The sequence below is a fragment of the Rhinoraja longicauda genome, chromosome 1 (genome assembly GCF_053455715.1).
Source record: "Rhinoraja longicauda isolate Sanriku21f chromosome 1, sRhiLon1.1, whole genome shotgun sequence".
In the NCBI taxonomy this organism is placed as follows: domain Eukaryota; kingdom Metazoa; phylum Chordata; class Chondrichthyes; order Rajiformes; family Arhynchobatidae; genus Rhinoraja; species Rhinoraja longicauda.
This window is the reverse complement of record NC_135953.1, coordinates 90,022,886-90,311,243: the sequence shown is the minus strand read 5'-3', so window position 1 is coordinate 90,311,243 and position 288,358 is coordinate 90,022,886. Positions and strand designations below refer to the sequence as shown.

Below are 288,358 nucleotides of genomic sequence, written 5' to 3'. Positions count from 1 at the left end.
GTTCTGGGTGCCAGTTTTAATGTTGCTGTTTAGAGATTTTAATTAACATCTCATTAACAAAGCATTTTATCAGGGTGCATCACAGCATAGTTTGAGAAGTACCCCATCCAAGACCGCAAAAAATTGCAAAGAATTGTGGGCGCAGCCCAGACCATCACGCAAACCAACCTCCCTTTCATTGACTCCATTTACACCTCACGCTGCCTTGGCAAAGCCAGCAGCATAATCAAGGACAGGTCGTATCCCGGCCACTCCCTCTTCTCCCCTCTCCCATTGGGCAAAAGGTACAGAAGTGTGAAAATGCACACGTCCAGATTCAGAGCCAGTTTCTTCCCACCTGGTATCAGGCACTGAACCATAATACCAAAAACTAGAGAGCAGTCCTGAGCTACTATCTACCTCATTGGTGACCCTCAGATTCTCTTTGATCAGACTTTACTGGACTTTATCTTGCACTAAATGTTATGCACGTTATTCCCTTTATCATGTGTCTGTACACAGCGAATAGCTCAATTGTAATCATGTATTGCCTTTCCACTTTCCGTTAGCATGCAACACTGTACCTCGGTAAATGTGACAATAAACTAAAATAACTAATTAACAATGTACTATTGATACGTTTTTTGATTATTCAATGAAGGCCATCGGTTACATCTAACAGTTCCAGTTTATTTTGGTAAGGGAGGATATGTGCAGTGCTTGTCTTGTAATGTCAATAGGTGAGTGTCTGACTTCAGGAAAGCATCAGCCATTCTAAGATGAGTCGTAAATAGAGCCATCAGAAATTTGGCTGCTTCCAATTTGATCTTGGAAGACACACAACAATCCCAAATAGCATTAGTTTCATTCACTGAAAGGGAATGAACACCATTGTAGGCAACGAGCTGGAGCTCAGTGCTGTTGAGGCAAAACCATCTAAAACCAATGATCATCCTGAATCATTACAACAATTTATTCCAAGTTTTTTTTTCATGGTTAAGCACACTCTTTTGTATTTGATGGCCTAAATGTTGCAGTGCTAATGTGGTGTGCTTAACATTTGCCCGCCAAAGCGGTGCACAAAAACCCACGTGCTAAGATGAGACCTTGACATTGTCCTTCAGTTCTTGCATGCTGGCATTGCAGCTGCCATGTTGTTGACACGTTTATCACTGGGAAGCAAGAACTCTTTCCATGCCAGCCACGGTACAGCAATAAGAGCACTGCCATGCGGGGAGAGAAACATAGGAGATGGCCACATTGTTCTCCAATATGTCTGCTCATCTCCCATGTGATGAACTGGCCACATCAATTTCCATGCTGTGAGCTGATGAATGGTCATTGCATGTGGGTTACAAGTGATTGGAAAAAGGGCTACAGTTAGTGGGGGAGTTCCAGTGGAACTCTGAAGATAGACACAAAATGCTAACGCACTGGGCCCCTACTCGATGAGGTTCAGAAGGATGAAGGGGGACCTCATTGAAACTTACTGAATAGTGAAAGGCCCAGATAGGGTGGATGTGGAGAGGACGTTTTCACTAGTGGGAGAGTCTAGGACCATAGGTCATAGCCTCAGAATTAAAGGACATTCCTTTAAAAAGGAGATGAGGAGGAATTTCTTTAGTCAGAGGGTGGTGAATCTGTGGAATTCATTGCTGCAGAAGGCTGTGGAGGCCAAGTCAGGGGTATCAGGGGTTGTGGGGAGAAGGTAAAAGAATGGGGTTAGGAGGGAGAGATAGATCAGCCATGATTGAATGGCAGAGTAGACTTGATGGGCAGAATGGCCTAATTCTGCTCCTATTACTTATAAATGCTGAAGTAACTCAGCAGGTCAGGCAGCATCTCAGGAGAAAAGGAATAGGTGACATTTTTGAATCCCTGTACAATGAGCTTTAGATTCATGGAGTCAGAGAGTTATACAGCACAGAAACTGGCACTTCAGCCCAAATGATCCCTGCTGACCAAGATGCCTCTCTAAGCTGGTCCCCCCATATGTCTCATTTTGTCCATATCCCCTGGAATTGTATTATCTATGTACCCGTCCAAATGTATTTTTTTAAATGTTAAATGTATTGCCTCCACCACTTCATCTGGCAGCTCATTCCCTATACCCACCACTCTCTGCATGTAAAAGCTGCCCCTCAGATCCTCCAAGTCTTTCCCTCTCACCTTAAACCTATGCCATCGGCCCTAGTAGTTTTAGAGTCTGCAAATGGATGGTGACTACCATATCTATGCCTTTCATAATTGTTCAACCTCTATATGGACACCTACCAACCTATTTCATTCCTGTGATCAAAGTTCGTGCTTCTGCGATGTTCATGTGCAAAACTGTGAAACTCATAGGTTTCCCTGAAATGCTTCAACACCTGCTGCCAGTAGAGGACGCATCCACATTGTGTCCTATGCCATGCTCAGCCCTGCAAAGTTTGTCCAGCATATGTCAGCTGCATCAAGGTGAATCACAGCCAGAACTGCCTGGGCCACTCTCTTAAAGATTGTTAATTCACCTAGAAATTACTACCAGAACCAGTGGTTATTGCATCAAAAAGTAAGCATAAATGCGTCTAATTTTCAGACTCCGGATGTTAAAACTTCAGCAAAGTATTTTAATTCACATGTGGCCTTTGCTGACCAGTTTGGGATTTCACTGAACTTCTTAATCTTAGTCAATTGTTAGTTGTGCTGTAAAATCTTTGCTATTGTTACAATTGTATGCATAGAACTTTTGAATCAACATGGTGTGGCGGATCAGGCCACTCCTTGGGTCAGCCCCTCGTTACGTGACGGACAGGCGTAAGGGGTTAAAAGTGAGACCAAGGGGAGGCGTGGCTCATCCCTAGGAGAACTACGCTGTGGGCAGGAGCTCACAGCTTAATAAAAGAATCTTACTAAAAACTGCCTGGCGTCTTGCCTTTTCTCTGGCCTCCGCCAGGCCACTACATTGGTGACCTCGACGGACATCACACGTAGTGATGTCGAACGATGATGCGCAACCCGGTCCTGCCGACCTCGGTCCTGCCGACCTCGATGCCGTCTCCCTCAAACTCCCGACCCTGTGGACCGAAGAGCCTGAGGTCTGGTTCCAGCAGGCAGAGGCACAGTTTGCTGTGCGAGGGGTAACCGTCGACTTGACGAAGTACTTTTATGTCGTCGGCGCCCTGGACCAGGCGACAGCAAGGCGAATAAAGCCTTACCTTAATGACCCCCCCGCGGATGACAAATATAAGGGCCTTAAAGAACTCCTTATCAGGAGGTTCGGCCTCAGCGACGCCGAGAGGGCAACTCGCGTTATGAGCCAGGGGGGGCTCGGGGACCGACGGCCGTCGGCCCTTCTGGAGGACATGCTCGCCCTTATGGGCAACCACCCGCCCTGTTTCTTATTCAAGCAGGCCTACCTGCGGCAGCTCCCGGTCGACCTCCGTTCTCAGCTCGCTGAGGACCCCTTCACCGACACGCAGCGGCTGGGCGAGCGCGCTGATCAAATTTGGATGTCCCGTCGGGAGGACCTGGAAGCCCTAGCCGTCTTTTCCGCGGCGTCGGAAGGCCAACAGCAAGCTGGGGCCGCCGTCGACCCCGTTTCAGGGCGACCCCCGCGGCGAAATCCGGCCGCCATCGGGCACCCCGGTGCCGGCGCGCCCTTCTCACACGGCCCACCGACAGTTCAGCCAGACGCCACCAGAGGTCGCTGGTGGTCGGCCCAAGCAGCACCACCTCCAATTCCGCTGGCAGACACCTCGACGGCCACCTGCGCGCGGGCCTTGGCGGCGCACTGGATCGCCCGGTTCGGGGTGCCACTGGACATTACATCCGACCGGGGGCCACAGTTCACTTCGGAACTGTGGTCGGCCATGGCAAGACTCTTGGGTGTCAGCCTACACCACACTACGGCGTACCATCCACAGTCGAACGGGTTGGTGGAACGCTTTCACCGCCAGCTGAAAGCTGCCCTGAAGGCTCGGCTCACGGGCCCAGACTGGGTGGACGCCCTGCCGTGGGTTTTGCTGGGGATCCGCACCGCACCCAAGGAGGACTTGGCCTCCTCCTCCGCCGAGTTGGTGTACGGGGCCCCCTTGACGGTTCCCGGGGAGTTCATCCCACCAGCGCAGGGTCGAGTGGAGCAGCCTTCTGACGCCCTGCAACGTCTTCGGCAGACGGTGGGCAGGCTGGCACCTGTGCCCATGTCACGTCCTGGGACCTTCCAGCCACACGTCCCTGCCGCTCTAGAGGACTGCCAGTTTGTGTTCCTGCGCAGGGACGCACACCGATCACTTCTCCAGCGGCCGTACGAGGGCCCCTTCCGGGTCCTGCAACACGGCTCAGCCACATTCGTTCTGGACATGGGGGGTCGCAGAGAGACTGTTTCGGTCGCACGGCTGAAGCCGGCACACGTGGACATTGATCGGCCGGTGCCGGTTGCGCAGCCCCGCCCGCGCGGTCGCCCCCCGTCCAAGCTACCCCCTCCAGTGTCTGCTACGACCCCTCCACCTGTCGGTCAGTCGCCGGTCCCTGCGCCGGTCATGGTGCGCACCCGGGCTGGTCGCCTCGTGCGCCCTCCTGTCCGTTTTGTACCTCCGGTTCTTGGGGGGGGTCCTGTGGCGGATCAGGCCACTCCTTGGGTCAGCCCCTCGTTACGTGATGGACAGGCGTAAGGGGTTAAAAGTGAGACCAAGGGGAGGCGTGGCTCATCCCTAGGAGAACTACGCTGTGGGCAGGAGCTCACAGCTTAATAAAAGAATCTTACTAAAAACTGCCTGGCGTCTTGCCTTTTCTCTGGCCTCCGCCAGGCCACTACAATGGTGTATTTTTGCCAGAACTATCTGTGGGAAAGTGAAGCAACAGATTATGCAGGATTTAATATCCAAAATTCTTCTCAGCTTGCTAAGACCTCTGCCAAAACTTCAAATAGGCTTTAGGCATCCCCCACAAACAAAGCTTATTGCTGGCAGTGAGTATTTAGAACATTTGCCTCTTTCATCAGCTTGCAATGATCTGCAATACTTTGCCGCACAGGAGTCAGTCATGCCAGTCGTTGTGTGGGGTCGACCAAACGCTGGGAAAAACTGTTCCCCATTTCCACAAATTTTCCCTCTTCTCATGGCATTTTTTGCTGCTGTACTGTAGCTACCATGAAGAACGTTCTTCCTTGAGAAATGATCTATATTGACATTTCTCTGAACATACAAAGGCAAACATGAAAAATAAATGCAATTGTGAAATATGTCATTAAAATAGTTCTTATTTGTGTCTGAGGATCATTATTGGTTTTAGACAATCATTGGCCTTCTATACCACCCCTTTTCCCCACCCCCAACCCCTGCCCCTACCCCTATAATCCTCCCTCTGGATTTACATTTCACTCCACCTCTTTCCTCACCTGATACCCTTTTGTCTCCATTCCATCTCTATCCGTTGTCACTTACTTCACCATCTGCTAATCACCCCTTCACCATATTCACCCATCATTTGCCTAGCTTTGTCCTGTCCCTACTTCTCTTTTCCATCTTTCTCCCCCCAACTACAATCGGTCTGAAAAAGGCTCCCAATCTGAAATGTTGCCTATCCAGTCACTCCACAGATGTTGCCTGACCTGTTTAGTTACTCCAGCACCCTAGCATTTTAGGTTTATGTTTAGGTTGATTACAGTGATAAACATTGTTTTGCATGCTATGCAATCAAGCCAAACTCAATAAAATAGGTAGAATTAATGGGTAGATGCAGAGTGCAGAATATAGTTCTAAGCATTGTAATGTTACAGTTTTGCATAAGCCAACAGCACTGGGTAATATTGCCAGTTCTTTACTCCCCTTGCACTTTAAAAATCAGAGCCAGCTTCAAATATGCACAGATTCATATCAGCACTGCACACTGCATTGATTCAGTAGGAAAAATGAGGTGCATCACTTTAAACTTTAGAATTTCCACTCCTTGGGTGACCTTTTTAATTAAAGCTTTATAGGGCGAGAGAATTGAGAAGCTAGTGCAAGTTTTAAATATGAATTTGCATCGTCGTGGTAACGAAACGTATCAAAATTTGTTTGATGGTGTAAAGGAAATCAGGTCATGCCTCTCTGTGTAATCTTACTAAAGGAAGCTCCACTTCTTTGCCTTTCATAATGCCTTGATTCATATTAAAAGCATAAACTCACTTTACTAATGGACACTAAAGCTACTCACATTCTTGCAAGTAGCTCCTAAGCTGCAAACTCCATTGCCTCTCAAACATAATTCTGTCAGAAACACTCTCTCTTTTCATTCATTTTAGTAGTTGGATCTGACATCAGGGCATCAAAATGCACATTGTCTAGAGCAATAAAAATGAAAACTGTTTGGATTTGAGCATGAGAACATGTTGCAAAAAAAATAGATACAAATGCATAAATAGCATAGAAAAAATATTCTCATAATTTCTGTCTAAAATGTCTCAAACGTAATGAATGTTATTGTTTATTAGAAGCAAGCTATGGCACTTTCCTTATCTGGCGCTGTCCTTCCTATTGGTTGCAGGAGACGTCCAAGTTCCTTCTAAACAGGAAAGCAAACATTTGCTTCATGTTTAGAAACCGTTTTAAACAACATCAATAAAAGAGGCAAAGATAATCCTTCCAATGTGAATTCAGTGAAATACTGAATAGCAAGAAAACAGTACAAACTCAATTCTGAGTGACTGAATAGGAGCATGGGAATCCATCAAAACCATTCCCCTGATGATTGGCTTCGTTCGGTCTTGTTAACGGTCTTGTTAATGTAGAAATATATTTAAAGGAACCTCCATGCTGAACACATTGCGCAGCCACTTTTTTTTAGCTTACACATTCAAACTTAGCATGTTAATTAGAGTTTATCTGAAAAAATTCCGTGTTTGATTTTTTTGCCAGATACCATCTTTTCATGAAAACATATAAATTGCATCAGACATTTGTTTGACAATAATGTGTCCATTATTGAATTCCATTTACCTCTGCTGTAGGAACAGGATCAAGCATTCGAATAAGCATTCATTTTGAAGGATTATTGTTCCTATTAAGTTGGGGCATTGAGTCCTGCAGCATGTCAGGCAGCATCTACGGAGAGAAATGGTGATAGTGGAGGCGGATGCAATAGTGGCATTCTAGAGGCCATTAGATAGGCATTTGTATATGCTGGGAATGCTGAGATATTGATCATGTGTAGGGCAGACAAGATTAGTTTATCATGGTATTATATTCGGCACAGACATTGTGGGATGAAGGGCCTGTTTCTGCACTGTACCTTTCTGTGAGTTCTATGTCCTCTGATATGCTTTTTTTAATATCGTGAAAAGAAATTGTTGAGGAAACTTGGCACGGTGAGGGTAATGAATTGTTTTACAGTGTTGAAATGGAAAGAGTCTCGCTGGAGATTGAATCATCTGCTTTTACGGTGCCAAGTTCTGGAGCTCCTTCCAGAGAAATAAAAGAACATTCAGATTAATGGGAATTCATGACCCTGATCCGTTTTGTTTCGCTTTTTTTCTATTGACAAAGTATGCATCTAGCACTCTCACAAAGGGAGCATAATAAGAGATTAATGAGCATTTCACTGCTGATGTGCAGTGCTCCATTTTGTCATTACTCCTCCTTCTCATAATAGTATTCACTGCACGGAGCAAAAGTATATCAGATGGAAATCTTCAAGACGAAAGCTGCTTCCCATCAGGTTCAAGTTTATGGCTTTGTCTGTGTAGCACTTCACACGCTAACTGTGTAATCTGGGAATTTCCTCAATTGTCAGTCTCAAATGATTTTTTTTCTGAGAAAAACAAAAGAGACGCCAAAGAATTATGGTGACTTTGAGCATGGAATTCCCAACTCGCTCTCCTAGAGCGCACACTTCCTAACATCCAGTGTAAAAGGAATGCCATTTTTCACAAAGTTAATAATCCTTTATTTTAGGAAAAGTACCACCCAGCTATATTTTTCTTGGAAAGATGGAAAAAAAAAGAAATCAATAAACCAACAGAACAATTGCCTCTCTGTCTGTGTAAATATCTGACTCCCTGTCTATTTGTCTGCCTGTCTGTCGGTTTGTCTGACCGACTGACAATCTGTCTTGCTGACGATTTATCCATCGTTTGATTTATATTTTGCCTGACAAAGAAGTGCTGCCCAAGTCATTGAGATAAATTTTTGATCTGTTGCCGTGGGAAATTTGACAAGTGTCTTAACATGCACAAGGAGACTTCAATTTGTAGTCTGAAGTTGAGACCTCACAGTGTACCATAATCTTCAATAGCACATCGAGGAATGAGTGAAAGAAAAGTAGTTATAAAATGCGCAGTAAAAATAAAGTTTGCCACAGGGGTTATGCCCTTGATATGTTCAGCCCTCTGATCTTTCTAGCTTCTGCCTGGCTAAGTGTTAAATGTGGTACCTAAACCAGAGTCAGTAGCTTGAATACCTTATATCAATACCACTCTCTAAAATGCTGGAAGCATATCGCTAGATTAAAATAATTCTAAAAAGGAGAGCCGCTGGAGGAACTCAGTGGGTCAGGCAGTGACTGTGGATGGGAATGGACAGTTAACAGGTGGGGACCCTTCATCTGGCCTGCCTGAGAGGTTTATTGACTGTTTTATCGGAGAGTATGATGCCTGAACTGCTGAGTTCCTCCTTTTCTTTTGCACCAGATTCCAGCATCTGCATCTCCAATATCAATAGTCAATAGTCGTTTATTTGTCACATACACATAAATGTGTAGTGAAATGAAACATTACCCGCAGTTGAAACACTAAGACCAATAAGAATAATCAATAAAAATGCAATAACACATACAATCATACACTAACACCAAACAAAAGAAACATCCATCACAGTGAGTCTCCTCCAGTCCCTTCTCACTATGAGGTATGTAGGTTAATTGGCTGGGTAAATGTAAAAATTGTCCCTAGTGGGTGTAGGATAGTGTTAATGTGCGGGGATCGCTGGGCGGCACGGACTTGGAGGGCCGAATAGGCCTGTTTCCGGCTGTATATATATGATATGATGGAAGGCCAGAATGTCTTTTCTCTTCCCTGCCGTCTTCTCCCGAGGTCAGGCTGTTGAACTTGCCATGTCGGGGCGGTCGGGGCTCCCGACATTGGAGCGCCGCGCCGGACGGTGAAAGGTCCGCGGCGGGCCGACCCAAGCCCCGCGATTCGGGGCGGGCGAACACGCTGCCTCTGCCGCTGCCAGTGCTCCCGATGTCGGCCCCCACCCAGGGGCCTGCGGGCTTCCGACGTCCACGCGGCCCGCGCCGGAGCCTCCGGAGACGAGTCGCAGCCGCTCCCACAGCATCCGAAGGCGGCCAGCGCCGCAGGTGGTGAGTCCGGGCCGTGGGCTCTGCGAACCAGAGCCCCAGGTGGTCCCAGGTGCATGGCCGGTGGTAGGCCGCAACGGGAACGGAGACACGACACAGAAACAAAGGTCGCGTCTCCGTTCGGGAGAGAGAATTTTTTACAGTTCCCGTTCCCTCCCACCCACTCCCCCAAACATAACATACAAACCCTACACCATATTAAAAGTACAATTCATACAAAAACAACAAACAACACAAAAGACAGACGGACTGCAGGCAAGCTCCATGGCTCAAACAAAAATAACAAAGTGCTATATTAAAATTAAAAGCTTACAAAGAAGCTTGCACCATTTTTCTCCCAGAAGGCTAGTGCACGGAGCCAGGCAGAAACAGAGAGAGACTTTTGGGAAAATATTCTCCAAACACTTTTGTAAAACCTACAGAGAGCATTTGGTCATATGCTTTAACCATTAATGTGGCTCACACCCAATACTACATATCATATCAACCTCACACACAACCTGAATATTCCATTATAATTATATTGCATCTAATAATAATAATAATAATAATAATAATATTCATTTATTGTCATTGCAACGAGTACAACGAAATTAAAAAATAGCCAATCCTGACGGTGCGTAAAAACGTATATGCAATAAATGCAAAAACAAATAAATACAATTATATTAAGTACAAAAGATTTTTTAACAGTGTTGCCTATTGCAGAAGGTAGTGTTCAGTTCTCGTATGGCCCTGGGGTAAAAACTGTTCTTAAGTCTGTTTATTCGGGATTTGATCGACCTGAAACGTCGACCAGAGGGCAGATGAACAAACAGACGGTGGCCGGGGTGGGATGGATCTTTTATTATTTTGCCTGCTCTACTGAGGCAGCGTAGGCTGAACAGGTGCTCCAGGGAGGGCAGTGAGCAGCCGATGATCTTCTGGGCCGTCGTGATGACCCTCTGAAGGGCCTTCCTGTCCTTTTCTGAGCAGCTGGCATACCATGTGGTTATACAATATGCCAGCACACTCTCGATGGAGCAGCGATAGAAGGACATCATGAGCTTCTCCTGCAGGTTGGTTTTCCTGAGGATCCTCAGGAAGTGGAGTCTCTGCTGTGCCTTCTTTACTGTGGTGATGGTGTTGGTAGACCAGGTAAGATCCTCTGCGATGTGCGTACCCAAGAACCTGAAAGCGGGTACCCTTTCCACACAGACCCCATTGATGTAGAGTGGGTCGTATTCTACACTGGTTTTTCTGAAGTCAATTATAAGTTCCTTTGTTTTGGAGGAGTTCAGGACAAGATTGTTCACTGAACACCATGCTGCCAGCCTTTGGATTTCATCCCTATAGGCTGTCTCATCTCCTCCTGAGATGAGTCCAACCACAGTCGTGTCATCCGCGAACTTGATGATGGTGTTGGTGGGATGGGTGGGGGCGCAGTCGTGAGTGTAGAGGGAGTAAAGGATGGGGCTCAACACACAGCCCTGTGGTGAGCCGGTGCTCAGTGTAATGGTGGAGGAGAGGTGAGGGCCTATTTTGACGGTCTGGGGGCGGTTGGTCAGGAAGTCCAGGCAGATGGTTTGGGAAAATCCAAGGTCAGAAAGTTTGGTGACCAGTCTGCTCGGGATGACCGTGTTAAAGGCAGAGCTGAAGTCGAGGAAGAGCATCCTCACATAGCTCCCCTGGTGTTCAAGGTGGGTCAGTGCAGTGTGAAGAGCAGTGTCGATGGCATCCCCTGTAGACCTATTTGCTCTGTAGGCAAACTGGTGTGGGTCGAAGGTGGGTGGGAGGCTGGCTTTGATGTGCTGCAGGACCAGTCTCTCGAAGCACTTTGTGATGACCGGTGTGAGAGCTACCGGACGGTAGTCGTTAAGGCCGCTGATGACAGACTTTTTCGGCAGTGGGATGATTGTGGCGGACTTCAGGCAGGGAGGGATGGTGGATTTTAAAAGGGACAGGTTGAAGATTTTTGTGAAGACCTCAGATAATTGGTCTGCACATTCCCTCAGCACTCTGCCCGTCACACCATCGGGGCCTGCAGCTTTCCTGGGATTCACTGCTCTGAGCACGCGCTTAACATCATACTCCTGCACAGTGAAGGTGTTGCTGTCAGGTGCTGGAGAGGGTGTTATGTCTGCCACTGCAGCTTTCACCTCGAAACGAGCAAAGAAACAGTTAAGTTCCTCTGCCAGCGAGGCGTCGCCGTTGGCAGTCGTGCAGTTGCTGGTCTTGTAGTTGGTGATGTGCTGGATGCCTTGCCATACCCGCCGTGGGTCATTGTTGGTAAAGTGGTCCTCAATCTTCCTCTTGTAGGATGCTTTGGCATCCTTGATGCCTCTCTTCAGGTTGGTTCTAGCAGCACTGTTTAGAGCTCTATCACTAGACCTGAAGGCGGTGTTACGGTCCTTGAGGAGAGGAGACCTGACATCCTTTGTCATCCAGGGCTTCTGATTGGGATACAACCGGATACGTTTGTCGACGGTGACATTGTCAACACAGTTTTGGATGTAGCAGAGTACAGTTGATGTATACTCCTCCAAGTCCTGATCCTCAAAAATATCCCAGTTGGTCCTTTCGAAGCAATCCTGCAGCTGCGAGGAAGCTCCTTCAGGCCATGTCTTAACAGTCTTTATGGTGACTGGAGCTTTCCTCCTGAGTGGGGTGTATGCTGGAGTTAAGAATATGGACAGGTGATCTGATTGCCCCAGGTGTGGTAGTGGTGCTGACCTGAAACCCTTCTTAATATTTGAATAAACCTTGTCTAGTGTGTTTTTCCCCCTGGTAGCACATCTTATGTGTTGTTCAAGTTTCGGGAGAACTGACTTTAGGTCTGCATGATTGAAGTCCCTGGCTATGATGTGGGCTGCTTCTGGATATGTGCTCTGTTGTGAGTTTATTGCACCGAGCAGGTAGCCTAAAGCTGTGCTAGCGTTAGCATTCGGTGCGATGTAGACTGCTGTTACTATAACCCCTGTAAATTCACGAGGAAGGTAAAAAGGCCTGCATTTAACTGTTAGGAACTCCAGATCAGGAGAACAGTGGCTATCCATGATTTGGATGTTAGTGCACCAGTTGTTGTGCACGTAAATGCATAACCCCCCCCCCCCCCCACCCTTGCCCTTACCGGAGTCGATGTTTCTGTCCCAACGAAACGCTGTACGCCCGGCTAGCTCAATGGCTCCGTCTGGGATAAGTGGATGAAGCCATGTCTCTGTTACCAAGAGAATACAACAGTCCTCCACGAGTTTGTTTGCTGATATCTGTAGTTTTAGTTCGTCCATTTTGTTGATGGTGGATCTGGCGTTGGTGAGAAACATGCTGGGTAGCGGTGGTTTGTGTGGCTGTCTCTTTAGCTTGGTAAGTATATCGGACCGGCGTCCTCGCTTTTGCTTCCTGTTTCTCCTCCGCCTGCGACGCCTGTTCGCGCCGACAACTATCCACGGAGAGCCCGGTGTCCTGGCTATCTCTTCCGGTATATTTCGCGGGTGTGGAAATTCGCGCATAAGGTCCCGATTGCACTGGAATCCTATGATCAGAAGATCCTTGCGGTTGTAAGTAGGATTTGCCTGATTTGCCTGATTTGCATGACTAAAATTGACTAACAGACATAACACAGATAACACACATAAAACGCACCAAAAGGGAGAGCTGCGTCCGCTGCGTCCGTGCGCGCCGCCATCTTCCGACATATTCCTCCCAGGCTCAAGTTTTGTAATGTTTGTGAAAGCAATGGACACGCTCTGTAATGGAACTGTTATGAGACACACTTCAGAAGATATAGGGACACTCCACATATGAAAAGAATGCTCCAATAATGAAAACAAAGACATACTCCAAGAAGGAGCTACAGACAAACTTCATAATGGATCAGTAGACATACACCGTGGAGCCAGAAACATACTCCATCATGGAATTGTATTCCCATTGTACAATGCACACAGTCCACAACAAGGGATACAAAGTTCCTGACAACTTCACAATGGAGCTGTGGAAACATTAAATGATGGAGCTGCAAACATACACCATGATAAAGTAGTCGATAATTCTCTCAGGGGAACAGTAGGTATGCTCCATGATGGAGTTATAGTCTTGCTCCACGATGGAGCTGTGGACTCAGTCCATGATGGAGCTGTGGATTAGCTCCATGTTGGAGCAATGGACTCCCTTCATTGTGGCACTGTGGCCTCTGCATGATGGAGCTGTGGACTATCTCCATGATGGAGCTGTGGATTAGTTCCATATTGGAGCGGTGGATACGCTCCATGATAGAACACAGTACATGCTCCACTGTGAAGCTCTAGATGAGCTCCATGACGGGGACTTTGCACTTGCTCCACAATGGGATTCAGACACAGTCTGCCACGGAGCTTTAAACATTTCCACCCAAGGGCAAAGACACATTCCACAATGCAGCACCAGACACGGAACTACATGCACACACCAAAAAGGGTCCTTCCACAGGCAGACTGGGAGCAATGAGAATCAACAAAACAGTAAATTGAAAATATTGTGGTGTGTTTCTTAATGTTAATTAGTCTATGCATTTTTCCCATTTGGAGGATGCTAATTTTGTCGGAAAACCCCTATATTTTAAGATCGAACTATCAGCCTTCTTGTTCAGGGTTTGGGTAGCTGGAGGTATGACCAAAGTTGGGCCTTGGGCTTTATGAGTTTTCTTTGAGCTTTGCAGCTCCACTGGATGCTTGTACGTTTCAAGAAAAGAAACACTGGGCCATTGACCACATTGGCTGTGTCTGTACAATGTCAGAATGGTGAGGAAGTGGAGCAGATGGAAAGAATGGGAGGGTGGGATCAGAATAACTTACAGATTGGGGAACATATTTCTCCTCCTGGCTCCACAGCAAAAATTCAAGATAAAGACAAAATGCAGGAGTAACTCAGCGGGACAGGCAGCATCTCTGGAGACAAGGAATGTCCAGAGATCCAGAGATGATGCCTGGCCAGCTGTTACTCCTGCATTTTGTGTCTATCTTCAATTTAAACCAGCATCTGCAGTTCCTTCCTACACAATTCAAGATAGAGTCAGAGCTTGAAGTGACCCAGTGTTGGTAAGGATCTTGAGCAACATTGCAAGGGAAACTAAAATTATTGTCAGTCTCCACATTGTTTAAGAAGACACAGAGTGCTGAAGTAGCTCCTCCGGTCATGCAGCATTTCAGGACAACATGGATTGGCGACGTTTTAGATCGGGACCCTTCTTCAGATATCTACATTGTTTAATCTTTTTTAGTCAAATGTTACAGACACCTGAAAAACTTTCTCTATCAGATTCTTGAGTCATATGTCTTTCATATAACCTTTGGGCAAGGAACAATAATGCTCAAATCTTTCTTCAGTTTTGTGCTTATAAATCGCACACAATGTGGTCCACATTTTAAATCTGTACTGTCAAAAGTTCATATGTTCATAAGTCATAGGAGCAGAATTAAGCCATTCGGCCCATTGAGTCTACTCTGCCATTTAATCATGGCTGATCTATCTTTCCCTCTCAACCCCATTCTCCTGCCATCTCCCCATAACCCTTGACATCTTTACTAATCAAGAATCTGTCAATCCTCGCCTTAGAAATACCCAATGACGGCCTCCACAGCCTTTGTGGCAACAAATTCCACAGATTCACCACCCTCTGATTAAAAAAATTCTCCTCATCTTTCTAAAGGTAAGTCCTTTTATTCTGAGGCAATGCCCTCTGGTCCTGGACTCTCTCACTGGCAAAGCGTAAAATATTTTTATCATGAGGACACAAAATTGTTTGGTACCGAAGAAGTTAAATGTAGAGGGAACTGAGACCTCACCAGTGCAATTTTTAATTAAGCTCTCATGTCATGATGTAGCAGGTACATTAAAAGGTTTTGACTAGTGCTGCACTACACATATATATGTTAGGAGAATCATTTGGGCCACAAGAGACTTGACTGTCGATTCAGCTTTTTAAAATATAATATGATTTGCTCTAATACATTTGCATTCAGGAAAATTGGCCCAGCTATGACAGAAGAAAGCTCATATGATGTAAACTTGGACATGTGATTGAATCTTGTTTAACATTGCCAAATTGGAGAGATACTGGCATCGAGTGAAACTTTAAGATCAGAAAGACAAGATCAGTAATAATAATTGGTCCACCCTTTGACACGTGAACTTCCAACTTGTAGGTCAAATGTGCCTGTCAGGTCAAATACATGTTAATTTGTTGTTGCTCTATCATCCCTGTACAGTAATGCAGGCAGTCAATTAGTGCACATGATGAATGAAGGACTTTGGTCCTCACTGATCAAGCAAATTTTTACCTTCCGCCACAACATATACTTGTGAAATTACTCGTGTATGCTCATTTGTTAAATTGTCATGAAATGTTCATCGCAATTTGAAAAAAAAACATAGAAGGAGAAAGAGTGACTGCTCTGTTAGGTTGAATATTCATCATATAACTTGATCTTGTGAGCATGATTCCACTTGGTCCAAGCTATGTGTCAGCCTCACAGTGTATCTTCCTCCAGTTCATATACTGACCACTACATCAGATGCCTTGTGGTGAGAAAAGGAATTAAATACTGGGACACGGAAAACTGGCATGCAGATAACATAACATAACATAACATAACAACACTTTATTGTCACTCGGCACAACACCGAGCGAAATTTCAGCAGTCACACAAAATACAGCAAAAAGAAAAGAACACAGGACACCCGACCCCAACACAAACATCCATCACAGTGACTCCAAACACCCCCTCACTGTGATGGAGGCAACAAAACTTCCCCTCTCTTCCCCCCGCACCCACGGACAGGCAGCTCGACCCCTACCGAGGCAAACGACACGCACAGCCCCCGCAAGGGGATGGAAGGCCCCCCGGCCGAGCCGCCCCGGGCACCGAAACGTCCCGCGGCCACACCGGGCGATGTTAAGTCCAACGGCCGAGCCGCACCGGGCACTGAAACGTCCCGCGGCCGAACAGCGCTGACGATGTTAAGTCCAGCGGCCAAGCCGCGCCGGGCACTGAAACGTCCCGCGGCCACACCGGGCGATGTTAAGTCCAGCGGCCAAGCCGCACCGGGCATTGAAACGTCCCGCGGCCGAGCCGCACCGGGCACTGAAACGTCCCGCGGCCACACCGGGCACTGAAACGTCCCGCGGCCACACCGGGCGATGTTAAGTCCAGCGGCCGAGCCGCACCGGGCACTGAAACATCCCGCGGCCGAGCCGCACCGGGCACTGAAACGTCCCGCGGCCGCACCGGGCGATGTTAAGTCCAGCGGCCGAGCCGCACCGGGCACTGAAACGTCCCGCGGCCGAGCTGCGCCGGCAATGTTAAGGCCCGCAGCCGAGCCACACCGGGCACTGAAACGTCCCGCAGCCGAGCTGCGCCGGCAATGTTAAGGCCCGCAGCCGAGCCGCACCGGGCACCGAAACGTCCCGCAGCCGAGCTGCGCCGGCAATGTTAAGGCCCGCAGCCGAGCCGCACCGGGCACTGAAACGTCCCGCAGCCGAGCTGCACCGGCAATGTTAAGGCCCGCAGCCGAGCCGCGCCCCGGGGAAGAGACCTAATAAAATAAAGGTTTCCCCCCGCCCCACCCCCCCACCCCACCCCACACCCCCACCCCACACCCCCACCACACACCCCCACCACACATACACAGCCAAAAACAGAAACAAAAACCATCCCAACACCGACACAAACAAAAAAAAAGAAAAAAAGACAACAGACTGCCAGAGAGCCGCAGCCGTTAGGCGCAGCCAACTCCTTGTATCTTGCAAGGGCACCATATCGACAGTGACATTGGTGATTATTTGAGAAATATTTTATCCTATGAAAAGAGGGTGGAAAATTAATATTGGTTGGAAACAAGGAAACTACAGTGTATAAATACGAAAGCCAATTCTTATCTTATAAATGGATAATTTGTGCCAATATAATGGAAACACATTGAAACTCTGCTAGCAAAACAGAAAATGCTGGATTAATTTAGTGGGTCATGCAGCATCAGTAAAGGCAATGGATAGACGATGTTTCAGATTTCAACATCCGCTTTTCTTTTTATCTCCACATCAAAGATCTGTTATCTTGGTTGCTACATCTTTTGCTCGAAGCATGCATGTTCGATAGGGTAGAGAGTCGGTACCATTTTTCCAGAATACAAATGTCAAAGACAGAGGACATAGCTTTAGGGTGAGAGTAACAAACTTTAAAATAGATGTGTGGGGCAATTCTTTAGCACAGAGGGTTGTGAGTGCCTGGAATGCGCTGCCAGGGGTGGTGGTGGAGGCAGATACAAGAGTAGCATTTAAGGGGCTTTTGGATAGGCACATGGATATGATTATGGATATGTAGGGAATGGAGGGATATGAATTATGTTCAGGCAGATAAAAATTGGTTGTGGCATCATGTTCAGCAGAGACATTGGGGCTGTTCCTGTGCTATACTGTTCTATGTTCTGTGTTCTACATTCTACATTTATTGCTCTTCCACACAGCAGTCCCAACTTCCACTACTTTACTCCCAAGAAATGGAATTTTCATATATAATCTTCTTACTTGATTTTCCACCGGACTCCAATCATTGACTCTAGAGGCTCGCAAGTTGGTCCTTGGAGAAACCACTTCCCCCATCTCGCAACCCACCAACCCAATCCTCCTCCAACCCAACCCAATCATCGATCTACATCCAAGACCGCAAGAAATTGCAGAGAATTGTGGACGCAGACTAGACCATCAACAAACCAATCTCCCTTCCATTGACCTATTTACAACTCAGGACGAGTCTCACCTCAGCCACTGCCTATTCTCACTCTCCCATCAGGAAAGAGGTAGAGAAGCGTGAGAACGCTTCAGGGACAGTTCCTTCCCAGCGGTTATTAGGCAACTGAACTATCCTACCAACAACTATCTACCTCATTGGAGACCCTTGGATTATCTTTGATAGGACTTTACTGGACTTTACCTTGCACTAAGCGTTGTTCATGTCATTCCCTTTGTCATGTATTCCCTTTGCACTGGGAATGGCTCGATTGTAATCATGTATTGCCTTTCTGCTGACTGATTAGCATGCAACAAAAGCTTTGCACTGTACACATGACAATAAACTAAACTCAAACTCAAACAAAATGGAGAACTAATCTGCAAGAGTACCTGCTGATGCATGAGTGACGTGGTGATGAGGTCTGAGGCCCAGACATTGGGCAAGTTCCCCAAACACTAACTCCTTTGAATTCCTAGGCAGTCAAAATGTCCAACCCATAGCTGTGTCAGAGGTGTTCTTACGTGGAATACAATAACAGCTAGAAATATTGATTAAAGCCCTGGATGAAGTCACCAGTTGAGCTGCTATGTACATTCCATCCTTCAAAACTTCAGCAAGGTGGGATGTCATTACGTTACTGATTACTTCAAACGAATGTGCAATCCCATTAGTCATATACATTTATTATAGAAACGTAATGCAATGGCCATACAAATACTGCAAATTTAATTCCAAAAGGAGATTAGACTATATGATTCATTGATTTTGTGATAAAAATGGGCCATGGGATCAACTACATGGAAAAAAGATTTATTGTATTTGGATCCAAACAATGAACTATTCAGGTAAACACAAGAAATAAAACATAATTATGGATGCCAAAGTACTTTACATTTAGGAAACACCTTAAAATATATATATCCTTCTTCCTGGCATCTCCTCTTCATGTAACATCATCGAGGATATTTCAAAAACTGTTTCAAAGCCCAACTTATTTTCCCAGTAACTCCAGGGAAAAAATAAGTTCCTCACTGAAATGTTGATTCTAGAACCACAACTGAGATTGTTACATCCTGGAGTCTGAAGAAGGGTCTCGACCCGAAACGTCACCCATTCCTTCTCTCCCGAGATGCTGCCTGACCTGCTGAGTTACTCCAGCATTTTGTGAATAAATCGAATTGTTACATCCTGGTGCAGTTCATTCCATTCAGTACAGGTTTTTGTGCAATTTGTAGTTGCTCTTCTGTAACATTAGTGTTGAATATCGCAATGATATAGAAAATACATCATATTCTTTTGGCTGTAATTATTAGATAGTCTACAAACATTTTCTTTAGTTGAGTTTAGTTGAGTTTAGTTCAGTTTAGTTTAGTTTAGTTTGGTTTAGTTTAGTTTGGTTTAGTTTAGTTTAGTTTAGTTCAGTTTAGAGATACAGCGCAGAAACAGGCCTTTCGAGGGAAACATGACCATCCGGAGTTAAATGGTAAATGAGTCAGATATGATATGATATGATACGGTAGAACTTTATTTATTCCAGGAGGGAAATTGATCTGCCATCAGTCATAAAACGCAAAATGCACGAAACATGGAATTAAAGTAACGAGTGGAAAGGATTGGGGATGTGTGAAGATTGGGGAAGGGGGGAGAGGGGGTTAGGGAAGTCAACCTACCCCATGACAGAAGAGGGATAGGTGTGCAGTTTGATAGCCACAGGGAAGAAGGATCTCCTGTGGTGTTCTGTGCTGCATCTTGGTGGAACCAGTCTGTTGCTGAAGGAACTCCTCAGGTTGACCAGTGTGTCATGGAGGGGGTGAGCTCCAATTTATCTTAGTGGATTATAGGGTCATAGAGTCATACTGCGTGGAAACAGGCCCTTCAGCCCAACTTGCCCGCACCAGCCAACATGTGACAGCTACACTAGTCCCACCTGCCTGCGCTTGGCCCATGTCCCTCCAAACGTGTCCTATCCATGTACCTGTCTAACTGTTTCTTAAATGTTACTTTGTCATTGTGAAGTCTTCTTCAAGGTGACAGAACAAACAAGAAGTTTGAAGAAGGATCTCGACCCGAAACGTCACCCATCCCTTCTCTCCCAAGATGCTGCCTGACCTGCTGAGTTACTCCAGCATTTTGTGTCTACCTTCGATTTAAACCAGCATCTGCAGTTTTTTTCCCTAAACAAGAAGTTGATTCTATTTGTTCAAATTCAGCCATGCTCCATATCAGAGGGGCAAAAAATGAAAACTTGCCTGTCATGTTAGCCATATAGTTTTGATTTAATTCTCTTGCCCTTGCTACTCAGTTGTCCCTCCCACCTGCTCTGCCCTCAACCCAACACAGACCTTAACATATTACCACAAGATGATAGGTTCAAACAACAGCCACCCCTTGTCTGACGAAATAATACTTTTCACACTTCGGTCCAACCCTCAGCAAATGAAATAACCTGACCAGAAATGATTTATATTTTGCTGATCAAATGTTGTTCGCTCTCAGAAATTAAGCAGGAGAAACTGGTAGCAGTGCAAAGCTTGAGTTAAGGAATTAGCCGCCCATTTTACACTGACTGGTTTCCTTATCTAATGAAGTCAAATGGAAAATAAAATCAGGCAGGTTTAAAATAAGCTGTCGATTCTGAGAAAGCTATTTTAATTTAATTCCCCAAGACCCTTCCAAATGTTGATTTATACCAGTGGAAGCTGGCAATAAATGGGGTGAAGTATTCGCTTTATGTTGTGTCAGGTATTTTGTGCCAGTGGAAGGCAATTGGCTTAAAGACATTGTATTAATGGGTTTTATATTAAACTTCATGGAACAAATTGAATTTGTTTTCATAATAAGCTGATGCTGGATAAGCTGATTTATTAGGTAACACAGGAGCTACGCTGTATAAAGCATGAGAAAGTGTGCATTTGTTAGTGATTAAGACACCTCAAAATTACTTTGGCATTAGATTAATTACCTACAACAATCTTGAAGAGTGTTGTCAGCAATGAATGCACCTCTTAAAACAATTTAGACTGGGTATCATCCCTCAATTTATCATAATGTCATGATGTATTTTCCCAGTCGCACTGGATCTCTACGGCTTTCAACCCTCTGTAGATTTTGCAGGGCTTTGAGGTAGCAGGTGTGCGTTAGACCACTTTGAACTCTTTGTGCTACCACCAAAATATTTTGGGAAATGTTTGTGATCATGAGTCCATGTAACCCCATTAGTAGTAAATATAAATGATATATGATATGAGATGCTTGATGTGCAGACTCTCTGTATGGGTTTCAACTAGCCTGAACTGCTACCTTTGGCTCATTGTATGTTTACTAGACATTTGACTGCAGGTGGATACAAGGGTCATGGCCAGATGCCATGAAAATTTGAATGAATGATTGCAATGCTCTCTCAGTCACTTTGTTTCAGCTGTCTAAAGCATTTCAGTTCATCACTTGCTTTAAAGCTGCCTCAGCTGAAAGACAATGGCAAAATTGCTCAAAACGACTATGGGAATAAAGGAATACATATGTTGTAAAACTCTCCTGTTGAGGTAGATGGAGAAAATATCAGTGAAGATCTGATCCACTGTGGGGAAAAGGTGGGATATTCACCCTAAATCCAAATGCTTCATACCAGACTTTGTATGAAGATATCTGCATCTGTAGTTCTTTTCTATTTATCTGCACTGCTCTGTGTCTCCAAATAGATGCAGTTAATTGTTAAATATTGTTGTAGAAATAAGCCTACTGTGATGTTCTTATAGCAGATGACCTGAAAGCTGGTAGTGTTGTGGATAATGTGGTAGGCTGCCGAAAGGCTGCAGAGGATATGGATCAAATGAAAAGATGGGCTGAGTGTAAGCAGATGGAATTTAATCCTGACAAGTGAGAGACTTTAAACAATAGACAATAGACAATAGACAATAGGTGCAGTAGGAGGCCATTCGGCCCTTCGAGCCAGCACCGCCATTCAATGTGATCATGGCTGATCATTCTCAATCAGTACCCCTAAACTTGAGAGAAACTGTGCGGTAACAGGCCCTTTGGCCCACTGAGTCCGTGCCAACCAGCAATCACCCCGTACACTTGCACTAACCTACACCCTAGGGACAACTTACAATTTACAGAAGCCAATTAACCTACAAACCTGTATGCATTTCGAGTGTGGGAGGAAACCGGAACACCTGGAGAAAGCCCACACGGTCACAGGGAGAATGTACAAACTCAGTACAGATACCACTTGTAGCCAGGATCAAACCTAAGCCTCTGGAGCTGCAAGGCAGCAACTTTACCGCTGTGGCACTGTGCTGCCCCTAGAGGTGAAGCATTTAAAAAACTCTAATAGGGTTAGGACATATCCACTGAATGGTAGGGGACGAAGGAACGTTGACAAAAAGAGAGGCCTTGGGGTTCAAGTCCATTGTTCCTTGTAAGTGGTAGCACCAGTATAGGACAGAAGGCACATGGCATACCTTCTTTCATAAGGTAAGGGCACAGAATATACAAGTTGGGATATTACATGGCAGCCTTACAAAACACTTGATAGACTGCGCTTGAAGTAATGTGTACTGTTCTGTCTATTATATTATTTCAATTTACTATCCTTTAGAATGCCATGCCTAACATAAACCTCCAGAACAATTTGTCAGATACCATTCATTCAGATCAATAAAACTTGAAAATACCATATTATTTCAAATATTAAATGTATATTTTTATGTAACTGAGTGCATCTCTCAGTGGCCGTTATCACATCTTAACAATGTGTAATTCATAGCTCTGATTTTATGGAGGACTAAGTGCTGTGAAACAAAGGGAAAATTAAGTAATTTATTATTTAACCTCCAACAATTTCTATCCTGGAAAAGATGTGTTTTGCCTTACTACTTATATAAATGCAATAATACAATTTCTATTCCCACATTGAAACACTTGCCTCAGAATATTTTGAAGTTTATTGATTGCCGTAGGGATTTAAATTTCCATTGTAAGGGTCAGGTTTTCAAGAGCCTATTCCTGGTGTAATTCCACCAAGGACAAGGTTTGGACAGCTGGAGGCAGCCCGGGACTGGCAGATGCTGGTGGATGTGGACCAACGGCTTACAGTTCCACCAGAGATAGCCATCACCAACTTGAGGCCTGATCTTGTCCTCTGGTCCAACTCTCAGTGCATGGTGTATTTTGTGGAGCTCACAGTCCCTTGGGAGGATGCTGTGCAGGAAGCCTTTGAAAGAAAGAAACTGCACTACACAGACCTTGCAGCGGAGGCAGAACAGCGGGGCTGGAGAGCAAAGATCTGCCCGGTAGAAGTTGGATGTCGAGGATTTGTGGCAACATCTATCGTAAGACTGATGAAGGACCTGGGGATCAGCAGACAAGCCCGACGCCAGGCTATCAAGGAAACATCATAGGTGGCAGAGCGGAGTAGCCAGTGGCTCTGGCTGAAGAGGAAAGACCCCATCTGGTCTCCCAAATAAGCCGGCTAGGCAGATGCAGAGGGGGGTGGTTCTGGGACGCCAGAATGCACTGCTGAGCCTACTGGAGACGTTGTGGGTCCAATCAGCGAAACGTCGATGAAAGTAGGTGCCCACTTTGGATTTCTAACATCTTGTCCTGTGTATTTGGAAACTATCTCGGCGACAAAAGCCTATATTGGGAAACACCAAAAATCAGAGGGAGTAAATCTTGTGTGTGCTTCTGTCAGCCTAGGCTAGCAAAAGGCATTGTGTTTTTGTACAACCAGTCCAGCATGTGAATGATAAAATTTAAGCATTGAAGTTGATTAACATTAGTTCATGTTGCACAAACGGATCGAATGTGCATCACATTGCATCAGTCTAATTTTTCATAAGTTGTTGACTGCAATAAAGATTTCAACAATAGTTTAAATTGTTGGAAAAATCAGACAGAAACTAGTTTGCTTGTTTTGTTCTTAAAATGAGCATTATTGGAAAGGCTGCAATATTGTCATGTGAAGCTTCTGCTAACTGCATTTAATCTAATCCATCATCCTGCTGATGTTACTGTCACAATATTCTTCCACAGGGAATTTGGGGTTTTGACCAAAAGGCAATGTATATATTGTATACAATATATACAATGTAAAAGGCATTGGCATATTTTCAATTCAGGAATTTGAATTGGCACCACGACACCAGAGACTGTCAGGGCAAGGGACGAGTAGACTGTAATGATTCACAAAACTGCGCTGAGTTGTAGTAATATGAGATGAGGAATTGGGCTGTAGTGCTTAACACCTGTTGTTCAGGCACTTACGCAGTGAGGTACTAAGTTTTTAAGAGAATAACATCACTCAATATCAAGCAGCAATCAAATTAAGCTAGAGCAACTCACGTCATGCACGTTATTAGCATATTTTCTCAGGTGAGGAATGGTGGAATATGCAGCACTGTCAGCAGGCACTACACCAATGGGACTTATCTGTGTACAAGGAATTCCATAATAAAGACAGCTTTCTCATTAAAATGAATGCTGTATTTTCTTCCTAATGCTGGTAAAATAATGAGAGTACTTTAAAATAATATCAAATGAAAATACACTAATAGGAAATCATGCCAACTTTCCGAAAAATTGCACATTCCAGAGCCTTTACCATTTTTTTATTTTCGTACAGCTGAACATGGCATACTACTGCATGGAGAATACACCTGAAGGAATTCAACATCGCCAAATGGCAAAAGCAATTCCTTTAGCTTTACTTACATAGAAATAGAAAAACTTTGTACATTCCCATCATTGCTTGCACCACAACTGTGCACAGTGTAACAGGACTCAATTTACACTTGTATCACCCAAGCGAAAAATAAGATGCTGTTCCTCCAATTTGCATTTGGCCTCACTCTGACAATGGAGGAGGTCCAGGCCAGAAAGGTCAGTGTGGGAGTGGGAAGGGGAATTAAAGTGTTTGGCAACCAGTTGATCAGGTAGGTCCAGGCGGACTAAGCGAAGATGTCCAGCGAAACGATCGCCCATTCTACGTCTGGTCTTGCCGATATATGGGAGCCCACACCGAGAACAACGGATACAGTAGATGAGGTTGGAGGAGGTGCAAATGAACCTCTGCCTAATCTGAAAGGACTATCGAGGTCCCTAGACAGAGTCGTGGGAGGAGGTTTAGGAACAGGCGTTGCATCTTCTACAGTTGCTGGGGAAGGTACCTGGGGAGTGGGTGGTTTGGGTGGGAAGGGATGAGTTAACCTGGAAGTTGCGGAGGGAATGGTATCTGCAAAAGGTGGAAAGGGGTGGAGATGAGAAGATGTGACTAGTATTGGGATCCCGTTAGAGGTGGCGAAAATGTCGGAGGATTATGTGTTGTATGCAAAGGCTGATGGGGTGCAACACCCCCTAGTTCTTACCTTTTACCCCATCAGCCATTGCAAAATCACTAATCATTGCTTGTAAATTCTCATCCAAATCCTTGATATAAACACAAACAGCAATGGGTTCAGCACCAATACCCAAGCCACACCAGTCATTACAGACCTCAAGTCTGAAAATACCTTTCCACCACCACACTCCGCTTCCTTCCCTGATACCAACTCTGTATCTAGTTTGCTAACTCTCCCTGGATGCCCTACGATCTGTGGCTTTTCTACCTGTGGAGGGTAGAAGTTCTCCTCCAGCCAGGAGGAGATGTGCTTTAACAAAAAGACACAAAGTCCTGGATTAGCCAGCATCCCCGAAGAACATGAATAGGTGATGTTTTGGGTCAGGACCCTTCTTCAGACTGTTGTTTAGGTGGGAGGGGGAGGGGGGGGGGAAGAAACCTAGAAGAGATGAGGGGCAGGATAAAGTGTGGCAGGTAATAGGTGAACATTGGCGAGGGAGGTGGGGGGGGTGAGAGACAGATGATTGGGCAAAGGTTAGAGATGAAAAAAAGGGGTGAGACAAAGCATTGTTGCCAATTGTGAAGTTAAAGGAAGGAATAGAAGTGGAGGGGGATGGGGAGGGGGGAAATTGGTGCAAATCTAGGAGAGGCACAAGGGGTGAAGGAAGAAAAGGGAGATGTATGGATGAGAAAGGGAAGGGGGGAGGCTTTAGTTCCTCCGGCAATTTTGTTTTTGTTTTTCAGATTCCAGCATTGACAGTTTTATTTGTTTTCCACCATTTATTGAATTCCACCATGTTTTCCACCATTTCCACCACTTGTTTCTGAATGCCTTTGAGAAAGTGGTGTTGAGCTGTTTTTCTTGAACTACAGCAGAACATCTGGTAAAGGTATACGCAGAATGTTGTTAGCAAGGGAGTCTCAGGATTTAGACCCAATGATGATAAAGGAGCAGCAATATAATTTCTGAGGATGGTATGCACCTCAGTGAGAAACCTGCAGATGGTGATACTCAGAACTGCAGATACTGGAATCTTCAGCAAATCACAAAATGCTGGAGGAACTCAGCGGGTCAGACAGCATCTATAGAGGAAATGTATATGTGTCGTTTCAGCTCGGGATTCTCCTTCAGTCTGAAGAAGGGTCCCAACCCAAAGATTCCATACCCTCCAGAGATGCCACCTGACCCGATGAGTTCCTCCAGCCCTTAGTGTTACCTGGAGATGGTGGTGTTCTCTTATGCCTGCTCCTTTTATCCCTTCTCAGTGGCAGAGCTCTTGGGTTAGGCGAGTGCTTTCAGAATAGCTCACGTGAGGGACTGCAGTGCATTTTCTGAAGGCACACACAGCGGAGAATACATGCTGAAGATAATGGAATAGTTAAGCCTTATCGATAAGGCAACAGCTTTAACATGTCAGGCAGTGAGTTATTTAGAAACATAGAAACATAGAAAATAGGTGCAGGAGTAGGCCATTCTTAACAGAAAAAAATGAGATTAGTGGTCACTGAGTGATCAACTAAATTGGCAAAATTGGATGTGATCAAAATCAAACAAATCCATTTATCATTGTCAACAACTGCCACCTTAAACTGCATTGGGCAAGTGAAGTAAAAATGAACATGTGTTTGATTGGTGCCTTTCATAACCTAAGGATGTCACACACTCTCCATAGATACATAGAAAATAGGTGCAGGAGTAGGCCATTTTTCCCTTCGAGCCAACACCGTCATTCAATATGATTATGGCTGATCATCCAAAATCGGTACCCCGTTCCTGCTTTTTCACCATATCACCATATCCATTAGCCTAAGAGCTAAATCTAACTCTCTCTTGAAAACATCTAGTGAATTGGCCTCCACTGCCTTCTGTGGCAGAGATTTCCACAGATTCACAACTCTTTTTTGTGCACTACTTTGATAGAGTATCCATCCTTGGAGCCGCTCTTGCACTTGGTGTATTCATGTGGCTGGTCCGGGCTATTGATAGTGGAAAACGCATGAATGATAATACCATTGGATATTAAGGGTGAGTGGATTGATTGTCCCTTGTATGAGATGGCCATTTACTGGCACCTTTATGATACTTTATTTTCCACATGTGACTCTAGTTCTGTAATATGTGAAAATCTCTTCCAAACTTAAATGGCTCAAGGTAGATAATAGATACTGTCTTGCTTATGTTACTTGTGTAAAATTGTTAAAGATCAACACTATTTATTTCTGGTTCTGATCCTTTACTATGGCCTCTTAGTAAAATGGACCTTCAAGCTTCTTCCTGTCTGTAATCCAATTTGCTTGGATTATCACTGTCAGCACGATTTCACACTTTTCCCAGTGTGAAGTTGTGTACAATTAGATCTCCATGGCATTGGTCGAAGAACCAGGGCATAACCAAGAGAAGAGGCATTGACAGGAATCCATTACTCTCCTGAACATCTACTGCCAATCTTCTATAAAAATTGTGGTTGAATATTGGCAGAATCACCTGAGAAATCACCAGTAAATATCAATGTTTGTTTTGTGCTGATATCTGTAGACTATGTCACCTTGCACTAAAGACTCCATTGTGGATGGTATTTATGCACACTTTTGACTGAGGCTAATGTGCAGTGCTAATGTCGCTAAATCCCCCCATCTAGGTAGCTACTGGTATAATATTTTATCTTGCTATGCAGTTGACTGTATTATGCCCACCGGTGCATCAATCCAAATGACATGATAACTACACGAATCATGCATTATAATTGAAAAACTAAATAAGATTATCTTTCTCCTTTGATTTATGCTTTTCATTTGTCTTTATTTTAGATTAATTATGTTTTGCAGCACCTTCTTGATTTAAATGTAATATTAAATGTAATATTCAGTTCTATTGCCTAATTGGATTTTCAGTACATGTAGATCTAAATGAAAGATTCTAAAAAATAATACAAGCAAACTTGACAATAAATTTCTGAAAAGAAAACCTGTTTTGTCATCAAAATTGATAAATTGCTTTGATCTATACAATGTACAAAAAAATGGATCATTGCCTTTTATTCTCTCAGCAAATAATAGTGTGCAATGTTATTAGTTAACCTTCAACAGACTTCAACTGCATTGACGACTAAGGAGAGATGATTAGTTAATTGGGAAATTCGCTGGTAATGAATTTCTAATATGTTGAACTGAAATCCTGGAGATGATGAATCACAGATACAATCAGCAATTTTTATACTATACATTACTATTCAATAATACTGAAGGCAAAAAGCTTCTGACTGCTTTAATAGCTTGGGTAAACCTACAGGACAAACAATTCTGATACAAGCGTGTCTAGAGATTCCGTGCCTGCCTCTCTTAATCATTTTCCTCTTGCGAATATGAATTGGAATAATGAGTCAATTAACTTGCTAAAATGGCAATGATATGCAAAACAGCCCGCAAGTCAGGAGTTCCAATGTCTGGATTTTAACAAGTGCCCCATACTGTGCATGACTGATTATTTTTCACTGCTGTAAACATGCCTCACTATATCCCTTTTCCTCTCAGTGCAAAGCTAAAGGTTTAATTGCACAGGCCAATTTATTAATGAATTCTATGTAACCCACGAAGTCTTGAAAAATTATTGTGTGTGAGAGTTTCTAACCTTTGACTCTGCTTGACTTTTCCGGCAGGTGACTCTGCCTGCAGGTCAGATACAGATTAAGTAAACCTTGGTTCATATAGGCTCTTGATTTTTTGCATTTACAAAGAATTGGGATGGATTATCTTAATCTATAATGGGAGAATTGATTTCTAACATTTTAGTAATTGTGACAGACACACAAATGATCAAAAGTAAGAATCTGATTGTTTTTGGCATCAAAACAATTTCTATTTAAGCCATCAATACTAAGAAATACTCAGAAGGGGTGGCATGGTGGCGCAGCGGTAGAGTTGCTGCCTTACACAGCAAGAGACCTGGGTTTGATCCTGACTGTGTGTGCTGTTTGAACGTTTGTATGTTCTCCCCATGGCCTGCGGGGGTTTTCTTCCTGTGCTCCGGTTTCCTCCTACACTCCAAAGGCATACAGGTTTGTGGCCAATTGATTTGGTATGATTATAAATGGCCCTAGGGTGTGTAGTGTTAGTGTGCGGGGATCGCTGGTCGGCGCGGACTCAGTGAGCCGAATGGCCTATTTCTGCACTGTTAATGCTTTTATTTTAGTAAGTGCCAGGAAAATATAATTAACTAAAAGATGAATTCTACTCAGAAATAACTGTTTCTACAAAACAGATGTTAAAATATGTACATCGGAAAACTTTGTAAGATGCTATAGTCGGAAGCTTTAAGGCTAATTTCTTGCTACCACCTCAGAAGGACCAACCAAATAGGTAATTCCTTCCTTCCCAAGAATATAATCCAAGTGAGCCATTTTCAAAGTGAGTTTAGTAAAGTGTGTACAATATTCGAGGCATTCGCTACTAAAATCATGTTGGAAAGTCCATTATCATTGTGCGGTTTCAGCAGCTCGTATGGATTTTCTTTTATGGCTCAATCAAATAATAGTGGCCAGGACATCAGTTACTGGGCTAATGGTAGACAAGTTTCGTTTGACACCTTTGTGTGAAGGATTTCGCAAAATAAGAGAAAAGAAGACATATTTCTATGGAATGTTTCACAAACTCAGGGAGCCCCAAAGTGCTTTGCAGCCAGATAAATAGTTTAGTCAATGTCGGAAACTGTCACAGCAAATAAACGAAAATCCGGTAAGAAAATTACAAGCATGTACAAACAAAGGGAGGGGAGGGGGAGGGGAGGGGAAGGGGAAGCGGGAGGGATGGGGGTGCAGGGGGGTGGAGGGAGGGGGGTGGATGGAGGGGGAGAGGAGGGGGGATAAGGGGGGTTGAGGGGGATGGTGGGGGGAGGGGGAGGGGGGGAGTGGGGAGGGGGGTGGAGGGAGGGGGTGGGGGGAGGGGAGAGGGAAGGGAGGGGGAGTGGAGGGAGGGGGAAGGAGGGATGGAGGGAAGGGGAGAGGGGAGGGGGAGTGGGCAGGAGAGGGGAGTGGAGGGGAAGTGGGGGGGGGGGGCAGAGGGGAGGGGGGAGTGGGGGAGGAGAGGGTCCTGCACCAATACAGGAGAGATTTGGGCCCAAAGGGTCCACTTGGTCTAGTCCACTCTAATAATAACCATATAACCATATAACAACTACAGCACGGAAACAGGCCCGTTCGGCCCTACCAGTCCACGCCGACCACTCTCTCTGACCTAGTCTCATCTACCTGCTCTCAGACCATAACCCTCTAATCCCCTCTTATCCATATACCTATCCAATTTACTCTTAAATAATAAAATCGAGCCAGCCTCCACCACTTCCACCGGAAGCCCATTCCATACAGTGGAATAATGAAACTACTCATGCAGGTACTTTCCATTCTGTCATTCTTTATCCTAACTATAGCTTCCCCTCTACCATAGTTGACAAAGCCCATAACTGTGTCTCATCTATTTCCCAACCATTTACTCTCATACTGCCTCTTCCTAGCTAGAGGAAGGAAGGAAATTCCCCTGGTCTTCACTTTTCAACTCATTAGCCACCACCTTTGGCAAATAATGTTTAGTTTAGTTTAGTTTAGAGGTACAGCGTGGAAACAGGCCCTTTGGCCCACCGAGTCTGCACTGACCAGTGATCCCCGCACATTAACACTATCCTTCACCCACTAGGGACGTTTTTTACATTTACACCAGGCCAATTAACCTATAAACCTGTACGTCTTTGGAGTGTGGGAAGAAACCAAATATCTCGGAGAAAACCCACGCGGTTTTGGGGAGAACGTACAAACTCTGTACAGACAGCACCCGTAGTTGGAATCGAACCCGGGTCTCCGGCGCTGCTGGTTTGTTTCAAAATTTCCACAACCTTCAATTTGATGCCATCACCAGACACAGATAAAGTGGCGCAGTGGTAGAGTTGATGCCATAGAGTGCCAGAGATCTAGCTTAGATTCTGACTATGGGTACTGTCTGTATGGAGTTGGTACGTTCTCCCTGTGACCGCGTGGATTTTCTCCAGGGGATCTGGTTTCTTCCCACACTCTAAAGACATACAGGTTTGTAGGTTAATTGACTTATGTAACATTGTAAATTGTCTCTAGTGTGTAGGACAGTGCTAGTGTACATGCAATTGCTGGTCAGTGCAGACTCAGTGGGCCAAAGGGCCTGTTTCCACGCTGTATCTCTCTAAAGTAAAGTTTAAATCTTCCCCTCCCTTCTATTTGGAACATTTCAAAGGGCCCATTCCCATCACAACTCGCTGATTTGCTCTTCCATTTCCACCAATTTTGCCCCTTCACTCAGCAATTTCCCATTTAACACTTGTTTGCCTCCTTCCAATCTCCTTCCAAATGAACCAGCAATTCATTAGTACTTCTTCCAACCTGCTGCATTGTGTTTTGTGTTCATGTTGGGATACTCTCTGAGAATCAAAATGCAGATTGCATGACTGCTCTGTGGTGCATCTTCATTCAGTCCATAGAAGCGACCACAAGGTCCAGATACCTATCACTTTAATTCTCTATCCCACTCTTTGTCTGATCTATCTGTTCATGGCCTCCTGTACTCTTACAACTATGCCCAATATATGCTTAAGGGTCAGCACTGCATGCTCCCTCTGGAAATATTGCAGCCTTCAGGTCTCAAGGTTGATTTCAATAGACAACTTACTTTCTCTCTGAGTTTTGTCTCCTAGTCCCCTTTTGGTCACATTTAGTCCCGCTTTGTCACCCTTTTATCTCCTTTTCATTTCTAGTTTTTGTCCACCCATTTGGCAATCATAACCACCACACCTGTATCAACCTATTACTGGCCTGACTTTGTTCTGCTACCACCCTCCCTCATTTCTAGTTTTCTCCCCGTATTACAATCAGCCTGAAGAAGTGTCCCAACACAAATCGTCAGATATCAATGTCCTCCAGAAATACTGCCTGACCCATTGAATTTACTCTAGCAATCTGTGTTCCAAATTTGCTTTCTATGTATTTCTAAAGAGGTATTAATAATAGTTTGCTTTCAGCTTGTACATACTTAAGAGAAACTGGCAACATTTTCAGCGTGTTTTGGAAGCAGAATCTGCTAAATGACTATTTCCCACTGTGCACCCCGGCTGTGCTTGGAGAATGTCTATTGCCAGAAGCATAGAGTCATAGAGTCATAGAGTCATAGAGTCATAGAGCCAAAGTGTCAAAGTCATACAGTCTGGATACAGGCCCTTTGGCCCAACTTGCCCACACCGACCAACATGTCTCAGCTACACTGGTCCCACCTGCCCACATTTGGTTCATATCCCTCCAAACCTGTCCTATCTATTAGCAGCCTAGGGATTTGTGCTTACAACCAAGGGGTTTGCGCTTCAGATGTTTGTTCAGATGGAATAATTTCCTCGGTTATTGGTAGAGATGGTAATGCTGTGGTTACGTGGTTAGACGTGATTATTGGAGATTATTATTGCCTTGGTTTATTGTGGCATGAATGTTACTTGCCACTCATTAGCCCATCGCTAAATGTTGTCTAGGTATAGGCTGAATATGTGCTGAAGAGTTGTGAGTGGAACTAAACATTGTATAATCATCAGTCAACATCTCCACTTATGGAAACGATAGATACAAAATGCTCAGTAACTCAGCGGGTCAGGCAGCATCTATGAAGTACAGGTGATGTTTTCGGTCGGGACCCTTGTCACTTCTGTACTTATATCAAAAGAATGGTCACTGATGGAGTAGTTGAAGATGGTTGGACTGAGGATACTGCCCTGACTCCCAATTATGGGAGCATTTATCATTTGATGCCCATTCACTTCCACATTTACACATCACTCTCACTCTTCTTTTCTTGCCTTCTAAAGTTCAAAGGTTCTTCCATTTTACCAAAGCTCTTTGATACTGCATTCAGTCAGATTCCATCTTAATGTCAAGGGCAGTCACTCTTACCTCACTTCCAGAATTCAGCTTGCAGCTGGTAAGTCAGCAAGGATTCTCTTGAACTTCTTCAGGTGTACAGTATAGAGCATATTGACTGGTGGTTGCATCACAGCCTGGTTCGGCAACTTGAACACCCAGGAGTGAAGAAAACTGCAAAATGTGGTAAACACTGCCCAATCCATCACAGGTTCTGACCTCCCCAAGATCGAAGGGATTTACAGGAGTTGCTGCCTCAAAAGTGCAGCCAGCATCATCAGAGATCCTCACCATCCTGTCCACACACTCATTTCACCATTGGGAAGAAGATATAGGAGCCTAAAAACTGTAAAATGCAGGTTCAGGAACAGCTTCTTCCCTGCAGCCATCAGACTTTTAAACACTACAACCTCCAAATAAGCGTCTTGGGTCAAGACCCTTCTTCAGACTGAGAGTCAAGGGAATATAGAGAGATATAGAACAAATGAATGAAAGTTATGCAGAAAAGTAACCATGATAAAGGAAACAGGCCATTGTTAGCTGTGAGCTAGATGAAAATGAGTTACAGACAATGAGGCTCAACAAGACAAATTTTAATCTAGTGCAACAACTTGGGTGGGGGAGGGATGGAGAGGGGAAGCCAGGGTTTTTTGAAGTTAGAGAAATCAATATTCATACCGCTGGGTTGTAACTTGCTCAAGCAAAATATGAGTTGCTGTTCCTCCAATTTGCGTTTGGCCTCACTCTGACAATGGACGAGGCCCAGGACAGAAAGGTCAGTGTGGGAATAGGAAGGGGAATTAAAGTGTTTGGCAACTGGAAGATTAGGTAGGACCAGGTGGACTGAGTGAAGGTGTTCAGCGAAACGAACACCGAGTCTACATTTGGTCTTGCCAATGTATAAGAGTCCACACCTTGACTATGTATGTATATATTTATATATATACACACACACACAATGAAATTTTTATTATATTGTTTACAGAGTACTATGTTTACATATTCTGTTGTGCTGCTGCAAGTAAGGATTTCATTGTTCTATCTGGGACATGTGACAATAAAACACTCTTGACTCTTGACTCTCAGTCCAAAATCAGACCAAGATTTTGACGAAGTCTGGAGCTGAGTGATCTTGATGAAACTCATACTGGGCATAAGTAAATAAGTTATTACCACTTATTAGCCTTTCAAAGACATGTAATTGACATAAACAAAATAAATTGTGGATTTCCACTACAATGCCAAGTACATTTGCAGGGTTGTGATTTGAAAGGCAGCCTTTAGTTGAGCTTGGTCACCAGGCATGAAGCATGCCAGCTGTAATCCACTGGCTGTTCCATGCTAGCTTTCTGCCAAAGTTGTGGCTGGAACACTATGAATGGCCTCTAAAGTTTTGATAAGAGTGGGGAGAATCAATTGAGGCTTTGAGGTTTTCATGATCTAGGGAGTGATTGGCGCTCAAATTCTAAATATAAAATCCCATAAAATGGCGAAACCAATAGAGCAATTTGTGGTTCTTATGCATTAGATAAGAACTTATCAAATAAATTAATATCTTTTATTTACAATATTCTCCTTGACATTGACATTCCGTCATCAGAATCTTATAGACGAGCATGGGAGGACGAATTGAATCAAGTTATAATGCAAGATATATGGGATGAAAGTTTACAACATATACATCAATGTTCATTGAATACTAGACATTCCCTAATACAATTTAAAATAATACATAGATTACATTATTCGAAGACGAAATTAAATAGGATTTTTCCTAGTATCTCTCCTATGTGTGATAAATGTCAATTTCAAGAAGCTAATTTAACTCATATTTTCGTAACTTGTATAAAAATGCAAAACTTCTGGTTGGAGATTTTTAAAATAGTTTCTAAAGTTATTAATAAAAAATTAGATATGGACCCAAAATTAATTATATTAGGATTATCAGAACATACTACAAATTTTACAGTAAGTCAGGTACATTTTCTTGATTACAGTCTAATAACTGCGAAAAAACTAATACTTAAATTTTGGAAAAAACCAATAACCCCCACAATTAAAATGTGGACTATGGAAATGACAGAGACCCTGCATTTGGAAAAAATAAGGTTTGCCTTAATCGACAAACCTGAGTTATTTTTAAAAATATGGTCTCCATTTATTGAATTTTTAGAAAAGTAAATGGGCTTGGCACAGGACTAAAATTAAAAAAAAAATTTAAATAAAAAGTTGAAACTTGAGTTGGGGGTTGGATGTACAGCTGTGGTTTTTGTCTCCCGGATCTAGTCCCGTTAATTTTTATTGTTAGATCCTTTTTTCTTTTTTTTTAACCCTCTTACTCTCTCTCTCCCCAAGTTTATAGTTTTATATTTTTATTTTTACTTTCTCTCTTCAAAAATTTAAAAATTGAAGCTATGTAAGAACTTTGCAACAAATGTGTTTTTTCTTATTTCGATTTGTACATATGCTTTTCAAAAATAAAAAATAAAAAAATAAAAAGAAATAAGAAACCTGAGAATGACAGTTATGTAAAGATATGTGCTGCATATTTTGATATACTGTATTTACATAAGTGGCAATTGTGCTCCTTTGAAGTAAATATTAACATACAGTACTGTGAATGTAGCTGTATATACAAGTTTTTGCATTCATTTCATCCTTTTTTAGAAGGTGTTTAACACTAACAGATTGTTCTATTCAATATGCCTTCTTTATTGACTTGTTGGGAAATGCATCTGTGACACAAGGAACAGACCTGTTTTTCCTTTCTTTTCTTCGAAGATCTACTTAAGCCTCAAAAAATATAAAATTCTCATCATTAAGGTCCAAAAATTCTTTCAGAATGAAGCAGAAATGGTGCCATAGATTCTAATTCAGCGTTATCAAAAATGGTTATAGTTTATGTCGGTACTGTGTGAGTTTGCTTTTTTTTAAAAGTGAAAGGCAATGATTATTTGTCAAATTAATGTCAAGTGCCTTGCCAGTTAACAGTTAGTAATTTTCATTTAACAGAAATAGCCTGGTGTTGGCTTCTATTAATGTGAGACCCTATCTGGTTACCAATGCATACAATTTGAAAAATGCCAAAACCAATGTCGTTTGAAAAAAGCAATTCATGACATTACTTGAATATTCAATCCGTTTGTAACCATCACAGAAAATGTGTTAATAGCTTATTTCTATAGCCTTTGAACTTTAGAGGGCAAGAAAGGAAGAGCGAGTTGTGCAATGATGTGGGAATGTCTGATTGCAGATGATAGACACAAATTGCTTTGTCTTTGGTAATTCTTGCTGTCTGCGTCAATCTTGAAAAATAGTGAAGTGCCTCAGCATGTTATTTTGAATAGTCGTTGTTTAGTTTGAATTGTTCAATGTTCTAAACATTTTTCTATAATTGAAACTACTAATCCAACAATGGGTCTCGGTATTGCCGGCAAAAAAAGGATCCAACATTGGCATCACAAATATAGTGTGCACTTAATACCTTGGTAGATGGATTGTGAATTGAGTTGTATGAGATTGTAACATCAAGGTATGAGATATCACCAGATAACGCAACTTATTCAGGTGATATGGTATTGTGAACCATTTTATGTGGAAAGCTGTTCCACCACCATCAAAAACTATTCATAATCATAGGGATCCTGGAGTTAAATTTTAAAACTACCGTCCAACCTTGAATGTTTTGTGGACTGGCTGCCTCATGTAGGAATCCTGGATTTGTGCCTCTTCAAATTAATTTTCTTGGAAATAAAAGAACAGAAATTATGCAAAATTGGCAACTTACTATAATCCAATTTACACTATCCCACTGAGCCAAAATCCATGACTAGAATTTTTCTCTTGCATTCACTGTCAGAAGCCTGGCCAATCTTGCTTGTTCTGTATTCACATATGTCTTCATTGCTACTTAACAGCAAATTAACAGCCAAGGATATTAATATGATGCTGGAAAGTCGAAAAGTAAAGGTAATTAAATAGAGCACACACTTGTACAGCTTGATTCACTACCAACAACACTTTTGGATTCAAAGACTGATGCAATGATGGTACTTGCCAATGAAACTAAGATTTCTACTCCTGAGCTTCAATAATGCTTCAAGTTTTCAACTTAGACTCTAATTCAAGAGTTAAAATGTGTGCATGGGCCAGTTGTACTCTTTATATTGAAAGTTTTATTTTAGTCAGTTTCAGTGTTATTTTAATTCCTTGCATTTACACTGATTTGTTTAAATATCTAGTAGAGAAATTCGTTTTAGCACACTGATCCTATCTGACATTGGCTGAGGCCCTCAGCAAAGTCATTCCAATGGCACCATCCTATACACCAGAGACAATTTACAATTACACCAAGCCAATTAATCTACAAACCTGTACATCTTTGGAGTGTAGGAGGAGTCTGGAGACCCTGGAGAAAACCCACGCAAGTCACGGGAAGAACGTACAGACAAGCACCTGCAATCAGGATCGAATCCGGGTTCGAAGCAGCACTTTAGGTAGAGGCTGGTGACTGAAACCATGTCAGTACGCCTTTCACCAAGTGCACTAGGTTAACTGGCCTTTAGATCCCGGAACCCGATATCCTGCGCTATCCATTTTATTCCCTGTAATGAGTGACCTTCTCCCTCTTGGCATGCACGTATTACTCTAGAACAGTGTCACCCTCGCCACCCTAAGCCTAATTCTACCACTTTAGGCAGCAAAGGCATTCTCATAACAAAGAGAAGACGTTGATGTGGCAAGAATGATGTATGACAAGGTATTGACCTGTCAACTGGCCTGTTTAGTGTAATGCAGCAGGGAAACAGACCCTTTGGCCCGCCTCATCCATGCCAAACAAGATGCCCCATCTAAACAAGTCCCATTGGCCTACATTTGATCCATATGCTTCTAAACATTTTCTAACAATGTATCTACCAACGCCTACTGAATTCTTACAATTTTCACTCCTCTTCCCATTCCCATTCTGACCTTTCTGCCCTGAGCCTCCTCCATTGCCACAGTGAGGTCACACACAAACTGGAGGAATCGTACCTCATGTTCCATTTGGGCGGCTTACAACCCAATGGTATGAACATTAAATTATTTGATTTTAGGTAACTACAAACACCCTTCCCCAACCCCCTTTCTTTCCCTTGCTCTCTCCCCTGGGCTCCAGCTATTTCTCCCCAACCCCCACCCCTGCCCCCTTCCACCTACATTCTTTCCACCTAATTCCAAATTGCTTCACAATTTGCAACTCTTCAATCCTTCTGCCTTACACCTTCTGTCTTTTCATCTTTGGAATTAGTCCAACAATCTACCTATCAAATACTCCCTCACCTGAATCCACCTATTATCTGCCAGGCTTTGTACTGCCCCTTCTCCATTCCAGCTTTTTTCCCTATTCCCCTCTCCCCCCCCCCCCCCCCCCCTCCTACTACAATCAGTCTGCAGAAGGGTCACCACCCAAAATGTCACTTATCAATGTTCTCCATTGTTGTTGCCTGATCCACTGAGATACTCCAGCGCTTTGTGTCTTTTTTGTCAACAAGCATCCACAGTTCCTTGTTTCTATCTGTCTTTTAAATGTTGTTATTATACTTGCCTCAACCATCTCCTCTGGCAGCTTATTCCATACACCCACCACCCAATTCCATTTACCCGAATTTAAAATTGATGTTTAATGGATAGAAGATTTTGCTGGGCCTGCATTCTTTTTTTAACTTACAATTTAGATACCACTAAATTGAGGTGGACCCGTTAGGTCCAAATCTCTCCTGTGGGCCTCTCCTGAGGCAACTCCCCCCCCGACTGACAATCTTGCGGCCCTGGCAACCCTCTCCAACTGACAAAGCCCATTGCCGAGCAGGGAGTGTCCTCTGGGGCCGTGGCTGGGCGAGGGGGGACAGGGAAGAGGAGAGGGAGCCACTCACCTCGGCCCCGTGCCGTCAGCGCAGCAGCCAGAGCAAGCTGTGGACCCAAAGCCTCCCCTGCATTGGTCTAGCACCCTCCCATCGCCCGCTCCCCCCACCCACTCACCCACTGCATTCCCCCCTCAACCCCCTTTATCCCCCTCCCATTCACCCTCTCACCGACTCCATCCCTCCCTCCTTATTCCCCTCTCCTCCCCTCCCCCCACCCATTCCATCCCCCTTAAAACCCCCAAATCTTTCCTGCATTGGTATAGCACCCTCCCCTCCCCCACTCCCCCTCACCCACTCCCCCTCCCCAACTAACCCTCCCCTCCCCCCCCTCCCCCTCTCCCCATCCCCCTATCCCCCCATCCCTCCCCCCTCCCCTCCTGACGGTGAGTAAGGTGGGCCTAAAATTGTCGCACTATCGTGTACCGTTTTGGTTGTAGTTCAGGAACAAACAAACAAACAAATGAGAGTTTTATTATATAGATAGATAGATTTAGATTTGGAGATCAGAATAAATTAAATTAAAAGACTGAGAGTGTGTACCACATTATCATAGCTGGTGATTGAAGCAGTACCCATGGGACATTTAAGAATAGTTTAGACAATAGGTAGAAGGAAAATAGATAAAGAAGAACCAATTGACATGAGGTTGACAAGTGCCAGATGAACTTTATCACAGGTAGGCCTTATGGTTTATTTCGGCATTGTGTTTTCTATCTCAATTATAAAAAGTAATTAAACCATTGAGTCCTGAGTTGGTCCAGAATTAACTCAGCTGCCAAACTTAATCTGTATTGCATACCCTTGGGCTCCAGAAAATGAAAGGAATGAAACTAACCAGTTTCCTCCCTCTTGACTACTCTTTCACAGCTTGCTGTAATGGATATGTGTTTCTTCCTTATGCAATGCTGATGAACATGCTAAGACATTCTGACATTCAATGAGGCTTCATGTATTTGATCGATTTATTTATCATCGCAATCAGAACACAATATTGTTTCAGTAGTCTGGAGGTTGTATGATGTGGCACATTTATGTGCTCTATTGTGTCAATTACAATGAAAGAAAACCAACTGTGAACAAAAATCATGACTTTACTGTGAAGTTGACAAAGACCACAAATTGGGATCCACAAAGACCACAGTCTGAAGAAGGGCCTCGACCCAAAACGTCACCTGTTCCTTTTCTTCAGAGATGCTGCCTGACCCACTGAGTTATTCTCGCGTTTTTTGTCCAGCTTCGGTGTTAACCAGCATCTGCAGTTCCTTCACATAAACAATTTTCCTTCTGGGTCTTGTGTTCGTCTGGCATGGAAACACACAAGCTACTGTTTGTTTAAAAGGAAGTCTGAATCCTTTCCTGGGAGGTTGTCCAGCTCAGATGATTGTGTAGCTCTTATGACTGTGCCCCAGCAGCCTGCTTCATCTGTTTGACAACCTTGGATTCACCAGGCTTTTCTCTGTTGATGGTAAACTAGATCGCAATGACAACCAGGAACAAAGGAGCTCACAGCTTTAGATGAACTGTGTAGGAAGGAAACGCAGACGCAGGTTTAAACCAAAGATAATAATAATAATAATAATGCATTTTATTTATATAGCGCTTTTCATATACTCAAAGACGCTTTACAGAGATTTTGAGAACATAGGGAAATGAATAAATAGATAAATAAGTAAATAAATAAATGAACAGAGAAAGGAGACAGAAGGTGAGGTGACCTTCAGTGGTTGAAGGCAGTACTGAACAGGTGAGACTTCAGTGATGTTTTGAATGTGGTGAGTGTGGAGGAGTCTCTAACGGTTTGGGGTAGTGAGTTCCATAGGGTGGGAGCAGCGATGGAGAAAGCCCTGTCCCCCCAGGATCTGAGTTTGGTCCGGATGTGGGGGGATAGGAGATTGGCAGCGGCAGAGCGGAGGGTGCAGATTGGAGTGTGCCTGTGGAGGAGGTCGGTCAGGTAGGATGGGGCCAGGTTATGGAGGGCTTTGTATGTTATGAGGAGGATTTTGTACTGGATTCTCTGGGGGATGGGGAGCCAGTGGAGTTTATAAAGGACGGGGTGATATGGTCACGGATCGAGGTGTGTGTGAGTAGACGGGCAGCGGAGTTTTGAATGTATTGAAGTTTATTGATGATTTTTGAGGGTGCGCCATAGAGGAGGCTGTTGCAGTAGTCCAGACGGGATAGACACGAAAAGCTGGAGTAACTCAGTGGGTCAGACAACATCTCTGGAGAAAAGGAATAGGTGACATTTTGGGTCGAGACAAGATGAACTAGCTATTTTTCTATTCCCCTCGCATCCCTGATGTAAAGTTGTGAACTGAAATAGACAAACGGCAACCTAAATTCTGCTTAGAGCCACACAGAGCCACCAGTTTAATTTTAGTTCTTTTGACATTAAACTATTAATATGAAATGCCAACTGTGTGAAGCATTCACCTTGGTCAGTTGAATGATTGGCATGAATTAAACAAGCCCTTGACTTACTGGCACCATTTGGTCTATACATTAGTTATTCTGGCACAAGAACTAGCAGCAGCTTTCCAATGTATTTCAGAGATTTGCATTAGAAAGGAGTGAAATATGTTATCCTCACTTTGCATAATGCTGTTGATACAGAGATACCACTGGCAGTCGAAACCATTTTTTTAAAGCTCGTTCTCTTTAACTAGAAGTACTTGATCTAAGCTTACGGGAGCATCAATGCGATTAAGGCCGCCCTTCAAGCGACAAACCTTTGTGCATTAATAGACCATTACCACTTGCACAATAGCGCTGGATCCATGGCAGCTGTTGAGTCAATGTTTCATGCTTTGAGACACATCTGCTCCAAATGAGTGTTAATATTGCAACTGTATACACTCAGGATTGGCTCTGTCAGATATGCTGAGTGTCATTCCATTCCCAGTGACACCAGAAGAGCAGTTGATTGCAAAATTGCACTCAGTCTTTCCTCTGTGTCCACACTACCAGCTCCCCTCCCTCCCTGCCAAACCTTTTGCCCATCGCCCCATCCCAAATAGTCATTTTCAAGGAGAAATAAGGCATTTATTTCCTGCGCCCTGTCCAGGAATGTCAGATAACAGTTTATTCATACATGGCCCTGGATGACTTTGAAGCGTATCAACAGTGACAAAAGTATATTGAATAATTATCTTGAAATTAATACATTATACCAAACTTAAATAAATGTCATCTGATCAATATATCTTCAAATGGATAGGAAAGAGATGTGAAGGGCATTACTTCATTATTCATTAATTTTAGAGTAATGTAGGCAGATGAAATGGTTATTTCAGCCTGGTGCTATTATACTCACTAGCATTTTAAATAATGTCTAGTTTTTACAGTATATTCCTCCTCTCATAAGGACAGGAGATGGCTACGTTGATTAATTCTATGAGCTGTCCGTTAGAATCTGAAGAACTAAGTTTGCCTGGTAAAATTTCAAATGATTAGAATTATACAGTTACAGCGTATTTCATTCCTTAATTGGAACTTGCGTGACTTGCTGATGGCTTCTATTTTCTTAGAATCCTTCGTGTTTTATGGTGATGTATGCAATAATGTAAAATTTTATCGCTCGTTCTTAATCATTGTTACTTAAACATTCACAGCAATTTATCAATGTTAGTGAAGTCATGTCTTTTCAATGCAATGGCACAAGTCCTCTTCACCAGCAAATAAATAAATATATTATCAAAATAAGTACCTTTTGGAATAAACAGAGGTTACTTTTTTGATGTTTGTGCATTGGGAATTAGGATGTTCGGTGGGAATTGGGAGTTTGGCACAGTGAATAATCTGTAAAAATTCATCATGAGAAACATCAACTACAGCAAGGTTAATTCCCTGAGCAAGAACTCCCTGATCACCAAGTATAATGTTCCATTTAGAAATCTGACTGAATTGGAAACCACACACACTTATAACATGTTTAGAATTTGGCAAAAACAGTAAACAGGTAAGTACTTTAGTAACATATATAACAGATATGGTAGCAATCAATAGCAATTTTACTTTTGCAAAGGAGAAGAATTGTTAAGAATCAAATCTATGTTCAGTTTCAGGCCAGGGGTAGCGACAGTTCATCCCTAATTGCCACATCTGAGCCGCATAATAAATTACATCACGGAACAGTGAATACTGGAATGGGATAAAATCACATGTCAACAAGACTAAGAGAGGAAAACAGGTTTGCTCAACAGGCATAAGTCAATTTGTTGGATTTTAAAATGAATCCAGCAGCTAGTGTTCAATTTCAATTTTGGATTTTTTAAAGTGAATTTAAATGTTAAAACATTTATTGTGACTGTGTGTGATTGTTTAAAACAGGCGATAGCAAGTTTCCATTGATGTCACAATGCATGCTTCATTTTACCTTAAATTTTAACTTCTTGCACATCATAGAAACAGAAACTTAGAAAATAGGTGCAGGAGTAGGCCATTCGGCCCTTCGAACCAGCACCACCATTCAATGTGATCATGGCTGATCATCCACAATCAGTACCCCGTTCCTGCCTTCCTGTATCCCTTGATTCCACTCACCCAAAGAGCTCTATCTAACTCTCTTTTGAATGCATCCAGTGAATCAGCCTCCACTGCCTTCTGAGGCAGAGAATTCCACAAATTCACAACTCTCTGGGTGAAAACGCTTTTCGTCACCTCAGTTCTAAATGGCCTACACCTTATTCTTAAACTGTGGCCCCTGGTTCTTGCATTAACCTTGTGAACCTACGCTGCACTCCCTCATTAGCAAGAATGTCCTTCCTCAAATTAGCAGACCAAAACTGCACACAATACTCCAGGTGTGGACTCACCAGGGCCCTGTACAACTGCAGAAGGACCTCTTTGTTCCTGTACTCAAATCCTCTTGTTATGAAGGCCAACATGCCATTAGCTTTCTTCACTGCCTGCTGTACCTGCATGCTTACTTTCAGTGACTGATGTACAAGGTCTTGTGCACTTCCCCTTTTCCTAATCTGACACCATTCAGATAATAATCTGCCTTCTTGTTTTTGCCACCGAAATGGAGAACCTCACATTTATCCACATTATACTGCATCTGCCATGCATCTGCCCACTCACCCAACCTGCCCAAGTCACCCTGCATCCTCATAGCACCCTCTTCACAGTTCACATTGCCACCCAGCTTTGTGTCATCTGCAAATTTGCTAATGTTACTTTTAATTCCTTCAATTAAATTATTAACATATATTGTAAATAGCTGCAGTCCCAGCACCAAGCCATGCGGTACCCCACTAGTCACTGCCTGCCATTGTGAAAAGGACCCGTTAATTCCTAAAGAATTCTGAAGAAGGGTCTCGACCCGAAACGTCACCCATTCCTTCTCTCCCGAGATGCTGCCTGACCTGCTGAGTTACTCCAGCATTTTGTGAATAAATCGATTTGTACCAGCATCTGCAGTTATTTTCTTATACCGTTAATTCCTACTCTTTGTTTCCTGTCTGCCAATCAATTTTCCATCCATGTCAATCCCCTATCCCCAATACCATGTGCTCTAATTTTGCCCACTAATTGAAGACTTTCTGAAAATCCATATACACCACATCCACTGGCTCTTCTTTATCCATTTTACTTGTTACATTCTCAAAAATTCCAGAAGATTAGTAAAGCATGATTTCCCCTTCGTAAATCCATGCTGACTTGGACCGATTCTGTTACTGCTATCCAAATGCTTACTACATCTTTAATAATTGACTCCAGCATCTTCACCACCACTGATGTCAGGCGAATTGGTCCATAATTCCCTGTTTTCTCTCTCCCTCCTTTCTTAAATAGTGGGAGAACTTCCACTCTTTAGCTGCCCTCCAATCCACAGGAAATGACCCAGAATCTATAGAACATTGGAAAATGCGTCCACGATTTCTAGAGCCACCTCTTTGAGTACCCTGGGATGCAGACCATCAAGCCCTGGGGATTTATCAGCCTTCAGTCCCATCAGTCTACCCAACACCATTTCTTGACTAATGTGAATTTCCTTCAGTTTCTCCGTCACCCAAGATACTTGGTCTACAAGTACTTCTGGGAGATTGTTTGTGTCTTCCTTAGTGAAGACAGAATCAAAGTACCTGTTCAACTCGTCTGCCATTTCCTTGTTCCCCATAATAAATTCACCTGTTTTTGTCTTCAAGGGACCCACATTTGTCTTAACTATCCTTGTCTCCATCACTCCTCCATCAATGGAAGCCCCCAAACCCTGGAATACTCACACCAAAAGTCTTTGACTCCCCATTTCTTTCCCTGCCTCCTCTTTCAAGCCCTTTATAGCTTGTCTCCCTGCCCAGAATTCTGATCATCTGTCGCAAAGTTCCTTCTGTGGTCCTGCACTGAAAATTGTGAATTTCTAAACATCTTGAGGTTAAAGGTGCTATGTCAATACAAGTTTTCGGGTGATGTCAAATGAATGGTTCCCTACTGCTTGCTTTGAATACATAACACCAATGATGTAATTCTGCTGGAGTCAGCAATTGAACAGAGATCATAGCATAGAGCAGTACAGCACAAGAAAATGCCCTTTGGCCCATTATATCTGTGTCAACCATGATGCCAAATTAAATTAATCCTTTCTTTCTGCACATGATTCATATTCCTCCATTCCCCTCCTAATCATATGCTTGTTTAAATGCCTCTTAAATATCACTATTGTATATGTTTCCATGTCCCCCACCTAACTATGCATTCCAGGCACCTACCTCTCTCTCTGTGTAAAAAAAAAACTTGCATGGCACATCTCCTTTAAACTTTCCCCATCTCACCTCCAAACTATGCCTTCTAGTATTTGATATTTCAAACCCTAGGAGAAAGGTTCTTATTATTTTATCTATTCTGCTCATTATTTTAAAAGCCTAAAATGGCCTCTCTTCAGTCTCCAACACTCATATGAGGAAAGAATGGGTCGACTGGGCTTGTATGCACTGGAATTTAGAAGGATGAGAGGGGATCTTACAGAAACATGTAAAATTCTTAAAGGATTGGACAGGCTAGATGCAGGAAAAAAATTCCCGATGTTGGGGGAGTCCTGAGGGTCACAGTTTAAGAATAAGGGGTAGGCCATTTAGGACTGAGATGAGTTAAAATTTCTTCACCCAGAGAGGTGTGAATCTGGAATTCTCTGCCACAGAAGGCAGTGGAGGCCGATTCACTGGATGTTTTCAAGAGAGTTAGATTTAGCTCTTAAGGCTAAAGGAATCAAGGGATATGGGGTAAAAGAAGGAAGGGGGTACTGATTTTAGATGATCAGCCATGATCATATTGAATGGCGGTGCTGGATCAAAGAGCCGAATCGCCTACTCCTGCACCTATTTTTCTATGTTTCTGTGTCTATGAGAAAACAATCCAGAAGACAATTAGCTATCAGCTTATAGCTAATATCCTTGCTCCAGGCAACAACATGGTGAACCTCTTCTGACCCTCTCCAAAGCCTCCACATCCTTTCTGTAGTGTGGCAACCAGAACAGCACACAATACTCTAAATGGGGCCTAACCAAAGTTTTGTACAGTGCAACATGACTTGCCACTTTTATACTCAGTATCCCTACCAATGAAAGCAAACATGCCCAAAGTCTTCTTTATCACCGATTTCCTTGTGTTACCAATTCCAGGAAGCTATGACTTGGACACCAAGATCACTCTGTACTTCAATTCTGCCTCTAACTGTATACCTTCCCTTTACATTCGATCTCCCAAAGTGAAAAACATCACACATGCCCAGATTAAATTCTAACTGCCAATTTTATTACCATATGCTGTATCTCATGCTGTATCTTTCAATCAATCAAAAATAGGCTGACCTCTTGTGCAGTCAGTGTGGAGTTTGCACTTTCTCCCGAAGATAGACACAGAATGCTGGAGTAACTCAGCGGGACAGGCAGCATCTCTGATTTGATACTCATTCTTCCCGTGCCTGTGAGGGTTTCCCCAGAAGCTCAGCAGCACTTCCACATTCCAAAGATGTGCGGATTAGTAGGTTAATTGACCATTGCAAATTGCTTGTGGAGTGTCGGTGATTGGTAGAATCTGAATGTAGAGGGAAGAGTTAAAGGCAATATGAGAAGAAAACAATGGGTTAGGATAGGCTTGGTGTAAAAAGGGTGCTTGATAGTTGGCATGGACTCAATGGGGTCTGAAAGGCTTGTTTACATGCTGTCTCTCTCATGGACTCCAGGACCATATGTTATGAAAAGTTATGAAAAGTTAGGATTTTAACATGGCTTTCCAATAATTGGGACTGTCCTGCATCTTATCAACTAAACTTGTGCTTGAGGACAACATTCCTTGCCACGTTTCCCTTTCTGGAACCATTGGGGAGTTCTAGAAATTGATCTGGAACACATTTTTGTTAAAAAATTTCAGGGATTTGGAAAAGAGTTGAATGGTTCACAGAGTTAGTGGATTGACCCTCTCTGATGTGTGCTTTCTACACCAATAGCTACCTCTTAGAACATCTGTAAAGATTTTTGACATTGAAACATATCAACAAGCAATGGGATCGTAATGTTTGGTGTTCATTGGAGTGCATTTTCACACAAGGAAGTTAAAATGGAGGAAAAGAGAATCACAATAATCAATCCATATCCCTGTCATCTCTGTGGATGGAACTTTCAAGCCCAGATTGGCTCTTATCAGCCACCTCCATAGCGCAATCGACGACACATCATGGCTTGACTCGAGAACGATTGATGAAGAGCGACAAATGGCAACCATTAGACTGACTTCCTCAGAGTCACAGAGTCATTACATCTGTCTTGTTCAATGCTGTGCAGACTTGCAACTATAAACCATGAAGCCTGAAGATTTCAATTCTAGTGTCCCTGACAGCACAATGATGGCTTCCCTACTTGTTTTCAACATATGTGCTAGATCTCGCTGTTGTCTTTGCTTGTTTGTGCCTGATTGTTTTGTGGGCTTGTGCAAACAGCACAGATTGTCTCATTATGTTATGTCAAGTATTTCGCAGATGTCACTAAGTTTATTTTCAGATAGATTGTCAATTGCCTTTTAAAATATTTATTCATTCCCTGATAATTCTTTTGTAGTGTGAGCAAAAAGCAGATGGAAACACTGCCACTGGTGCTGAAAACTAGTCGTGGAGCATGAAGATCACCTTGTTTAATGTCATCAGAGCATGTCCAACTCACGGTTTCATTTAGCAAATGGAGTAATTACAGAATTCTTCAGAGCAGACGATAATATGCGATTATTGCTATAGGTCAACGTTTTAAGGGGAAGGAATCCAATGCAATGCACCAAGGGAAACTACGGAATAATCACAGTGTCCGGGTGAAAACAGTGTTTCTTTAGGTCAGAACAGATGCTGGAAATTCTTATCTCTGACTTTAAGAATTGAAGGTGCAAACCATCATTTTAACCTTAAAATTTCCCAGTGGAACCTACATTGGTAGATCAACTGTTCATTTTACAAGCTGCTGAATTTTATTTTCTATTGAATTTGAAGGAGTGTGTGACTTTTGTGGCCAATCCAATCATGTCGGCTTCCCACTGGGCCAGTTAGTTTAAAATTATCTCCTGTCTAGAGCACTTTGACTAGGATTTCCTCAATGTAATTTATAACGCGATTACTTGATAATCATCGTGCCTGCTGAGGAACAGCCTGGTGGCGGGCTGGCGGCAGGGTGGCCCAGCAGTAGAGTTGCTGCCTTACAGCGGCAGACGCCCGTGTCCGATCCACTGCCCGTGTAGTCAGTACGGAGTTTGTACGTTCTCTCTGTGACCGACCGCGTTGGTTTTCCCCAGTTGCTCTGGTTGTCTCCCACACTCCAAAGACGTACACTGACCATCAATCACCCATTTGCACTAGCTCTATGTTATCCCACTTTTGTATCCACTCCCTTCACACTAGGGGCAATTTTTACAGTGACAAGCAAGGACCTGCAGATGTTGGTTTACCAAGGACAGACACAAAATGCTGGAAAACTCAGTGGTACAGTTGCTGTACAGTTACGACATGCAAACCTACACATCTTTGGGATGTGGGAGGAAACTGAAGTATCCAGAGGAAAACCACATGGTCACAGGGAGAACATGCAAACTCCGCACAGACAGCACAGAAGATGAAAATCGAGCCCAGGAGTTTGGCATTATGAGGCAACAGTTTTATCATTGTGTCACTGTGCTGTCCTAATGATGTTTATTGAGAAATCCATGCTGTGGTGGTGAGGCTTGGAGTGTTGTTAAACAATAGCATGTGGTTTTGGTTACTTCCGTACAATGGAACCTGATTATATTTCAAAGTGTGGCACAAAAAATGCCAGAAAGGTTTGGTAGATCAGATGGTTCTCCTCCCTTTGGTACTCCAAAGGTTCGTAGGTTAATTGGCATGGTATAAATAGAAATTGTCCTGAGTGTGTGTAGGATAGTGTAAGTGTGCGGGGATTGCTGGTCGGCGCAGACTCGATGGGCTGAAGGGCTTGTTTCCGTGCAGTATCCCTAAACTAAAAACTAAACTTAAAAATTGGATAGTATTAAGTGAAGGGCTGATGGTCCTGACGTTAACAGCCTACCTCCTCCCCCCCCCCCCCCCCTCCCCCCCCTTACCATCACATAACAATTTCACCTTTAAGCAGGGTGTGAAGAGCTGGAAAAAATGTTGCAAAGAAGGTACTGTGTATGGTGTGTTGGTCGCGGCATTGTGTATAAGAGACAAGAAGTCATGATACAGCTCTTTGGGACTTTGACTAGTCTGCATGCAGTTCTGGTAGCCCTGTTACAGGAAGAATGTGGAGGCTATGGACAGTGTGCAGAGGAGGTTTACCAGAATAATGCATGGTCTAGAGGGTGTTAGATGCAGAGTGACATTTGACAAACTTGGATTGTTTTCTCTGGGTTGCCAGAGGTTGAGGGGAGACCTGATAGTACATAAAATTATGAGAGGTATAGATAGTATAAACAGTCAGAACCATTTTCTCAGAATGGAAATATCAAAGACTAGAGGGTATAGCCTTGAGGTGAGAGTGGTAACATTTAAAGGTGATATGTGGTGATGTGTATGTTTTTTTCTACAGAAGGTGGTGGGTGCCTGGAATGCACTGCTGGAACGTGGTGGGGGAGGTAGATATAATAGTGACATTTAAGAGGCTTTTGGATAGGGATCTGAAAATGCAGGGAATGGAGGGATATTGTTTATGTGCAGGCAGATAAGAACTGGTCTTGGCGTCATGTTCAGCAACCAGAATGATGCAGGACATTATTCAGTACGTTTAAATCAAGTTCTCCTATCCTGGAAACAAAAAACAGAAAATGCTGAAAACTCTTAGCAAGTCAGGCAACATCTGGGGAAAAAGAAATAGAGCTAACATTTCAGAATTCCAGTATCTACAGGTTTTTGTGATTCTCACAATGGGATTTGGAATTGATCGGAACCCTTCATTCAGAATGAAAGTAGAGCAGAGGAAATTAGAGGAGTTCAAAGCAAAGGATATTCCACTTCCAGCAGGAACTGTGAGCAGTTTTCAACCATGCCTCAAGGAGGCACACTGAATTGAGGACAGGTTTGACAGATTCGGCAGGATCTGGTAGAATTCCATGAAAAATCGATAATCCATTGTGCAATTCACAGGCGCTTTACTGTTCACTTTTAACCAAGTGTTTCAAAGTTTCTGATGCTACAGAGATAAGATCAGAACAAAGGATTCTCCACATCCAGCACAATCTGTAAACACTGCTCACTTTTTCCGTTAATAGCTGCTGGTATCTTTTACAAAACAAAAGTTCATTTCTCAGTAGTTAGACATTGTTTTTCTGGCCCTTGCTATTAATTGAATCCAAGATTGTATCCTCTTGTGGAGACTGCTGAAGAAGGTTCCCAACCTGAAACATCACCGATCCATGTTTTCCAGGGATGCTGCCTGACCCGCTGAGTTATTCCGGCACCTTGTGTCTTTTTTTCAGATAATCTTTCATTCTCTGGTGTGTTGAGAACACAATCGCACTGGGACTTGAGCACACAACTGTTTCTGAGTTGTTCAGAGTTGTTTGCTCAATGTAACTGGTCTTGTATTTTTGGCTAGATCAGTGGATCGATCCACACATGTGTTCACTTAGGCAGCACTGTCCAAAGTTCAGTCCTGCCCAGCAGCAAGGGAGGAAATAAAAGACTGTGAACCATTGAGTCGCTGAACAATATTCACTTCCCTAGTAATTCAAACCAATGGCCTGTTAGAGATCTTGGCTTGGGACTCCTGCAGCTTGGGATATGCCTGGCCCTTTACCAGGGATCTCCAAGCTCAAACCGTCCCTCAATGTGAAGTTGTGAAATGAATAGCTGCTGCAGTAACTTTTTCCACTTCTCTCACATTTACTACAGAATATCCTTACATCTGTCCATTGCCTGATCGAGATTTCCAGAATCCCAATGGTCCTTTCCAGCATTAGACTAGCCAGCACCTGGTTGCAATGCTCCTGCAAACACAAGGAACTGCAGCTGACATGTTCTCCCTAGATGCTATCTGGCGCATTAAGTTACTCCAGCGCTTTGTGCAGAGCTCCTGTGCTCATTGTGATGGTGTTTGGCATCACACCACCAAGACCCACCAATCTGTTTTGATTGAAATAGCAACTGGTGCAGAGGTGCGTGGAAGAATCAGTGTGATCTGAGTGAGATAGCAGCCCATATATTCATTCTATCAAAATAGGCAATTAATAGCATATCTGGTAGAGCTGCTGCCTCACAGCACCAGAGACCCAGGTTTGATAGTGACCTCGGGTGCTGCATGCATGAGATTTGACTGAGTGGATTTCTTCTGAGTTCCGGTTTCCTCCCAGGTTAATTGATCCCTATAAATTGTCCCACAGTATGTAGGCAGTGGATGTGAAATTAGGATAACAAAACAAATACAAACAGATGATCTACAGTCGGCATGGACTCGGTGGGCCTGCTTCCATGCTGTATCTTGCAATCAAGCAATTCAATGTGTGAAGGTGCAGCAAAAGCTGGAAACTCGCTATAATAATAATGGGTCCACAAGCCCATTTCTGGACCAGTATTCTGGACCAGTATCTCTACGGTAGGAACATAAGTGTACCTGGTCTCCCAAGTAACTTAACAAGAAAATCATATTTGCGAAGTGAAGTGCTCCATTTTTAAAAATGTATTCAGAACTGACAGACCAAAACCGCACATGAAGACACCATTTTACCAATCGTGATTGATAAAGACACAGGATTAATTGACTGGGTCCAGACACAAAATGCTGGAGTAACTCAGCAGGCCAGACAGCATCTCTGGAGAAAAGGAATAGGAGACGTTTGGGGTCCTAACCCTTCCTCAGGCTTTGTTGGAGAGAACACATAAAACAGAGTAGTAGAGAACAAGAGCAGGATCTTCGGCCCACAATGTTTGTGTTGTTCATAATGCCGAATTAAACTAATCCCACCTGCCTGCTCATGGTCTACATCTCTCCATTCCCTGCAGGTTCTTGCATGCATCAAAATGCCTTTTAAACATCTCTATTATTTTGGCTTCCACCATCTCCTCCAGCAGCTCCAGTCATTTACCACTCTCTGCATAATAAAACTTGCCTCATATATCTTCTTTAAATGCTTCCCCCCTCTCACTTTAACCCTAAACCTATTTTATATACTTCTATCAGGTCGCCCCTTAAATCTCCTGAGCCAAATGTTCAATTTCAGTTATTGTCACCTTCACATAGGCTTTTGGTCTTTATTTAGATGTCACAGGTAAAGAAGATAATATTTAGCAGAAATCTCAGAATTCGGCCAACATATCCCATCTACATTAGTCCCACTTGCCTGCGTTTGGCCCATATCGCTCTTCACCTGTCCCATCCATGTACCTGTCTACAAATTTCTTAACTGTTGCAATACTACCTCCGGCAGCTTGTTCCATACACCCACCACCGTCTGTGTGAAAAAGTTACCTCTCAGGTTCTTATTAAATCTTACCATCCTTACCTTAAACCCATGTCTTCTGGTTCTCGATTCCCCTACAGAGGGCAAGAGTCATCTGCCGGTTCTTCTAAAAGTGGTCAACATTTTGTTCTGGAATTTGGAGTTAGTGCAGATTATAATTTGGAGTACAGTCCTTATGAATTGTGAGTTTGGAATGGTCTGAACCACTCATAATAAAGAGTCTATGAATATTCCCAAGCATATTTGACAATGAAACAGCAAGAATTAAAATGAAACGTTCAGTTTGGGAGCATAGAGGGGCGGTCTGAGAGAAGGATATAAAATTATATAAATTGAGAAACAGACTGGCAAGAGAGTATGCGGACACATGAAATTGCAGATACTGGAATCTTGAGTGAAAAACATAGTGTGAAAAACTCATTAGGTCAGGCAGCATCTGTGGAGGGAATGGACAGAAAATGTTTCGGGTCAGGACCCCTCTTCAGACCCAGTGGAGTGGGAAAAGAAAGCTAGAAAAGAGAGGTGGGACGTAGGGCAAAGTCTAGCAAGTGATAGATATATACAGTCGGAGGGAGGTAATTGGCAGATGGGTGGAGTAACTATCAAAGAGGTGAAAAAGAGATAAAAGGGTGTAGGATAAGTAAAGTAGAGGAGAGAAACATGAAGTCAGAGGGAGCGATAAGGATAGAAGGGGAAAGGTGGCGGGGAAAAAGAGGGTTAAATGGGAAATATAGGAGCCAAGGATGGGAGATGAGCATGTGGAAAAGAACAGTGATTGGTGTGGTGAGAGATGGCGGAAGAAATGTGTGTGCAGGGAGGGACAATAATTGAAATTAAAGGATTAGATTTTCATACCGTTGGGGGTTGTAAACTGGGACATTTTGTGCTGATTTTTTGTTAATTAAGAAAACTGAGGTACATGCACCTGAAGGAAATGCATGCAGTCACAAGGAGAATGTGCAAACTTTCTTAAGGGATTAGACAGGCTAGATGCAGGAAATATGTTGCCGATGTTGGGGGAGTCCAGAACCATGGGTCACAGTTTAGGAATAAGGGGTAGGCCATATAGAACTGAGATGAGGAAAAACATTTTCACCCAGAGAGTTGTGAATCTGTGGAATTCTCTGCCACAGAAGGCAATGGAGGCCAATTCACTGGATGTATTCAAGATTTAGCTCTTAGGGCTAAAGAAATCAAGGGATATGGGGAAAAAGCAGGAACGGGGTATTGATTTTGGGTGATCAGCTGTGATCATATTGAATTGCGATGCTGGGCTGAAGGGCTGAATGGCCTACTCCTGCACCAATCTTCTATGTTTCTATGTTTCTAACTCTACACAGACAGCACCTATTGTCATTACACCAGAGATCTGGGTTAATTCCTGACCTCTGGTGTGGTCGTTGTGGAGTTTCCACATTCTCCCTGTGGGTTTCCTCTGGGTACTCTGGTTTCCTCCACTATCCCAAAGATGTACATTAATTGGCCTCTCTAAATTGTTCCTAGTGTATAGGAAGTGGATGCATAAGTGGGATAACATAGAACTAGCGTGAAACAGTGATCAGTGGTCGATGTGGACTCAGTGGTCTGTAGGACCTGTTTCCATGCTGTATCTTTCAATCAATTAATAAGTACATCCTTAGGTTTGGTAGCTCGGCTGCTCTAGCCGAGGTGTGGAGCAAGCAGCCAACTAGGATGCATCACCCATGGTCAGCCATGACCGAGGGGGCCTAAGATAAGAAGAGGTTTGGTAGATGGAGGGAAGATGTTTCTACTGGTTAGAGAGTCTAAAACCAGAAGCTCGAATCTCAAAAAAAGATTGTCTTTTCAGGATAGAGAAAAATAAATTCTTCAAAGGTTTAAGGTTTATTGGAATTTGCTGCCCATAATGACTCAGGATGCTCAATTGCTGAGTGTATTCATGACAGAGATCAATGGATTTTTGGATCTTAAGGGTACGAAGGAAGTAGGGGCTAGTATTGTTAGTGTAAGAGATTAGCCACTATTTTATTGAACAGTGGAGCAGGTCTAAGCGGCAAAATGACCTGCTTCAATCTAAGGTACATAAATGGATAAATCAGTGAGAGGCATGTTGTTATTAAATTGTGGGTGACAATCTAGGTTTTCCTTACTGAATTAAATAAAGGTTGATTAGGGCATGGCAATTAACATGGTATTTTTATGTTCACAAGATGTCTGATGATGGGTCCTGTGCTGATGCATTAACTGTTTCTCTTTTCATAGATGCTTCCTGACCTGCTGAGTGTTTCCAGCATTTCCTGTTTTCTTTTTATTTCAGATTTCCAGCATCTGCAATGTTTTTATACATTTTCTTTCGTGATGACTGATTATTTTTCAGATTGGAGGGTGTGTGCGTGGTTTCTGCCAGTGTTTGATGTGGGACTGCTATTGTTTGTTGATTGTTAACACCCTTGTTTGGTTATTCAAAGTCTGAAGGTGATATCAGCTTGGAACATCAGCAGAGGTTGAGCAGAGGAGTGGCAGACTGCAGTGGGAGACGGACAGACTGGGGCACTGATTGGTTCAAGGCAGGTGAAACGATGAGAAATGATACCATTTGGAAGGAGATGTTAGCAGGAGGGCCTAGATCATTTCATCAAACGCACAGGCCTGATTGTTGTTTTGTAGGAATCGCTGAAGGGGTACAAAAATATAGAACACAGAATATTACAGCACAGGAGCAGGCTCTTTGGCCCACAATGCCTGTGCATGAAACTACTGTAGAGGTTGGAAATGTGAAATAAAAATAGAAAAAAAACCAGAAATATTCAGGAGGCATTTGTGAGCAGAGAAAAAGAATGAATGTTTCAGGTCAAAACACAAAGTGCTGGAGTAATTCAGCAAGTCAGGCAGCATCTGTGGAGGGAATGGATAGGCAATATTTACAGGTCGAGATCCTCCTTCAGACCAGACCAGAAGTAAGGTCCTGACGTGAAATGTCACCTATCCATTCCTTGCACAGATGCTGCCTGACCCGCTGAGTTACTCCAGCACTTTGGGTATGGCTCAAGATTCCTCAGTTCCTTGCCATCTCTCGAATATTTCAGGTTGATTACATTTCATTAGTTAAAACCACATTGCGCAGTAAACATCTTTATTTTGAGCAGTACATTTGGGATTTACTGTAAGAGGAACAATGCAGCGGAAACATTACAGCAGTGACTACTGTTTCAAAATGGCAGCAAAAGATTACCTTGTAGCATCCTGCTGAGTGAAGCTGCTATGTACATGCAACTATCTGAAGAAGGGTCTTTACCCGAAACATCACCCATTCCTTCTCTCTAGAGATGCTGCCTGTCCCGCTGAGTTATTCCAGCATATTGTGTCGATCTTTGGTTTAAACCAGCAAATCTGCAATTCCTTCCCACACATGTAAATGCAGCTCTTTATTTCCCCAAATCATCAATGTTTAACTATTATTGGCAATGTTCAGTCCAAGCTGTCACACCACTCAGCTTTTGATACAGTCAAGTGGTTTGAGAATAACAGGATATGCGCAATTCTGATTATGCCTGATCTTATTTCTGCAAAACAGTTTTGCTGCACTACAACATTATCTATGCTTTACAAATCTTAACACAGTAACATGCTTAAAACTGAACAGAAAGAGATATCCAGTGTGAGATAGTGTAAGAAAATAACTGCAGATGCTGGTACAAATCGAAGGTGTTTGTTTCACAAAATGCTGGAGTAACTCAGCAGGTCAGGCAGCATCTTAGGAGAGAGGGGGTCTCGACCCGAAACGTCACCCATTCCTTCTCTCCTGAGATGCTGCCTGACCTGCTGACTTACTTCAGCATTTTGTGAAATAAATACCTCCAGTGTGAGATAGACATCTCACATTGTGAGACATTGAGTGTGAGATAGACATCTCACATTGTGTCACTTCCTATTTCCTCAGAAAGAAGTGTCAGATATAGAAACATAGAAAATAGTTGCAGGAGTAGGCCATTCGGCCCTTCGAGCCAGCAATGTCATTCAATATGATCATGGTTGATCATCCAAAATCAGTACCCCATTCCTGCTTTCTCCCCATATCCCTTGATTCCATCAGCCCTAAGAGCTCTATCTAACTCTCTCTTGAGTAAATTGGCCTCCACTGCCGCCTGTGGCAGATAATTTCACAGATTCACAACTCTCTGTGTGAAAAGGTTTTTCCTCATCTCAGTCCTAAATGGCCCACCCCTTATTCTTAAACTGGGAACCCTGGTTCTGGACTCACCCAACATCGGGAACATTGTTCCTGCATCTAGCCTGTCCAATCCCTTAAGAATTTTACATATTTCTATAAGACCCCCTCTCATCCTTCTAAATTCCAGTGAATATATGCCCAGTCGATCCATTCTTTCATCATATGTCAGTCCCGCCATCCCGGAATTAACCTGGTGAACCTACGCTGCACTCCCTCAATAGCAAGAATGTCCTTCCTCAAATTAGGAGACCAAAACTGCACACAATCGTCCAGGTGTGGTCTCACCAGGGCCCTGTACAACTGCAGTAGGAACTCCTTACTCCATTACTCAATTCCGCTCGCTATGAAGGCCAACATGCCATTTGCTTTCTTCTTTCATATATATTCACCAAGCACTCTCATTTCACCAACTTTGCCTCGACATGCTAGTGGAACAATTCAAATATTCAGACCATTACTTAACCAGTCAAATTGTCAGTTCATAATAAAAAGTGACTGCAGATGCTAATTTAGTTTAGTTTATTGTCACATGTACAGAGAGAGAGAGGTACAGTGAAAAGTTTTTGTTGCATGCTAACCAGTCAGCAGAAAGACTATACATGATTACAACCAAGTCAGCTACAGTCTACAGATACATGATAAAGGGAATAATGTTTAGTGCAAAATAAAGTCCAGAAAAGTCCAACTATAGATAGCCTGAGGATCTCTAATGAGGTAGATCATTAGAGGATGCTGGAGTAATTCAGCGGGTCAGGCAGCATCTCTGGAGAAAATAGATAGGTGGTGTTTCGGGAGCTTTTGATAGGCTGGTGTTGATTTCCCTATACTGGGTAAAAGACTACATACATTCACCCTATCTATCCCCCTCAGCATTTTATGTACCTCTATAAGATCACCCATCAGCCTCCTTCATCCAGAAAGAAAACTATCCTTCTTCAGACAAATTGACAGTTCAATGATCTTCATGGACCGCAATGATTTCTTGCTGATTATATTTTTGATGAATTAATACTGGCATTGAGTAATTACCTTCTCAAGTTGATTCTTCATCTCAAAAGATGTCGAACTGTTCTCCAACTGCAACATTGGCCAGGACCTGGAGACGCAGTAGTTTCATTTAAGTAAGGGGATTTCCTGCAAAATAATTATGAACCACATGCATCTGATGGACACTGCAATGGAACCTGGGAATCCTGCAACTTGGATAGAAAGGTGTCAACCAGACCAGGTGCCTCTGCATCCCAGCACGCCATTTAGTGGAATTGTTTGCACGTGAAAGCAGGTTTGCAACTCAGCTCTCTGATGCAAAGCAAACTGTCCATGGTTGTAAAACCAATTGAACAGACACGCAAAGATACTGGAAAACTTATCCAAGGAATAAAGCACAGGAAAGCTATGAGCCACAATGAGGACAATGCCAAACTTGTTTTGATTGCTGCAAGTTTACCTCGGGCTTAATTTCAGGCCAGGCACAGTATTATTGTAAAAAACTTGGGGATCTTGCCAGGACTTGAGGACCATAAATTATACGGAGAGGTTGGACAGGTTAGGACTTTATTCCTCGGAGCATAAGAGGCTGTGGGGTGATTTTATAGAGGTATATAAAATGCTGAGGGGAATAGATAAGATGAATGCGCAGAGTAGTTTACTCAGAGTAAGGGAATCAACCACCTGCCTATCAAAAGCTCCCCTTACCTCTATCCAACTATTACTTGCTAGGATTTATCCTGCACCTCCTCCCCTCCAGCTTTCTTTCCCCACCACCACAGTCAGTTTGAAGAAGGGTCCCGACCCGAAATATCATGTATCCATGTTCTCCAGATATGCTGCCTGTCCTATTGATTTACTCCAGCACTTGTGTCTTTCTTTGCAAACCAGCATCTGCAGTTCCAAATTTCTGAAGAAAATCCATTGCTCCTCCTGATCTGGTCCCCAGGATAAACCAGACACAAAATGGTTGAATGAAATGGCCTAGCAGGTGCTCAGTTTGAGCACTTAGGCATATAAACATATTTTATCTCACCAAATTGCTCATTCAATGCAGACACTGAAATCTGAAGAAGAGTCCTGACTCAAACCATCTTTGTCTATTACCTCCACAGGTGCTGCCTGACCTGCTGAGTTACTCCAGCATTTTGTTTTCTTTGGGGGAATTCATCGAGACAATTACACCGGCTGACACGTCATCAAGGCCAACATATCCACACAGCCCCTAACTACTCCCTTAGGAGTTGAACAAAGATTTCCAGCCCAGCATATAATGTGTGTGCCCTTTCTGGGACTACCCGTGTATAGATTTACCTGGGGGTATTGGGGAATTTGGGGGGGTTACAGACATGGATGGGTCACAGCCATAGTGGCAGATGGGTCATTGGCTAATGAAAGGCAGGCAACTGGAGCAGTGATGGTGATGGATAACAAAGAAGAAGAAAGAAGTTTCCATCAAGAAGGCCATTCTCGGGATCATCCTAGTGGAACATTCACTGACTTTGTCCCCAGCAGTAGTAGGGGTTGTAACTGTTCATAACACAAAAGCAGGTATTCATCTCCTGGATTCCCAAACTGCATCTTCGTGATGGAAATTTGTGACAGTGGTCAATTGTCCAGTGAACTAATTGTCTTCATATTTGCACTCAGTGTTGTGGGTCTGCACTTAAGTGCAGAGATGACTGTGAGGAGGTTATAGAATCTCTGAAAGTTGCCTCAAATGCATTGACAAGAGTGACTGAACTTCCATAATGCATGCAGAATACTGTGATCACATTTCAACAGTGCATTATATGCCAGGACAACTGCAATAGAACTACCCAAAGTACATCCAATGCAGAGATAATGGCAATAACATTCCCAAAAGTGCATTGTGTGAGGTTGTGTTAGAGACTGTGCTAGGTTTGGAAGTGCACTCTGTACACAAATGGCAGCAATAGAATTTCTGAAAACAGCTCCACAGGCACCAAATGCCCAATCATGTTGGGTGATTGGGTTTAGACAAAATCCCATCATGTTATATATGGAAAACGTGCTGCACAAATGTTGAGTTGCAGTTTAGAGTTTAGTTTAGAGTTTAGAAATACAGCGTGGAAACAGGACATTCAGCCCAGCGAGTTCTCGCCGACCAGCAATCCCCATACACTAACACTATCCTACACACATTAGGGACAATTTACAATTTTTACCAAAGCTGAGTTAACCTACAAACCTGCATGTCTTTAGAATGTGGGAGGAAACCAGAGCATCCGGGGAAAACCCATGTGGTCACAGTGAACATACAAACTCCGTACAGATAGCACCTGTAGTCGAGATCAAACCTGGGTCTCTGGCAGTGAAAGGCAGCAACTCTACCACTACGCCACTGTGCAGCCCCCTATATCTGCCCCACCAGTTATTAAAATGCAAGTTAATAAAGCACAACCATCACTTTAAATAGGCAATTTTGTCAGGTGTTTGGAATTCTTCTGTTCATGGACAATCCCTATCATTTCCGTGCACAGAATTCTTAGCAAAGCTGTTTAAAATGATGTTGCTAACTTTGGAGCATTGCCATCAATTTCACTCAAAGCACTGTTTTATTCCAGTGTTAAGAACCACTGCAGAAGAAATATTACAAATATATTTCTGTGTCATGCAACAAGGAGCAAGGTCACCTCCTACTTCATGTACAGAGCAGCGGAATAATGAAAAACACTAATCCTCAAACCGTGTTTCACTACAGAAATTTAAATTTATCTCGCAGTAAAATATTACTTGATAAGCACTATTTTTAATTAATCTACAAATTAATCAGATTGAAACTGTAATGTAGCACATTTTTGTTCCTTTCTTAAATTAAAAGAAATTAATTACCTCAAGGCTTACAGGAGCCAATACATTTCTCTGGTTCTGGTTCCCCTAATGATGAGTGAAGATCAACTATCCACGCGAGAAAGGAGGAAGAGATAATGAAGTGACTTCAGACACTACCTGGTATAATAATTTAACCTCAGGAAGCACTCCTTTGAATGAGAGCTAACGTCGCATTATATGTTGAAAATGATTTTAGAAAAGTATTTTTTTCTTTTACATACATGGCTTTGACTGTGGGAACATTCCCTGTTCAATGAGTTTCACCTGATAAGGATGTTGGAGATGGGGGGATAATTTAAATACAAATTTTTGCCACCTACCATATTTTACATGCGCTGATTATATCTCTGACTTTCCATAAGTGGGAGCAGACTTGGTAAAGAAGACTTTTTCTTCACAGTGAATTTGTAACTAAAGTATGGAATTGTCCCCAGAGTCCTAAATGGCCTTCAACAGACATATCCTAATGAAGTAGAGTTAAAATCCGTGATAAATTAATGAGAATGTTCCTTTTAGTGGCAATCATCCATTCACTTACTGTTATAGCACCTTTAATTATTGTTACTAATGATAGAGTTTTTGGGTCACTGCTTTCAGGAGGAAGCAGGAAACTTCTTTCTGCTGAAGAGGCACTGTGCAGCCACCTCTACATACTGTAACTAGCAACTGATATTTATGCTACCCTCCATCCCTACTTTGTTCATTTTACATTCTTCGTGCAGTGCACTTAACCCTTTCACCCCTGAGATACTAGGTATCATAATTTCACCAATTTGGTATCATTATAAATACCAAATTAAACCAAATTAAACACATTATTAATTAATCATTAATTGTTTGCATTTATATTTGTTTGGGTAAATTTACTGACATAGCTCTATAAAGAAATACAGTCCATTGTAACTAAATTTAGATTGGCACTATGATCATAACAATATTTTTCAAAAATTGTATAGTTATATGAATCATGCTTAAAAGAAATGCAAAAGAGAGATTAACAATAGTTTAAAGAATTATTATTTTATAGTTCAAGCTAATTTGGTTTGCAATATTGTCTTTCTAGCATAGGTAAATCATTTAACTAAGCCTGAGGATGAAAATTATAACTTAAGTAGATTTGTAGTCGAGTAACAACCTAATTTTTTTAAGATTTGCATTGAGTGTATTTATTTTTCAAATCTCGGTGTAATAGAGGACAAAACAATATCCTTTAACTCAGGTAATAGTGTTATTTCCAACAATGAATGTAAAAAAATAGTTGTTCAAGGTGAAAATTAAAACAAGCTGCTATTGGCTGTTTGTTGATATCTTTTTTCTACTGACTTTTTCCAGGAAGTAATTCAATCAACCGCCATATTAATTGAACTTTGTGCCAGTTCATTAAAATGTCCTGACTTTATACCAAAATAACTTTCAATGGTCTTCATCTTTTGTGACCACAGCCCATTATGCACAATCCCAAAAAAAGTTAGGAATTATAATTTTAAACGTATTATGGAATATAAATTTGGGATTAAAACATCATGTTGAATGCATGCTTTGGTTTAAAACAGACTTAAATGTTATCTTTTATCAAAGAAACGAGAATTAAATTCTACAGGTAAAATCAAAGTTATTTTATTACACAAGAACAGTTTATTTTTAAATATTAATTTTTATCAAGTTTTTGACCATATAAAAGTGTATTAATAAATGAACAGCCCTGGTTTGAAAATATTAACATTCTCATGTAAGATGTACTGTGAAAGTGATGCCTTAAATGTCACCCGACAGTCATTGATTACTATCGATGTTGATCAGCCCGAAGATTTCAAAATTTAAGAATAAGTCAAGCTTCTGCATTGAATTGTTTTAATGTCATCCAACATCTATTCAGATTGTTTAATGCTGCTGAAGGTTTGTCTGATACTTATACAAAAAAAAAGATGAACATAAACCAGGGCAAACTGACAACAAAGCACCTTATGTATTTTAATGACCTATGCGATGATTGTAACAAATTCATAATAAATCAGCACAGTTCTTTCCCCAGTTCAATGCTGAAAGGCTACTGAGTTATGGGCTGTGGCTTCTATTCAGTTACTGGCCTGGAGGGGGCACTGGTGAGTAACTGATTTGATACTACAACCAAGTGCACCCTTTTCAATTAGCAATGGGACTTCCTACCTGGAGATTAACAGAGGTAGATGGAGCAGACAGTTAATTATAGCTTTAGCTCCAAACTGCAAGTTAATGAATTTTAAAGTGAATCAATTAATAGCTAATTGGGTTACATGCATGGAGTTTGAATTGGAATCTTGAAGGGTCGAGACTTTGTAAAAGGCAAGGGTTGCTTCCATTTATTTGATGAAAGAGTGAGCAGCCTCTCAGTATGCTCACCATTGTTTCTGCTTTTAACTTTACTACCATTTCACAATTAACAAAGTTACTAAAGCAATTCATTCAATAAAACGTGAATACTACAATAAAAACTTTAATTTCAGGTATAACATTATATATACTTCATTAATTTGTTAACAGCAATCACTAATGAACTATTCAGAGTCTTTACAGATTTATTGAAATAATCTATGATTAATCATTGAAAACAGGGTGAATTTTGTCTTGGCCTTTTGCACAGAATAGGCAGAAGGATTTTGGAGCAATTATACGTTCTGGCCAAAGGTTTTCTTAGCGTCAAATGCTGAGGTACAGTAATAGGCTCTTTAGAACATTATAAGAGTAAATGGGGGTGGAACAATCTTTTCTTGTGCAGCACATTTGCGTTATTTATAGCCTTAAATGATGTTCAAGGCAGATTAAGGCACTGGGAAACATTAGAAACATAGAAAATAGGTGCAGGAGTAGGCCATTCAGCCCTTCAAGCCAGCACCACCATTCAATATGATCATGGCTGATCATCCAAAATCAGTACTCCATTCCTGCTTTCTCCCCATATCCCTTAATTCTGTTTGTCCTAAGAGCTATATCTAACTCTCTCTTGAGTACATCACTTTGCATTAAATTGCTTTCCTGTTATTGGATTCAGGGATGTAAACAATCTCCAGATGTGTGTGTAATTGGAAGATATTCGGAAATAGTTGCTCCTCAACCACACAACTGACATCAATTATAATCATAATCTGGTTGCCAGTGGCTGGAAGATCAATCTTTCATTTAATCACATCCCTGTATATTTGTTCACTTCATACACTACTTTGCACCTGATATTGAGCAGAATAAGACATGTGATTAGAATTAATCAATCCTTATACATGAAAACTGTGAGGATGAGGGAAATCATTCCATGCCAATACAATTTTCAAGATTCCAACTGTTTATATTTAAGTGGAATTGGAATTCAGTTAAAAATGATTACTTATTTTATTTAAATTTCATGTCTGGAGAAACTATTTTATACTAATCTGTGATAAGATTGCTTCTGAGGATTTATTAATAACTTGGCTTTATTTGCAATTAATGCAACCGTGATTGGTTTTAAATGACATAAGGTTATTGTCCAATTTGCTCGCTACCATAATAACAGTGTCCATTTCATTTTCACTTCTCTGGATTTGTTAATGCAGGAAATCGTGGAGATCAATGTGCCATTTGAATAGATCCTCTCGAGCACTGATTAACAAGCCAATGCCAATGCCTTTTGTTACTCCAGAAATAAGCCTCGATTACAGTCACAACCAGGCAATGTGAGAATATGACACTGGATAGCAAACTGACCTGTGGTGAGAACTAAAACCAATTACATTAAGGGGCTGTAGCTTACATTTTAAATATGACTGCAGGGGGATTGTTATAGGGCTGATCCCCACGTAAATTGTTTGCTAGTGGTTATAAAGAATGGTTCCCAATTTTGGGGTAGCATTTGAACTAATTGCTCCTCAGAATAGTGACAAACTGAATTATAATGGAAGAAAATACTGCTTCTGGGACTTGAGCAAAATGAGTAAATAGTGCAAACTTCCATTTTGTTGGAGTCAGTGGGAGGATGGGAGTACTCCGTTGTGAACATCGTCTAGGGGTGGTTGCTCCAATGACCTTAATGAAAAATGTGAATGGGTTCATGACACCAAGTAGAACAGCACCACTCTTCAATCGATGGCTCGATTGTAATCACGTATTGTCTTTCTGCTGACTGGCTAGCACGCAATAAAAGCTTTTTACTATGCCTCAGTACACATGACAATAAACCAAACTCAAACTCAAGCTAAACTCAAACTCAAGCTAAACTCAAACTGAACTCACTACAGTCCTGCAGGAGAGGGAAGGGGAGGACACTTTCTCATTGCACCAGTGACCTCAGTGCCCCTCTGGAAACTTCCATCAGAACCTTTTGCAACATAACGGAAAACTTTCCGCAACTGCTGAAACTATATTTGAAACAACATTGTGGCATATCTGGTAGAGGCTGCCACACAGCGTCAGAAACCCAGGTTCGATCCTGGCCTCAGGTGCTGTCTATGTGAAGTTTGCACGCACTCCCTGTGACCACTGTGGGTTTCCTTGGGATGTTCCAGTTCCCACATCCCAAATACGTGGTTTGTAGGTTAATTGTTTTCTGTAAAATTGCCCTTAACATGTTGGGAGTGGTTGAGTATGTGACGTAACAGTGTAACAGTGATAACAGTAGGACAGTGTAGATGGAGCATGTTGGTCGGTGTGGGCAAGTTGGGCTGAAGGACCTGTTTCCACGCTGTGTTACCCTTAACGTAGAACTAGTGGTCTGATCACATTTGGGTGATTGGTTGTTGATCTGGACTTGGTGGGCCAAAGAGTCTGTTTCAGTGCAATATCTCTAAACTAAACTAAACAACCTTCCACCTTGTTTTCTCCCCCAGCATCAGTGGAAGCAGGCTGCAGAAATTGCTCCACGAAAGTTGCAACTAACAAGCACCAAAAGAGTCACATAGCCCAACTCGTTCATGCCAACCAAAATGCCCATCCAAGCGAGTCCCATTTAACTGCATTTGGCCCATTTCCCTCAAAAGCCTTTCCTATCGATGCACCTATCCAAGTGCCTTTAAATATTGTTATAGTACCTGTCACAGCTACTAGCAGCTCGTTCCACTTACCCACCACTCTCTGAGTGAAAATGTTGCCCTTCCGATTCCTATTAAATCTTGCCTCTCTCATCTGAAACATATCTCCTCTGGTTCTTGTTTTCCCTACCCAGGTTAAAAAGACTGTGCATTCACTGTATCTATTTCACTCATGGTTCTGTATACCTCTAAAAGATCACCCCTCGGCTCCTGTGCCCCAAAGTGTAAAGTCCAACTTTTCCATATAGCTCAGGACTTCGAGACTTGGCTACATCCTTATAAATCTTCTTTGCACTCTTTCCAGCTTAATGACATCTTCCTATAGCAGGGTAAACAAATGTGACCCCATTACTCCAAATGTGGCCTCATCAACGTGTTGAACAACTATAAGATAATGGTCCCAACTGATACTTAATACCCTGACAGATGAAGGCCCATGTACCAAAAGCCTTTATCATCTTATCTACCTGTGACACTACTTTCTGGAAACTGTGTACTTGTACTTGTAGGTAAGTCTGCTCTATAACATTCACCAGGGCCTTACCATCCACTGAAAAGGTCCTGCCCTGGTTTGGCTTCCCAAAATGCAGCACCTCACACTTATCTGTATTAAACTCGATTAGTCATTCCTCAGCTCACTTGCCAGCTGATCAAGATCCTACTGTAATTTTTGATAACCACTTGAGTGCTAAACCTACACTCATCGGATTTACTACTTGCTCTGTTGATCTTCAAGAAGAAAATTTCAGGCTAAATTGAGATTGTCAAGCCAGTGTTCCATAATAGAATAACACTTTCATTCTTGTTTGTTGTTATGGTCTGGGTATTACTAGCAATATGCAGACCTAAATCCCCTCGAACCGAGTGGCTTCTTATGCCATTTCAGAAGGTAGCTACCTACATTTGAATTACACTGTTGTGGATTTATGTATAGACCTGGCCAAGTAGGCATGGCAGATTTTCCAAAATGACGGTGATAGACTAGTAATCTTTAGCTTTACGGCCTCAGAATTGTTTATTTTTATTTTAAAATAATTTTCAGTATTTCTTTAATTAATTAATTTAATTTCCCAGCTACCATGGTGATATGTGAACTCGTATCTCTGGATCATTTGCCTGGTCCTCGCCATTACTAATCCCGAAATGTAACCACATTACTGGCATTTCCACATTTATTGTCTGTTTTCAATCAATGGCTTACATAACTTATTCTGTATGTTTCTCTGACGTGATGATGTGGGCAGTAATATAATTCAAGATTTAGTTTGTCGTTGTCTCGATCACAATTTGATCTGTTCTTCTTTCAGTTAGTTTGTGGCACATATCTTGCATATTTACAATATACGTGGTCAATGTAGCAGATGTGGAGAGATTCCTCAACGTAAGGGATTTATAACACAACGTAGATACTTGGGTATTGCACAATAAAATCATGCTGATTTTGAATTAAAGTCAGTTTTATTTTCAATGGTTAGTTTACTAAATGGAATGAAAATGAAAGTTTGTAAATGCTAGAAATTTAAAGCAAAACGAAATGGTTAGAGTGTGTAGCCTGGCATAAGGCTGATGAAGTTTAGCAGTCATTTAATTTCATGGTGCTAACATATCCATTGACTCCTTCCACAATTTTGTGAATTTATTAACAAATGCATTAAAGAGTACCCACAACTGTTCAGTAAACATGCACCAACTGAAATAATGTTTGTGAATTCTATGTTCAACTTTGTAGCCAGCAGTGCATTTTCCATTACAATTTGAAAAATAAAGAAAACCAAGATTCCATAAAATTGTATTTTGAATTTAATTAAGAACCAGAATAATAAATTCTATTGAAATAGTAATTTACTTGGTAAATAAAAATCAATGCTTTGTTGTTCTGAATGAAGTGTAACAGAGCAAATAAGATGCTAATCTAGAAATAGAGCATAAAATGTATAAATGCAGTAGATGCATAACAATGTACTCGTTACGGTATAATGATTTAAGGACTGTAAAAATCTTCACCTGTACCACCAGAAATAAGTCATTCCAGTATGGTGCTGATGCATACATGAACATTATGGTGGGTTATATGAGTCACCATTGCGGTATGGTTTTTTTTGCATATGCCAATAACACTTGCGAAAGAGATGGCAATCAACGAGTAATATCTGTTTGGTGCCACACCTTCAAACTGGAGTGCAATACTCAGCCAATATTCAGTGGCAAAATGAATCCACAGAACCAACACTACCCACAATACTATTCTGCGTTGGTTTGGTGTCTTCTGACATCTGAAAAATGGTTCAAGTCTATAAGGAGTTGTGTGCTGGTAACCATGGAGACAAGATATTTCTCCTCTACTTTCTACACCAAGCATTTGGTCTTGATTTCAGGGTTTCTGCACGAACACATGCATGTACTGTCTGCAAATGCTCTATTGAGCACTTTGGCACTGGGTATCAAGGTCACCTCTGAAGCAAAGTTTTGAAAATCAGGATCATTCCAAGCTGGAGGTGGACATATTAGAAATTTCTTTTTTTTTTCTCCATGAGGGATGCCACTGGCTCTCTCTATTCTGCTCCTGGTTGAGCAAGCACACAACTTCAGCAGGTCAGGAGGTTCCCCTGTGCTCCAGAGTGCCCAATGATGACACCAAACATATCAACCTGGAGGTGCACCAAATTCCAAAGGGTGCAGCAGTGCACAGTCCATAATGCAGCACAGTGCCATGCAACTTGGAAACATCCTGGTTCATGAAAGTTCATGTTGGCAGTGACCTTGACATGCAGTGCCAAAGCACTCGGTAGATTACCTCCAGACTCTATGTGCTTATGTGTTGACATGTACTGTCTTGTGATGGTGCTGTAGTGGGCACATTCCCCTCACTTATCAGTGACCCACCATCCCAATAGTTTTAGTGTCACTACAATAAACCAGGGGTAAGGACTTATCACGCACAGTACAGCACAGCACAGTCTTCTTTAGTTTAGTTTAATTTAGTTTAGTTTAGTGACACAGTGTGCAAACAGGCCCTTCGGCTCACCAGGTCTGCACCGACCAGCGATCCCTGCACATTAACACTATCCTATACACACAATAGATAATAGACAATAGGTGCAGGAGTAGGCCATTCAGCCCTTCGAGCCAGCACCGCCATTCAATGCGATCATGGCTGATCACTCTCAATCAGTACCCCGTTCCTGCCTTCTCCCCATACCCCCTCACTCCGCTATCCTTAAGAGCTCTATCCAGCTCTCTCTTGAAAGCATCCAACGAACTGGCCTCCACTGCCTTCTGAGGCAGAGAATTCCACACCTTCACCACACTCTGACTGAAAAAGTTCTACCTCATCTCCGTCCTAAATGGCCTACCCCTTATTCTTAAACTGTGGCCCCTTGTTCTGGACTCCCCCAACATTGGGAACATGTTTCCTGCCTCTAATGTGTCCAATCCCCTAATTATCTTATATGTTTCAATAAGATCCCCCCTCACCCTTCTAAATTCCAGTGTATACAAGCCCAATCGCTCCAGCCTTTCAACATACGACAGTCCCGCCATTCCGGGAATTAACCTAGTGAACCTACGCTGCACGCCCTCCATACCTGGGACAATTTACACTTATACCAAGCCAATTTTACCTACATACTTGTACGACTTTGGAGTCTATTGGAGTTAGCCGCTTCAAACTCAACATGAGATCCACTGCAAGATTGACCTTATGATTACCTCATTGTCAGAATCCTTCCAAGAAGAACATTGTGCAAGCTCACTGCAATAGCACCAATACTCCCTGCCCTGGCTAGTGGTCACTCGTGTCCTGCAACTTACCACTTGTTGATCCCATCTTTAAGCTCGCCTTTAAATTCTGTATCTGAATTGTTGGCCAGATATTCTATCTCCAATGGCAGTATTTCTTAGCCTACATATTTCTGGTTCTTCCACCCTACCTGGCCAGGATTTATATCTCAGCAGTTAAGGGTAAAGTTGATGTAGGTCATGGTGCAGGAGGTCGATATTTGCACTAGCTGTACAAACAGAGGTACGAGACAAATGAGAGGCGATGGGATGTGAGAACAAGCTCTGGATATAATATTTTACTGTTTCAGACCCATGGCTGGCAATGGGCTCAGTTAAAGCCCTGACTCCCCCTCGGGGATAAGGTAATGCAGTCATAAGGCGGCACGGTAGCGCAGCGGTAGAGTTGCTGCTTTACAGCGAATGCAGCGCCGGAGACTCAGGTTCGATCCTGACTACGGGTGCTGCACTGTAAGGAGTTTGTACGTTCTCCCCGTGACCTGCGTGGGTTTTCTCCGAGATCTTCGGTTTCCTCCCACACTCCAAAGACGTACAGGTATGTAGGTTAATTGGCTGGGTAAATGTAAAAATTGTCCCTAGTGGGTGTAGGATAGTGTTAATGTACGGGGATCGCTGGGCGGCACGGACTTGGAGGGCCGAAAAAGACCTGTTTCCGGCTGTATATATATGATATGATATGATATGATATGATATGATATGTTCAAGCCTACCTGTTAGTTGCAAGTGCCTGAACTCAGTAACCCTTTCTCCTGTAAGACAGCAATCCTGTGATAGTGTGCTGGCAATATCTGATGCAGGCAAGTGTATGTATCAGGCCTGACATGATTGAACAAAGTATTCACCCCATGGCCTGTACTGTAAAGCCTGCACCAATTATCGTGTACATGTGTCGTGTTTTAGTCGTTGGACTAACAGCCAACGTGCTGTGCTGCTGAGCAAGAGACATGAGTTCAAATCTCACTAGAGAACTGGGGGACTTAATTTCAAGTTATTAAAAACATCTGGAATTGAAGAGAAGCATATCTTGGAAACTGTTAAAGAAGCATGTCTTGGTAACTGTTAAAGAAGCATGTCTTGGAAACTGTTAAATTAGCAGGAGAGTACAAAGCCTATCTGGTTCAAAATTGCCCTTCCAGGAAGGAAATTACAACCAAGCGACTCAAGACCTGCAATGTGATTGACCCTTAGCTGAGCTCAGCTCAAGAGCAATTAGGAATGGGAAATTAATGTTTATGTGCCAGCAAAGACAACAACCCACGAACAAATAAATAAGTAGTTAAGTGTGTTCATGCAATAGACCATGTCCAGATTGATGTTGTTATCTGGCAATGATCAATGTGGGTGTGATACATTGAGCAGCATCTGAGACCAGTTGTGTCGATGGTAAAATTTGGTATTTGAAATTCATTCATTGACCTTTATCAGCCATATTACATTATTGAACTTCTCAATTAAACTTCTGCATCCAGATTCTCTAGGTGTAACTCTTGACCCTGATTTCCATTACTACTTCTTATTTTCTGTAGGGCCAGTATATTCTGGTGGAGACAAAACAATACTTGCACCAAGGCCACCACTGTGCCATCAGGGAACATTGGAGGTCTCTCCATTTCATGTTGCACTATATTGAAGTGTGCTCCCAGACTACCTTCTGTCCTAGAACCTCTGTCGACGCCTGCTGCTATCATATTGTAGTTCACCTTTAAGTGTAGTGGTGCTTATCAAGCTTGCAGTCAGAATCCAATAGCATTCAGCTAGAGGCATGAGTTCAAATTTCGCCATAGCAACTGGGGAAAATGTAATCAAATAATTAAATACATCTGGACTTGATAAAAGCCTTTTCAAGTCGTCTTGAATAGAGGTCCAAGCAAGAGTTCCAGCCCAAAACATCGCCTGTCCATTACTTCACAGATGCTGCCTGACCTGCTGAGTTCCCACAGCACTTTGCGTTTCGATCAAGATTCCAACATCTTGATTCCAACAACAGTCTCCTGTGTCTCTTCTGAAAAGATGCTAATCTTAAATAATGTAGGCTAGATTTATCTGTTTATAAAATTAAGGACAATCACTGAGACAATAAACCAGCATAGTTATCTCTGACACAATGCCTTCATGGTTCCATGATTATTCATGAGGGCAGCATGAATTTGATGTTCCACCAACATCAGAAGCAACAGGTGTATTTTGAAGGGCATTTGGGTGAACAGCAGCTAGAAATAAAAAGGAGACAAAAGCGTACCTTTGTGTTTGTTTTTTTATTTTGTAAACCAGCATCTGCAGTTCCGTGTGTCCCTACTGAACTCATTACTCAAGTTCCTTGCATTCCAACATTTGGCTGGTCCTTTCGTTGACTAATCCTCCTGCAGTTAAGGTCTCATGAATATATGAAAGCAGAAATGAAAGCATATTAAATGACTCACAACCACTAAATGTTCAATTAGACACCAAGAAGAAGAGAGGCCATTTTCAAATCCATCGCAAAGTTTAGTGGGTCATGTAACTAATTTAGGTTGTATTTTTTGCCTCCAGGACTGAGCTAAGTGTACTTTAAAAGTTAATGAAATGCTTGCTGCACAATTCTGAATTCTTATTCTGATAACAAGTGCCATTTTGGGGTGGGAAGGGTTGTTTTCTTTTTCACAATTGCATTCTGGCAAAAATGTTGCTTGGCTCAGGATGATGGCACGATGAATGATTCTGCCCCAGCTCCATGTGTTTGGCTTCAGGGGTTGTCAGTAATGCGAGTCAATGTGCAATTCATGCTTACATTCAGCAAATGACGAGTGCCATCTGAATGTGAGCAATCATTTCCGTTAGGTTCCCCTTGGATAATCAGAAGAGTTGAAATCAGGTCACGGCATCAACAGATTGTAAAATTTCAAGATTCCCTTACAAACAGGGTCTCACTGAGTACAGACTCGGTCCTGAAGATTCCTTCATCTGACTCCTCTGAACTCGTAAATGGCAGGGGCCAGATTTTGAAGAAACTCACGATTTGTGACTTCTAAGAGTCTGGGCTGAACCGTTCCAGCTGACTGTCTGCCAGTGTGGACAGGATACAGATGTGTTGAACTGCTGAGAAGACTGCATGTTGCAGCCTGCTTGTTTAGGAGTCCCAGTATGAGGGACAACAGGCTGCATGGTGATGTCCCAATCTGTCCAAGGAGGAGGACCTAATGACACCCAAGGCTTGAATGGTCTCAGGATGAACATGACTGACAAATATTCCTCCCTATACTGAGTCATCTTCAAAGAGAATACACCAACATTATCCACTAATGTGATTGCAACTCCATATTTACATAGCATTGAAGTGTTGTGGCTGAACCTGCACTAGCTGCTATTGGATTAATCTATATTCTCCACTCTGTCAGGACTGTTTCCAAAAAGGATGGCCCCATGCCTGTATCTCTGTCCTAGATAATAGACAATAGACAATAGGAGCAGGAGGAGGCCATTCGGCCCTTCGAGCCAGCACCGCCATTCAATGTGATCATGGCTGATCATTCTCAATCAGTACCCCGTTCCTGCCTTCTCCCCATATCCCCTGACTCCGCTATCCTTAATAGCTCTATCCAGCTCTCTCTTGAATGCATTCAGAGAATTGGCCTCCGCTGCCTTCTGAGGCAGAGAATTCCACAGATTCACAACTCTCTGACTGAAAAAGTTTTTCCTCATCTCAGTTCTAAATGGCCTACCCCTTATTCTTAAACTGTGGCCCCTTGTTCTGGACTCCCTCGACATTGGGATCATGTTTCCTGCCTCTAACGTCTCCAACCCCTTAATAATCTTATACGTTTCGATAAGATCTCCTCTCATCCTTCTAAATCAGTACAACTTGGAGACAAGCTCAAGTGAACCATTTCCTGTGCCGACCCTTTACCTATACATATTCCTGCATAATTGTGCTTAGTGAATGTGATCTGGCTTACTCCCTAATTATAACCAATGGATTCAATGACACATTGCCATTAAAAGAGGAAGAATATGTGTTGGAATGCCGAAGGACTGCTGTCTCCCCACTCTACAGGAGTGTCACCTCCCTAGTCTACAGGGCTGCCTTTCCCCCAATGTGCAGAAGAGCATTTCCTCAGTTTTATGGGAGTGCCTTCTGCCCTTCTGTGGAAGAGCTATCTCCCTATCTAAAGCAGTGCTAACTCCCCGTCTACTGGTGTACCATCTCCCCGAATACAGAAGTACCTTCTCCTTCATCTGTACAATTTCAGTGACAATATAGCTTGATGGACTATCTGATATATGTTCAAACATACAACAAAAAAAGGCCAGCAGTAGCAGCAGAGGAACAACACACAGCAATGCAAGTCATAAAGAGCATGGCAGCCTGTCCTTCTCCTCTACCCCTGGATTCATCGCAATCGGACTTCTACTGATCTCCTTGTGTTGAGTTGTTATATGTGCAAGTGAAGTGTAGTGAGATCAGGAATATCTGACCATCCCGTATTGTTCCAGCATCTTCTCTCTCACTCTTTCTAGCGAGTTAGCTCCCCACGAAGTGAAGAGTAGCAGAGCCTCAGCGTGAGTTATTGAATGCTGTCAAAGTGAGAGACTAGCTGGAAAATTTAAAGAAGTAGTTAAGTTTTATTTTCAGTCATTTATTTTGGATCTAGGCATCGCTACCAAAAGCAGCATTTATGGCTCATCCCAAATAGGCCATGAATTGGCCTATTGCTTGGCCATTGCAGAGAGCAGTTAACTACTATAAGGCATCTACAGTAATGTCCAGGCCATCCCTGTGTTATGAACACCTCTACATACGAATAAACTCAAAGAATATTATTAAATTCAAAGGTTCCAACGTACGTCCATTCCTCTAAACAATTGAACAATATTAATCTCCCTCTCCATTTTCAGCAATTGTTCTCTCTTATCAATTTTGTGTGCTTTTCATGCTTTTCATTACAATACTGTGGAGGTATGGATACCATAATAAGTGAAGTTTGTGCATTTTCATACTTACGGACAAAATTGACATTGATATACGTAAAAATTGAATCCTTTGGTTATGCAGGGATACCGTGTGTATGCAGACCTGTCGTTTTGATGAGTTTAAACTGAATTTAAATTCCACAGTTCCTGTGAAGAGAAATTAATTCAGATTTCTGAATTGTTAGCCCAGCCCAAGACACTGGATTACTAGTTCAGTGATTTAACCACCCCTCCTCTTCCAAATTGCTCCACCACCATCATATCTGCTGCAGCTGACATTGAGAGCAGAAGCGAAAGCAAAACGAAGAACAATAAAGACTCCTATTGTCTGAAGAAGGATCTCGACCTGAATCGTCACTCATTCCTTCTCTCCAGAGATGCTGCCTGTCCTGCTGAGTTACTCCAGCATTTTGTGACCACCTTCGATTTAAACCAGCATCTGCAGTTCTTTCATACACAAGACTCCTATTGTGTTTGGGCAGAAGCATGGGAAGTGGGGGAGGGAGGCATTAATATTGTAGGAAGGAACTGTAGATACTGGTTTACACTGAGGAAAGACACAAAATACTGGAGTAACTCAGCGGGACAAGCAGCAATTAATATTTTTGAAGTGATACTGTGCACAGTTATAAAGAGGGTAGAGGATCTTTGGCTTGGCAGTCATGGTGTGGCAATGTACCTGGAACTCCACTAAATTCTAGCCCAGAGTGCACTGATTTGCAATAATGTCCTTGTTTATTTATTAGAGCTCAGAAGGAGGCCATTCGGTCCATCGGGTTTATATTCTCTCTCATGTGTCCATCAATCCTCTTTTGACTCTTTTGAAACTTACTTTTACTGAGGAATAATTTCACAATAGTTCATCTCGGCCTCCCAGATGTGAAAGGAGTTGGGACACCTGGCGGAGCCCCACATGGTCAGTGGAAGAAAGTGCAAATGCCATCCACAGTTATTGGAGCTGGGTCCCTGGAGCTGTGAGCACCAAACTACTGCACCACCATGTTACTCCTTGTTCTCCTCTTGAACTCCCACAGGTATGTAAACCCCTTTGGTTTAAAAATATAATCTGCTCGCAAATATGCTGTGCACTGGGTATTTACCTCTGTACTGTGCCAGTCTGTGCTCCTGCAGCAGTGAATGGCCCATGGCTCTTGTCACGGCTGGTGTTGAGCAAACTGGGCCAAGCAGTGCTGCTACTCAGTGCTGAAATGTAGGGCCGGCACAGTAATGCAATGTTGCATGTGATAGAGGCTATTGTTTCCCCTTCTCTTCATTAGGTGCTGAAAGAGGAAATCGGATCTCGTGGTCCATTAACGCATGAGACACCTGCTGCACATCTCTGGCAAAACCCACAGTCATTGACTGTAGGTTAATAAATTGATAAGATGTAGGTCAGGGAAGGGGAGAATTCTGCAATCACTCATTAATAGGTTTTGCAGGACTGGTAATCGATGATTGCACCTTCTATGATTCTAGGCACACAACAAACTCACAATGTATCAGTGTGAACGAGACACACTGAGAGCTCAAGCTCAGTGTTGAATAGTACTCAAAGAGTTCATCTTAAATGGGCATCATTGAGATCCATGGGGCAGCAGCGGCCATGTTGGATGTAGTACTCTGTTCTTGAATAATGACAAGGTAACAGTTAAAAGTACACGTGCTCTGCTGCCCCATGTCACATCAGGGAGGTGCACCTCTCTGCACTGAAGTCACTTCTCTCCAGCTTTGCTGGTTAATCACCTGGTGCATCAATTGCCCTTCAGAGAAGAAATCCTTCCTGCCACTGCTTACTCTGCGTGGCTGTATTACATCATAGTGAGGCAGGGAAGAGGCATGTGGTGCCTGCCCCAATGACTCCCTGACTCTCACCGTTAAGAGGGAGTAGGATGCCTTTAAGTCATAGGCATCCCATTTGACCACCCGCCCTCCCAACTGGCGAGCTGCCAACATGGAATGTGATTCGTGCTGGCTCTTTGCCAATTCAATTTAAATGACGCCTGGCCCAGAAAATTGTTTGGGCCTCCCGCCAATTGCATTGGGTGGGTAGACAGATGCCATGGCCTTTGCCTGTTCAGTATATGCTCACATTGCAAAAATTCCCCACTGGAGTATCTGTTATACTGTGGGAATACTGGGTTGAAACCAGTGCGAATTCTGTGCCGAAGAAAGTCTGTCTGACCCCAGGAGATAGATCCTCATGGAAGCTTCCAGTACTATTTATCATCAGCAAAATAGTTTAGGTAATGCCTATCCCTTTAATCTTGTGCTTGGTAACTGCAGCATTCATATTCAATGTTCAGGATTAGTACAACAATGTTGATGAGGTATTACAAAATCATCAGCATCAGTATCTCTGTCTGAATATTGATGTTGTATTGAGTGGCAGACCACACTAGAAAACAGAGGAAAAAAAACTGCAGATGCTGGTTTAAGGGTCTCGACCCGAAACATCACCCATTCCTTCTCTCCTGAGATGCTGCCTGACCCGCTGAGTTACTCCAGCATTTTGTGTCTAAGGGCCTCAACCCAAAATGTCATCCATTCCTTCTCTCCCAATATGCTGCCTGACCTGCAGAGTTACTCCAGCATCGGCGAGACCAAACGCAGGCTCACTGATCGATTCGCTCAACACTTCCGCTCAGTCCGACTTAACCAACCTGATCTCCCGGTGGCTCAGCACTTCAACTCCCCCTCCCATTCCCAGTCTGAGCTTTCTGTCATGGGCCTCCTCCATTGTCTTAGTAAGGCCCAGCGCAAATTGGAGTTACAGCATCTCATATTTCGCTTGGGCAGTTTACACCCCAGTGGAATGAGCATTGACTTCTCTAACTTCAGATAGTTCCTCTGTCCCGCTTTTTCCCCTCCCTTTCCCAGTTCTCCCACTAGTCTTCCTGTCTCTTACTACATCCTATCTTTGTCCCACCCCCTCCCCTGACATCAGTCTGAAGAAGGGTCTCGACCCGAAACGTCACCCATTCCTTCTCTCCCAAGATGCTGCCTGACCCGCTGAGTTACTCCAGCATTTTGTGTCTACACACTATAAAACATGCTGCATGGGAGATCTGAGGGAGTTTATCCCAGTGTTGTTAGTGCTTAACCTCTAAAGGATCACATCAAGCAGGAGGGTGAATAGTTAAGAGTTTTCTCTACCAGTACTTGTGAAATAATTTACAGGGGTCTTGTGCAGCATCTGAAACTAACTTGAATGAGTTCACATCAAGCCTGAAACACTTAGAGGAGAGGTGAGTCATGAATCCAAACAGTGCCAGAAGTCGGATCCAATGTTCCGTTTTGGGAGACTCTGAGAAGAATGGCAGCCTCAGCACATAAAAACCTCTTCGCTGGCCAAAGGGGTGGATGCCAACAAGACCTCAAATAAGGCATCAAGGAGACATGATAGCAAGAGGTCTCAATGCTTTTGAGTCCTTGAAGACCTGACCCCAGTGCTTCAACTCAGTGGAAGGTCACTAACCAAGTTTTGTCTGCCAATAATTTTACTTCAAATTGTACCACATCAACAGTCAGCAACACATCTGATTCCTTACTTGGTTGCAGCTATTCAATCAGAGCAGGCACTACACACACACACACACACACACACACACATGCACACATGTGCTCTCGTTGCTAGTCAATGGTGCATGGGTAGAAAATGAAATACTAATTAAATACCAAGAGTCCTGGACAGCCCCACTAGTCTATTGCTGTCGATGGGTTTATACCAAACTCTTAGGCTAGGTTCCCTGGGGAAGATAGTTCTAGGTGATTGTACTGCAGAGCCCAAGGTCAGCAGAGGATCCAAGTTCATCAATGATAATAGCAAATTCATGTTTAATCCTCACGTCCCACTTGGTCCAATGGCATTCTCTCTGCCTTATTGGTTTAAACATTCCCTCTCACTTCCCTCACTGTCCTCACCAAGACTGTACTGTAAAGTCCTGTGCTTTCCTCATTTCAAATACCTGGTCATGCCTCAGCACATGAGCAAAGGATCTCGTGTCCCTGGATATAACGCTCAGATTTATCAGCTATGACTCAGTTATTCATGACTATAGTGAATGGTTTCTATGGAGACTACACGTAGTAAGCCTCAAATGAACATCAGCCAGGCTAGGGGGAAAGCACAGGACTCTACAGTTGTCAGGGGTTTGGTGGGTATCTCCAACAATCAGTTCTGTAACAATGCACCCGGTCTCACAATGACGGCATTCATATTCCTACTATTGTCATCCTACCTGCCTCCCGCTGTTGATCCGCCAGCTGCCGCTGATCATGGCAAGGCGATGCCATCCAAATCTGAGCCACCAGGCCCAATGCTGATTACAGTTGTCCTTCACCATCACCTGCATCTTCCAGTGCAACAGGACAATCATCAGCCCGAGTATAGCCATAGGAGAGCACTGTAGAGAAGGTGCTGGAAGCCAACGCTGCATGGAAGACTAGGAGTAGGGGGATGCCCATGGATTGTATCCCAAATTGCTGGAGTAACTCAGCAGGTCAGGCAGCATCTTGGAGAGAAGGAATGGGTGACGTTTCGGGTCAAGACCCTTCTTCAGACTGAAGAATGGTCTCGACCCGAAACGTCACCCATTCCTTCTCTCCAAGATGCTGCCTGACCTGCTGAGTTACACCAGCATTTTGTGATACCTTCGATTTGTACCAGCATCTGCAGTTATTTTGCTACCCATCTGCATAGTCATTTGCTTGGATCTGGATTTCAGGAAGCATGGAGTGACAGTAGTGAAGAAATGACAACAAGGGAATTGTGCTTCTTTTCTTAACATTGCTGAGTGGTGAATGTTATTAGGAGATCCGCATTTATTAAACATCACTATTTAAGGCACCTCCTGCTCTGTACCATTTGAACTGAGGAAAGTTCGACATTGGAGTCATGGCTCCAATATTGTGATTAATCAAAAACACAGGAAAGTAAAAATATATATCTCATTGAGTTCATATCTAGTGGACACAGAGTCCACTAGATATATGTGTTAGAGTACCCACGTGGTGAAGTGTTCATCATTCAAGGTCATACTGATGGACTCTCTTTCTTGTGACAAAGAGTCTCCACTCTTGGCCTTATCTACAATGAAGTTTTCACCTTTGGTTATTCTTCTTCTGCTCATGGAAAAAAAAAGTGAAGGGTCAGGGCTTCCCGAGGCAAAGCCACTCCAAAGCTGATTCTGTCTGATTCCAACATGCTATCCTTCACTTGACTCTCCAGTAAGTAATGAACTCCTTTGAATAGTTCAATGCCACACAGACCCGATTTCCTGGTAAATCGATGTATGCAGTCAATTTCACCGGATGGGTATCAACTAGGGGTGGCACGGTGGCACAGCGGTAGAGTTGCTGCCTTACAATGCCAGAGACCCGGGTTTGATCCTGACTATGGGTGCTGCCTATATGGAGTTTGTATGTTCTCCCCATGATCTGCATAGGTTCTTTCCGGGAGCTCCATTTTCCTCCCACACTCCAAGTACGTACAGATTTGTAGGTTAATTGGCTTGGTAATACTGTAAATTGTCCCAAGTGTGTAGTATAGAACTAGTGTATGGGTGATGGTTGGTCAGCGCAGACTCGGTGGGCCGAAGGGCCTGTTTCCATGTTTTATCTCTAAACTAAACTAAACTAAATTGCTTTGTTCAATGACTAATTGCAATGAAACACAGGATGAGTCTTTTCTTCAGGTGAGAGTTGCATAATAAAATCCTCATTACACTTCATGATCAATTCTACATTATAATTCATGCCCATGGTCATTAAGAAATATTTGCCAGGTGACTAAATTTCAAATAAACATGAATGGAGCTCTAAATGCCTAAACATTGTTCATGTCTTAGAACATAGAAAAGTACAGCACCGGAACAGACCATTCGACCTGTAATGTCTGCACCGAACATAAGGCCAAGATAAACTAATTTCATCCACCTCTGTATGATCTGTATCCCACCATTCTCAGCATGACAACAGCTAATCACTGTCAAATAGTTCCGCAGTGTTCAGAAATCTACCTGATCATGAATTTTAAAATTGGTAAATATAGACATGTCCTGTTATTCCCTTCCCCAATCCCAAATGTGAAGTATAATTTAAACAGCTATGCCTTGCCTGAGCAATTATGGAGCAGCAATGGTATCAACTGGTAGCTTGGCTTCACTTCAATACTATCAACAACATGGTACATTGGGTAGATGTCAATGCACTGCTTCCTGTCATCGGTTAGGATGGAGATCTACATTTAATACTTGTAAAGCCTATTTTTCAGACACTTCAAGCATCCTAGCTGTAATGACAAGCCGAGCAAATCATTTCTAAAACATAACCAACATCTTATTGCGAGGAAATTGGAACAATCTGACCCTATTATTTGCCAGGTTAGTGTAGAATATCTGAAGAGAGTCACTTAATCCTGAATCTCGCCTGAGACCTGATGAACATTTCTAACTGCACATTAGTACACCAAAATGATTTCAGAATTTCCATACTACCAGTGGCACTTTTGATCCTTGCAAGATCGTGCAAAGATAAAACAAACAGAAGGAACTATCTCATTTCTTTTTGTAATTGTGTTACAAAAAATGCTTCTCTGGCAGTGTGTTAAAGGCTGGTTTTGACCCTCATGACAGTGTTTTGGGTGCATTCTCGGCTTATATTGTATAATCTCCAGCTGTTATTTTATGTAAAATCAGCACTGTACTTTGGTACATTGAGAAGTCGGAAGCAAAGCTATGAAGAACTATCTTGACTCATAAGTCACACTAGAACCTATACAAGTGCTGCAGTGTGAGTTTACTTCTGAAATCTATATCTGGAGAAATATCATTATTGTCATTAGTACATTTACCAAAAAAAACCCAGTTGAAAAATAAGGTTTTTTCTTTATGTTGACAAAAACAAAACACCAAATCGAATAATTGGCACAGCTGATAAAGCTGATGCCTCACAGTGCCGGAAATCTGGGTTCGATCCTAACCTCGGCTGCTGCCCATGTGGAATTTGAATGTTCTCCCTGTGACTACATGGGTTTCCTCCAGATGCTCTGGTTTCCTCCTCCTCCTCCTCCTCAAAGACGTACAAGTTTGTAGGTTAATTGGCCTCTGTAAATTGTCTCGAATTTGCAGGGAGTAAATGAAGAGATGGGATAACATAGGACTAGTGCGATGGTCGATCGAAGGGCTTGCTTCCATGCCGTATCTTTAAAACTAAAACAAAAACTTACTCTGTGACTCCATGTTGCTTGAATCCTTGCAATATTAATAGTAGATTGGAAATGCAATGAGTGTTGAAAAATTATTACCGTTATCTCTGCAAAAAGGTTCTCAAATTATTTCATTACGTAACAAAAGAGAAAGTTAAAACTTGAAAACATGATTCACAAATGCAATTAACTTCTTTCTTTTGAAATCCAAAAGAATACTTTCTTTCCTTCTTACTTTGGGGCCATCCCTTCATTATCTATGAAACATATGAAATGAGCATGGAGAGGGATTAAGTTGTCACACCTATTGAGAATTATCTGCACCATCCCCCAAAATTATCTTTTCTTAGTAACTTTCCTTAAAAATGTATGTTGTGATATACAGTATGTTTTTGCTTATTTCCTTAAAAATATACAGTATGTTGTAGCTATAAAAGAATGACTCAGCTCAAGAATTGAGTCAGTTAAAATTACCTGTTTACCTCACATATTAAACAGTCAATTTTATGAATCAGTTCTGGCAGCAATGACCAAGTGCAATGTCAGGATTTATTTTACATGAGGCAATGCTTATTAATATTAAATATCAAATTTAGCTGAGATTCTTGGCAGAAATTAAAAAATTTAGGTGCAGCCTCAGAAACTGTAGGCATCTAGGTGTCATGAACTGTATACAATCGGCATGCACGAGCTACGTTCAGTGTGTTAGTTGTTAAAGGTCTATTAGTCTTACTGACCCATAGAACCTCAATGCTAGGGATTGTGACAGCACTGTACCAACTGGAAATTGCTGCCACTGACTTCAAAGAATGTAAGGTGCTGGGGTGAAACAAAACCTTCAAACTTGGACATGCCATGGCTCATGGACCGCAGGAGAAACATGCATGAGGAAGGATCATACTTCACTTAGCTTTCGTTCCAATATAAGCATGCACACAGGCAGATGGGCATAACAGTGAATGCAGACTGTATTGACAAAGGGCATGCCACTTGATTTTATTAGAAGCTGTATTTTTGTCCACTTTAAGACTCCTGCAGATGCAGCTCCTGCAGTGGCAACTCCTTAATTAGCAGGTCCCCTCGTACTAATTCATTTGCGCCATTTTGAATAAATACTCTGCCGTTCTGTCAGCACCACTTCTCCTTGAGCAGGAAGCTGCATCCTCCAGAGATGAATGCCTTGCCTGATTTTGTAAGCCCTCTACTAAATGGGCAACTAGTCATATTCCTAGTCATGTTTTTCAAAATTGGAAGTGTTGCAAACAGCAACAAGGACTGCAAGAAAGGCAGGCAGGAATAAGATCAAACAAAAAATATAGAAATCTTAAGATTATAGACAAAGGATGAGAACTTTTTGCCCAGCAGAAAGATGCTGAAGGTTTGATTATAAATAGATAACGATATATAATTCCCTCGAAATGAAATATTGTCGTGAGACGAGTATAAAGATCAATAGAGCTACAAATCAAAATATTGAACAATACATTTACTAACAGTGTTTAACTCACAGTTACATAGATAGATACATAGACAATAGGTGCAGGAGCAGGCAAATCGGCCCCTTGAGCTAGCACCGCCATTCAATGTGATCATGGCTGATCATCCATAATCAGTACCCCATTCATGCCTTCTCCCCATATCCCTTGAATCCGCTAGCCCTAAGTGCTCTATCTAACTCTCTTTTGAATGCATCCAGTGAATTGGCCTCTGCTGCCTTCTGAGGCAGAGAATTTCACAAATTCTTAACTCTCTGTGTGAAAAAGTTTTTGCTTATCTCAGTTCTAAACCCTTATTCTTAAACTGCGGCTCCTGGTTCTGGACTCCCCCAACATCAGGAACATGTTTCCTGCATCTAGTGTGTCCAATCCGTTAATAATTTTATATGTTTCTATAAGATCCCCTCTCGTCCTTCTAAATTCCAGTGTGTAAAAGCCCAGTCGCTTCATTCTTTCATATGACAGTCCCGCCATCCCAGGAATTAACCTCGTGAACCTACACTGTACTTCCACAATAGCAAGAATGTCCTTCCTCAAATTAGACCAAAACTGCACACAATACCCCAGGTGTGGTCTCACCAGGGCCCTGTATAACTACAGAAGGACCTCATTTATCCACATTATACTGCATCTGCCATGCATCTGCCCATTCACCCAATCTGTCCAAGTCACCCTGCATCCTCATAGCATCCTCTTTGTGTCATCTGCATTTTGCTAAAGTTACTTTTAATTCCTTCATCTAAATCATAATGTATATTGTAAATAGCTGCGGTCCCAGCACCGAGCCTTGCGGCACCCCACTAGTCACTGCCTGCCATTCTGAAAGGGACCTGTTAATCCCTACTCTTTGTTTCCAGTCTGTCAACCAATTTTCTATCCATGTCAATACCCTACCCCCAATACCATGTGCTCCAATTTTGCCTCTAATCTTCTTTGTGGGACCTTATCAAAGGCTTTCTAAAGTCCAGGTAATCAATTGGCTCTCCCTTGTCCATTTTACTTGTTACATCCTCAAAAAATTCCAGAAGATTTGTCAAGCATGATTTCCCCTTCATAAATCCATGCTGACTTGGGCCGATCATGTTACTGCTATCCAAATGCGTGACTATTACATCTTTAATAATCGTCTCCAGCATCTTCCCCACCACTGATGTCAGGCAACTAGTCTATAATTCCCTGCTTTCTCTCTCCCTCCTTTCTTAAAAAGTGGGATAACATTAGCTACCCTCCAATTCACAGGAACTGATCCAGAATCTCTAGAACATTGGAAAATGATCACCAATGCGTCCACAATTTCTCGAGCCTCCTCCTTGTGTACCCTGGGGATTTATCAGCCTTCAGTTCCATCTGTCTACCCAACATCATTTCCTGACTAACGTGAATTTCCTTCAGTTCTACCATCACCCTAGATCCTCTGCCCCTGGTATATCTGGGAGATTGTTTGTGTCTTCCTTACTGAAGACAAAAAGAACAAAGTACCTGTTCAACTCGCCTGCCATTTCCTTGTTCCCCATAATAAATTCACTTGTTTCTGTCTTCAAGGGACCCACATTTGTCTTAACTAATTTTTTCCTCTTCGCATTCCTAAAGAAGCTTTTACTATCCTCCTTTATATTCTTGGCTAGCTTACCTTCGTACTTCATCTTTTCTCCCCATATTGCCTTTTTGTTGCCTTCTGTCGATCTTTAAAAGTTTCCCAATCCTCTGGCTTCCCGCTCATCTTTGCTATGTTATACGTCTTCTCTTTTATTTCTATACTGTCCTTGACTTCCCTTGTCAGCCACGGTCGCCTCTTACACCCCTTAGAATCTTTGTTCCTCTTTGGAATGAAATAATCTTGCATCTTCTGGATCATTCGCAGAAATACCTGCCATTGCTGTTCCACCATCATCCCTGCTAGGGTTCCTTTTCAGTCAACTTTGTCTAGCTCCTCCCTCATGCCTCCGTAGTCCCCTTTGTTCAACTGCAATGCTGATACTTCCGATTTTATCTTCTCCCTCTCAAATTGCAGATTAAAACTTGTCATATTATGGTCACTACCTCCTAATGGTTCCTTTACCTTGAGTTCCCTTATCAAAGCCGGTTCATTACACAACACTAAATCCAGAATTGCCTTCCTCCTGGTAGGCTCCAGTACAAGCTGCTCTAAGAATCCATCTCGGAGGCACTCTACAAACTCCCTTTCTTGGGGTCAACTACCAACCTGATTTTCCCCGTCTACCTGCATGTTGAAATCTCCCATAACCACCGTAGCATTAAGGGCCTGTCCCACTTAGGCGATTTTTTAGGCGACTGCCGGCGACTGTCAAAGTCGTAGCAGATCGCCAAAATTTTCTTTTACCCGCCGACAATGACCACGACAATGCCGAGTCAGGTCGAGATTACAGCGTCTTCGGAAACATCGCGAAATTCCCACACTGTCAATGCTTCTCCGGCGTCCTAATTTTCGCTGAATTCACTGACAAGTCAGTAAGTACTTGAGAGTTTTGAACTATAACATCTTGTATGGGTTACTTAATAACCAAGCTTCACTGTAACAAGGCATAAATTGGATTGACTTCCAGTTTACTAATGGCAGTATTAAGAAATTTAATTTTTTTAAGTGGTTAAATGGATTTTGGTGAAAAGTGTGTAGGCATTCTCTGAAACTGTACAGGAGATGAATATCTGGTTTCTGGGTTGCATATTTGGTTTGGGAGCCTACTTTAAATGTGATCGCTGATGGCCATAAACATCGCAAAAATTCCCACGCTTACCTGACCATCAAACTGTCGCCTCCAATCTACCTGTCAAATGTCCTGACGGTAAATAAATTGGTTAAACACAAGTATTTTATGGTATCTTGAAAAGTCTTTACTTATTTTAATATTATGTGCTTCGAAATGCATCCAAGAGAAACTAGCAAATCTGGGGACAGCATGCGACAGCGCCCGCAATAAGCAACGATACCTGGCGACAAGCCAGCTGTCGCCGAGAAATTTCACTCCGGATTATTTATCAGCAACGCGCTGAGATCCACTACAATTCTTGGAAGACTCCTCATGATCATATCCGCGACACCCCGGCAAACTGTCAGCGATAGCCTAGTCGCCGACAGTCACCTTAAAATCCCCTAAGTGGGACAGGCTCTTTACCTTTGCTACATGCCAATTTTAACAACTGATGCAACTTGCACCCTATATCCAGGCTACTGTTTGGTGGCCTGTAGATAACTCCCATTAGGGTCTTTTTACTCTTACAATTTCTCAGGTCTATTCACAATGACTCTACATCTTCTGATTCTGTGTTACCCCTCGCAAGGGACTGCATTTCATTCCTTACCAACAGAGCCACCCCTCTGCCCACCTGTCTGTCTTTTTGACAGAAAGTATACCCCTGAATATTCAGTTCCCAGCTCTGATCCTCTTGCAGCCATGTCTCTGTAATTCCCACAACATCATACTTATCAATTTCTAACTGAGCCTCAAGCTCATCCACTTTATTTCTTATACTTTGCACGTTCATATATAACACTTTTAATTCGGTATTCATTTCCCCTCTCACACCGGTTCCTATTTCACCTGACCTTACTCTCTTATCCCTTCTTGAACTTTCCATCCCATTAATTCAGGTGCCTTTCATAACTTTTCCTGTACTCTCTTCCCCTTTAACTCATCCTTATACTCCCAATTTGTCAACCCCCCCCCCCCCCTCCCCCGCACTATTTAGTTTAAACCCACCCGTGTAGCACTAGCAAACCTGCCTGTCAGAATGTTGGTCCCCCTCCAGTTAAGGTGTAACCCGTCGCTTTTGTACAGGTCACCCCTAACTCAGAAAAGATCCCAGTGGTCTAGAAATCTAAATCCCTGCTCCCTGCACCAGCCCCTCAGCCACACATTCAAATCCCCTATCTCCATGTTCCTACCCTCACCAGCAGGAGGTACTGGAAGCAATCCAGAGATAACCACCTTAGAAGTCCTGCTTTTCAGCCTTCTTCCTATCTCTCTAAAGTCATGTTGCAGAACCTCCTTCCTCTTCTTCCTGTCGTCGTCTGTGCCTACATGCACAACCACTTCCGGCTGCACACCTGCCCTCTCGTGGATGTTCTGAAGTCGGTCCGAGACATCTTGGACCCTGGCACCAGGGAAGCAACACACCATCTTGCCTGCCGCCACAGAATCTCCTGTCTGCACCTTGGACATTGGAGTCATCCAACACTAAGGCTCTGCCCGATGTCGGTCTCACCAGTGGAGTCTCATCGCTAGGATTGGAGCAACCAACTTATCCACGGCTCGGACTGGAAGAGTCATCTGCCCCAACAGCTCCCAAGAGAGCGTACCAGTTCGCAAGAGTTAGAATTCTTATTTTTAATTCTGAAATTTATATCCCATAATTTTCTTCAATCTTAATCCTTGATCCAATTTCACTAAAATTGAATATGTATCTCACTGATAATTATAATCTGCAGATCATCTGAATTACAACCTCCTCATCAGCCACGTTGTAGATGATGGTTTATACCAAAGATAGACACAAAGTGCTGGTGTAACTCAATGGGTCAGGCAGCAACTCTGAAGATGAAGGATGTGTGACATTTCGGGCTGGGACACTTCTTCAGACTCAATCTGCTTATCTCGTCAGCCAGGTCATCTGCTTCTTCCAGTGCTGACAAAAACCTTTTTAAGAAGCAGCCGATTTAAAATTCTTATCTCCTCTTTCCCACTAAGATTGGCAGCCTACTAGTGACAGACATGGAATTACATACCTTTAGATAGGAGATGAGGTGGAATTCCTTTAGCTAGAGGGTGGTGAATCTGTGGAATTCATTGCCACAGATGACTATGGAGGTCGTCTTTAGGTATTTTTAAAAGAGCTTGACAGGTTCTTGATTAGTAAGGGTGTCCAAGATTAAGAGGAGAAGGCAGGAAAATGGGGCTGAGAGGGAAAGATAGATCAGTCATATTTGAGTAGCGGAGTAGACTTGATGGGCAGAATGGCCTAATTTACAGTGCATTCAGAAAGTATTCAGACCCCTTCATTTTTTCCACATTTTGTTATCTTACAACCTAATTTTAAAATGGATTAAATTCTTTTTTTAATCATCAATCTGCACACAATACCCCAGAATGCAGAAGCGAAAACAGGTGTTTAGACATATTTGCAGAGTAATTTAAAAAAACAAACTGAAATATCACATTTACATAAGCCCTTTGCTATGACACTCAAAATTGAGCTTAGGTTCATCCTGTTTCCATTGATTATCTTTGAGATGTTTCTACAACTTGATTGGAGTCCACCAGTGGTAAATTAAATTGATTGGATATGATTTGGAAAGGCACACACCTGTCGATATAAGGTCCCACGGCTGACAGTGCATGTCAGAGCAAAAACCAAGCCATGAAGACAATGGAATTGTCCGTAGACATCAGAGACAGGATTGTGTCGAGACACAGATCTGGGGAAGGGTATAAAACAATTTCTGCATCATTGCAGGTCCCGAAGAGCACAGTGGCCTCCGTCATTCTTAAATGGAAGAACTTTGGAACCACCAGGACTCTTCGTAGAGCTGGCCGCCCGGCCAAACTGAGCAATCGGGGAGAAAGGCCTTGGTCAGGGAGGTGACCAAGAACCCGATGGTCACTCTGACAGAGCTCCAGACTTCCTCTGTGGAGATGGGAAAACTTTCAAATGGACAACTATATCTGCAGCACTCCACCAATCAGGCCTTTATGGTAGAATGGCCAGACGTAAGCCATTCATCAGTAAAAGGCACATGACAGCCCACTTGGAGTTTGCCAAAAGGCACCTAAAGGACTCTCAGACCATGAGAAACAAGATTCTCTGGTCTGATGAAACTAAGATTGAACTCTTTGGCCTGAATGCCAAGCACCTGTTTTTGCTTTTTTTATAATGGGGTATTGTGTGTGGATTGATGATTAAAAAAAAGAATGTAATCCATTTTTAAATAAGGCTGTAATGTAACAAAATGTGGAAAAAGTGAAGGGGTCTGAATACTTTCTGAATGCACTCCTAGCTCCTATGACTTATGTCCTTCAATCCATTACCCTTAATGTTGGGATTGGGGTTGGGAGTATATCAGACTCAGAGTCCAAGAGGTTCCTGACTTCAACTTGTAGAATCAGTGCTGGGCCTCAAAATAATATTATTGTATTATGAAGCGCAATAAAGATACAGTCTATGGCCTTGAGAGCTACTCTTGTGCAAAGAGATAATTTTGGTGCATTTGCACTCTCATCCCTGTCAGTGATTCACTCAGTTCATGCTTTAGTCAGACTAACTTTGAAGTTATCATTCTGTGGCTGAGCATCAAGTACACCATCACATTACTGAACTCAGGTCTGGGCTCGTGGCTGGAAAGCCAATGTTCTGGTTATTAACCATCAGCCTATATCCAAAAGGCTAGTTCCCACACATCTTTCGTTGGAGTGAGCAACAGATTTCATTCATCTTTGTAACCCAAGATTTTTTTTCCCAAGGCAATCACTCTCATTGATATGAACTGAGCTACACCAAGAGACATTATTCTTGTCAGCAGTTGTCTCACGTTTTAACAGGATTATCCAACTGATTACGCTAATGGCTGACTACAGGCAGTGATGCCTGGTTTAGTATGAGCAATTCATCAATGAGAACACTTAGATTCTACACACTTTCTGTTCAGCCATCTCCATAGATCTACATAAATAGAAACCCGCCAACCATGTCACTCCCTCCTGTGTGACACTCCCGCCTTGTGACTCTCCCTTCGAATGTCTACCCCCTTGAGTGACCACCCCTCTACACCTATGTGACCCTGACCGCTGTTGATAAAACTGATATCCACAGAACTATATGAATCCTGATGCAGGGCTTCAACCAAAACATTGCCATACCTTTTCTCCCACAGATGCTGCTCGATCTGATGAGGTCTTCCAGCAGATTGAAAATTGATCAGTTTGAATGATATCTATCAATTGTAATGGCAATTAAAGGATGATCAGTATCAAAACCCATGTCTAGTTCACATCAAAACCAGATATCTGAATTGTCAAGCCGTAATTGTTGTTTAGTGCTATTCACTGCATCAGTTCAACCAAATTACCTCAGGAAAATTACCTCAGTTGACTATTTGCCCAGCATTTGTAATAACCAAGCACGAAGCACCAATTTCCTCTATTCCATATCCTGACAATACATAGAGTTTGATCAATGTTAAAGCCAGAGTGGGGATAGTCAAATTAGAGTCCAGCTCTTCAACGGTCTGCTGCCTCTATGTGGTAACAGCTTTTGGACAAAAAACAAAGCAGAGTCCTATTTATAGAAGATGGCAAAGAAAGCAGAACAAGAAATCAGAGCGAATAACTGGGATAAAAACTGTCCTATTTGTCTGACCCAAAGCAATTCCCATAATCAAATCTGACACTAGCTTCCCTGTGAAAATACCATAAAAGTAGAAAAAACACATTCAGCACTTTGTTGGTTTATACTCCAAACAACTCCAGTAGAGTGGAAGGGAGCAAATTTTATCTTAAGCTACAAAGGAAAAAGCCCGCACACTAAGTGTAAAACGTTACATCCTGTTCCCAGAGAGTCTTTAAATACATCCTACTTACTAATTAATCATCACATTTGCTTTCAATTAGTCTACAACTGGCCAGGAACTACGAGGAACACGGTGGCTTGGTATAACTGCAAATTGTCCCTATTTTGTGTAGGACGGTGTTAATGTGCGGAGATCGCTGGTCGATGGTGGGCCAAAGGGCCTGTTTCCACGCTGTATCTCTAAACTAAACTAAACTAAGCTAAACTAAATAGGATGGTCGGTGAAAGTGTACACTATTCTTGTGGCACTGAGCAATCCTCCCTGATTGACTGGGCTGCAGACTATGTGGCAGACTCTTGCACACCAGAATAATTTTGGGCGTGCCATCAATGCCAACTATACAGTCAGCTGACTGCATACACCTGCTTGGGTCAACACTACCTAAAGTAACCTTTCATTGCAAAAAGTTCACAACACCTGTTACACTGGATATTGGGGTATTGCGGCTGGAAAAGGTGCTGACCTTGAATAGGGACAAGGTGGGGTGAGTAGGCTCCACTGGAGGCTATGGAGCAGAAGCTGGAGAGTTGGAGGTGTCCTAAACCCACGAGAGCCAGAGACCTTCAGATCTGCTCAGCTGGCAGAGCAGGGCTGTAGCTGTGGGCATTGTGGGTGATGCCCATCCCTAAGAACCCAGGTGCAGTGTTGTAAATTTAGAAACAAGGAACTGCAGATGGTGGTTTGCCTGGGAAAGAAGCAGAATGCTGGAATTACACTAGTGGGTCAGGCAACACCCATGGAGAACATGGAGAGGTTGAAATCAGAGAATCTTTATATTCCACTCATATTATGATACAATACGATACAATACGATAGAACTTCATTTATCCCAGGAGGGAACAGTCATAAAACACAACAAGATACATGAAACATGAAAGGTAAAGTGACGAATGGAAAGTCCAGGATTGGGGATGTGCAAAGATTGGGGAGGGGGGAGGGGAGTCAGTCTACCCCACGAAAGAAGGGGGAGGAATGCCACAGTTTGATAGTTTGATAGTCACAGGGAGAAAGGATCTCCTGTGGCGTTCTGTGCTGCATCTTGATGGAACCAGTCTGTTGCTCCAAGATGCAGCACAGAACGCCACAGGCGATCCTTTATACCACTTTCCTATACTACACAAAATGCCCTGTCACTCACCAAGCTCTATCGGCTAGGACTCAGATCCAGTATTCACGCTCACCATTCAGTTCTCACAATTTATCAATGCTGCATATGCGTGGCTATTCAACCATGACAGCCATATCACCCCAAACAAATTGCAAAGTGCTCACTGGAACTGCACTGCCTGCCTTATAGGATGAGCCAGCACACAACCTGGAGGCCACAGAAACACACTGGGATGGAAGAGGTGCTGAAAACACAGGAAAGTTTGGAAGACAGCAGTGCCAGTATGTTTCAACCCTTAAACCCCAGAGAATGGCACTTGGAAGGGCCAGTGGAAGGGCCAGTGGAAGGGCCAGTGGAAGGGCTGAGCCAGTTTACGAGGACGTTGTCATGCCTCATCCTCTTTTCAAATCCCACTGCCTCCTCCTCCCAACGTCACTGATTTAGACTAAAAAAGCTGGAGTAACTCAGCGGGTCAGGCTCTCGACCCAAAATGTCACCCTTTCTCCAGAGATGCTGCCTGACCCGCTGAGTTACTCCAGCTTTTGGTGTCACTCTGATTTACAAGATACAGAATGTACAACCACGGACCATTTATCTTCACTCCCTTCTCCCATCATAACATTATTGTTCTTCGTATCCAGCAAGGAGACAGACTCACCACCATTTCATTTCACATTCCAGCCACCAGCTCAGATCATGATTCTGAGTATAAATCTGAATGCCACAGGCTGCTGGGGACAACTCATGGTGAGCCATTCAGCTTGCGCGTAGGCAGGCGGGCACAAGGCACTGGTAGAACAGGAGTAGAGTAATCCTGTAGAGTAAAGGACAACACTGATGTCCAGTGTGACAGGGACAGTCACACAATGCTAGAGCAATAGGAGGCTTGCATTAATGCCAAGGAGCATCTTTGTCATAAAGCTTGCATTAATGCCAAGGAGCATCTTTGCACAGGATTTTTCTCAGAGGTTGGAACATGTTATTTCCAGCATAGAAGTGGTTACCACGTCTCTTCATTCAGGTGTACTCTGCCAGCAATGGAAACGCAGAATGAGGTCCTATATGGTGCGACAGAGATCATCATGATTGTGGGTTACAGTGGACAATTGCACTTGCTGGATTACACTGCAGTCAAACTATCTGTTCTACAACTGATTGCAAGAATGCTACTTGAGGAGAGCAGCGGTAGTTCCTTGGATGTGAACCCTCGCTAGCCTCTCTCATTTTCGCTGCCGTTCCTTCTGTTTGTGGAGATGGTACAGTATACATCTAGGCCTTTAAGGCACTAAATTGCATGAAGCACCCTCTGCAACGATCTCCAACCTCCTCCATTGACAAGCGGGCAGTAAAGCACACAGAATACTGAACAGTGGACCAATAAAACACAGAATCCTGAGCAGTGGGCCAATAAAACACAAAGAATACTGAACAGTGGGCCAGTAAAGTGCACAAAATTCATAACAGAAAGCCTTAGCTAATTTGCCTTTGTTGCAATATGGCAACATTTAATTTCTTAATTTAGTTTTATAATGGCTATAATGTAGAACATTTTGTTTTTAACCCTGTGGCCAAAAATCTGAATTGATAGCGTTGCCAAGGAGACAGTGTTGGACCATTGGTGAATACCAAAATAGAGTGCAGTGAATGATCCTTCAACTGCTCGGTTTTCAAGTACCATGAAAAGTGATAAAGGCTGTCTGGATTTGAATTCCTTTCCTCCCTCTCATATTATCTAGCGCTGTTCTGTGTGATCTTTGGTTCACACAGGGGAGGGGGAGGAGGAGGGGGGAGGGGGGGAGGAGAGGGTGCTGCACTAATGCAGGAGAGGTCCACTTGGTCTAGTATCCCTTTAAATAGCAACAGGATGGGAGGTAACGTTGGTGGATAATGGGGTAGTGGCAGGGTATTATTGTGAGGTCCTATGAACTGCTTACCACTTCTTCAAATTGCACCCAATCGGCATTAGTAACATTTTGTCTGAGGCACACGACATACACCTAAAACAATGCTGAAATTACTCAAAACTATATCCCAAGATATCCTATATCCCAACTATAGAATGTTCATTCTAAATAAAATGATCTCTTCTGCATTTCAATAGATCAATACCAACAGCTTCCATCAGCTCTTCAAGAACCTGGTCCCTAGCTTCACCTCTCACTGAAATGATTATTTCTGTTCTTGACAATGTGATTCAGCTTCCCTGGTCTACATTAGCTAGTCACTTTCCAATCTTATAAACAGAAATTATTGCAATTTTCAACTATCCCATCCTGGGAGTGAGAACACAAATTATTTTATTGAGTCATTGCACAAGCTTATATTACCCCTGCTACTGTTTGAAGTTCAGGACAAATTGATCTGTCCTGTGCCAGTTTCCTACATTATTTTAAGAGTTGGATTGTTTTCTCTGGGACATCAGAGGTTGAGAGGTGATCTGATAGAAGTACATAAAATTATGAGAGGCATAGATAGGGTAAACAGTCAGAACCTTTTTCCCAGAGTGCAAATGTCAAGGACTAGAGGACAAAGCTTTAAGGTGCGAGTGCCAACTTTAAAACTTTTATACAGGGCAAGTTTTTACACAGAGAAAGGTGGGTGTTTGGAATGCACTGCCAAGAATTGTGGTGGAGGCAGATACAATAGTGACATGTAAGAGTCCTTGCTGCACTGTAAGGAGTTTGTACGTTCTCCCCGTGACCTGCGTGGGTTTCCTCCGAGATCTTCGGTTTCCTCCCACACTCCAAAGACGTACAGGTATATAGGTTAATTGGCTGGGTAAATGTAAAAATTGTCCCTAGTGGGTGTAGGATAGTGTTAGTGTACGGGGATCGCTGGGCGGCACGGATTTGGTGGGCCGAAAAGGCCTGTTTCCGGCTGTATGTATATGATATGATATGATATGATATGATATGATAAGAGGCTTTTAGATAGGCACATGAATATGCACGGAATGGAGAGACATGGATCACATGCAGGCAGGGGAGATTAGTTTAACTTGGTATCATGTTTGGCATGGACATTGTGGACCAAAAGGCCTGACCCTATGCTGTACTGGCCTATGTTCTATGTTCTACCGCAATAAAAACAGTAAATGCTAAAACCCCTCAGTAGGCCAGGCTGCCATTGTGGAGAGTATCAGAGTTAACATGTATGTTAAAGACCATGCATACAAAGTGATAAAGGGTCCAGTGAAATGTTTTGGATCTGAAACATTAATGTTCACATTTACTCTTACTCTATCTCACCCTTAATTCAACCTCATTTGGTTATTCTGTTGCTGCATTCTTGCATTGATTGTTGTTTTGTACTACTTTAGGTTGCACTACAATTCATTGCACACTATTCCACTGCTTTCCATTCACTTTTGTACTTGTTGTATAGATCATTATCATGTATACCGTGTCCTTTATGACTTTCATATGATCAAGGAATTTCATCGCGCCTGGTTTATGCGACAATAAACTAATCTGAATCTGAAGCGTTGTCTTCTGTGTTTATTTCAGAATTCCAGCATCTGCGGTTTCCTGAATTTCACTTGGTTTAAGGCGGCAGCCTTTGGCTCTATTGGCAGCACCCTAAGACAGGCTTAATATGGGATCAATTTCCCTCCAGAGTAGGACTGATAGAGAGGATCTTGGTTACGTTTGGAGTAAGGCAGCATCGTGCACACGCATTGACAACCAAATACTGGAGTAGTAACTTGTCAACAGACACCGCACTTCAGAGGTTCTTTGCTGTGCAGAGGTTTGGGTTGTTCTAATGGTACATGAAATCTATGAAAAGAATACAAGGTTTTCTCAGTCTTTTTGTGTGTCAATTATTCCCAATTTGCATATTAAACTTGAATCAAGTAATCATTCAGGTGACTCCAAGATTGCAGTGGCTTCAGTTTTGGTATGTATGTAAAATTATCACTCATTCACTTGCAAAAAGTGCTGACTAAGTATATTCTTGAAATCAATTCCCCTTGAATTTTTTCATTGTTGTCAGCCAGTTGTGAATACTAAGGCTGAAGGATTCTTGAGAACTTTGAAGATGATTTAATTGGACAGCTCATCTTCAAAACTCATAACTTCAGCCATCCCTGCAATGACTGCATTATTCTTCAACGTCCAATTCTTTAAGAGTAGATAGACTGACTGCAAATCAATTTACCTTTCCTGGACATCTAGCAACTAGCAACTTGGTTCCAGATGCAACTGGGCAAAGAAATTCCTGCTAAACTGTGTGTCACAGATTCAATCATGAAGGTGTTAAGATAATCTGAATCTAGATCAGCTCAACCATACAGACTGGTCATTGTGTTGCTTCATGTGCTTCTAATCTGTTTCCTCAGTTTTTGCCTTAAGGAACACATGGTCTCAACGTGCTATCCATAAGACAGGCCTGTTTGAAAGCTTGTTTTAGCATGCAGAGTTCAGAGAAAATGCTGAATACCTTCAGTTAAAGAAGGCAGGAAATCCTAAACAATTACACATTTTACATTTGAGCATTGGTTAGAGACAATGACTTGGCATATGTACAAGCTCCCGTTGGTCTGGCTTGAGTCAATCTGTCTAGTCTTAAAGAAACGGACTTTTTTTTTTTCATGCAGTCTTATATATATCCCACATATATGGAAGTGAATCTTCCATTTCCTTTGTTGAGTTGATTTGAACTTCTTGTTTTGGGACAGCCCTTTCAATGACCTACAGACAATGAAACAGGCTTGTAAGTCCTGCCATTTCCTAAAAGAAAATGTTTTGTCAGATATTTCAGTTGAGCCTGATTTGACACTAGGCATATGGATTCCTAGGCAACTGAGTTTAATATCCTGGTTTTCATTCTTTATTGCCAGTGAAATCAAAACCAGGCGTTAATGCAGGTCAAATGGCTTTTGTCCCAAGCTACACCAGATAAAATGTTATCTACTTTATTATAGGAGTGACAAAGTTATTGCTGATAGCAAATTTCATGGAGGTGTGCGAGCAACATTCGACTTACCCCCGACATCAGTCTGAAGAAGGGTCTCGACCCGAAACGTCACCCATTCCTTCTCTCCCGAGATGCTGCCTGACCTGCTGAGTTACTCCAGCATTTTGTGAATAATTCGACTTACCAACTATTGCTAAAGAAGTGCATATTTTGCAAACTGCTCCAAAATGTAGAATTGTTTTGTAGAAGTACTCAGTGTTTCACTTTGAGTCAGACCAAACTTAAAATGATTGGGGGACTTTCACGGGCGTTTAAAGTATCACACACGCTAATATAGCAGATCCTGCTGAACACAGCATAAACGATTTGGCTGATAAGTCATCATGTAGCAGTTTAAAATTTAAACATGCTGTTTTAGTACTCATGTTTGGGTTTTACTTTGAATATGGTGTTTAAGCTTTTATTGCAGACTAGTTTATGAATGTCCTGTTTAAAGACTAAGATTAATGCTTTTATGTATCAGCGAGACCTTATTAATGTATGTTGTTCTAAGCATCCTGTGTCCTTTACTCTTGTGTAATAGATGGACTATATCTTTCACCATTTAATTTAAAAGCCCATGACAGGTCCTTTCCTCATATAGATGTGTTTTTACATATTTATTCTAAAGGCTTTAAAATATTCTTTTAAAAATGTAATTTCCTTTAATCTCCCCAGTGGATTCTTCCTCCATTTATTACAACAGAGGAATTATGCTTATGCTAATTTAGGGAAAGTGAAATGCAAATCATTTGGTGGAACACTACACATGTTAGACGTGTAACCAAATTAGTGCATCTGATTTTATCTGTATCATGCTTCCTCCTGCAGTCTGGTGTTTTTGAACAGATGCTCCATTGACAAAGGGTCTAACCATTTCAGTTTAACGATTAAGTGGTTACCTTTTCTTTAGCAGCTTCTTTTGAGGACATGCACCATGTTGAAGTGTGGAGTTTGTGCTATCTCATTAAAGTTGCTAGTTTTTTTTTGTTGTAGTTGTTCCCTGGCCTTATTTAGCTTGCTGACCCACATTGAGAGCAAACAGATGCCCCACCTTTGCTGCCCCATTCAGCAAGGATCAAGGGATCATAATCCCCAGAAGCTCCAGGTTTTAGTTGTAGAAAAACAGCTTGGGCCCATCAGCAAATTGTGTTGACATATGGTATAGGTTTATGATTAATCTTGCAGATGCTTAGCAATGCGGGTGATCATCCTTCAGCAAAAACCCTTTCAAAAAAGCTGTGAATATGCACTTGCATCGACTTGTGTTCTGATGCGGACTCTGTTAATTTGTACAGGTTCAATAGCCCAAATTCTTAAAGTTCCTGTCGTTCCAGATTAATATTGTTAAACATAACTTCTACATAGCAGTCACTATGTTTTCTCTAGTTTAAAAACACAAAGTGCAGGAGTAACTCAGTGGACCAGGCAGCATCTATGGAGAACACTGAAAAGTGATGATTCGGGTCGGGAACCTTCTTCTAGTCTACTTCCTTATAATCTTTGTTTGATGGGCCAATATAATTTGTAAGGAATGACTGATGCTGAATGCCATGTAAATAGTTAGTTAATTGGAAAAAGTAGATTTGAATTTGTTTCAAGATTCAGTTATTGTTGAATCACAATTTATAGCACACATGTATAAATATAAATTTAGTAACTAGAGTCATTATTACACTGTCACAGATTTTGTACAGACTAAAGGAAATCAAATCCTTTCCCATCCCGTGGAACCTTTGAGGGTGAGTGTATAAGCATTAACACCACTGGCTACTTCCAGGCTGATGGATGTTTGAGCTGGTGGTGGATTATAGAGCTCCATCAAAGTGATTTCCAGTACACGCAAAGGGTATATTTTCCTCATCACTGTTCTTAATTCTGGTTGTAAAATTTTGCACAAAATGGTTAGTATCTTCCCCACAGATGCGAACAAAGAGGGTAACAACATTTTGTTGTTCACTAAAAGGAAAGTCCTTGCATTCTTCTGGAGTTAACAACATTAACTCCAAAGTGGAGCCCTTAAAGTGCACTTGAACCTACATTTTACTAATCTTTATGAAACAGTGTATGAAATTCTCTTAGATGTATCTATATACTGTAAATGGCTTGATTGTAATCATGTATAGTCTTTCTGCTGACTGGTCAGCACGCAACAAAAGCTTTTCACTGTGCCTCGGTACACATGACAATAAGTTAAACCGAACTAAACAGAAATGTCATAATATGGAACTTCAAACTGGTCACAAACACTTACCCTTCACCAGTAGAGATTGAAAGTTTGGATACAGTTATTGACTACCTTTCGAACTTAACATACAGATTTAAGAGACAAAATGCTGTGATATTTGAATCAAAACCAAATAGATTATATTTTTAAAGGTTATAAATATATCACACGCAGCCCATCATTGATAATGTTGGCAATTCTCAAATGAAATTTGAGATCCAGAACAGATAGTAACATGGATTGTGGCTCTGAATTTAGCCCACGTTACATTTGCGATGAACATGTTTCCAAGGCTGCTGGTTTTGTGCCATCTAAATGATGAGTGGAACCCAGGCACAAAGAGTGAGTTCTACTGCTCTGCACTAAGACTGCAGAGACACTGCAGAAAAATAAGCAAGCTTGGGATTTTAGCCTGACAACTTTAGCTCAACGACGGTAAGAACAATGTCCTTCCTAAATCACAGAGCCTGTGAATTCGGCTTCATGCACATATTATCATACACGTTTCCATAACAAACATGTTACTTCTTTTAATTACCAATGGAGTATAATTATGAGGAGTGCTATTTAATCTTACTGATAATGATCAATACCAGTTTCTTTGCTACACAATAAGGAAACGGCAAAAATAATCTGAATTGGCCATTCTCTTTGCAACACTCAAAATTAAAAGTTATTTAAAAGCAAATCTCATGACCAAATGTATTGTTTCAACTTTATTGTTTTTTTGAAAGAGGGCAGTTTCTTTGGGAGGCAGAAATTGTGAATTATTTTTAAATTATTATTGTATTGTGTGTTATGAAATTGCGGCAGGTTTTACAATATGAAGGACTGCCAAAAGCATTTTTGCAAAGAGTTTATTTTGTTCTGTGATATTTAATTGAAATACTTTTAGCTGAAGACTGGTGCTAGCACAATGCTCAAGATGAAAAAATAATTTAAGGGAAGAATTTCCAAAAGAACGGCATACCAGTTTATTCAACTGTTTCTCTAAATCCTAAGTTCTCTAAGTTATTATAATTTTTCCATTTATAATAACTCCACTATGGCTGATAGCCATGTCAATAATATTGATTATAAACGGAGTAGCTTGGTGGGGAAGCCATTCATAATTCTGCCTTCAAGTATTATGTTAGTAGCTAATGCGGGGGGAAACATATCTTCATTATTATAACTCCTGGCTGTTTCAAAACCAACAAATTATTAGCTATTAACATCTCCGATGACCATTAGCCAAATTCTTCTTAAAAATAAAAAAGTACAGTATTTAGTATTTTATTTTAATTGATTAAAATGTTTTATTTTGCTAGAGATACAATGACCACACTAAGATAGATGCTGCATTTATTGCACAGGATAAAGCAAATGTTGTAATGTCACAGTCCATGTTAACTTGACAGGAAAAGAATTACATTATATAATTATGAGTTATTTTAAAATGCTGAACAGAATGGGTGCATTTGGTATAAAATAATGAGTTTCAAGAAAGCTGCAAACACATCGGTTAGCTTTTCCCTCCCTTCCAGATCAATGGATCTTGCAGCAATGTTGGACCTTCATTGTTCCAATGGATGTTTTTGTCCGAAGATTTGAAAGATATAACCTGCATGTAAGGCATGTTTTCAAAGAATTTCATTGAATCTACAATTAAATCTTCTTGCAATTTTTTTAAAGATGATTTGACAAATGCTAAATATCACAACTCACGCTTAATTATTGATGTTTAGATTTTAGTAGGTTACTTCCTGAGGATGCCGAAATATGAAGGCTGTTCGTGTAAGAGATCCTCAACATCACATAATAGTTCCTCAATTGAACAACTCCAAGGAAGACAAGCGAAAAAAAAAGACTGACGTGGCTCATGGCTCTATGACTATACGATTGATCTATCGTGGCTTCTTCGCCGTGAGCTCAGTTTGGAAAAAAAAGGCTGAAGATATTGTCAGATTGGACAAATGCCCTGCTTCTGACAAGGCAGAGTTTTTACATATTTAAAGGTGCTAAAAAAAGAGACTGCTCTGCGTGAATTATGTGTAAAAACATGTGAGAGAAAACCTGTTTGGCCGAGTGGCAACTTGACGGCAGCCAGTATCATACTTAACATTTCAAATGTGAAATTAGTAACTTCAGGTTTATTACATTTTAAAGAAGTAACCGATTTAGACGGTTGGCTTCTCTATACCTTTTCTTCTACTTCAAGTGAGATGATGAATGGAATGGCACAACTCTTGTAAAGTGTTTGGCCAAGATTCGTAAATTGTATATCAGGATGTTAGCAAGAAGAATTATGTAGCCGATAACATAAAGAACTAGAATATTTTGACTATTATTGAAAAAAAACCTAGATGGTCAGTGATTGAGAGCTTAAAGCAATGTCAGATCACCTGTAGTACATAAAATTTGGTAAGAATCACTTTTATTTGGACAGAAATAAATGTTCATCTTGAATAACAACAAGGTTGAGGTTGACAGAAAGAACGCCTACACGATACCAAATTAACAAAATTAGTTGTGTAAAAATTTGATCCAATCTATTAAGTGATATTTTACTTGTGATTTTTGTCAGCAAATGAAGTTTGGTATATCAATTTTATGTTTACAATAATTTATAATTTTACTTTCTCTGAATCTACATTATTTAACAAAATAGAACTTACATTAAGGTATTATAAAAGGTATTATGCTCATTTTCAAACAGCTGAAATTATTCAATCTGCAAACAGTATAATCTGCAACAATATAAAGGAAGAAACTATAGATTAAAAAATTGCAGTATCCATATCAAATTAATGGTATTGAATAAAGAAATAGCTCTACATGTTTTGTAACACATGAAGCAGTGTCCTGGAATGATCAGTGACAACAGGGGATAAAAAACACTGCAAAACAATGCCATGAAATATTGAACTAATTTACATTAAATGCCTCTGATAGTAAATTGATGAAGATTTTCTTATTTGTTTGTGATTAACACTTGCAATAAAATAAAAGGCAAAATAATCTGACATTTAATATCAGTAGTAATTTGCACATTTTAAATTTAACTCCAAAATACAACACAAAATACAATCTTTGAAATGTAACATAGATAATAAAATTTTAAAGACATCAACAAATGATTTTCATTGATGTATTATGCTGACAGGCATTGTAATCATTTTTATTTCATTTTATGATGAATTATTCTTAAAATCTGAACATATTTAATCCTTCTTACGTATTGATTGTGATCAGAAATCCTGGAAAACATATTTCTCAGTAATGAGTTCTGTAGTATCGGTCAAATGAAATACTGCATGGAAATTACATTGCACCATAACCTTCAGTTATTTTGTTTGTTATACTCGAAAACCCCCTTCTCCCCCATTATGTATGCCGAAAGTAGTAAGGATATTAATGAAATTGAAGCATGACGTTTCTAAACACTTCACTTGAAAAATAAATTTTTAGTGAAATATTTAATTTAATTCAATGCACAATCCTAAGTTGTTTTATTCAATTTAGCACACATATATTTTTGTGTAAACAAGGAAATTTGTTGTATTGAGTATGTTGGGCAGATAATTTAAATGTTTTAGCAGAAAACATTGCTTGACTATAGTACAAGCACAGTCTCTGCTGCATTACTGCTATGACCAGTATACACTGCATTTTAATTCCGATTTTTATCTTGCAGAATGAAATTACATTCTGTAATATTGGTGATGACATTTAATATACTTTCCTATGAACTGTTTGCAATTTAAGGTTGGTGTTAATCTGTTTGAAAAGATGTGACATCGGTATTAATCAACATAATCAACAAAATTATGTTTGATGTAAAGTGATTTATATCCTCTGCCTGTACAAATAATTATGGTCAACAATATTTGTGAAACAAGTGGTTTTGAATATTTTATGTGTTTATTAAATATACAGCAATACTATGAACTATTTCTTGTAAACACCCATCAAAGCCAAATTGGGGAATTTTTGTGCAGATCCTCATGTCTCAGTTATTATAACACATCTCCAGCATTTCCTGCTGCAATATTCTGCTAATCTACTTGTGCAAGACCTTAAAGATGTTCAAAAATCTTACAAGCATGATTGAAAACCCTCATGGTGGTGCAAAATCTCAAACTACAATTCAATCTTGCACGAAAGTGGAGTTTGCAGTTTTTGGTGACGGCTCAGGCTGTTTGCTAAACTAAAAATATAAATCATTCCGAACTCAAAACATTTAATAATTATAATAACATTTAGGGGTTTACTTTAATCAATTTATGTAAAACAAAACAGACAAGTAAAATGTGCACCTCTTGGACAAAGTACTTGAAAAGTAAAATAGACCATACCGATTCTGCATGTAATATTTTTTTTGCTGATTACTGAAGTAGTGAATGTTTATATTTCATTTTCCATGTTGTAGAATTGTTAGAGACAGAAGCATCTTAGTATTCTGTTAAGATATAACTGTACAACTTCATACAACTGCTAGCAGTATTTTTTCTTTGTGAGTTAGTTTAAAATATATGCATATTTGCGTCTTATTTCAACTTTACTAGCTGCAGCAAAACTGCACCCAGAACTGAGCCCTCGCAAATCAATCTGCAAATAAACTCGATCAAAATTTTCTTGCACTGGCGTGATCACAGACATTTTTATTGTTAGATGGATTTCCGTTTTTTATGAAGGATTTGAGCATTCATCAAAACAAAGAAAAAGATCAGACAGAAATTACTTACAATAGTAAGTAATTATAATAGTATCTATTGAATATGTTTGTAATATACTCTCCAAATTAAACTTTGGGAATTTGGATAAACATGTATTTTGTAATTTGCAGATTTATGAAAAATATATTAAGCTGAACAACATATGACTTATTTTAATTTTATATTTCCCAATTGTTGTTCAGATTTTAATTTTCTTTTCTGCATGATTTTTACATCCATATATTTCAATGAATTTGCTGATAGGATATCATTTGTTCAAAATATTAGACAGCAATATTATAAATTAATTTTTGGTACTGCTGTATATAATTTTAAATAAATAAATTATTACTCATAATTTTTGAAGTGATGTTAGAGAATCAAAATAACACTTTGTGTAAGACTACACAGTGAATCTATGATAAATTACTTAGTGGTAAGTTTCCAGATTAGGCATTATGCAGTACCATTCCACACGTCACATGCACAAGTAGTTTGGAATCGTATTTTAAATCTTTTTGAGCATATGTTAAATTAATATTACAAAGAATCATAACAAGGCATATATATTTGTGCATAAAGACATTAAACCAATTTTTATATTTGTCCAAATTCTCAGTTTGCACAATGCACTAAAGTGTAATTCAACAATGAGCCAAGCGCATAGGCTGCAGTTTGGCTTTAAGGTAAGTTACATACGCATTAAGAAAAATAACACTTAGATTTTTTGCGCAACCTCTGAAGATAAATTGCTCATGATAATACAGATCTGTGCAACATTAAACTGGTTCATTTTATTCTAAATTGGTGTAAACCCAAGCGTGCACAAAGCTTTGGCTAAATGGAGACAGTTGTTCCTTAATGGGGGGGACTCTGGAATATAGTGTAATTCCTCAATTAAAAACATAGATTGTGAATCCAACTTGACAGATATTGAAAATGCTCTTTTTTAAAAATACATTTTAATAAAAATCAGGCAAATTTAAAAATTATAGTAACATTTATTTTGCACTATACCAAAAGGCTGTACTTACAATCTTGCCTTTGCTGTAAATAATAATGAGCAATAGATTAAGCAAGAGCAGCTTTTGGCAACATCATAAATTTTGCATGTAAACCAAAGGAAATACTCATGCCCCATGTGATTTTGATGAGCAGCTCAAAAGCATAATTAGACCAAGACTATTCACTATCGCTCTTCCCATCTCGCGCACTTGCTTGCCCACCAAATGTGAAATGTTTGCCTGCTCTCTCAAATGTGATGGTTGTTGAACTTATTTTTAGTGTCATTTGATAAGCTTCCCTGCTTGCAGAGAGGCATCCCACTGACCCAGCCACTGGTCATTGTCTATACCAGTTCACATCAAAGCAGGCGCGCTTTGTCAGGTTTCGACTCGAATATCCATTTTGCATTTCATGTACAGTATCGAAAGTGACTGCATCATTCGAGCTTTTTTCAGCTGCTGCCTTCTTCTCCCCCACAGTGTTTCCGCTCATACTGACATCATTTGGGATCGCTGTCTTGAAAAAGCGGTTGGGAAAAACAAAAAAAATATATATATAGCCTCAACATTTGGAAAAGGGGCTGCAATAGAAAAAAACATAACTTGATTGCTTGGTTGCAAACAAGGGCACTTTTTCCTGTTTCACACCTAACCAACACAAAGTGCATTTAAAAATCCAAGCATAGCTTAAAAAGCAATAGGTCATTCAATGTCAAAAAGCAAAAAAAAGATGAGGAAAATCTTCACAGGCTGCTGCTTGCTGTTGCCTTTAATTATATTAATTAAACTTTGAAATTCTCATGCAGAGAGTTGCTGGCTTGTGACACTGCAAAGTCCTTGGAGATTTGAAGAATGAGGGAATACCAGGATATGCAACCTTGGTTTGTAGCAGGATTGCTCTATTTTCACTTATTTATTTGTTTAATAGAAGTAAGCAGATCAATGGGCATGCTTTAATACAATGACGGGTTATGCGCTACTGAACACAGGATTAGAGCAAATGCAAAGCACCAGCCACCACATCAAGCCTCACAGCACCAATGTCTCAATTTCTGCAGAAGATCTTTGGTTATAGGCTGTGCTGCTGTAAGATAACGCTCTATTAATTTTCTTCCTCAGTACATAATGAAAGAAAGGTGTCTTCAAAAACTAAAGGGCAAAGTCTAGCTGATTCCCATACCTTGAGGCATTCTGTCTACATTTTGTCATGCGTGTGCACTTTTCAGTGGAAAATGACAAGATTTTCAGTCAGACGGCTCCCGTAAGGCATTGTAAAGTGGTGAAGTTGGAAAGATCTTGTGATGTGACATCGCCGAAAGGCAATGAACTTATGCACCGGGTAGGTCTGGTGAGATTGCTGCTCTGCCTGTGGCTAATCGGTTCTAGTTTGACAATACACTCTGTCTTTAAAATTTGATTATCTGAAACAGCATATTATGGTCAAACTACATTCAGACTGGAAAAAAATGTCAAAGTGACTTCAACAGCCAAGGATCAATGGATTTTTAGTGGGGAGTGGGACGTGTGCTCATCCGCTCTGGCATTATGAAGGACTGTTGATCAGAAAGGTAACTGAGCTGTTACTGTTCTTTACAAATGTCTTGACACATTGGTCTTGCTGCAGTCCTGTGGCAGGAGTTAACAAAATGCGCCAGGAGGTTGCAGTCTTTTCCCCATCTTTTTAATGGAACGCCACCGATGTCCATTGGAAGTAGAATATGCTTCACCATTCCTCAGTAGAGTAGAGAAAATGAAGCAGCCCCAGCTTTGTGATATTTACTGTGCCTGGACGCGACTGAAGTTGATGCACCGACCCTGCGAAGAAAGAAAAAAATAAAGTAAATGATGGGAAAGAAACAAGTTTTGGTGAACAAATAAATTAATAGTTATCAGCGTACATGAGGGGGGGGATGAGAATTCTTTAACACCTTTTGCATATGATATTTTTCCTTATCTGTGCTTTGGCATCCTTTAAATATTGCCACAATTGCACTGACAACTTCACACGTGATGTGCAGTACAATGTACAATTATCTCATTAACGTGTGTTTTGTTGAGTTGGCATTACATGGAACTGGAGTCTCAACAAATTAAGAGAATGTTAGCTTCATTTCCTGGATTGTTCATTCACATTTGATGAACACTACAATTGGCGTCATATTTTGTGCCCCAAAGGAATGCAAGTAAACAAAATTGCGCAGAATGGATCCACCGTCCTGGTGAAGACAGCTCTGAAGGCTGGAGATGACAGCCTACCCTTTCACCTCTGCGACCTGGCTTCAGATTCAGCCCAAATTTGACAAAAAGTCTCAGTTTAGCTCAAGACTCAAATGCCCAGTCTCAATGTAGACTGTCATGAAGATAATCATGAAACTGTGCTGCAAACCAGCAATAATTAGAAGGAATAAAAGTGCATAGGATAAAAAGTGAAGACTGTACAGAATATACAGCTTTGAATCAGGTCATTTGGTCTAACACACAAAGCTATGTTTTATTCAAACCTTTTTTCCTTACTTATTTATTAGCATGCCGCTACCTCCTCAAATGCTTATCCTGCCTCACCTTAAAAGCATCTCTAGTATCCATCTCAACCACTTCTTGCGATTATAAATTCTATGCTTTCACGACTCTATGGATAAAAGCTTCTTTCCAAATTGTTTAAAAAAATTTCTTAGTGACTCTCTTAGTTTAGTTTAGCATAGTTTAGAGATATAGCGTGGAAACAGGCCCTTCAGCCCACCGAGTCTGCGCCGACCAGTGATCCACTCACACGAACACTATCCGACACACATTAGGGACAGTTTACAATTTTACTGAAGCCAATTAACCTACAAACCTTTTTTGGAATGTGGGAGGAAAGCGGAGCACTGGGAGAAAATTCACGCAGTACACGGGGAGAATGTCCAAATTTTGTACAGAGTTTATCTTATCTTACTGGTCTCGAGTGTTGCTCTGTCTCATGAGCTAGAATGCCCTGGGGTAGATATAGATGTTTATCACTGCCAAATGCTGCAGATTGAGCACAATACAAAACCACCACTTAATTATAAGTATTCTTCAATCAAAACCTTTCATAATTTTAGGGCGGCTACGTTGGCACAGCGGTACAGTTGCTGCCTTAAAGTGCCAGAGACCCGGGTTCGATCCCAACTGCGGGTGGTTTCTGTATGGAGTTTGTACGTTCTCCCCGTGACCGCCTGGGTTTTCTCCGAGAGCTTCGGTTTCCTCCCACATTCCAAAGACATACAGGTATGTAGTTTAATTGGCTTGGTGTATGTGTATATTGTCCCTAGTGTGTGTAGGATAGTGTTAATGTGCGGGGATCGCTGGATAGTGCAGATTTGGTCGCCGAAGGACCTGTTTCCGTGCTGTATCTCTAAACTAAACTAAATTAAACTAAATGGCTCTATTAATCTCCCCAGTTTTTACCTTTTCAAGGTAAAAAGGACCAACTTTTCATATTTTCCTGGGTATAATCTTGTATTTCTTGTTTCATTCTTGTAAATCTTTGCTGTATCCTCTGTGATATCTATATGTCAATTTCGTACAATGTGGACTGCAATTGTAAATTGCACATTAACTCTAAATTTAGCAGACCCTTTCTTTTTAATTCTATCCTTCAAGAAATAAGCACACTGATATTATTTGAAAGGAGTGGGTATGGAATGGGTTGAGAAATGTTGCTGTCATCTGATCAACACTGTCTACCACAAAATCACAGAAAACGTGTATTTTGGTCATTTAGAATTCATTGTTAAATACAATTGATTTAAATTTTATTGAAGAGATTTTTTTTTTTTTTAATCTGAATTCTCTCATTTTAAATAAGCATTAAGATTTTGAAAAGTAAGATAGACTCATTCTTGTATAGATTTAACAGGAACATGTGAATCCATTTACTGTTTATTATCAGCTGGCTGTGTCAGAACAATTTACTGAGCAGTAAAATTGCTTTGCTCGTATCCACTGAAAATTAGATTTTCCCTAAAGAAGTAAAGAAGGAGATTAGGGTAAACAGAGGGTCTCGACCCGAAACAGAATATAAATATGCTTTGTATGATTTGCTGATGATATTTGAAAAATGAGTTTTCAGAGTCTACGCAGGCTGACATTTGCACAAATAATTTGATAATTATTGCTCTGCAAATATATGTTATGGTTTCCGCACAATCTTAATGCAGCCAATAATCATTTGGGTGCATAAAAGCAGCTGGCTGGAGATTAATAGAAACAGTTACAAAAACAAACTAAAGTGAAACAGTTATAGAGACTAAACAGATTGTTTTTACATGGAACTTTAAGATGCACATATGGAGGTAAACACTCTTCCTCATTTTCAGAGCATATACAGCAAATTTTAGGATGCAAGATAGTTTGCACAGATTTCCCCATGGTGAGAATGCTTAGTAGTTCTCTTAATAGCAATGTATGAGGACACTGACTATTTTCCCCTGCTCACAGACGTGTAAGAAGGAACTGCCGATGCTGGTTTACACTTAACATAGACGCAAAATGCTGGAGTAACTCAGCGTCTTTGGAGGAAAGGAATTGGTGACATTTTGAATCAACCTGAAACGTCACCCATTCCTTTTCTCCAGAGATGCTGCCTGACCCGCTGAGTTACTCCAGCATTTGGTGTACATTTTCACAGATGTTGTATATCAATCACCTTGAACTATTTAACGTTAGCGACTGTAGGAACCGAAGATAGATACTCAAACAGGTATTAGTACTGCACCCCTCATCTCCCATCAAATAAAAAGTCACACTTCAGGAGCTGTTTAAGCAGTATTTGTAAAGTTGCTGGCAACAACTTGAAGAAATAATTTAAGATATGTGAGATCTGGAAAGCTGACAATATTTTCCTTCAATATGGCAAAGATTAAGTGGAGCCAAATCATCTTTGCAAACTCATTCATGTAGCCCATCAGAATTTAGCTTTGATGAGCTGACATAAAATGATAACGTAAAGACCATAGAGGACAGCATACTTTCACAATTTTGTGAATAGTACTGGTGGCAAAAGTAACTGGACAGGTCCGACTAATGTTAACCATTCATGACACTACAGAAATAGTCAAATGTTTGAAGACCACCAAATTATAAAGCACGGCCACTGGGGCCAATAATGCTAAAATATCGTGAAAACCCTTGGTACTTTAAAGATGTGCAGCGATAGAAATAGTCCACCTTTCAGCATGGACTTCAATGTAACGGCATTTAAATCAGATCAAGGGCCATTGAACTTATTCATCAGCTGAAGGGAAACAAACAGATTTCCAAAAACGGAAACTTACAAAGCACAATTAACCGTATGAACTATGAAGAATGGCTTCCAGTAAGGGCTGAACAATATCACCTAGAATTCCTTTGAAGCTTATGCGTAGAGTAGTTAACACACATAACTATAATATAAATATGAAGAGGGCACTTAAGAAATGACGATGCACTGTCAGAATTTAAGTCCCATATGTAGTTGGATAAATAAAAGCAGAGAAATAAAATAAATTAATTACCAGGAACTGAGGAGTCTATTTACCTATGAACTACCAGGTGACTCGGCAACTGGTAATGCTTTTTATCACAGTGCAGTAAACTAATCCTTTCAACAAAATGAAATTAAATGAAACACCTACATTTCATGGATATACATCAGGTTTTATATTAATTATAAAAAAAGCCCTTAGCTGCACAACTAAGCAAGCTACTGGCCAAAACATGACAGATGAAATTTGCATCCCAGCAATGATTACATTTGCATTCATTATGAACATTACGGTCCAGCTACGTGCCAGACAAAGAGGGATTTTCCAAGGGAGCACCTGGGGAATAGAGAATATCAATTATCAAACAGAAAATATCTGATTCCAGAGCTATGGGCAAAATCCCTCGATAATCCACATGAAAGAAACTGAAGTTCAAACTGCACGAGAACGTACATTTTTGGGATTCAACAGTCAACAAACTAAGGTGAATCCTTCAATTCTCATTAATTACATTCTCCCCTTGACTGTGCAACGCATCTATGTGTTGGCAATTTCCAAATTCAGGTGGACTATAAATATCAGGGAACCAAATAGCTTTCAATGACTAACTCATCGGTTTCATACAATGTTGAGTAATCTTTCCTACAAACTGTTGGCAGTCACCAATGCCTCGCCCCTTCTTAGAAGCAATGAAAAGAGGATGAGAAAAAGTAAATCTCCAGCTATGCATGAATGTTACTAAAAAGCTGTAGAACTGGAACAAGGGAATATTAAAATTGAACATGTATGCCCTAACAATTGTAACTAGCAGGGTAAAATAGTACAAAGAACTGCAAATGCTGGTTGAAACACAAAAAGACATAAAGTGTTGGAGTAACTCAGCAAGTCAGGCAGCATTTCTGGAGAACATGGACAGGTGAAGACCTTTGTTCAGGTGCTACCTGACCTGCTGAGCTATTCCAGCACTTTGTGTCCTTTAGGATAAAATAATAGCAGGTCACAGAATAGTGCCAACATGGAAGGAAGCCACTTGGCTTATCCAGCCTGCTCGAGCTATGTGCAAGGTCTGCCCCCCTATCTTCTCCCTATAGCCGTGTAAATTCTCTCTTTTTAACAACTTATCCTTCACCTTTTTTAAAACCTTAGTTATAATCCTTGGCATTACACTGCAGACCCTAAGCTCTTGCTGTGCAATTTCTTTTTCTTTGCTTCCTTGAAAATGACAATGAGAGATGGCTTGAACATTGGGTGACCAGATGACGAGAGTGAAAAATTGGAACATTTTCTTGGTGCTGGTGAGGAGGCAGGTAATTGATAGTAAAGTAAAAGAGATTTATGTACAACATTGGCTCTTTACCCTGGGCTTTGCTGATGTGAGAAGCAGGCCCTATGAATAATTAGTGCGGAGAGTATGGAGGAAGTGGGTGAGAGATGCCTAGTTAAATCGCTTGCCAAAATTCTGAGTCTTCAAAGAATAAAGCACTGTTCTGCAAGGGGCCGTGCAAAGTTCATTGAAGAACGAATCGTCATTAATTAAAATCACTTTACAGCAGTAATAAGAATCACTCACACACAAAAAAAACGCTGCTTTATTGAAACTTAGATATCCTTCTTCGTCTTTTGATTTTAACGTTCAGTAGTAAGTATGCTGGATCCAGCTTCCCAATTCCATACACAATCTAACAATTTAAGACTTGGAATATTTGGCCAATGTGGCAGAGTTGTTACCAATACCTTCTCATTAACAAGCTGAGCAAGATAAGAAGGGTCCTAACCCAAAAGGTCACCTCGCCATGTTCTCCAGACATGCTTCCTGACCCACTGAGTTACCCCAGCACTTTGTGTCTTTTTTGTAAACTAGCATCTGCAGTTCTTTGTGTCTCTCTGAATATGATGTTTAGTTTGTTCGCATTTTTAACTGCTGTGCCTATTCCCAGATGTTTATTCATAGAGTTAGCAAGATTATAAGGATCGGACCTCTTGCATCAGCTGCCTATGGAGCCCACCATGATTTGCAGATCCACTGTCCACAGAATATGTAAACCCTCAATTACATATTGAGGTACATATTGAGGTACAAAAACAGGACCAGGTACAAAACAGGACAGTGGCAGGCAGGGGAAGTGAAGAGAGTGCGTGCCCCTCAGACATCCCTGCCTTAAGAGCATGGTCCAACCCCAGCATAGTCCTTGTAATATGGAAGTTGCTGGTTAGCACTCACTCTACTTCTGTAGCACTGTAGACCAGCTCTTGTTACCTGGTTACATTACCCAAACCACTCTTTGTTGAAGACTGCCTGCACTTACAGACCTTTACTATACTCTGGTCCACCCATGTGACCAGACAACTAATGGATCATGACAACTGACATCCCAATAATATAGTATCACAAAATGCTGGAGTGACTCAGCAGGTCAGGCAGAGAGAGGGAATGGGTGACGTTTCTGGTCAAGACCCTTCTTCGGACATCTCTCCTAGGTGCTGCCTGACCTGCTGAGTTATTCCAGCATTTTGTGATACCTTCGATTTGTACCAGCATCTGCAGTTATTTTCCTTCCCAATAATATAGTGATTGAGCACTGGTTTAATATATATAATGGAAGGGTTTAATGTACAGTTGATCCTGAAGTTGGTTAGATACCTGGTAATTCTGGCTGGGTGGCATGGAATGGGCTGCATCTCCTACTCAAGTGATGCCATAGACATTGCATCATAGTCTTGCAATGGGGCATGTAGAGACCCATTGAGATGTGCATTAGAGAAAGTTTAAAGACTTCAAAAGCACGTAAGTGGGTATTGGTCTTGTCAAATTTCTATGAAGGGCATTTCTATCAACAGACTGCAATGCAGCAAAATGGTTATGGATACTTGCTGGTGCAATAATTTAACTTACTCACCTTTGACAGAACTTTGCGGTGTGTGACTAGCAGGAAATAGTTGTAGGCTGCCAAAGCATCATGCTGAAAATGTCAGTGACAGCAGGCAGAGGGAACTGTGTGTATGAATGCCAGGAACCCCACACCTGAGTTTGGCAGGAATAATGGAGAAATATAATGTCTTGATTGGAGCAGTGAAGCACTCTCTCACCTCTAACCCAAGGATCTGCATGAAGCTGAGCACTGGCTGGATGAAGCCATCATAATGGCTGCCAAAATATTACCTGTATGTTGCTGCATATCAAATACAAATTTATGGAGTTCGCCAATGTTTCTGTGTGATCCGCTGGAGCATACAAGGCTGCAACTGCCTACATAAAGATATCCTCTAACTGCTAGTAAACTGAAACCTTGGCAAAACCCAGTGCTCTGCTTCTGTGCACTGTACCCTCAACAAGGAAAGAGAGAAAGTCATTAGTTCTGGACAGGTCCTACTAATGTTAACCACTCATGACACTACAAAAATAGTCAAAAAAGTTTGAAGACCACCAACTTATAAAGCACTGCCACTAGGGCGAATAATGCTAAATTATTGTGAAAACCCTTGGTACTTTAAAGATTTGCAGCTGTAGAAATAGTTCATCTGGCTCACGATACGTTACGATATAACTTTATTTATTCCAGGAGGAAAATTGATCATGTATAAGCAGCAGACTGATATGTTGCTAATGTCACAGCTGAAGTCTTGAATGAACACGTTTTTCAAAAATCCAGGCCAATTATTTTCTGAATAATTCCTTCAGCTCGATAATGCAACAGGAACACTGTTTTTACTCCGTTCAAAGAAGCAATTTCTTCTGGGAAGCAATACTTTGTGGTTGAATTTCAGATGTTCAGAGTATAACAACAAGAATGAAGTATTGGTTCTCTCTCCTAAGGTATATTTATTTTATTTGAGATTTGTAAATAGAGAATCAAACTTTCATTGTCTATTTCTAGGGAAATTCAACACAAAAGTAGACAGGTCATATTTTAGTTATTTAGACCATTAGTGAGGCCTCACCTGAAAAGTCTAACTCAGTAATGTTCTCCTTGCTTAAGCATATAACTGGGTTAGAAGCAGAACAAAAAAATATGGAATGGGTGGTTTGCCTCATGAGGAAAGGTTGGGCAGCTAGGCTTGCACCTGTTGGAGTTTATAAGAATGAGGTGATAATTAAAACAGGGAATCAACTGGGGCACCTTTACAGAATGATAGTAGTGGATAATTCCACATGTGTAAGAACAATGGAGGCGAGGTTTTCCCCCCCATTTAAGATAGAGGTGAGGTAGTAAGTCTTCAAAATGCTTCCTAAAAGGCCCAAAGCCTTTGAATATCTTTAAGGTGGAAATGTCAGGTTTAGGTTACAATCAGATCAGCTATTACCTTGCTAAAAGGTGAAGCTAGTTGAAAGGGCAATATATCCTCTCCCTGTTTCAAGTCAAGTCATGTCAAGTTGAGTTTATGGTCATGTGTACAGTATGGTGAAGTACAGGTACAAAGAAAATCTAGCTTGCTGCAGCTTCACAGGCACATTGACTCATTCAACGCAGAAACATGAATTATTCATAAATTGTATATAAATTCTGGAAGACAACACAAAGAAAAAGGCAGTGCAAAAAAAATCAAGACATTAGTGTAAAACACAATTAGAAACAAGTCCATGCTCATGCAAGAGGTGGTCCACAGTGTTACATTGCCAAGGTAGGATTTGGATTGTGCAGGTGGGTTGAAGAACCTGATGGTCGTCAGAAAGAAGCTGCTCCTGAACCTGGTGGTGTGTAACTATGGACTTCTGTACCTCCTCTAATCTGTATATTTGTTTGTACTTCTGAAATGGATATGTATGAATCACATACTTGTTTGGGAAATAATAGGCGATGATTATTTTAATTATCTGTCCACAATTATCAAAATGAAAATATAACCCATGTTATCCACTAAGAAAGAAAACATTTTCCCTGAACAAATTAAATTAAATTGAGTCGCGTAAGTGTTTGAATACGATTAGACTTTAAATTGAAAATATTAACTGCTGAATCCAGGGTAACTTAAAAGTATGACAGCAGATCAATAGTAAATGCATTGTGGATGACAATTTCTGTAGCACTGAATTACTATTATTACACTACATACTGACGTTAATGAAGGTGTGGCCTCTCTCTGCCATACAACTGCTCCCCAGAGAAAGTGTGAGGGGTTATATTATTGCCCAAAACATAAATATTAAACTTTCTAGTTTTGGTACTTTTATAAGAAATATTAAATATATTAAATATTTTCATCGTTGGAATATTTAATTTGGCAAAAATCAAATCAGCTCAGCAGCCATTTTATTTTTTTAAACTTTTATATAGTGCAAAGATTTCAAGCAAATTCAAGATGGTTCTCATCAGAGAAATATAATAAACAGACTTTACTGATATGAACAAAGCCTTGTGTTGGGTGGCTAATTGTGACAGAAGTTCCTTAGTATTGCTGCAAGAAAAGACAGGATGTGGCTTAATTGAATCAGGGTTGTCATTGCTAGTGGAGGTTTATTAACCTTCTCTTGTCTGCTTTTAAATTTGGCAATAAACGTCTTTAAAAATTCCAGACACAATCCTTTCTCTGTACTCTGAATATTTCAGTCATAAAAGGATTCCCATTATGATCTCGCAGCAAGGACTAAAAATAAAACGATCACGTTATTTGGAATGCAAATACATCGTGCTTTTCTGATGGCAGATAACTGGAAATTGTGCATTGCAGATGTTCCCTGCTTGAATCTTAACTGCTCCTCATTGATTTCATTGAGTCAAAGGGATGTCACTGCCATGTAACAGCTCTGGGCACAGGCCCTTGCTGTTTCAAGCCTATTTTCAGATAGCTGCCATTAGATTGGCCACAGTCACATCACAGAAGGTACAGCAGGCGCAGATGGTATTAATGCATGAAAGTGATCGAGGCAGATTTTCAGCATAGGGAGCTCCGGACCAACAATTCCAAATGACTGTAGTGACCCCCCGCTCTTCCCAAGGAATGTCAAGGTTAAAAAAAAAATCCCCATATCTTGTCCACGTCAGGAAAATACAATAAATGTACAATGTCGTGAGCTCTTTGTTAAGGTTATTCCACAGCACAAAACAATGCATTCAGTTTATTCAAAACAGGAACATATCTAGACATATCTGTGACTCAGGAAATAGAGTCCAAGTGCAACTTTATGTTGCCATAAAAGGCATTATTTTTAAACATAGCAGGTACTTACAGCACTGAAACTACATGTTCTATCATAAAAATAAAACATACATTTACTTTTTTGTCACATTTCCCTGTTTTTTTACTTCACTTTTCTCAGCCAGCAGGTACATCACATGATTTCCATCATATGTATGTTATATATTATATATATATATGACTCAGAAGAATAATAGGGAACATAAATTCATGTCAATAAATAGAACTAAGTTAACAAATGCTAGGTTGAGTGGGAGCAAGAACTTACAGAGTAAACTAAGTGACTGACCAAACCATGAGGACAAGATTGAGGTCTGTGGATCTGAGGGAATCAAATCAAGCAACACAACACTCTGTCATGTGCACAAATAAAAGCTAACAAAAAATCCAGAGGGCTAATATTACGTTGATCAGAAAGGTATTCCTCACACCGTAATGTGGCGGAAATGTGGAAGTTGCTTGTTCTAAAAAAGCTGCTGGGTCAATTGAAATTTTTGATGAAACCTTATTGTCATGTACCGAGCTAAGTACAGTGAACATCTTTGTTTTTGCATACACAATACACAAAGGAGTTGCCACAAAGGCACTGACAAAGTTACAAAAAGTACTCATCCCTTCTTCGCCCCACTCCCACCGGGGTCCCCCTTCATATGTTGATTGAGAATCAACATATATTTGTTAAATAAAGATGTTCGGGGATATACCATTAATTAGACCCAGAGTACAGATCAACCATAATCGAATCCAATGAAGTTCAGAACTAAAATGGCTAATTTGTTTATTCCCACTTCTTTAAGCTTGAAAGGAGTGTAACTAGTTTACTGAATGGTGAGGAAGGAGGCAATGTTAGCTGATCCATGTGTCCCTGGCATATTGTGCTAATTACTGTTGTGTTGCCCTTCCTCACAAGACATCTGCAAACCTACCCTCCCAAAAATGTTTGCCGAAAATGATGGCCTTTTGTTTTCTAAGTCAGAGTTTCAATTCGAGATACTGCAAAGTAAATCTGAATGACTCTAGCAGTTTGATATTCAGGGACAATCAAAATAACCATCACATTCAAACAAAACCTTTGCTATTAATTTTTAATTCAAATTTAGAAACAATAATTTGGCTTGGATTTTTCTCTTATTTCAAATGTTGTGGCTAGTATAATTATCACATTCTATGGAGACCATTTAACTACAACAACTAAGCAGCGAGGAATAATTAATTATGAAATTGCTTAGCTTGGTGAAAATGGCTTTGTAAGTAAGCTATGTCAATATTAACTGGCAGTGTACCAGCTTTAATTCATTCAAAGAGCACTTTGAACTGAGAAATCTGATGGTTAATAATCTCTTGAATTCTACTTTTGACTACGATCATCTATTGATGGAGGAAATAATTTTGATAATTATTACTTGATTTACTCTTTAAAAACTCAAACTGTTATTCCTTCAAAGATCTTTCATTGTGTTTGCAGACACACAGGTTAAATGACTAAATTTGGCAGGAGGCAAACAAAACAATTAAATCTGACGTGTGATAGTTCTCAGTAATATTTGAAAGGGGGCACAAAAAGGGAGCAGAGATTGTTCAAGTTGAAATTCTAAATTTAGCACCCAATTTTCAGGCCAATTGATGATTATCAACATTTGAATGCCCAAGCTGGCAGTGGAACTGGCAACTGCAGGTCTAACACTCAAATGCTGATTAGATGGAATATTCCTGGAGCAGTACATGCAGCCAGCAATCACCTACATTAAAGAGTATGGTGGAACGGCCAGAAGTGGAAAGAGCCTTCCAGGAGCAAAAGAAAGGCACTATAGTTTATTTGATGGGATGCTTGAGGTTCTGCTGGTGGAGGAAAAGAATGGGAAGAATGTTGTCCCACTTGCACTGGGAAGGAGGACATGGAGACAGTTGATGGACTGTAAGTGTGATGGATCTCATGGGAGGTCCATATAGGGAGTTGACTGGTATTATATAGTTCCTGTGCAACTGTTGTCAAGATTGACCAACATAAAGATTTTATCTCAGAAATTAACTTCTCACAACCATTCCACTATCAGTAGTATCACAAACTCAGCACCCGTCATCTGCCATATGACTATGCACTCGTACACCATCAACTACACCCAGAACGTACCCCATACTTGCATCCTTTACATTCCACTATCAGTAGTATCACAACTTCAGCACCTGTCACCTGCCATATGACTGAGTACTCGTACTGAAACCACCACCCAGATTCCACCCCTTCTACATACTTGCATCCTTCGTTGGCACAAAGTCACGCTTCAAACACACCACGCATTCTCGCTGCTCATGGCACTGCTAGGGTGCACCTGAATCTTCCTCTTCAGATTCTTACCTTGCATACTTACCTGTCTCTGGGCTTGCAATTTGTGGAATGGCCGTATTACACCCAAACACTTACAGTGGCCTTCAAAGTGCAATGGATCAAATGCAGAGGTGGACTGATGGAATAATCTTGAGCAAAACACAAAGTGCTAGAAGAACTCAATGGATCAGGTGGCATCTGTGGAAGGAATGGATGCTGTTTTGGGTCAGCAGCTTTCTTCAGACTGATGGTAGTAGAGGAGAGAAAGCTAGAAAAGAGAGATGGGGGTGGGATGAAGCTGGCAAGTGATAAGTGGAAGCATCTGAGGGGGATTTTAATTGGCAGATAGAATGTGACAAAGACACAAGGCAATAAGGAGATAAAAAGGTGTCAGATAAGGAGAGACGAGGAGGAGTGAAAATGTATGGCCAAAGGGAGGGATGTATGTGGAAGGGGATGGAAAGGAGGGGATAGAGTGGGGTTAAAAGGGAAATGAGGGACTTGGGGATGGGAGACAAGTTCCTTCTACAGATAGACACAAAAAGCGGCAGTAACTCAGCGGGATAGGCAGCATCTCTGGAGAGAAGGAATGGGTGACGTTTTGGGTCGAGACCCACCATTCCTTCCACAGATGCTGCCTGACCTACTGAGTTTCACCAGCACTGTGTTTTGCTCAAGATTCCAGCATCTGCAGTTCCTTGTGCCTCGATTGAAAATCTTGCAGTGGAGGGTATAAAATAGATGGCAGGGCAGAGTTTGGATAAAACTCTATCCAATTAGACAATGACCATCCATTCTGCATGTGACTGTTGAACTTGGTAATCCCTCTGCTCTCATCCCTTCTTGTACTTGATTTGCCTTTGGCTCCTGACCCTGTCCATAGTACTGATGGAACTGTCATGATTTCCAGACATGATTCATACGGCAAATCATTACAAAATGTGGACTATTCTAAAATAATTTGCTGCAGGGCAATTTCTTGCTTCTCCTGCCATCGGGAAAAAGCTACAGGAGCCTGAAAACTGTAACGTCCAGGTTCAGGAGCAGTTTCTTCCCTACAACTATCAGGCTATTAAACACTACAACCTCTGAACTATATAGACTTGAGGACATTATTTTAGTACTTTTATTGTCTATTCATACATATATACATATACTGAACTTTTTGTTGATTATAATGCGTTTTAGATAGTACTATGTTTACTTATCTGTTGTGCTGCTGCAAGTCTCCAAATTTGAGGAAGGATATTCTTGCTATTGAGGGCGTGCAACGTAGGTTTACTAGGTTAATTCCCGGAATGGCGGGACTGTCGCATGTTGAAAGACTGGAGCGACTAGGCATGTATACACTGGAATTTAGAAGGATGAGAGGGGATCTTATCGAAACATATAAGATTATTAAGGGGTTGGACACGTTAGAGGCGGGAAACATGTTCCCAATGTTGGGGGAGTCCAGAACCAGGGGCCACAGTTTAAGAATAAGTGGTAGGCCATTTAGAATGGAGATGAGGAAAACCTTTTTCAGTCAGAGAGTTGTGAATCTGTGGAATTCTCTGCCTCAGAAGGCAGTGGAGGCCAATTCTCTGAATGCATTCAAGAGAGAGATAGATAGAGCTCTTAAGGATAGCGGAGTCAGGGGGTATGGGGAGAAGGCAGGAGCGGGGTACTGATTGAGAATGATCAGCCATGATCACATTGAATGGCGGTGCTGGCTCGAAGGGCCGAATGGCCTACTCCTGCACCTATTGTCTATTGTCTATCATTGTTCTGTTTCAGGACATCTGACAATAAAACACTTGACTAGCAGCTCATGCCATCCAAGTATATAGTTTAGTATCCTAATGGTCTAATCAATTATATATATTCCTGATGGTTGCACAGTTGCACGAGTATCACCTGATGGCTGTGAATTTGGCACCAGAAGGTATTCCTTGTCATCCTTCAGCCTGCACATTGTGTCAAGACCTGAAGATTGGTAGAATAGACGACCATCCTTTCCCCTCCTCCAGTTGTGGTTGTACTTGACCTCCAATTCAACATGTAGCCCAAAGGGAAACATTTATCAAGAAGCTCATGACCAAATGGTCCTACAAGACCAATTGTTCTTCCAACGAGTACAACAAAGTACAACAGAACTTTGAAAGTAATGATAGGCAATTGCATTAGTCTTGGCAAAGCATCAAAGTAAGATCTCTCAGTAATGCTCAAAAATACAATGTAGTTAATCTGGTCTCAATTGCCAAGTGAGGACTGAAAGCTGAGTCAGCCTAAATTAGTGTTTGAAATACAGCATTCGCTATTTAATTTTCAAAAACTGGCTGCTGTTAGGAGAAGTTGTTAAATAATGTGTTATTCTGCAGAACCAGCCAATTTCCATCTACCAACACTCTCCTCCGCCTAGCAGAGCTGGTTCTTACCCTCAACAACTTCCCCTATGACTCCTCCCACTTCCTCCAAATCCAAGGCGCAGCTATGGGCACTCTCTTGGGCCCTAGCTATGCTTTCCTCTTTGTAGGGTACGTCGAACAATCCCTGTGCCAGGCGTACACTGGCCCTATCCCTGAACTCTACCTACGCTACATTGACGACTGCATTGGTGCTACCTCTTGTACCCATGCAGAACTCACTGACTTCATCAATTTCACCATTAATTTCCATCCTGCTCTTAAATATACTTGGACCATCTCCGACATCTCCCTACTGTTTCTTGATCTCACCATCTCCATCACAGGAAACAGACTACTACAAACCAACTGACTCCCATAGCTATCTTGACTACACTTCTTCCCACCCTGTTTCCTGTAAAATCTCTATCCCCTAATCCCAATTCCTCCATCCATGCCGCATCTGCGCCCAGGATGAGATGTTCCATACTAGGGCATAGGAGACGTCCTCATTCTTTAGGAAACAGGGGTTTCCCTCTTCCATTATAGATGAGGCTCTCACTTAAGTCACCTCAATATCCTGCAGCTCCGCTCTTGCTCCCCCTCCCCCTATTCGTAACAAGGATAGAGTCCCCCTTGTCCTCACCTTCCACCCCATCAGCCCTGCATACAACAAATGATCCTCCAACATTTCTGCCACCTCTATCGAGATCCCACTACTGGCCACATCTTCCCATCTCCACCCCTTTCTGCTTTCCGCGGAGACTGTTCCCTCTGTAACCCCCTGGTCCACTCGTTCCTTCCCATCCAAACCACCCCCTCCCCAGGTACTTTCCCCTGCAACAGCAGGAGATGCAACACCTGTCCCTTTACCTCCCCCCTCAACTCCATCCAAGGACCCAAACAGCCTTTCCAGGTGAGACAGAGGTTCACCTGCACCTCCTCCAACCTCATCTATTGTATCCACTGTTCCAGATGTCAACTTCTTTACATCGGCGAAACCAAATGCAGGCTCGGCAATCGTTTCGCTCAACACCTGCGCTCAGTCCGCCTTAACAAACCTGATCTCCAAGTGGCTCAGCACTTCAACTCCACCTCCCATTCCCAATCTGCCCTGAGCCTCTTCCATTGTCAGAGTGAGGCTCAGCACAAATTGGAAGAAAAGCACCTCATATTTCACTTGGATAGTTTACCCCCCAGCAGTATGAACATTGACTTCTCTAACTTCAGGTAGTCCCTGCTTTCCCTCTCTATCCCCTCCCCCTTACCAGTTCTCCCACTAGTCTTCCTGTCTCCTACTACATCCTATCTTTGTCCCACCCCCTCCCCTAACATTAGTCTGAAGAAGGGTCTCGACCCGAAACGTCACCCATTCCTTCTCTCCTGAGATGCTGCCTGACCCGCTGAATTACTCCCGCATTTTGTGTCCACCTTCTTAATGTGCATAAGGTGCCAATTTAGTTGTCACCAATCCTGTAACATTTCTCGAGTGGCCATTTCTAGCACGTATTTTACCTTATTTACTAAGATGGCATCTTGTGCTAATCAAACTATAAATAGTTTTTTTCGCTGCTACAGACTCCATTTTGCATCTTAATTGCCTAAAAAAAGGATAATATTGTCCTCTTCATCTTTTGACCGAGTATTGAATACAAAATTCACTTCCTGACGCAAGTTTCTGTTTTCAGAAAATATAAGCTGGGCATCTTGGGGTTGACTTCAGAAGCTTGAACCGTTTCATTGTCTTATCCTTTGGCACTGCCTATAAGAACTCCAATTACATCATTGGTTTTTTAACTCCATCGTTAAAGTATGGAAAACAATATAATTTCCTAAAACAGGACGCCAGCACGGTGGCACAGCGGTAGAGTTTTGCCCCACAGCGCCCAAGACCCAGGTTCGATCACGACCATGGGTACCGTATGTAGGGAATATGTATATTTTCCCCGTGACTGTGTGGTTTTCTTCTGGGAAGCTCTGGTTTTCTCACACACTCCAAAGACATACTGGTTGGAGTAGTATAAATGTAAATTGTTCCTAGTGCGTGCAGGATAGTGTTAGTGTGCAGAGATCGCTGGTCGACACGGACTCAGTGGGCCAAAGGGCCTGTTTACACACTATCTCTAAAATAAATAAACACTAAAAGCGGTTACTCGAGTATTACTATTGATGAAGAAACACATTAAATATTTTCAGAGGCAGAAAGGAATTGGGACACAGAAATTGCTTAACATATTGGACAAAGATCATGTTTGAAAGAAGATGTGGGGTGACAGGGGTGGAAGGAAGTGTTAGGATGGAAGTGTTTAAGTGCAAATGGAGCGTAGGGGAGTATGTAAAGGCAAGGTGGCTTGAAGAAACAAGGGATACACAAGAAGCTGCATAAACAAATTGAATGTCCTGTGTGCCCAGAGGAAAGTGCAGAGATAAGGCGGGATGCATGTCAGACACTGAAACAGGAGGCTAACATATCAAATTTGTGGTGTTAGGGAATAAATGATCATTGCAAGTATGCAAGGATGGATGATGATTTGAATTTGGTGCTGGGTAGGAGGCAGAAAGCAGAGTACTGAATAAGTTGGAAGGCAGAGAATGAGAAACAAACAAATCAGGCAGGATTAAACTTGCAGTGAGAGCATAGAAACATAGAAAATAGGTGCAGGAGTAGGCCATTCGGCCCTTCGAGCCAGCACCGCCATTCAACATGATCACGGCTGATCATCCAAAATCAGTACCCTGTTCCTGCTTTCCCCCCATATCCATGATTCCATTAGCCCTAAGAGCTATATCTAACTTTCTCTTGAAAACATCCAGTGAATTGGCCTCCACTGCCTTTTGTGGCAGATAATTCCACAGATTCACAACTCTCTGGGTGAAAAGGTTTTTCCTCATCTCAGTCCTAAATGGCCTACCCGTTATTCTTAAACTGTAACCTCTGGTTCTGGACTCCCCCAACATTAGGGATATTTTTCCTGCATCTAGCCTGTCCAATCCCATAAGAATTGTATATGTTTCTATAAGATCCCCTCTCATCCTTCTAAATTCCAGTGAATATAAGCCCAGTCGATCCATCCTTTAAAATTGTGGGAATGATGGAGTCAATCTTATTTCTGCCTTGTATTATATGAAGTGGCAAATCATGACATTTAATGACATTTCCATGATTTCAATAGGAGGTCCATCAATGTTACTGCAAAGGCATTGTGGTCTCCAACATACTTTTTGTAATCACATTGGGTCTGATAGGTATTTGAGACAATTTATAATTGAGCAAAGTATCCAAATAATTATGTAGTTTTCAATAGCCTGATGGTTGTAGGGAAGAAACTGCTCCTGAACCTGGATGTTACAGTTTTCAGGTTCCTGTATCTTCTTCCCGATGGCAGGAGTGAAATGAGAATGTGACCAGGGTGGTGTGGTACGGGTCTCTGATGATGCTAGCTGCCTTTTTAAGGCAGCGTCTCCTGTAGCAGGCATGCGAGTGAGGTAAAAAAAAAAAAGAGGAAAAGAGTCGAGCGCTTGCGTGAGGCGTACAACAGGGGTAAAAAAAATGAGAACATTTTTGAAAATTTACACCCAAAATTACCAGTTTCAAGCCTCCTTTAGTGCATTTCAAAGTTTTATATTTTAACCCTGTCTTAATTAATTTAGTTATATAATCTTGCACTTAAATTTAATATTTACTCATTACAGTTCCATCACTGATTTTCTGGCACTCATGGTTCCAGAGCTTTGCTGGTTTATCCAGCAGGCCAAGGAAGTCGGCTATGGGGATCGATTTGCTGGCTCCAGCTGGGCTGGAGTTCCAGAGCACCGGCCGCAGGTTGCAAATTCAACCCACCGATCGGCCATGGAAGTCCCGATGAGGTCAAGATTGGCTGCATTGCCCAGCCTAGGTGCCACATTTTCGGGGAGACTTCCAGGGCGCACGGGGGGGATTTCTCGCGGAACCCCTCGTGAGCTCTAGCGGAACCCTAGTGTTCATTATAAGTCTACACATCGTTTATTTTTTTTCTTTATTTTTTTCAATCTGATTTCTCCATTTATCTGGCAAAGTGAAAAACGTGAATCATGCAAAAAGCGCGGAAAATGGATTTTAAAAACGCAGAAATCTGATGAAACGTGGAAAATTCACATGGCTGCTGTAGATAATAGACAATAGTCAATAGGTGCAGGAGTAGGCCATTCGGCCCTTCGAGCCAGCACCGCCATTCAATGTGATCATGGCAGATCATTCTCAATCAGTACCCCGTTCCTGCCTTCTCCCCATACCCCCTGACTCCGCTATCCTTAAGAGCTCTATCTATCTCTCTCTTGAATGCATTTAGAGAATTGGCCTCCACTGCCACAGATTCACAACTCTCTGACTGAAAAAGGTTTTCCTCATCTCCGTTCTAAATGGCCTACCCCTTATTCTTAAACTGTGGCCCCTTGTTCTTTACTCCCCCAACATTGGGAAGATACCTTTGATGGCGTGGAGTTCAGTACCCATGATGTCTGGGCATTGAATTTTTTAGGCAGTATTTTTGAGCCAACAAAACCTTCTGCCGATCACAATGAGGCCCAGAATTCCTGTTATCATCTATCCATGAATGGTCCACAAACATCTTGCATGGGGTCGATGTGCAATTAAGTGTCAATGTTCAAATTTGCTAAAATGGCTTCTCTCATTAGTTTACAGAATTTACAGGAACAAAAGGCAAAGAAGAAATATGAAGTTGTCAAATAACATAAAAAACACAATTGTACAATACTCTACAACATATTAATTATTAAAAAATAAGATAAAAAGGGAATAGATAGGGAAATATAGAGGCAGTAAAAATATTCACTAATTCACAGGGAATGGAAATGGTTGGGTATTGGGGAAGTGAGAAGAGTATCTGTGCAATAAACATCTGTAGAAACAAGGAACTGCAGATGCTGGTTTACAAGAATAATCACAAATGTGTGTGGAGCTACAATTACATGCTGCTTTCTAAATTCAAGAATGAGATGTAAAATTTATCAAAATCAGAGGATAAAATATATGAATAGCAATTCTTTATGCATTTAAAAAGGAAGTTTAGTTATGAGATTACTGATGCACTATTTTTTAACAATTCATTAAAAAAAGGTGCAATGCCAGAGATATGGTATTGCCTCTCCTAGGTAACAACGGACTTGACAACTTAATAGTGGTAGCAGGGGAATAAACATAATCACCATTAAAGAAGAAAATCGAACATTGTTAATAAAAGAAAACAAATGATGGCAAACATTTCAGTTGCACAAATCTCGTGCAAGTATTTGAACTACAAACAAAAAATGTCAGAATTACTAAGCAGATCAAACAGCATCTGCAAAAAAGTGAAAGAGAGTTAAATTTGAACTACAAACAAAAAATGTCAGAAATACTAAGCAGATCAAACAGCATCTGCAGAAAAGTGAGAGTTAAATTTTAATTTTGTATTTTATACGTCTTATTCTATTTTAGCTGGTTTGTATTTTCTATTCTCTTTAATGACTGTTTTTAATTGCTTTTAACTGCTCTTTAACGTTTTATGTAAAGCACTTTGAATTGCCTTGTTGCTGAAATGTGCTATATAAATAAACTTGCCTTGCCTTGTCTCTGTACGGAGTCTGTACATTCTCCCGTGACCACATGGATTTTCTCCAAGATCGGTTTCCTCTCACACTCCAAAGACGTACAGGTATGTAGGTTAATTGGCTTGGTGTGTGTAAAATTGTCCCTAGTGTGTGTAGGATAGTGTTAATATGCGGGGATCGCTGGATCACTGGTCGGTGTGGACTCAGTGGGCCAAAGGGCCTGTTTCTGCGCTGTATCTCTAAACTAAACTAAACTAAAATAGAAGTAGTGGTGAGGATGCAACAAATGTTTTATAAGGACAGTTTTGGCAATCCATAAAAAATATTGTTTGAGTAATGATCTAAGAGAAATTAATATAGGTTTGAGTGATCTGAGCAGGATGATAATATTCCCATCGAATGAGCAATTAAGAAACCACTCCTCTTCTCAGAAAGTCTTGGTAATATAGAAATGATTAATCCATCAAATGGTTGTGGCGAGTAAGATAGATTCATTTGAGGAAGGCTTGTCATCATAATAGGAAGAAGAAAATCGAGAGTTACACTTACAGAAATAGGTAGAGAGCTGGGAGGAGACTTGAGTCAAGCATGTTGACAGAGACACATTGTTTGAGCAAAATAGATTGTTTTTACCCTGCCCATTCCATGTAATTCTAATTGTAGCATCTGCTATTAAGGTATATAAGTGTGGAAATCAGGCAAATACTCTTGGCATTGCAAATGCTCCTCCAGAAACTGAGCTATATCAAGACTCTGCCAAAAGACTCACCCTTGAAACACAAGGTACGATACATGATGACTGGTACTTATTTTAAAATTGACATACACTAAACACATTGGACAATAGTAAGCCTTGTCCATGCTGGTATAAGTAAACTATTAACAGGATTGTATGTTTAATTAGTGCCAAGCAATCTCCCTAACACAGAAAATTAGCTTTTACAAGTTGTGGTCCCACTTTCTAATTTTAAGTACGATTTTTTAAGTAAGGTTAAAAAAAAGTATGCCTATTTAAATCTCACTCTTACTTTTAATTCATTTTGCTTTTGCTCTCATTATATTTCTGTCTGTACCAGATGTGACATTGAATTAAATATTCTAATTTACACTTCCTAGTTTAAAATCCCTTGGGTAGAAAGTCAATGGAACTGATTTCGGAAGCTAAGTTTGACATGCATACACTACTCCCTCATGAGTTTTGCAGATAAGACAAACCACGATTTTCTAACCCATAATTTTGAGAAAAAAAATCCAACTGCATCATCTCTTATTTACACTATCAATTTAGCACAGTGATGAGATATAAAATGGTGATTAATTATAAGTATATGTTATAGATTTTTTTTAAATCATGTTGATGGAATATTATGAGAAATGAAGGAACACAATAATTGCAATAATAATTTTTAAAAACAGTAGTTTGTAGGCCTGGGAAGAAAAATGGCAATAATTTTCTGTGGGCTTACCATGAAATGAAACCATGGTCAAAGAAATATCTGAAATAAAACTAAATTCAACTCCAGTCTAGGTGCCTACATGACAATGTCAGTCTCATTTCCTTTCCGAGGTCGTTAATTAAGAGCTACACAAGCTACACAATGGCATAACTTCCAAACCATCCCCGTAATGTGTGAAAAACATTAAAATCATAGCGTTCAATATATTTACAATATTGCAAAAAAATACATTGCTGGTGCATCCATTGCTGTGATAAAAAAAAAGATCAGTCCAATAACCAGTTTATTTCCTGAGAAAAACAGGCTAACATATAACAGAACAATCTACATTTTACAGACCAATCTACGTTTTACAGACCAAGTGCAGTTGTTCAGGTTGGGATGCTGGTGGAGCTTGAGGTGCTTGTGATGAAGGAAGTGTTTTCAAAGAGTTTGTGGTAATCATGTACACACACTGTGCATATGTACACACACCGTGCATACAATGTCCACACACTGTGCATACAGCTGCGGCTCGCCTGCAGTCCGTTTGTCTTTTGTGTTTTTTGTTGTTTGTTGCCTTAATTGTAGTGTTTAGATGTGATGTAGTGTTTTTTGTGGTTGTGTTATGTGTGGAGGGGGGGGGGGAAACTGTAAAATTGCCTCTTCCGAACGGAGACGCAACCTTTTTCTGGGCCGTGTCTCCATTCACGCTGCGGCCCACCATCGGCCAAACACCTGGAGCTGGCGGCATCCAGCTGGGACCACCTGGGCTCTGGTTCGCAGAGCCCACGGATCGGACTTACCATCTGCGGAGCTGGCTGCCGTCGGTGGCTGTGGTGGCACTATGAGAGCAGCTGGGACTCGCCTTCGGAGGCACTTCAGCCGCGGGCTGCGTGGACGTCGAAAGCTCGTAGGCCCCTGGGTGAGGGCCGACATCGGGAGTTCCGGCAGCGGCATCGTCCGCCCCGAATCGCTGGGCTTGGGTCAGCCCGCTGCGGACCTTTCACTGTCCGGCACGGCCTGGAATAGGCTGCAGGATTTTCTCCGCCCGGCGGGGGCTTCAATGTCGGGAGCCCCGACCGCCCCGACGAGGCAAGTTCAAAAGCCTGACCGCGGGAGAAGACAGCAGGGAAGAGAAAATACATTCTGGCCTTCCATCACAGGGAGGAAGTGACTGGAGGGACTCAGTGTGATGTATATTTCTTTTCTTTGGTTTGTGTTGGTTTGTGATTGTGTGTGTTATTGCTTTATTTTTATTGCTTATTATTGTTGGACTGTGGGTAACTGAATTTCATCCAAAAGACTTGTTTTTTTGGATAACAATAAAGGCTATTCTGATTCTGATATTGTTTGAAAGCACAACATCAGACTATCTGCCAAACAGCAACAACAGATTAGCTGTTATGTAGCTGGCCTGGTGCAAGCATTTGATTTTAAAGCAGTCACGTTTTGTTGATAAATGACAATGCTGAAAAATCTACCTAACTCAGGTACAAAAAACACAATGTACACTCACTTTCATGTCTGCAAGTGGTGTGTTGACCACTTGCCCGTACAATGTCATGTCCTGCCTCTCCGGGTAAAATACAGAAGTTCACATGGACAGTCAAGCGGAGGTTCATTAAATACATTCTCTGAGGCTGATGGCCGTTGTTCAATAATTGGGAAGCCCTAATCGTCATCAAAGTCCCATCATTATTGCTATACTTTTTTTTTTAAGGCAAAGAGCTGCCATAATGTAGCACACATAATGCTGCATATTATTCCTGTGCTGGAATCTTTTGTCTATCATTCAGTTAACAGTATACCATAAAAATATCAATAATGTGGAAAAAATGTCTTCATAGGAATATAAAGTAAATTAAAATCTTTCAGTATCACAGTAAATTCAATCAAATTGAATCTATTTGTCAGCCAGCCAACATCTGTGTCGGTGATTCTCCAAATTAATGACTGTAGCAAAAACAAACCTCTGGTCCTAACCTATCCAGGTAAATCCAATACCACTTAAAACACACACTGTACCTTTCCAGCACAAAAGAAAATTTCTATTGCCTAAAGATAAGGAAAACAATTGCTGGGCTATGAATTAATATCATCTACTAAAACTCTCGTTTGTTATCTTGTTTGTGACTGAACTTCAGCGAAAACGGTACACGATAGCGCGACAATTTTAGGCCCACCTTACTCACCATTGTCACTTTAGTGATAATGCAAGTAGTTTTATTTTAATCGGTGTTATATTTTTTAAGTTATTCACATTTTAAAGTTTAAAAGGAGGGGGAGAGGAGGCAGTAGTGGGGGAGAAGGGAGAGGGGGGTTGAGGAGAGAGGGAGGGGGGGGGGGGAGGACAGGGTGCTGTACCAATGCAGGAGAGGTTTGGGCCCAATGGGCATAAATGGGAAGATAATGGAAGAAAACATTATCTTCCTTTGAATAAAACAGTCATGCCATTTACATATACAGTACATATACATTGTGTTTTGTTGTGGTACAATAACCCATGAGAAATTTCCTAAATATCTCCGCTTGTTCATGTGAAAGAAGTCCCAGAAACTAGTGGTCACTGTGGTAGAATGAGCACAAGCTGCAGCAGCTCAAATCAAAATGTGAAAGACAGAGTGCAAATAGATGAAGGACAAGGAGACGCCGTGCCAAGGGGAAGAAGTCTGCAGAAAGTTACCGACGTCTGCTGTGCTTTCAAGCCAATAATAAAATCTAGCAAATCACACAAACATGGGAGATTTTTTGCCAACTCACCATAATTATCATCTTCAGCTGCATGGGGTATACCAAAGGATGAGAAACCTCTTTGTTAACCTAACTAGATCAGAATAAGTTTATCTTAAAACCAGCTCCTTCAATTAACTCTGATCACAATTTGTCTTACTGATTCCCCGACAAATTACCATTCTGTTTAAGTATGATTTTTCACCAGATAGGTTGATTACAGTTTGAATTTTGATTTTCATGTTTTGTGTGACATCATCCAGGCACTCCAACACTTATTTTGAAGAGGTTTACGAAGTCAGAATGGGATTAAAATGAAGGTCTCTTTTTTTTTCTATGACGATTAAATATATCATCGAATATAATGTGTTTGCAGTACCACCAGAGTCTTAGAATATAAATATATATTATGTACAATTACTGTAATTGTTTGAAAACATTTTAAATGGACCAATTTTAAAATGGTAAAATCCAAATAGAAGATAAAGCTGGAGAAAATCCATATTTTATTTGCTTATTCTTTCTTCGCTTAGTTTCTCTAAAATGTAAACATTCTAACAGTCCACTTAAACTGCAGGTAGAACTTGTTATTTTCCCCAAACCATCAACATTGAGACATGGATGTGCCTTTAATAAAAACACTTTTGCATAGAAGGTCACTCCCAGTTGCACTGGGCACACACAGATTCTTGGACATTTAAGAGAATCAAAGGATTTAGGGCTAGCACTGGAAAGTGGCACAGAGGTTGAAGCCACAGCTTGACTGAATGAATGAATGGCTGGGCAGTTTCAAAGGGCGACAAAGCTTACTTCACGTGTTATGTTTTTACGCGAAAAAGCCAAACTATTGCGTTGCACACTGCCTTCGAAATTCATTCAATTGACAAAACAAAATAAATAATAAATAGCAATGCCACTTTTTTCCCCAGCATCTAATTTTTTCTCTTTTATTTGAATGGGATTACTGTGGGTTTAACCCAACAAAAGTTCAGATTGAGAGGTGAGAAATTCTCTGAATGATTTACACCACTGCTGAGGTTATAAGAGAGAGCTAGATAGAGCTCTTAAGGATAGTGGAGTCAGGGGGTATGGGTAGAAGGCAGGAACGGGGTACTGATTGAGAATGATCAGCCATGATCACATTGAATGGCGGTGCTGGCTCGAAGGGCCAAATGGCCTCCTCCTGCACCTATTGTCTATTGTTTATAACTTTGGAAGATTCAAATATCTTCATTTGTCAATATTCATAAAATACTTAATTGGAGATGAGTAATTTGATCATTAACTTTCCCAATTTCAGACTAACAAAGATGTATGGAGACACAGTAGTTAAAATGTAAAGGAATTACAAAATATACAGAAGATGAAATTTACTTTTCAAATCCAATCAAATGCAAGCCATTCCCATCTTTTTCTAAGGAGTCACTAATATTTCCAGGATAAATATCTGAGTGGTAGCAAATTGGAAAAACTTCAATATTTTAATCATCACCTAAATCTTCAGTTCAATTAAACACAACTGATATTATTCCTGAATATCATATTCATGTAAATGCACTATAAAAGCATCAGTAATATTTAATGGAACATAATTAAGACAAATTATCACAGCTTGCAATGTGTGTATCTCATGCAAAAGCTAACAGCATTTTCATGTTATTGAGTAGCCCATCAATCAATAGAAAACTATTTAATGTCACTTTATGTGTGTTAAACAAGAATTTTATAGGGATCATAACACATTTCAACCTTCATTTCTTCATCACAGGGATAAATGCACGTCTGTCGTTATTTTGAGCACCTTAAATTGACTTTTTTTACTCAATGAATATGTGTTTGAAGTTTCTACTGCATGTGTTTGAATATTTTTACTCCTTCCTTGTCGTTTTTAAAATTTTACACTTAATATTAAAGAAGTATACTGAGGTTTAGCCTAGTTTTGCTGCATTATCAATATACGGAAATCAATTTTTTGTTTATTAAGTTAATTTACCAGTAAAATCTTTGCCTTTGTGTATTTTCACCTCTAGGCCATTATGTAGTTCCTTCTCATCTTGGCCCTTTCACAATAATTGGCAACGATTTAATTTATATTGGGTAATGGGACGCCACAAACAAAACGTATGTCTATTTGCAGAACTACTTCAACGTTCAATTCAAGGTGGGGTGAATAGAGGTGAAAATGGCTTTTACATCTCGACGTCTGCAATGTCAACAAATACGGCATCTCGACCAGCAACATGCAACATTCATGTTCCATTAGGGGCATGGTCATCACCCTTGCTCTTTCAAAGATGAGAGCAGTTATCTTAAGGAACGCATGTTCACTAATTCTAGGAGCAGAATTAGGCCATTTGGCCCATCAGGTCTACTCCGCAATACAATCATGGCTGATTTATCTTTCTCTCTCAGCCCCATTCTCTGCCTTTGCCCCATAGCCCCTGACAATCTCCGCCGTAAAAATATCCATTGACTTGGCCTCCGCGACCATCTGTGGCAATGAATTCCACAGATTCACCATCTTCAGACTGCAAGTGTTCTCTAAAATACAAAGCGATCGACATGGATGAACTGCTGCAGAATAAAGGTATCACAAAGATGGACAAAATCCTATGCACACCCATATTGAGTTTTCTGTGTGGTTGTACAAAAGCTGAATGTTGTTGGAATGGAAGTTGCTTGATGGATCAGCCTCTTAGTTGATCTGGAGATACCACAAATGTGGACTCAATGACTTGCGCCTTGTAGTATTTATAATCCCAAACACCCATTCATTCTGACCAGCTCCACTATAAGCAGGTTTAATAAATGCTTACTCTGGCAACCGATGACAAAGATTTAGGATGACTGGGGAAAGAGCCAGATGGGGCAAAATAAGATATTTTAAACAGCACCATTGTGATCCAGAACACATTGATAAGAGTTGCTGTTTAAAATATCTTATTTTGCCACATCTGGCACTTTGGAGACAGATTGTTGTGTGGTGAGATGAGAAGTATGATTGAGTTGAGAGAAGGAGTGGGCAGCGAGAGTGAGGGATGGAAAGTGGAGATGTTGAGGAACAGAAAGAAAGAGATATGTAATCAATGCATAAGAGAGTGGTCAGAAAAAGAAGATGAGAGGCGAGCATAGTGGGATGAGGTTGTGAAACAAGATGGAATCTGTAGTAAAGGTGACAGACACAGTGCATGGGAATATAATTCAGTGAGTAATGTCTGATATATCTCTACCTGTCGCTGCCTTCCTCCCCGTCTCACTGCTCTCCTCTTTATCTCGCTTTCTGTCACTCTCTCTCTCTCTCTCTCTCACCTCTCTCTCTCTCTCTCTCTCTCTCTCTCCCATCTCTCTCTTTCCTCGACTTTCTCTTTCTCTCCCCACCTCCACTTCCATCTCTCAAACCTGGCCCAGACTATCTGTCTCAATGCAATTTTTTGCAAATGCTTCCACAGAGCACAGTGACGATACATTTCTACCTCCCCAGATGTTGCCATAAGTATTCAACTTCTTTGTCACCATCGCGGGACTGTCAGACTACGTGGCGTTCTTCATCTTGCTCCCTGGACTTTCCAAACATTGTAATCACAGCAGCAGGTTTCCCCACACTTTTGCAAAGTGAACAGGTTTTAGTCACGTGGACAGAGATTGTGAAAGGATGCTGGAAACTTTTCAGGGAAAGTCTTTTGGAATTCCAAAATGCATGGGTTTCAAAGTTTCAAGGTCAGTTTATTGCCACATGTACCAATTAAGGTACAGTGAAATTTGAGTTACCATACAGTAAAAAGCAATGACACACAACCACATAAAAGTTAACATAAACATCCATCACAGTGGATTCCACGTTCCTCCCTGTGATGGAAGGCAATAAAGTTCAAGCTTCTTCCACAGGTGCAGCTTATACACCAGATTTTAAGATCTCATTTTGACTGCCATTTATTGATGTGAATTAGCACAGAAATGTTGAAATTATTTTCTCACTTGTAACAAACAGCTTCTCTTTTTATCACATTTGAAATATGATGCAGATTATGCATGCCATTTTCTTTTCAGTTTTTAGATTGGAATAAAAGTACACAAATCTGTCAACCATATAATCATTGCTAGTATATTCTCATTTTTCGGAAAAAAAATTTGTGGCACTTTTAAATCATCATATAGTCAGTTATTGATCAATAGATTGTAAAGTTAACCTAAAGAATATTACTTCAATTGTGCGTCAGTATTAAAATATGTAAATTCTAATTTGATCCCATTTAAAAATTTAAGTCAGAGGAGCCAGATTCCTCTCCCCCTTTCTAAAGCCATTACCCTCCATGAGGTAATTTAACTTTGTCATACTGAGTATGATGTCACAGTCAGTAACCACAAAACTGGAGATTTGTGTTTCGTTTGCCACAGCCAATAAATCTTTAGTGTCTTCACTGATTCGCATCAGTCCATTTCATCTCAAAAGGCAGTGCTCTTGATCTCTCCATCTAACATTCCCGTTCCCTTTACAAGGTCACTCTCTGGTGGCTATATATTCTCTAGAATTACTTTAAATGGAATAATTAATACCAAATGCAGACACTTTATAAAGCAGTAATTAGAGTCTCCAATATGAAGTGCAGTGGCATTTTCTGAATGAACAATTCAATCCACTAAGGGGCACTTCCAAGTTATTTGGAGGTTCTATGAAATAGATGTGGCTGGGAAGTTATTGGTGGGCCGCACATATAAACTACTAAGATTAATTTGACTGGATCTCAGCTGCAAAAAATCTAAGGTTAAAACAGTTTAGGTGTATTCACAGTTGACCCACTTTAATTACATATTTCTAAGGTTGAGCGAACAGTCTCAAATTAGTGTTTCAATTAGATTTGATCCAAACTGAGCCAAACCCTGTTGAATTCAAAACCAAATGAAAATTATTGCTCCTGGTCCAGTGGGATCCGAGCATGTTTTAAGTCACTGGATGGAAAAGATTCCATTTTCAATGGATTCAGCTAAATTCAGATGCAACAGTCATTCCTTTTTTTGTGCAATTTACATATATTGTCATATTAAAATATGCTGCCTGTAATTATGGTATAGGATGAGCCTCAAATCTGCAACAAGGAAGAAAATTATAAATTTTCTAACTACATTGAATACATTGTACTCTTGTCTCACATAAAAGTATTCAGAGTGAATGCTTGAAAATATTTTCTTTTAGTTTGTTAAACATCCAAGTCCCTTATTGTAGGTTGGTACTTCACTAAAATGGGCAATTTTACTTTACTAACATTTTACTTCACTAAAAGCAAATATGTTAAATGAAATGGAGAGGCATTAATTGCAATACTTGCACGTCATAGAAATCTGACACAAAACTAGTCAAAGCAGAATCATAAATTTCTATATTCCTAAACAGATATTTTTGCATGGGCGTTGATAATATACATGCAGACATTATGAAGTACACTGTTCCACTTAACATTTTCAGCTGGTATCATTTCAGACATATATTAGGACAAGCACATTAATTATCTGCATCTAATCAATTTGTTTAAGACAATGACGTATTTTATTCTTTATGTACATTTCAAAATAACATGATGAAGAATACACACAGCTGTCACATTCTATCTGACAAAATGTACTGAAACCTATATTTATGTAAAAGAAAATGCCATAAAATGAAACGAATGCACATGAATACTTCTGGTCTTGTCAAATAACTCTGGTGATGTAGCACAATATTTTACTGACTTTTTAAATTATATGTAAATGGATAATTTTCTGGCTTTGTGCTCCCTTACCTGTCAGTGGCATATATCATAAATTCCATGTACATTTAACGTGATTTCAAACCATTAATTTAGAGGTTGGAATATTGTGCAAAACCCATGCTCAAATTTATGATACCTGTTTCCAGTGGGTGAGGCTTGCTACTGAAAGCAGAAAGCCAGAAAATTGCCCATATAGTTAGGCTGACCATGCACCATTCGTCTGCAGGGAATAGGACGTGTGTTGATTCTGCTAAAGCTACAAAACTGGTGCATGACGCGTAACAAGCTCTTTCAAGGGTCTTGCTACACATGTGAATGACATGGCTTTTGTCTACACTTGCTGCTGATAGCAGATCTATCACTTTATATACTAAGAATAATTTAGATTTTTTAAGTCCACCCAAACAAAAATCAATATTGTTGAATCAACAACTGATTCTACACCTAAACCAATTAAATAAAATGCCTGCAGTTGTGGTATCATCCACTTAAAATTAACACTCCACAATCATAAGCAGGAATTTAAAATATGTTGCTTCATATTATAATTTAAAAAAATTTAATCTGCAATTTTTTTTTTGTTCAAAATAATATTAGTCTCCGCATTCTTTTTCTGTCACTTGCTTAGAAATTGAATTTCTCCCTGATTTTGGATTATGTTCAGCAACAACTTCCATTTGAGTCTTCAGATAAAACTGTGAATTTGGCCAAAGAGATGCTTGAAATGCTGCCGGGGAGTTTACACCCAGAAAGCCGTGCCACAATGGAGCCTGGGTGGCTCTTGGCAGGACCACATTCAGCTGAACTCAGTTTCTGAAGCATTACTCTCTTCCAATCTTAAAAAGAGCATCAGTCTGTTACAGGTACAGTCCTTGTGGCAGCCAGACTGAGACAACACACACAAGGGCATCCAAGGAGGCGAGAGAAGCTGCAGGTGGAAGAGAATGAGTCCCCAGATTTGGTAAAAGGGATCTGGACCTTCTCATCAGTGAGATAAATGCCGGATCTTGTGTGAAAGGAAGTCAGGAGACACACTAGGGGCTACATAAGTAGGTCTAAATTCTGCACACTCTGAAGGGTCTCGACCCAAAACATCGCCTATTAGGGTCTGAAGAAGGGTCTTGACCCAAAACGCCACCTATTCATTTTCTCCAGAGATGCTGCCTGACTGCTGAGTTACTCCAGCATTTTGTGTATATCTCCAGTGTAAACCACCATCTACAGTTCCTTCCTACACATAAGAAGATCCTGGCAGGAGGTAGCTATAATTATAACTGCCTCCTCAAGGTGTTGAACACCAATTCAATAAGTGCACAAATAAATTGCATGTCATCACAAAAAAAACACCTTGCAAATGACTGAAAATAATTGTGGCAAGTCGCTTTGGCAACAGGATCAAGAATTCCTTACAATTATGTTTTATAATCTGTGCAACCTCTAAAGCAGCATTTGATGGATTATTTAATCAGTGTTCCACTGCCTGATTATTGTTGTGCAATTAGAGTGTAGTGAATTTTATTTTGTTTGCTTAGGAGCGAATGATTGCAGGCTTTTAATAAGAAATGTCTCTGTGTTAAGGAGTCAATGTATGCCGCAAGAGCAATGACGTCTTCCTATGTTTAACCGTGTGAAAAGCTGGAAGGTGAGCAAGTACATTCTCCCAGAAGATGCATTCTTCCTCCTGCATCTCTAGCTCTCAGAGTGTGCCTGGGTCCATGCTTCTCTGGGTTTCCGTGTGCCCTTCCTCCAGTGTTGGCAGCTGACTCCAGCGGACTCCAGTTGACGGGACCTCTCAGTGTGCAGTGCACTGCAATGACTCCTCTGCTCTGGCTCTCAAGCATTGCCTTGTATCTGCAGCCGGTCGCTGACAATGGAACCTCATCTTCAGAAGACCATTTTGTGGCTCTTGTTGTATTGGCACTCAGGTGCTGCAGTGGGAGTCTGGATTGGTGTGAGCGGTCACAGATGTAGATATCCCTTGGCATGGACGATCACTCCCTTAAGGTGTTCCTGGTAGCTGAAAATGTTCTGGTGTTATGAATATTGCAAGGATACTTCCCAGAAACAGTACCGACAATGAGAAAATTCTCCTAATGTTCCAAACCCCTTGAAAATTGAGTGAATCTTTCTAAATGCAGAAAATATCTAGGTTAATAATGGTGGCCTGAAAGCATATTCCAGTACCTGGGATGTTCTTCACTGAAATCAAAGTAGATGGAAAGATCTCTCTGTGAATACAGTGTCTATTAAGGTCTTTGATGCACCAGTGACCAGTAAACTAGGAGGCACGGCATAGATTTGTTGGGTCCACGAGGAAATATCCCCCTGTAAATTGAAACTCACAATAACCTTGACCTCAGTGGAAAGAACAGTCCAAGGTTGGGAGCATGGAGCATGGCCAAAAGTCTGGCTGCAGCTTCTCACATATCACGGTGGTGACAGCCCTGAGAACTTGAACCTGGAATGTGTTGTTCTTTAGGGAGATGTAGGTCAGGTATCATACCTCAAGAAGGCTGGAAATGGGTACGACATAAATAATAACATCATTGCGAATGCATCTGATGCCAGGAAAGTGTCAAGCACATCAGTGTGAATCACGCATAAAGTGCCAGACCCAATGAGTACAATTTCATGCGGAAGTGATTGTAAGTGCAATTTACACCAGATGAAACTGTTTTTTTTGCGATTATCATTAAATAAATGAGTACAAGTTACTCCGGTTTCACACAAGACTAAGAGGAATATAAAAGAGCAGGAATAGGTCAACAGGCCCTTCAAGCCTGATCATGGCTGGTCACAGCTCCTCCACATTACCATCTATAAATGATCAATGGTGGAGTTAAATGGAAGTGATTCCAAACAAGCGACGCGATGTAGGTGCAAACTACTGGAGCCTGCAAAGTTGAAGATGGGTATCGATGAGTCAGACTGCTAAAAATCTGTTAAATGAAGGCTGACAGGGGGTAATTATTTTAATGAAATGCATCCCAGACTAAACAAGGACAGCAAGACAGAGGTGTCACCTACCGGTCATTAATGCTGACAAAGAAATAGTGTTTCAGCTGTGACAGCTGTCTCACTCCCAGCTGGGGCTAGAACCCATCTCGACCAGACTCAAAGCTACAAACATGCAAGGTCTGAAGGTCTGGAAAATATAGGTCCTACACTACCATGGGGAAAAAGAGAAAGGGGAGCATTCAAAGAATGGCTAGTTCCAACTCATGTATAAGTTGCAGTTGGTAATTTCAGTTGTGCTTATAAAAAAACTACATTAAGCAGCATTTTTACTCTTGTAAAGATGTACATAGGTTATTTTTTAATCTAAAATATAATCGTCCATGATTTAGCATCATTTTAAAAGTCCCAAAGCCATATTTTGAAATTTATTTTACAGACTGCATTGTATCTTAATGGGTTCATTCCACTAGCAGCATTTTATAGCTCAGTCAAAGTAACCTCGTTATAACAATGCTGTAAAACAGTTTTTTCCCCCTTTAAGTAGGTCAAATGTTGATAAAAACTGTTCTCCAAAAAAATTGGTGCACTTGATTAAGTTAAATTTTGTAATGTTTTGAATTAAACGATTACAGAAAAACTGTAATCTGAGGCATATGTCAGCAAGCTTTGCAGAAAATCAATTACAGTCAGAGATACATTTAATTTTATCAATTTATATTTAAATGAATCCTTCGAAAATTAACTTATTTTGTACAAGATACAAAATCACGAACAATAAATACGTATTCAACATTTTAAAGGGTAAAATGACAAGGTTGTGAAATTGCAGAGAAAAAAAAAGATACTTTTTGATTATATATTTGAAAAGCATGTTTCACTGTTACAGTCTTGCATGTTAATTATGTATAAATATGGTTGGGCAATAAACCACCCGAATGCACAATCAATATGAAATCTAACGGTAATCGATAAAAACATAAGTGCTTTTTGGTTAGTAACCACAGCTGTGCCAGTAGTGTTGTGTCAAATAGACATCAATAGTTCTGAGTTACTTAGAAATAGCAAGGATAAGCAGGAATTGATAGATAGTAAGGCGAACCTATCATATAAGTGTAGGAAGGAACTGCAGATGCTGGTTTACACCGAAGAGACACAAAATGCTGGAGTAACTCAGCGAGACAGGCAGCATCTCTGGATAGAAGAAATGGGAGTCGTTTCGGGCCAAGACCTTTCTTCAGTCTGAAGAATGGTCTCGACCCGAAATGTCACCCATTCCTTGGCCAAATACCACCACTGTAATCTAGACTTACGACATTGTAGCTGGATCTATAATAATGAACCTTGTGTCATAGTATCAGGATAATAACCGAGCCCTAGATTTTATTATGATTTTTTATAATGTTGGAAAGCCCTTCGATGGCTGGTGCCTCCCTTCAGTTAAGCTTCTGCTGTTCTTCTCTACCTTTCATATGCGGAATTTACTTGTTCCCATTATGTGGGCTGCCTTAATCCTGCACAATAGGTCAAAAGATGAACTTATTGTACTCATTAAGACTTTAGCTCTATACATCATTTACCTGCACCAACAAAGCAAATGAAAACAGGTGTAGAGTAATTTCTGGATCATGCCAACTTTAAGTGCACAGCAATAACCAAGCGAACATTGATGAAGTACAAAATCTTGTCACCTCAAAAAAGGTGATTGTTTTGTATAAACCTATCACCCAGTTCATATCGGTCAATTTTCAAGATTACTGCAGTAATTTTCCTGTGACAATTTGGAGTGAAAAATACTCTTTTTCACACGTTGCTAATTGTGAGTATATCTGATGACTTTCTGCCGATCAGTATTATGGCATGGTATTATTTGCATTATCAGCATATTGCAGTGGACACTCATTGGCTGTGACAAAAATGCAGCAGGTTGCATTCGAGGTAAATGTCCTTTTCACAATAAATTATTTTCACTAATGCAAATGTATGCAAAAAAAAGCAGAGAAACGCCAACATTTTACCAACTGAAGGCCATATTAAAGTAATCTCTTAATACACATTAGCCTGGAGTTAATTATTTTCACTTTGAATTATCATTTAATGTTTATGAAGTTAAATTTTAACATATATGCCGAGAAATTGCCATTTGCAATTTTAGTGGTCTAAATCTCAATTAATTTATGTCATTCCTCTGACAATTTAAAAAATGAGCCTCAGCGATTTATTATACTTTCGCAAATGCTCTGGCTAAAATTGAACTCAAAGGAATGATTGATAAAAGTATTGGCTATTTCCAAACAAATATTGTCAATAGATGTTTCTGGGCAATGGTGATAATTACCTTTAAGACTGCCCTCTAAAATATTTGTGCTTCATACAACCTTATAGTCCAACAATTATTATTTAATAATTATAAATATAATCAAGTAAGATTCTATTTTATTTTTTAACAACATAACCAGTGTCAGTGATGCTCCGTAAAACAAAATCTTTAAGTAATGTTAATTAATTTACATTTAGAAACATAGAAAATAAGTGCAGGAGGCCATTTGGCCCTCGAGTCAGCACTGCCATTCATTGTGATCATGGCTGATCATCTACAATCAGTAACCTGTGCCTGCCTTCTCCCCATATCCCTTGATTCCACTAGCCCCTAGAGCTGTATCTAACTCTCTTTAAAATTCATCCAGTGAATTGGCCTCCACTGCCTTCGGTGGCAAAGAATTCCACAAATTCACAACTCTCTGGCTGAAAAAGGTTCTTCTCACCTCAGTTTTAAATGGCCTCCCCTTTCTTCTTAGACTGTGTCCCCTGGCTCTGGACTCCCCCAACGTTGGGAACATTTTTCCTGCATCTAGCTTGTCTAGTTATTTTATAATTTTATACGTCTCTATAACATATACATCAGGCTTTAAATCCAAAATGATAAATACCTCCAGTTGAAAAGGGTAAGACGCACAGCTCACGGTAATGTACAACACACATGTAGGGTGAGAACAATTTTTGAATGGATTCAATGTTGAGATTTGGAATTTCTAAAAATATATTTCTGCTCCTGACCAAAAATACATCATACTCTTCCTGAAAGTAAACCAATCCATTCGGACAAGTGGAGATGGTAAGTCAATTCCAAGTTAATTTGATCTAAAACTGTCCACAGAATGATTATCCTCAATTGTCAGAAGGTAGTCTTCAAGTAGAATAGATGATAAGAAATTTCAGAAAGAGTATAACATATTTTTGAAAGCAGCAGGAACATCTTTTCAGAAATCTCAACATTGAATCTATTCAAAAGTTAGAGTCAGCAAGGCCGCTGAGAGCTCAAAGTCTGCAATCTCTGATCCATAGCATACAAAAATGCGGGGCTTATGCACTGCAAATGTGTGCAGCAATGACACTCCAAGGAATTTTCACTAGCCAGTAAGATACAGAAGAATATCAAGGCCATTTGAAGTTACTTCAATTTTCAAAGATAAAATACCAGTGGAGTTCTAAAGTGAACAAAATATCTCATGAGTGTTTTTTTGACATTTGGAAAAGGTCAACATTAATTATGGTGGTGTGAAGATCAGGCAGCCTGACAATGGTGATCTCCTATGCTGGGCATGAAAGCAAACATTTCTTCCAGAGATTATAATTTCTCACAGCACACACAGACAGACTGAGTGGGAGTTTGTATACACCCAGCTATGATTTCAACCTCTTCACCTAAAACTAACATTGCAACTTTCCAAATACTTGAACACAGTGACTGGAGACAACTTAAATATTTAATCATATTCTTTTTCACACGGTAAGTGAATCTAAAATTAGATGGCATAGGTTTAAAATGAGTGGAAAAAGATTTAAAAGGCAGCTGAGAGGCACATTTTTCCCTCTTCCAATTATGATTATTTTATTGTGCATGTGACGACATGTATGTGTGGTGGAGGAAAACTAAGAAAGATGAACTGATAAAGGAGTGATTGAGAAAGAATGAGCAAATTATCACAAGCAGAAAGAATGGCAAAAGGCTTTTTCCTCATTCAGATTGGATTTTGCTTGAAGGGGAATTGCGAGGTATTATTTGGGAAGACAATATAATAAAAGGAATGGGATAGGGTCAAGCATTGAAGGGTAGTTTCACCTGGCAGTTTACTATTTCCCTCCCAAAAAGAGCAAGTAGGTATGCTGAGATGGATCAAGGGTTTAAGATGTGAAACAACAGATACATTCAGAAAAAATATCAATTTAATCTTCATCTGCTTTTTCCCATGAGCATCAACCAATAACCTAAACTTGCTTTGATTTACACAATATTTCTTCCACCAGGAACAAGAGCAGACATGTTATATTGATTCCAGGATTTTCTGGAGATAAAAATTTCAACGCCCGGGGGGTTTTTTCCCCTTCAACCTTCAGGGTCAAGTTACTTTTCCAAGTAACAGGAAAAATGATCTCATTATGACATGACAAGATGCAAAAAAAACATTTGGTGTCTTGCTGAATGATGGCTAATGTTTATTTACATAACCAGAAGAATTAAGGAGATTGAGCAAGAAATAAATTGAATGGAGAAGGAAACAGAACAAATTAAAATCAAATCAGAAGCAGAAACAGTGTTAAATGGAAATGGGTCAAATAAAAAAGGCTCAAAGGAAAAATAGGAAAAAATAATATGCCTCAAGAAAAAAAATTAAACGTTCATTTGAGTGAGATTTAGGTTTTAATTGTTCCTTTCCGGAACCTGCAAAGTTGTTTGAGGGGGTCCCAACATCATTAAAGAGCAGGCTGCACAGATTGAGTTTGATCCGCATTTGCAGCAAGAATCCAGCGGATTCATGTTGCTCAGGGGGAATTCCTTATCATGTTTTCATTTGGATGTGATGAAAAGCAGTCGCACAAATCATGCAGCAACTTGTGCGGAATGCGGGCAAATTTGTCTTTGCCTCAAATTTCTGGGATTTTTCAAATATACAAATACTGGCAATTACTCATTGTAATTTTTCCCGAACACTCCAGACCAGAACCATTGGCTAATGCCAACAGTTAGAACAAATATACACGAGAAAAAAGCAAAATCCTTAAACAAATTGTTTTTGAACTGCACTTACAAATCTAAAACAATGGTTTTTAAATGCTGAAGATATTTCACAAACTTTGCTTGTGATCTTTAATAAGAAAGCTTAGCTTTACGATGAAATGAAACAATCCTCTAATAATATAAATGAAATATATATGAAAGAGTGAGGGGATGTGAGGAACAGAAATGATTGCATGCAATGAATTTTGTATAACACTTGATACATAATCCCCGATGAGATACTAGGCTCTCCCCAGGTTACGAATGCCCATCTATGTGCAGTCTCTACACACGGACAAGCTTTTGGGAGACTGATGGGATGGATTTACCAGCTGCTGTCGACCTGCAGGCATCCTAAATCATACATATTCACACGAGTTATACTTTGATTATCAAGCATAAACATAGTATGAGATTTGCAATACATATCCTTACTTCAAAAACACATGTTGATTTCCTGGTCAAGAACATATTCACAGGATATTTTAACTCTTCTCGGATATGATGTGTGATGATTTTGCTGCAGCTTAGTGAATGAATTAAGTAGTACGTACATTCCACCATTCTTTCCTTTAACTTGTACTGTATGGTATTTATGGACAGTATACAATCTAATGGTATTTGCAACAAGCAATATCTGGAGCTTCCAATTATAATATAAAACAAAATAATCCAAGTAAGAACACAGGTCCTCGCCAGGTTACGACCGGCTTCAGACTGAAGAAGGATCTCGACCGGAAATGTCACCCATTCCTTCTCTCCAGAAATGCTGCCTGTCCCGCTGAGTTACTCCAGCTTTTTTTTAAACCAGCATCTGTAGTTCCTTCCTACGTTAAACCATACAGGAACATGGTTTAACCACAATATCTGAATGGTTGAGTTAAACAACTTGGTTTAACTACACATGGTTAGTGCCCTTGGTTAGCCTATGTTTCTATTTAAATACATTGCTGGCGGCCGTATTTCCAATTTGCAAACTGCTCGGGTTACATTGTAACATACAATGTTACTTACATTGTACAGTCATGTTAGAGCATGACCATACAATGTGTTTAGGACCTCAGTTTTCAGGAAAGGAACTCGGGTTGTAACCTGGCGAGCACCTGTGTTCTTACTTGGATTATTTTGTTTTATATTATAATTGGAGGCTCCAGATATTGCTTGTTGCAATTACCATTAGATTGTGTACTGTCCATAAATACCATACAGTACAAGTTAAAGGAAAGAATGGTGAAACGTACGTACTACTTAATTAATTCACTAAGCCGTAGCAAAATCATCACGCATCGTATCCGAGAAGAGATAAAATATCCTGTGAATGTTTTCTTGACCAGAAAATCAACATGTGTTTTTGAAATAAGGATACAGATTACGAATCTCATACTGTGTTTATGCTTGATAATCAAAGTATAACTCATGTGAATTTTTGATGCTGCAGCATCATCTGAAATTCGGCCCTTGCCTGTGGAACACAGCTCCCGCTGTGGCAGTAGATCGGCGAGACCCGGCTGTCATTACCCCTCCCTGAGCTACACACATTCATTATATGCAGTTTGCATCATTCCAAATGAAAACGTCAAATAACATCAATGACTTCATTCTTTAACACTTCCTCCACAACTAGACAGCCCTGTAACCTCATAACCTATTGCCTCAAACCTTGTAACATAATTAAAGCTGCACCACACTATGAACTTCAATTGTTTTACTTTGATTAATGGAGTGATAATTATCTTAGTTTATATTAAACCCAGATTAAATGTACTATCAATTATATACAAAAGTAGTTTAATACATTTTGCAGATATTGTGCAAAACTAAGGGCACTAAATTTGACTCTGGTTGATAGAATTAAAGGAATTCAAGACAGACGCCTTGCATTTTTCTCCAAAATTTACTCTTATCATTTCAGTAAAATGCAGAGGACAGTGTGTCGACATGACTATACAATTTGTTTAGGGCTGCTATCAAATAATAATAATAATAATAATAATAATGCATTACATTTATATAGCGCTTTTCTAAACACTCAAAGACGCTTTACAAGGTTTACTAAAACATAAAAGAAAATAAATAGATAAATAAGTAAACGAAGAGAAAAGGAAAAAGAAGGTGAGGTAACGGTCAGTGGTTGAAGGGAGTGCTGAACAGGTGAGACTTCAGTGATGTTTTGAATGTGGTGAGTGAGGAGGAGTCTCTGACGGTTTGGGGTAGTGAGTTCCAGAGTGTGGGAGCAGCGATGGAGAAAGCCCTGTCCCCCCAGGATCTGAGTTTGGTCCGGATGGGGGGGGGGGGACAGGAGGTTTGCAGCAGCAGAGCGGAGGTGAATTATCCTTATCAAGGAGTGAATTTCCAGGTAGTGGAATTTAATGATACCAAATCTATTTTATCAGTAAACAGGGATTAACAACATGGGGTGGGGACTGATAGAAACATGAAAGAAAACCAACAACTAAGGGAAATAAAGCTTAACTGTTTTTTTCTGCAATGTTATTGAAGTTCCCTTGGAAAAGCTGCAAAACAATTGTGCTGTTAGCCAGCACATCATCAGCTAGAGATGAAACTACAGAGTGAAGAATTGCTATTGGATCTGGAGTCAGGGAAACCTGGCTGATTGCAAACAGGAAAGAATCAGTCACTGTAAATAAGGGTGAAAGAGAAAGGTGGTCTACTCGCCTAGTTTTAATATTTTCATCAAAACTTTCTTTAAATAAACGGGAAAATCCAAAGAACAGACCAATTTTGATCTTAATTTGATAATTAAGCCTCAGCAGCGACATGGGCCTCGGCGGCAACGGGAGTCTCTATGGCGGTGGGGCCTCGCGGTCGATGAGGGGGGGACGGGAAGACAATGGGGACCTGGTGTGGGGAGACCACCATGAGGGACAGTGGGAGAACAAATGGGGACCTGGTGTGGGGGAGGGGGGGGCACTCTAGTTTAGAATCCTCTGCCCAGAGGACAAGTCTGCGTTCATTTATTTGTTCATTTGTTCCGGTGAAAGCGCTGTGCACATGGCAGCCGGCCAACAGTCGCTTGTCTTTTTCTTTTATGTTTTCACTTTTAATTTCAGGTTTTTGTGTACCTTGTGTGTTGGGACTGTTGGCAGACCAATTTCCCTCCGGGGATGAATAAAGTTTTATTGTATCGTATCGTATAAGAACATTTAAAAACCACAAATGCTGCCTTTCCTTTTTTATTGTGAGGGGAAGAGGTGATCAGAGATACATTCCCTCAATGGAAATAGGTTTAAACTATGCCTTCAATCTTCCACAAGAGATAGGATCAATCAGTAAATACAATTTAATTATTGTCAATAAATTGTATTTCTTTAACCCACAAGTCTATAAATTTACTATTTAGATAAAGCTCGATATTATCAACGCTAAAAGGAATACTATTTCTAATATATATGAATATTGCCTGGCATGGCAAGAATAAATGCACCAAGTTTGTGCAAACATACCATGAGCAAATTGCCCTGTTATACGATGGCACTCCCCTTGAAAGGCACAAAGGATAAACGATTTGTAAGTGATAGTTTGGATAAGGATTCAGTCAAAAGGCTGAAAAATATATATTTCTTATGATTAGATAATTCATGTTTCTTGTTTCGAAAACCTGTTTTCCTTCATATATGATATTGAACATATAAAGTAAAAATACCAAGAATTAAGTTAAAATGTGCATTAACCAATAGCTTCAACATTACTTCATCATTTAAATGCAAATTTATTCAATTATTTCCACTGCTGGATAGAGTTCAAATGATACCTTATATAATCTCATGTTTGTAACTGTGCAAAATAAATGTGGAACGTGGGGCAGATAATCTATATTGTGATGCCTTTTGCAAAAATAACTTCCTCCTCCATAATTTCAACTTGACTGATACTGGCATTTCTCCACATTACTGTAATTGGAATTAAAAATACAAATGCAGATCATACAGAAACCATAGCAAATACATATCATCTTCTAAAATCTCAGCTGAGATCCACTTTCTTTTGTGTGACACTGAGTTTAACAGTTATATAAGCTATCACCAGTTTCCTTTGGTCCAAGTTATTGTTTACAGTTTGAATGATGCATTATCATATGAACTAATCTTTTTTAAATACATTGTGCAATATCTAAATGTGTTGCTGTATCTATGGGTATCTATTTATACTCTATACAGTTAAATTAATTAGGTTACATAATGTAATTTGAACAGTAGCCAAATATTTTCAGTTTCAAGCATTTATGAAGATATTAGCATTATTAACAGATCATTATGGGAATAGTTTGAACAAGAAGCAGAACACAACTCATTTGCTTAGCTACTTCATTAAACTTATGAGATTACATAATTTCTATATTTATTTTTTAATGAAGATTTATACAGACAATTAATTAAATTATTCAAATATATGAGGGTACAATGAGAGTTAAAATTAATATGTGGTGGTAGTGTTAAATATGTGAGAACAAAATAGAGGTATATTTTATAACCCATTTGATTGTGAAGGGCCCACTGCAGGAAAATTAATTCATTTTTGAAGCTCTAGGTGTCGTCTACTGCCAAAATGAAGTATGCCATGAGTACAACTTGCACAAAAGATATACGATTCCTAATTCTGAGGTTGGTTCTGGGTAGCTGTACGGGACAGGGAACATTGCATGTGGAAGGAGAGAGAGAGAGAGGGACAAATCAGGTCAGGAATAAGGGCTGTCAGGGCATGGATTAGCTTCCCAGAATTGACGGTAGAAGGGGGTTGTAATTGCTTTTCGAAAGTGAAAGGAGTGGAGTCAGGGTGTAGGATCTGTAATTGTACCAAATGCTGAAATGGGGGTATATAGTTTCATCTGATGGGGGAGCATATGTCAGATAATGGGTGGGCATTGGGAGATCTGTAGGTGGGTTGGGAATGAAGTAAGCATGGTGAACTAGTGGGATTAGGCACCACCATTGGGAAAAGGGTAAATAATCAGATGGTCTGAGCACTGCCTGAGATCTAGTCTGTGAGAAAATTCTCAGGCTCACTGGAAGCCTGCTTCTGCATGAGTGGCCTGCAGGCCACACAGTCACCCTTGTGCCACTGAGAACTGTGAAAGTGGCATCCAGACTTCTGGTGCAAATTGCTGGATATCACTCTCCAGCTCCAGAGTCTTTCAAATGCTGCACGTCACACATGGAGGACTGTGGACTTTGGTTACATTGATAATTTACTTTCGTTTTATTTTTAATCAAAATCTGAAGAGATAAAATGAAACAAAATGCCCATGTGTCCTGTGCATAGCTCAGTAATGAAGCAATGTAGAAATCTGAAATTTTGCACGTAAGCTTGACTTAGTACAAGATTGTGCACTATGCTCTTATTTTTTCAAACAATCTCAAAGGATTGTCATCCCATAGGATCATAGTCCCCGCATGGACTAAAGTAAGTCTAATTTTAATTTTCCATTTGAAATTGTATTCAGATCTATTTTTGAGGTACAAAATATTTGGGTGGACCTGATCTAAGCACTTCTGATCAACCTGAACCACAAAGAGAAAAATAACATTTGTGCATGGAGTTTCTGCAGGGACCAGTGATGATTTAAAACCATTAGATGAATACATCTGAGAGAACGAATCAAGTTTAGTGGGATACCAAAGAAATGATTTAGATGCTCTTTTAGAGGCTATTAACAATTACCAAGGAATTATTTATTTTTGGATACTTTGGGTGGAATGGGAAACATTTTCTTATTAATTTACTTTAGATTAAAGTTCAAAGACAAAACGTGACTGCCCTTGCTATTAGCATTGTCATAACAATTTTAATTTTGTGGGGGGGGGGAGACTATCCATTCAACTTTTAAACTTCTTTAAAATTTGACAAATGAGGAAACTCGAACATGTAACTGTGACCAGGGAACTAACTGCAAAGGAAACAATTCTAAAAGATTGTAAACATTCTCTGGGATGAATGTACAATGGCTCACAAAGCAGACATTGAAGCATTAAATCATTGTAAGATCTTGGATGCAATAATAAATTAAAGGGAGGAGTTACTTTAGTGCTAGCTGGAGATTCTCATCAAATGTTACTAGTAATTTCATGAGGTGCTAAAGTCTATATTAAAGCATCATATATTTAGGAAAATAATAAACAATTATATTTGAAAAACGTACAGGCGAGTACATTTGACGGGTGATCCATCAGTGAGAATTTGCTTCAAATTTACTCAAATTAGTGAATGAGGAAATTAAACATGAAGGTGGCCTCTTTGGAATACTTTTGATGAAAAACTTGGTCCAAATCATTACAGCACCTAATGTTCAGATGCAAGCCACATTTTCCTCAGATGGCATTCAGCACTGTTTGAATTACCGATAGTTGTATAAAAGAGAATATTAGCAGCAAATGTGATACAATGCAGTGCAACTGTTCAGTATAAATCTACTGTCAATGCGACATACATTGATGAGATTGCACATTTTCCTGTTGAATTTTTAAACTCTCTTTTACTACCTGGTGGCCCATCACATCATCTGGAATTAGAAAAAAAAGAGCTCAAATCATGCTTATCAGGAAGATATACACAAAATGCTGGAGGAACAGCGGGTCAGGCAGCATCTCTGGGGAAAAGGAATAGGCGACGTTTTGAGTCGAGACCTTTCTTCAGATGCTGCCTGACCCGCTGAGTTACTCCAGCATTTTGTGTCTATCTTAAGTGTAAACCATCATCTGCAGTTCCTTCCTACAGATGCTAATCAGGAATCTGAATCCACCTGTATTTCAAGGTTATCAGATCAAAAATTATTACCACATGTAATTGAGGTGACAATAAAAATGGGTAATACAGTTGGGGAACATGTCTTCATTCCCTTGGATACCAATACTATCTGATCTCCCTTCCAGTACCCTGTTCAACTTAGTTTTGCTATGAGTATTAACAAGGTACAGGCCAGTCAGCATAAGATGTTGGCCGTAATCTTGAAACCCAATGCTTTTGCCATGGTCAGCTACAAGTTGGCTCTTCCACATTTAGAGATAAAAATTGGATGTACATTTTTACACCTGATTCAAAAGAAATAGATTCTGAAGAACTTCAACATTGAAAATCAACTAAAATTACACATTAAGCAGGTATGTACATATGCACAGAGAACTATATTAAATGCAATTTTTGTACACACATTTATTTTCAGTGTGTGTTCTTTTATTGGAGAGTTATTTATGAGGAGAGTTATAAAACTCAATTGCATGGAAATAAATGGAAACATCAGGCTTGCCAGCATTATCACCAGAACACCAATGGGCCTAGCAACTGCTTGGATTAGATAATGCAGTGTGTGAGGATAAGCAATCCCATTTCCAGACAAATATGTTTCTGAAATTATACATTAGGAAAGACAAGAAATTAACATCAAAACTATATTCAAAGATTTCTATTAGGTCAAACAAATGCTGCTAAGTGCTCCAAATACAAGAACATTAGATATATGTTAGTTAATCACAAAACTGGTAATACATGATTGTAAAGCATAATTGGAACTTTCTTCAAAAAAGGGAAAAGAGCCATTTGAATTAACTGCGCAGGTGTCACTGTGATACAACTTTGCATTATCAGGGTCCCACCTAAGGTACTTCGCACCTATGGTTAAAGAGTAGCTTCCTGCATCACACTATGGATTCTGCCAATCTGCAGACACAATGGACATAATCTTCACCATATGGTAACTCCAAGACAAAGCCAGGGAGCAGAAATAACCACCATACATCGTCCTTCTAAACTTCACAATACCCTTTGCTTTCATCAACTGACAACGCATCATATTCAACTCTGCTGGAGGTAGAAATTTGTCTCCACCTTCTACGTGCTTCATCATAGCAGACAAGCTGTAACCTTATCCATTGGGTCCAAACAGACTAAATCTCAGTGAAGGCTTGTATCGTCGCCCCAACAGTGTCCTCCGTCAATCTCACTGCAAAAGGGCATCTGCTTTCCACTCGATTGAACAATGATTGACTCTTCCCCTGGTCAATGGATTTGCAGAGGGGCAGATTGTAGACAATAGACAATAGGTGCAGGAGTAGACCATTCGGCCCTTCGAGCCAGCACCACCATTCAATGTGATCATGGCTGATCATTTTCAATCAGTACCCTGTTCCTGCCTTCTCCCCATACCCCCTGACTCCGCTATCCTTAAGAGCTCTATCTAGCTCTCTCTTGAAAGCATTCAGAGAATTTCCCTCCACTGCCTTCTGAGGCAGAGAATTCCACAGATTTACAACTCTCTGACTGAAAAAGTTTTTCCTCATCTCCGTTCAAATTGCCTTCCCCTTATTCTTAAACTGTTGCCCCTGGTTCTGGACTCCCCCAACATTGGGAACATGTTTCCTGCCTCTAACGTGTCCAACCCCTTAATAATCCTATATGTTTCTTATAATAATCTTATATGTATAATATAAGAAAAATATATTTTAAATGTACAGGCAGTATAGAAATAATTAAAAAGGAATGCAAAAACAGTTACACAATTTGGAGGCTATATGTTGGACAAACTTGGATTGTTTTCACTGGGGCACTGGAAGTTGAGAAGAAACCCGATAGAAGAATATAAAATTATGAGAGACATAGATAGGGTAGACAGTTAGAACCTTTTTTCCCCCCCAGGTGGAACTGTCAAAGACTAGGTATAGCTTTAAGGCCAGAGAAAAGTTTAAAGGACATGTGCAGGGCAAGGTTTCTACACAGAGGCTGGTAAGCACCTGGAACGTGCTGGCAAGGGTGGTGGTGGATGCAGGCATTAATAACAGTGGTGTTTATGAGGCCTTTAGATGGGCACATGGCTTTGCAGGCAATGGAGGGATTTGGATCATGTGTAGGTAAAGGGTATTAGTTTTACTTGGCATTACATTCGGCACAGTTATTATAGGTTTAGGGACCTGTTCCTGTGCTCTATTGTTTTAAAGACATAGACCAATGTGTTAACAGACTTTGTTGGGTCAAGGACTGTCGCTTAATAAGCATGTTGCATCCTCTCTCATTCAGGTGTTATAATTATCTTTACTATCTACAAATTTTTCACAGGTGTTATATGTTGATTCATTATATGAGTATTTTACCCATGGTATCTGTGCAGACAGGAGATTTAAGACAGCAGGGATATTCGGCAATGCCTTCCTCTGCCACTTTTATAACTGGCCTGAAATCAGCCTTAGAAAGACAGCCTACTCCAGTGACAATTTAAATGGCAAAGCATATTGGCGACAGCTAGATTGCTTCTTTAGACTTCAATATTCCGTGTGGGATTATATTCATTCCTAGTCTCCTTCCTCTGCAATTTCTCACATACTTAACTCATTTTGTGAGTCCCTGAAGGAAACACCCTGACATATGACAAAACTACATACCTTCAACCCTACTGATAATTCTGGCACTCTGAAAAACTATGTGGTGGCGTGGTAATCAGACACAGGCACAGGCAATAAAAGCTCTTGGACGCAAATATCGTTTTAGAATACGTGATCCTAATACTCACTTAAAAATAAAATCAAGTAAATAACTTTCTAATCAAAGTAAAACTAAATTTAATTAAAAAGGATAACTGCTCAGAAATTAATTATGCATTACAACTTAATGCTTTCACATTTTGTCGTGTTTTCCAACCTAGTTCATTCTACATTATTATCATCCCCATTCATTTTAGTTGCGGTGACCAGCAATCTGAATCTCTTCAGAAAGCTTGCTTTCATTTGCTCTGTGGTGCTGTAACGTAAAGTATACATCTCAAAAGGAATGAAAAGTTAATGCAGGGTGACACAGAATTAAACAACTCTCCACTGGATAGACAGCCATGGTGAAACTGAAACAAGCTTTAATTTGGTGTCATTCCCAATTAAGTCGTTGTCTAAATGGACTACATGGACTGAGCTAAAATTATAGATTTTCAGTCTTTGCCAGTCACATGCACCATTAACTTCAAGGAATGGCTTATGTGTTTTTAAAATGACATCAGGATTTTTTAGGTTAAAATGTGGAAACTACAATATATTATGTGGAATTCATTGCCATTTTTGTCAACATTTACACTATAATATAACATGATACGTTTTCTCACTGAAGAAGTCAAGATATCCTTCCAAACATTTAAGTAATTTAAATAAATATAATTAATAATCTAATGTTTCCCTGGAACTTGAATTAGTTTTGAAAGGTCATCTGTTTGATCTAGCCATACAATATCTGTAAGTCTAATACCATCATGTTTATGATTACATATTATACAACTGCCATAGCATTTTTCAATATCAATTAACTAAATAAGGTAGCAAATTTTCAGATTTTATTTTACAAATGATATGCTGTATTCAATTATAAGTTTAAATGAAATACCACCATTTCGATAATGAGCTACAGTATTTATGTCTAGCACATGATTATATTGTTTGTACAACTGTTAATACGAAGTCAATGATGATACTGTAGTACTCTACTGTTGCTTTAACTAATAGAACTGACAAATGGTGATATTATTTTGCTGGAAGAGCAGCTATTGTTATATACTAACAATGCCTCGACCCAAAACGTCACCCATTCCTTCTCTCCATAGATACTGCCTGTCCTGCTGAGTTACTCCAGCTTTTTGTGTCTATCTATGATTACATGACTATCAGGCCAACTAGCTTGCTATGGTCTCTGTGATAAATTAACTCATTCTTACTAGGCGACACAAGAAATTGCAGATGCTGGAACCTTGACAAACACATTCTTGAAGCATTTGTGACCTGCTATTTTATCGTAATGGCATTGGAATAAAAACTATGAATCAAGTAAATGACATAAACACAATTTAATAACTTGCCAAAACTGAACGTCTTAACATATAATAGGTGGAATTCTAGATATAGATCTTATGGCATTTATATTAATTCACACTGAAAATGATCCATAAAGTCCTGGTTCTGAAACTGATATCCCAATCTTGACTCTGTAGTCTTTCTTTCTCCCAAATCTTCCATTTTGTATTTTAATTTCCATCTACATTTATGCTCATGCATTGCAGTACTGGCGCAGAATAAAATTTATTCAACCGCCGAAGAGTTAACAAACACTTACTGAGGCCTGTAACTTACAAAGTTACATGGTACTATCATTAGAATACTGATCAACAGCCAAAATATTTTGTCCACTTCAGTGAAATTCAGTACGTTTACAGGAGCAAGACATACAGAATTCTCGTAAACTCTGCACATTACATTTAGATATATTAATCTTTCTTAACAGTTAACATTGGGTATTCTTTGTAATGCAAATAGGTAGAGATGAATGAAAAGGAAGTTGTCATCATTCAAATCACTTCATAATACAGGCTTAAACCTGTTATCTGTAGCCAGTGGGTGTTTAGCTGTTGAATGTGGACTAAATTCCAGACTTCCACACCCATCTTGTGAAACATTATGAGTTCCGGACCTCTGTAATCTTTAAACAAATTCATAATAGAATGTTCATGCTTAACATTCACAGAAAATACACTTTGGAGACACATATTGGTACAATGGACTAAAGAAACTTGTAATTAAGTGATAACATCTCAGTTTTTGCTAATTACTGAATGCAGCTACCCCAAAACACAGATGACAAAGGAAGGGAAAAATATATCCTTTCTTTAAAGAAATATCCTTTTTTTTATATATGTAGAAGAAAATAATGAACTTAGGAGAAGTTAGAATTTTTATTTGTTCATTTCTTAATCTTTCCACAGGAATGGCTCGGTCAATCATTCTTTAAACCCAATTGCTTTGGCGCTATCAACTGTGAGGACTGTTCCATGTGTCCTGGAGAGGTTCCATTGTAACCACCTAGCATTAAATTCCAACTTCAAGCTCACAAAATTCCAAGTAAACTCTCTTTCCATCCACCTCGACCAATTTGCATTGCAACAATTGAGAGCATTGTCTCAAAATAAATATTATTCGAGTGATATTTAGCATAAAAAGTTGTTGAATCTCTTTTGCCACTTGTCTTTCCTCGGATAGATTTCATTACCTTCTGGTTCAATTTACTTTTCACTCAAACAAAAAGGAAGATGGGGATTTCGAGCTATTAAAATACCAGCATTCACAGAATGACATGCTTTGTCCAAGGATTCTTGCACAGCAGCATCATGAATTGATAATTTTAAATGAACATAATCTTAGGTTTAAAAAAAAATCAATTAGTAGTTAATGCATCAAATACCAAGGCAATTAGCAGGTATTCACTCTCGCTTAGATAAAAACACTAATGAGGATGTTACTGGGTCTGGAGGTGGTGGTGGGGGTTTGTAAGTAATAAGGAGAGGCTGGATCAGCTGATTTTTTTATCCCTGGATCAGATGAGTCTGAGGGGGTGACCTTAGAGAGGTTTATAAAATCATGAGGGGCATAGATAAGGTGAACAGCTATAGTATTTTCCCTGGTGTAGAGGAGACTAAAAAAAGAGGGCATAAATTTATGTTGACAGAGGAAAGAGTTAAACGAGTCCTGAGGGGCAACCTTTTTCACACAGATGGTGGTGCCAGAGGGAGTGGTCAAGGTGGGTACAATTCCGACATTACAATAACACGGACTGGTATATGGAAAGGAACTATTTGGAGGGTAATGGGCCAGGTGCGGGCAAGTGGAACTAGCTTGGTTCGACAAGTTGTTCAGCATGGACGAGCTGGGCCGAAGTGGTTGTTCCCCTGCTGTATATCTCTGTAACTCTATGACGAACAACATCAAATGATCTCTTTTCCAACTGGTGTGCGGGTTTGATTTAATTGACTATGTAGCGAAGAGTAATATATCACCTCTATAAACGGAAAGTGTAACCTTCATATAGCAAATTATACCTGACAAGGAACTATAAAACCTCTTGGCCAATTTAGTTTGTCAAGTCTACTGAATAGATTACTTTTATCTATTGATTTTTAATCCAAAATACAAAACAACATTGATATGGCTAGCACTGTACTTTTAAATGCGATACAAAATTTGCACTAGGCTGGTCAATAAAGCAGAACTGTCTTCATTTATGTTCAGGTTAGGCTGCAAATGGCAGTTACGTTGTCACTCACACGCTCAGTTAATTGTAGACAAAGTGATTGATTCTGATACATTATTCAAAAGCTAGCTATAATTAGTCAATAAAAAAGTGGTTAAGAATTAAGCTCAAAGAGCCTTTGAATGTCTGACACACTCTTCAGTAAAATCCATAAAGAAATAATTTCTGCATTCTAATGAAATTTTTCCAACATCAACCTTTTGTATTTAAAAGACCAGTTATGGTTAAATCAGCTGGAAATAATGTATTTTACTTTGCAGTGTCAACTAGTTTTTTAATCTTATCTGAACGATTTCAAACATTGGGCACATAATTTATAGCTATATGATAGAAAATTAAGTCAAACATCTTCATAGCTTATCAGAAGGTGGTAACCAAAAAATCAAGTTAATTTAAATTGAGGAATGTATTTACACTTCTCTTTAACTCCAACCATAATTATAAAGTAAAATGTGAAATACTGATGGCATATTATATAATTTGCATAATTGCTATAGTTTATCAAACTTTCTAGTTAATTCATGCGAATGAAGTTATTCTTATGGCCTCCTAATATTTTGTATATTTTTAAAATCACTCAAAAGCACCTGTGTTAAAGAAAAGATTAATACCTGACTTGTGGTCATTAACTTAAAAAAATCTGAAAATGGATAAATAATATTTTGAAATACACTGAATTTAGTGCCTTTAAATGGACATTGATACAATAATCTCATTAAAAGCATTTTCCTCGATTTGTGTTGAGAATTTTTTTAATACCCTCATAACCGCATTAAAATTGGAAAAATACGCATTACATTATCAAGTGTATAACATCACTTTCTAAACTGAATTGTCAGGAAACTAAGGTGGAAATTCCAGAATTCCAGACTCTGTTTTCTGGTAAGTGAAAGTAAACGCTAAAAACCATTAAAAGAGCCTTACTTCTTAAATGTAAGAAACTTCAGAGTCCCACATGTGTAGAATAGTGATAGCAGCCTCTTAATTAATAAGGTAGATGGAAACCTTTTGGCAATCAATTAACATTAGTGGCAAACGTCAATCTGCCCACCCCCCACATTCCACCTTGTGACTGATAGGGTTCCTAAACTTAATCCTGTTATCTTTTGCCTTCTATGCCTGAAAAAGCCTGCAGATTAACATGGCAGACATTATCAAATTTACAACCACCCATTCAGACATCTGCCCTACTTTTACCAGGAAGTTAATGTAAAAAGAACTAATCTGTTTAAGAGCAATGGGGGCATTTCATAAATGTGAGTGCAAAGGACAGTTAAGGTTGTCATATCTCTTTCAGGGAACAGCAGCTGAATAAAAGTGTCAGCCGTCCACTCCACCGCTCAGCCCAGCATTTGCTGTGTGTGGGTGGGCAGCCTCTCCATCTTCCAGCTTGCTACTTTAATGAGACGGCGATACGAATAATGAAATGGTAGGGGGAAGAGCTCAATACTGGGAATGGTATAATCAGACTTTCTTTTAAAGCTACATTGCACACTCGGAAAGTATATATTTTTGTTGCGCAGTTTGTCAAATTCAGATTATCTTTATGGATCAATAGTAATCTATAACCTTGGCCTCGTTCATATCATGCAGCGACAAGAAATATACATTAAAATTAAATAAATAAAATAAACATGTGAAACATAAGGTAATTAAAAATATTCAAGCAAGTACATCTATATGCTCACATAAATTACAAAATGAATTCTCGCAGTTAATAATTACATCCAACATGTGTCTCTTATTTCCACCTTTACATCATTTCTGTTACTCTTGATTTCACTAGCACTCAAGGTCTTGAAATTCATTCATGTAACCATGTTTTTTCTATTAAATCTTTCCCCCCTCACCTTAAAGCCATCCACGCTGATGGTATAATGTGGGAAATATTGCAGGGAATGATACACCACGACCAGAAGAGCTCAATCTATATTCCTCTTGGGTTCGATTCAAAACTGGTATGAATCCTTTTTACATGTGAGTGGTGCATTGGAAAAGATGCAAATGGGTCCAATTTCTAGGCCAAGGCATGTTGCACTTGTGGGGGAATGCAAAATCAGCAAGGCTAGTTATGACAAGAGAATCACAAAACTAAAACATCATTAGCCTGATAGTGGTCAGCGGGTAGACAATTGTTTTGACAGAGTTAGACGATAGAGAAAGAGAGAATAAAATAGTAAATCCCTGAGCGAACTTTTTTTTCTTTCGTGTCCATCTTCCATGTTTCAAATGTTACTCAATTGTCATCGTACGTCCTGAAAAGGGCGCAAGCTTCTGGCGACAATCAGTGGGAGCCATCACTTGTACAATAGATGATGGTGGTAGCAGAATTGGCTCAGGACACTTCTAGTCTCCAGCCTGGACGCGGACGCTTCTTGTATGGGGCCCCTGAGTGAACTGACTGGGAATGATTTGTATCTGTGGTGAATATTTGACCTAATTCTAGCTTCACCAGTAGTTCTCTCGCCTATGAGTCAATGGATCATAACATTGTACATTATGCATTCATAAAGCTTGGTAGACAATTCAGTTGCACACAGGAGTGCTACATGGTAGCTAGTCCTAATTATTCAGAGAAGTTCACCCTCAGACCCAGGTGGACACAGAAGAACTCACACCACTGTTCTAAAAACGTGAGAGATTCTCCAATGTCCTGGGTGAAATTTTGTGTCTTCAACCTATACTACTTCTGAAATCATAAAAATTGCTTAGTTAACACAACAAATCTCCTATTTTGATAATGGAATAACAGATGTAAACCTATTCTGTTGTAATTGCAATTTCCAGGGGGCAAGGATGATAGTAACACAAGTAAAGTATAAAATTAGTATTAGTATATTAATATACAATTACTGCCAAGTAATTTATTGCCTCCGATTGAAATGAATTTCAAAGGCAAAGAACAATATGTTTCATGCTACTGAGCAGTAATGAACCTCTTCATACGTATAAACAACAGATGTAACAGCAGAGCTCCTATTCCATGCCTAAGGTGGGCTGGAATACATTTGAAAATGTATCTCCTCACCTCACAAAAGCCAAACTCAGGAGATATGTTGTGTAGGAAAGAACTGCAGATGCTGTTTACACCGAAGACATAGTGCGCGAGTAACTCAGTGGGTCAGGCAGCATCTCTGGAGAAAAGGAATAGGTAACTTTCTGGTCAAGACCATGTGGAGTCTGACCTGAAACGTCACCTATTCCTTTTCTCCACAGATGCTGCCTGACCTGAATGAATTACTCCAGCACTTTATGTCTATCTTCAGGATATATGACAATGATCACTATTATACAGCCACAAAAATAATTTCCAATTATCAATCAAAAGATTCAAGTGAGCAAAATCTTGCAAATTATGTTCATTTGGAATGTTTGTATAAACTGAAGTATAAGAGTCAGCTGCAAAAAAACAAACTTCTGGTGGATCTCAGCAGGCCAGGCAGCATATGTGGAGGGAAATAGGCGGATGTCTCAAATTGTGACAGTTCATAGGTCAGTGAGTCAGGGACACTTGACCCACTGAATTCCTTCGGTAGTGCTTTGTTTTGCTCAGGATTCCAGCATCTGCAGTCTCGTGTCTACACCTGCACGAGATAACCACTTATGAGGTGTTTGCGCAGTAATCAACCAGAACTAGAAGAGTCAGCCTTTGGCTCAGTTCCATTTGCATTTAAAGTCACATGGTCATAAGGTCATACAGTACGGAGGCAGGTCCAACTTATCCATGCCAACAAGATGCCCCATCCAAGCTAGGCATATTTGCCTATGTTTGACCCATATCCTTCTTATCCATGTACCAATCCAAATGTCTTTTAAATGTTGTAATTGTACCTGCCTTAACTACGTCCTCGGAAAGCTTGTGCCATACACCCACCACCATCCTTGTGAAAAGGTTGCCCCTCAGGTTCCTATTAAATCTTTTCCCTCTTACCTTAAACCTCTAGTTCTTCATTTCCCTACCCTGGGAAAAAGACTGTGCAATCCCCTACCTTTTCACCATGTTTTTATACACATCTATATGATCACTGTAAGATCACCTCACAGCCTCCTGCATTCCAGAGTTTACAATTCTCAAGAACAGCCTCACCAACATCTTGTGCAACTGTTACATAACGTTCCAACTTCTATACTCAATTCGCTGCCAATGTGCCAGAAGCCTTCTTCACCACCCTATCTACTTGTGATGCCATTTTCAGGGAACTATGTTCCAGATCCCTCTACTCCACAACACTCCCTAGGGACACTGCAAAAATAAAATTTTAAATGTTAATACTTTGGTTTCTTAGAGGATTCAAGAATTTAATAGTCTGAGTTAAAAGTATCCAAAAACATAATTCCTTTCCAAAAAATATATTTTCTATCTAAATTGATAGACTCTTCCACGTGCTTATAACTTGGCGAACAGTCAGAAATGCAACCATTCCATTTTTATTTACAGTTTAGAGCACAAAACTATTTAAAGAGAGCAAATCTTGGCAGTCAGGGACTGTCTCCAGTGTCAAAAATTCTATGTTTGGACCTGACTCTAACTTTCATGCCTGGGTCCGACCCCTGTCCCTGATGCCTGCCGCTAATCCCCATAGTTGAGTCAGATCCCTGCACCAGAACCCATTGTTCGTGTCCAACCCCTATCCCTGAACCAAATGATTGACCCCAATTCCTGCCTTGGAATCCATGACCTTGGTCTCAGTCAACCCCGATCCCGGTCTCAGCATCCAAATCCCAACTGTGACCCCCATTTCCTGCTCTGAAACGCATAATGAAGCTTGTATTCCTGCCTCAAAACCCCCATCTGAGATGTGTACTTCCTTAAAAAACAATGCGCTGGAGCAACTCAGGGGGTCAGGCAGCAACTGTTGAAGGAGTGAACACATGAAATTTCAGCTGGGGAGTCTTCTTCAGGCTCATCGTAGTAGGGGTGAAAAAGTTGCAAAAGGGAAGTGAGGTTGGGATGGTGGGGGAAATGTGTGTGCATGGGGTTGCAGGAGGTATTACTTGAAATTGGAAAATTCAATGTTCATACCATTAGATTGCAAACTAACCCAGCTTACAACCCAACAGTATGAACATTGAATTCTCCAATTGCATGTAATACTATCTCCACCCCTCCACCCTGACCCACCCTCCTTTTCCCTCCTTCAGGCACCCATCTCCCATTCCTAATCCCATATTTACTTTTTGTCCCCCTTTGCCCTCCCTTGGTGTTCTACCACCCACATCCCTTCCTCTGGCTTTACATTTCACGCCTCCTATTCTTCCCTGATCTGACACCCTATTGTCTTCTTTTCACCAGAGCCTTTGTCCCTCACTTGAGGGTGGGAAATTGGCAGGTGGGCGGAGTAAGGGATAAAGGCTATGGTGATGGGAGACCCTAACGATACTCTGTTGGAAGTTTCTGAGCTATGGAAAGTGTTCCACCTTTTCCAAGGTCTTATCTCAAACCTTTTTTTGTCAGGTGGCAATATTGCACAATGCAAGGAGGTTAGGTGAAGAGCTCGGTTTTGGAGTTGGATAAGGAAGTATTCACTACCCGATGGAAGGAGCACATTGAAGAAATCCCCAACCTAGACAATTGTTTCAAGAATGGCCCTACCTCCATTCTTTTGTTTTGTAGATATTTAGTGAAAAGCTTATTCTGTTGCATGTTGCAGGAGTTACTATATTTTTTGCATAAAGAAATTAAACAAATACTGCGCCCATCTTTATGGAAGAAATGCTCACGGATATAGTGGAGAGCAACAGGTTTTAAGTGAAATTAAATCAAAGAAATTAGCATTAATAAAAAAAAATATTTGGAGAAATTAGTGGGAATGAAAGCCAACGGATACACGTAATCTAATAACCCACAACACTAGCTTTAGATTGTGGTGACTATGGAGATAGTGGATGTAAGGCCTGTCATCTTCCAAAATATCATCGATACTAGAATGGATTCTGGAAAATAGCAAATATAAGCCACTATTTTAATAAAGGAGGTTAAAAAAAAGACAGGTAACTACAGATTGGATAACCTGATATCAACAGTCTATTAATGTTTATTATCAAAAAAATAGTAATTGGCTACCTCAAAAATAACAGTTGTACTGGGCAGAGGTTTTTGAGGTTGTAACGAGGAAGTTCTATGGACACAGTGTTTATAGACAATGAGAAGGCCTTCATCAAAGTGCCTCATATATTATTAGTAAACAAAATTAGACCACATGGGATTGTGGGTGATGTACTGGTGTGGGTTGAGGATTGGTTAATTGACAGAAAATAGGCAGCAGGAAAAATATGTAATTTTTAAATTGGCAAGCTGTGAAGAGAAAGGTGCCACTGGGATTGGTGCTGGGGCCCCCAAAAGCATTTCAATAATTTAGACAAGGAGACCAAGCATGATATATATCCAAGCTTGTTGATGATACAAAACTGAATAATCGTGTGGATTATGAGAAGATGTGGAGAAGATTTAGGGGTATATTCACAGCTGAAGTGAATGAGTAAAAACAGTCTACGTGGATCATGACTTGAAAATAATGTGAAAAAGAAACTATTGACAAGGGGAATAAAGTGAGAAATTAATGTTGGTGTTCAGAGGGACTTTTACCTCTCCACTGACAGCAAGTACACAGGTGCAGCAAACAATTGGCATGGGCAAATGGTATGTTGGCCAGTGTTACAAATGAATTTGAAAGACATTGCACTTAAATTATATAGGGCTCTGGTGAGACCTCACTGGGCACTGGGAATACTGGGCACTGGGAATACTGGGCACAGGTCTGTGTCGGAAAATAACTACAGATACTGGTACAAATCGAAGGTATCACAAAATGCTGGAGTAACTCAGCAGGTCGGGCAGCATCTTGGTGAGAAGGAATGGGTGATGTTTCGGGTCGAGACCCTTCTTCAGACTGATGTCTGTATCAGTCTGAAGAAGGGTCTTGACCCGAAACGTCACCCATTCCTTCTCTCCAAGATGCTGCCTGACCCGCTGAGTTACTCCAGCATTTTGTGATACCTGGGCACAGGTCTGGTCTCTCTATCCAACGATAAATATCCTTGTAACATAGGGATTGCAAGGTTACAAGAGTTGTGATCCACCATCTTGATTTGTGCATGAGAAGATTATCCCTGGGGAACAGATTAAGCAGAGAAGGCTCAGACTCATGTGTAAAGGAATGTGTTGTGTAGAAGAATGATTCAATCTCACTGAAGCATACTAAGTTGTTATGGGGCTTAATTGAATAGTTGCAGGGAAGATGTTTGCCCTGACTAGGCTGTGCAGAGTTAGGGGGTGATATTCTCAAAATAGGGGGGCAGCCATTAAAGACTAAAGTGAGAAGAAATATCTTAACCCAAGAGATTATAGATCTTTGGAATTCCCTGTGCAAGAGGAGTGCGGAAGCTCAGTTGCTGAATATATTCAAGAAATTGATGGATTGTTGGCCATTAAATTACTCTGAAGTCTCAGGGAATTGTAAATGCTGGAATTTTGAACAAAACACAAAGTGCCGGTGGAACTCAGTGCATCAGGCAGCATTTGTGAAGGGAAGGGATAGGCGATGTTTTGGGGCCCTTCAGACAATAAAGTTTTGAGTTTAAGAATCAGTTGTTGGACAGAAATCAGGTAAGAGGAATAGCTACGTGATTTTTAAATGTAAAAATTGGAATGGTGTTTGAGTAGGAAAGTAGAGCTAAGATAACAAATTAAGCCATGAATGGTAAAGCAAGCATGGAAGACAGAAACATCTTCTCCTGTTTCATATTATTATGTTCAAACAAATGGAAACAAGCATTTAAAAAAAAATCATACCAAACCTCTGATGGTGTTAGTCGGGGACAAAAAGGAGACTAGAAAAAGACTGTGCTTAGATTGGAGGCAGTGAATTTGAAAAGCCACTGACAGAAGTTAGACATCAAGGCACAAGGTACAACCTAACACTTTTTTCCATTGGAGCATGGGAAATTGTATGGCTATTTTAAAGCATTTTTTAAAATTCATCCATATATTTGTTGTACTTTAAACTGTTATTCAAATACTGCTCTACTAATTAGGTCGTTCATGATATTTATTGTCGTAATGGGGGCAACTAATCGAATAAAAATGAACCAGGGTTTTTTCTTGTGGGAAAGAGTATTATCAAAATAGGAAACTAGATTATAAAATCATTACTTAATGCACTCAATTATGCAGATAGATTTATTTCCTGGCATTTTTTAACAAACATGAAAGCAGTGTTATTTTAAAACATTACTGATTTCACAATACGTATGTATCTGTAAACAACAAATCCACCTTAACATCCTGGGACAGGATGGGACATAGTCCATAAAAATGGATCAATAATGAAACTAAAAGCCCTTATCATAAGAGAGGGATTACGCAAAACTTTGTTTGTTTTTGTTTTGCTACCTGCATCCACTGTATGAAATACTTCAGAGGAACTGGAAATAATCCAATACCAACAGATGGCATAGAGGTCCATCTGCATAGGCTGTTAAATCCTTATATAAAGTGAGCTCAGGAGGGCCTAATGTAGGTTCAACAAACATTAGAGAAATGCCCTGGCTGCCGGTAATAACTAGCATTAACAAATTTCAGTGGAAAAGAGATACACAAGCAATATTGCATGCTTGCCAATTTTAATCACTAAAATTTTTATGTTCATCTTATTCTGTTCCCCACGGTACGAGGTAAATGCTTGATATGTAACCAGGACTCAAGATGCATAACATGACTTGAGACCATGCTATGTTGATACCGGAGTGCTGCACTGAGAAGGCAGACACAACATGAAGCACACATTTTGGAAAATTCCTTTGGATGAAATTCTTAATCATCCAATCTCTACATTGGGTTCGCCACTCTGGCTGGAGGTATTTTTTGGATTTTTCCATACAATGGCTGTGCCTCCTGTCATTGGTTATCTTGTGCTTCCATACCAACAGATGTTCTCCGTGGGACACTAAAAAACTGGAAGCCAACCAGAAGCAGCCAACAAAGGAGAACCAGGAAAGAGCAGAAACCTAAGTTGGGAGACAGATTCCCAGCATTGAAATCTGAGACGGAAAGTACTTTCATGCCATCAGTAATCAAAATAACCTAAAATTTTACAAAGGACAAGCAGGAGCATTGGGTATCCATTGACATTTCAAAACAAGTGATAACATAGAATAATGCACTAACTTACTGTGATCTATATTTACCATTCTTTAGTCAGAGGGTAGTTAATCTGTGGAACTCATTGCCACAGAGGGCTGTGGAGGCCAAGTCAGTGGATATTTTTAAGGCATAGACAGACAAATTCTTGATTAGAATGGGTGTCAAGGGTTATGGGGAAAAAGGCAGGAAAATTGGATTAGGAAGCAGAGATCAGCCAGGATTGAATGGCGGTGTAGACTCGATGGTCCGAATGACCTAATTCTACTCCTATAACTTGTGAACTGTTGAATATGAAGATATTTATTGTCCTACAGTATGTGCATATAGGTAGTTTAGATATCGCTTTGGTTTCTTGGTTGAGTGCTTACCATGGTTCATAAATTCATGTTGTAGGAGCAGAATTAGGCAATTCGGTCCATCAAGTCCCATTCAATCATGGCTGATCTATCTTTCCCTCTCAACCCCATTCTCCTGCCTTCTCTCCATAACCCATGACCCCCTCGTGTTATCACGCAAGTACTTTGTATTTTAACAGTAATACCTTGTGGAGTAACAAATAAATTATCAGATGCGCATGAAAGTTAGAACATTTACATTATAAGCAATTCATCCCAGAATATGGTTTTACAGTCTTAACATCTTAACACTTCTAGAGTGGTAACTCAGAAATGACCTCAATTGGCATATTAATCTGAGGGAGAATAGTGAAAAAAAAAATCATCGGACACTTGTGGAATCCCATATTTCTGAAAACAATATTTGGCCCATCATTGAAGTATTACTGAAAGATGGGCGGTCGTAGTACTTGCATTTGTCACTGCATCTTAAGATATATGTGCAACTAGAGGTGTCCTGTAACCTTATATCACCTTGTAAACTCTAACACGAATCTCCCCCCCCCACTCTGCATGGCGATGCCATGCTTCCCAATCAATGCCACTTCCAAAAGATCCCACCACTTTTTCCACCTCCGGCTTTGCTTCAGGTTCTATGTAAAGGTGAAAAGTCCGAACTTCAACCAAAGTTAATCCATGTTGGGAGTTTATATGTAAACACACAAAGGGCATACACTGACCTGAACCAATGTGAGACTATATAAAAGGGAGCTGTCTTGCTGTTCCAGGCTCGTTTCACAAGGTCCATAGATCTAAACCATTCTATGGACAGGATAAATAATCATTTATGTAGAATAGTTGATATCACAGTGGCGCTGACACTTATCCCCTGTTAATTCAGTCCCCATGGATTATCTTACACTCCTCTTTTTAAAGATTTATCAAATTCCTCTTGAACTAATGTTTTTGCCCGTTGTCATCGCCATGTGGTCAAGAAACCTGTCTATTAGCTCTGTCTGCCTGGTCTGCTTGCATGTTGATACTCCATGGCACTTTGCACCTTGCCCTTTAGATTCTTTAGCTGACATCGCAAGTAAGGTTTGGTTTATCATTCTTCAACAATTGAATCTTTAATGGCAAGTGTTAAAAATGTAAGAGCATTGGATTTCAGAAAATACATATTTTTTTCCCCAATTGAAATATTTCTTGGAGGCATAATAAAACTATGAAATTATTTCTTTTTCTTTTTCATTACAACAAAGTACGACATATTATCAAAGTATAGTTGCAAAAAGCATTATGAGAGATTAATATACCACAAAGGAATTTCAGGATTTTACAATTATCAAGAGTCAAAGGTATCAGTGTTCACTCTGAAACAGCTGGGTAACTTTGAGAGCGTACAAATGTGCAATTAACCCTGAAATCCAGAATCTATGATTCCTTACTCCAACAGAGGAAATACAATTTTACAACCTTCTCCAGCAAAATCCGCAGAATTAGTGAACCAACAGTATTTACCAATTATTCTTGTTCTAAATAAAACTCTGAAGATAATACACTTGGTTGCATACAGTATAAGTGAAGTTTAATGGTGTAAAGCCAGAATTGCCACTTAACAACCTTTCTGGCCCTGAAACAAAAACTGATGTCATATGTGTGAAGTGTTGTCCCTCAGATAAACACTTCAAAATTCTGCCGTTCAAAAAATAATAAACAATGTTTATTTTATTCCTAAAAATCCAATGAAATTACAGTTTTCAATTTCTTCCCATCGTCCCCAACACACTAAGTCTGAAGAAGGGTCCCGATCCGAACTGTCAACATTCATGTTCTTCAGACGTTTTTGGTAGTTCCGGTCTCAGGGAAGAATATCTACATTGCAAGAAACTAAGCCATGGGTAAAAATGGTGCATACTCAGTGTAGTGGTTGCAGCATGCTTCATTTCAGGCACTAGATGAACAAATTAACATCCTCACAAGAAGTAATACTAACCCATGACATTAACTCCCATTTTTAGAAGACCTCAGTTTTAAAGCTCTTAGCTGTGTTGTCTAATCCTTCCATGACCTTTATTCACCTGATCTTTGTAGCCTCTTCCACCCTTGAAATCTTCTGAGAGCCAGTCCTTTGTGAATCCCTGATCATTTTAGCTCCATTAGTGCTTATCCCACCGTCAGCAACCTAGATTGTAAGCTCTGAGGTCCCTATGCCTTTCTTATTTCTTTAAACTTTCCTTAAAATCTAAAACTTTGAGTAGCTTTCAGATCACCTAAAACAATATACCCTTCTGTGCCCTGGTGTTATGTTTGAAAAGAGTGCTTGTGAAGCTCCTTGGGCCATTTGACCTATGTTAAATGGAACTTTGTATTACAAGATGTTATTGCTGCAACTAACTGATTGAGAAAGCAGGATGAAGATTAGTTCCCTTGCCTTGGTTGGTTGCAATAGGGAAGAGATGACGGTGGGAGTGGTCTGTGCAGCCTGAGCCCTCTTCTTAAAGAAAAATAAAGATATTATTGCATTTTTTAATGAATTTAACTGGGAATCCCCAATGAGTGCATATTTATGCCCCTTTTTAAATGGTTATAGGCAGGAATTTGTATCCAAATTAATAGAGCTGGGTAGTAGTTTTACGGAGGCATAAATATCCAGTAGCATCTTACAAAATAATATGCAAAATATTCTTTTTTCATGGCCCTGCTTTGAATCGTTTATGGTGACAGTCCAAATGGTAGTAGAAAACAAATAAAACTGGGATCAGAAGCATAAACAGAAATGCTATAAGAACTCTCAGCTGGTCAAGTAACATTAGTGGAAAGAGAAAACAGTTAACGTTTCAGGTCAAAGAATCTGTGGTAGTAGTTCTTTGACATGCACAACAATTGTTTGTCTGCAACAAAAATTATCCCACTGCCTGAAGAAGATAAAGACAAAGTGATAAAACATTCAAAACTGTTTCGGACATTCAACTGCAGAATAAAATCTAAAACATCACATTGTTTTATTTTTTGTTCGGTGATCATCTCAGGAAATTCAATTTCACCGCGAGCAGATTGCAATAACGAATATTTCCAGGTAAATTCATGGTAATTGCAAACTTGGACAGGGCACGAGTGTGTGCAATACATATTGACCTGTCCTTGGCTTCTAGAGTCAAGCGCTGCATGGCATCACAGTCAAGCACTGCACATTTACACGTGTGCCAACGTACATTGGAACTTAAAACTCCACTGTCAGGACTGTTGTGTGACAATCTCAGAACAATTAGGAGAGTATCATAATGGCCTGTTGTTTTTGGTGCCCTTGGTATTTCAAGGGGCACTCTTCCAACAACGGATGATTGGGCAGTCAGCTTCAGAACTGACTAGTCGGCTCAATCACCAGCCACATTTTATAGGAGAGTGCGCCTACTGTAAGACAATATTTTCTCCACAGCTTAGGGTCTGGAATACAAAATGTTTTAGCACTTTTGAATTACAATTTCCAAGAAATCCAATTTCTTGGCAAAATTATTCAAACATGGCAGGGTACAACAGCTTTGTCCTTGTGTAAAACATTATAATGTTGCAAACCTTTGCCTTTCTCATGTCTCCAACCAAGGTGCAAGCAACCCTCAATTATTTTTTAGGCTTATGTAAACAAACCTGCAAAATCAATTTCCAAATATAATGTGGATTTTTAATGCATCTCGTTAAATCATTCTCACGCTTATCAAATATGCCAGAAATCCTTTGGCTGCTGCGGTTTTGGTGGTATTTAATACAAATCAGAGCCAAACTCTACTGTGGTATCTGTCAGGGAGAACTGAGAATAAAAATAATACAAGATAGCCTTCGTGCTGATTAGTGCAATTATTGGTCATGGACGACCAGCATCTCGGTTTACAGATTTGTTGTCAACAATACTTTCTGAGCATTTGACTTGAAAATGCCCATGTAATGAAACTCCAATAAAATTACAAGTATTCTAATCACACAACTGAATTTTCAGACAAGGTAAACCACTCCCACAACACACTGTCAATTTGCCAGAAGCTTAAACTAAAGATATAACGCACAGTTTTTGGATGTAATACAAAGGCCACAGTGGACATGATTCATTGTCATCCTTGATAGTCAGAACATAATTTCCATGCTAATACGTTGGCCACACTTGTTGCGAGCAGATGGTATTGAGCCAAAAGGCACCACCTAGTATAAACAGAATTTCCATCACATAACATGCAGGAACAGAATGGAAGTAGTTCCAAAGAAATTCTTAATGCACATCTTGTGCGATCAGCAGCTCTTTTCAATTAAACAAAATATGGTTTGTATTTTCCAGAACATAAATATTGAATCCAGGGAATGTAGTGTTCAACCTTGGGAGCAGGGACTATATAACCTCAAAATTCTGCCATCACTATGCAACTGGAAGATACTTGAATGAATGAATGAATGAATGAATGAATAAGTTTATTGGCCAAGTATGTGCAGATACAAGGAATGTGCCTTGGTGCTCCACTCACAAATGACAACACAAACATAGTTACCAATTAAGAATAAAGCATAAACACATCAAAACAATAAGGATACACCATTCCAGTCTAAACATGTGGGTGAAAATAAACCAAAGCAAAAAAGAGACTACAGACTTTGGTTATTGAGTAGAACTATCACTCGTGGAAAAAAGCTGTTTTTGTGTCTGGCTGTGGCTGCTTTGACAGTCCGGAGTCGCCTTCCAGAGGGAGGCTGTACCATGTTATACAGTAAATGCTCGAATAAAACTGCAAATTATGCAGCTGATTGTTTATCTGTATTTCATGCCGAGATGCCTATAAAAGGTTCGCATTTTTCCGAAACCTCAGGAGTGGCGAGATTGAGACAATCTGTTCGGTTGACCAGGTATCCTTATTCACTGGCACTTTCACAAATAGCTCTTCAGTGATTCTTTAAAGTACAGGGAGCATACCTCCTTAGTCACTGCACCTTTGTCTCTGGAGGTGATCAACTGGCATGGTGGCTCTGGAAATTAAATGCTGGGCCCCATTACAAAGAGACTGAACAGAAACCTGAATCGTGTAAAGAAAGTGCTGGAAACACCCAGCAGGTCTTGCAGCATGTGTAGAAAGAGAAACTATTAATGTTTCAGGTCCATGAACCTTCATCAGAGCAGAGATTGGAATTATCTGCTTCATCTGATTCGGACAGAGACCTGAATAATGTAAAGTTTGTGCTGATGTGACATTCTGCCTGAACTGCTGAAGACTTTCACTTTCAAAGTAAAAAAAGGCAGGGAACTATATATTTTTTTGTTACATGCAACACCAGGGACAAGGGTTTCCCAAATTGAAATTCTGGTTTCATGGTCCAGAGAAGGCCTGGTACTTTCTAGGATAGACAAATAAGCATTGCGAAGAAAGGGCGAAAGGCTGAGGGAAATTTTATTTTAAATGTATGTCTAACCCTAGTGTAAAGGGAGAAATAAAATATGAAATATTCAGAGCTCCAGGTCCTCTCTTCCCAATCTATAATTGGGAGCACCAGTATATTGTTTACGCTGGGCTTCCAATTGGACGAGGAGCCAGTACTTCCTGCTTTGGAAACTTTAATCACTTGCCTTTTAAAAAGTTTTTAAAAAATATTATTTTAAAAGCTTTGTTACATTATTTTATGGAATGTGTCAAAAAAGATGCAGAATGCCACTCTCAGTGGTGAGCAGGAAATAGAAATGTTACCTGTGAATTCCTAAAATGTATCACTGGTGGCATAGGTGTATTCTGGATTAATTTCTGGCATCTCCAGCGGAAACGTGCGCAAGGTTGGCACTCTACAGCATTATCAGTTGATGCCAAAATGCAGGTCTTGTGTTCTCAAAGGCTTCTTCTGTAATACAGTTGTATGCAATGAGGTGACCTTCATGTTTTTACAGCTGATTGTTTGGAAAATGATGTGGATATTTCCAATTATAGGTTCCCAAAATGTGAACTCAGAGCTTTTTGCATAATTAGTTTCCTGTGTTTATGTATACTTGAAACAGCAAAGCCCAGGATTGGAACTGCCTGGGGCAATATTGAAAATGTTCTTTTGACTTTAAAATGTTGTCCATGAAATCCACCAGTCCGAGGATAAGAAGGAAGAGTAGCAACCCAGGATACATCTAATTTCTGGACTAGGAAGGGAAGACCTGGAGCTCGGAATATTTCATATTTTGGACTGGAATAACATATGCAGGTGGTACAAATGCAGGGTGGTACATATGCAGGAACAAAGATGCCAATATAGTTTCAAAAGAAAGGATTTGGGGATCTAACTTAACTAGCATTTTGAGAAAGGTTGTTACCAGACATCTAAAATAGCAGTCGCGTACACTTGGGGAAATACTGGGTATGACTAATTGTTTATTGAATTGTTTAGTTCTTCCATAGATTAGTTAGTCTTCAATCCACCAAGTAATTTAAGCCCCTGGAGCAAGATTTTGGCTCCCCTTCCCCAAACTTCAAAAATTTGAGTCTAAAATATGTTTTTTTTAAACAAGGTAAACAAAGAGTTAAGGACTGAATTCACTCATCGAAAAAAATATTATCACATTTTGTTGTAATAATGAGAACATTTCTTGAGAGCAGAGGCCATTGTAGGGGAGTCAACGATTCAACTGAAGTTAAGTGATTTGTTCAAGAGGATAGCTGCTTTCAATTTACGTTGAATGTTTAAATTTATGAGGACTCAGAAACTGTTTTAAATGCTTTTATTAGTTTATCTTTTCTTAATTATGGAATCCATCTGGAACTTTCAAAAAGCTTGCCGATTAAACTGATGACTTACAAGGAAGAAAATTAGTTACACTACAAGAAAAATTAGTTACTACAAGTCACCCATACAAGAAAATTAGTTACACTATCGCTCAACATGTAAGTTGAAAACTATTTAATCTAAACAATGCCAATTGGTTTCATTCAGTTTAATCAATAAAATATATGGCATTTTATGCGTTATGTTTTCAATTTTTGTGAAAATCCTATAAAAGCATGTGGTGCAAGAGTTGCTGAAATAATATTTTCATACAACACCGAGGAAGGTCGTTTGGTCCATCATGGTTATGCCAGTTCTACGAGTACTCCTATCAGTCCCATTAGGAATACTGTGATCTATTCTGCCTCACATGCCTATTGATCCAGCCAGCCCTACCACCTACCCCTGTGACATTCCTACAGGAGCCAACTAACCTACAAGCACATCTTTGTAATGTGAGAGGAAACTGTAGCTTCCAAGGGATGTGCATACATTCCCAGGGTGAACATGCAAATTCCAAACAGAAAGCTGCACAGATGAGCTTGGAACTTGGATCATTGGAGTTGAAAGGCGGCAGGCAGGCACTCCACCACTGCATTACCAAAAGTTACACTTTTACCTAGCCCCATCAGGTTGAGTGAAAACGGCCTTTTGTACTTAACAATCTAATGGGAATAATCTAAAACACTGAACTCAAACATATTTTCAGTAAAAAGACAAATATATCACCCCACATGCGTAACATTTATCTCCTCCCACTTGCAGATCACAAGTGCAGGAGAATATATTTCCGTACAATGTTTTGTTCATTTAAGCCTCATGTGCATCCTAACATGGAGCAACACGAGGTCAGGAGTGAGATCGGGGAGCAAACATTTTTGGTTGGTCACCTCCAGTGAAAATTATCTTTTCCCCAAAGCCTTTAATAGGACACATTAGAAACGAGGAACTGCTGATGCAGGGGTACAAAAAAGACACAAAGAGCTGGAGTAATTCAGCGGTTCAGGCAGCATCTCTGGAGAACACGGAAAGGTCACGTTTTGGGTCGGGACTGTTCTTCGGACTAGAGAAGGATCTGGAGGATCAGACTCCCAGTCTGAAGAAGGGTCTGACCCCAAAATATCACCTATTCCTCTTCTGCAGAGAAGTTGCCTGACCTGCTGAGTTACTCCAGCACTTTGTATCTTTTCCTTAGACAGAGCACAGTTGGGGTGGGCAGAGGTCAGTGGGTGCAGGGTGAAACAAGCCCTTGCAGGGACCCAGAGTGAGAGAGGAGTATCAGACCCTGCAGATTTGCAGTTGAGGCTAGAAGCGTTTCAGAGGCAGTAGTGGGAGATCAGGCTGGGCATTTGGTGGGATGAAATGAAATTATAAAACAGGAAGCTGAGCAATGGGAAGGAGTGTAGGAAGGAACTGCAGATGCAGGTTTAAACCACAGCGGTATAAACATTGACCTCTAACCAAGTAACCCTTGCTCTCCCTCTCTCTCCATCCCTCCCCCTTCCCAGTTCTCCGACCAGTCTCACTGTCTCCGGCTACATTTTATCTCTGTTTGCATTGTTGTTACCTTCTCCCAACTAACAATGATCTATTCTACATTTCCCTGATCTCTATTCCCCTTGAGCTGTTTTCACACTTTACACTTCCTTATCTATACATTTCTTTATCTATGTACTTCCCTTTCCCCTGACATCAATCTGAAGAAGGATCTCGACCCAAAACATCACCCATTCCTTCCCTCCAGAGATGTTGCATGTCCTGCTGAGTTACTCCAGCATTTTGGGTCTATCTGAGCAATGGGGAAATTGGGGATTGGGATTTCTTTAGAGAGATCCACATTTGGCGTTATCTGGAGATGTAGAGATTAGTGAGAGGGTTAATGGCTGGCAGATCGCAGACTGGCCTGCAGATCAGAGTTACTTAATGGCATGAGACTCAATGTACAGCAAAAGGACATTTTGTTCAAGCAGGTGCAGAATTGGTACATCCCTTTTTTTTAAGCATCTGATTGAAAATTAGTCAATGAATCCTTCTGCAAATCATCCAAACAAGGACCTAAGCCAGAAACAAGTTCTTAAAGTTAGAGACACAAAGTCCTGGAGTAACTCAGTGAGTCAGGCAGCATCAATGAAGAACATGGATAGGTGGCGTTTTGGGTCAGGACCCTTCTTGAAAGTGAAGTTACTTGTTGGACTGTTCCTGCTTAGTACATTATCACATTTTTAGTCCTTCTTTGACAACAATCTGGAGCTTCATTCCTTTAAACTCGGGTAAAGATTGGATAAAATGTTCCCCTGCAGACTGCACCAGATTTTATGCTTCATTGTTCTCCTTCAAAATTGCTGAACAAAAAGGTACGTTTAATCTCCAATCAAAGGTTTAACGTAAAGTATCTCTTTGTTCAACAATATATATATTTCAGTAGTTTTGAACCAGGTTTAGGTGGTAGTTTGTTTTATAGACATAGATACATAGATAGTCAATAGGTGCAGGGTTAGGCCATTCGGCCTTTCGAACCAGCACCGCCATTCAATGTGATCATGGCTGATCATCCACAATCAGTACCCCGTTCCTGCCTTCTCCCCATACCCCTTGATTCCGCTAGTCCTAAGAGCTCTATCTAACTCTCCAGTGAATCGGCCTCCACTGCCTTCTGAGGCAGAGAATTCCTCTCTGTATAAAAAGATTTTCCTCATCTCAATTCTAAATGGCCTACCGCTTATTCTTAAACTGTGGCCCCTGGTTCTGGACTCCTCCAACATAAAGAACATGTTTCCTGCATCTAGCTTGTCCAATCCCTTAATAATTTGATATGTTTCTTTCAGATTCCCCCTCATCCTTCTAAATTCCAGTGAATACAAGCCCAGTCGCTCCAGTCTTTCATCATATGACAGACCCGCCATGCCAGGAATTAACCTCGTGCACCTACGCTGCACTCGCTCAATAGCAAGAATGTCCTTCCTCAAATTAGGAGACCAAAACTTCACACAATACCCCAGGTGTGGTCTCACCAGTGCTCTGCACAACTGCAGAAGGACTTCTTTGCTCCTTTACTCAACTCCTCTCGTTATGAAGGCCAACATGCCATTAGCTTTCTTCACTGCCTGCTGTACCTGTATGCTTACTTTCAGTGACTGATGTACTAGGACACCTAGGTCTCGTTGTACTTCCCCTTTTCCTAACCTGACAACATTCAGATAATAATCTGCCTTCCCGTTCTTGCCTCCAAAGTGGATAATCTCACATTTATCCACATTAAACTGCATCTGCCACGCATCCGCCCACTCACACAACCTGTCCAAGTCACCCTGTAACCTCATAGCATCTTCCTCACAGTTCACACTACCACCCAACTTTGTGTCATCTGCAAATCTGCTAATGTTACTTTTAATTCCTTCATCAAAATCATTAATACATATTGTAATTAGCTGCTTATTCACAAAATACTGGAGTAACTCAGCAGGTCAGGCAACATCTCGGGAGAGAAAGAATGGGCGAAGTTTCGGGTCGAGACCTTTCTTCAGTCTGAAGAAGGGTCTCGACCCGAAATGTCGCCCATTCCTTCTCTCCCGAGATGCTGCCTGACCTGCTGAGTTACTCCAGCATTTTGTGAATAAATACCTTCGATTTGTACCAGCATCTGCAGTTATTTTCTTATATATTGTAACTAGCTGCGGTCCCAGCACTGAGTCTTGCGGCACCCCACTAGTCACTGCCTGCCATTCTGAAAAGGACCCGTTAATCCCTACTTTTTGTTTCCTGTCTGCCAACCAATTTTCTATCCATGTCAATACCCTACCCACAATACCATGTGCTCTCATTTTGCCTCTAATCTCCTGTGTGGGACCTTATCAAAGGCTTTCTGAAAGTCCAGGTATTCCACTGGCTCTCCTTTGTCCATTTTACTTGTTACATCCTCAAAAAATTCCAGAAGATTTGTCAAGCATGATTTCCCCTTCGTAGATCCATGCTGACTTGGACCAATCCTGTTACTGCTATCCAAATGCGTCGCTATTACATCTTTGATAATCAACTCCAGCATCTTCCCCACCACCGATGTCAGGCTAACTGGTCAATAATTCCCTGCTTTCTCTCTCACTCCTTTCTTGAAAAGAGGAATTATATTAGCTACCATCCAATCCACAGGAGCTGATCCTGAATCTATAGAACATGGAAAATGATCACCAATGTGTCCATGATTTCTGGAGCCACCTCCTTGAATACCCTCCTAGACATGGAATGGTACATGCACAGCTTGCAGATGTTCCACTTTACGACATCCTTCTTTGAATATATTTTTTAGCAAGCTTTTGTTCGGACAGAAAAAAGACATTCATGATCTCATTTATAAATCAGCAGCACCAGAGGCTTTGAAAAGACCAGTTAAAGGCTACATTTATCAGAAAACAGCAAGTGCCATTGAAGCGAGTTTCCTTGGATACCTCCCAATTTTCTAATATTATAAATAACTTTTTTGATGTGACATTTCCAGCACAATGTCCATTTAGTTCGCTGTCATCGCAGAATGAGGATTCTGTATAATTCATCTTGTTTTGGACATATTTGTATGTCAAATATGGCACAATGACAACAAATAGAAGTCAAAAACATTTTGACAGGCCTAATGTAGTTTAACCGGCTGTTCTTTGAAGTATTTCTGGAAGAAAATATGTAAATCACATTCTATATAAATCTTCCAGAGAGAAATAAAATAATTAAAGGTCAAATAATAGCTGAATTTCAAATAAAATAATTCATAACAAAGTTCTGAAGGACTGCTTGAGACCTGTGATTCCTACTTTGAAAAAACCCCCCATAATATGTAAAACACCATTTACACATAAAATGTTCCTATTTTATTTACGCATCAAATGTTCCTATAACTCCTATAAATGTTCCAAAAGTCAAAAAATAATGCCATAAAAACAACAATACAGGGCCTTGCTGTGTACATTAACAAGACACAGATCTTTAGAAAATCTATCTGAATAAAGATTGTTTTCTCAGAGACTACCTCAGCTACCTGCTCCTCCCCAGCCGCTCCCCTTGAAACTTTGTGGCAGATGTTGTTGTGTTAACTTCGCTCTGAAGTGGCTCATCTTCCCCTAGCTCCCCTCACAATAGAGTCAAAATACATTAGATCTCTTTATTTGTGCCCGAGGCCAGTTCAGGAGCACAGCTGTGTCCTTCCCTGCTCTACCTTTGGTGTTTAAGCCCCCCAGGCAGCAAATGTGAGACCAAAACTGTTCTGCCACTCTCAACTGCTTCTGCTGACACTCCAGCAGACTTGCTGCAGGCTGGTGAAGACCACTGCCTCCCATCCTAACAGATGTCAGCAACAACTTGCTTCCTTACACCTGTACTGGCATTTGTAACCTCGCAGATCATTTGTTGAAAAATGTATCATTCACTGCCCTCTCAGGATTTACATCCGGAATCAAAGCCTCTGCATTCACACCATGCAAGCTCAAAGTGGTTCCACCATGCATTAGTTGCTGGCACTGAAGAGCCTTTCCAGCTTTGATACATCCTGCCTAAACTTCAATTACAACATCAAGGCCCTGAAACCTATGGTGAATACTTGCTAAATGCTAAACATTGGCCACTGGGTCCTAAAGGAACATTTCTGAAAACCAGCTGCTCAAGCAAAAATAACTTTTTTGTTTACCAAAAATCAGGTCATAAAGTAAATACATTTCCTGGTAATACATTATTTCCTTCACAAGGATCTCATCAAATGCAAAGTTTACATATTAGAATTAATATTTCAAAGTGTGCTCGACTTACTGTTTTAGAAACAAATTTGCTTGACTTACTGTTTTTAGAAACAAATAGCACCTTGCAGACTTAAAACTCAGTATATCTGTACTATCTTTTATCAGCTCAACACATCAGATAAGTTAGGATTGTTAAGATCTTGGTAGAAAAATCATCCTCAGTGTTCATCAATATGTTGAGCACAAAGGACCCATTTTAGATACTGTTCATTGCAGCTTTTAAATGGAACTCTGGATATTTTAAGAAGCAAAGATGCAGAAAGTAAGACAGCTGAACAATCAGCTGTGTTACTTTAATCAGAATCATCCTTGTGCTTATTGATGGAGAATGTGTTCTGCATTATGTAATTCCTCTGAAATTATGTTCTTTTGATAAACCTACTCCATCAATGACAGGAATAATGTTTTGTCAACATGTCATTGTAATGGCCTCTTGTATCTGCTAATATTATAATATGAATGCACACATTAAAAACACTTTTTTATGAATCATCTTCCCCAGAAAGTATTTCCAAGGCATACATTACAAACCTGTCTTCAGAGACTAGCAAAGTCTTTGTTTACGCCTTAAAAGGCTCCAAAACAAAGATGGTTAACTCTCATAAATTAATATATTTACTGCAAAATTACTGGGGGGCTCAAGATATGTTAATAAAGAGATCTTTATTAATGGGAAAACTGGTCACACTATAGTATATCCCTTCAGGTCTTATGTCACTATCATTTTTATTATCCTTTTCCTATGTCATTTGGAATCAGTGGCAACGTATCTGGAGAATAGAAATGTTTTCTCTATAAACCACAAATGAAAGAGAAACAGCAACACTTCTTTGATATGTTTAGCATACCCAGGCTATGGATATCAGGCCAAAACTGGCACTCGAGATGATGTAAACAAGTGTCATTTGTTAAGTCTTGTCTTTTTAAAGTAAATTAAATTAAAAAGTAAACTTTAATTAAAAGTAATCTTTTTTGAAGAATTCACTCATGAATCTTGTAATACTTTATACTGGCAAGTGGTAGTTTCATAAATCACTCCAATGTGCTTCATATCAAGACTAGTCACTGAGTGTTTCAAAAACACTTTCTTTGTGAACAATTTTACATTTTATTTGAATGAAGTGATTTAGGACAAGGCCAGAATAAATAATTAGGCATGGGTAATCATATTCAAAGGGCATCAGTGCAGTGATCAAATGAATTAAAGCACCACCACAGTTGCTGGTAATTGATGAGTTTGATCTGTCACCTGGTATAAGCCACACGCAATTGTGAAAGACTTTGCTGGTGATTTAATGTTAATCAAAATTTTTGTTTGCGAATATTTGAATTCTGATGTTTTCATTACAATGTACCAATGAGAGAAAGAAGCGTTTAGTCGCTCTGTGTCACCGACTAACTGACTGGACGACCACAATATGTCAGGCTACAGAACTGTGTCTCAGACATGGTAGTCAGCAACAGGATCCCCACAGGAAAAGGTCCTCTCTCCCTTCCTGTTCACCATCTACACCTCGGACTTCAGATATAACTTGGACTCCAACCACCTGCAGAAGTTTTCAAATGACTCTGCAATTATGGGCTGCATCAGTGAGGGGAGGGAAGCTAAATACAGAGGTGTAGTCAACGACTTTGTTGAGTAGTGTGGGCTGAATCACGTGCAGCTCAACACCGACAAAACTAAGGAGTTAATGTGGACATTAGGAGGAGAGGAACACCCCTGTCCCCTGTCTCCATCAATGGTGTGGATGTGCAGTTTACCAGGGAGTACAAATACCTTGGAGTGTCCATGGACAGTAAACTGGACTGGTCCAGGAACGCTGAAGTCCTGTACAAGAAGGGACAGAGCTGGCTGTACTTTTTGAGAAGGCTCCACTCCTCAATGTCTGCAGTGAGATGCTGCAGATGTTCTACCAATCGGTGGTAGCCAGTGCCATCTTCTTCGCTGTTGTGTGCTGGGGTAATAGGGCGAAGGCCGCGGACGTCAATAGGATTAACAAACTCATCAAGAAGGCTGGCTCCGTCCTGGGGGCAGAGCTGGATTCATGGGGGGTGGTCTTGGAGGCGAGGATGCTCCTCAAACTATGGAGCATCTTGGACAATACAGTTCACCCCCTCCATGACACACTGGGCAACCTGGGGAGCACCTTCAGCAACAGACTGGTTCCACCAAAATGCAGTACAGAACGCCACAGGAGATTTTTCTTCCCTGTGGCTATCAAACTGTACAACTCCTCCCTCTTCTGTCATGTAGACTGACTCCCCACCCCAATCTTTTCACATCCCCAACCCTTTCCACTCATCACTTTAATTTCATGTTTCATGTATTTTGAGTTTTATGGCTGTTGGTAGATCAATTTCCCTCCTGGGATAAATAAAGTTCTATCGTATCGTATCATATCGTGTTACAGCTGGCGTTGGAATGTTCCTCACAATACTCCAATACTTTCATAATGTTCTTCCCTTCTGCATTATATCCAAACATTTTGCTCCACTTCTAACCATTCAGTCTTTACCCACCATGCAAAAAAATAAAGTAGAAGTCACTATCCTTTGAAAGATAAAACTAGGCAAGTCCCCTTGTCATGTTACAGCAATCAGCTAGCGTTAGGGTTGTTAAGGGAGCTAGAAGAAATATTTTTCATATATCAAGGATTAAAATATATTTTTTTACAGTGGTAATTAGGTTACCAGATAGATAAAATTAGATAACCCAAGGAGATCTACATGGAATAAGGCTTTTTGCGGATATGTGGGGATATGCTCTGGGACACCAACTGCAGACAACAGTTCTTCAATGTCATCTTTGAAGTACATTATAGAAAAGCATTAGGCATTCAATGCACAGAGCCTTTTATTTTATAAAGGAAAGTATGCCATCACAGGAAATGTCCCATTACCACATTAAAAAATAGCTCAAATGTTTGAATGAGGAAGTTTGCAATTTCACAAGAAATAGTTATCAGCTAAAACTTCCTGCAGCATAAGTTATTTTTTTTTACATTTGGAAAAAAATAGAAAATGTATGTTACTTTGGAAAGATGTGGGATCTTAAAGAAGGCTGTAAGCTCTGTGATGAAAATAAGCTTAGGAAATTATCGATTCTATTTTTATTTTCTGCAGTTATCAAACGAAGTTGGTAGACCAATATTTTTCAAAGGCAGCCCCCTACTATCTGCATTAGAGGCAGACAGAATTATAGCGAGAGGATTTGAGTATAGGAGCAAGGAGATCCTACTGCAGTTGTACAGGGCCCTGGTGAGATCACACCTGGAGTATAGTGTGCAATTTTGGTCTCCTAATTTGAGGAAGGACATTCTTGCTATTGAGGGAGTGCAGCATAGGTTCACCATGTTCATTTCTGGGATGGCGGGACTGACAAATGATGAAAGAATGGATCTTCAGCTTGGTTGGAGTCCATGCCAACCAACGATCACCTGTACATTAGTTCTATCCCACAAACTACGGACAATTTACAGAAGCCAATTAACCTACAAACCTGCTCATCTTTAAAATGAAAAAATGAGGAAACCATTTATATATGAAAAATAAAACCTGCTGATAGTAACAAGGTGCTTTGACAATCCAGTTATAATTCTCTATAAAAGGGACAGTGGGCAATATGTCACTATAAAGGTCGAGTCAATCCACTAGCCAATTCAGAACTGATTATCTGGATTGTGTAATCTGTTTGATAAACAAAATGACTGTTGGACTTTCTGAGGTGCCTCCATTTAATGTTAAATTAAGAACCTGCCTAATTTATTCAGATGGAAAATAAACTTTTCCTGGCATTATTTAAGGAGTGACATGAACATTTCTGAATATTCTACCTAGCAGACTCTCTTCAACTATCACCAAAAACATCTCACTGCAGCCATCTGTGGGCACAGAATGTGATATTGGAAAAGTAGTTAAAATACAGATTAAACAAGATTTGTCTAATTGAATGATAGAACAAACCCAAGGAGAATGGTTTATTCCATGTTTCTGTATTTGTGAGATACTGACCCTGAACGTTGGTTGCTAGAATTATAAGTCTTCAAAATTCTAATGCAATTCTTAGGAGAATATGGAATTATATAAATACAATTATTCTTTATAATGCATTCCAAAGCAACAGATATCAGAGAATGGATGCAACAGACTGGAGATGCTGGATTCTTGAGCAAAACAACTGCTGGAGGAACTCAGTGGTCAAGCAGCATCTGTGAATGGAAATGGACAGATGACATTTCAAGTCAGAACCCTTCATCAGACTCAAGAAGGATTCCGACCCAAAATGTCGCCTGTGCAATTTTCCCCACTGATGCTGCCTGACGGGCTGAGTTTGTTCAGCAGTTTGATTTTTTTTGGTACCAAAATCTAAACTGTTAATGTAAGCATACAACAATACCTATAAGGCCAAGGACATTCTCAGTGAGAATATTTTGATGGTAATGTACTAATTAATTATTAAAATGTTCATATTTCCAGCAGCAGGACAGTGTAAAGTTTCTTATTAGTCTTTTGCAGAAATATAAACTTCTATAAAATATCATTTAACTTCTGCAATTACCAACACCTGATGAAATCACAGCGGGTCGAGTTATTGATCTCATATAAATATTTCCAACAAAACAGTAGATCATTTTTGTTGCTTTGATGCTCATTAAATGACATGGAATGTTCAAGCAAATATATGCTTCAAACACACGAGAATGTGTGTTTTTAATATAATATGGGTCAACCTTTAAAAGATATGGTGTCCCTTTTCCATTGGAATATGTATAAAAATATACTTTACATTGGGCAGAGAGCTGATCTAAAGCCAGCGAATCCACCAAAAAGACACACATTGTTTAGTAATATATTACCTCCAGGTTCAATATTTACACATGATAAACATCACAATTTGTTTCTTACCAGATTTGGGGGTTTTAAAGACTTCATACTAATTGCACATAAGACTTTAATCGTAGAAATAATCTCAGTCACAGAAGTGTGGGAAGAAAGTAGTCTTAATTTGGCTGGGCTAATAACATGATTTAGTCAGTTCTTTTTAACGATAATTTCCATGACTTAACAATTATAATATAAATCAAAATTATTTTTGAAGAGCACTTTTCTTTTTTTGGGGGGGGGGAGTTAAAAAAACATAATCCCAAATTTCAAATTCAGAGGTATGATAGAAATCTATTAAAGTAAAAACTGTAACTTTTCTTCATAGGGATAAATAAACTGATCTTATTTACATAACTGAAAATTCTAGGTTAATTCCAAACTGTAGATGTTTTAATGTAAAAATTTGCAGAGTGAAACACAGTGATGTTAGATTATTATAAACTCCCAGATGTTAATGCCAGGTTAAATGGAGATCTTTAGTAAATAGATTAAAGTCAGCCTGGTTCAAATAGACTGAGTGAAATCCATGTTGGGCTGCAGCTAAACATACCAACATTCCATTCACTTGACAAGCATCTGACCCCTGAGTGTTCAGCATGTACACAGGTTTGCTGTCTACATGAAAGCTATTATCAGCAGTTGCTTATTGTTAGGTATAAAGTGAGGCATTGAACAATTTTATTTTTCATGAAAACAATTTTCCCAATTGCATAATGGAAGGTCTTTAAATTCACAGAATTGACTTCAGAACCTGATGGCTATTTTGCACATCCCTCTTTCCAGCCTCAACTTTCATCGTAGTAAATTGATTATTTGAAGCATAAATTTAAAATCACCAAAACAAAATGAAGGGAAGGCAACAAAGAATACGTCAGGCATAAAAATTCCCCACAAATATTATAGTGGAATTACTACTTGTACTGTAAAAAGGAACATTTATTTGAAGCTAAATATTTGGGAGAAGAAAATTAGAGATATCGGAATGGAGCCGGGATCTGAGTTATGTTGGCAAAATAGTAACCAAAAAAACAGGGTCCCATCTGTATAGTTCTATCACATAGGATATTGTAAAGTAGCACAGATAACCCATGTTATAATGGACCACTGGGAGGGGGAATAGTGTCCGTTATTGCTGATTGTCCACTATAACCAAGTAAGGGTTTTCCCCCCATTGACATAACTGCCGGGTTAGAATCCAGGCCCCGTCACTGAGAGCCAAGTGGGATCTCTCTCACCACACGGAGTGCAACGGCTCAAGAAGGCCGCCCGACATCACCTTGTCCAGCGTAGCTCAAATACACCAAATCACAATATGTGCCTTCCTAACAATGTGAATCAAACTTTTAATGAATATATACAGAAAAAACTGCAGATGCTGCTTTAAATCAAAGGTAGACACAAAATGCTGGAGTAACTCAGTGGGTCAGGCAGCATCTCTGAAGAGAAGGAATGGGTGACGGTTCAGATCGAGACCCTTCGTCAGACTGATGTCAGGGGAGGGGGCGGGACAAAGATAGGATGTAGTCGGAGACAGGAAGATGAGTGGGAGAACTGAGAAAGGGAGGGGATAGAGAAGGAAAGCAGGAACTACCTGAAGTTAGAGAAGTCAATGTTCATACCACTGGGGTGTACACTACCCAAGCGAGGTCCTCCAATTTGCCCTGGGATTCACTCTGACAATGGAGGAGGCCCAGGACAGAAAGGTCAGATTGGGAATGGGAGGGGGAGTTGAAGTGCTGAGCCACCGGGAGATCAGGTTGGTTAGACGGACTGAGCGGAAGTGTTCAGCGAAACGATCGCCGATCCTGCGTTTGGTCTCGCCGATGTAGAGAAGTTGACATCTGGAACAGCAGATACAATAGATGAGGTTGGAGGAGGTGCAGGTGAACCTCTGCCTCACCTGGAAAGACTGTTTGGGTCCTTGGATGGAATCGAGGGGGGACGTAAAGGGACAGGTGTTGCATCTCCTGGGGTAGCAGAGGAAAGTACCTGTGGAGCGGGTGGTTTGGGTGGGAAAGGACAAATGGACCAGGGAGTTTCGGAGGGAACGGTCTCTGCGGAAAGCAGAAAGGGGTGGAGATGGGAAGATGTGGTCAGTGGTGGGATCCCGTTGGAGGTGGCGGAAATGTTGGAGGATAATATGTTGCATGCCACGGCTGATGGGGAGGAAGGTGAGGACTATGGGGACTCTGTCCTTGTTACGAATAGGGGGAGAGGGAGCAAGAGCGGAGCTGCGGGATATTGAGGAGACCCTAGTGAGAGCCTCATTTTAATGGAAGAGGGGAACCCCCGTTTCCCAAAGAATGAGGACATCTCCGATGCCCTAGTATGGAACACCTCACCCTAGGTGCAGATGCGGCGTAGACGGAGGAATTAGGAGTAGGGGATAGAGGTTTTACAGGAAACAGGGTGGGAAGAAGTGTAGTCAAGATAGCTGTGAGAGTCAATAGGTTTGTAGTAGATGGCGGTCACTAGTCTGTCTCCTGTGACGGAGGTGGTGAGATCCAGAAACGGTAGGGAGACATCGGAGATGGTCCAAGTAAATTTAAGAGCAGGATGGAAATTAGTGGTGAAATTGATGTAGTCAGTGAGTTTTGCATGGGTACAATGCAGTCGTCAATGTAGCGGAGGTAGAGTTCGGGGAACATATATTTCTTTGCAAGCGGTCGGCATCTCAAAAGATTTTTTATATTGGATGCAGACCTACTCTAAAGCCAGTGTAAAGTGACACTCCTGGCTGAATTCTATTGCACTACTTTCAGAAGCAAATTTTTTTTTAATCCCTCCAACATCTCAATTTGCTTCTCCAAATTTTAAGATATTTAAGACTTAATCTCAAACAGCTATGTGTATAGAGTTACTCACATAACTACAGGTGAATGGAACAAAATTTGGGTTGAATGGCTGTCAGATAGTTCGTTGCGTGGCTATGATATTTTCCAGAAGAGGCGTTGTATTGGAGAGGTTGTGCACTCAAAGAGGATGAAACGAACATTTAAGTGACAAAGTTTTTGTTTTCCACTTGCTGGTTAATTATATGAGTTTTGATATCAGAGAATTATCCCTGAAGGGATGTAATATTTGATGAAGTTTTATTACGCTGCTGACCATTGAATTTATAGATGCTAAAGAAGGTAAAATATTATAGAGGTGAATATTTGTATTAGATTTTCTTACCACCTGATCATCATATGCCCATTAAGTCTATGCCAGGCAGGCAGATCGGATTTAGTTTGGATTGGCATCATGGTTGGCACAGATATCGTGGGCTAAAGAGCATATTTCAGTGCTGTATTGTTCAATGTTTTATATCCTATTCTCCTTCTTATTTCCTTATAACCTATTCTCTCTCACATGCCCACTCATATCCCATAATGCTCTTGCCACTCACCTACTCTAGAAGGCAATTTGTATTAGTCAATTAATGTATTAATCATATTCGATGGATATTTTTAAGGCAGCGATAGATTCTTGATTAGTACGGGTGTCAGGGGTTATGGGGAGAAGGCAGGAAAATGGGGTTAGGAGAGAGGGATAGATCAGCCACGATTGAATGGCAGAGTAGACATGATGGACCAAATGGCCTAATTCTGCTCCTATCACTTTTGACCGTTTGACCTAATCAGCAGGTCTTTCGAATATGGGAATGAACCGGAGCACTGATGGGAAGCACACATAATCACAGGGAGGGCATTCAAGGTCCCCACCAGGAGCTGCAGAGGTCAAGATTAAACCCAAGCTATGGAGGTAAGAGACAATTAGGCCGTATCGCCCATGGATGAGGTAACTCTCATCTGGGGTTAGGATTGAGACCAAAATAAAATTGTACACATCAATTCTCAAATGAATAACTACTTTTAATTAACTTCGAAATAACAGCTTATGATGAATTTGTTTGCAGCAATCTAATGACAAAGGGGGAACTAGAGCGGGGGGGATTTGTAACTTTCTAAGTGCCCTTTATGGGTGACTATTTGCATACTTTGCAGAGAATTTCACTGTGACTTATCACATGTGACAATAAAGTATTCTAATCTATGCTATTCTATTTTCTGAGGTTAGGTGGAGGAATTTAATTTATTAGAAAACTGTGGCTCTTGTCACTCGAGTTTTGCTTTTCTGTTAGGGAAAATGGATGGAAAATTGTGTGGATTGTCATTAATTCATAGACCACAACCAATAATGCTGTTCCTAGCATTTTTATACACAAAGCAGAGAGGGGAAATTTATGATTATTAACAAAGAAAATTCCACAAATCAAGAACTTGCAAAGAGAACCAGTTTTTCATTAGTTTACCAAATACACACTAAGTTCTGTGACTAAGGAAGAGTATTAAGACTACCAGGTTTCTCAATATGGTTGTTGTTTCATGTTGGCACTGATGGTTCAGATGGTGTTTCACTAAACCTATGCTCCCAGAAGAGAATGGCACTCAAAAGAGGAGGGTCAGAGTAATGCCACTGCAGTGTTGCAGCTCCATCTTCATTCTATAGTCCCATTAACCATAATGTCACATCTTGAACGTAAAAAGTATTGAACAAACTCTCTTGCTGCAAATTGTCACACCACAAATATTTATCCCAATCATTTGAAAGATATGTGCCATGCGATTATTTTGTTAATCACACTTTTGTGCACAGTGATTTACATGATGAACTTTTGCTACCCTACCTGCCCAAATCTCTGGCATAGTTTCGTGACTGTAATGCTGCAAGATAGTGACTACAAATGATGTATTCTCTTTGCACTGAACAGCACGATTCATAGGAATGTAATTCATTTTCATTCGAATTCCAAACATGGTAATAAAATCATCTGCCATTTCTTGAGTTCTTAAAAGTTGGGCATGGTTGCATGTAATATTATTTTCAAACAATCATCGGTAACAAAAGTCAGTTATTGAATTATTTAAAAAAATTTCATGCAATCTATAAAGAAGTGTTGATAAACAATAGAAAATTGTTTTCCAGACAAATGGATATCAAAGGGATCAGTTTGAAAAGAATGAAAGTCAGCTACAAATAAATAAATTGGCTATAATGGACATATAAATAGAAAAAGCACCAAATAAAATTTCTCTAAATGAACGTTTTCATCTCCCACGAAAGAATTTGAACAATACCTCATCGCCGCTTTGTGGTCGCATCAAAGAAACTCGATCATATTGCCGTCTCAACAGTGCCCACAATGCGTCAAGTCTGCCCTATAATTTGAAAAGGTACCATTAAACTAAACAAATGAAGCTCAGCTATTATTTTTTGGTATAAAACAATAGAATCCAATGTCTTTTTTTAAGTTAGCCTATTTGAAAGCCCACATTAAATCACATTTATACATTTTCATTGACATATTTATGTTTCATTCCCATATTTATATTTATTTTCACTAAATCGTACTGCAAATATTCCCAATTAAAATATAGGTCCCATTTTTCTTGTTGCCCTAACTAATCATTTTGACTTGTATTTAATGGTTAGTCTTTGGACCATGTCAAGGGTATATTAGAATAATAATTTTGGATGAGAATGCGCAAAGAGCATGATAAGTAAGTTTGCAGATAACTCTGAAGGAGGAGGTATAATAGTGAAGATAGTTAACAAGAATTACAGAGGAATTTTGATCGGCTCGGCAAGTGGGCAAAGGAATGGTTAATGGAGTTTAACTCAGATAAGTGTGAGGTATTGCATTTTGGGAAGTAAAGCAAGGGCAGGACCTTCACAGTGATCGGTAGTGGTGTCACATTTAGATAGGGTTGCGAAGAAGCCTTTTGGCATGTTTGCCCTCATCAGTCAGGGAATTGACTATAGACGTTGGGATGTTATGTTACAGTTGCACAAGACGTCAGTGAGGCCGCACTTTGAGTATTGTATTCAGTTTTGGTCACCCTGCTAGAGGAAAGATGGCATTAAGCTGAAAAGAATACAGATAAGATTATGAAGATGTTGCCAGGACTCAAGGGTTTAAGCGAAAGGAAAATGTTGGGCAGACAATGACTTTATTCCTTGAAATGTAGGGTGCTCATGGGCATTCTGAATGGTGTGTATAAAATCTTAAGGAATTACATACAGTGAATGCACAGAGACTCTTCGCAGGGTACGGTAATATGGAACGAGAGGGCATAGGTTCAAGAAGGTAAAGGAAAGATTTAAAAATAATTTGAAGGGCAACTTTTTCACAGTGTATATATATATATATATATATATATATGTATATGAAACAAGTTGCCAGAGGAACTAAGTGGGAAGTATGCAGATGCTGGTTTATACTGAAGATAGACACAAAGTGCTAGAATCACGTAGCAGGTCAGGCAGCAACTCTGGAGAAAAAGGATAGGAGACATTTCGGATTGGGACCCTTCTTCTGAAGAAGGGTCCCGATCCGAAACGTCACTCATCCTTTTTCTCCAAAGATGCCGCCTGACCAGCTGAGTTACTCAGGCTTTGTGTCTATCGCCCAAGGAAGTAGGTGCGGTAAGTACAATAACAACATTTAAAACACATTTGGACAGGTACACGGTTAGGAAAACATTTGGCGGGATATATGCCAAATGCAGCCAAAAGCGACAAGCTTAGATGGGGCATCTTGGTCAGCATGGACGAGTTGGGTCGATGTGCCTATTTCCATGCTGTATGATTCTAATTTCTTAAGAATTCAAGTCATGAGGCTGAAAGCATTTGATCTTAGAAATCTTATTAAGAATTTTTATACATGCTGACGTAAAGTATATTTTCTTATGGAATGGAATGTGCATGATGAGAAATTACCTTAATTGGATCATACCACTTCAGTGGAGTTTGAGCAGAGGGGGGAGGTTTGGGCCGCCTTGGATGAAGAAGTTCGTCTTCAGCCTCTGGGACAGTAACAACAGCATTTTTGGCCATTTCTAACCTTGCTCCTTCTTCGGTTGATCCCCGATCCCCCCACTTGACCTAGAGGAACAAAAACAGTGACACACAATTCACAATTTCAAATACACCAGAAGAGACAGCATAGAAAAATGGTAAGTGCGCCCAATCAGTGATGTAAGTGAATTGTGAATTGAAGTTAATCAGAAAGGAGGCATTGTCTTAGAGGTCTTAAAGACTGTCAAAAATTGTCTTAAAAACCACTCAGATGTCTTTACACAATAAAGTTTATATTAACAAATATAGCATCATGTATTGATATTCGTGAACCTTAAGGTTAATTATTAGTTAATTTTTAGAAATACTGTGCATTTATTTGATCTCAGACCAATGTTTCATTTCGCTTAAACCGTTGCAAGAAATCAAGATAAATATTTAAGGGACAGATCTCTCCTAATCTATAAAATTACATAAGATTTAGATCTTAGATTAGCAAAAATGGTAAAACCACCATAATGCTACTCATGACTGTATAGCAAATGAAGTTCCTCATATGTTGTAAAACATACTTGGCTAATAAAGTATTATTGTGATTGTGATTGGTGCCTGGGCCACTTTCCGTCCCATGTACAGGGAGTTCTGCTGTATTTCTATTGATGTGTTCCTCGGCTAGAGAAACTCCCGTTATAATGACCATTATGTCAATGAGAGAAAAGGGATTAGAGAGTTTCAAACTCATGAAAACAAAGTTATTTTTCACACAGGATATTCAAAAATAAAAATCTTTTGAATAGCTTTCAGTTTATGTTTATTGAATACAGGCTATGTGTTACATTGTTTAATAGGGTATCATTGCACAAAGTGTCAGTGGAATCAATTACCTGTCAATTTCAATGACTAGCTATGGTTAAAGTAGCAGTCGTGTTCACATAAGCTCTATGATTTCTGTGGGGAGGTTATATCGGAACAGGTTTTTTACCTTAAAACTATCCAGCACAGCTTTTTTTTCTGCTTGTCAACTTCCAAAGTAACTTTAAAATTATTCTTTAGTTTGCGATCAAAATCACACTGTAAACAATTCAGCCCACCTATTGTGTGGCGTGGTAGCAGGATTCGCAGATACTTGTAGAATCGGACAGGGACCACGACGAGAATGCTTCTGCTATGGCCCTGGTAGTGATGCAGGCAGAAAAACGGCCTCCCCCAAGGAAGTGTCCTGGCACCCACCTTGTTCAATATCCATGTTAACGACCAGCCTATCCATCCCAAGACCAGGAGTTCATTTATGCAGATGATCTGTGTATTGCAACCCAAAGTGCTGACTTCCTTGAGGCAGAAGCTACTCTGTGTGAGGCTTCAGTCAACCTGTCCTTATACTACAAAGAGAATCACCTGAGCCAATCCATCTAAAACCCAAGTCTGCACCTCCCACTTGAAGAACAAGTATGCAAATCAAAGGTTGAAGATCATATGGAATGGAGTCAGATTGGAGCACTGTGACAATCCAGTCTATCTCAGTGTGACTCGATCGATTTCTGACCTACAAAGCACATATCACCAAGCTTAAAGGAAAAGTCAGTTCCAGAAATGCTCTTCTTAGCAAGCCGAGTACCTCAAAATGGCAAGCAAATTCTAAAACCATTCGATCAACAGCTCCGGCTCTCTGCTTCTCCACTGCCGAGTATGCCTGCGCAGTATGGGAGCGCTCAGCTCATGCAAGGAACACTGTCGCTGCATCAGTGGATGCATGAAACCTACCAAGACTGACAACTTCTACCTACTCTCTGGCATTGCACCTCCTGGAATCAGAAGAGCTGTAGCCAGTCAAAAAGAACACCTCAGACAATCAGAGGATGAAAGGCACTCCCTATATGACCACCCGTTGCTATCTCAGCGTTTGAAATCACGCAGAAGTTTCCTCTCTTCTGTCCATCCCCTGGAAGGCTCAAACTCTGGGAAGAGAGATAAGAGAAATCTCTGGAAGACATTCACATGGCAATCGATCCCTCTAAGAAACTCCTACCAGGTTCCGACCAACCGTGGATAACCTGGCGCAGTCTCAACAGACTGCGGACAGGCATGGGGAGGAGCAAATCGAACATGCTGAAGTGGGGATATATTGAAGATGCAGCAGACTGCGAGTGCGGACGGGACCTCCAGACTATGGAACATCTCCTGAGCTGTGACATGCTGCATGACACACGCACTGTAAAGGATCTTGCAGAAGCCAATGACGTGGCACTAAAATTTGCTCGCTATTGGCAAACAGCTGAGTGATGACACGGATAAATAAATAAAAGCCCACCTATTGCAAATTGAGCTCCATAATTCAACACTTGCATACAGCATGTTATGGAAACATTGCATTACGGCTTTACTACCTGTAACAAGGAAGTGAGAAATTTGGTGCACACCTGTGATTTCACACATTTTGAGGCAGGAATTTGTACACGGAGCTGACTTATCAGCATACAGCATTCAATTTCAATGTTAGCACCATGAGAATGTCTTGTAGCAGAGCTTGTGAACTTGCTGAAGAATACACTCACAACTCCTCACCTCAATGCCTCCACTCAATTACTCACTGACAGAAATGTATCTACCATGAAAGTAAATGCGTGTTTGGCTAGGGTCATATTAATAAGTTTTGCCTCCTCCTTTACAGTGTGCGTTACCCATGAATGGATGGTGTGATTCTGCTGTCATAGATTAAGCTCTGAGCAGAAAAGGTTGCTGGAATGTCCTTCAATACTGGTGCATTGTAAAAGCAAGATGACAAACTTATTAACTACAATATTGTCCTCTATCAATCCCTGTCTCTGGAATAATCTCTTCTCAAAAACTATATTTTCTTTTCTCTTTTATTGCCGTGCTCATTTGGTGCACATAAATATAATCACAAAAGAGATGTGTTACCTCACTGATTCTTCCCTTTGTTTGACTCCCTTGTTACTCTGCAAAGCATTTGCACTCTCTGTTCTCTCTCTCTCTCTCTCTCCTTTTACTCAACCCCATCTTCACAGTTATTTGAGTTACAGTGAAGCACCGTTAGCAATACTGATGACAGGTCTTGTGCTCAACATTCCTGGGGCCTAAATGTATGTTAGATTATGTCATTGTTGAAATGCTTGCACTCAAGTAGAATTTATTCATTTCCAAATTCATGTCAATCTCACGTTCAAAATTAGTGGAGACCATTCCAGATTAGTGGAAACCATTCCAGATTAAGATAAAAATAAAATGACGCGAGTCACAAGGAATGTGCCTTGGTGCTCCATTCGAAAGTAACAACACGAACAATTAAGAATAAAGCATAAAACATTAAAACATTAAGAATACAACATTGCGGTTTAAACATGTGAGTGAAATAAACCAGAGCAAAAAGAGACTGCAGACTTTTGGTTATTAAGTAGAGCTATACTCGCAGAAAAAAAGCTGTTTTTATGTCTGGCTGTGGCTGCTTTGACAGTCCGAAGTCACCTTCCAGAGGGAAGTGCTTCAAAGAGTTTGTGGCCAGGGCGAGAGGGGTCAGAGATGATCTTACCCACTCGCTTCCTGGCCGTTGCAGTGTACAGTTCATCAGTGAGGGGAAGGTTGCAGCCAACAACCTTCTCAGCTGATCGAACGATTCGTTGCAGCCTCCGGATGTCGTGCTTGGTGGCTGAGCCAAACCAGACCATGAGAAGGTGAGGACGGACTCCACGATGGCAGTAGAGAATTGGACCATCATTGCCTGTGGCAGATTGTGTTTCCTCAGCTGCCGCAGGAAGTACATCTTCTGTTGGGCCTTTTTGACTGTGGAGTCGATGGTGGCCCCCCATTTAAGGTCCCTGGAGATGATGGTTCCAAGGAACTTAAATGACTCCACAGATGTAACTGTGGTGTTGTTGATGGTGATTTGGGGGGAGGGGGGGGGCGGGGGGAAGGGGAGGGGGAGCTCTCCTAAAGTCTACAATCAGTTCCACTGTCTTAAGAGCATTGAGCTACAGTTTGTTGCGATGGCACCAGGACGCCAGCTGTGTCACTTCCTGTCTGTAGGCAGATTCCTCCCCATCCTGGATCAGTCCAATCAGGGTTGTGTCATCCACAAACTTGAGAAGCTTGACAGAGGATTCTGTGGAGGTGCAGTCGCTGGTGTAGAGAGAGTGAAGAAGAGGGGAGAGTACGCAGCCTTGCGGTGCTCCTACGCTGAGGGTCTGCAGGTCCGAGATGTGCTTTCCCAGCCTCCCACACTCTAAAGACGTACAGGTTTGTAGGTTAATAGGCTTCAGTACAAAAAATTAAATTGTCCTTAGTGTATATAGGGTAGTGTTAGTGTGCGGGAATCGCTGGTCGGTGCAGACTTGATGGGCTGAAAGGCCTGTTTCCGTGCTGTATCTCTAAATGGCAATCATTACCTATAGCACACTGCTCATCTTCAATTGATTACAGGCATATTTGGTGCATAACATGAATCTGCTGCTTGCTACGCTCACAATTGCCAATGCCACTTATGTGTGCTCCCTCACAGGAAATGGATCACTGCTTTCTGTCATGGAGATAAATGAGAATGGGATGCAGGGTGGTGGGGGGTAGGATCAGTGGTAGACTACTGAAAACAGGTGTGAGGTCTTGGTCACGCAACTACACTTCACACTGCCTCAACAAGACCACCAGCATAATCAGGATGAGTCTCCCCCTGGTTATTCCCTCTTCCCCCTCTCCCATCAGGCAAGAGGTACAGAAGTTTGAACATGCATATCTCCAGATACATGGACAGTTTCTTCCTAGCTGTTACCAGGCAACTGAACAGTCTTTTTGTCAGCCAGCGTGCAATCCTGACCTCCCATCTACCTCATTGGAGACCTTTGAACTATCTTTCATTTTACTTTTTCGGACTTTATCTCACACCAAATGCTGTACCCTTTATCTGTTATCTGTGCACTTTGTACATTTTGATTGTATTTATGTGTATTCTTTTCTTTGACTGGGTAGCACGCCAACAAAAGCTTTTCACTCTGCATTGGTACACGTGACAATAATAAACTAAATCCCGATAGATGGAAAAGGACGACAATATTCCATGGCCCCTTGCGGCCCTGGGCCCCACCACTGGGCTGGGTCAATCGATGAGGAGGTCTGTGAGCTGCAGTTAGTTGCTCACAGACCACTCGATGTTTAAAGTGGGCTCCCCACACATTTATTTTCAAATGTAAAGTACAGTATGGAAAGTCACTTTTGTTCACACATACTTCACTACTTTTAAGATGAAGCATGCCTCACTCACTGAACAGCAAGTTATTTATAAAGGTTCAAATCATAAAAATTTTATTCAACTTCTGAAACTCAATACAAGCCATTACAGGAAGTATCTCAAGAAAATGAAACCCATGAATCATGACAGGAAGTGCAACAGGGAAGTATTTTGACAGGAAATTGAGCAAGCATTTCAAAATAAATGTTAAAAACCACCTGAGCACAATTGCTGCATAAAACGCAGATGTAAATTTGTCCAATTTCAAGATGTTCTTTTGCAAATATTCATAGTGGCCCAATCCTAAATTCTTTGATGGGGCATGGAGATTAGCAGTGGGCTGCTGGAAGTTATGCAATTTATCCATCACAGTACAATCCTAGACATTCCCAGGAATTTCAAACCAATGTGTATGATTAAAACCGCTTTAATGTAGGTGAATTTAATAAAATACCTCCATTCTTTTTATTCCACCAACACCTCTGCCACCATAGTATGAAGCATCAACGGTTGGCCACTTCTTTTTTCGCTCTGCCTCGGGTGTCAGTTCCTATGATGAATTAATCGGTATAACAAGTTATGGTTCGGCTTGCAGCAAATAACTATACTTAAATATTTATACACATTCTCCTTCTGCTTTGTACCAGACTTGTAATGATTCAAAACATTATTCTGAAAGGGCACATTCTTAGTATGGAAAAACAGGGGAAAACTGTTCACTGACTGCACACCTCTCCTTGTTTTTAATGCTACTGAAGGTAATGGAAAGCAAAATTGAAGAGGATGCAATGAGTGTCAGATTTTTCACGTGTCCAAAGTGTAATGCATTAATAATACATCTGAATTGGCACACTAAATGTTTTGTTCCAGGTCAAAATGGTACTTTGTGATTTTATTTTTAACCATATAATTAACCATTTAATTTAACCATATAACCATTTAATTCCTCAAAATTAAAGGGCATTCTTTTAGGGAGGAGATGAGGAGGAATTTCTGTAGTCAGAGGGTGGTGAATCTGTGGAATTCTTTGCCACAGAAGGCTGTGGAGGCCAAGTCAGTGGATATATTTAAGGCAGAGATAGATTCTTGATTAGTATGGGTGTTAGAGGTTATGGGGAGAAGGCAGGAGAATGGGGTTAGGAGAGATAGATCAGCCAAGATTGATTGGCAGAGTAGACTTGATGGGCCGAATGGCATAATTCTGCTCCTATCACTTATAATCTTATCAAGATTTATTTGAAAATATTTACCTGTGAATCAAAATAAATTTAAATTTCAAAAAATAATTTGTATTTGTCCAACTTTTCTACTCAGTGGCTTAACTGATGAGATTTATGCAAAATGATTTGATAAAGCCAATAAATAATTTTGCTCTTTTAATGTTTCCACTATTTTTCATTAGCATAACGTTCACACATCGAAATATTCACATACCTCTTTTGGAGGTGGAGGTGGAGGTGGAGGTGGATCTTTTATGACCTAGAATCAAATCACAAACAAATTTATATGGTTTGCATAACTACGATTAAATAAAACATCACATTGAAAAATATTCCATTTCTAGTATTTGATGTCTTTTCACTGATTGCCAATTGGTCAATGTTTTTCAGTGACAATTAATTCCCAAGACTATGTGCAACATAACACCTAATCTCTTCCTGACAGATGCAGTTCATGCATCTATTCATTAACTCTTCCCACAATAACGTCAGACGTTCATTCAAAAATATCAAGCAGATCATAGACACTCTGTTTGATAATCTATGAACTGCTCATACTTGTAATAATCATCATGCTTTCTTCCGGACCAATTCTGACAATTAATACCTTTTGAAAACAAAAATAATAAACTAGTCATAACCATTGATTCTCATCTCATACTGCAGATGCCAGCTCGAAACATATAGTTAGTTCATTAATGAAGCAGATGTATACCTTCTTACTAAATTTACAATAGGTGGATTTCCTATAAATTCCTTTGCTCACTTTCCTTCAAATTTTGTATTTTTATTCCACAATATCTCCAAAAAAGCCCATGATAAAAATAAAATCATATTATGCTTCAGCCTTTAACATTACCAATCTTCACAAGAGTATACGTTTCGACACTGAGCCAATAATGCTAATATCATGATAGACAATAATATTATTGATCAAAGGCTTTATAGAGTGTCTTATGGAAGTGAAGAATGGCTGGCTATCAATAGCAGAGCAATTTAAATGCGGGGATGAAGGTGTCTCAATTGGAGCTGCACAGATAACTTAGGCTCTGGAGCTGAAGAATATCAGAGGTAAGGAGGGCCCAGGGCATGATGGGATTTGAAAACAAGTGTGCGACCTTTAAAACTTAGACGTTGCTTAAACTAGAGCCGGTCTAATTCAGAAAGTGCAGGACTGGTGAGTTAACAGTATGGTGCATTTCACTTTGTAGGCATCAGAGTTTAGTATGACCTCAGGTTTATGAAGACAGGAGGAAAGGAGGCCAGCCAAGAATGCATTGGAATAGTCAATTCTGGGACCCATAAAGGAGCTCTAGCAAGGGCAGAAATGGTGATGTTATTGTGATAAAAACAGATGATTTCAATGATGGAACAACATATGGTCAGAGCTAATTTCAAAGTCACGAAATATTAAATCAGGCCCAGTTAGTGGTGGGAAGGCACTGAATGAGGGTGATGTGATCAAACATGCCAGAGGCGAGGGAAAGAAGAGGAGCATGAGATGATATTTTCTTCAAGCATTATGATCATATAGTCTCTTCCCAAAATCATGCCTGTCTATTCAGAACATCTGGCTGAATCTCACCTATTCGGCATTTGCTCCTTCATAGCTGAGCCCGAACCAAAATGAAGCCTAATATTTACTTTACCTCGCAGTAAGTTTATCCTTCCTGATCTCTCCGTAACCTTTGGTAACATTGAATAAAATTCATTACAAGTGCTGTCCTCCAGACTATTCTAGCTTGATCCTACTATTGCAGATCCAATCATTTCATTTGAGCGAAGACTTTTCTTTACATATGCAACCTAACAAAACTTAATTCTAAAGATAGACACAAAAAGCTGGAGTAACTCAGCGGGTCAGGCAGCATCTCTGGAGAAACAAAAATGGTGATGTTTTGGGTCAAGACCCTTCTTCAGGCCTGGTCTCAACCCGAAATATCATCTATTCCTTTTCTCCAGATACGCCGCCTGTGCTACTCCAGCATTTTGTGTCCATCTTTAGTTTAAACCAGCATTTGCAGTTCCTTCCTAAACACTTCATTCTACCTCTTCACTGTTTCCTTTAACAGTTCCAAAACCAGATAGTAGTCAAATATCTTCCCAAATCCCCACATAAAATGTTAAAAAGATTAAGGGCATTGTCTTCAACTCCCGCCACAAACTGTTTACTTTCCAACAGTATTCCACTGTTGGAAAGCACTTTCTCAGGCAGAACCACACTATCCACAACATATTATCTTCTTTAACTTCTTCTGATCTCATATTTCTTTATCACAAACATCATCCACCTCACCTCTGTAACACAGCCCCTGGCACAGTTCACCAGTTGCTAAATCCTGCATCTTTGCTATTCACGTCCTGATTTGATTCTTCTAATAGTATTCTGATTGACTTTGCATCATTCATTCTGCAACCTGCAACTAATTGGTACTCTAGCCCACCATTCTATCTATTCTGGTTCTCAGTATTAATGCATAATTTCACTAATTTGCAATTCCCATCTTTATGTTTAAATTTTGACATTGCCTTGTTTTTTTCTATCATAACAACTTCCAGAAGTCTCCATTCCATCTCTGCCTTAAAAATATTCACTGATTTGGCCTCCACAGCCTTCTGTGGCAAAGAATTACACAGATTCAACACCCTCTGACAAAATACATTTCTCCTCATCTCCTTCCTAAAAGAATGCCCTTTAAATCTCAGGCTTGACCTCGAGTCCTAGACTCTCCCACTAGTGGAAACATCCTCTCCACATCCAAATAAATACTATTGATTTACGATCTATGCCACTTGCATTCTCATTCAAATCATTAATATTGATGATAAGCAAGATGGTACAAATATTAACCCCTGTGGCACATCACTGGACAGAGGCCACCAATTTATATCATGTAACAGAAGTTGCGACTTGTTTTTATTTACAGTAAAGTCAATTCTGCAACATTAATCTCTTATCAAATAATAAACCAAAAGCACTAGTTTTATTTCTTGCTTTTGTATTTTTCGATAACAAAGATGATCTAAAATGTCTCTCATCATTCTTGTTTATTGGAAAGTAGATAATTTAGGCACTATAATGCCAACACTGTTTTGAATGTTTTATATTATCATCGCTTTGATCTCTCCATGTTAGTATGAGAGACCACAGTGTGAAGAATCTCTCTCATTCAGTGACAGGAAATGTTTGCACCATCAAAATGAAACACTAAACTAGAGCATCTCGGAACTCACGGCAACATTTGACAAACAAGAACTCATTGTCAAAACCTTTTTCAGAATTTATCTTTTGCTCAAGATAGGAGTTGTGAGCGGTATTCATGTTCTGATAAAGAAAACAGAAGCTAAGTATCTTGAAAACAATTACTGTAGGAAACTATTTCTCTTTATCTAGCTGCTCAAAGTATTTTTTCCAGATATTGTCAAAACCAAGTGTGATTCAAGATGTTCTGTGAACAAGAAGTTCGATTGCACTTGGGTTCAGCTGATATAACTTCCTTCCTTAATCTCAGCAATCTGGTGCAAACACAAAAATAAATTCTGTGCCTGCACTGGCTGTCTACGAGATAGAATTAATTAAAATTTAGATCCTGACTACGGGTGCTGCACTGTAAGGAGTTTGTACGTTCTCCCCGTGACCTGCGTGGGTTTTCTCCGAGATCTTCGGTTTCCTCCCACACTCCAAAGACGTACAGGTATGTAGGTTAATTGGCTGGGTAAATGTAAAAAAAAAAAATTGTCCCTAGTGGGTGTAGGATAGTGTTAATGTACGGGGATCGCTGGGCGGCACGGACTTGGTGGGCCGAAAAGGCCTGTTTCCGGCTGTATATATATGATATGATATGATGATATGATCAGCTACAAGATGTGCAATCTAAGCAGAGGAAATATTAATCCAAGACTAGAACTGAAGGATAGCAACAAACAAACTTCTAATAATACACTGCGGTAGAGAGTTAACTATATAACACACTTCCATCTGGATCTCCAAGGCTGAAGTCCAAGAACAAATTGCAGATGCCCTTATCTGTTTAAATGGACAAGTGTATGCTTTCCAAGAGCAACGTTTAGGGGTTTGCCTTGGACAGGGACAATGGTAACTTCAGGGACAATGTCCTCAGGGACAATGTCCTCAGGGACAATGATAACTTTCTTTCACTCTGGCTTTGTGGGTTCTGAGCTAGATGATGATGATGATGACGATTAGCTCCGCCACTGATGGGGCAGGAAATGCGATTAAACTTTAGAGATACAGCATGGAAACAGGCCCTTCGGCCCACCAAATCCGCACCAACCAGTGATCACCCCTAAAACTAGCACTGTACTACACACTTGGGACAATTTTATGGAAGCCAAATAACCTACAAATCTGCACATCTTTGGAGTGTGGGAGAAAACCAAAGCACCCACAGAATACCCATGCGCTCACGGGGAGAAGATACAAACTCCACACAGACAGCACCCGTAGTCAGGATCAAACCCAGGTCTCTGGCGCTGCAAGGCAGCAATTCTACCGCTGCACCACTGTGCCCCCTTTATCTAATCTGACTCCATTGAGATAATAATCTGCCTCCTTGTTTTTGCTGCCAATGTGGATAACCTCACATTTATCTACATTAAACTGCATCTGCCATGCATCTGCCCACTAACTCAACTTGTCCAAGTCACCCTGCAACCTCCTAACATCCTCTTCGCAGTTCACATTGCCGCCCAGCTTTGTGTCATCTGCAAACTTGCTAGTGTTACTTCTAATTCCAACATCCAAATCATTAATATATATAGTAAATAGTTGTGGCCTCAGCTCCGAGCCTTGCGGCATTCCACTCGCCACAGCCTGCCATTCTGAAAAGGATCTGTTTATTCCTACTCTTTGCTTCCTGTCTGCCAACCAATTCTCAATGCGCAGCACCTCATACTTCGCTTGGGCAGCTTGCAGCCCAACGGTATGAACATTGATTTCTCCAACTTTAGATAGTTCCTCTGTCTCTCTCTTTTCCCCCCCTCCCCCCCTTTCCAATTCTCCCACTCTTCCTGTCTCCACCTATATCCTTTCTTTGTCCCGCCCCCCTGACATCAGTCTGAAGAAGGGTCTCAACCCGAAATGTCACCCATTCCCTCTCTCCTAGATTCCCTCTCTCCTGACCTGCTGAGTTACTCCAGCATTTTGTGATACCTTCGATTTGTACCAGCATCTGCAGTTATTTTCCTACAATTCTCTATGCATGTCAATACCCTACCCCCAATACCATGCACTCTGATTTTGCTCACCAATCTCCTGTGTGGGACCTTATCAAAGGCTTTCTGAAAGTCTAGATACATGACATCCACTGGCTCTCCTTCATCCATTTTACTTGTCACATCCTCAAAAAATTCCATAAGAATAGTCAAGCAGGATTTCCATAAATCCATGCTGACTTGGACCAATCCTTTTACTGCTATCCAAATGTGCCGTTATTACTAGACATTTTGTACACCTCTATAAGATCTCCCCTCATCCTGCTGCGCTCCATGGAATAGAGACCCAGCCTACTCGACCTCTTCCTATAGCTCACACCCTCTAGTCCTGGCAACATCCTCGTAAACCTTTTCTGAACCCTTTCTAGCTTGACAATATCTTTCCTATAACATGGTGCCCACAACAGAACACAATATTCTAAATATGGTCTTACCAACGTCTTACACAACAGCAACATAACTTCTCAACTTCAATACTCAATACTCTGACTGGCCAAAATGCCAAAAGCCTTTTTGACCACCTTATCTACCTGTGACTCGACCTTCAAGGAACCATGCACCTGTATTCCTAGATCCCTCTTCTCCTCAACACTACCCAGAGGCCTGCCATTTACTGCGTAGGTCCTGCCCTTGTTTGACATCCTAAAATGCAACACCTCACAATTTTCTGTGTTAAATTCCATCAACCATTCTTTCGCCCACCTGGCCAATCGATCCAGATCCTGCTGCAATCTTTCACAACCACCTTCACCATCTGTGTGTGGATTTTGGGGAGAAGATAAAATCGAGCCGTGCGGGCTGGGGAACAATAGACAATAGACAATAGGTGCAGGAGTAGGCCATTCAGCCCTTCGAGCCAGCACCGCCATTCAATGCGATCATGGCTGATCACTCTCAATCAGTACCCCGTTCCTGCCTTCTCCCCATACCCCCTCACTCCGCTATCCTTAAGAGCTCTATCCAGCTCTCTCTTGAAAGCATCCAACGAACTGGCCTCCACTGCCTTCTGAGGCAGAGAATTCCACACCTTCACCACTCTCTGACTGAAAAAGTTCTTCCTCATCTCCGTTCTAAATGGCCTACCCCTTATTCTTAAACTGTGGCCCCTTGTTCTGGACTCCCCCAACATTGGGAACATGTTTCCTGCCTCTAATGTGTCCAATCCCCTAATTATCTTATATGTTTCAATAAGGTTGGAGGCTTTAGAGGGCAGAGAGCTGGAAGTCATAAATCAGAAATGGTGTGTGATATTAAGGTCTGGTGCTCGACTGTGGGGTCATGGTCCAAGGATAAGTAGGAGGAGGTGTCTGAGAGTTGTCGCCTGATTAATTTGACATCATGTTTAACACAGACATGTTGGGCTGAAGGGCCTGTTCCTGTACTGTAATGTTCCACCTTCAATGTCACCTTTGATTCTCCTGCAGTCACCTTCATTTCATATCTTATAATCCTTGGCTCTTCATCCAATTTGAACAGTTTCTCTTTATCTATTGTAAAGCCCTCAGGATTTTAAATATCTCTGTCGGAGTCCCTCTCCAACTCCTTTGTTCTCAGCTCAAGAAATTATTGAACAGGTACATTTTTTAAAATAAAGCGTTATAGATTTTTGGTTCAGACTTGGTATCAATCCGTAACTGGTATAGCTACGAATAATTTTAAAACCAAAGATACAAAACCAGTGCAAGAGAGGCTTGAACTTTTACATTGACCTTTCCAACTTTAAATCATTTGTGCCAATTTTACGAAGAAAAATGATGAGGACTGGAAGTTTAATCTGACATACTCAAAACAGTTAAGCATCAGCGACTAACGTGAATTGACTATTATAAATAACAACAGGCACAGAATTTGTATTTTCTCACTTACCAATTTGCAGCAAAGAGGCCAGAACCACCAGAGCAATGCCAGTCCCAGCAACAGCAAGATGACAAATATGGCAAGGAATACAGCTGTTCCGTCAGACTTGAAAGGAAATCATGGACATTAAGCATTTTAGCAAGTCATTTCAAAGCATTCAAATCTTATAGACATGATTAGTAGAATTAAAGAAAGACACAAAAAGCTGGAGTAACTCAGCGGGTCAAAGTGCATCTCTGGAGAAAAGGAACAGGTGACGTTTCGGGTCGAGACTCTTCTAGAATTGATTGATTCTCTGCTTTTAAATCCATTCAATTATCCTGAGTTACCCAATGTTGGAGTCAATAATACTGCTCCAATTTCTTATTACAAAAGTTAAGAAGGAGGAAAATGACCATGTGATTTTAAGGCAACAGCTAACTGGGGCGGTCAAAAGCTGACTTATAGTTCCAGCTCTGCCAGCAGAACATGTCTATATGCTTTCCTGCATCTACTATCAGATGGCTACAAAGAATCTATGCCTTCAATTATGGTTGGTGGCCTCATGATGAACATGGCCCAGGTGCCTTGCAAAAAATTGCCATGATATATGTTCTATCGTGCCGCATGAAAACTGGTACTTAAACTGCACCTGAAGAACATTGCAGCAAGCCTTTAAACATTGAAGCAAGCCCATGTTATCACTCCTTTTTCTACCATTTAGATGGGAGATGAAATCTTGCTGCCTGTGCTAACATTCTGGATAATTGTATCTGGTGATCAATCTGCAAAGTACTGTATTTGAGCATGAAGCTGAAGAAAATTGTGGTCAGTTAATTAAATATCGATCTTTCATGATGACATCACCCTGTCAGCCATATAAAGATTGTCAAACACAAAGACATTTATTTTATGCTGCCACAGGACAAAAGCTTCTCAAGAGGAAAACAGTTATGGTTTTTCATTCAACAGTTAGCAGTTGTTGAAAGTAATTTTCATTTCCTTGTGGCAAGTACAACACCCAATAGCACTGTCCCTTGCATCATTTATCAAAATTCTCTATAAAATCAGAAACAAATTTTTCAATTCCTTATCTTTTTTTTTACCATTCTGGGCAACTATTTTTTTGTGCAACATCAGTTTGCTCCATTTTACTAACTATTACCATATACGGGATCAAGGTGTCATATTAAAAGGTGTTTAAAGGTGTTTAAAGGTGTCATGTCATATGTCATATATGTCATATCATGCTGCCAAATTAAAAATTAAAACTGTCTGGAAATATGAATTGCACAAAGTGCATAAACTCAAACAAGCTGGTTGTGGAGAGGTAGAGGACATGATAAAAAAATAATTTTGGGTGTCCCTTGTACAATGAGATTATAAATCACAAGTCACATCCCTAATGGTGTGGTGAGCATAAACTGTGAGTCATGACGCAGATTCACTGGAGTTGCCTGAAATGATCCTGGAACTAAAGTGCATGTAACAACTGCACTTCAAATGACAGATCAGTCTAGTCAGGGAGTGTGGCAGCCAGATCGCAACATGATGTCACACACCTTTCTGGATAATTTGGACAAGGGGATTGAAGGCTTTGTGACAAAGTTTGCGGATGATACGAAAATAGGTGGAGGGGCAGGTAGTGTAGAGAAAGCAGGGACTCTGCAGAAGGACTTGGACAGTTTGGGAGAGTGGGCAGATGGAATATGGTGTGGCAAGTGTGGAGTCATGCATTTTGGTCGTAGGAATAAAGGCACAGACTATTTTCTAAATGGGGTTAGAATCCAGAAATCAGAGGTGCAAAGGGACTTGAGAGTGCTGGTGCAGGATTCCCAAAATGTTAATCTACAATTTGAATCAGTAGTAAAGAAAGCAAACTCAATGCTAGCATTTATTTCAAGCGGGCTTGTATACAAAAATAAAGATGTAATGTTGATGCTTTATAAGACCGCATTTGGAACATTGTGAGCAATTTTGGGCACCATGTCTGAGGAACGGTGTGCTGGCTCTGGAGAGGGTCCAGAGGAGGTTTACAAGAATGATCCCAGGGATGATTACGTTAACCTATGATGAGTATTTGTCGGCACTGGGCTGCACTTGTTGGGGTTTAGAAGAATGAGGGGGGACATCATTGAAACATACAGAATAGTGAAAGGCTTGGATAGAGTAGATGTTGAGAGGATGTTTCCCCTAGTGGGAGAGTCTAGGACTGGAGGACATAGCCTCAGAATTAAAGGACGTTCTTTTAGTAAGTAGATGAGAAGAAATTTCTTTACCCAGTGGGTGGTGAATCTGTGGAAATCTTTGCCACAGAAGGCTGTGGGGTCCATCAGTGGATATTTTTCAGGCAGAGATAGATAGATTCTGGATTAGTATGGGTGTCAGAGGTTATGGGGAGAAGGCAGGAGAATGGAGTTAGGAGAGAGAGATAGATCAGCCATGATTGAATGGCGGAGTAGACTTGATGGGCCAAATGGCATTATACTACTATTCCTTCTGACCTTGACTACATTGGAATATGTCAACCTGAAGAAGTACTCATTAAGGAGATCAAAGTGGAGGCAACTGTCTTTGTAGAGTTGAGTGGGACTAGCATATGTGAAAGGAAGCACGTCTGTGTCTTCTCCCTTGGAGTCCCTGACTATGTGAAGCCTGGCCATAGACTTCCGTTCAAGAAGTGCCGCAAGCTGAATATTCCCATCAACTACAGTGCACCCCACATCCCGAGGGAAATTCAACAATATTGAATTATTGTTGGATAACAAATGGCTCAGGACATCAAGGCTATACGTGACCGGAAGGGAACTTTGCAACATTGATCCCAGATAAGTTATACCAGCAGAAAAGTTCCAAGACGACAGTGTTCTATTAAAGATGTCTTGCAAGATGGCAGCATCTTTGACACAGCTCATTTGATTATCAATGATGGAACATTTCTCATTGGAATAAACTATTGTTATCAAGGATATTTTTGACATTGAAATAAATTCTGTTTGGTAACTCATTAATAATGGATAGATTCACAGACATCTAAGTTTTAGTCTAAACATTGGAAGGAATGTGACATCCCTTTATAATGATTTTGAATTAATAATATCTATGAATATAAGTGATCCCAGTGAAGGGGCAATCTCCATAATAAGCAGTGTTTTAAAATCGGATGGCACATTAAATTAGGAAAAAAGCAACAGGGAAACAAATCCATCCTCTACTTGCCATTCCCATCAGTGGATTAGCAAAGATTTGTACCCAAAAAAAATTCAAGATACAAATACAATTAAGAAATGCTGATGAAAGGTCATTGACTGAATCATTAACTCTGCCTTTCCCTCATGAGATGCTGCTTGACCTGCTGGGTGTTCCAGCATTTTCTTTTTTAATTTCAGATTTCCAGCACCTGCATTAGTTTTTTTTTTCAATGAGAGCAAAAAAATGATCATTAAGATTGTGCGAGAGAATTAAATATGAGACACAAAAAAGTTTGGAAAAATGCTTCAGAAATGCCATGGATGGGGAAAATTATGTAGAATGGTTTCTAAACATGTCAGATTTTTTTTTAAACGAGGATACAGTAAAACCTCCTGAGGTTTAGCATATATTGTATTATATCGTAAATCACTAATAACGATTCCAACATTGCATTTACTTTTGATTCGGTGTTGCATCTGTGAGCTACCTTTCATTGTTTTATACCTTTTGTTGAACAATCCCACAGAGATTCCAATTCAAACAATATTCCCATTTTCAACTCTAACATTCAAATTGTACAGTCTATCTCACACATTATGATGCTAAATTCCATCAGGCATCATCCTAGTTTTTTGTTTAATTCTGCATTCATTTGGATTTTCTGCTCTCTTCTTCATGATTCACCTGTGCTCAAAATTGAGTTTAGGCTCGTTTGAAGCCCGACACTTAATTGGTCTTAATTGTAGTGGTGATGTGGTGTTTTTGTGTTTGTGTACTATGTGTGTATGTGGGGGGGAGGGGGAAACTGTAACACTGTAAATATGTGTCCCTTCAGAACGGAGACCCGACCTTTGTTTTCTGGGCCGTGTCTCCGTTCCTGCTGCGGCCTACCATCGGCCCAACTCCTGGAGCTGTCGGCCTCCAGGGCTCTGGTTCGCAGAGCCCGCGGATCGGACTTACCACCACCGGAGCCGGCCGTCTTCGGAGGCTGCGGGAGCGGCTGCGACTGCGACTGCGGCTGCGACTCGCCTTAGGCTCGGGCCGCGTGGATGCCGACATCGGGAGCTCCGGCAGCGGCAGCGGGTTCGCCCGCCCCGGATCGCGGGGCTTGGGTCGCGGACATTTCACCGTCCGGCGCGGCCTAAGATATGCCGCGGGATATTTCTCTGCTGGGCGGGGGCTTCAATGTCGGGAGCCACGACCGCCCCGACGTGCAGCAATAGCGGCAGCAGCGTGTTCGCCCGCCCCGGATCGGACTTATCATCGGCGGAGCCGGCCGTCTTCGGAGGCTGCGGGAGTGGCTGCGACGCGCCTTGGGCTTGGCCCGCTGTGGACCGTCCGGTGCGGCCTGCAACCACAACAACCTGACTGCGGGCGAGGACAGCGGGAGAAGGGAAAGACATTATGGCCTTCCATCACAGTGAGGAGAGGACTGGAGGAGACTCACTGTGATGGATGTTTCTTTGATGGATGTTTCTTTTTTTTGTGTGTTTTTGGGGTTGGGTGGTTTGAGTGCCTGTTTGATGCTTTTATTGTTGGACTGTGTTATTGGGGGTTTTGGGGTGTGTGATTTGAATGCCTATTTAATGCTTTTATTGTTGGACTGTGTTTTGGGGGGTTTTTTGGGGTTGGGTAATTTGGGTGCCTGTTTAGTGCTTTTATTGTTGGACTGTGGGTGATTGAATTAACATTTTGTTCAAGATGGCCGCGCCGTTGTGTTTGGCTGCCTGCCACTGTATGTTTCTTTTTTTCCTAGTCAGATGTGCAGCACTTTGGTCAACGTGGGTTGTTTTTAAATGTGCTATACAAATAAATTGACTTGACTTGACTTGACTTAAAACAGGTGGCATTTCCACATTGAGACCTGAAAAGCACTTTAGGTGTTTCCTTTTAATATAACATGTTTAACAAGCCAGACATTTAAGAACCACTAGACCAAGTGGACCCTAACCTCTCCTGCATTGGTGCAGCACCCTCTCCTCCCTCCCTTCCTCCCTTGGAGATTGATTTGAACTTTAAACTGTGAATAACTTTAAAAATATAACACCGATTTCAATGAAACTTCTTCCATTAGATGGTGAGTAAGGTGGGTCTAAAAATGTCATGCTATCGTGTACCATTTTGGCTGTAGTTCAGGAACAAACAAACAAACAAATGAGACTTTTAGTATATAGATTGCTGCAAGAGGTATGAGGGAAATACAAACTGAGGCATGTGTAGGAAGGAACTGCAGCTGCTGGTTTTAACCGAAGATAGACACAAAAAGCTGGAGTAACTCAGTGGGTCAGGCAGCATCTCTTGAGAAAAGGAATAGGTGACCTTTTGGGTCGAATCCCTTCTTCAGACTGAGAATCAGGGGAAAGGGAAACGAGTGATCTAGACAGTGATGTAGAGAGATATAGACGGTGATGCGGAGAGATGTAGAACGGCATTTTGAGTAGGAGCATTATTAACATTACCTGAGGGACACCAGTGAGACCATGGGAAGCCACTCAACAATGTGGAACTCTCACATTACATGTATTGAAGTCAAAACTTCTAAATAACATTTTTTTTTTAATGTCTTCATTTAAATGTCTAAATGAAAGGGTTCAGAATACATTTACGAGTTGCCAGGTCTAGAGGGTGTGAGCTATAGGGAGAGGTTGAGTAGGCTGGGTCTCTATTCCATGGAGCGCAGGAGGATGAGGGGAGATCTTATAGAGGTATACAAAATCATGAGAGGAATAGATCAGGTAGATGCACAGAGTCTTTTGCCCAGAGTAGGGGAATCGAGGACCAAAGGACATAGGTTCAAGGTGAATGGGAAAAGATTTAATAGGAATCCGAGGGGTAATTTGCTCACACAATGGATGGTTGGTGGATGGTACAAGCTGCCAGAGGAGGTAGTTGAGGCTGGGACTATCCCATCGTTTAAGAAACAATTAGACAGGTACATGGAAAGGACAGGTTTGGAGGGATATTGACCAAGCGCAGGCAAGTGGGACTAGTGTAGCTGGGACATTGTTGGCCGGTGTGGACGAGTTGGGGCGATGGGCCTGTTTCCACACTGTATCATCTATGACTCTATGAGTTTATGACTCTATGTCTTATATTTTTATTTCTTCATAGTGAATCAGGCTCTCAACTTTGCCACCTGAACAATAACTGAATTATTTTCCACTGATTTCAGTGAAAGTCAAAGCATGTACCACCCATCCCATCAGGTTAGTCTCAAATGTTGCACCTGAAACCTACCCTAAAGATTTTTTTATGGGGAAAATTTCTCTCCACATTCCAAAGATTTTGTAGAGAAAATATCTGCATGTGAGATTCAAGAATTCTGTCAGCAATGTTTTCCTTAAGTTTGTTAAGCAAGCTTTAAAATATTATGCAGATAGAAGGGTTAAAACATGATAGTATTTTATTGGAGCTCTATTAATTCAAATATATTACATGTAGAAAGCCCATTTCATATGTCAACTTTGACTGTAAAACCTGTGATTGTCCAAGGTTAAAGATGCTGCTGAAGAGTTAACACACAAGTTTTAAGTGATTTTCTTTTCACATGCTGCCGGATCAGCTGTTTATTTCAAAAAATTATGTTTCTTTAAAACAATAATTAAAGTGCTGTTAAATTATTATATATTAGAAAGTGAAAAAATCTGCTAAATAATGTATAATAATCAGCGTTATGATTATTGTTAAAGTGGAAAGGATGGGTTAGTGGTTGTTGGTGTTATAACTATTTTTCTTGTGATCGTGGTGCATTCCAATGATCCTTATCATCCAGTAAGTGGTCTAACATTGACATGGTGATAACACCATCTAATTACTAATCAAACAAGGTTCATGCCTTGAATACCGCTGCCGCTTTGTGAATATGTAACATTTCCTGAGGAATACTTCTTACAGGAAAACAGCTATTACACAATGCAATGCATGTCACAATATTTTCATGCTTTGAAAATCTGCAAAGCTGCTGGATTCTTATGCGAATCTAAATGCTAATTTTTAATTAGCCTTTTGTTAGCGGTCCAGTGCATTAAAATTGTACTTGGCTTTTATACCTCTTTCAATAACACATACATTTCAATGTATTGTTCTATAGATGAAGACAAGCAGAAATTTGTTCTAATGTTCATATATCCACACAGCATGGAAACAGGCCCTTCAGCACAACTGATCCATGCTGACCTTATGCGTCATCTAAGCTAGTTATATTTGCCTGGATTTGACCATTATCCATCTATAGCTTTTAAATGTTGTTATTATGCCTGCAGCAATTACTTCCTCTGGCTGCTTGTGCATCTGTGTTGCCCCTTGTGTTCCAATTAAACCTTTCCCCACTCCCTGAAAGCTATATCTTCTCGTTCTTGATTCCCCTACCCTGGGAAAAAGACAGTGCATTCGCCCTATCTATTCCCCTATCTATTTGAGACACCTTCATAAGATCATACTTCCTCCCTCTACACCCCAAAAATAAAATCCAAGCCTGCCCAATTTCACCCTGTAATTTAGGCCCTTAAGTCCTGGCAACATCCTCATAAATCTTTTCTTTCCAACTTAATGGCAGCTTTCCAATCATAAGGTAACCAACATTGAACACAACCCAAGTTCAGCTTCACCCATGCCTTTTTGCAAAGTAAAAAATATGTTTTTATTTTCCTTGGTGTCCATGTGTAAGCATATGTTTAACACAAAGATAAATTCCAAGATTGTGTAAATATTAATTGTGAACTTTGAATTTGCAACTTTTAGAAAATAGCAACATTGTAATTTGTTCTAACTTTGCAGCAAAGACAAGAAGTTATTTACTTACACAAGATGTGGCGGTGATGGTAATTGAACTGGAGATGAATGACTGCCCGTTATTCAAACTCACTGAAACATCCATTGTTCTGTAATAGAAATATAAAAATATGTGATCAAAATTTATTTCTGGAAATGCTATAATCTTGTGAGATATCTCATAATTTTACTCACTTACTCTGGCACAAGAGCAGGACATTCAACCCATGCCAGGTCCCAGCAAGGCAATCCCATCAGCACCATTCCCCTTTCTTCCTGCGGCCATGCAAATTATTATCTCACATGCCTGTTAATTCCTCGTTGGTTCTTTTGCCACTTATCTGCACTGAGAAGCCAATTACCTATCAGCATGTTTTGGGGGTCTGTGAGGAAACTGGAGCACTCGGAAGAAACCCGTGCTTTCACAAAGAAAACGTACAAACTCCACACAAGCAGCAGCAGGTGCAGGATCAAACCCAGGTCCCTGGAGCTGTGGAGCAACTGAACTACCTATTGTGCCATTGTTCAATTGGCAGGCTATAGATAGAGCTGTACACTTGCTAAGTCAGTGCATTTTATTCAGCAGGGTCAGTTGCACATTGGATAATTTCATTCCCCAAGCTTAAAGAATTAGACTATACTATTCAAAAGTGTGTTGTGGTGAGGCACGACCAGAAGAAGCATGTTTTCAAAGTAGTACTAGCAGCACTGACTGAAAGGGACACTCCCAATCATGTTTTATTAAACTTACATGGTCTCCTCTGATCCTCAGTCCCACCATGGCCACGACACTCAGCCACAATCGCTGAACCGAGGTCCAAAACTCACACCCACCTTCCACTTTCCTCGCACCTAACCCTCATCCCCACACAAAGGTCGGTCTACAGAATCCCTCCCACGACCTAGATCTCCATGCCCTTCAGTTAAAGCCCTTGATCTCCAGTTGCAATCCCATCCCAGACCCTGTCAGGCACAAACATCAGCTCACTTCCTGATATTGCACCCTCCCAATCGTCAGAAGCCTGCTGCATCAGACCTCTGCATCACATAATAACCCTTGAGATGTCACAAATAGGTCTCTAGACAGGTTAATAAAATGCAGTGCACATTCAACTTGATCTACAAGAAAATAACTTAACTAAAATAGCATATTTTACAGCCAGCACATTCCGAAGGCAGGCAGGTTTGTAGGTTAATTGGCTTCTGTAAATTGTCCATAGTGTGTCGGATGGAACTAGTATATTGGGTAGTTGCTGGTTGGAGTGAACTCAGTGGGCTGAAGGGTCTGTTTCCATGCTGTATTTGTAAACTAAACTAAATTATCATTGGCTCCCAAGGATCAACTTTGATGAAGACAGGGTGCGATCGAATGCAGAAAAAAATGTGTTTAAAAACAAAAATGATGAACCCTAATGAAAGACACTAATCACAGAGTGAAGATATAACTTAGATTACCAGATCTACAGATTGGGAACTGACAATAGAAAGGTTTTTTTTAAGTCAATTAAAGAAAAGGGCAATGGGATTAAGGGCTTTCTACCAAGTATCAGAATTATAAAAGAAAATAATTTTGAATCTGTTGCAAAACACAAAGTACTGGAGTAACTCAGCATCTCTGGAGAGCACAGATATGTGATGTTTCAGGTTGGGACACTTCTTCAGACTTACTAAACTCCAGCACTTTGTGGTTTGCCCAAGAATCTAGCATTGGCAGTTCCTGGTGGCCCCATAATGAATCTGTTGTTAGATTAAATCATTATTGGAATAATGAAAACATTTTTAGTTATCCAGTTATGGGAATATAGTAAGCTTTACTAAAATCCATCAGGAATCAGAAGTTGTAGACATGACAAAAGATCGTTATGAAGTATTCTTGACTGGAGAACAGCAAGTTGACAAGTTTTAAAAAAAATTGTAGTATGTTTTGACAAGGCTGATATTGATTGATTCTGATGGTTGAAAGGTAAAGTGAAGAAAAACAACTGACAAATGGAGAACAGAGGAATCCTGGAATTCATGTATACTGATAGGGCAGATTAATAAAATGGTTAAGAAGGTACACAGACACCTACTGTTACTGACTGAGACATGGTCATCAGTAAAATGGAGCTCATGCTTCGAAAAGATAATGAAATATTTGTTAGGCATAGCTAGAGATGTGCACATTGTTCTGCATCATTGCATTACAGGAAGGATGGAATCTGAAACATGAGAGAACAGAGGAAATGAGGTAATTGATAGATTGAATAATTTTAGCAATGATGAAAGGTTGGCAAGAGGAGGCTTGTTTTTTCTGGCACAGAGGAAGCTAAAGAGAAATTAATTGAAGTTTATAATGTTATGAGAGGAAAAGCATATTTTCTTTTGTAGAGTACTAATCACCTGAGGGTACAGATTTAAAGTAATTGGGAGAGAGTTTAGAGGAATGCTCAAGAACATCTTTTATCCCATGTGCAGGAAGGTGGGTTGGGTGAAGAACTCTCTGCCTAAAACAGTTTAGGTCAATAGGTTAAAAATACTTGGATAAACACTTGAGGTATCACAACCTGGGAACCTGAATTGAGCTCGGTGGCTTCTCTTTGACCAACATGGAAATGAAAATGAATGGCCTCCTTCCTTCGCATAAATCTCTATCATTTTCTGCTCCAGTGAATCGAGCGCGCGGGCCGACCAAAAATGGCGGTGCCTGCATGTGTAATATACACAAAAATAATCTCACTGTGCAGTTGCATATGTGACAAATAAAGCCATAGGCTCAAGATTGTAACTTTTAAAAAAACATGCAGATTAATGATTTTCATTCAAAGGACTTTCATAAATGATTATTTTTCTTTGATCTGCAGGGAAGAGAAATTATATTATTTAAAATGCAGTTAGGTAGGTATCTGAAAATGAGGAGCCACCAATTAATTAGGGGTAAACTTAAAATTGGAATGGAAGAGTACCGTCCAAAAATTTAAAGGAAGAATGGGACACAGAAGCGTGAGTGCTGGAAGTCGGTCAAGGTTGGTTGCTGAGAGAAAATAGATGGACCCGGCATGGGAGGGCCGCTGAGAACACAGACCAGGCATGGGGGGGGGGGGTCACTGAGAACAAAGGGGGACCCGGCTTGGGGGGGCTGCCGAGACACCAAAGAGATACCTGGTGTGGTGGGGGCCACCAAGGGAGCAAAGAGGGACCTGGTGTGGAGGAGGCTGATGAGACACCACAGAGGGACCAGTGGGACTACATTGAACACTTTGCAACTTTGGCAGTACCCTTTACATGGCGACTCTTTGCATATTTTGTGTATGGGATGCAAAACATGTTACATGTGATAATAAGGTATCATTCATTCATCATGAAGAGTGGGCAGAAACCAGAACTCCGGCAATTGAATGAAAAGCCAGGAACTGGAGCCCCAGTGAGTGCCGGGGGAGTGTGGGAGCCTGGGCCCTTTTGAATCAGAAGCGAGCATGGGCTCTGGCAAGTCAAAGGGGATCATAGGAACCGGGGCCATTGAGAATGGATGGAGTGCATTGCAGTCTTCATCTGGTGACCCAGATGCTGAACCATCAGGAATACCAGAGTTCACTGTACTTGTAACTACTTTCTTAATGCAAAGTTAACTTCACTGTATTTTCCAGAAAAAATTTAGATGACTAAACTATTAACTTTATCTCTTATTATTAATTTAATAGTCCATTTAGACAGAAAGAGGATACCACCGGAAAAGCAAACACACTTCAGAAGGAACTCAAAGGGTCAGGCAGCTTGTGTGGAGGTAGAGCGATGATCAGGACCTTGCATCCCACCATGAGAGTGTGGAGGGATGACAGCCAGGATAAAAAGTTCAGAGAGACCACAGAGTTTCCTCTGGTGGTCCAGTTCCCTTCCAAATAACAAAAATGTAGTGGTAGGTTACTTGGTCATTGCAAACCACCCCACAGTGTAGGTCAACCACAAAGATTGAAAGGGGAATTGATGGGCTTGTGTGAGGTAGAACATTTGTAAAAGTATAGGGAAATGGGACTATTGAAATTGCTTCAACGGAAATCAGCATAATTCCAATGGAGCGAATAGCCTTGGGCTGTGCCATAATATCTTTGTGTATCAGAATCAGAGGGCATTCCAATACAAAGGCAAGCAGATCAACAATCACCTTGCCTTCACTCCACCATCATTTATGCAGTCTTTTGCTCTTGGACCCTCTTCTGTAGAATCCTTTTCCTAAATCCTTCTGCTTGGTAACACTGCTCCCACATTAAAATCTCCTAAAGTTACATCGCTTGTGTGTATTTATCCATTCCCCATAATTTAGCTCAGTACCCATTCAAGCTTTGTGAAGTGACATGCGATGTCACCAATGTGCTACATCGCTGTTTGAAACGATCCCGTACCAACCTAACTGTAACTGTAAACCTACAAATGCTCCACCTGGACAACTTCACCATTCATCATTCATTTACCTTGAACTCAGTTTCCTCACAGATAAAAATTAAGGAAATATCGTCCTCAGCAAAAAAGACAGGAGGCATATCATAATATCCTCTCAGCCCCCGCAACTAGAGCGCAATTAATCCTTTCTGGTCAAAGACCGAAAGCCGGTGGCTGAATCAAATCAGCTTCCACGAATATGACACGCCTTTGATTCTCAAATAAACACTCCCAGGGAACATTGCCTTCCTGTAAACAGGATACTAGTTTAGGTAATGTAATTTGGCTGACAAAAAAAATCGTGTTGCCTTATTTGAAATTTTTGTCTTGATCTGAACATTGGCTTCTTTCCATGTGAGTGAACATCATATTGAATGTTATAAACTACATTTGATAGCGAGAGAGTGGAGATAATCTTCATACTTTCAGTCAGAAATTCATCCCCATGGATTTCAAGATGGAACATGTACAGTATTTCAGAGGAAATACAGAATCATAGAATCAATGACATTTGCATTAATGGTGCCAAAGTAGAGATGCTTGAAAACTTCAAATTCCTAGGAGTCAATATTACCAACAATTCTCCTGGACCACCCATATTGAAACAACGACCAAGAAAGCACACCGACACCTCTACTTCCTTAGAAGGCTTAGGAAGTTTGGCATGTTACATTAAGTACAAGAACATAATTAAGCAAGTACGTAATCAATGGTGACTCCAGGTTGAGTGGATGAAGGTAATGATGAATATCTCAGTGAATGAACTCGATAATATCACCAACAATGATTAGTACGGGTGCCAGTGGTTATTTGGAAAAGGCAAGAGAATGGGGTTGAGAGGGAAAGATAGATCAGCCACGATTGAATGGCGGAGTAGACGTGATGGGCCGAATAGCCTCATTCTGTTCCCATACCTTATGAACATGAACAATTTGTCTTGCTCAAACCAGATTTTTGCTATGGCCAAGTAAGCATACCGACATCTCTACTTCTTCAGAAACCGAGGGAAATTAGGCATATCTTCAACGACACTTAATCATTTCTATGGATGCCACATGGAAGCATCCTATCCGGGTGCATCACACAATGATATAGCATCTGATCTGCTCAAGACTACAAGCAATTTTAGAGAGGAGATAAAAGGAACTGCAGATGCTGGTTTACCAAAAAAATGACACAAGGTGCTGGAGCAACAGCTCTGGAGAACACGGATAGGTGACATTTCAAGTCAGAACCTTCTTCAATTATCCACAATTACAGAAGGTTGTGAATACAGCCCAATCCATCACACAAACTCCCCTCTCTCCACCATCAACTCCATCTATACTTTACACTGTCTCGGGAAAGCAACCAACATAGTCAAGGACCACTCACACCCTGGTGCAAAAACACACTTCAGGCAAAAGATCCAAAAGCTTGAAAGCTTATACCACCAGACCCAAGAACAGCTTCTTCTCCCGTTATCGGACACTGGAATAGACCTCTCATATGCAACGGATGAATTCCCGATCCTCCAATCCTCATCATTGTGGCCTTTGCACCTTTTTTATTACCTACAATTTCTCTGCAGCTCTAAGCCTATATTCTGCACTTTGTTTATTTTTTCCTTGGCACAACCTGATATACTCGCATGCGGTATGATATGCCCGGATAGCAGGCAAAACAACGTTTTTAATTGAATTTTGGTATATGTGAAATTAATAAACAAAACCCAATGGACATTGCCTCGTTAAAGATGGTCATTGCTGGGCAATGTTTAAATAAATATCAGACTTTGCTCTCTCATAATTCAAAATGTTAAAAAGTATACATAGGCTTGATACAGTCCTCCCATGAAAAGCAATTTTATTATCACTTTTTCAAACGTAGTAGTAAAAGAAATGTCACATAGTGTAATAAAAGATTAAACAGGACACATCTATTGATTCTGTCATAGGAGCTCAGAGTCTTAAGAATCAATATACTTAGAACGAGTGACCAGTGTAAAAATGTTTCCATTATGTTGTCAAAATGTCAAAGCTAATAACTTAAACATATACATCAATACCAGAGAAGGACCTGTTAAGATGAAAGGTTTTATTTTATAAGGAAAATGTAGCATGTATTTGATATAGGAATTAATACTGCAGTAAGCTTATTCCTTAAGGATAAATCTGTTGACAGTGAATGAACTTTTTCAAAAAATATTATATAATATGTGCAGTGGTAAGTATTTCTTTATATAGCAGGGTCAAATGGGCCACTTTGAAGCAAAATAATTGGGCAACACAAGCATATAAAAAGAAAAAAAGAACAATCACAAGGCATGTAGCAGGATGAAAATGGGTAAAATATTGTCAAATACAAGAACACAAAATAGGAAACCAAAATAAACTATCGAAATATCAAGAAAGAAGAGAAATCGGACATGACAGCAGATTCAAACCACACCACCAAATAAATCTTCTGATACTAAATAATGAGGAAGCATCTGGGCAAGGATTTACAGCATTATGGGTTTAACTAAACCAGAAAAGACAAACACTAAATGACACAACTGCCGGGTTTTAATGAGGTTGGCACTGATAATGCAACACAGCGCAAATGAGGGAGAAGTTTGGTGAAACAATAGCATTCATTTATTGTGAATCAATGCGTAGACTGGAAAAAAGCAAACACGTGCCCTGCACTTGACCATTACAGATCTATAAGCCAAAATTAATTGACTAGAAAACTAATAAAGTAATAGTTTAGTTTAATTTAGTTTATTGTCACATGTACCGAGGTACAGTGAAAAGCTTTTTGTTGCGTGCTAACCAGCCAGCAGAAAGACAATACATGATTACAATTAATCCATTTACTGTGTATATATACATGATAAGGGAATAACGTTTAGTGCAAGGTAAAGCCAGCAAAGTCCAGTCATGGATAGTCCTAAGGGACATCAAAGAGGTACGTAATAGTTCAGCACTGCTCTCTAATCAAAGGGAAAAAGTAGAGTGACCACAGTTTAAGCAAATTCACATCATGTTTGGCCAACATCCTGGAATTTAGCTTTCGAGTGAGGTGGTGACAACTCAAACAGTTGTTGGAGTGACAATGAATGAACGAATGAATGAATGAATAAGTTTATTGGCCAAGTATGTGCATATACAAGGAATGTGCCTTGGTGCTTCGCTCACAAATGACAACACAAACATGCAGTTAACAATTAAGAATGGGGCAGTGGGTGTGGAAGAGGGGCAGCGATGAGTTGCCTGAAGTAACTCCATAACTGTAAACTAAAGTTATAAAAAGTTTCGATTAATAATTGCTCCAGAAATCGAGTTGTAAACAAATGGCAATGGGTACTGAAGGTTGTGAAGGATGTGACCTTGATGAAGATTAATATCTATCAATGGGTGGACTTACTGTCGAGGAGAAAACTGCAATGAAATAGCTGGGCATGGGAACAGAGGTGTGCAGCAGTGGAGGTATTTACACCAGGGCCCTATTGGAGAATGCTCGTCAAATACTCTTAGCAACACAATTATTGGACTGTATGTAGCAACGAAGGATGAAAGAAGAGACCACTGCAGTGCATACAATTGGAATGAACTTAAATGCTTGGGGAGATACAGGATACAGCATATGAGAAGTTAAAGCAAAGCAGATGTATTCCAGTAGAAGAAATATCCACGGTAAATATCTATGGTTCACCATGTTCAAAAAGTACAGAGTGAAAATGTTTTATATCGCACAGTCAATTAAGTTCAAATTATAAAGAAACCGTGCTAAAGCTATAAAGTGCATTAGTCAGACAAACTAATGGCAGGGAGGCACTCAGGCCCTGCACTGCAGAGGATAATGCAAGTTTGATTCCTGATATTAAAATAAATCAACCACGGATAGGCTAGACTTTCTTTAGCCAAAGAAAGCAATTTTGGAGAGAACAGAGAAGTATAATCTACTCCCACTGACATGAAGCCGATTGTAAAAAGTAGAGAGGAAACAAAGGAGATGAGAAAGAGCAAGAGGGAATATGAAGACAAATCAGAAATGAGCCTGAATAGTAACAGTAGAGAAGATGAAAACCACAAGATGATGTGGACAGAAGCAGAAAGATGAACTGAACGACAATGGCAATTGTAGGTACTTATGCGCACGTCACCCTCATCCAATTGATTGGAGGTAGAAAAGTAATCAAAACGGCACTGAACATTTAGGAATGCAAGAGTGAAGAAGTTAGATTTTGGGTTCACAATACCTTCCTCACACCTTATATGGAATAATGCAGAGATAGCATTTTTTAATGGAGCATAGCACAGATTCATCAAAATTATACTTGGGATTGAGTTAACTATCAAGTTAAGAAGCTTTCTTATTGCACACAGAAAGTGCAACATCTGCTCTTTTATTTGCTTCTTCCCCACCATCCAATGCCCCAAACATATCCTGGCTCACACTGTGGTCTCCAATTGCAGACTGGATGGTCACACAGTGGAATAACTTCATCTAGTCACCTGTCACTTTAATTCTCTCTCACCTCAGCTCCTCATTTATTCCAGTAAAGCTTAATATAAGCTTGAGAAACAACACCACATTTTTCAATTAGAAACATTATATCCTCCCAGTCTCAATACTGAGTTTAGGATTTTACAGCTAATGATTCTGAATTTCCCATTTACAGTCCTTCCAAACCCATCTGGTTTTGTTACTTGTCCTATTGTCACAGCTTTATCAACTTCATTATTTTTATCATTTAATCTCTCCTGCCTTCCTCTCTTTCAGACTCTCCCTCCTGTTCTTTCCTCCCTTTGACTGCATCCTAAAACTTATTTTGTGATAATTTGTTTCCAATTTTGATGAAAAGTCACTGACCTCAAACAGTAACTTGTTACCCACCACAGATGTTGCCTGATCTGCTTTATATTTTAGTTTAATAACAATGTTATGTGATTGGATTTACAGGAACTCAATTATCCCTATTTTATTCTCTTGTGTAGGTTAAGAAGTTTGAATAATTACTGCTTTGGCACAGTTGCAAGATTTTTTGAATACCCTTCCTAAACAATTTATATGGCCCTTTCACGAAGTACAATATAGCAATGTGGCCAAAATAAACAGGGACAATTTTATGGGAGATGTCGACAGGCAGCATATTCCAATGCAATTTGGATTTCGGAAGTGTATTTTGCTTTAGGAGATCATTTTGACTAGCCCGTCACAAATTGTGGCAGAAACAGAATCTATGAGGGCTTTTAAAAGTAAATAAATATCTAAAGAATGAAAGTCTGCAGAAAGGTCAGAGGAAAAAATCAAATAACACTTCATCACTAAAAATAAACAAAACACTCTTCCCAGAATTTCTAGCCTGAAATTTGCTCAATGGGACATTCTTTCTGCTGGGATACTCATTGAACATAGAACTGTGCAGCACAGGAACATGCCCGTCAGCCCACAATGTCTGTGCTGAACATGATGCTCCTCTGCCTGCATGTGATCCATATCCCTCCATACCCTGCATATCCATGTGCCTATCTAAAATCCTCTTCGACCATACCTGCGTTTACCATCACGCTTAGCAGCATGGTCCAAGCACTTCCCACTCTCTGTGTAAAAATCTTTCCCTCTCTGATCGTAAAGCTAAGCCCTCTAGTCTTCGGGTTCCACTCTGGGAAACAGCTGCCTATTCGGTTCCAAAACTTACCTGAAGCACATCCAGAAAAAAAACCTCACTGGGTGGTACCAGGGTCTCAGATGCTATAATTGAGTCATGAGGGCAAGCCCCAACCTGAAAACAGCAGTGGATATCTTTGAAAAATGTCAACGCAGTGCCCCGAGTCCTGTCGTTTGTCATAGCTGCTATGTTTACAATGCTTTTGAATATTGCTGCCAGTGAAAGCATTCAAACACTGTTAAACAATTAATGTAAATAAAAAATAAACAAAGAATTAAAGATCATTAGAAACACAAGTGAATAATTAAAGACATTGCAGCCAACATAAATATATATATTTTTAATGTGACTTTAATTTCTGTTTCACGGCCATCAAGTCTTTAATTAAATGGTGGATTTGCAATCCCCACAGCCAGGTCCAAGGGCAGATCCCACAACTCCAGCAAGTTCATGCAGAGTAGTCTGGAGGATAGAAACAGAATTGCCAGCGGTCATCCATCAGCAAGTTTGAGATTTCTGTGCTTGGATAGACATGTGCCACAGTCCTGGCCTACACACTGACAAATTCTGGAGGATTGCCAAAATAACTGCAAAATAACTACTACATAAATATTGATGCCACAACAACCAGCAAAGCCCAGGCCAGTAATCCTATCTGTCACCATGACGGAGAATGAACAGTCCAGACATTGTCACTTTTTACAGCAAGCTCCATCGGTCAGGCTACTTTTCAGAACTCTTCGTTTATTTTGGCCAAAGGGCAGTGTTCAATGTTGGTTGAATGACCAAAATAATATTTTCAAAATATGACCGCAATTCTATCTCATTTGAGAAAAATGTGAGTCTCGATTACCTCTACTGCAGAAGAATTGAGAACCATCCTCTTGCACAAGTACCGCTGAATTGGAGTGAGAAGGATTTAGCTCAGTCGTTTCAAGCCTCTGCATAATCTTGGAAATAATACCCTTTTCTGCAACTCAGGAAATACAAGTTTTCAAACGATCTTGCAATTTAGCTGCAATCATGTTTTTTCCTTCAGAAAACCATTGATATTTTCAACAAACCTGACTGAGCCTTCTAAAGTTATTCACTCAAAACACAATAACTATAATTCTTGGGTTTTAGAAATGGAATGAAATATTTGTATCATCTGCAAGCCTCTTTATCATGCCTGATACATATGTCTACATCACCAATATATATGAGAAAATGCAAGACACTGAGTACTGAATCTTGCTGAACTCGACTGCTTACAGCTATCTAGTCATAAAAACACCCACCTACCAGCACCTCTATGCTTCTTGTCACTGAGCCAATTTTGGATCCAATTTGTCACTCTCCATGGAGACCACAGATTTTTATTATATGGGATATTTTACCATGTCAAAAGATATGTTAAAATCCATGTAGACCATACCAAACATGGTGCTCACATGAAGCTCAGTGTTATCTTCTCAAATTTTTCAGTCAAGTTAGTTAGACATGCCCTTCCTTTCACAAATCCGTACTCTCCCACATTCATCCATGCAGTTCTAAATGGTTATGCTGTGCCTCAGAGTTCAATACAGTAACCTGCCCCAGCAGTAAAGTTCAACCAACTAGCCTGTAGTTACTCAGTTTAACCAACCCTTCATGTGAAACAATGAAACCACGTTAACAATCCTTGGGTTTGTGACAGGGCACAGATGTACATTCCTCAGTCATTCCTCTATTTATTAGATTGGTTTGTTAAGGTGTAAGCAGAAGTAAGGTCAGAAGCATCACCTCATTCCCTCACTCATACCATATTTAGTAGATGCAGTTCACTTTAATCCACAAATAATGACTGTGTATATTAAAATTAAATGAAGGCACCAAGTGTACTGTAGGCACATTTGTGGAACATTCAGAGATGGATGGGAATGCTCTTTGGAAGAGAACACAGAGTGTTTAGCAGAGAGAAGAAGGATTTGTTAAATGTCTGGGCAAAAATGTGTCAAATGGAGCAGAAAGTGAAATGTGAGCTTTCCCACTTTGGTTGGAAGAGCATGAAAGTAAAATGTTGTTTAAATAAGGATACATTACTCCACCACTCCACCTACTACTCTCAAATAATTCACTCTGGCTCCGGAAACCCAAAAACACTCTTCTCTACAATAAACAAACTCCTCAGCCCTCTGGACACCATCTCCCAATCATTCACAGTTGACAAATGCACCACTTTCCTTTCATTCTTCCAAAGCAAAATAGACAACATCTACAGCACCTTAACCACCAACACACCTGCTCCACCTCAAACCACCTGCCCCCCCTTATCCTGTCAACCCCTGCCTCAGTTCTCCCCAGTCTCCACCACCGACCTCTCTGACCTCTTCACAGGAATAAAAACTGCCACCTGCTCTCTGGACCCCATCCCCTCCAGCTTTGTCAAGGCCTGCCTTCCTGCTCTCTCTCCACTTATCACTGCAACAATAAACTCCTCCCTGTCCACTGGCATCGTCCCGCCATCCCTCAAAATCGCTGCTGTCACCCCCATTCTGAAAAAACCTGGTCTCAACCCTGACACCCCAAACAACTTCAGATCAATCTCCAACCTACCCTTTCTGTCCAAAGTTTTGGAACGTGCTGTAGCTTCCCAACTCAAATACCACCTCTCTACCAATAATCTGTATGAAACTTTCCAATCCGGATTCGGCTCCAACCACTGTACTGAAACTGCGCTCCTCAAAATCACAAATGACCTTCTCCTCTCCTCCGACGCTGGCAACCTCAACATCCTCATCCTACTTGACCTCAGCGCCGCCTTTGACACCATAAATCACTCCATTCTCCTCACCCGACATGAAACCTCCTTTAACATCACCGGCACAGCCCTATCCTGGTTCAAATCTTACCTCTCTGACAGGCACCAGTTCATCTCCATTAACAACTGTAAATCCCCCACCGCTCCCCTCCCCCAAGGTGTCCCCCAAGGCTCAGTCCTTGGCCCCCTCCTCTTCATCCTCTACCTGTTCCCCCTTGGTCAATTAATCCGCCGTCATGGTCTCAACTTCCACTGCTTCGCCGATGATATCCAGCTCCTCATCTCCACCAAGTCAATCTCCACCACCACACACTCTACACTGAAATAAAATCTTGGCTTCAATCAAATTTCCTCAAACTCAACTGCAACAAATCTGAAATCATCATCATTGGTCCAAAAACGCTCACCAAATCCACCAAAAACTTCATCCTCAATATTGATGGTCTCCCAGTATCCACCTCCCCTCACATCTGGAATCTTGGTATCATCTTTGATCAAACCCTCTCCTTCGACAAACACATCAAACACATCACAAAGACAGCCTTCTTCCACCTCAAAAACATTGCCCGTCTCCGTCCATGCCTCTCCTCCACAGCTGCAGAAACCCTCATCCACGCCTTCATCACCTCCCGTCTGGACCCTCAAAAATCATCAGTAAACTTCAATACATTCAAAACTCCGCTGCCCGTCTGCTCACCCACACCCCGATCCGTGACCATATCACCCCCGTCCTTTACAAACTCCACTGGCTCCCCATCCCCCAGAGAATCCAGTACAAAATCCTCCTCATGACCTACAAAGCCCTCCATAACCTGGCCCCATCCTACCTGACCGACCTCCTCCACAGGCACACTCCCACCGCTCTGCTACTGCCAATCTCCTATCCCCCCACATCCGGACCAAACTCAGATCCTGGGGGGACAGGGCTTTCTCCATCGCTGCTCCCACCCTATGGAACTCACTGCCTCAAACCGTCAGAAACTCCTCCACACTCACCACATTCAAAACATCACTGAAGTCTCACCTATTCAGTACTGCCTTCAACCACTGAAGGTCACCCCACCTTCTGTCTCCTTTCTGTTCATTTACTTATTTATCTATTTATTCACTTCCCTATGTTCTCTAAATCCCTGTAAAGCATCTTTGAGTATATGAAAAGCGCGATATAAATGTAATGTATTATTATTATTATTATTACATTACAAAGTGTCAGAGTAAAAATAGAATGTGCGGTAAATATTCAGTGGTCAGACAGAGTCTGTTGAGAAAGCAGTCGAGATAATGTTTCAGGTCAGTGACCCTTCAAAACATGAAAAGTGAGAGAATAACTGGGAGTGTAGGAAAATACCTGCAGATGCTGGTACAAATCGAAGGTATTTATTCACAAAATGCTGGAGTAACTCAGCGGGTCAGGCAGCATCTCAGGAGAGACGAAATGGGTGACGTTTCGGGTCGAGACCCTTCCTCAGACTAATGTCAGGGGGGGCGGGAAAAAGGAAGGATAGAGGTGGAGACAGGAAGATAGAGGGAGATCTGGGAAGGGGAGGGAGAGGGACAGAGGAACTATCTAAAGTTGGAGAAGTCAATGTTCATACCGCTGGGTTGCAAGCTGCCCAAGCGAAATATGAGGTACTGTTCCTCCAATTTCCGGTGGGCCTCACTATGGCACTGGAGGAGGCCCATGACAGAAAGGTCAGACTGGGAGTGGGAGGGGGAGTTGACGTGCTCAGCCACTGGGAGATCAGACTGAGCGAAGGTGTTGAGCGAAACAATCACTGAGCCTGCGTTTGGTTTCGCCGATGTCAAGAAGTTGACATCTAGAGCAGCGGATACAATAGATGAGGTTGGAGGAGGTGCAGGTGAACCTCTGTCTCACCTGGAAAGACTGTTTGGGTACTTGGATGGAGTTGAGGGGGGAGGTAAAGGGACAGGTGTTGCATCTAGTGCGGTTGCAGGGGAAAGTGCCCAGGGATGGGGTGGTTTGGGTAGGAATGGACGAGTGGACCTGGGAATTACGGAGGGAACGGTCTCTGCTGAACGCAGAAAGGGGAGGGGATGGGAAGATATGGCCAGTAGTGGGGTCCCGTTGGAGGTGACGGAAATGTTGGAGGATGATTTGTTGGATACGCTGGCTGATGGGGTGGAAGGTGAGAACGAGGGGGATTCTGTTGTTACGAATGGGGGGAGGGGGAGCAAGAGCAGAGCTGTGGGATATAGAACAGGCCCTAGTGAGAGCCTCGTTTATAATGGAAGAAGGGAAGCCTTGTTTCCTGAAGAATGAGGACATCTCTGATGCCCTAGTGTGAAACACCTCATCCCGGGCGCAGATGTGGCGTAGATGGAGGAATTGGGAGTAGGGGATAGACTTTTTGTAGGAGACAGGGTGGGAAGAAGTGTAGGCCAGATAGCTGTGTGAGTCAGTGGGTTTATAGTAGATGTCAGTCACTAGTCTGTCTCCTGTGATGTAGATGGTGAGGTTCAGAAACGGTAGGGAGATGTCGGAGATAGTTCAAATATATTTAAGAGCAGGATGGAAATTGGTAGTGAAGTGTATGAAGTCAGTGAGTTCTGCATGGGTACAAGAGGTAGTACCAATGCAGAAAATTGGTTGACAGACAGAAAGCAAAGAGTGGGGATAAATGGGTCCCTTTCAAAATGGCAGGCAGTGACTAGTGGGGTACCGCAAGGCTCGGTGCTGGGACCGCAGCTATTTACAATATACATTAATGATTTGGATGAAGGGATTAAAAGTACCATTAGCAAATTTGCAGATGATACAAAGCTGGGTGGTATTGTGAACTGTGAGGAAGATGCTATGAGGTTGCAGGGTGACTTGGACAGGTTGTGTGAGTGGGCGGATGCAGTTTAATGTGGATAAGTGTGAGGTTATCCACTTTGGTGGTAAGAATAGGAAGGCAGAGTATTATCTGAATGGTGTCAAGTTAGGAAAAGGGGACGTACAACGAGATCTGGGTGTCCTAGTGCATCAGTCACTGAAAGGAAGCATGCAGGTACAGCTGCCTGTGAAGAAAGTAAATGGAATGTTGGCCTTCATAACAAGAGGAGTTGAGTATAGGAGCAAAGAGGTCCTTCTGCAGTTGTACAGAGCCCTAGTGAGACTGCACCTGGAGTACTGTGTGCAGTTTGGTCTTCAAATTTGAGGAAGAATATTCTTGCTATTGAGGGCGTGCAGCGTAGGTTTACTAGGTTAATTCCCGGAATGGCGGGACTGTCATATCATATCATATCATATATATACAGCCGGAAACAGGCCTTTTCGGCCCACCAAGTCCGTGCCGCCCAGTGATCCCCGTACATTAACACTATCCTACACCCACTAGGGACAATTTTTACATTTACCCAGCCAATTAACCTACATACCTGTACGTATGTTGAAAGGCTGGAGCGACTCGGCTTGTATACACTGGAATTTAGAAGGATGAGAGGGGATCTTATTGAAACGTACAAGATTATTAACGGGTTGGACACTTTAGAGGCAGGAAACATGTTCCCAATGTTGGGGGAGTCCAGAACAAGGGGCCACAGTTTAGGAATAAGAGGTAGGCCATTTAGAATGGAGATGAGGAAAAACCTTTTTCAGTCAGAGAGTTGTGAATCTGTGGAATTCTCTGCCTCAGAAGGCAGTGGAGGCCAATTCTCTGAATGCATTCAAGAGAGAGCTAGATAGAGCTCTTAAGAATAGCGGAGTCAGGGGGTATGGGGAGAAGGCAGGAACGGGGTACTGATTGAGAATGATCAGCCATGATCACATTGAATGGCGGTGCTGGCTCGAAGGGGCGAATGGCCTACTCCTGCACCTATTGTCTATTGTCGTCGATGTAGCGGAGGTAGAGTTCGGGGATGGGGCCAGTGTAAGTCCGGAACAGGGATTGTTCAACATACCCGACAAATAGGCAGGCATAGCCCATGCGAGTGCCCATAGCTACGCCTCTGGATTGGAGGAAGTGGGAGGAGTCAAATGAGAAGCTGTTAAGGGTAAGAACCAGCTCTGCTAGGCGGAGGAGAGTGTTGGTAGATGGGGATTGGCTGGTTCTACAGTCGAGGAAGAAACGGAGGACTTCAAGACCATCCTTGTGGGTGATGGAAGTGTAGAGTGACTGGACATCCATGGTAAAGATGAGGGAGTGGGGGCCTGGAAACCGGGCAACTGAACAACTGGGAAGTAAGTTGCCGAGAAAGTGGGATGAATGGAAGGAACAAAGGGAATATCTGTAATAAATCAAATTTGGAGGGGAAATGGTGGTCAAAATGAGTAAACTGTGGAGAAATGTGAGCTTTTCCATGTTGGTTGGAAGGGAAAAAAAGTTAAATATTCTTTAAATTAAGAAGTAATAACATATTAAAATAAAGTCAAAATATGTTGGAAATATTCAGCAGGTCAGGTAGCAGCTGTGCAGATAGGAACAGGGTCATCCAGGTGACACTAGCTTTCATTGCTACCAAGCCATAAATTGATGAAAACTGCTAGTGAAATGGAACAAAGAAAACATGAGAATATATTGGAACTGGGAGAAGTGCAATGCAACAGTTGTTAGAAATCTGACTCAAAAGATTATCAGCATCGATGGAGTTCATGTTGCTCTATCCAAGACCGCAAGAAATTACAGACAATTGTGGACGCAGTCCAGACCATCACACAAACCAACCTCCTTTCCTTTGACTCCATTTACACCTCTCACTGCCTCGGCAAGGCCACCAGCATAATCAAGGATGAGTCGCACCCCGGCCACATTCTAATCCCCTCTCCCACGGGTATAAAAAGATGTATTCTAAGGCCTCGCCCTTTGGCAAAAGGTATCGAAGTGTGAAAACGCACTCCTCCACATTCAGAGACATTTCTTCCCAGCTTTTATCAGGCAACTGAACCATCCTACAACAACTAGAGACCAATACTGAGCTATCTCATTGGAGACCCACAGACTATCTTTGATCAGACTTTACCTTGCACTAAGCATTATTCACGTTATTTCCTTTTATTGTGTATCTATACATTGCGAATGGCTCGATTGTAATCATGTATTGTCTTTACACTGGCTGGTAAGCATGTACAAAAGCATTTCTCTGTGCCTTGGTACACGTGACAATAAACTAAACTCAAACTCAGGTGGATACAATAGGCAATAGGCCATTCGGCCCTTCGAGCCAGCACCACCATTCAATGTGATCATGGCTGATCATTCTCAATCAGTACCCCGTTCCTGCCTTCTCCCCATACCCCCTGACTCAGCTATCCTTAAGAGCTCTATCTCACTCTCTCTTGAAAGCATTCAGAGAATTAGCCTCCAATGCCTTATGAGATTCTGAGATTCTGATATACCGGACATTATAACTGACTAGTTTGATTCAAACAGGAAAAATTATTTCTCTGAAAGTGTTGAATTCAGTATTGTGTCCCGAAAGCAGTAACGTACCAAGATGGAGGATGGGGTGTTGTTCCACAGGCTTGCATTGAGCTTTGTTGGAATAATGTAGAAGGCCAAAGACAAAGAGGTCAGAGTGGGAATGAGGGATAATTAAAGTGTTTGGCAACTGAATGCTTAAATCCACTTTTGTGGACTGATGGAAGGTGTTCTCCAGAGCGGTCAGTCAATCTGCATTGGTTTCTTCAGTGCAGAGGAGACCACGTCATAAACACTACATCCAATGCCCTCGTTTTGATAGTTAATTTGGAAAAACTGTTTGCATGCCTGGATGGTGCACTAAGATGAAATAATATGCAGGTGCCGCATCTCTTGCAGTTGCACAGGAAAGCGCTTTGGGAAGGGATGATGTTGATAGAAGTAGAAGAGAGACACAAAGGGAATGGTCTCTTCAGAACGCTGAACGGGTGGGGGGGGAAGGAAAGGAGCAGCTGTTGTCAGGGTCAGTTGACGGTGAAAAAAGATTTGAAGATGCCTATTTGATGTATGTATGCAAGAAGAAAGTAACTTCTTAATGATACATTATCTTCCTTGGCATCTTTATTGTTTCATAAAAAAACAACCAAGGTCATAATTAAAAGAACTGGGGTAGCAAAGAAGTTGTTCACAAAGTAGAAATTAAAATTTGCTTTCCCAATTTGATTTGATTAAGCAAAAGGAAGCAAATCTAACTGCTCTTGGCTATTGCATATCAGATCAAAGCCTGGCTTTGCATCTAAAGCCATTGCGGCATTTACATGCCCACTGATTACCTGCAAAACAAAGCACAAGCTTGCAAGATCGTCGACTGTAAAATATGGTGTTATCATGGCAACATAACCAGTGCAATTCTCCTAAAAGTGAAACACTAGCCAGAATGTTCAGGTAAAAGTCATTAACATCTGATGCGAGCACGTTCCTCGGACTATCCATTGGTTAAAACACTGAGCATCTGTTGGGTAAAAGCCTGAGGGTCTTTTAGAGCATGCCTGAAGCAACATTCCCAAAGGCCTGGAGGATACATATGGGAAAGCCTAAAGCATCGTTTTTAGAAGCCTGGAGTGACTGTTAGGGAAAGTTCCAAACATCTGTCAACTGGGTTAGAAGCAGCCAGTCATCTGAGGAAACTCTACCTGCACGTTGATTCTAAATGGCACAGATAAAAAATTAAATACTGCAGATTGATGTATGGATTTATTGAAGCTTGCTTTTATGTATAGAAAGAATCAGATGTTGACCAATGTCATTAATTGCAGAATTAATTACTTCAAATCATGCAGATTTGATAAATTTATATGTTGATCTAAAATGCTTCATTTTATTGTAATATTAACTGCACAAAATATAGACTGATAGATTTTCATAACAAGCCACAATTTCAGTCTGAATAAAGGGTGGCAGTAATATGAAGATTAAAAAGGCCATCATAACATTTGTCAATAACATTTGATCTTGATAACAGACAATGCATTCACACCTAATCTTCATAATGGATATCTCCTTTAATAAGACTCACATTTGCTTTTGATATTAGAAGTTGACTGTGTTTTTAACTGAAAATTGCAGGATATATGTTATTTTCTTACTGACAATTTTGCCGGGTTTTTCAAGAGGCAGCAGAAAACAGACTTAAAATAATGGAATTCCGTTGCATTCCGCGAACACTGCTGGCAAGTAGTCGGATACCCGATGTAATTAAACAGTGTGAGAATCCAGTTGTGACATGCATAATGGTAGAATGTAATCTTGATTTAAAAACCATTCGTGTCATAAAATTTCTTCCATCATTACGCCGCATTTAGTCAATAGATCAATCTCAGCCAGGGAACTGAAGACTATTATTATCCATGGCATCCTGCCATGGGGTTAGGCAGTGTATCCAGCAAAATGCTGGAAGCACAGGATTAATTCATTCTTTAAAATAATTTTGCTTTATTTTAATTTTCTAATTATTTCATTGTTTTATGTAGTTTTAAATATATATATATTTACTTCATATTTAATATTAGTAATTGATTTTCAATTATTTACCGTTAAAGTTGATGGCAGTTTTGATAAAGGCTAGATCTGTCACCCCAAGCTTTGCCTTTTATCTGTGGTTGTCAGCGCCATTAATTGTATTCATTTAGACCTTGCCCTCTACACCAAGCATGCTTAAGTATGTGTCTGCAAGGACAGTAGATAGCAATTCCAGCTTAACACAACCTGGTCCCCTTTGACTATCTATACAACAGAATGCTGATATAATTTTCCTGCTACCATAATTTTGCATCTATAAGTGAAAACAATAAAACTCAAACTGTGATTCCCTGTGTAGATCAACTGCTCGGTCGGTGTTCTGTGTTCCCTGACCTTTTGTGAATGTACAAATTTATTCAAAACATTTGAAGAGAACAAAAAGATGGTTGTAAATATGTTCTCTTTTTGTGTAGATATCACTGGAGTCTGTGGCCCAATAACTTTTTGATTGTAGCTCTCGCCATCTCGAAATTAAACTCAGATCACTTGGAAAAAGCCCAGTATTCAACATTTTTGGTATCCATCAGAAAATAGCTGATTCATCATACTAATTTGCTTGACTTCTTCAGACGTTCCAACCCCAAACGTCACCCATTCCTTCTCTCCAGAGATGCTACCTGACCCGCTGAGTTACTCCAGCACTTTGTGTCTATCTTCTTATAAACCAGCATCAGCAGTTCCTTCCCACTCGTTCCCATCTTAAACATTCTTCTGCTCCCACCTCCATCCAACCCATAATAAGTCAATTCACTGACTACAGTCTGTAAGATCTCCAGCATGCTCTACAGTTACGTCGTGCCCTCTTCAAAAACATCTCCCAAATTCTGTGTATAAAATCATAAGAGGAATAAATCGGGTCGATGCACAGAGTCTCTTGTCCAGAGTAGGTGAATCGAGGACCAGAGGATGTAGGTTTAAGGTGAAGGGGAAAAGAATTAACAGGAATCTGAGGGGTAACTTTTTCACACAAAGGGTGGTGGGTGTATGGAAGAAGCTGCCAGAGGACGAAGTTGAGGCATGGACTATCCCCATGTTTAAGAAGCAGTTAGATGGATAGGTCAGGTTTGGAGGGATATGGACCAAACGCGGGCAGGTGGGACTAGTGTTGCTGGGACACATTGACCGGTGTGGGCAACTTGTGCCGAAAGGCCCGTTTCCACACTGTGTCACTCTATGACTCCATGACTCTAGTCCCAATCTCTACCACTTAGATGAAAAAGGAAGCTGCTGCATGGGATGCAATAAACCCCCCCACTACACTACACAACCTGAATTTAAAATATCTGATTCTTGGGTCAAAGTACTGGAATCTCCAAACTTAAGCATTGCGAGAGTTAACTTAAGCATCTACGAAGATTGCGTTAATTTAAAAAAGGCTCATCTGCACATTTGACGTTCAATTAGGAAACGGCAATAAATGTAGGTCTTGCTATTTCTATCAGCACCTTTAGGTGAGAGGCTTCAGGACCAATATATTTATGTGTTTTGGGAAGCTTTCTTCTTTGAAATATTGACAAAAAATATTGCATTAAACTTAACCAAGTCAACTGGAGTGAAGACTGCTAAAATATAGGTACTTAGCACTTGAGACATATTCTGGAAGTCCATCTGAATCTGTTCTGGGAAAACTTGTATAATCCCTGAAGGAGGCTCCCAACCCGAAACATCATCTATCCATGTTCTCCAGAGATGCTGCCTGAGTTTCTCCAGTGATGCTGCCTGAGTTTCTCCAGTACTTTGTGTCTTTTTTTGTAAACCTGCATCTGCAGTTCCTTGTTTCTCCATTGAATAATCCTTTACTGCCTTCTGAACATTAAGTTTTCACATCTTAAATACAATGAAAAACATTCTGATTCAGATGCGAGACAGCCTAGTGCCAGGTAATAAACATGAATGAAAAGGTTGGTAAGCAGTGCAGTACAGGATGAAACCTGGAGGTCTGAGAATATTCTGTCAAATATCTGGTTATTTATAATTACAGAATTATACTAATTGAATACTTACTGCCCCACTTCTTGCATCGTAGGGGCTGGGCATAGCAGGTAATTATCCATCACCTTGATACTTTTCTCATCTGGAAAATAAATCTTTGGATGAGCTCCTTATACTGAACTGTTCAATGAACTGATAAAAAAAACTTGTTTCCAAAGGTATTAAATGTAACATTTATTTTAAGAAGCACATTAAACTTTGAAGCAAGAATTACATGCATTCTGGAAAATTAACTTCAATAACAAAACAGGCAGTAAATTTGATGGATTGATGATAAAAACAAAACAAAATTGATGATCTGAAAGAAATTGACAGATTAGAAAACCATTTTCTATGCTTCCATAAATCAGAAAATGTCTTCCAATTTTCTTATTATACCATCAGCAGCTTCTAGATAGTAAGCATCTCACACTAAGTAATCTGCTGCCATAAAAACTTTGCCACCATTCCAAAAGATTAAAAATCACTACTCGCCATTCAATATCATGAACATAATGAAAAAAATAAGATGCATAAATGTTTCCTCAACAATATCTAACAATATACTAAGAAAAATTCCTTCACCATATAACTTCCAGTTAGCATACTTTTATTGTGCATCCTGTATCTATTTTTACCATTACTAATTCTTCTGCCCACATGTATAACAAAATGCAATATGTGTTATGATTAAAGCAAAATCAAGTAGGTACCTGTGTAAAAAGGTTCCCTCAATCTTTACTACCATCTTATCTATTGTTGGACTAATCTTCCTGAGGCAAGATTGTTCAAATACTTTGATGGATGAACAACTCATTATGAATTTTAAAATAAAAAATTAAAGGTATTTAGTTCTGTAAATGAGTTTTATATTCCCTCTCTTGGCACTCAAGGGAAGTCATCCTTTTGCTCTAGTTTTCTCTAGCTACCATATTATCACGTGTCACTCCCCATCCCATAGTCTTTATATAGCTGCAGAAACAAAGAACAACAGATGCTGATCAATGTGCAAATGGACACAAAGTACTGGAATAACTCAGCAGATCGGGCAGCATCTCTTGGGAACATGGATAGGTGACATTTCGGGTCAAGACCCTTCTTCAGACTGATGGGTGATTTTTCGGGTTGAGACCATTTTTCAGACGGTGTCCTGACCCGAAACGTCACCTATCCATGTTTTCCAGAGATGCTACCTGATCTGCTGACTTCTCCAGCACTTTGTGTCCTTTTATCTTTAAATAGCTACTGAACTGCCTAGGGCTGTCAGTGGACAAATTGCCATTCTTCCACACCCATGCTATCTGCAGTTGATTCCTTCAGATGTGATTGCAGTACTTCCTGCACCATGTCCAGAGATGTAGCCCATATTTATTTTTCTATGGAATCACTTGTATAAGAACATAGAGAGTAAACTATAGTCATTCTTTACTCCTTTTCTCATTGGAATGGTTCCTAGTTCCTAGTTTCCTTGTTTCCCTTCCCTTCTCTCTCTATTCCACCCATTCTTCACTTTCATCCTTTGGTTCAATCTTTTGTCCTCAATAGCTTCTCAACATACTCTCCATTGTCGTCAGTTCACTGTTTCCCCTCTAACCTCTCCTCCTCCCCATCCTTCATTTAAATGATACACAATCAATTTGGGACACGTTAAATCCTTGAAGCTTAAGAAGAGGCACTACACAGGACAAATTCCTTATCAAACACCAGAACCTTTCTTCTTCTCACCCCTTCCTACTCTCTCCTCCATCACCATTCAATTTGTTTTGGAAATAATTCTATTTGTTTTCTAACAATCTTTATTTCTAATTTTTGAATAAGCTTTAATAAGTACTAGACCAAGTGGACCCGTTGGGCACAAACCACTCCTGCATTGGTGCAGCACCCTCTTCTCCTGCACTCCCCCCTCCCCTCCCTTCTCCTTTCCCTTCACCCCTCTCCTCCCCCACCCTCCCCCTCCAGGGTTGCCACTCCTGCATTGGTGCAGCACCCTCTTCTCCCGCACTCCCCCCACCCCCCCCGCAATCCCCCCTCCCCCTCCCCCTTCACCCCTCTCCTCCCCCACCCTTCCCCCCTCTCCCCCTCCAGGGTTCCCTCTCCTGCATTGGTGTAGCACCCTCTCCTCCCTCACTCTCCCCTCCCCTCTCCCCCCCTATTCCCCTCTCCCCCCCTATTCCCTCCTCCCCCCCCTCTCCCCCTCCCCCCCACTCTCCCCCCTTCCCCCTCCCTCACTCCACCCTCCTCCACCTCCCCACCCCCTCCCTCCCCTAACTCCCTCCCCCTCCCTCCCTGTCCCTCCTCCCCTCCCTCTCCAGCGGTTGCCATAGCAACTCGCCTCTGACCCGGGCAGCCGACATTGGTGGAGGGGGGTGGGGAGAGTCCTGTCCCGTCTCGGTGCGGGGAGTTCAGTGGTAGACGGTGGCGGCTCTCCCACTGTTGCTAAGCCGCTGGTCTTTGGGCAGCGTGGGGAAGGCGCTGAGCCGGCCGGGAAGAGGAGGGGGGAAGGGGGAGCTGAGGGCAGGCCCAGTGCCAGGCCTCGGCCTTCACCTCCTCCAATGCCCGGCCTCAATGCCGCTGCTGCTGCTGCCGCCGCCTTTCCCCTTGGCCCACCTCAGGCTCGCGGTTCCCCAGTTATGTCCAGGCCTAGGCCCAGGCTCCGGCTGCTTCTCCCAGCACCAGGCCTTGCTCTCCCGTCCCCAAGAAACAGGCAGTCGAGCCCTGCTCAACGGGTCCCAACTGCGCAGGCGCGGACGCGTTTGCTCTGCACACACGTGGATGCAGCGGCCATCTTACGTAAGTACCAGATCAACAGAGCCCCAACTGCACATGCGAGGTTTTTTAAACTTTAAAATGTGATTTTTTTATTTAATATAACACCTATTTCAATGAAACGTCTTCCATAGGACCACGGGATGACAGTGAGTAAGGTGGGCCTAAAATGTTTACGCTATCCTGTACCATTTTGGCTGTAGTTCAGGAACCAGCAAACAAAAGAGAGTTTTAGTATATAGATAGATTAGTGAGGATTCACTAACCAAGTAATTGTTTCAGTACCCACATAATTCAGGAATAACAACAACAAAAAAAGCCGCTGGAGGAAATCAGTGGGTCAGGCAGCTTCTGTGTTGACAACAGGATAGTTGACGTTTTGGGTCAAGGAGGGTTTTAATCCAAAATATTGGCCATTCCTCTATCTCCAAAAATGCAGCCTGATCGGCTGAGTTCCTTCATCAGTTTACATTTTCTCCAGATTCCATCATCTGCAATCTCTTGTGTCTATCTTAAATCTGTGAAACTATTGACTACTCTCTGTCGCAGAACACCCATCTGAACACAATGGGGGAGAAATTGCAATTAATCTTTTTTGGTAGCCATTTGGTGCCTTACACCTCTGCTGATTTTGACCTGCAGTTCATGTTAACTGTGGTTGCAAATTAAACAATGCAAAGACGAGGTCTTCATTTTTTAAACAAATTACTGTCAATACTGGAAAGCACAACTGTTACGTAAATGGAAAATTACAATTATAATCTATATTAATGCACAAAAAACAATACATTTCTTGACATACTTACTTATAGTGGTAGAAGCATTTATGTAATAGCTGCATATGGTCATATCTGCTCCTCTGCCAGATTCAAAGCCATTTCCCCTGAGCACAATCTCAAATTTTTCTGTAAAAACAGAGAGGCCAACTTATATTTAAAGGAGGATTATTTGAGGACAATCAAACGACAATCCCTCCAATTAACTGTGTATGTCCTGCCCTGGTTTACCTTACTGAAATGTAACGCGACATATTTGTCTGAATTAAACAATCATGTGCCATTCTGTGGTCCACTTTCCTATTCACAGATGACCTATTTCACTGTTTACCAAATGACCAATTTCGGTGTCATCTGCAAATTTATATTCTCATCCAAATCAATAATACAGTGGCCAAAATACAGTAGGCACAATGCTGATTCCTACGGCACACCACTAGTTCAAGTCTTCCCTCCACTATCATCCTCTGACTCCTACCACAAAGCCAACTTTGAATGTAATTAACTAGCTCTCCATTGATGCCATGTAATCCAACCTTCCGGACCAGCCTAGCATACGCAACCTATGCAGACCCTTGCTAAAGTCCATGTGGAAAACATTCACTATCCTGCACTCATCAATTCTCTTGGTCACCAATTCGAAAAACTTCAAATTCATGAGACATAATCTCCTACGCGCAAAAATGTGCTGACTATCCCTCATCTGTCCTTATCTTCCCATATGCAGGTGGATCCTGTCTCTCAGAATCCCCTCCAATAACCGTCCCACCACTGACGTTAAGCTCACCATCCTGTAGCTCCCTGGCTTGTCCTTGCAGCTTTTCTTAAATAAAGGCACAACATTAGCCACCCTTCAGTCTTCCAGAACTCACCCATATCGAATGATGAAACAAGTATGTCTGCCAGAGTCCCAGACTTTCCTTCCCTATCGTCCCGCAAGATCTGGGGATATACCTGGTACAACCAGATACCCCAGGATCCAACTTTATGCACTTTAAGATTGCCAGCACCTCCTCTTTTACAATGTGGATGTATTTGAAGAAATCACTATTCTTTTCCCTGAATCACCCAGCTTGCTTGCACTTCTCTATGGTAAACAAAGAGAAGTATTCATTTCAAATCGCGCCCATCCCTTCTGCTCCACATAGAGAACCAGTATGATTATCAAGGGACCCTATTCTTTGCCAGCTTACCCTTTCACACTTAATATATTTACAGGATCTTTTAGAATCCTCCTTTCCCTCATCTGCCAGTTATCTCACGCCCTCTTTTTGCCCTCATAATTTCCCTCTTCAGTGTAATACTTCAGCACTTCTACTCCTCAAACGATTTGCTTGATCCCAGCTGCCTACAGCTGATATTTACCTGCTTCCTTTTCCTGAGCAGAGTCTCAATGTCCCTCGTCAACCAGGGTTAGCCAATCTTACCAGTCTTGCCCTTCACTCTAACAGGGCAGTTGGTACTCAACTCTCCCCCTCTCACTTTTAAAAGTCTTCCAGTAACACATGTCCCTGTACCTGCAGTCCCTCAAAATCAACGTCTCCAAGTTCCTGTCCAAAGCTCTCAAAATTGGCCATGCTGCAATTCAGGACTTTAATTTATGTGAACTGCTAAAGATACAAGTGGATGGAAGTAGAAAATGGGTTATTTTGAGTGAGACATCACTTTCCTGATTTCAACTCCACTGTCAATGTAAATAAACATCAGATAAATGTTTAACATGATAGTTGGGATCAACAGAACATCTCTATTAATAGGTTAAAAATTTCTTTACTCAATCCTAGCATCTTTCTAGCAGGGCAGGCAATGTATGTATGCTTCCTCATGTGCAAAGATCTTGGCTGTCAAATAGATAAATGCTTACCAGTTTGAGAGACAGATGCATTTATCTTACACATAATATTACAAAAATGAATTATCCAGCCTATCAAATTATTTTTTAGAAAAGACTTTGCATCTTAATTATAAAGGAAGGCATCAATTCATAATATTGCAATATTGGTCATTTAATGCAACAAAACAATGACAGTTCTAGACAAAGAGAATCAGATAAACTTGACGATCATTTAGTACCGATCATTACTAATAAATTTTCAAGATTCTCTGGTTGGGAGATCATTTAAAAAATATATATATTTCCTCCAATGCTGAAATACAAAATAAATGTGTCCCGTTACTAGTTAGGTGGATGCTGAAACATGTATGATCTGTGCTGGAGCTTGTAGTGTAAGATCCCGATTGTCGAATGTATGTCTGTTATGCCATACATCCTCTCCATCAATGTTGACTTACATACATACAGCACCCCAAGGCTCATAGATTAATAGTTATTTTAGTTTTAAAATCAAAGCCACTCTGACCATGCCAACCATCAAGACCCCATCTGTCCTAATCACATTTACAAAAATCTGATCCATAGCCTTCTTGTTTTGGTAATTCAACTACTTATCCACGTACTTCTTAAGTGTTGAGAGAGTACCTGCCTCCATACCCACTCAATACAGTGTGTTCCACATTACAAACACCTTCTACGTTACAAAGATCTCCTTTGGATTCCTTCTAAACTTCTTCCCCCATACCCTAACCTATCCCCTTTAATATTAGATTCCTCTTTTATGGGGAAAAGTTTCCTACCAAATCTATGCCTCTCGTAATGTAGATTTGCCGAATGAATCTGCCACTGTCCTTGTTCCATTCATCCAAAGCAATTTCTGGCTGGAGATCTACTTGTGCATTAGGGCATTCATTTGCAAATATTATAGTTCTGGTGTAAATAGAAACTGACAAAACAATCCTTGTACAATTTGCAAGGAGAATAAAATGGGACAAATTAGAGCTGGTGTGAATAGATGCGTAATAGTCAGCATAGGCTCAGTGAGCAGCACAGTGGTGCAGCTGTAGAACTGCTGCTTCACTGCGCCAAAGACCTGAGTTTGGACCAGACCCCGGGTACTGTTTTTGTGTGGAGTTTGTATGTTCGCCCTGTGACCTCGTGGCTCCAATTTCCTCCTACTTTCCAAAGACATGCAGTGTAGGTTAATTGGCTTCTGTAAATTGCCCCTGGTGTGTAGGATGCAAAAGTGGGATAACCTCTTAACTCTGAATGACCTGTTTCTATGTTGTATGACTCTGAATCTTAAACAGCATATCCTTCAAGTCCTATTAGGACATGAAATATTGGTCCTCGTTCAGCCAACTCCAATTTCTCGCCCACATAATCTAAATCTGTTATTTTCATCACAGTAATTCGGCTTTGAGCATTTCACTTACGCCCAGCACATGCAGATGATGGCTCCACAGTCAAAATTTCAGTACATGATTTCTTTAATATCTGCAATGTAGATTAAAGAAAATAGTTAGTCAATAAAATAAATAACTAATATTGTCAAAGATTACCATGTTTTTTCAAGATTATTTTTTATTATTCAACTTTATTTTAAAACCTTTATATACAGAAATAAAATAACATCTAGTTTTAAAGGAATTAAGTTACTGTAATTGGTGGGAGGAACAAAAGAGGGGAAGAAGTATATTTTCCTTCCAGAACCAAACATTTTACGTTTCCATAAACACATGCAGAATTTCCGTGGCTTTCAATTTTTATAGCAATCATTTGATGCCAGATTTTCGTTGACATTATCATATTTCACACCACGAGTCATTTTAGGTGATCATAAAAGAGACAATGTTAAATTAGTTACATTACTCCCGAAAATGTTATTTCTGCTTAAGTAAATTAGGAGCACTGCTTGAAGGAGGAACCATCAACTCTGAGCAGAGTTCATCAGTTCCAGTTGTAGCCATCCATCTTAGGTTACCCAAATTATATTTGTATCCCAAATTATCTTTGTTGTCACTCTGAACTGAAAATTCATCAAATGAATTTTGTGGTTTGTTGTAAGTTGAATTATGAACCCATTAGTTTTTCCCCCCCCCCATTAAAATCACAACAAAAGAGACCAGTGTACACAAAAACTCATGAAGGAGGTCTTCCAGTGCATTTCCTCATCAATTGAGGAACTGGAGAACGTTGAATTCTCCTCTTCAATGTTTCCTAACCATCTGGTGCATTTTCGCATCACAGAGGAATTAGGCAGAGAAGTCAGTGTGCTTGTGTCCCGTAAATCATTTCAAGATGATAGATGAAGAAGAGCTTTCAAGTATAAGTACAACTTTATAAAAACTATTACAAGCAAATGCCAACAAGAAAAAAACATCATCATAATACGACTACATTGCCTATGCTGTCAAGCATTATTGTAAGGCCCTATTGCTGCAATAATAAAACAAAGCCAATGATTCCCCTCTCAAAAGAATTGACAAAGGAGGTGATTATCTTTTTAAAGAAGGTTTTTTTTTGACGGAACTGCATTTTTTGCTCAGAGGAATACTTGGAGAAACTTGATTATAATAGGCTATAATAATAAATGGAGCAGTTCCAGTACTAAAGTAGCAATCCTACACATAATGTCCATTTCATAGGCAACTCAGCGGAACTGGCAGCATCTCTGGAGAGAAGAAATGGGTGACTTTTCGGGTCGAGACCCTTCTTCAGACAGACATGCCCATTTCACATTTGGACCGAGCCCATGCATTTTTTGGGGCATTGCAGAGAAAGATCCTGTGGTCTCCTCCATAGGCAGAGTGAGACCACATGCAAACTGGAGTAACAGCACCTCTTGTTCTGCCTAGGTAACTTACAACCAAATGGTACGAATATTGACTTCTGCAATTCAGTGTTCTTAACCCTAACCCTAAACCAGCCCCTGTCCGCTTCCACCTATATCCTTCCCTTTGGCTTTACATTTCACTCCACCTCTCTCCGTATCTGACATGCTTTGATCTTCATTTTATCGTCAGCCTTTGTCACTTACTCCACCCAACTGCCAATCTAACCTCCCTCACCTGAATCTACCGATCATGTGTCAGGTTTTGTCCTGCCCCCACCTCATTTTCCAGCTTTCTCCCCCCCCCTCCCCCCCCATGACAATCAGTCTGTAAAAGGTTCCCTTCCCAAAATTTTGCCAATCCATTCCCTCCACATTTGCTGCCTGGTGCGTTGAATTACTCCAGACTTTGTGTTTTGCCCAATAATCTGATTAATCCAGCACACTAGCATCCCATGCACATGTAAGACCCTGACGCGACTGTGAGCAACCAATACATGAATGAATACCATTCGGTCTAAGATGCACCGTGTAGCAAGCCTGAAATATTCCCAAATTGTTAACATGACAACTATTTCTGCAGGGATCAGGTGAATGCTCAACCCAACATTCGTTAGAACACCACAGCATTCTACACACCACCACCTGCTGCACTGAAGAGATGCTGGCCCTTACTTGCCTCAGGACTCGCACCAACATCCAGCTCACTGCCACTCCTTCCTGGTCCAACAATTAAATTACATTTTTATATTCAGCTACACCTTCAAAGGAAAAGTCTGAAGCCAAAACTAATTTAGACTGGTTAACCAAGTTGGCTGGGTTCACATTAAAATAAATACTTTTGCTAAACAGTTACACTGCTTTGAAATCCTCAACTTTCTTACCATTTCTTTTTATTTCTTGTAATTTTTGACAAAGTAGTACATTCTGGAAATATTCTATCAGTCAAGCAGTTGTAGATAGTCCAGAATTAATGTTTCTTTCATTTTTGATTATCATTTTCGATTAAATCTGTTTATATCTGCCTCCTTCCCGACCAACTTTAATCCATTCATTGGATGTAGCGATCACCAGTAATACCAACTATACTTACTGACTATGGATGAAGTTGCTCAATGAACTACCTATGAGTCAACCAGACAACAATAAACCTGGAGTTACGAAATGTACAGACCTGCATATGAAGTTACATATAGGCCAGGGGGAGTAAGAATAACATATAAATTTCCCTGAATATCGTGTTAAGAAATAGAAGCAACCTAGGCCATTTAATCGCAGATGTTTGCTCTAATATTCAAAAATGTCACAATAGATCTTTTACCTCATCACTATTTTCCTGCACTTACCCCATTTTCCTTGACCCCTTTAATATCTAAAAATGAGTGAACCACGTGATATTTTTCGCAATTCTGTAATTTCATAGCAATTTGTATTTATAATTACTTTATAAATACTAGTAGCTATTAAATCTACTACAAAATAAACCTGAATATTTCCTCTTTTCATGCACCAGAGATCAGCCCCTTCAAATGTGTTACATGTTTGCACTGGTGAATTTATTTACCAGCATCAATGTTCAGTTGTTTCACCATCATATTGCCTGCAAGCTATGAGGATTGTTTGTAGAGTTTGCCTCTCATATGATTTAATGGAAAGCAGCAAAGTGAAGCAAAGGGAAACAATTAACACCCGAGATTACAGATATGTATCCATTTGCAGTTTGCCCATATGAGTTAAGCATTGACTCAAGTTGTGTCAGCACAAAGTCCATTTAACATGTAACATTTAATATGTGGCAAAATTTTCAGTTAGAAATTAGAAGGTATATATGTGAAACGTTGATTGTTATGTAACACATCAAAAGTTGATGTCTGCATAAGTGTCATTAATTGGGCAATAGTGAAATAGCCATAGGGCCATGCAGAATATTATTTGTTCAGCCTCACTGCATGGAATAAGAGAGCCTTATTTTGCAAATTTCTTCAGGTCTGCCATTTTCAAGTGCATGTCTAGCTGACGGTAATAACATGTATTTATTCACAAAATGCTGGAGTAACTCAGCAGGTCAGGCAGCATCTCGGGAGAGAAGGAATGGGTGACGTTTCGGGTCGAGACCCTTCTTCAGATAATAACATGTATTATCTATCACAAGATATCAAAGATATCATTGCTATTACAAAAACTCCTACTTAAGTGCCTAAGTTAACAAGCCTCTTGAGAAAAACTCAAAGTGCTGGTGGAACTCCAGCTGGATGAACAGGTCAGGCAACACCTCTGGAGGGAATGTACAGGCTGAGTCTGAAGAAGGGTCCCGACCCATTGAGTTCCTCCAACGCTGTTTTGTTCAAAATTCCAACACCTACAGTTTCTTATGTCCCCCTTTAATACCCCTCTCTTTCACTTTCTACAACTGATTAGATTCTGTAGTGCAAGACGATGACATTTTCTTTATTCAGGTAGTTTGCATTTAAAGCTATTTTTTTGCATCATACACAATTCTTCAGGAGCCTTTAAATGAGCCTCTGCTAAAAACATTTTTGAAAGTTCCATTTGCTGAATATCTATTGGAGAAATGTGTTAATCCAAAATGTCAGAACAAACAATGTTACAGGAAACACCAGAATCGCAATGTTGCATCCCCAAATTGAACAAGCAGAAATTCCTGCACACTGAGGCTTTCCTATTTTCTTGCTATGAAGTGATAGAAGGTCAACAGAAAGAGACCAAAAGAAAAGATAGACAATGGATAGACCGGGATGGACAACAAAAAAACAAATAAATTTAGTTCCCTAGCGGGAAGGTTTGCTAATGCTACATGGGTGGGTTTAAACTAGATTGGCAGGGGGCTGGGATCTCGAGCAGGACAGAGGCACGTGGGAAGATAGAGGTTGGTATGGAGGGTGGTATAGGAAAGGTTAATGGACAGAATAGGCAGGTGAAAGGCAAGGAAGGAGGGTTGGTTTAAACTGCATGTATTTTAATGCAAGGGGCCTGAGTTTAGGCAGATGAGCTTCGGGCATGGATAGGTACGAGCGGCCGGGACATGGTAGCCATGACTGAAACATGGTTAAGGGAGGGGCAGGACTGGCAGCTCAATGTTCCGGGGTACAGGAGCTTCAGGAGAGACAGGGGTGAGGGAAAAAGAGGAGGGGGTTTGCATTGTTGGTTAAGGAGGATGTCACGGCTAAAGACGTACAGGTATGTAGGTTAATTTGCTGGGTAAATGTAAAAATTGTCCCTAGTGGGTGTAGGATAGTGTTAATGTGCGGGGATCGCTGGGCGGCACGGACTTGGAGGGCCGAAAAGGCCTGTTTCCGGCTGTATATATATGATATGATATGATATGACATTACAGATGGTTCGTCTAGTGAGGCTATATGGGTGGAGCTGAGGAACAAGAGAGGGATGATCACCTTGTTGGGGGTGTACTGCAGACCCCCGAATAGTCAACAGGAATTAGAAGAACAAATGTGCCGGGAGATTGCAGACAGCTGCAAGTCAAATAAGTTTGTTGTCGTGGGGGATTTTAACTTTCCCAATATAGACTGGGAAAAATCATAGCATGAAGGATTCAGATGGGGTGCAATTCCCCAAAAGTGTTCAGGAGAGTTTTCTTAAGCAGTACGTGGAGGCCCCCACATGTGAGAGGGCAACGCTGGATCTAGTATTGGGAAAATGGGGAAGGGCAAGTTAATGAAGTGTGTGTGGAGGAGCCTTTTGGGACCAGTGACCACAGTTCAATTAGGTTTAAGATAGTTATGGATAGGGACGGAGAGGGTCCACGTGTTAAAATGCTCAACTGGGGTAAGGCCAACTTTGAGGGTATGAGAGAAGGTCTTGCTCATGTTGACTGGAGCAGATTATTAGAGCGGAAAGAAACTTGGCCAAGTGTGATGTTTTTAAAAATGTACCGAAGAGACATCAGGATGTATACGTCCATTAGAGTGAAGGGCAAACCAGACAAACGTAAGAAAGCTTGACTGACAAGGGAAATTGAGACGTTAGTCAAAAACAAGAAGAATGAATGGGACAGGTCTCGGCAGCTGGGATCAATTGCATCCCAGTCCATGGAGGACTTTCGGGAACTAAGGAGTAAACGGACATTGTGGGAACCGAGAGAGGAAATTGTGGGAGCCCCGGTTGAAATTTCCGAGTCGTCCTTAAACACAGGAGAGGTGCCGGAAGACTGGAGGGTGGCAAACGTTGTACCTCTTTTCAGGAAGGGCTGCAGGGAAAATGCTGGGAAGTTTACGCTGGTGAGCTTAACATCTGTAGTTGGTAAGTTCCTGGAGAGTATTCTGAGGGGTAGGATACACAGTCATTTGGATGGGCAAGGGCTGATTAGTCAGTGTGGTTTTGTACGTGGGAGGTCATGTCTCACAAATCTGATTGCTTTTTTTGAAGACGTAACCAAAAGCTCGATAAGTGTAGAGCTGTACATGTTATGTGCATGGACTTCAGTAAGGTGTTCAACAAGGTTCCGCATGGTAGGCTGCTCTGGAAGGTTAGATCGCATGGGATCCAAGGATAGCTGAATGGATAGCAATTTGGCTCCATGGAAGGAAGTGGAGGGTAATGTTAGAAGGTTGCTTCTCAGACTGGATGCCTGTGACTAGTGGTGTGCCTCAGGGTTCGGTACTGGGCCCATTAATGTTTGTCATCTACATCAATGATTTGGATGAGAACATACAAGGCAAGATTAGCACATTTGTTAATGATACAAAAGCTAGTGGATTTGCAAAGAGTGAAGATGGCTGTGAACGGACACAGCAGGATCTGGATCAATTGGCCACATGGGCGGAGGAATGGTTGATGGAATTTAATACAGAGAAGTGTGAGGTGTTTCCACACTGTATCACTCTATGACTCTATATGCCCATTTATCCAAAGCTTTCTACCAATTTCCCACAGAAGTTTCAGTGCAAACATTGAGTGGCAGAGGTATAAGGGAACAGTGTCATGAGGAGAAAGTGTTCTAATCTCACTGCTCCAGACTCCAGATACTGCAAGCATTGGGTACCTCCAAAAGAATCAATGGGGGAACAAGATAAAGCAATTATTAGCCACATTTGTGTAGCTTGTACCAACACATTTAAATATGATACAGGTTACAGGGAAAGCTTACTTCAAACAAACGACATCATCTGCAGCACTGAAAAATAAAGATTCATATTGACAGACAATAATAATCGAAAGCAACTGACAAATGGCATCCTGACCTGCAGACTCAGGGCAGACAGGAAGAGGCCTACATTATTAAGGTCACGTACAAAGCTGTGGAACTATTTGCATACCACCACAGGGAGAATAAACTGGACAAGTATTGGGAGCGAGATAACAAATTAAAATTTATAGTTTGAAAGCTCCAAGGAAAGCAATGGCCTCAACATGAGTAGATCTGAGGTTTACATGTGTCGAGGTCACTGTGGACTAGGATTAAGAGCAGATAAAGCAGCAGCCATGCTGCTGGCTGCAACACTGCAAGCGCTGTGGAAGCGTAGGGATGTCTGATGCCCACCAAAATCTCTGCTGCTCCTGTGAACTTCACATAGATAGTCCTTCTCTCGAGTGGCATCAGACACTAGGTATGGTGAAAATGGATGAAACTAAGAGCCTGCCCTCATTGATAGTTTATCATTCTCTATCTCATCAGCCACATCCTGAACAGCACAGGTGAAGCTGGGGCTAACAACCAAATACATTGTCATTATTGTGTGAATCATATCATATCATATATATACAGCCGGAAACAGGCCTTTTCGGCCCTCCAAGTCCGTGCCGCCCAACGATCCCCGTACATTAACACTATCCTACACCCACTAGGGACAATTTTTTACATTTACCCAGCCAATTAACCTACATACCTGTACGTCTTTGGAGTGTGGGAGGAAACCGAAGATCTCGGAGAAAACCCACGCAGGTCACGGGGAGAACGTACAAACTCCTTACAGTGCAGCACCCGTAGTCAGGATCGAACCCGAGTCTCCGGCGCTGCATTCGCTGTAAAGCAGCAACTCTACCGCTGCGCTACCGTGCTGAGAAGGGTTTCTTATCTGATGTTAAAATAGAAAGGACCTTTCTAGCCCCACTCCAACATGTCGGCAGGATGGCACAATTGTGCAACGGGTAGATCTGCTGCCACTCAGCTTCAGTGGCCCGAGTTAAACCCTGGCCTCTGCTGCTGTCTGTGTGGTCTCTGCATATTCTCCCTATCACTGTGTGGATTTCCTCTCCTCCCACCAACCATACACATGAAGGTTGGTAGATTAATTTGCTGCAGTAAATTGACCCTATTGTAAATGACTTAAAAGAGTATCAGGAATCGGTGTGTGAGAGAGATTAGACTATCGAGAAATAAGTGGCCATTGATGAAATTGCTCTGACAGCCTACACAGGCATAATGGGCTAAATGGCCTCCAAGATTGTAATGGGCAATGTAGACTAAGTGTCGTGCAAGGGCACCACAAGAGATGTAGGGTGTACTTTATATCTGAACCCTGTTTTATATCAGCCAGTGATGAAGACTGAAAAGATAAGAGCGTTATTTTATTTTATATTTTCAGTTTATATTTTTAAGTGAGTTTTTAAAAAATTAGCATTTATTCTAAATTGTCTGGCTATTTCATCTCATTTTAAAGGGATGATTTTCAGAGACACCGTAAAACATTTCAATGAGCCTTGACAGCAGCAAATACTAAAAGGCAGTATAGTTTGCTGATAAACAAATAGAAACAAAAATAAACCCAGCGAAAGCAAGCCAGAGTAAAACTTAAATGTGTACAAACTCGAACATTATTCGATTCAAGTCATGTTGACTAAGCACGATTGAGGAAAATCTATCAAAATATCACAGTAATTTCAATGCTCGCAAGTACTGCACATTGCCTGATCCATCATGGGTACTATCCTCCCACCATCAAAGTGATCTACAGAAGACCCTGGCTCAAAAAGGCAGCTAATGACTTCAAAAATCCACACAACCATGGCAGTGCTCTCATGTTGTTATTGCCATTGGGGATGTGGTACAGGGGCCTGAAAACTGTGATCTCCAGGTAAAGAGTAACTTCTTCAACCATGCAGCTCTTGAATACTTCAGAACACTAACTACAATAATGCCTCAGCAACTATGATCTACTATGGACTTTGTTTTGGTTGCACTGCGAACTTCAGTTTTGCACTAGTAATGTCCAGTATTGTCCAGTTACTGAGCATTACTGATTATCAATTTATTGTCGTATTGATTATTGTTTATGTATTTGTGCATTATTGCGTTCATAGGACTATAAAGTTGCAGCAAGTAATAATTTAATTGTTCTGTTGTTGGTACAGAGGACAAATAAACACTAACACTTGACTCTTGAAATGGATTTATTCCTCTTCTACTAATTACCACCTCAAGCTTCGGAAACTGCACCAACTCTTTTGCATTCTCCGCCTCCTTTTACCTTCTCAATGTCCAACCTTCCACTATTCCTCCATCATCCCCATTTTACAAACTGCACACTATGTATGCACATTAGTAATCATTGACTAACAAATAGAAAACAAGAATCAACAACACAAAACCAGAATAAAACTCCAAAATGTATCACAGTAATTTCAGTGGGGAGTAGCAAAAATCCATAAATGCTATACAGTATAGAAGAGAGTAAAGATAGAAGCCTAGAGATTAGTTTAGTTAGCATTTAGGGACAAATGCTCTCACTCTATCCCCATGGCATTAATCTATTCAAGCAGATTGTCCAAAGTGTTAAGTTACAAATGACTATTATATAATCATGTTCGACAATCATTGACGGTCACCTTAAACTTTAGATGTTAGAATAATTCATCTAAAAAAGACATAATAAATCAAGATAAATGTGCAACACTGATAAGTAACAGAAAACACTTCCAAAAAATACCCTCGCACAACAAACTGCCACCTGGCCCAATCTTATGTCCAATTCCATGCAGGAACACAAATGATCAACCAACACCCTTAACAATATATCACCCAAATCTCATCTCCAATAGACTACCATCCAACATTATTTACAGCCAACATTCGCTCTACTCTCTGACCACCTGCCCACTAATCTGTTCAAAAAGTCTTGCTCAACCTCTACCACCAGGTTGCTACCCACACCCTCTCAACAACATGCCTCCCATCCGACATTCCCACTAATCTGGTACCTACTTTTCATCTGTCAAACCCCCATATTCTTTCCAACAGTTTGCTGCGCATTCCTCACCCAAATTGTCTGCACCATTGTCCATCGACCTCCCTTCCAATCTTGCATCATCTGATCTGCCAGTTGACTTTCGTCCAAATACTCATCAGCCTTCGACCTGACTCTCACATCATTCTATCATCACACTCTCCTGCTATGCAATGCCTGCACAGTGTTATCCTAAAGATTTACCAGCAGTTACTATCTAGTCTTTACTGACCTATTAGTTATCCCTGGCCAGAGCTCCTCTTTTCTGCATCAGTCCCAATCCAAGCAGTCTTCCCTGCAATCTCGCCTATTTTCTCCACCACAACCAGGACTTAACCGATGTATTTTGTGCAACAATGAATTGCTACACCTTGAACCACATGCACTACTCAACCTTGCACAGCAAGCCCATGAAGGGGACATTAATTATCCATTAATTCTGCCCCATTAACATGTCTTTAGATGTAGCATTGAACCTCAAGGGTACAGTATTTCCACAATACTACTTTGGTAGTTTTAATTCAATTTAATTTAGTTCTACTGCCATAAAATCAATCTGTAGAAATTTGTGACAAATTATTAAGATTTTATTCCGCAAAAATTATGGTCATTTTGATGCTTGTTATAATCAACAGCAGATATATGATGTAATTTCTTTTAAATAGACTTCAACTCTAAAAGTAATGTAAATAAGCAACAACAATCTCATTTAGATCTTTACAATTATATGTTATTTCATCCTAGATATTTACTGTGATGTTAGTCATAAGACCAAATAATACTCACCAAATCAATAATACCCTTTAAGGCATGAAATCCTCCATTAACCGCGAAGACATGTTTTGGTGAGTTTGCAACATGTTCCAGCTTTTAAAAACAAAAATAATTTCAAAAATTATTTAAACAAAATCCTTAATATTGTTACTTTAATATTTTAATGTTATGAGATCATTTGATGCAGAGTGGCACAGTGGTAGAGTTGCTGCCTTGCAGCACTTGCACCGCTGGAGACCTGGGTTTGAACCCAACCATGGGTGCTGTCTGTACAGAGTTTGTTCGTTCTCCCCGTGATCACGTGGGTTTTCTCCGAGACCTTTGGTTTCCTCCCACACTCCATAGATGTATAGGTTCGTAGGTTAATTGGCTTGGTATAAATGTAAATTGACCCAGTATGTGTAGGATGGTATTAATGTGCAGGGATCGCTGGTCAATGCGGACTCAGTGGGCCGAAAGGCCTGTTTCTGCGCCGTATCTCTAAAAAAAGAACGGCACAGTGGCGCAGCGGTAGAGTTGCTGACTTACAGCCCTTGCAGCGCCAGAAACCCGGGTTCGATTACAACCACAGGTACTGTCTGTACGGAGTTTGTACGTTCTCTACTTTCCTCCCACACTCCAAAGACGTGAAGGAATGTAGGTTAATTGACTTTGTGTATGGGTAAATTGTTCCTAGTGTGTGTAGGATAGTGTTAATGTGCGGGAATCGCTGGTCAGTGGGACTCGGTGGGCCAAAAGGCTTGTTTCTGCGCTGTATCTCTAAACTAAACTAGTCAAACTTGTGCTGTCAAACATTAATTTTTTCAGGTATTCCTGAGTACATAACACCTATGGTCCATGTTACATGCATATCATGAACTTATCAGGTCCATATTTTCCAAGGAAAAGGCCCCTAATAGAGTCCAATGGGTAAAATTATCTGAATTATGCTTTGTTGCAGTATCAGTGACAACATTCATTTGATGGGGAAGAACTGCTGAGGAAGTGAGGCAAGTTTCAGGTGATTTATAATTCAAGAGAGAACTAGACAGAGCTCTTAAGGATAGCGGAGTCAGGGGTATGGGGAGAAGGCAGGAACAGGGTACTGATTGAGAATGATCAGCCATGATCACATTGAATGGCGGTGCTGGCTCGAAGGGCCGAATGGCCTCCTCCTGCACCTATTGTCTATTATACACATTTCAATTGATTGAGTTGTTTTAAATATATTTTAATTGATTTATATAATATTTAATCATATTTAAGAATATGTTTAATATTTAATAACGATTGAATGTTTGTGACATAGAAGAAAATAGGTGCAGGAATAGGCCATTTGACCCTTCGAGCCAGCACCGCCATTCAATATGATCATGGCTGATCATCCAAAATTAGTACCCAGTGACCTTCGATTCAGCTGTGATGCAGCTTAAGGGGATGTCAAAGTACTTTTATGGGATTTATGATCCAAATGTTTTGAGCTGTGACGAGCAAGCGTCCTTTTAGTCATAGAGTCATACAGCACGGAAACAGGCCACCAGGCCAAACTTGCCCATGTCAAGGCATCCTGGTGTCCAATGGTACTGCCTCAACAACCAGGACCATGGTTAAGGAGGACTCAAAATATCCCTAAAAACGTTAACATTCAACAAAATTATATGCCCTCTGAAATATCTCTGTATCTGAAAACTATTAGAATGGAAATAATTCATTCAAAAAAATTTAAAAGTATATGCATACATTGCCCAAAAATTAAAATGTTTCTAAATAATTTTAAAACTAGGTTTCTCCTTCCTAATCCTTTGCTCTAGGATTGCTATTTAATCAATGGCCTCCCCAGAATTGACTCCCAACCCCGTGAAATCATATCGCATCAGGTCAAACATGGGCAAGAGAACAAGTCTTCTGCAACTCACCATCTTCTCAAATCTGATGAATTCTTCATAATAAATAACACTTGGAACAAGTTGAAAATAGCACAGACATAGAATATACTCTGTGTGGAGGACTTCAGTGAGGGACTGGTGGGGTAATTGCATTTCTATCACCAAAACTCACTTGAGAGCACCACTATTGACAGTGCCGAAAGAGATTACTGAGAGATTGGGGCTGGCGCTGGTAGAGAATTATGTAAAATAGCTTCCTGCACCTCACCTTAAATAGTCTAACTGCTGGAGGTGTAACTGCACACAACCTCGAAAAATTCAAGAAATTCAGGACAATTTCAGGGTCCCACACCTGTATCCACCTATCACTTGCCAGGCTCTGCCCCACCCACCCTCACTTTTCCAGCTTTCTCCCCCTACTTCATCAGCCAGCAGAAAGGTTCCCACCGAAATGTAGTCTGTCCCCACCCTGCACAGATGTTGCCTAATCCGCTGAGTTCCTCCAGCACTTTGCTTTTTTGTAGAAAGCTCCGACATGTGCAGTCTCTTGTGTCTCAAAAACAACCCATTTCTTATTTCCACATTTTCCTCCCACCCCAGGCTTTTGTTTTTTGTATCAGTGACAAATCTTTCTGCCATGTCGCCCTACATCTGTACTTATCTCTTCGTTCTGTGAACCATATCTATACTGTGATCAACAATTGACTACAGTGCTGTCTTCCAACCTGGTTCACTACATTCAAACAATTTTGCCAAAACACTTCAAGCTAAGCTTTCAACAGTTCAACAGTTCAACAGAGCTTTATTTGTCATTCGGCACCAAGGTACCGAACGAAACTACATAGCAGTCACACAAAAAAAAAGAACACAAGACACATGACCCCAACACAAACGTCCATCACAGTGACTCCAAACACTCCCTCACTGTGATGGAGGCAACAAAACTTCCACTCTCTTCCCCACACCCACGGACAGACAGCTCGTCCCCGACCGACCCGCACAGTCCCCGCAAGGGGATGGAAGTCCCCGCGGGGACTTCCACCTCATTACTTACTCACAGACTGTAATACCCACTTGGAAACACTTCTGGGCTTGTACTTGTGTTAAGAGAAGTTATAAATGTTAAAGGTTTCAAAGACTTCATATCTACAGAAATATAACAACTTTTTTCACGCAATACTCATTAAACTTTGTTCTTTTTGGTTGAATAGAAATTGCAAGCTATTGTAAAAGTCAGAGTCCTGATATATAATGCGGATTTTGCAGCCTTCAAGAGTGCAACCGATTTTACAATAGAATTCATCATTCACCTACCTTGCATAAAAGTCACAACTTTTATATTAACAACATTTCAGTTTGACAGTACTTCCGTTTGGTAAATTGAATCTTTACAAGAAAAATCCAATTAGTGATCTTATGATTAATCTCATCATAATTGGTGTCTCGAATATTTCCACTGAGAAATTGTATGATTATGTTCTTTTGAAGAGAATAAAGCACAGTGGGAAATGCATTGTGGAAATCTTCAAACAAATTTTCCCACACAAATCGGGCATAGATTCAGGCCACATAATTACTACAACATTAACCTAGTTTCAACAAAACGTATTCTAAATTTGGCACTTGCCATCCTCGTGCTTTATTTTGTGAACCAGACCTCTACTTTAGTTCACTATTGGAAAGCATATGGAAGCCAAAATGAGCATACAGCCAAATATTGGTTACAACTTAATTATGCACCTATTTTAACCATATAACCATATAACAATTACAGCACGGAAACAGGCCAGTTTGGCCCTTCTAGTCCATGCCGAACACTTTCTCCGACCTAGTCCCATCTACCTGCTCTCAGACCATAACCCTTCAATCCCCTCCCATCCATATACCTATCCAATTTACTCTTAAATAATAAAATCAAGCCTGCCTCCACCACTTCCACCGGAAGCTCATTCCATACAGCCACCACCCTCTGAGTAAAAAAGTTACCCCTCATGTTACCCCTAAACTTTTGTCCCTTAATTCTGAAGTTATGTCCCCTTGTTTGAATCTTCCCCACTCTCAAAGGGAAAAGCTTACCCACGTCAACTCTGTCCGTCCCTCTTAAAATTTTAAAAACCCCCCTTGAGTAACCTTTGACACTATTCCGTTCAATTTTTTGCTATTTCCAGAATTTTTGATGTGCTTTGAAAATTTGCAATTTTTCTACAAGCCAGATTGTAAAATTTGTTGATTTCTCTGTGGATTTGCATCCGCGGGGGAGTAAACCGCTTCACTTCTTCAACAGTTAATGAGGCTTTCTGTCCTTTCACACTTTTGCAATGATCAGATCTTCAAGCCATGACGTGCACAAAGTGAGGATTTGTAAAATTCCTCTTTTAATCTCACAAGAGATGTAACCTAATAGCTTGAGCCTGGCAAAGTTACAAGTGAGTTATAGCTGTCACTGCAAGCAAGGTAGAGGTGTCCCAGGGCTCCTCATTATATATTCTGTTTACAGCATTTTAACTATTGAAAGTTCTGACAAACAAATGCAAAAATAATTAATTACAAGTTCATTGAACCACAAACTAATAACTAGTTAGGGTTATGTCAGCAGGGGAATTCCTCCAATTCCCAGTTGACTTGGAATTTTCTCTACATTACCACAAAATATAGAAAAATTGTGGTCATCATCAAAATCAGACTGAGTTCTTGATAAAATCTTTAAGAGGAACTATTAAATAGGATTTCATATTCTAAATTCTACTGCCAAATATATATTTATTTTAAGTTACATTTTGTGGTTAAAGAACTCACAAAGACCAATGGAATAGCAGAAAGCGATAAGCAGCAGGGAATGTACGTGCATTTAAAAAGGAGGGGATAAAATCGACCGATCGAGAGAAGGATAAGCAGAAGGAATTGCAGCTGAGGTAGTTTATTTTTAGCTACAACGAGACCAAGTGGACCTGTTGGGCTCAAACCACTCAAACCCTCCTCCCCCATTCCCCCTTCCCCTCTCTCCACCCTCCCCCCCCCCCCCCCCCCACTCCACCCTCCCCTCTCCCCCTCCCCCCCTCCCCTCCCTCCCTCTCGGAAAGTTGGTACCAGCCATTATCTTAGTGGATGGCAAACCAGATCTGAGAGGCCAAATCATCTCCTCCTCTTCCCATTTTGTATTACCTTATGTTTAAGTATTCTGAATGAATTACATCATTGCACCTTTGTTTTAACTTTGATTGGATCTCTGTTTCTAGACTTAACACTGAATCACTCATTGAATACATCTGAATACTTGGTAACAAAGCAATATTCTACAATCTCACCTGAGTTTTATTAAAATCTTTGACCCCAACACAATAAATAATCGCTCCCAGTTTCCTTGCTTCATTAGCCTATGAAGAAAGTTAAAATAAATTAGTGTCAAGGAAAAGAAAGTCAACATGATTCAACGGCGGTCTTAAAATTTGCAGCTGACATCAAAATTGGTAGCATAGTCCATAATGACAAATGTCTTCAAAGGAAATCAGGGAAGGACGTACACAGTTATTAACAGGGCTCAGAAGAATGTTGTTGAACAGAGAAACCTTTTGGTACAAGTATATAGTTCCCTGGAAACAGGCAGGGTGGTGAGCAAAGAGCGTGGCATGCTTTCCTTCATCGGCTGAAGATGGGAAAAGAGACGAGATGTAATGTTAAATCTGTACAAAATGTCAGTTAGGCCATACTTAGAATATTGTGTGCAGTTATGGTTGCCACATTATAGCTGATTAAGCTAAAGGGGGTGCAGAAAAAAAATCATGAATGTTGCCTGGATTGGAGAGTTTGAGTTATTAAGAGGCATTGTGCATGCTGGGAAATTTTCTCTGGAGTGAAGGAAGCAAAGAAGTAACATGATTGAAGTAGATAAGGTCATGAGTCATAGATTGGGTAGATGGCCAATATTTGTTTCCCTTGGTAGGGGGTCTAATGAGAAGGATGGGGTTAAAGGAAATCTGAGGGTTTTTTTCCATAAAAATAGTTGGTTACTAAAATAAGCTGCCAGAGAAGGGTGGAACGGTGGCGCAGCATTAGAGTTGCTGCCTTACCGCTTGCAAAGCCGGAGACCCGGGTTCAATCCCGACTACGGGGGCTGTCTGTACGGAGTTTGTACGTTCTCCCTGTGACTTTTCTCCGAGAACTTTGGTTTCTCCCACACCGAAGACGTGCAGGTTAATTGGCTTGGTAGAAGTGAAAATTGTCCTTAGTGTGTGTAGAATAGTGTTAATGTGCAGGGATTGCTGGTCGGCAAGGACCCGATGGGCCAAAGGCCCTATTTCCAAGTCTAAATCTACAAAAATAAAAACCAAAGAAGTTGGTAGAAGCAGACAATAAAAACCTTTAAAAAGCATCCTGACAAAGCATCTGGAATGAACAAGCTGTGGAAGGATATGGCCTCTAATGCCTCTATGCCCTCTAATGTTAATGCAAGCGAGTGGGTTTAATATATGCGGTCATGATGGTTGGCATAAAGGTGGTCAGCCAAATTTTTGTACAACAACATGACTATAAATTTTACATTTACCTCGATAACTGTGTAGTGCAACACCCTATCCAAGAGTTCTCCATCGGTTAGAACTATAATAGAACTTGCAGTCTTCAAACGTTGTTGTTGCTTTATTTGTTCATTAGCCTAATTTAAAAACAAACATATTTGAGTTTTGGGCTTAATGTTTAAATAAATTGTATGAAGTTGTATGAATAACGACAAGTAGTTAAACTTCATTATGTGCTTTATTGACCATGAGGCTGTAGAACAAAGCCTGTGCATTCCATTCGAATACTCCCCAGAGTCTGTCTGAACCTCCCTAGCACACATGCGCTAGATAAGACATTACAGGAACAGTACGAGGGAACACCCGACATGGATCAGGAATATAGTAGTCATTTATACATAAATGATTGGGTGTTTGCTATATTGGGTACAGGCACTTTTCTAAAGAGCTAAATAAAGTTTACCAAGTTGTGTTTTACGATGAAAGATTTTCTTATTTTGACAAATTATGTTGTTCAATCGCCAAGTGATTTATGCAATTCTCAATCAAAAGTGTAGGCTTGTGAGGTACATTCCACATTGAAACCAAGCACTTAACATAGCATTGTTAACATTATCAACATTTTGTCATGATTGAAAGCATCTGGTCAACATTCTACGTCTCGAAGATAACAAAAGGACAGTGGATTTGAGATTACATGAAATCACTTCTAATAGGGTTGGCACAGTATAAAAGCAGCTTAAGAGTTCAAGCAAAGAAATAGAAAAATATTGATAATTTTGCAAGTTCACATTCCTCAATTTCACAATTTATATACAAAATATGTCCTAAACTATGCACAATTTTGTAAGTGAAATGAAATAAATGCCCCTGCTTGAATTTTTGATAATTATCAATGCACATCTCAACATATTGTGCAAACAGAGTTCATCATTCAGTGTGGTTCTTTCTCTTGGCAGCTTTTAACTTCTTCCAGGTCCCAGAGGTCACCACAAAGCTGGTAAAAGCTGACTTCCAGGACCTCCAGTTCTGCATCACAACACAGGACAACACCACCGCCTGGCAGCACCTTGAGATAGGCATAATGGCGGGCTGTACCATCTCTCCTCTGATGTTTACCATGGCAATGGAGCTAATCATTCGAGCATCACGATGGATAGTCGGAGGGGAACGCTTGAAGAGTGGGCTGCGTCTTCCTCCAATCAGGGAGTACATGGATGACATGACCACTATAACAACAACAAAAGCATACACCAAACGGATGCTGGATAAACTCCAGGAAAACATCAAATGGGCACGAATGGAGATTAAACCCAGCAAATCCTGCAGTATTTCCATCGTCAAAGGCCGGCTCACTGACGAAACGAGACGATACCAACTGTTCTGGAGAAGCCTGTCAAAAGCCTCGGGCGATGGTACACCGCACACCTCAAGGACGCAGAGCAGGTGGAACAACTCAGGCAAGATACAATCAGTGGCCTCAAGCAAATCAACAACACTGCTCTCCCAGGGAAGCTGAAGCTTTGGTGCCTTCAATTCGGTCTGCTGCCCCGACTCATGTGGCCAATTACTATCTATGAGGTCACTTTATCCCATATCAACCAGCTGGAGAGACTTGTGAACTCACAAGTGAGGAAGTGGCTTGGGCTACCGATATGCCTCAGCAGCATAGGACTCTTTGGGAATGGAGCCCTCTCACTGCCAGTCTCAAGCCTGGTGGAGGAATTCAAATGCGCCAAAGCAAGACTGGACATGACACTAACAGAATCCCGGGTTAGAGGTGTTACTCCAACCCTAGCAACAGGGAAGAAATGGACTCCAGCAGCAGTGGTACAGGACGCAAAATCTGCCCTCCGACACCGGGACATAGTGGGCCATGTCCAACAAGGCCGAGGGGGCTTTGGCCTGGGAGTAATGAAACCTACCTGGCAAAAGGCAACTCCTGCTGAACGATGGCACCTGGTGGTGAAGGAGGTGCGCCGCCAAGAAGAAGCAGCCAGGTGTGCCAAAGCTATATCTCAAGCCAAGCAAGGCTGCTGGATGAAGTGAGATGGCATTGAGAGGAGGAAGATCACATGGAGTGAGCTTTGGAACATGGAGTCAAGTATGTTGAGCTTTATTATCAGAGCCACATATGACGTCCTTCCCTCTCCCACAAACCTAAATCTTTGGCTGGGAGAGGATCCAGCCTGCCCCCTGTGTGCAGTTCCAGCAAACCTCAAGCGCATCCTGGTCGGTTGTAAGACCAGCCTAACATAAGGCAGATACACCTGGCGACACAACCAGGTGCTGAGGTGTTTGGCAGCTGCACTCGAGTGCAAGAGTTACCACCAACGCCATGTCTATCAATGCCCAGCTAACATTCCCGCAAATCCCATCGTTCATCCGGGAAGGAGAGAAATGGAAGACTACCACCTCGCCTCTCAACTCATGCCCACTGAGCGCAGCCAGAGACTGGGAAATGCGGGTTGACCTAGGCCAGAGGCTTTCCTTCCCAGTTGAAATCGCAGCTACCAACCTGCGACCAGACCTCGTCCTCTGGTCCAACTCCTGTCAGCGTGTTTACATCATTGAGCTGACGGTGCCCTGGGAGGAGGCTGTGGACGAGGCATTTGAAAGGAAAAGGCTGAGATATTCCAACCTTGCAGTAGAGGCAGAGGAGCGAGGTTGGAGTGTAAGAGTGCGTCCAGTGGAGGTGGGGTGCAGGGGCTTTGTAGCCAGTTCCACTGTAAGGCTCCTGAGGGAAGCTGGAATCAGAGGGCAGGCCCAAAGGAGGGCAATCAAAGAACTTGCAAATGTCGCCGAACGGAGCAGTCACTGGCTGTGGCTGAAAAGAAAAGATACTGTCTGGGCTGCCACGTGACCATCTAGAAGCTAACCATAAGACACACGCCCGGGTCTGATCACCCTGTGGTGGGCCTGCCTCAACTGAGGGTGTCTTGTGATAAAAGGCCGAAACACCCAGTGACGTTGAGGTGCACAACTAAAGATGTGTCTGAATGGTAGCAACATCACCCCCAAGAACAACACCAGTCAATTGTAGTGCAAACCTTAGGGATTGTAACATCTAGTCCTACTAATCAATCATCATTCAGTGTGGTTCTTTCTTCTGTGTTCATACATGTTTTTGCTTACTCTGCTAAAAGGTCCAATTCCTCACTGGGAATTTGTTTCTCCTGACCTTGTGCATTCTTTCCTGCATTCCACAGGTCACATCATTCATGAGGTTAGCAGGAATTAGAGGGAGAGATATACACCAGGAGATTGCTGACAGCTGCAAGACTATAAGGGTTGTCATAGTAGGGGATTTGAACTTTCCCAAACCACATTGGGATTGCTATTGTGCCAAGGGCTTAGTTGGAGTGGAATTTTACAAGGAAAGTTCATTCAAGTAATATGGAGATGAAATTATAAGGGGCTGCACCAAACTTGATCTATTCTTAGGGAATTAGGGAATTGGGCAAGGGAATTGTTTGAAGCATCAGTGAGTGATCCTTTTGGATCAGTGGCCATTAGGTTATAAAAAGTTATAGATAAGGACAGGGCTTCTCCACAAGTTAAAGTTCCACATTGGGTTGGGCCAACTTTGATGATGTTAGACAAGAAACTGCAAGAGTTCATTGGAGTGGGATGTTTGTAGGTAAAGGAATGTCTGGCTAGTAAGAAGCTTTTAAATGTGTGATAGTAAGAGTTCAAGGCATGTGCATTCGACAAGGGACCAAGTCTATCCCTGGAGTATAGGGAAATGCGGAGCAGACTTAAAAATGGAATCAGGAGTTTGAAACGGGGGCATGAAAAGCTCAGGCAGATAAGACTGAGGAGATTCCAAACAGATTGGATTAAGAAATTAAGAGATTGGATTCCAAAGATTATATTCAGGGAAAAAGACAAACGAGCGCCCCTCAGAAAGGCACCCCTCAGAAACCAAAGTGATCATCTACATACGGAGCTACAGGAAATGGGAAAGGTCATCAATGAATATTTCTTCTCTCTCTTTACCATGGAAAAATATATGAAGACAAGGGAATTTGGGAAAGTTAATGGCAATCTTTTGAGGACAATCCATATTACAGTTAAGGAGGTGCTGGATGGCCTAAAACCTATAAAGGAAGGTAAATCTCTGAAGCCTCATCAGATATATTTAAGGACATTGTGGGAGGCAAGAGAAGTGATTTCAGGATTCCTGGCTGAGATATATGAATCATGATTAGATACGGGTAAGGTGCTGGAAGACTGTAAGGTGGCTAATGCTGTCTACAAAAAAATGCTGGGAACTATAGAACATCCAGCTTAACATCTGTGATAGGAAAGTTTGAGAGGTTTCTGAGGGATAAGATAAACATGCATTTGAAAATGCAAGGGTTAATTAGGGATAGCCAGCATGGTTTTGTGCTTGGGAGATTGTGTCTCACAAATTTGTTGCTTTTTTTTAAAGCAGAAACTACAAATATTGAAGTGGGCAAGGCTGGAGAAGTGATCTATTTTTTACTTCAGCAAGGCCTTGGATGAGGTTGAGATCTAGGGAGTGTCGAGTAACTGGACACAGAAATCGGTTCATGGAAGCAAATGAGGGTGGTGGAAAGTTTCTTTTCAGACTGGACGTCTCAGTATGTGTGCCTCAAGAATTGGTGCTGGACCTATTGCCGTTTGTCATCTATATCAACAATTAGGTTGAAAATACACAAGGCATGATTGGTATGTTTGCAGGTGGGAGACTAAAATTCAATGGTATCATAGACGGAGAAGATAGTTATCAAGAATAGACCAAGTGGACCCATTGGGCCCAAACCTCTCCTGCATTGGTGCAGCATCCTCTCCTCCCCCCCTCTTCTCTCCCCCCCTTCCCCTCCCGCTCCTCCCCCCTTCCCCCTCCCCTCCCCTCCCCCTTCACCTCCCCACCCACTTCATCCCCCCCAACCTCCCTCCCTCCCTCTCCTCCCTCTCTCCCCCTCCCTCCCTCTCTCCCCCCCCCCCTCCCTCCCTAGGCGATAGATTTAAACTTTAAAATGTGAATAATTTTTTTAATATCACACCGATTTAAATGAAACTTCTTCCATTTGCACCAAAGGGACGACGGTAAGGTGGGCCTAAAATTGTTGCACTATCGCGACAACAATTGTGTGCCGTTTTGGCTGTAGTTCAGGAACAAACAAACGAGAGTTTTAGTATATAGAGATAATAACGGCATCTTGTTCAGGTGGGTGGAGGAATGACTAATTGAATTCAATTTAGATAAGTGTGAAATATGTGTTTTGTTAAGTCTTAACAAGGCAGGATCTCAACAATTGACGATAGGGTCCTGGGGAATGTTGTAAGGCCCTGGGGAATGTTGTAGAGCAGAGGGATCTGGGTGCACAAGTATATATTATTCCTAAAAATGGCATCGCAGGTAGATAGCATGGTGAAAAATGGTTTTGGCTTGCTGGCCATCAGTCATGGGATAGGGTATAGAAGTTGGGACTTTTCTTGCAGGCCATTGGCGAGATCGAACGTAATATTGTATTCAGTTTTAATAATCTTGCTATAAGAAAGATGCCATTAAGATGGAAAGAGTGCAGAGAAGATTTACGAAGATGTCACGAGGACTCAAGGATCTGAGCTATAGAGGGAGGTGGGGCAGGCCAGGATATTATTCCTTGGAGTGAAGAAGACTGAGGGGTGATCTAATTGAGATGTATATGATCAATAGGGGAATAGTTAGAGTGAAAGCACAGAAACTTTTTTACCAGGTTAGGGGGATCAAGCAGTAAAGTGCTAAGGTTTAAGGTGAGAGGGGAAAGATGTAATAGGACCCTGAAAGGCAACCTTTTCACACAGAGTAATATGGAACAAGCTGCCAGTGGACATAGTTGAGACAGGTACAATAAAGCATGTAAAAGCCAGAAACAAGGAAATGCATATGTTGGTTTACAAAAAACACGGCATTTTGTGTATTTTTTAAAGATTTAAAGACATTTGAACAGGTCTGAAGAAGGGTGTTGACCCGAAATATCATGTATTCCTTTTCTCCACAGATGCTGCCTGACCGCTGAGTTACTCTGGCATTTTGTGCCTATCTTAGCTACATGGATAAGAAAGGTTTAGCAAGAAATAGGCCTCGCTTAAATGGGTTATCGTAATCGTCATGGACGAGTTGGTTCCATGTTCTGCAACTCTGTGACTCTCTGACAAATACGAGCTTAAATGCATAAAATGAAACTATTCAAATTTAGGAGCAGCACTACTGGATAAAATCTTGTCATCATCCTTTGTAAGAATATGGATTTCCACTGAATTTTTGGTGGGCCACCACATAATGGCTTGAAGCAGAAGCCTGGAAGATTTATCTTATCTCCGCGTGCCCAACTGTAGTGCCAGTTGGCTGGTTCTACGCAGCAACATAAAAAATGATTGAGATCCATACAATTTAACCATATACTAGATACATCTGTGCGTGTTCATTTTAAACCAAGTGAAATGTAACACCACATTTGATTTATTGCAAAACCTTGATGGAATAAACTATCTAAAAATCAAAAGTAATGTTTGTTCTATTTGTCTTCATAGATGACAAATAAGTTTCACCACAAATTTCTGGTTTGGAACTCCAATAAATTAAATTCAGTTCATTTCTGCACAGATGTCTCATGATTCTCAAAATAGTTAAAATTTATACAAATGAATACTTAATATTTCAAAAATAACAGTAAAATCTGCTTCCTGTGCATATTTTACTACCTAAGTAATAGTGTGCATTTTTGCACATCATAATTGATAAGAGATACCCTGTGAGTTGTGGACTGCCAAAAATTGCATGATGATCTTGCCTTCTGTCTTATTACTTTTATATAGAACAGGGTGGACACGTTGGGCCCAAAGGTCTCCTGCATTGGTGTAGCACCCTCCCCTCCCCCCCCCACTACCTCTCAACCCCCCTTTTGACCCCCTCCTCCACCCCCCTCTCACCCACTCCATCCCCTCTCAACCCCCCTTATCCCCCCCCCTCCACTCAGGGGCTCTCTGGCACCCCCCACCCCCCACTCACCCACTCCATTCCCCCCTCCACCCTCCTTATTGCCCCCTCCTGCCCACACACCCCCTCACCCACTCCATTCCCCCTTACCCCCCCATATCTCCACTCCCCCTCCCCACTCCCCCACTCAATCCCCCCTCAAACCCCCACCCCCCCCACAAGGATTTAGTTTTAGTTTAAAGATACAGTGAAAACAGGCCATTCGGCCACCGAGTCGGCACCAACCAGCGACCCCCCATTGTCTAACACTATCCTACACACACAAGGGACAATTTACACTTATAACAAGTATACAAACCCAAGCCAATTAACCTACAAACCTGTACGTCTTTGGAGTGTGGGAGGAAACCGAAGATCTCGGAGATAACCCACGCGGTCACGGGGAGAACGTACAAAGTCCATACAGACAGCACCCTAGCCAGAATCGAACCTGGGTCCCCGGCGCTGCAAGTGCTGGAAGGTAGCAACTCTACCGCTGCGCCACCGTGCCGACCTTTATTTTAACTAAGTTACGAGTGTGAACGCAGTCCCCCACTACCACAAATTTTGCAGTCGATTATCCTGCATTTGGGGACATCGCAGGCGTCAGCAAACCTGAAGGGCAATGGGACAGCCTCGTCCCGGGAGATCGGCCATGGTGACCACCGATTCTCCCCTGCCAGGTAAGCTTCATCAAGGAAAGGTATTTTTATTTGTCCACCTGTCCTTCCAAATGGTAACGACACGTACGCACCTTGAGCACAAATTGGATAACTGATTTCAGAATTATGGCCTGATCGCTACTCAATATTTTTGCATGCAACTCCATGCTGTGGAAATTATACTACTTTGTCTCTCTATAGATGCCTGCTGATTTTCTGAGTACCTCCAACATTTTTTGCCTTAATTTCAGATTCCCAGCATCTGCAGTTTTATTTTTCACTTTTCAGGCACTGGAATAATCCATTTGTTCACCCTGGAAGCGAGAAAGCTTCATTCAATTATTCAGATCTGCCAAATAAGCCATGCATAACTTTAAAAAAGACAAATGAAGCATAATAACAATAGTTACTGGTTGCCTTTGAGCATTTTAAAAACAGTTTAGTTCAAGTGGAAATAATGTTTGGCTTTAAACTGCCATAACAAACCTTTCTGCCTCTCTTTAAAATATGCCCCATTAGTTTGATGAAGGAGCATGCAGAGTGTTTTCCCAAATGGCCTAATTATCTGTTAATTTGACTACAGAGATTTTAAAAACACTAAAGGTTGATATTTAATCAGCAGGAAGACACGGCAAATGCTGAATTATTAAAATAGAATCAGACTGCCCAGTGACTGAAGATCTTACGTAGAGTGGAAAAACAGCTTTTAATTTTGCTACACAAAGAGAATGACATACCTGAGCAGCACCAAACCAAACTACTGAGAAACTCATGACATGCACTGTACTGGCCCAAACTTAGACAGAGGTTGACACATCAGTATTGGACTATATGAAGGTTCTCATCATTTTCCCCCACAGTCAACAATAGACAATAGACAATAGGTGCAGGAGTAGGCCATTCAGCCCTTCGAGCCAGCACCGTCATTCAATGCGATCATGGCTGATCACTCTCAATCAGTACCCCGTTCCTGCCTTCTCCCCATACCCCCTCACTCCGCTATCCTTAAGAGCTCTATTCAGCTCTCCCTTGAAAGCATCCAACGAACTGGCCCCCACTGCCTTCTGAGGCAGAGAATTCCACACCTTCACCACTCTCTGACTGAAAAAGTTCTTCCTCATCTCCGTTCTAAATGGCCTACCCCTTATTCTTAAACTGTGGCCCCTTGTTCTGGACTCCCCCAACATTGGGAACATGTTTCCTGCCTCTAATGTGTCCAATCCCCTAATTATCTTATATGTTTCAATAAGATCCCCCCTCAATGGACCATTGTGGGTTCCACCTTTCCTTGATCATCGTTGCTGGCTTTGATCTATCTTTTTCCATATCTTTCGTTAATTTGTTCTATGAACCTGTTCATATCTCTCGGTTCCCTCTCCCCTGGCTCTCAGTCTGAAGAAGGGTCTCTACCCGAAACATCACCCATTCCTTTTCTCCAGAGATGCTGCCTGACCTGCTGAGTTACTCCAGCTTTTTGTGTCTGTTTAAGATCGACATAGCAGTATTGACTAAATTCAAACAGGAAAAGCCACACCACTTATCAAGTGAGAATCTTAGTATGCTCAGCACCACCTGTTTAGGCTAGGATCATCCCCTAACTTAAGAGCATCACTTTGGCGATGAATGGATGGGAGAGGGAGAATGAAAGAGATAAGTGAATTGTGAAATGAATGCAAGCCTCCATTGCAAGGCCTGCATCTTTAGACAATAGACAATAGACAATAGACAATAGGTGCAGGAGTAGGCCATTCAGCCCTTCGAGCCAGCACCGCCATTCAATGCGATCATGGCTGATCACTCTCAATCAGTACCCATTAGAGCCGATGAATAGGATTAGCAGGTTCTCAGAAATACTGAAAAAGCTTTCTGCCTCCAATATAGTTTTATTAAATTAACTCAAATGGGTTGAGTTAGTTCAAACCCATTATTTCCAGGTTTGTCATGCTAACTCAATTCCAGAAGTGGCACTTACCATTTAAAATTTTCTCTGTCCCTTTTAATCATAGCCAAATGTCGCACTCTTTAGCTTAGTTTAGTTTAGAGATACAGCGCGGAAACAGGCCCTTCGGCCCACAGATTCCACACCGACCACTGATCCCCGCACATTAACACTACCCTACGCACACACTAGGGACAATTTTATATTCATACCAAGCCAATTAACCTACAAACCTACGTCTTTAGAGTATGGGAGGAAACCAAATATCTCACAGAAAACCCCCGCAGGTCACAGGAAGAACGTACAAACTCCATACAGACAGCACCCGGAGTCAGGATCGAACTCGGATCACTGGCTCTATAAGGCAGTAGCTCTATCGATCTGCCACCATGCCGCCCTTTATTTGACCAGTTGAAAACACTCAAGAAGTTGCGAACAGAAAATTCTCATGAGCCACATTGTAAGTAACAGTGGAGAAGAGAGTACATTCGATCCAGTCATCTAACTACAGGACAGCAATAATGCCATTGAATAGAAGTGTAGTTTTATCTGTTGCGACTGGTTTTGCTGCTGTACAGTCATTTTGGGGGGAATTAATGATCAGTACGTCAGTATGTGCTTTCACATTCAACATTCTAAAAGGTCCTTGCAAGGGCTTTGGGTCCAGGATGCAATGATCACATTAAAAATTATATTATCTTTGGCAATTTTGGAAACCCAAGTTTTTACATGAAAAAAACCTTCTGAAATTATTTCTCAGCTTCACAATATTTGTCTTCCATCCTTTTCCTTTTCAAGAAGGTAATGGCCCAGCAACTGGTGTGCACACCAGTGATTGTGCCAAAGGGGGCTGATGCATTGCAGGCATGTGCCAGTCACTGCAAACCGCAATTGTGCACAAGCTCAATGCTTTTAGTACAATACAATACAACATATCTTTATTGTCATTGTACAGGGGTACAACGAGATTGGGAATGCGCCTCCCATACGATGCAATCATTTAATTAATTTAAACAACAACAACCCAACGAAACAAATTGTAACAGTTTTAAGCGACTGTCACACTCTTTGCTTCATGCCCTGCAGCGGGAAATAAGATGCTGCTGGGAATGTGGGATGAGGTAACAGGTCTCACTTGGGATGGGGCGATGGCTGGGAATAATTGGAGATTAACATCTTGCCATGACGGTGACCCATCAGGTGTATGAGTGGGTTCAAAGGAAAAAAAGACGCAAATTGCTGGAGTAACTCAGCGGATCAGGTGGTATCTTTGGAGAATATGAACAAGTGATGTTTCAGGTCAGAAGCCTTCTTCAGACTCCTGACATACAGGGCAAGATTAGCAAGTTTCTTGATGATACAAAAGTTGGTGGTTTTACCGATAGTGAAGATGGTTGTGAACAATTGCAGCAGGATCTGGATCAATTGGCCAGGTGGGCGGAGGAATGGTTAATGGAATTTAATATAGAGAAGTGTGAGGTTTTGCATTTTGGGATGTCGAACAAGGAAAAGACATACACAGTAAATGGTTAGCCTCTGGGTAGTGTTGTAGAGCGGAGGGATCTAGGAGTACAGGTACATGGTTCGTTGAAGGTCGAATCGCAGGTAGATAAGATGGTCAAAAAGGCTTTTGACCTTCACCAGTCAGTATTGAGTATAGGAGTTGGGAGGTCATTGTGCAGTTGTATAAGACATTGGTGTGACCGCATTTAGAATATTGTGTTCAGTTCTGGGCACCATGTTATAGGAAAGACATTGTCAAGCTTGAAAGGTTTCAGAAAAGATTTACAAGGATGTTGCCAGGACTACAGGGTGTGAGCTATGGGGAGAGGTAGAGTAGGCTGGGTCTCTATTCCATGGAGCGCAGGAGGATGAGGGGAGATCTTGTAGAGGTGTACAAAATCATGAGGAATAGATTGGGTAGATGCATAGTCTTTTGCCCAGAGTAGGGGAATCGAGGTCCAGAGGACATAGGTTCAAGGTGAAGGGGAAAAGATTTAATAGGAATCTGAGCGGTAACCTTTTCACCCAAAGGGTGGTGGGTGTGTGAAACAAGCTGCCAGTGGAGGTAGTTGAGGCTAGGACAATCCCATCGTTTAAGAAACAGTTAGACAGGTACATGGATAGGGTAGGTTTGGAGGTATCATATCATATCATATCATATATATACAGCCGGAAACAGGCCTTTTTCGGCCCACCAAGTCCGTGCCGCCCAGCGATCCCTGTACATTAACACTATCCTACACCCACTAGGGACAATTTTTACATTTACCAGCCAATTAACCTACATACAAAGCGCAGGCAGGTGGGACTAAGGTAGCTGGGACATTGCTGGCCGGTGTGGGCAAGTTGGGCTGAAGGGCCTGTTCCACACTGTATCACTCTATTACTCTATGACTAAGTGTTCAGTTCAGTTCATTGTCACATGTATCGAGGTACAGTGAAAAGTTTTTGTTGTGCGCAACCAGTCAGCAGAAAGACAGCCTCCAACCTTGTATTTTCCCAGACCCACACAGCCTAGTTTTACCTTCTCCACAAAATTCATAAACACAACTGCCCTGTTTCAGTCTGCTCCTGCCACTGAAATGATTTCCACGCACCTCAACTCCATCCTATCCCCCTGGCCTAATCGCTCCCGACCTATGACCCGCTTTCCGAGCCCCCACTCCCTCATCTTTACTATGGATGTTCAGTCACTCTACATCCCCCAACAGGAAGGCCTTAAAGCCCTCCGCTTCTTCCTCATCTGCAAAACCATCCAATTTCCCTCGACTAACACTCTACTCTGTCTAGTGGAGTTGGTCCACACACTTAACAACTTCTCCTTCGACTTCTCCCATTTCTTCCAAGGCCAACACATGGGCCCCAGCTATGCCTCCTCTTTGTCGGGTATGTTGAACAATCCCTGTTCCAGGCGTACACTGGCCCTATTCTCAAACTCTATCTCTGTTACATTGACAACTGCATCAGCGCTACCTCCTGCACCCATGCAGAACTCATGGACTTCATTAACTTCACCACCAATTTCCATCCTGCACACAAATTTACTTGGACTATCTCCGACATCTCCGTCCCTTTCTTGATTTCACAGTCTCCATCACAGGAAATAGACTATTGACTGATGACTATTACAAACCCACTGAATCCCACAACTATCTCGACTAAACTTTTTCCCACCCTGCTTCCTGCAAAGACTATAGTATTGATCACAGTTGCACTATAATCGATAAACCACGGGCTCCCTGAGAGCCTTGGTGTCTTCCTACCTGTGTTTATATTGGTGGACCAGTTATCATGCATAATATTCCCAACATTCAGCATTATGATTATAAAACAAATTAGGATATTGATTCTGAACACCTGAGTAGGAATTTTTGTTCATTCAAGACTGAATGACCAATGATAACATATTATTGTAAAGTATTCCATTCTAAATCTACACCCTATTTAAATCGTGAAAAAGTAAGAAATATCAAAACTGACAGAGAGATCTCTGTAGCTTTACTCTTTGTGGGATGGAATCATGTTGTATACTCGCCAATAATCACCAATGCAAAATAATTCTAATTCTGGTTTAATTGCATCAGACACTATCTTTTCTGGAACTACTGTAGTGAGATTACCAAATCATTAAAATCTGAACAAGTTGTCCTCTTCCTTTATATTAGATCATTCTTGTTGCCATCTTTTTTTTATTTTAAGGCTCAATAAATAAGTCTAGAAGTTTGTATCCATCACACTGCTTATTTATGATGTCACATACATAAATACCAGTAATGTATGGATGGGAAAACAATTGAAAAAACTTTTCAAGTTGAACTGCTAGAAATTAGGTTAGGCACTTCCAGATGTAAATCACAATTTCCATGTTGGATGCAGCTGGAATCTGCATGACGTTCCTTTAGATCACTGGCCAGAAAATTAAATCACATTGTTCCAAAATGCATCTGTCTCAGATTAACCCGATTATACCAGAGCTGCTTCATGAGCTGCTTCCAGCGGCTTCAGATTTTCGTTGAGATTGCTTTCCTCCTTTACTTTATGCCTCTCGCCAACAAATGTGGTACCAATCCTAACCCATCTATCTGATCGCCTCACCTATACTGCTGAGAATAATGAGATTCGCCCTTGATAGGTGGCATGGTTTTACCTGTTTGTTTCGAGTCCATACAACTATGTCAACCTTAATACAGCTCAAAACAATAACATAAAACATAGAATACAGCAATAGGAATGGGCCCTTCAGCCCACAACATTTGCACCGAACATGATGCCAAGTTACACTGATCTCATCTGCCTGTACAAGATCACTGTCCCTCTACTCCTTACACTATCCTGTCTATCTCTCCCATCACCCCTGGCTGCTCATTGAAGCACCCACCTCTCTGTGTAAAAAACTTGCCCCCGCACATCTCATAGTAGTTAATGTTTCCACTCTGGGAATAAAGTTCTGACTCTCTACCCTTTAACTCTTTTACATAGCCTCACATTCTTGGGACACCAAGCCAGCCACAACCTTGTCTGCTTTCAAACTCTGAGAGAGCATCAAGGAGTGGCACCTCAGATGCATACTCTCCGAAGCCATTTCTCATAAAGTAAGGTGCCTCACCACCTCACGCACACATCTGGAGGCCCAGGAAAGCTGGATCCATGCATCTGCACAAGGATTGGGGGAGAACCAGTGCAGTGGCCAAACTGAATAAACATCTGGTACACGGGTGCATTTCATGAAGGGTTTTGGAGCAATTCTGAATTAACCATGTGCAATTTTGCATTCATATTTTTTACGTGTCATAGTAAATTGCATTATTTTTCTGATGAAAATGCACTGTCAATAGGTTGAAAATTACTTAGTTAAACGTGTCATGGCCAAGTCAATGGTTTACCTCCTCTGTTAACAATTGTGCAAACATATAAACAATAATATCCATAACTTTGTACTTTACCAAATCATGTGGAAATAATCTGCAATTTAGCAATTTGCTGAAAAACATTTGAGTTGAGGAAAGGGAAGTTGGTTGGAATTTACACAAATGACTGATGCATTATAAAGACCATTTCCAGTCATACTGCTTCACTTGGAGTGGTCAAGTGAGCATTTCCATCCACTTTAGCATTTCCTGCCACAAGTCATCATTGTGACCACAACATAAGATCTGTGTCAGAGTCATGTTGGCTGATGTCATTCATCATGCAATACTTCTTAACAAACATTGCAGAGGAAATTGAACCACATTATCCTGGAAACGTCAGCTGTTGGAAATTCACAGAATGAGGCAGTTTAACAAAGGTACTGCTGACGTGGGAGATCTAAATCCTGTGTAAGAAGGAACTGTCGATGCTGGTTTACACCGAAGACACAAAATTCTGGATTAATTCAGGGGTCAGGCAGTGTCCTGACCCTCTGAGTTACTCCAGCATTCTGTGCCTATCTTAGATCTAAATGGTGCCATTCTTCCCGCAATACATGTGTTTCCCCCAAACATCACACAATCCACAACGTTCATCACCGGCCAATTTCCTGGACTTTGACCCTAAACCCAAACATCACTACCAGCCCAATCCCTGCTTCCCTCTCACCGACACAACACCCATTCCAGAGAACTCCCAACCCATTTCCCTCCACTATACACCAGTACCAGTCCAATTCCTATTCCAGTACCATACTGATGGCAAGGGTTCATAGGATCATAGGTTGTAGGAGTTGAATTAGGCCATTTGGCCCATCAAGTCTATTTCACCATTCAATCATGGCAATCTCTCAACCCCATTCTCCTGTCTTCGCCCATAACCCCTGACTTCCTTACTAATCAAGAATCTGTCAATCTCCACCTTAAAATATACTCAATGACTTGGCCACAGATTCACCACCTTCTGACTGAAGAAATTCCTTCTTATCTCCTTTCTAAAGGTATGTCCCTTTTATTCTGTGGTTATAACCTCTGGTCCTAGAGGCTATAGAGAGCCACCATCCCCTTCCTAAATCCACACCACTGGCAGAGGTTAAATTTCATCCTCACTTCCCTAAGTACTGGTGTTGGAGCAGAAACAGTGTGATCCAGGGGCAGCTGACAAGCAAGCTCGAGGTCAGCTGAGGATTTGCCCTTTACGGTCGGAAAATACAAGTCATATTTTACATTTCATTATATTAACAATCATAGGAATACTCGAAACACAAATACACAAAGCAGCATATCAATTAGCAAGATATATAATTGTCCCAAGATCAAAAACTAAATGGACACATTTAGAACATTCTTTACATCAATTTGAATAGTTATTTCATTTTAGTAAACTAAGTGCATAGATTTCCTAATTTTCCATGCAGTAACCGATGGACTGTATATTACAGAATGGCATTATCCATGTTTGCTCTTAAATATTATTATCACATTTGTTTGGTATAGAATGTTTATTGTACTTGCCATGCAAACAGGTCATTAATATTCCACAGTTCTACCAAGTAAATGAAAACAAGAACGTACCTTTTTGATACCCTCATGCATGTAGGTGTCACCCACTGGCATCACGTCTTTGAGAACTTCAAGACCATTTTTGATTTCATTCCTATTCCAAAAACAGAAACATAGTAAATGCAGATGCTAATATCTGATTTTTGAGAAAATTCCCAGCTTATTTAGGAGAGAACAGAGATATCCCCAGCAAGTTTTATGTCTCGAATATATTTTATGTCTAGTAATAACAGCACATTCAAATAGCAGTAAAAGGATTGGTCCAAGTCAGCATGGATTTATGAAGGGGGAACTCCACAAGGACAGCAACCGAGGTCAGGATCGAACCTGACTCTCTGGCGCTGTGAGGCAACAGCTCTACCAGTGTGCCACTGTACTGTCCTTTATAATGTCACCTTCTCTGTATGCCTCAAGCAATGTATGAAGGTTAAACATAGAAACAGCCATAGTGTAGCCCATTGTATGCTTCCCTGAAGAATGAGAATTTCTATTGAGTGCAAGCTGTAATCTCTAGGCTACTCAATTCTATGATTGGATATTTGCACCACAATCACTTCTAGCTATAAATGACACTGTGATCTGTTGGCATGTAACAGAAGTACATAATTTTGTTTTTAACTTACAGACCAAACAGCATTGATGACAGGGGGAGCTCTTTGCCCTCGCTGACTCGTGATCATGCCATACACTAGTTCTATCCTGCACACTGGGACAATTTACGGAAGGCAATTAACCAACAAACTTGCACGCCTTTGGATGTGGGATGAAACAGGAGCACCCAGAGAAGACCCACGCGGTCACAGGAAGAAAGTACAAACTCTGCACAGACAGTGCCCATCGTCAGGATTGAATCTGAGTTTCTGGCGTTGGAAGGCAGCAACTCTATCGCTGTGCCACTGTGCCGCCGTTTGTTTCGGGCTGCCTGCTCAGTCATCTGTGGTTCTGGCAATATATAGTCACAGGATACCAGGTTTTTCAATGACTTTAGCATATACGTGTATTAATTATCCTCTCCAAAATGTAGGTAATGAAATACAAATTAGCATGGTTGTTTAAGTGTTGGCTCCCTTTTACATATCAACAGCTAATCATTACTTTTTCCTGGTCATGTGGAGGATATACATTGCAAAGTTATACAGAACTCTCTTCCATCAGCACCATGGCTGGCAAATGCTTGTGAATCTTGACAATGTTGTTTTGAGTGACAACAAGTCAAGATTTGGGTCTGCCTTAATCTCTCTCTTTTTTTAATAGGTCTTCTTTTGATTGTTTCAACATATCTCTTCATTAATATGTCCCTTGGACTATGAAGATAAGGTCACAATGATGAATCTATGCTCTTGAAACTTCAGAAGTAAATTAGGTTCTGCTGTCACACATCAGCTTTGCAGGAATCCTTTGTTCCAGCTGCACAATTAGAAATATTGAATCTCTCAAATGTTTCATGAATGGGAGCGTTTAGTGGTCTGCCATGATCAATGCCTTATTTGTATGTCAGTGAACACTATCTCTATTTATAGAGTACTGACACATTGTGCATGTTGAACCACTCACATTTTTATAGATGTCAGTTAAGTACCAACAGAGCTAGCTCTCAGCTTGTATTTCTCCATATCCATATGGCTTTAATACATATAGAAAGCAGGAACAACAGATGCTGGTTTACAAAGGAGGACACTCAACAAGTAACTCAGCAAGTAACTCAGCGAGTCAGGCAGCATCCCTGGAGAACATGGATAGGTGATGTTTTGGGTCAGGTCCCCTCTTCAGATTAGACGTTTTAGGCCAGGATCCTTCTTCAGACTGGGCGTTCTTACTTGCAGCAGCACAACAAGTATGTAAACATGGTACTCAATAGATAATAAGTTCAATAAAGTAGTTAATTAGTAAAATAAATGTTTCAATAAATTTAAAATATTTATATCTTTCAAAAACAAAGCTCGAAGTCCCTCGTGCAATCAAGGCAGTTTCGTTGGAAGACATCGCGTTCAATAGCTGATGGTTGTTGGGAGGAAGCTGTCCCTGAACCTGGTCGTCACAGTTTTTCGGCTCCTCCTGTTCAGTTTAGTTTATTGTCCTGCACATTCTTCCTGAAGGCAGGCATGAAAAGTGAGCATGGCCAGGGTGGTGTGGGTCCTTGATGATATTGGCAGCCCTTTTGAGGCAGTGTCTCCTCTAATTCCCTTTGATGGTGAGGAGGTCAGTACCTGTGATGGACTGAGCAGTGTTCACTACTTTTTGTAATCTCCTGTGTTCCTGGGTGTCTGAGTTGCCAAAGCAGGCTGTGAACAAGGAAATGGAGATGCTGGTTTACAAAAGAAGACACTGAGTGCTGGAGTAGGTCAGCAGGTCGGGCAGCGCCTCACAAGAACACAGATAGATGGTTTCAGGTCAGGACCCTGTCTGAAGAAAAGTCCCGCCCTGAAACGTCACCTATCCATGTTAGCCCAAGATGCTGCCCAACCTACTGAGTTACTCCAGCACTCTGTGTCTTCTTGAGGCGTTCGTGTGGTGCTGTACTCCTACTACTGCTTACATAGGGCTTACGTGTGCTCCACTGATACATGAACCCAAGGTTTACATCGATGCCTCGTCCTTCCACAACATCAAAATCATCCTCATGAAGGATCAAGAAACCCCACATTTCTGGGTCATGCCCTCTTCTTGCTGCTACCATCAAGCAGGAGGTACAGGAATCTAAAATCACAAATTGAGGAACAGCTACTTTCCTACAACCATCAGGTTCATGTACTGATCAGCACAACCCTAACCCTACTTTGTCAACTGAATGTCGCAGACTATCTCTTGCACTACCATGGACTTGATTTCTTGGTGTCTTTTTGCACTAATATCTTTTCTTTGGATAGACTTTTTCTTTTCGCTGCCTTGGATAATTTATGCACAATTTATGTTTTTGTGCATTGTCTGAGTCAGCCCACCTGTGATGCTACTGCGAGCAACATGCTCACTGTACCTGTACCTAACACATATTTGTGCATATGACAACACTTGATTAACTGTGTACCAAATGGTATATATATACCTAACAATATTCCTTATTTAATACTACGATAATATAACCTGAATTAATATCATAAAATTATTTTTAAGCTGGAAAGGGTGCAGAAAAGACTTACAAGGATCTTGCAAGGACCCAAGGGCTTGAGCTAGAGAGAGAGGCTGGGCTGGCTAGGACTTTATTCCTTGGAGCGCAGGAGGATGAGGGATCTTATAGAAGTGTACAGGATCATGAAAGGAATAGATCGGGTAAATGCACAGTCTTTTACCCAGAGTAAGAAAATCGGGAACCAGAGGACATAGGTTCAGGTGAGGAGGGAAAGATTTAATAGGAACCCAAAGGGCAACTTTTTGTCCTACACAGACAGTAGGTGTATAGATCGAGCTGCCGGAGGAGGTAGTTGAGGCATTGGTGTGCTTTCTTTGTAATTCCATCAAAGTGCTGGGCCCAGGACAGACCATCAGAATTGTTTATTCTGATGGGAACCTGAGACTGTAGACTCTATCCACATTCGTACTTCTAATGAGGAAAGGTGCATGGTCCCTGGGCTTTCCATTCCTGAAGCCAACAATCAGATCTTTGGTCTTGCCAAAGTTGAGAGCAAGATTGTTGTTCTGGCACCACTCATCCAGATTATCGATATCCCTCCTGACTCATCATATGGGTTAGAAATTGATCCTGGTGAATTGGAAGTTGTGCCATGTACACCCAAGCTCAAGACACTAATATCAAGTAAAACAGTAGGTTTAATATTTACCCTTATCCACACACCCTGCAGTCTGGAAAACAACCTTTTGCTATGACTGTTTCCTCACCACTAAAGCAGCTTTATTCTAAGGCCTAAGACAAATGGAAAGTCTATCATGTGGCACTTTATCATATGCCTTTTGGAAGTCTTTCTCTCATCGACCCTCTCTGTTACTTCATTAAAAAGGTCTAGCAAGTTACAAAAACAGAAAATGCTGGAAAATCCGAGACTGTTTCTCTTTCCAGAGGCTGCTTGATCTCTTGAGCTTTTCCAGCATTTTCTGTATTTGTTTCAGCTGTCCAGTATCTGCAGGTTTTTTAGATTGTCACCTGTTACCTTAGTTAAGCATGATTTGCCTGCAACAAATATGTACGGTTTTATCTAATTATTTCACGCTTGTCCAAGTGACTGTTCATTCTGTCCCGGATTAATATTTCTGGAACTTTCCCCACCACGGAGGAGAACATATTGGTGTGCAGTGCGGATTATATCCTTACACTTTATTGGAGAAGGAGGTGCAACATTTGCAATTTTCCAGTCCTTGGGCACCACTCCAAAAACATACAGATCTTTGAAAGAATATGATCTGAGCCTCTTATAATTCCTTCCCCTATTTTTCCCACTAACCCAGGATGCATCCCATCTAGACCAGATGATTTAGCCAAATCAAGGGCTGTTAGATTTTCCAGTATCTCCTCTTTATCAATTTTTGGCCCATCTAGAATCTCAACAATGTCTTCCTTTGCTAAAAACAGAATCTTCCTTCATGGTGAAGACATATATCTTTACAGCCCCTCAGCAATACCCTCTGCTTCCATGAGTAAATTTTCCTTCTTCCAGTTCCTCCCCCCTCCAATCAGTCTAGAAAGGTCCTGACCCAAAACATCATCTCTCCATTTTCTCCAGAGATACTGCCTGACCCGCTGAGTTACTCCAGTATTTTGTGCCTATCATTAGCAAATTTTCCCATTTGGTCTATAACTGGTCCCATCTTGAGACCTCTTCTCTTCACATGAGAAGTTATTATTAGTAATTTTAAAAATGTGATATGTAAAATGTTTCAATTAATTTCTTGCATTTCCTTTCAATGTCTTTTTGTCCCCATTCAATCCAATCTTTCTTCATTTTTCTGTCTGTGCCTGATTTGACTCAAATTTGCCCTCCTACCAATCTTCCTTTTCCTCAATTCAGAAATCTCATTGATTAAGAAAACGCACTGTTACAAATGCATTTTAATGTGCATATATAAAGAAATGATGCACTTTGGAAGAGACAGCAGAGAAAGGAGGCAGAATCTAAATGTTACTACTTGGCAGGGATGCATGGGTAGGGACCAGAGGTTGGTTAATCTTTGAAGTTGGCAGGCCAACTTCAAAGAATATAGGATAATTGGCTACATAAGTGGAGGCTACAAATAAAGAAAAAAAGAAGCTGTATAAAATTGTTATAAACTGCTGGTTAGGCCTCAGGCAGAGAATGCTGTATATGTTCTGGACACCAGCTTTCAGAAATAGTGTCAAAGCCCTGGCAATGTTACAGGGGATATTGACTATGATAAACCCCCAGTCAGTAGAGAGATTGGAAAAACTAAAATTGTTCTTCCCAGCTGAGAAGGGGAAACCAAATAGAATTATTCAAAATTACATTGTTTTCTACATTTAAAGATAAAGCATAATTTCTTCAAAATTGGGATTGCACAACCTGAAACCAGCTTTGAAAAAAAAAGCCCTCAAAGCTTTATAAAAGGCAAAAGGACACCTACTTGAGTAGGTGTCATTTACAGAGTAAAGGGGAAAGATGGACTGACACAGATATGGTATACCAAAGGGTTTCTGTTGCACTGTAAAATTGTACAATCCTATTAAATTGTTATAGCTCTCATTGTCAACTGAGATCTGACAGTCTGGCCATGTGATTACTCCATACTCCAGCAAGTCCCATGTGAACTACCAGAAATGCAAAATGAGTGTTTGAATCAATTGTTGTGTACAGAAGATTGCACTTAAAAAAAATCAACTTTCTAACACTTAAACTTGGCAAATTTGCAAAATGCACAGCAATTTCTATCCCAATAGCTCCATCTGAGGGAATAGACCAATACAAACACTGTGGGGCAAGTGTGCTATAATTTTAATGACTGTTATATAAACTTTATGACTATTCCTCAAAGCGTAATCATTATACATCCCATGTCCTCCAAACCAATCAGTGCACTCAATTACACCCAAGTCACTGGGGTTGCTTTAAATTCTAGTTTTTAAATTATCATATTTTTGGAATGTTTTTGCATGACACACATGTGCAAAAATGCACAAATGCACTTGCATATATTTTGTACAAAAGTGTATTCTACACATAATTCACATTATCCAGGAAATTGAAGCTACTGTAAACAACATCTGTCAAACATAGCCACGGCAGTCATAAAAAATGTATTATTTAACACAGTGAAGCTTGTTTTCAAAATAGCATGCTGCCATAGAACATATCATCTATTGCATAATCACTTTCAATACATCAAAATCTTGCAGGCAGTTGGCAAATTAACTACATTATTTTTATCAGCCAATGGAAAGATGGAATAGAATAGCCTAACCATTAGGAAATGAATGAAAATCTGTCATAACTATTGCCTACCTTAAAAATATATTTAATTGACATTGTATGGTTTAACATTGTTGATGAGAATCTGTGAATATACACCTGAAAAATGAGAAACCACAAGACAAACTGTTTGGCTTTGAAGCCTTAGATTTTGCTGATTACGTGTCAAGAATCATAAAAGACTTTAACTTCCCTCAATATTATTTTTCTCTACAAACATAATCAAAACAAGTATGCATTGAAAAGTTCAGTCACATGCATATATAATAGTTTGTTTCCCATTGAACACATCTTAAAAAAGTAATTCTTAATTTCCAAATCTTATTGTTCATGACCCAAATTATGCAAGCAGGCGTGTGCATTTCTTTTAAAAAGGGTGACTTAATTATAGGTTGACCTTTCAATTATGTTAAATTGCACCAGGATAGATTTATACTACTACCAATCTTTCTCCCTCTACCCGATTAACAGTCCATCTTCCATAATGTTGAGGCTCAGAGTTAGAGGCATTATGGGAATAAACCTTTCATAGATAGAGTCATAGATAGATAGAGTCATAGAGTCCTACAGCACAGAAAGAGGCCCTTCGGCCCATCGTGTGCGCGCCGCCCGTTACCAAACACAGTCTAATTTTAATCCCATTTTCCCGCATTTGGACCGTAGCCCTGAATGTTGTAGCATTTCAAGTGCCCATCCAAATGCCTCTTAAACGTTGTGAGTGTTCCCGCCTCCACCACCACCCCAGTCAGTGAGTTCCAGACTCCAACCACCCTCTGGGTGAAAAAGTTCTTTCTCACATCCCCCCGAAACCTCCCTCCCCTTACCCTGTATCTATGTCCCCTCGTTGTTGAACCTTCCACCAGTGGAAGAAGTTCCCCGCCATCTACCTTATCTATGCCCCTCATGATCTTGTACACCTCGATCATGTCCCCTCTCAGCCTTCTCTGCTCCAGGGAAAACAACCCCAGTCTGCCCAGTCTCTCCTCATAGCCGAGGCCCTTCATCCCTGGCAGCATCCTGGTGAATCTCCTCTGCACCCTCTCCAAAGCTATCACATCCTTTCTATAATGTGGTGACCAGAACTGTACACAATTTTCATACCCAATTCCTTCCTAAACTTAAATTGTAAAGGTTTTATCCACTGACAAAGTCCAGGGGAAATAATACACTGGAACACTCAGCAAATAACACTGTTTAATGTGCATATCATTATTATCACATTAACACAGTGAAGCTTGTTTTCAAAATAGCATGCTGCCATAGAACATATCATCTATTGCATAATCACTTTCAATACATCAAAATCTTGCAGGCAGTTGGCAAATTAACTACATTATTTTTATCAGCCAATGGAAAGATGGAATAGAATAGCCTAACCATTAGGAAATGAATGAAAATCTGTCATAACTATTGCCTACCTTAAAAATATATTTAATTGACATTGTATGGTTTAACATTGTTGATGAGAATCTGTGAATATACACCTGAAAAATGAGAAACCACAAGACAAACTGTTTGGCTTTGAAGCCTTAGATTTTGCTGATTACGTGTCAAGAATCATAAAAGACTTTAACTTCCCTCAATATTATTTTTCTCTACAAACATAATCAAAACAAGTATGCATTGAAAAGTTCAGTCACATGCATATATAATAGTTTGTTTCCCATTGAACACATCTTAAAAAAGTAATTCTTAATTTCCAAATCTTATTGTTCATGACCCAAATTATGCAAGCAGGCGTGTGCATTTCTTTTAAAAAGGGTGACTTAATTATAGGTTGACCTTTCAATTATGTTAAATTGCACCAGGATAGATTTATACTACTACCAATCTTTCTCCCTCTACCCGATTAACAGTCCATCTTCCATAATGTTGAGGCTCAGAGTTAGAGGCATTATGGGAATAAACCTTTCATAGATAGAGTCATAGATAGATAGAGTCATAGAGTCCTACAGCACAGAAAGAGGCCCTTCGGCCCATCGTGTGCGCGCCGCCCGTTACCAAACACAGTCTAATTTTAATCCCATTTTCCCGCATTTGGACCGTAGCCCTGAATGTTGTAGCATTTCAAGTGCCCATCCAAATGCCTCTTAAACGTTGTGAGTGTTCCCGCCTCCACCACCACCCCAGTCAGTGAGTTCCAGACTCCAACCACCCTCTGGGTGAAAAAGTTCTTTCTCACATCCCCCCGAAACCTCCCTCCCCTTACCCTGTATCTATGTCCCCTCGTTGTTGAACCTTCCACCAGTGGAAGAAGTTCCCCGCCATCTACCTTATCTATGCCCCTCATGATCTTGTACACCTCGATCATGTCCCCTCTCAGCCTTCTCTGCTCCAGGGAAAACAACCCCAGTCTGCCCAGTCTCTCCTCATAGCCGAGGCCCTTCATCCCTGGCAGCATCCTGGTGAATCTCCTCTGCACCCTCTCCAAAGCTATCACATCCTTTCTATAATGTGGTGACCAGAACTGTACACAATTTTCATACCCAATTCCTTCCTAAACTTAAATTGTAAAGGTTTTATCCACTGACAAAGTCCAGGGGAAATAATACACTGGAACACTCAGCAAATAACACTGTTTAATGTGCATATCATTATTATCACATAAATAATGCAGCAATTTTGTTGAGGAAGACATCTGGTGCAAATTACACCTCATCAAAATATGTGCCAGTCTATCATTAGCTTTGCAAAAACAACCAGCTAAACGGCAGGATGAACAGAAAATCTCCCTCATCTGCACTCCAGAGCCACTTTCACGGCAACTTCAAGTTATTGAACTGCAGTATGCAGAGAAGGCTTGGCTGTGTGCTCACTCAGAGACCAAGCTCCAAGTCATTCTTGGCTCATACACTGCATTGTATGACAGAGTGAGTGGGCATTACATTAAACATCTTAACTGTTCAACGTTTTGTAAACTTGCTGCATTTCCTCTTTGCAATTACCATGCAAAGTTGTTTATGAGTTTAAAGTGTAGTATATACAAATATAACAATGTTAAAATTGTTAAAGATGTTCAACCAGTAATCCAGTCCTTAAGGAGAACCATTGGAAATGCTAAAACTGATCCGTTCAGATACACTAAAATATTTTTTAAAACATTTCTATAATGTTTTTCTTACTTTTCATTTGTCTATCTTTTTCTCTCATTGAAAAGACTTCTTCCCGCACTTTATCTCTTTACTTAACTAATTTGACCTTAATTCAGCCTATTTTCTGCCCAATTGTTTTTGATCTTTCTTGATCCTTTAATCTCATTTGGATGAAATGAACAGTTTGCTCTGTCAATTCATCCCCAGTGCCCAATTGATTCTGTTTTATCTCCTTATACCTCAATGATTTAAAGTTGCAGCACATCGCCCTGAAGGATACCATTTGTTAGACCTGGCCATTCAGGTTTATTACCTAATACACGATTCCCTGGAGTACAAAAATCATCCTCCATTGACTTAATTTCCTCAGCAGCCCCTCAGTAGTCAAAGATAATTTTCTTTCACTCCAGATCAATATGTTCTGAGGTGGTTTCTGAGATTTAATATGGGATCCACGGGTTCCATCTCAGATGAGGCAGGAGATCCTTTTGCCATCTCTGCGGATTTCTACATGGCACTGACAAAAAGACTCAAGGTTGTCAGTGCCCTCTACATACTTTTAGTGGCAGAGCTTCCCAAGAGTTGTTGAAAATGTTATGTTTTCTAAGGAGGCTTTGGGAGCATACTTGAACAGTTTTGCAAGCTATTTTGATAATCTCGGCACATGATAGAGGTCAGGTAGTCTGTCTTGGTAGTCTGGTATTTGCAAGACAATAATGTGGTCAAGCCAAGAGGACAATTTGAGTGTGATTAGAGTACCGATACCGGGAGTATTAGCCTGTGAGAGGATACTAACATAGATTTACTTGTTCCAATGGATTTGAAGAAATTTGTGGAGCGAGTACATCTCTCTTTATGTCTATGCTGCTTTGGTTTGCCTACTGTAGGGTGGCCCCGTGTTTATCCAAGGTATACAGGAGACCAGATATCACTGCAGGCCAGCATACCATGACAATGCCATGATCGGAGGTCGTAGTCGTTGCATTATTTTTCTGGAATGACTGAACTGTGCTGATGAGTGGTAGAATCAACCAGACCTGACCAGAAGGTGGGATTAATATAGGATTGGTGTAAATAGCTGGTCAATGATAGGTGTGGACTCAGTGAGTCAAAGGGCACTGTTCCCATGCTGCATCTCTCTATGACGCCTATGTCTAGCATCTTATATCTAACCTGAGATAGACATTAAGTACCATTGAATTCTGCAGACTCAATTTACTGCCAGATTTAGTATTCTAAATCTGATAATAATTCCAGGACTTCTGCATTTGATAGCAAGTGTGGAAGTTTAGGACTTAATGCCATTTTTTAAATCAAGATTGCATTCAGAATTGTTCTGAATACATTTCAACTCACATAATTTACACTAGTCATCATTTAGAAAAATACATAGAATTGGATTCTATTTATGGAGGGATTAGGTAGGACAGAAACCTGACTGAAAAAAAATGTAATTTGGATAAAATTGGAGTGGAAGCAATGCATTTGGCAACTTTGGATGAAAGTTCAAGAATAAATAATGAAGACGGTATGTTTTGGGGGAGGTGTATTAACAACATTTCCGCTTAGAATGAAAACAAAGAATTTACACAGACCTGTCACCGGTGAGAGGCATCTTCACATCAGCTCGGGATGAAAACACGATGAAAGATAATCTCATTTTGGGACTACAAGAAAAAAATGACACAAAATGCATTAATCGCCAATAATCAGCACCTGTTGTGTGACACAAAGCGAGTTCGAAATTTCACTTTTTAATCTAAATTTCAAACTTTATTTCACATTTGGCCCGTGAAAGATGATTCCGTTTCTGTTGCCTCTTACTTCCCCCATGTGGCGTCGAACTGAGTTAAACATAAAACTTTTCTCGATGCACCAACTGCGCTAAAGTTCGTGGAGCGGGTTTGCTGAAAATTACCTGACGAATCGATGGACCAGTGTTTCCACAAAGTCATAGATTTCACCCCAGTTGTCAGAAACACTCCCGGATCTGCAAAACAACAGACAATCAGCTCGATCAAGGCAGCAACATCAACTATTTATAATTATGCAGTTAGAACTCTCCCCCTTCACTTTCTAGCTCCCATTTAATGACCAGAAAACACTTTTAAAAGTTTATTTAGAACAACATTTCTCCTGCGGTTGGACAAGTAGCGCAGTTCTCGCTCATTTTGCCTGTTTATTTCCACCTTTACTACCGCACGTGGTCCATCAATGCCCACAATTCATTTCATCGCTCTACGTTTCAACTCACTTTGTACTGGCAGCTGCGGATTAAACAAAACCCAAACCCGCCGAATCTTACCTGTCAAGTACAAAGTACAGATCAAACGCCCCGTGGCACGACTTCTCTTCACTTTGCACCACTCCCGGATCCTTCATGATCAGAAACACTGCTACAAAGAGTATGAAATCCCAGCGCCTGGGGCAAGGACTGTTGCAAACAGCAACAGCTCGCCACCGCTTCATTATCGTGCAATGCCCGTTGTAAAGCCCCAAAGCACAGATTCCAGGAACTGAGAGCGAGATCCTCCTGCAAACATTAAACAGTCACCAACGGATTCCTAAAAGGAAACCACACGATCACCCAACAGAGGCGAAAAACAAAGCGACTTGGTTAAACTGCACATTGCGTCAGTACAGGGGATAGCTTGGCCGCCAGCCACAGAGTCGCTCATTCACTTCCAAGCTGAAACTTCCCAAAGGAGGTCGGTGTTCCGGCGGGGGATGAACTTGTGCGGCCCGGCCTCTGTGGCGTTTGCATGCACAAAGCGGATCACGGAGCAGCGGGGGTGTAACAGGCGCTGGCGTTGCATTCAGAGCGCCTGTGCTTGTTGGGACTGGGTAATCTCAGCTGGGTGTGTCGGTGTCGGGGGCGTCCCTCAGCGGGACAGCTGCTGCGCCCTGGGCGAAGTTATTGCTGCACAGCCACAACTCGTCTTTGCAAGTGGTGGCGTGATATCATTTCCTGCTCTTTTTTACATCGATATCAATCAATGTGGGGTTTCTTTCCTGTCCACAGAGAAGCTACGCCAAAACTTGCAAATAAGAAATTAAAATGGATTTCTATAACACATTTTAGTTTCCACATTACAGTTAAGCAAGGCTTTGTTATTACTCTTTTTGAACTGAGATGACTATTTCAATATTTTATAATAAATTCATTAAAAATTATTAAGATGATAATAAATCCATCAAAACAATATAAAACAGCAACTAATTCGCTGTGAGATTTTTAATCAGCTATTAATGTTCACGTTAAAGTATGACATGCTCAATGTCTAGGGCCTGCTTGCTCTCCTGGGTTGACTGAGAAGAATCGATTGCCTTATTTTTAAGAGCAGGAGACTTGTACCCCACTGCCTGGGTAAATATTTATCCCTCAATCCATGTTGCTCAAATCGGGCTGATTATTATCATATTGCTGGGAGCATGCAATCCAAATTGGCTCCCTTATTTCCTATGTTATAACAGCAACTACGTTTCAAAAGTCTTTCCTTGGCTTTCGATTAAGTGCTTTGGAATATCCTGTGATCATGAAAGGTGCTATGTAAATACGTCTTAATTTAATTAGTCCCAATTTCTTCCCTCTGTCACTATTGGCAAACAAAATTGGAGGAGTACACATGGATTAAGTCATACTTTGCAGATATACA

General features: G+C 40.9%; 1 protein-coding gene and 1 non-coding gene across 3 annotated transcripts; both read right to left on the bottom strand.

Annotated features, from left to right (window-relative positions):
• Positions 1-100,820: 100,820 nt before the first annotated feature.
• On the bottom strand, positions 100,821-287,630 carry antxr2a (ANTXR cell adhesion molecule 2a). 2 transcript variants are annotated; one of them, XM_078402101.1, is made up of 17 exons: positions 287,008-287,629; positions 286,621-286,692; positions 286,298-286,369; positions 275,252-275,333; positions 259,204-259,311; positions 257,966-258,034; positions 252,808-252,888; positions 242,424-242,484; positions 239,184-239,282; positions 235,645-235,714; positions 213,397-213,475; positions 205,434-205,529; positions 198,547-198,591; positions 197,567-197,662; positions 191,799-191,963; positions 190,157-190,237; positions 100,821-107,027 (listed from the first exon to the last, which is right to left on the bottom strand). In XM_078402101.1, exons 1-17 carry the CDS (start codon positions 287,169-287,171, stop codon positions 106,989-106,991), a joined length of 1,479 nt encoding a protein of 492 aa, XP_078258227.1. In that variant the 5' UTR covers positions 287,172-287,629; the 3' UTR covers positions 100,821-106,988. The 2 variants fall into 2 exon arrangements, with proteins under 2 accessions (XP_078258227.1, XP_078258236.1); XM_078402110.1 differs by lacking the exons at positions 257,966-258,034; positions 259,204-259,311 and having other exon boundaries at positions 287,008-287,630.
• On the bottom strand, positions 266,695-266,856 carry LOC144601157 (U1 spliceosomal RNA). Its single transcript, XR_013548256.1, has one exon. It is a non-coding gene; the product is annotated as a U1 spliceosomal RNA (small nuclear RNA).
• Positions 287,631-288,358: the final 728 nt, after the last annotated feature.

Excerpts from the sequence above, each read along its gene's own strand:
- antxr2a (XM_078402101.1), bottom strand. The coding sequence starts at position 287,171 with ATGAAGCGGTGGCGAGCTGTTGCTGTTTGCAACAGTCCTTGCCCCAGG. Across the intron at positions 205,530-213,396 it reads CCATCACCGCCACATCTTGT|TCTGACGGAACAGCTGTATT; the intron begins GTAAGTAAATAA and ends TTTCCTTTCAAG. Across the intron at positions 191,964-197,566 it reads GTGGAATAAAAAGAATGGAG|GTCAAGTGGGGGGATCGGGG; the intron begins GTATTTTATTAA and ends TTGTTCCTCTAG.